At 40.3% G+C, this 246545-nt stretch overlaps 5 protein-coding genes across 24 annotated transcripts; 2 read left to right on the forward strand and 3 right to left on the reverse strand.

Moving 5' to 3' along the window:
* Positions 1–43364: 43364 nt before the first annotated feature.
* On the reverse strand, positions 43365–45645 carry LCMT2 (leucine carboxyl methyltransferase 2). Its single transcript, XM_036923653.2, has one exon. The coding sequence runs from the start codon at positions 45641–45643 to the stop codon at positions 43583–43585; it is 2061 nt and encodes a 686-aa protein (XP_036779548.2). The 5' UTR covers positions 45644–45645; the 3' UTR covers positions 43365–43582.
* A 153-nt stretch (positions 45646–45798) lies between these two features.
* On the forward strand, positions 45799–84902 carry ADAL (adenosine deaminase like). Of its 7 annotated transcripts, none has more exons than XM_057488756.1 (11): positions 45799–45931; positions 57294–57522; positions 57768–57898; positions 58290–58350; positions 61612–61699; positions 63776–63857; positions 65888–66014; positions 67031–67111; positions 68964–69102; positions 83462–83562; positions 84109–84902. In XM_057488756.1, the coding sequence occupies exons 2-11, from the start codon at positions 57457–57459 to the stop codon at positions 84301–84303; spliced, it is 1071 nt and encodes a 356-aa protein (XP_057344739.1). In that variant the 5' UTR covers positions 45799–45931; positions 57294–57456; the 3' UTR covers positions 84304–84902. The 7 variants fall into 7 exon arrangements, with proteins under 7 accessions (XP_057344739.1, XP_057344741.1, XP_036779556.1 ...); XM_057488758.1 differs by having other exon boundaries at positions 45886–46021; positions 83462–83567; XM_036923661.2 differs by having other exon boundaries at positions 45886–46021.
* A 1251-nt stretch (positions 84903–86153) lies between these two features.
* ZSCAN29 (zinc finger and SCAN domain containing 29) lies at positions 86154–98693 on the reverse strand. Of its 6 annotated transcripts, none has more exons than XM_036923648.2 (6): positions 98576–98693; positions 96745–97182; positions 96043–96247; positions 93492–94187; positions 91185–91652; positions 86154–89325 (listed from the first exon to the last, which is right to left on the reverse strand). In XM_036923648.2, exons 2-6 carry the CDS (start codon positions 97057–97059, stop codon positions 88457–88459), a joined length of 2553 nt encoding a protein of 850 aa, XP_036779543.1. In that variant the 5' UTR covers positions 97060–97182; positions 98576–98693; the 3' UTR covers positions 86154–88456. The 6 variants fall into 6 exon arrangements, with proteins under 6 accessions (XP_036779543.1, XP_036779544.1, XP_036779542.1 ...); XM_036923649.2 differs by lacking the exon at positions 98576–98693 and adding an exon at positions 97491–98198 and having other exon boundaries at positions 96913–97182; XM_036923647.2 differs by lacking the exon at positions 98576–98693 and adding an exon at positions 97754–98194.
* Positions 98254–144604, forward strand: TUBGCP4 (tubulin gamma complex component 4). Of its 5 annotated transcripts, none has more exons than XR_008992585.1 (19): positions 98255–98600; positions 99932–100060; positions 102629–102751; positions 103112–103165; positions 103604–103660; positions 106806–106847; positions 107720–107799; positions 110263–110464; positions 113632–113797; positions 114927–115051; positions 135059–135109; positions 135529–135634; positions 137095–137202; positions 137634–137772; positions 140030–140207; positions 140772–140906; positions 141930–142046; positions 142611–142802; positions 143442–144604. XR_008992585.1 is itself a non-coding variant. In XM_036923655.2 (19 exons), exons 1-19 carry the CDS (start codon positions 98523–98525, stop codon positions 143452–143454), a joined length of 2043 nt encoding a protein of 680 aa, XP_036779550.1. In that variant the 5' UTR covers positions 98258–98522; the 3' UTR covers positions 143455–144604. The 5 variants fall into 5 exon arrangements, 3 of the variants coding, with proteins under 3 accessions (XP_036779550.1, XP_036779551.1, XP_036779553.1); XM_036923655.2 differs by having other exon boundaries at positions 98258–98600; positions 142663–142802; XR_005032327.2 differs by lacking the exon at positions 143442–144604 and having other exon boundaries at positions 98254–98600; positions 140776–140906; positions 142663–142783.
* A 668-nt stretch (positions 144605–145272) lies between these two features.
* Positions 145273–232502, reverse strand: TP53BP1 (tumor protein p53 binding protein 1). 5 transcript variants are annotated; one of them, XM_036923618.2, is made up of 28 exons: positions 232356–232502; positions 231595–231779; positions 231293–231386; positions 230984–231068; positions 224609–224724; positions 223898–224056; positions 223354–223483; positions 221912–222078; positions 220520–220646; positions 219664–219758; positions 216793–216998; positions 207263–208589; positions 202463–202582; positions 201505–201711; positions 198300–198354; positions 195282–195374; positions 178264–178744; positions 174575–174727; positions 158279–158550; positions 157479–157628; positions 156748–157178; positions 153481–153672; positions 152850–153062; positions 150973–151188; positions 147385–147479; positions 146645–146844; positions 146019–146164; positions 145273–145623 (listed from the first exon to the last, which is right to left on the reverse strand). In XM_036923618.2, the coding sequence occupies exons 1-28, from the start codon at positions 232360–232362 to the stop codon at positions 145436–145438; spliced, it is 5910 nt and encodes a 1969-aa protein (XP_036779513.2). In that variant the 5' UTR covers positions 232363–232502; the 3' UTR covers positions 145273–145435. The 5 variants fall into 5 exon arrangements, with proteins under 5 accessions (XP_036779513.2, XP_036779514.2, XP_036779515.2 ...); XM_036923619.2 differs by lacking the exon at positions 157479–157628; XM_036923620.2 differs by lacking the exon at positions 150973–151188.
* Positions 232503–246545: the final 14043 nt, after the last annotated feature.

Below are 246545 nucleotides of genomic sequence, written 5' to 3' on the forward strand. Positions count from 1 at the left end.
GATTCCAGTTTAAAGAGAGAAGCAGAAATATCCAGTCAACACTCCTGGAGGAAGAATTTAGTTTGGTGAAAGAGTAGTTAAGCAGAGAAAACATAAAGCTATTTACACATTTACTGATCCTTGTCAAAGGTATGTAACAGGTGTCTAATTCCCTGGGTTAATCTGTGTGATTCATTGGCAATTCCCGCACCTAATGTAACCAAAGCTTTCTGTCACATCCCCTGCCTTTTTTAATGTGTTGAGTGTATTTAGGAAATGGTCTTTAGGTGAATGCATTAAACTCACTCATTACCAAGTGTTTACTGAGCACTCCTGGGACTTTATTTTATCAAAGTAAAAAAAAAAAAAGTACTTTGGCTCAGAAAAATAGCACTTTGATTACTGGTGCAAGAATCTCATATAGTAGAAATAGATACTCTTTTGAGGAAGGCAGAATTTTAAAAAACTCTTTGTAATAAAAGTCGTAATTCATATTAAAGATACTTTGAACACAGATTTTTTTTTAATTGTGGAGGGAAGTATACATTTTGGTAAATTTCCTTCCTGTTATTTTGTCTACATTGAGGTGGGTTTTTTTCCCATAGTTGTAATCATAATATATCTTGAATATAGGACTTGATGAAAGTGAGAATTTCCATATAAAACAATTTGCCATCCTATTTGAAAATACAGCTTTAATGATTTAATGACTTTTGCCTTTTAAAAATAAGCTTCTGTATCTCAAATTTTATGTATGTATGCATGTATTTCAATCCTTCAATTTTTATTTTGGGGCTTAGATTGTAAAAGAGGTTTCTGCAAAAATAACCACAATATTATTACCAGGTTAACCAAAGAAATTCCATTTGGTCAATCCTAAGAGCCTCATTAAGACATTGTCCCAATTTCCACTACTATTTTCATCCTTCTTTCCTTTATTTTACTAGTACTGAATGACTAGACTGCCAAAATGAAGGAGGTCTTCTAGTGAGGAGCCCCCAAAGGACAGTGTGATCCGTGAGCAGCCACTGAAGTGTGAAGGAGGTTTGAGAGAGAGAGAGAGAGATGGCATGAGAAAGGCATTCCAGGCCAAAGGCACAGCAGGAACAAAGGCAGAAAAAGAGGAAAGCTAGGGTGTCCTCTGGAAGGTGCAGAGGATTGCCCACAGCAAACAAAGTCACTTTATAAAGCAACTGTTTTTCATAGGAGAAAAAAAAAGAAAGGGTCAGAGGCTTGAGAGTTTCAAAACTATTGAAAACAAAGCTGTTTTTCTGCACTGCTTTAAAAATTAGTCTTATAGCTGTGAGTGATTAGTTTTAAAACTAAACATCACTGCTCGAATTGAGCTTTTGAGTCTCTCTAGGTCTTTTTCCTGTGATATCTTCTTTTTTTATTATTATTTTTTATTTTTTATTAAGGTATGACTGATACCTTAATAAAAAAGGCTCCCGTGAAGGCTCCACACTAAATTAATGCAGCTATCCTGTGGTAGCTTCTTATACATGACTGTCATACCCACCTGGAATCTAGCCAAGCAGCTATATTGGGCAACAAATTCTTTAATTGAGTTATAATCAATTAAGTTGTCATCAATATCCATCATGGTATGTAAAATCATGTTCTTTGACTGATCTATTCTGTTTACTTTATGCATTCTTCCCTAAAAGACAAATGCCCAATCACATTTAAATTCAGTTTCCAGAACAAAAAAGCCATGCCACAGAATCATCTCTGTGTGGGTAATAGACAAACCTCTGCTACGGTTCATCCCCTAAATTTGTCCCACAAACAAGACAGCAAAGCTCTGATGACCTTTAAAGTAAATACACACAGTATAATCCTAACCCTAACCCTTGTATTATCTGCTACGTTCTCCAACAGAAGATCCTGCAGTCACTTCAAATTCAGCATATTCAAAATTGAGCTCATTAGCTCCACCCAACCCCAACTTCATATTATTTCTTACTCATCCTTGTAAATATTACAAAACTTCATTAGTGGTTTCAATCCTGTGATTTGAAGGTGGTGTGACCAAATGGACAGACAGAGCACAGGTGTCTAAGTTAGAAAGCCTGGTACAGGACCCTTCTCCAGCCCTTCTGAGAGTTAGTATTTATTTGACCTTAAGCAAGTAAGCCTTGCTAAGAGCCCCACTCCTATGTAAAATGTGATTAATAGCAGAGTCTACTTCATGGAGTTGCTTTGAGAATGAAATAGTGTTTGTGTAAGCATGTGGAAGCCTTATAGTACTTATATACACATTAGCCAGTTCCTTTGGTAATGATGGTAATATTTATGATCCTTCAGAATGGGAAATTCATGTTGAGTGAAAGAACATTTGTCCAGGTGTGCTAAGCTGCCCAGGAAAACATTCATGACCAGGGAGAGTATGTCAGAGCCGAGTCCAGCCTCAGTCTCACTCAGACTTGTAAGTCCCCCTGGCTTAATCATTCTCACAGGGACTGAAGATATCATACGTGACCTAAACTGATTAGTCCCTACCCCTGCTGCAAACTCACCAGCGGCTCGCTTCACTCCAGGCTCTAAACCCTTAACATGGCTCGGAGTTTGCCACACGTTCTGCCACTGTATCCCCTGACCACATCTCCAGCCATATTGCTCACAGTCTTTCCTCTCACTTGCTGGTCTTTCCTTGGTTTGCCCAATTCCCAAATTCCCAACCTGAAGTCTTTGCCCAAGCTAGCAAAGACTTCATCACTTTTTCCTGGTCATGAATTCTACTCTTTCTCCAAGACCTCAACTGAATGTCACTTCCTCAAAGCTTTTTTGAACTAACTAAAGCCCCATATTTAATCCCTTGGAACACTTTGCTTCTCCTTTCCAGTGCTGACCACACTGTAAATAGTCCTTTGTGTAATCAGTCTTCCCCTCTAGACTTCCCGTCTGCTGTGTGTCACTAAGATGATCCTACCTGAACAGGCTGAGTCATCTACAAAATAAAGCCTATATTCTATGATATTTGTACTACAACACCACCAATCCTTCTCCTATGAAATTAGCTGAAAGTCAGGTAATTCCTGGTATACCCTCCCCAGAAGTCCTAGAGAACCCCCAGGGTTGCTTACTTTTGTCCACAAATTGGTCCTGCTCTCCCGACAGCTGGTGCCTACTTGGAGAATGGGAGCTCAGCTGCACACTTTCAGGGATGGGCTGACTGGCTCCACCAGGCTAGAGGTACTGGGCCAACTCCACAAGCCTGGGAGGACTACAGAGGCCTGCAGTTATATAGCTGGGAGGGTGGGGCTGCAGGGGTTCATGAAACAGCCACACCCTCTGCCTGGGATCAGCTCTGAGCCCCTGTTGTTGAGTCTTGGCTTCTCATCCAGATGCCCCTTCCTGGTGGTGAGTTGCATCCATCTTGTCCTCACCTGCCTGTCTGACCTCAGTCTGGACCACCCCAGGCCATCAAACTTGTTTTTATAGGTAAACATCCAAGGGGAGTCAGTCATGGTTGGTCCCCCAATACCTCTTTTTCCAGAATGTTCCTCTGCCCCTTAAAAATGATGAAGAGTAATGGAGGAGTTTTACCTAAACATCTAAAGCCTTGGGTGGAGGGTATGTCTAATTCTGCTGCCAGCAACCCCATGAGCTTGTCTGGCCAAAAATACCATTCTTTTTCAGATAAGTTAACCCAATCAATTATGCCACAACAAATTAAGCTACAAATTTTGTTTCTTCTTCAGGCTGCACATAATCTAATTTCCTCCACTTCTTTCCACCCCCACCCCCACCCCCACCCCTGAACCAGTTCACTGTCACCTCTCCTGGACTATTGTGCCTTACAACTGTCCTCCACTTGCCATGTTTTGAATCCACAGTCCCTGCACCACACAAGAGCCAGAGTGACCATTTAGAAGAGCAAAGATGGTCAGATCAGTCCCTGGCTTAGACTCTTCTCTATCTTCTCATTCCCCTTCAAATAAGAAGCAAAAGGCATAATATGACCCCAAAACCCTGCATGTTCCCACTTGTGCTTTCCTTTTCCTTGTTCTCTCTCTGCTGCAGCCATTCATTTGACAAATAATTGCCAAGCATCTGTTGGAGGAAGAGGGCAGCCAATGTGAGTGGGGTGAGGATGGTCGGGGGAAGGACTGGAGAGGGGGTCTGAGAAGAAGGCAGAGACAAGACCCCTCTGGCCATGTAAACTACAACTGGGAGTCGGGGATTCCCTCTGAGTTCTTCTGGTTCCTTGGGCACACATGTTTTCTCCCTGTCCAAAACCTTCTCCCACGCATCTGCATGGAGTGTTCTCTCCTCTTCTGTTCTCCTAGCTAACTACTCCTCTGTCTTCAGGATGCTAGCTTAAACATCCCTTTCCCCTAATTGGCTTCCTTGATAAATGATGCTCCCATAGTTTGCATGCATTTCATTCATTCATCCCCAAAGACTGACTAAGTGCTTGTCATATGTCAGGCACTCTTCAAGTCTTTGTAGATAAAATTAAACAGATCATCAAATTAGAGAGGTATGTTTAGGATGATATGATGGGAAATTTGATTTATTTGGTATCCCTAGAATTCTGTCCTGGAGAATTCCCCGAGAAAGCACTTCAAATGGATAGACAGCCATGGTTCAGAGCATCAGAGGTACAGTGAGCAGCTCTGAGACTCTGGGCTAGAAGAGATGCATCTTATGAAGATGTGGTGGACCTGAGAAAGCAGCAATTTCAAGTTAATTACAGGTGCTGATTTGGGGCCTAACTGCTTCTCGGATGGGCAGCACTATGGCTATTTATTTAGCAACAGTGGTGATTTCCCTAAACAACCCAGAGAGAACATAGGGCTATTAGTGAAGAAATATGACTGTTAGTCTCAGAGGGAGCATATGATTATTAGTTAAGAGTGGCTGTGTCCAAGATCCCCTGGAGATGCAAGCAGTAAGTCTCTGGGGGCTGCCACTATTTCCCAGAGGGTAATTCTGCAACCCCATGTCATACCTAGAGTGGCTTCTTTCAGAATGAGGCTTTAGAAGTGTAAACAACATCTTTTGTATATATATAGATATATAATTTTTCGTATCATTAATATACAATTACATGAGCAACATTGTGGTTACTAGCTTCCCCCCAATATCAAGTCCCCACCACATACCCCATTACAGTCACTGCCCATCAGCATAGTAAGATGCTATAGAATCACTACTTGTCTTCTCTGTGCTATACTACCTTCCTTGTGCCCACCCCAGCCCACAGATTATGTGTGCTAATCATAATGCCCCTTATTCCCCTTCTCCCTCCCTTCCCACCCACACCCCCAGTTCCTTTCCCTTTGGCAACTGTTAGTCCATTCTTGGGTTCTGTGAGTCTGCTGCTATTTTGTTCCTTCAGTTTTTGCTTTGTTCTTATACTCCATAGATGAGTGAAATCATTTGGTGTTTGTCTTTCTCTGCCTGGCTTATTTCACTGAGCATAATACCCTCTAGCTCCATCCATGTTGTTGCAAATGGTAGGATTTGTTTTCTTCTTATGGCTGAATAATATTCCATTGTGTATATGTACCACATCTTCTTTATCCATTCATCTACTGATGGACACTTAGGTTGCTTCCATTTCTTGGCTATTGTAAATAGTGCTGTGGTAAACATATGAGTGCATATGACTTTTTGAGACTGGGAAACTGCATTCTTAGGGTAAAGTCCTAGGAGTGGAATTCCTGGGTCAAATGGTATTTCTATTTTTAGTATTTTGAGGAACCTCCATACTGCTTTCCACAATGGTTGAACTAGTTTACACTCCCACCAGCAGTGTAGGAGGGTTCCCCTTTCTCCACATCCTTGCCAGCATTTGTTGTTCCTATTTTTTTCTATGTTGGCCATCCTAACTGGCATGAGGTGATATCTCATTGTGGTTTTAATTTGCATTTCCCTGATGATTAGCGATGTGGAGCATCTTTTCATGTGCCTGTTGGCCATCTGAATTTCTTGTTTGGAGAATTGTCTATTCATATCCTCTGCCCATTTTTTAATAGGGCTATTTGCTTTTTGGGTTTTGAGGCATGTGAGTTCTTTATATATTTTGGATGTTAACCCCTTGTCAGATATGTCATTTACAAATATATTCTCCCATACTGTAGGATTCCTTTTTATTCTGTTGATGGTGTCCTTTGCTGTACAGAAGCTTTTTAGCATGATGTAATCCCATTTGTTCATTATTTATTTTGTTTCTCTTGCCTAGACAAAGTCTTTATTCACTTAACAAACAGTTTTTTGAGCACTCCCATGAGCACAGCACTCAACCATATTCTGAAGGTACAGCAGTAATAAGACATGGTTCCTTTACTCAAGGAGTTGACATTCTACCAAGGGAGATAGACATCTCATTATTAGTTAATTAGCTCTAACTGAACAAGTACAGATTGTCTTGAAACCATATTTCAAGAAGGCCTGGTCATTCTGGAGAAGGGTGGAGGATGAGGACAGGAAGGCTCCTGTGAGGAACGATCTTTTACTTTGTTTTGTAAAATAACTAGAAATCTAAGTATGAGAAGATGGTACTGAATGGCAAGGAGCGTTCCTTGCAGAGGGAACTGTGGTACAAATACCCCAAAGTGGAAAGAATCAGGTGCAATTCCCCTAACATTTCAAAGAGAAGGTCAGTGTGACTAAAGCCCCTTTAGCAAAGAGGAGCATCGTATGAGATGAAGGCATGCCAGAGATTCTGTTTGGGGGTTATGGCAATGGAAAGTTATTAAGAGTTTTAAGCAGGGTAGTAAACATCAGGTTCAGTTTGAAAACATCATTGTGACTTTAGTTGGGAAGATGGATGAGGAAGGATGTAAAGGTTGTTAGGAAGAGCCCCACTGGGAGACCGCTGTAGTACAACAGGTGGGAAATGATGGAGACCTGGACCAGGGTAGTGACATTAGAGATATTCTCAGCAGAGGACTCTAGAGGATTAGAAGGTAAAATTGGCAGGCTGTGGTGATTGAATGTATATGTGAAGTGAGGGAGAAAGGGATGTCATGAGTCCTAAGGTTTCTGGCTTCATGGTTCTGTGTGAATAATGATGCTGTTCTTGAAATAGGAAACACTGGATGAGAACCAGTTTTGGGGGTGGTCAGAACATTGGTTAGGTTCACAATCTGTGGCTGAGTTTGACACGCCCATTAGACATCTAATAGGAGACTGGTTAGGCTGTTGGACAGATGGATCTGGAGTTTAGTGGAAGGTCTGGGTTAGAGATGGAAAGAGGTAATCATTGGAGCCAAGGGTTTGTATGAGTACACTGGGGAAAGGTTGTCCAGTGAGAAGCGTGTCTGGAATGCATCTTGGAAGAGTGCAGCATATAAAGGTTGGGTAGAGGAGGATGAGCTTGAACATCTGCTAGGGAGGTAGCAGAAAACCAGGAGGTGCTTGTGCCAAGAAGCCAAAGAAAGTGTTTCAGGCAGCAGGGGGTGCTCATCAGCATGAAGTGCTGCCAAGCCATCAAGAAACATTAAGTTTGAAAAGTCCTCCTCTTGTGGTATAGAAACTATTGTGTCTTAGAGAGATTTTGATGGTGTGATGGTGGGAGAGAAAAAGATACTGGTGTCGAGTACTACATGGAAGGGGAGGAAATGGAGATAGAGAAAGTGGACAAAGTTGGGACTGACATCCTTTCCTTCAGCCAGGCTTCATCTGCATTAACAAAATAACCAATGAAGGGGGAATTCCAGGACACCAAAAGGCGGAGACCAGTTGAAGAGAATTTTTTCACTGTCCCTTTATTTTATATTTAAAACATTATTCAATAATATTTAAACATTTCCCACCTATGTTTCAACCCTCTATGAATGAAGTTTCAGGGGTTTTTTTTCCTTCTTTACTTTTGCAAATGTCCAAGTGGATCTGGATCCTTCACTTGATGGGAGAAGAGACACACAGGGTTTCTCATACTGGGTGATTTCTTCAAAGAGACAATGGAGGCAGAAATGATTTGGAAACATAACATTCGGTCTAAACCTATTCCCTCACTAAGGACCATGTCAGTAGGCAGGTCTTACACTTGAAAGAGCAAATTGGCATGATTTGAGCAGAAATTTCTGAATAGCATTCTGAAGCAGTGTGACATGTGCCATTTGTAACATGAGAAGCTTATCATCTGAGAAAGATGAACATGTCTTGGTTTAACTTGCTTTTTCATCATTTTTTGTTTTTGTGTTTCTTAAACAAAGAAACACAAAAAGTGTTAACCTATATGGTGAGTATCAGGGGAACTTCAGGGCTAAAAGGGGGAATTTGACAATGGTGCCTCCAAATAACAACTCTTTCAAGCTGTTTGCAGCATCTGGAAAGGCAGCATCTGGAGAGGTCAGAAGAGAGATTTTCCCCACTGTCAGGGAATTGAACACGATTAGATGTTGAAAGAATGAGTAGGAATGGATTAGTTTAAAAATATAGGAAAGAGGACTAACCCAGGGAGCACCAACTCACATGTCTAGGGAGGTATCCTTAGTGAGCGTGGCAATGGGGTGTGAGAAACCGAGAGAGCAGTGGGAATAGCAGAGGTGGACAGCACAGGCTCCTTCTGAATACTGACCTGGGGACCAGAGCAGTGCTGGGCAGTGATGGAACCCTTCGTAACTGTGCTGGGACGATGCACAGAAACATAGGTGTTGCTCAAAACTTGTGGAATTATACACTAAAGAGGATGGGGTTTTTGCCTTCTATTTTTCCTTTTTTTAAGTTACAAAAGACCTATGTGGGCCACACATAGGATCTGTCTGTAGGCCAGATCTGCATATGAATATTGTTGTATGGCCTCTGGAGTAATTGAGAGAATAAAGCTGCTTTTTTTTTTTTAATTATTATTTTTTATTGAAGGGTAGTTGGCGCACAGTATTACATTACATTAGTTTCAAGTGTACAACACGGTGGTAGAACATTTATATACATAATTCTAGGTTCCAGCTATCACCCTACCAAGCTGTTACAATATCTTGACTATATTCCTTATGCTATACATTACATCCCGGTTACTTATTTATTTTACCATTGCAAGTCTGTCCTTTTTTTTTTTTTATGTGAGGGCATCTCTCATATTTATTGATCAAATGGTTGTTAACGACAATAAAATTCTGTATAGGGGAGTCAATGCTCAATGCACAATCATTAATCCACCCCAAGCCTAATTTTCGTCAGTCTCCAATCTTCTGAGGCATAACAAACAAGTTCTTACATGGAGAACAAATTCTTACATAATGAATAAGTTACATGGTGAACAGTGCAAGGGCAGTCATCACAGAAACTTTCGGTTTTGCTCATGCATTATGAACTCTAAACAGTCAGTTCAAATATGAATACTCATTTGGTTTTTATACTTGATTTATATGTGGATACCACATTTCTCTCTTTATTATTATTATTTTTAATAAAATGCTGAAGTGGTAGGTAGATACAAGATAAAGGTAGAAAACATAGTTTAGTGTTGTAAGAGAGCACATGTAGATGATCAGGTGTGTGCCTGTAGACTATGTGTTAATCCAAGCTAGACCAGGGCAATAAAACATCCACGTATGCAGAAGATTTCTCTCAGAACAGGGGGGGTGAGGTTCTAAGCCTCACCTCTGTTGATCCCCAATTTCTCACCTGATGGCCCCCCTGCGACTGTGCCTGTCTTAGGTTGTTCCTCCCTTGAGGAATCTTACCCGTCTCTGGCTAACCAGTCATCTTCCGGGGCCATACAGGGAAATGTGAAGTTGGTAAGTGAGAGGGAAGCCTTATTGTTTGAAAAGGTTAGCTTTTTACTTCTTTGCATATTTATGCCCTGTGGCTTCTATGCCCAGCATTTGTCTTGAGGTATCTTTACCACTTGGAAGAATTATGATACTCGGTAAATTTGATATGAGGCACGAATTCTATTTAAGGGTTGTAATTAGGAAGGAAGAAGAAAAGCTATAGAAGTAGCAGGCGGAAGAAAACATGGGAAGATTGATTATTTCTTTGACATATCTTCTTGTAGAGTAACTTCAGCATGTATAGGTTTTAAGCTACTACTTAAGTTGCGCACACACATTAACATAATAGGAGTATAGTTACATAACCAAAGCATATCTGTAATTACCAGCCATCTCCAGTGAAACCAAGAAAACCAGTTAGGCACCTTAGGCATTTGTGAAAACTTATCTATGATATGGTGGATATTGTCCAACTGAACTTGAACAGTCTGAGAGAAATCAGACAAATTAAAACAACCCATTCCTGGGGACTGTTCACCTCCCTTATGTTCTTTTAACAGTAAATAGTCTGTAGTTGTAAGACTTTGGAGCGCTACAATTTGCACTTCTCCAAATTCTTGGTTGAGTTCCAACAGTATAGATCCAGTCAAATTTGTTGTTTTACTGTACGCACAGGCCAGCTTAGATATCTCCTTCCTCATTCCCATGGCAAGTCCAGGAACTGGTGGGATGAGTGCATCTACACCTGTAGCAGTGTGTGGATCTTTGTTGGGGTTTTTTGATGATCATCTTCTGGCATGAGTCTTCCAGAGAGTGCAGATGTTGGAAGTTCTTTTTCATATCGTATCTTAGTTCATTTTCGGGGTAGCCCAATTAGGCTTTGATCCTCTGTATAAACACAAACAGACCCTTTGCCTACACTTTTATATGCCCTTTATACCCTTGTGTAGAACTCGTTGGAGGTTACCACACAGGAACTGCCCTTTTTTTTTTTTTTGCTTTGTTTTTGGTATCACTAATCTACACTTACATGACGAATATTATGTTTACTAGGCTCTCCCCTATACCAGGTCTCCCCTATAAACCCCTTTACAGTCACTGTCCATCAGCATAGCAAAATGTTGTAGAATCACTACTTGCCTTCTCTGTGTTGTACAGCCCTCCCTTTTCTCCTACCCCCCCATGCATGTTAATCTTAATACCCCCCTACTTCTCCCCCCCTTATCCCTCCCTACCCACCCATCCTCCCCAGTCCCTTTCCCTTTGGTACCTGTTAGTCCATTCTTGAGTTCTGTGATTCTGCTGCTGTTTTGTTCCTTCAGTTTTTCCTTTGTTCTTATATTCCACAGATAAGTGAAATCATTTGGTATTTCTCTTTCTCCGCTTGGCTTGTTTCACTGAGCATAATACCCTCCAGCTCCATCCATGTTGCTGCAAATGATTGGATTTGCCCTTTTCTTATGGCTGAGTAGTATTCCATTGTGTATATGTACCACATCTTCTTTATCCATTCATCTACCGATGGACATTTAGGTTGCTTCCAATTCTTGGCTATTGTAAATAGTGCTGCAATAAACATAGGGGTGCATCTGTCTTTCTCAAACTTGATTGCTGCGTTCTTAGGGTAAATTCCTAGGAGTGGAATTCCTGGGTCAAATGGTAAGTCTGTTTTGAGCATTTTGATGTACCTCCATACTGCTTTCCACAATGGTTGAACTAACTTACATTCCCACCAGCAGTGTAGGAGGGTTCCCCTTTCTCCACAGCCTCGCCAACATTTGTTGTTGTTTGTCTTTCGGATGGCAGCCATCCTTACTGGTGTGAGGTGATACCTCATTGTAGTTTTAATTTGCATTTCTCTGATAATTAGCGATGTGGAGCATCTTTTCATGTGTCTGTTGGCCATCTGTATTTCTTTTTTGGAGAACTGTCTGTTCAGTTCCTCTGCCCATTTTTTAATTGGGTTATTTGTTTTTTGTTTGTTGAGGCGTGTGAGCTCCTTATATATTCTGGACGTCAAGCCTTTATCGGATGTGTCATTTTCAAATATATTCTCCCATATTGTAGGGATCCTTCTTGTTCTATTGATGGTGTCTTTTGCTGTACAGAAGCTTTTCAGCTTAATATAGTCCCACTTACTCATTTTTGCTGTTGTTTTCCTTGCCCGGGGAGATATGTTCAAGAAGAGGTCACTCATGTTTATGTCTAAGAGGTTTTTGCCTATGTTTTCTTCCAAGAGTTTAATGGATTCATGGCTTACATTCAGGTCTTTGATCCATTTTGAGTTTACTTTTGTATATGGGGTTAGACAATGGTCCAGTTTCATTCTCCTACATGTAGCTGTCCAGTTTTGCCAGCACCACCTGTTGAAGAGACAGTCATTTCGCCATTGTATGTCCATGGCTCCTTTATCAAATGTTAATTGACCATATATGTCTGGGTTAAAGTCTGGATTCTCTAGTCTGTTCCATTGGTCTGTGGCTCTGCTCTTGTGCCAGTACCAAATTGTCTTGATTACTATGGCTTTATAGTAGAGCTTGAAGTTGGGGAGTGAGATCCCCCCTACTTTATTCTTCTTTCTCAGGATTACTTTGGCTATTCAGGGTCTTTGGTGTTTCCATATGAATTTTTGAATTATTTGTTCCAGTTCATTGAAGAATGCTGCTGGTAGTTTCATAGGGATTGCATCAAATCTGTATATTGCTTTGGGCAGGATGGCCATTTTGACGATATTAATTCTTCCTAGCCACGAGCATGGGATGAGTTTCCATCTGTTAGTGTCCCCTTTAATTTCTCTTAAGAGTGACTTGTAGTTTTCAGAGTATAAGTCTTTCACTTCTTTGGTTAGGTTTATTCCGAGGTATTTTATTTTTTTGGATGCAATTGTGAATGGAGTTGTTTTCCTGATTTCTCTTTCTGTTGGTTCATTGTTAGTATATAGGAAAGCCACAGATTTCTGTGTGTTGATTTTGTATCCTGCAACTTTGCTGTATTCCGATATCAGTTCTAGTAGTTTTGGGGTGGAGTCTTTAGGGTTTTTTATGTACAGTATCATGTCATCTGCAAATAGTGACAGTTTAACTTCTTCTTTACCAATCTGGATTCCTTGTATTTCTTTATTTTGTCTGATTACCGTGGCTAGGACCTCCAGTACTATGTTAAATAACAGTGGAGAGAGTGGGCATCCCTGTCTAGTTCCCGATCTCAGAGGAAATGCTTTCAGCTTCTCGCTGTTCAATATAATGTTGGCTGTGGGTTTATCATAGATGGCCTTTATTATGTTGTGGTACTTGCCCTCTATTCCCATTTTGCTGAGAGTTTTTAACATGAATGGATGTTGAACTTTGTCAAATGCTTTTTCAGCATCTATGGAGATGATCATGTGGTTTTTGTCTTTCTTTTTGTTGATGTGGTGGATGATGTTGATGGACTTTCGAATGTTGTACCATCCTTGCATCCCTGGGATGAATCCCACTTGGTCATGGTGTATGATCCTTTTGATGTATTTTTGAATTCGGTTTGCTAATATTTTGTTGAGTATTTTTGCATCTACGTTCATCAGGGATATTGGTCTGTAGTTTTCTTTTTTGGTGGGGTCTTTGCCTGGTTTTGGTATTAGGGTGATGTTAGCTTCATAGAATGAGTTTGGGAGTATCCCCTCCTCCTCTATTTTTTGGAAAACTTTAAGGAGAATGGTTATTATGTCTTCCCTGTATGTCTGATAAAATTCTGAGGTAAATCCATCTGGCCTGGGGGTTTTGTTCTTTGGTAGTTTTTTGATTACCGCTTCAATTTCGTTGCTGGTAATTGGTCTGTTTAGATTTTCTGTTTCTTCCTGGGTCAATCTTGGAAGGTTGTATTTTTCTAGGAAGTTGTCCATTTCTCCTAGGTTTCCCAGCTTCTTAGCATATAGGTTTTCATAGTATTCTCCAATAATTCTTTGCATTTCCGTGGGGTCCGTCGTGATTTTTCCTTTCTCATTTCTGATACTGTTGATTTGTGTTGACTCTCTTTTCTTCTTAATAAGTCTGGCTAGAGGCTTATCTATTTTGTTTATTTTCTCAAAGAAACAGCTCTTAGTTTCATTGATTTTTGCTATTGTTTTATTCTTCTCAATTTTATTTATTTCTTCTCTGATCTTTATTATGTCCCTCCTTCTGCTGACCTTAGGCCTCATCTGTTCTTCTTTTTCCAATTTCGATAATTGTGACATTAGACCATTCATTTGGGATTGCTCTTCCTTTTTTAAATATGCTTGGATTGCTATATACTTCCCTCTTAAGACTGCTTTTGCTGTGTCCCACAGAAGTTGGGGCTTAGTGTTGTTGTTGTCATTTGTTTCCATATATTGCTGGATCTCCATTTTGATTTGGTCATTGATCCATTGATTATTTAGGAGCGTGTTGTTAAGCCTCCATGTGTTTGTGAGCCTCTTTGCTTTCTTTGTACAGTTTATTTCTAGTTTTATGCCTTTGTGGTCTGAAAAGTTGGTTGGTAGGATTTCAATCTTTTGGAATTTTCTGAGGCTCTTTTTGTGGCCTAGTATGTGGTCTATTCTGGAGAATGTTCCATGTGCACTTGAGAAGAATGTATATCCCGCTGCTTTTGGATGTAGAGTTCTGTAGATGTCTATTAGGTCCATCTGCTCTACTGTGTTGTTCAGTGCTTCCGTGTCCTTACTTATTTTCTGCCCAGTGGATCTATCCTTTGGGGTGAGTGGTGTGTTGAAGTCTCCTAGAATGAATGCATTGCAGTCTATATCCCCCTTTAGTTCTGTTAGTATTTGTTTCACATATGCTGGTGCTCCTGTGTTAGGTGCATATATATTTAGAATGGTTATATCCTCTTGTTTGACTGAGCCCTTTATCATTATGTAGTGTCCTTCTTTATCTCTTGTTACTTTCTTTGTTTTGAAGTCTATTTTGTCTGATATTAGTACTGCAACCCCTGCTTTCTTCTCACTGTTGTTTGCTTGAAATATGTTTTTCCATCCCTTGACTTTTAGTCTGTACATGTCTTTGGGTTTGAGGTGAGTTTCTTGTAAGCAGCATATAGATGGGTCTTGCTTTTTTATCCATTCTGTTACTCTGTGTCTTTTGATTGGTGCATTCAACCCATTAACATTTAGGGTGACTATTGAAAGATATGTACTTATTGCCATTGCAGGCTTTAAATTCGTGGTTACCAAAGGTTCAAGGTTAGCCTCTTTAGTATCTTACTGCCTAACTTAGCTCGCTTATTGAGCTGTTATATACACTGTCTGGAGATTCTTTTCTTCTCTCCCTTCTTGTTCCTCCTCCTCGATTCTTCATATGTTGGGTGTTTTGTGCTGTGCTCTTTCTAGGAGTGCTCCCATCTAGAGCAGTCCCTGTAAGATGTTCTGTAGAGGTGGTTTGTGGAAAGCAAATTCCCTCAGCTTTTGTTTGTCTGGGAATTGTTTAATCCCACCATCATATTTGAATGATAGTCGTGCTGGATACAGTATCCTTGGTTCAAGGCCCTTCTGTTTCATTGTATTAAATATATCATGCCATTCTCTTCTGGCCTGTAGGGTTTCTGTTGAGAAATCTGACGTTAGCCTGATGGGTTTCCCTTTATAGGTGACCTTTTTCTCTCTAGCTGCCTTTAACACTCTTTCCTTGTCCTTGATCTTTGCCATTTTAATTATTATGTGTCTTGGTGTTGCCCTTCTTGGATCCTTTCTGTTGGGGGTTCTGTGTATTTCCGTGGTCTGTTCGATTACTTCCTCCCCCAGTGTGGGGAAGTTTTCAGCAATTATTTCTTCTAAGATACTTTCCATCTCTTTTCCTCTCTCTTCTTCTTCTGGGACCCCTATAATACGGATATTGTTCCTTTTGGATTGGTCACGCCGTTCTCTTAATATTGTTTCATTCCTGGAGATCCTTTTGTCTCTCTCTATGTCAGCTTCTATGCGTTCCTCTTCTCTGATTTCAATTCCATCAATGGCCTCTTGCATTCTATCCATTCTGCTTATAAACCCTTCCAGAGTTTGTTTCATTTCTGCGATCTCCTTTCTGGCATCTGTGATCTCCTTCCGGACTTCATCCCATTTCTCTTGCGTATTTCTCTGCATCTCTGTCAGCATGCTTATAATTCTTATTTTGAATTCTTTTTCAGGGAGACTGTTTAGGTCTGTCTCCTTCTCTGGTGTTGTCTCTGTGATCTTTGTCTGCCTGTAGCTTTGCCTTTTCATGGTGATAGGAATAGTCTGCAGAACTGGGACGAGTGACGGCTGGAAGGACTTCCTTTCTTGTTGGTTTGTGGCCCTCCTCTCCTGGGAGAACAGCGACCTCTAGTGGCTTGTGCTGCGCAGCTGCGCGCAGACAGGGTTTCTGCTTCCTGCCGGGCTGCTATGGGGTTAATCTCCGCTGTTGCTGTGGGCGTGGCCTAGCTCGGGCAGCTACTCCAAAATGGTGGAGTCGCGTTGGAGCAGGAGCTGCTGGGAGGCTATTTATCTCCGTAAGGGGCCTCCCTGCTCCCTGCAGCCCAGGGGTTAGGGTGCCCAGAGATCCCAGATTCCCTACCTCTGGATTAAGTGACCCGCCCTGCCCCTTTAAGACTTCCAAAAAGCACCCGCCAAAACAAAACAACGCCCACCAAAAAAAAAAAAAAAAGAAAAAAAAATTTTTTAATTAAAAAAAAAAAAAAGTTTTTAATTAAAAAAAAAAAAAGGGTGGTCGTTCGTTTGTCTTTATTCTCCGGTGCCAGCCTCAGGCCTCTGCTCACCGGTCTTTCTGCCCTGTTTCCCTAGTATTGGGTTCCCTATCCCTTTAAGACTTCCAAAAAGCGCTCGCCAAAACAAAACAGCAAAAAAGCAAAAAAAAAATGGTCTCGCGCTTTTCTTATGTCCTCTGTCGCCCAGCCTCCAGTGCCTGCTCACTGTTCTTGCTGCCCTGTTTTCCTAGTATCGAGCGCCCTGCACTCTGGCCCGGATGGCTGGGGCTGGGTGCTCGGCAGTCCTGGGCTCCGTCTCCCTCCCGCTCTGCCTGCTCTTCTCCCGCCGGGAGCTGGGGGGAGGGGCGCTCGGCTCCCGCAGGGCCGGGGCTTGTATCTTACCCCCTTCACGAGGCGCTGGGTTCTCTCAGGTGCGGATGTGGTCTGGATATTGTCCTGTGTCCTCTGGTCTTTATTCTAGTAAGGGTTGTCTTTGTTATATTTTCATAGATATATGTGGTTTTGGGAGGAGATTTCCGCTGCTCTACTCACGCCGCCATCTTCCGCCCCTCCTAAAGCTGCTTTTGATGTGAGGAATGGGACCCAGACTCCAGGTGGCAAGATTTGCCTCAGGTGGTGGAGGGCTACAGTCTCTATGGTGACACAAGGAAAAGTAGTAAGGGAGCGAAAGCAGGCAAGTTTGTGGCAGGACGTTAAAGGATTTCTGATCTGGTGACTATTTGCCAGGGAAGCATGAGGCCCAGTCATCTGTTCATGATGAGCAGATGAGGGAGAAGAGGAAACCAATGTTTAAGGAGAGTGACAGTGGCTTGATTCAGCCACAGAGGAGAATTTGAGGATGAATTGACAAGAAAAAGATAACTGGATTGTTAGGCAGCATTTCAGGCCCTGCTGAGGCTGGTGATTACTGATCTTCCTTGACTTACAAGGGGGTTATGTCCCCATCAACCCACTGAAAGTTGAAAATATAAGTTGAAATTGCATTTAATACACTTAACCTTTTGAACATCATAGCTTAGCCTAGCCTACTGCACATGTACTCAGAAGACTTACACTAGCCTATAGTTGGAAAAAATCATCCAACATAAAGCCTCTTTTATAATAAAGTGTTGACTGTCTCATGTAATTTGTTGAATACTGTACTGAACATGAAAAACAGAATGGTTCTTTGGGTGCAGAATGGCTGTAGGTGCATTGGCTGTCCACCCTTGTGATGGTGCGGCTGACTGGGAGCCGTGGCTCACTGCCACTGTCTAGCATCATGAGAGTATCCTACTATAAATCGCTAGTCTGGGAAAAGATCAAAATTCGAAATCCGAAGCACACCTTTTCTTCAGAGAGCTTCCATGTTTGGGAAACCAGACTGCTTCCACAGGCTGTCAAGCTGGGCACCAAGCTTCACAAGGACTATGTGTCTCATCTGCTGCTGTATCATATCTCTGAATATAGCAGTAAACAAAATCACTTTCTTGACTAAAGACATTTAAACCCTTGTGAAGTTCCCAAGCATGGAGAAGAATATTGGTCTTGCAGAGAGAATGCAACTATAAAAGCAGGAACACAGATTTTGGCCCAAAGAACAAGGTATCATATCACATGGCAGCATGATCGGGCATATATGATGAACACAGACCCTTCTGTAGAAATCAACTGATTCTGAGGAAATAAACAGGCATGGAGTACTCACTTGTTTGTCCAGATACAAAAAAGGAAAACCAAGTTGACAAGGTGTTGGGAGCTCCTTGCCTCTCTTTCAGTCTGATGTCCTCAGTGAGGAGGAACACAACACACAACACTAATCACCATGGATGCAACAGATGCACAGAAGTCAAGAATGGAACTTACCAAGGTCCTGTGGAAAATAATAGTGGAACTTACCTACATTTCTTGACTCCTCAAATGCTTATCTCAAGAGAGCACTAGATAAATATGGTTTTACTTTCTCAGAAGATGTTGAAGAATCCTTTTTCTCACATCCAAGATCTAACAATAATGGATTCTTGAAAGTCTGTCTTAATGATACTATTTCCAGAGGGAATTAGGCTGTCTTAGCAACTTGAAACATTAGTCCTTTAGTTTATCTAGATTCTTGAGATTCTAGACAAGACATTTAAGGCCACCTGTCCTCTATGACCTCTAGTGCAATGGAGGAGGCGAAGGGGTACATGTGTTCCTGAACAGGAAGGAAAAGGGAGTCGTGAGGGATGTAGTGTGAAACAGAATCATTTCCCTGAGGAGTGTGATTGCATCATGCAGGTCCTGTGCCTGCTTAGAGTCTCCAAATATGGACTTAATTGTACTGTGATGGCATGTTCATACTTAGTAAGAATACAAGAACAAATAACAGATTTCTCACCAGTAAGCCTTCTTATTTACCTAATGCTTACTGGCCACACAGAAACCACAGATAATAAATGTTGTTCGAACATTTGTGACATTTCTTCTTAAAACGCAGGAAACGCAGCCCTCCTACAGATTGTAAGCAATTCTAAACTCTTTCCTTAGAGATTTCTCCTTAAACTCTTTGTGCCAAAATGCAATTTATTTTGAGTGCTCTTGAGTTTCTTAGGACTTTTATGAGCTTAATGAATGTTTGGCTGTCGTTTTTCACATCAATCCTGTCTGTTATGAATAGCCACATGCTTTAGAGGCTAGTTCTCCATTATGGTCTATCAGACCACCTCCCTCCCTGGCTGGCAGGTGAACATTAGGCATTTAAAAAATTTGTTTGAGTCTGAATGTCATAATGTACAACAGTAAAAAGCACTTAATATACTATGCTATATGGTGGGTATCAAAAATAGGCATGGTAAGTCCATTAAAATATTGGCACCTAAAAAAAATTTCAAAGCATGGTTTCTACTGAACACAATTGTTCTTGTATCATCATGAAATGCAGAAATCATGAGTAGAACTATTGTAATTCAGGGATGGTCTACATACTAATTAGGATTGAGTTCAGCTGTATATAACAAAAAAATAATAGTGTCTTAAGTGAATCAAAGTTTATTTCTCTTTCACATAATGGAATTATGGAGGTTAAGACTAGGGCTGGTATATGGTTTCATCAGGGATCAAAAGTACTACTTTTTGTTTCAGTATCTTGGCTCCTGCTTTCCTCAAGGTCACCTCTTGGTTCAAGATGGCTGAGGAGGAACTGCACCAGAAGGCAGAAAAGGTGGTGGGGAGTGCTCTTCCTGCTCAATCAACCCTGTATATAAGGGCAGCTGGGAAATGTAGTCTTTTACTCTCTGGCAATAATGTGTCCAACTAGACATCAGAGTCCTATCATCAAAGAATATATGTCGGAATGTGGAACGGGAATCTATATCGCAGCTCTCTGCCCTGCTGCGTGCTTCTTGCTCTCCGGTGGGCTCATCTTGGGACATGGCGATGGGGACGCCTAGGAGTTGATTTCAGGAGGGATTGAGGCTTTATCAGATGAATGGTATGAAAGTGCTAAGGAATAAGAGTCTACAACTGTCTGAGACAGTGACTAAAATTATGACTCTTCATAATTTTAGGATGGGAGAATTTTTTTTCTCCCTAAACTAGATTTGGGAGAAAAGTTCAGGGCAGGAGGAAGCTGATGGGTGGAGAAAAAGTAGAGACCTTAATTACCTGGACATCCAGATGCAGCGGAAGAGAGTTTGCTGTGGAAGAAATTGAGCAGGCAAGCTTGAACAACAACAGGTGGAGAGGGAGAAGTTAGGTTGTGGACAGACAGCTGCTAATCATCATTTTAAAGAGATAGGACAGCAACACTCTGATGCTCAAGTGAATATCAGAGAGTGACAAGAATTATCTAACCTCTTTACTATTTCTTTCTTCCCCACTACTTCCTACTTCTATGAGTCTACATCTGTAGTATTTCAAACTGAGGAAGTATCTCAAATCCCTTTGGCCTCCCTTTAACTCCAGCTATGTCTGCAACAGCCAGATGTGACTTGACAGCACACCCCCCACAGGTGTGACCTGACAGCACTGTTTCAGCTTCATCAGGGATCTTTCTTGCTGTGCCCCAGCACTTCTCTAACCTGCTGGGCACTTACACATACACAAATCTGAATCAGGTAGAAAGTTAGTACCCTATAGAGGACCTTGACCACCGGAGACCAGGATCTGATAAAAAAAAAAAAAAAAAAAGCTCCTTCTGATCTCCTTTGGGGTAGACAATTCTGAAGTACATTCTACTTGGCAGAGGGTCCAAGCAGTGTCCATAACAGTGACCTGTTGATAACACATTTTTTTAAAACGTCCTACATGTAATAAAGTTTACCATTTTAAAAGTTTACAGTGTACAATTTGAGGGCATCTAGTATATTCATTTATGTAACTATCGCTGCTATCTAGTCCCAGAAGATTTTCATCACCCCAGAAAGAAACCAATTCCCATTAAGCCTTCACTCTCCACTCATTCCTACCCTAACCCCTGGCAACCAATAATCTGTTCTCTGTATATATGAAGTTGCTTATTCTGGATATTTCACGTGATTGGATTCACACAATATGTACCCTTTCGTGTCTGGATTCTTTTACTTAGTGTATGTTTTAGATTCATCCATGTTGAAGCATGTGGCAGTAGTTCGTTCCTTTTTAATGGCCAAATAATATTCCACTGTGTGAATATACTGTGTTTTGTTTATCTATTCATTTGATGGACATTTAGATTGTCTCCACCTTTCATCTATTGTAAATAGTATTGCTATGAATGAGAACACATTTTTGTATTAGTTTCTCCTCCTCCCTGTCAGCATGGGAGATAGAATGGTGTGAGGAGAATCTGGAAGCACTGAGGCCACTGCAGTAGTCCAGGTGGGAAGGGGCCCCTCGGAGGTCTGCAGTAAGGCAGTGGGGGTAGAACGAAGAGCTAGGTATCAAAGACATGCAGAATTCGAACCAGCTGGATTTGGTGACAGTGTGAGACAGACAGGAACCTCATGGAGAGGGTAAGGAAATGATGATGACACTAAAATTTTAACTTAAACACGTTTTCAGTTGTTGCCATTTTTAGAGCCCAAACATTTGATCATTTTGACAGCTAGTAAATTAATCATTACTATGCTAATAAATCTGACAAAAATCCAACCACCTAAGGGGACAAGTATTTCTGGGTTCCCAGAAGGAGGACTGCCCTTGGGATTTGTGGAGTTCCTGGGCAAATATTTTCTTGCAGAGCCCCTGTCTAAATACAAATTCAAGTTGCCTAAAGTTATGGTCATTCTGGCAGCTCAGTCTTGCAAAATCCCTCAAAGAAACACATTGGCCAATTGGAGTGATCTGTTCAGCAAGCCTCCTTCTGAGAACCTAATCCTGGCCACAGTGCCCAGAGATGACCCCATAAATGTAAGCCCTGGAGCTCCTCAGGATATCAGGTCGACACCACATGTGTTGGTTGAAAGAGAGGGGGTATGTAGAGTCAGAGTGCACCAAAGAGGTGAAACAGGGATTCAGGCCCATGTGGGACCAGGTCCTGACTAGACAGTACTGCCAGCCCCAACCAGTGAGGGATTTAGAAAACTTTAAGGAAGACACTCCAAAGTGTAGGGCCCTCTGAGAACCTTACTCACCTGGATCTGAGGATGGTAGAACCAGAATTATCCAGGATTCATGTGATCTTTGGGAAGCAGAATAAGATGGAAGCCAGCATTTGTTTGGAGTGCGTCCTACTTGCCAAATACTGTGCATGACACCAGCTCCATTTGATCTTTATAAGCACTTTGTGAGGTAGGAACTGTTATCAAACCCATTTTTCAGATGAGAAAACTGTGTCCCAGAGAGGTTATGTGCCTTCCCTCAGGTCACCCAGTGGTAAATCCAGGTCCTAAAATGTGTTCCTTTTCTATACCCCAGGCAACTGCCCAGGAAGGGTCTTGCCTTTTCCACTGCTACTAAAAGGGCATGTTCTATTTCTCTATAAGGAGAATGGCACTTTTTGATATTTTCTCTGGTTGCTGGACATTCTCTGGTTGACTGAATACATTCCACACTGAGTTTCTATGATTAGGTTTCAGGCTGGCTGGAAACCCCTCTGATCTCTTGACAAGCAAAGGCATACAGAACCCCTTTCCTAGTTTGCATTCAATGCTGCATGGCTGCTAAACCCGTCATAGGCCCTAGGACTCCACCTGTGCTTGACAATCTCCTGCCTGTTGTTTTGGGAAGGTTCAGCTCACATGTGGAATTAACTCAAGCAACTCCCTGAACAACTTTTAAACTTGAGGAGGAGCCATCAGGCTAGGTGATGGAAAGTTTATTTAGAACCTGACAGGAAATCAGGTTGAGCTCATTCTGCATCAGTCTGTGGTCATGTTAATTATTCTCGTTTGGATGCTCATTGGTTGGGACAGGCTTTGGGCAAAAATCATTAAGGCGAGGTGTGGCTGTTCTTTAACTTTGTCTGACGAAACCCTGCACCTAGGCAAGGGGCCAGGCCAGAACTTACAAGACAGCTGCATGGCTAAGCCATTGTTCCAACACTTTCACCAGAAGCTCTGAATGAGAGCTGGCTTCATCTCCTGAGGGGCGTTGGCTTGGGGTCAGGTAAGAAGTTCACTACTTTTACAAACATCTTGGTCTTCTCTTGAGCCTCCATCTTTCCCCTGACCCATTATTTATTACCCCCATCAATAACTACAAGTGAGCCAATCAAATGGAGCTCCTGTGAAGGCAGAAACTTGCGATTTTCATTAGGGTTAGGGAATAATGAAAAGCCCCATTTCCTTGTAAACACAGCATCAAAGAAGGCATCAGGACAGTGTTTAAGAATGAGACAAGGTGTCCTGTGGTGTCCAGTGATTTCAGCAACCCCTCAGGGCTGGGGCAGGTGACATGCTGAGCATAACTATTACTCAAAGTTCCAAGGTTCAAAACAGTAGCTGTTTCCACTCAGCCCTATGCCCAAGAATTACTCACAGTGGCCCTGAAGATGACACTGTGATATTGAGGAGTAAGGAAGATGCCTCCCAAAGGGGTCTAATATCAGGACAGACATCATTTCTTCTATGTGAGTAGTTATCCCGGGATCTGAAAGTTAGTACCCACTCTTAACTTTTGACCTATAGCAAATGAGGTCATAGATATGAAACAAGGTGCTAAAGGGAGTCAGGTTTCTAAGGCACTTGATAGAATAGTAGCATAATTTCTGGATGAGAAGGGCTCCCAGGTTAACTCCCTCCTCAGCTCTAGTCCCCAAACATAGCCATCCCAGTTAGTCTGTAAGATTATCTGGACTGGGTGCCTGGGGTGGCTGCTGGCACTACATCAGCCCCAGGAAATACCACCCCTTTCCACCATTGTTGCATGTTCGGCTGGTTGTTCTGGACAAAAGGCCAGTGGTTCCCCTGGGAGTCTGTGTTCACTTGCTACAACAGAACCAGTGCCTTGGTTATCTGACGTCAGCTTGGCGTGCAATCGTGGGCCTGTAAAGGAGTAGAGGAAGGGAAGGGTTATGTAAGACATAGGTCTCAAAGTCAACAGAAATGGGTTTCAAGTTGCTGGGCTGACAATGTGAAGGAAGTTTCAGGGACAGGGTTAATGCTGCCTGCATGGCCAGTTCAACCAGCACCACCTTCTCGGAAGTACTTACCTCGAGTGTCAGCTCAACTCTTTCGGTTTGGGTCTGTAAAATATCAAAGTCGTTTTGTCGTGGTGGCTGTTCTTACAAGGCAGGTTACTTCAGTGTCGTGGAATTTGGCTCAAGCCTGGGAGCTACTTTGAGACTGTATTACTATAGGGTTCCCTAACCTGAGCTTAGATCCTGTCACCACGATTACTCCATGTCTGTGAACAAATTAAATCCCTTCTCTAAGCCTCAGTTTCCTCAGGTTTAAAGGGGATGCAATAATAGGACCTCTTTACAGTTTTGTGAGGATTATAGAAGATAAAATGCTTGAAAGCATTTGATCAGTTCTGGGCAGAGTCAGCTCTCAATAAATAGGAGTTATGACTATTTTATAAGCATATGTCTGCTCAAGTAGGCCCTTCTCTTTTCTCAACTTTCCTAATTTTTTGCTGAAGAAGCCCCTGTCCAGGACAACAGGGATTGACCAGCTGGTAATGTACTTCATTACCCATCATCCCATTTCATTCAATTTCTGGGTAGCTCAGCCTTTATCCTAATGTGGTTACCTGGAGTGATTATTTCAGCAAACTGCCTCAGGTTTTTGGTAACAAAGAAGGCAGGATTATGGGTTGTTGACACCTTATTTGATATACTAAATAAGGAAGGTGAAGGTATTTGTTGAAGAACCACAAGGCTGGGCCCAGCACCTGGAAATAGCTGAGCCTTGCAAAGGACTCAAGTTACCACAAAAGTTTTCTGTTGAATGCAGAACAATGATGATCACTTATGTTCTCTAGATTTCTAAATCCATCTGTCATTTGACTGAGTGAATGTTTCTGATGTCAGGAAGAGAAAATATGTTACTTGTTAGAAAACTATTTACCATAGTGTAAATGCAACAGAGAGAATTCAAGTTAACAAAAATAATGCATGTCTTAATATCATATGATTTCACTTATTTGTGGACTATAAAAACAAAACAAAACAGCAGTAGACTCATACACACCGAGAAGGGACTAGTGGTTACCAAAGGGGAGGGGGTTTGGAGCAGGTGGTGGGGGTGATAAAGGGGCACAACAATTGGCAATCACAATATAAGTTGATCACAGGGATAGTAGTACAGCATGGAGAATATAGTCAATGATTCTGTAACATCTTCCTATATTGATAGACTGTAACAGCATTAGAGGGGGTGAGGATTTAATAATATTGAACTACAGTGTTGTAGATTTGAAACCAACATAAGATTGTATATCAATGACACTTTAATAAAAAATAATAATAATGTATGTTTTTAGATTCAAAGATTGGCCTTACTGTCTCCTTCCTATTAACTAATAGCTTAAATTTACAGATTTGGGCCTTAAAAAAGAACTCAGCTGTGATCCATTAAATCCCACTTTATCCTCAGGAAATTGATCTGTGTATGCATATTGACATAATCATCATATCCCAAACTAAGTTCATTTCCACCTTTACACTGTCTCTTCTTCCCAAGTACCCGTTTCTTCAGTGGTGTTGCCATTTTCTCATCTCCAAGCCTAGATCTGTTGGTTTGGCCTTGGGTCCCTCCGCCCTGTTTCCCCTGCGGTGGGAGCCACCTGGTCCTGCTGCTCCAACATGATCAAGCAGCCTGGTTAGGATTCTGGGCTCCATCATTAGATCCTCCTGGCTTTACCAGTTAAGCTCTGCGGCAGGAAGCCTGTTAACCTCTCTGTGCCTCAATTTCCTCAACTATAAAATGGGAAAAATAACAGTTAATTAATTCCTCATTGGAGTTGCTGTGGTAATTGAGATAATGTTCAGCACTGTGCTGGCACATAATAAATACTTGATTCAGTTCTACTAATTTTATTATTATTAAAAATAATCTAGGATGTATTCCCTCCTTCTATTTTTATTGTAACTTCTATTTTAAGCTCTTACCATTTTTGACCTGGGTTACATATACTGATGTCCAATTTTATCCTGCTTCCAAATTTCCCCCTCCTTACCCTGTCCTGTAGGGCTATGCCAGACTGGTATTCCTTAACTGCCATATAACTCTCCAGCTCAGAATCCACTCCCTAATACTAACGCCTTCCAATCCACACTCCTCTGGGCAGCTTCTAAGGCCCTCAAGAATTCACCCTGCTCAGAATCTGTCCAGGCGAAGTGTAATGACTGAGGGGACAGGCTCTGGACTCCACCATTTCCTGTGTAACCTTAGGTAATAGTGTGCCTTTAGTCATTTTAGAATGTAAACTCCCTGCTTAGGCTGTTTCTTCACTCTCAAGACTTCCCAAGATGGCTTCTGAGTCTAGGGAGAGCTTACATATCTTCATAGCACCAGGGGCACAGACCTGAGGCTCCTCTTTGATCTTGGATATTCTGTCTCTGGTCCTGTTGTGTCCTGTGCTGGTCTGCTGATGTTCAGTTGGTCACATCTTGTTCTCGGAATCTTGTGCATGGCTCTCCTTTCCCCTGCTGAAGTCCATGCTCCCTCCCCTGCAGTTTCCCTTAGCCTGACCTAGTCAGGGGCACCTCCTAGTCTGCTGGATATATTAGTACTTTTGTGTTGTGCTGGTTATAATGAAACTTTTGGTTCAGTTCCATGCCATAGGCTGTGGAAAATGGGAGCTATGTCAGATCTTCACATCCCATAGCAATTTCTAAAGTACCTGTGGGGTGGCCCCATATTGCTCTGCTGCTATGTTGGATATGGAGTTTCCCTGAGGGTTTACGGTTTCCTAGGCTTTCCCTTGAGAATTGAGAAGAAAGGTCCTACATCAGGAGTTGTCCAAGTCCATCTGAATGTCTCTAGCGCCTTTACTCCTCCTCTCCTCAGCTTTGACCCCAGGTGGAGGTGGAAGGATGGCAAGGTACTAATAACTCAAGTCTTGCCATGCTCTCTTCTTTCCTCTCCCTTCCAGGACCAGAAAGCTGGTAGCTTCCTTTCCACTTAGAAGGTCCTTCTCTTATGTCTTATCTCCTTATTTTGTGCTCCAGCTTCATGGCCTAGTGTTAAAGAATAAATGACCTAAGGGAACCAAATAAGAATCATCAAGAAGAGAAAAGATGTTGGGACTCATTCCAAAGGAATTATCTCAATTGCACCTGGGAAGCCCTTGCTTCCTGCCTCTGTTCATCTATTTTCTATCCATCCTATCCATACAAGGCACTTACCTCACATTACCCTCAAGGAGTTCTTTAACTACTCCTTCCCACTCCAGTCAAAACCCATTTTGCCAAAAATATCTATGTAGCTGTGTAACCTCTCTCATTTATGCTCTGTGTCTGATTTCTCTAAGACATTCCATGAGTCTCTGAACTTTACACTGTCCATGCCAATTGTTCTCCAGTTGTTCTGTCTGCATTAATTTTTTTAGGTTGTAAGCTTCCTGGGGAGAAAAGATGATGTGGCTCCCCACTAGATCTAGCACAGTGTTAAGCAGCCATTAAATATTGGACTGACTGGTTAACACTGGGGACAAACTACTCAAGGGAGGTGGTAAACTATCCATCCCTACCTTTGCCCTGGGTTAACATTTTTTGAGCCTCACGCTGCTAAAAGGCTCTATTTACATTATCTTATAAATTTCTCCCATCAACTTATGATGCAGGAACCATTATTATACCCATTACAGATGTGGGAACTGAGGTTTAGAGAAGTTAAGCAACTTTCCCAAGGTCATATGACAGTAAGGAGCAGTGTCAGGATTCAGACTCTGGTCTGTCAGACTCCAAATCCCATGAGCTTAAACTGCACAGCTGCCAGTGGTTGTTCAGTTGTCCAGCATGAAATTTGGTCACAGTTCTGTCTAGTTAGTTCTTCAGGGGGAGTGAGCATGAATTCAGGTTGCCAATGACTACACATTTGCTGTGCTCTTCAGGTTTATATTTTACTTTTCATCTACTCTGAGCAGCAGTACTTTGCTTCTTACCTGCACACTATTTTTCTCCTCAGGTCTCCCCAGAGCTGATTTTGCAGAACATAATTATCATCTCAAAACAAAACAAAACAAAACACAACAAAACAAATGAACAAAACAGAAATAGACACAAAGACGCTGATAAGTGACTGATGGTTGCCATGGGGAGGGGTGGGTGGGTGGAACAGGTGAAGGGGATAAATAGGCACAAAATCTCAATCATAATATAAATTAGTCAAAGGATGAAAGTATAGTAAGAGAATATAGTCAATAAGCTGTAACCAGTCTTTCTATGTTGACAGACAGTAACTATGCTAGTTGGGGTGAACTTTTGATAATGTAGATCAAATGTCAAATCACTATGTTGTGTACTTGAAACCAATATAATATTGTATATCAATTATATTTCAATAAAAAATACTGTGAGTAATGCCGTATAGCTTAGTTTTATAATCTTAGTAACATTAGGGCCCAGAAGTTACTCTTGTCAGGCGTAGGCAAGAGAAAGCAGTCATCATGAAAGAGGAATTCATCAGCTGAGGAACTGTCATGCACCAGAAGTATCCATCATCTGATTCTATCCCCCTGTAGTTAATTTCTTTTGTGATTGTGAGAGAAATTTTTATTCAGAACTTGTAAGAAGGCAGTGTGACCCCAACATGGTTAGAAAGTCCTAGAAAATTTTTCTATTTAGCAGATCTTACTTTTTCTAATAGTTTTATAATAAGCATATATGTGTTACATAATACATTACAACAATAAGTGTTTTAAAACAAATCGTTGGCTAATACGTAGCAGGGTACAGTAACTTTGAGTTGCCATGTGTTCTAGTTAAATCAACACTGTTATGAGTCTAGGAGGTCAGCTCAAACCAAAAGTGGCCACGGGTGAGTCCTTCCCAAACTGAAAACCTCAAAGGGAACTGGGCTAGAGGGTAAGTTGCAGGTTCAAGTCCCTATAGGGTGGATCTTCTTAATACTTAAAATGTGGTTAATATATTGGCTTTCTACTAAAATAATGCAAAAAATTCACTGCCTCTGTGGTTACTTATTCCTGTCACTACCCACCAGATGTCTGCGTGAGAGATGGAGGAAGCAGCAGGACTGACTGGAGTTCTTAAAAACTGATGTGTAGAGTCATAGCTGTGTTCTAAGGGTTCTGGATGATTCTCTCTCTTTGAGTTTATGACCAAAGGCACAGGCTTGCATGACAGGAGCTTTTGTTTTTTGCATGTCATTGTACTATTTTTCACCGGGGCAACTCTGTTCTTTGCCAGGAAGCCAGCGGCACAGGATTTATTATATTGAAAGGGTATGAGAAAGATTTGGCTCCAAATAGTTAAACACCCACAATAAGAGATCTTTGTTCAGTTCCAGTGTTCATAGAGTACCAGGTGCTGGGAATACAATGGTAAGGTACTGTCCATGCCCTCAAGAAGCTTCAATCTGGAGTGAGAAGACAGAATAGAAAGCAGATTATAATAAAATATGGTATGTGCAATATGGATGACATTTATAAGGTGCTATGGCAATACAGAAGGGTAACACATCCCAGTATGAAAGGGTAAGAGGATTAGAAGCAGGGAATGCTTTTCAAAGATAAGCTTTGAAAGTCTAGTAGGAGTTGTATGAACAAGACTGAGATGGTATGAGCGTAAGTAAAAGCAGCCCTAACAATGAGACACTACAAATAAAGGAATGGAGGCATGAAGAAGTCCTCATCTACTTGGGGACCTATGTATAGTTCCATGGATCTGGGATGCTAAGTAAGGGGAGGAGGTATGGTAGGGGATGAGTCTTGTGAGATAAGGAATGTCAGATTCTGGTTTTATGAAGAGTTATACAGTATGTATAATAAATATTAATATAGAAAGAAAATCAGACAAAAAAAAATAAAGACAATGGGTCTGAAAGAAAGTCGCTCCAGGAGGGGCTCTGGGAGCCAGAATAGATGGCTTGAGCCATCTCACAGAGGATTTGACCCTCTTATTCTTCAAGCTAAAATTTGTGTTTCCAGTTTAGCCAATCTTATTTGCCAGTCCCATTCCAGTGTTTGGTTATTTACAGAAGGAAAAGGAAAAAATAAGTGAATGTAGAGAATGGAGAGGGAGGTTACAAAATGGATATTTGAATGTCTCTCCATCTGGATGTCTAACAGACATCCCAAAATCAGCATATCCAACCTGAACTCCTGACCTACCCCTCGCATTTGTACCACCTGTAGCCTCCTCCATCTCAGTTGACACCAACCCCAACTTTCCAGTTGCTTAGCCTAAAGTCTTGGAGCCCATCCTTCACTCATGTCCTTCTATAATATCCCATACCCAGTCCACTAGGAAATTCTATTGGCTCTGCCTTCAGAATATATTCCAAATCCCAGCATTTTTCAACATCTCTAGCTGAATCCATATCATCTCTCATCTTTATTACCACAACAGCCTTCCAAAAAGTCTTCCTGCTTTTACTCTTGACCTTTTACAGTCTATTCTCCTCACAATGTCCAGAGGGATCCTTTAAAAATGTGAGTCAAATAATATCACTGAAAACCCTGCACAGTTCCCTTTTTCTCCCAGATTAAAAATAAAAATTCTTACAGTGAATTGCTTTAGGAGATTCGCCCTGGCTATTCTCTCTGCCTGAAATACTCTTTTTCTAGTAATCTGCTTGGCTAACTCTGTCACCTCCTTAGGTCTTTGCTCAAATGTCACCATTTGGAGACAGTGACCCTATCTACCCTATTTAGCATTATAACCAGCTACCATCATCCCCATGCACTCCTGATTCCTCCTACCCTATTTTTTTCTACAGTCCTTATCTCTTCTAATATAACATATAATTTATTTATTATCTTTATTGTTTAATTTCTTCCCTCCAACAGCTAGGCTGCAAATTCCACAAGAGATTATTTGGTTCATGATACATCCTGCTTAGAACACTTAAGTGTTGAATGAATGAATGGATATTCTCAATTTAAAGTTTCACTTTACGTTATTCCTATTTCCTATTCTTAACATATCTCTGAAGCTGGTATTGAGAAACAGAATAATAAGTCACATACATCTTAATTCTAGGGACTGATGAAAGGGAAAATGAAAGTCACCCTATGGAATGACGTTTTTATCACTTTAATGCCTTTTTTTGTTGTCCTGAAGTTTTTTTTTTTTATAAATAATTATTTTTTATTGAAGGGTAGTTGATGCACAGTATTACATTACATTAGTTTCAAGTGTACAACACGGTGGTAGAACATTTATATACATAATTCTAGGTTCCAGCTATCACCCTACCAAGCTGTTACAATATCTTGACTATATTCCTTATGCTATACATTACATCCCGGTTACTTATTTATTTTACCATTGCAAGTCTGTCCTTTTTTTTTTTTATGTGAGGGCATCTCTCATATTTATTGATCAAATGGTTGTTAACGACAATAAAATTCTGTATAGGGGAGTCAATGCTCAATGCACAATCATTAATCCACCCCAAGCCTAATTTTCGTCAGTCTCCAATCTTCTGAGGCATAACAAACAAGTTCTTACATGGAGAACAAATTCTTACATAATGAATAAGTTACATAGTGAACAGTACAAGGGCAGTCATCACAGAAACTTTCGGTTTTGCTCATGCATTATGAACTCTAAACAGTCAGTTCAAATATGAATACTCATTTGGTTTTTATACTTGATTTATATGTGGATACCACATTTCTCTCTTTATTATTATTATTTTTAATAAAATGCTGAAGTGGTAGGTAGATACAAGATAAAGGTAGAAAACATAGTTTAGTGTTGTAAGAGAGCAAATGTAGATGATCAGGTGTGTGCCTGTAGACTATGTGTTAATCCAAGCTAGACCAGGGCAATAAAACATCCACGTATGCAGAAGATTTCTCTCAGAACAGGGGGGGTGAGGTTCTAAGCCTCACCTCTGTTGATCCCCAATTTCTCACCTGATGGCCCCCCTGCGACTGTGCCTGTCTTAGGTTGTTCCTCCCTTGAGGAATCTTACCCGTCTCTGGCTAACCAGTCATCTTCCGGGGCCATACAGGGAAATGTGAAGTTGGTAAGTGAGAGGGAAGCCTTATTGTTTGAAAAGGTTAGCTTTTTACTTCTTTGCATATTTATGCCCTGTGGCTTCTATGCCCAGCATTTGTCTTGAGGTATCTTTACCACTTGGAAGAATTATGATACTCGGTAAATTTGATATGAGGCACGAATTCTATTTAAGGGTTGTAATTAGGAAGGAAGAAGAAAAGCTATAGAAGTAGCAGGCGGAAGAAAACATGGGAAGATTGATTATTTCTTTGACATATCTTCTTGTAGAGTAACTTCAGCATGTATAGGTTTTAAGCTACTACTTAAATTGCGCACACACATTAACATAATAGGAGTATAGTTACATAACCAAAGCATATCTGTAATTACCAGCCATCTCCAGTGAAACCAAGAAAACCAGTTAGGCACCTTAGGCATTTGTGAAAACTTATCTATGATATGGTGGATATTGTCCAACTGAACTTGAACAGTCTGAGAGAAATCAGACAAATTAAAACAACCCATTCCTGGGGACTGTTCACATGCCATATGTTCTTTTAACAGTAAATAGTCTGTAGTTGTAAGACTTTGGAGCGCTACAATTTGCACTTCTCCAAATTCTTGGTTGAGTTCCAACAGTATAGATCCAGTCAAATTTGTTGTTTTACTGTATGCACAGGCCAGCTTAGATATCTCCTTCCTCATTCCCATGGCAAGTCCAGGAGCTGGTAGGATGAGTGCATCTACAGCTGTAGCAGTGCGTGGATCTTTGTTGGGGTTTTTTGATGATCATCTTCTGGCATGAGTCTTCCAGAGAGTGCAGATGTTGGAAGTTCTTTTTCATATCGTATCTTAGTTCATTTTTGGGGTAGCCCAATTAGGCTTTGATCCTCTGTATAAACACAAACAGACCCTTTGCCTACACTTTTATATGCCCTTTATACCCTTGTGTAGAACTCGTTGGAGGTTACCACACAGGAACTGCCCTTTTTTTTTTTTTTTTTTGCTTTGTTTTTGGTATCACTAATCTACACTTACATGACGAATATTATGTTTACTAGGCTCTCCCCTATACCAGGTCTCCCCTATAAACCCCTTTACAGTCACTGTCCATCAGCATAGCAAAATGTTGTAGAATCACTACTTGCCTTCTCTGTGTTGTACAGCCCTCCCTTTTCTCCTACCCCCCATGCATGTTAATCTTAATACCCCCCTACTTCTCCCCCCCTTATCCCTTCCTACCCACCCATCCTCCCCAGTCCCTTTCCCTTTGGTACCTGTTAGTCCATTCTTGAGTTCTGTGATTCTGCTGCTGTTTTGTTCCTTCAGTTTTTCCTTTGTTCTTATATTCCACAGATAAGTGAAATCATTTGGTATTTCTCTTTCTCCGCTTGGCTTGTTTCACTGAGCATAATACCCTCCAGCTCCATCCATGTTGCTGCAAATGATTGGATTTGCCCTTTTCTTATGGCTGAGTAGTATTCCATTGTGTATATGTACCACATCTTCTTTATCCATTCATCTATTGATGGACATTTAGGTTGCTTCCAATTCTTGGCTATTGTAAATAGTGCTGCAATAAACATAGGGGTGCATCTGTCTTTCTCAAACTTGATTGCTGCGTTCTTAGGGTAAATTCCTAGGAGTGGAATTCCTGGGTCAAATGGTAAGTCTGTTTTGAGCATTTTGATGTACCTCCATACTGCTTTCCACAATGGTTGAACTAACTTACATTCCCACCAGCAGTGTAGGAGGGTTCCCCTTTCTCCACAGCCTCGCCAACATTTGTTGTTGTTTGTCTTTTGGATGGCAGCCATCCTTACTGGTGTGAGGTGATACCTCATTGTAGTTTTAATTTGCATTTCTCTGATAATTAGCGATGTGGAGCATCTTTTCATGTGTCTGTTGGCCATCTGTATTTCTTTTTTGGAGAACTGTCTGTTCAGTTCCTCTGCCCATTTTTTAATTGGGTTATTTGTTTTTTGTTTGTTGAGACGTGTGAGCTCCTTATATATTCTGGGCGTCAAGCCTTTATCGGATGTGTCATTTTCAAATATATTCTCCCATACTGTAGGGATCCTTCTTGTTCTATTGATGGTGTCTTTTGCTGTACAGAAGCTTTTCAGCTTAATATAGTCCCACTTACTCATTTTTGCTGTTGTTTTCCTTGCCCGGGGAGATATGTTCAAGAAGAGGTCACTCATGTTTATGTCTAAGAGGTTTTTGCCTATGTTTTCTTCCAAGAGTTTAATGGTTTCATGGCTTACATTCAGGTCTTTGATCCATTTTGAGTTTACTTTTGTATATGGGGTTAGACAATGGTCCAGTTTCATTCTCCTACATGTAGCTGTCCAGTTTTGCCAGCACCATCTGTTGAAGAGACTGTCATTTCGCCATTGTATGTCCATGGCTCCTTTATCAAATATTAATTGACCGTATATGTCTGGGTTAATGTCTGGATTCTCTAGTCTGTTCCATAGGTCTGTGGCTCTGCTCTTGTGCCAGTACCAAATTGTCTTGATTACTATGGCTTTATAGTAGAGCTTGAAGTTGGGGAGTGAGATCCCCCCTACTTTATTCTTCTTTCTCAGGATTGCTTTGGCTATTCGGGGTCTTTGGTGTTTCCATATGAATTTTTGAATTATTTGTTCCAGTTCATTGAAGAATGTTGCTGGTAGTTTCATAGGGATTGCATCAAATCTGTATATTGCTTTGGGCAGGATGGCCATTTTGACGATATTAATTCTTCCTAGCCATGAGCATGGGATGCGTTTCCATCTGTTAGTGTCCCCTTTAATTTCTCTTAAGAGTGACTTGTAGTTTTCAGAGTAAAAGTCTTTCACTTCTTTGGTTAGGTTTATTCCGAGGTATTTTATTTTTTTGGATGCAATTGTGAATGGAGTTGTTTTCCTGATTTCTCTTTCTGTTGGTTCATTGTTAGTATATAGGAAAGCCACAGATTTCTGTGTGTTGATTTTGTATCCTGCAACTTTGCTGTATTCCGATATCAGTTCTAGTAGTTTTGGGGTGGAGTCTTTAGGGTTTTTTATGTACAGTATCATGTAATCTGCAAATAGTGACAGTTTAACTTCTTCTTTACCAATCTGGATTCCTTGTATTTCTTTATTTTGTCTGATTGCCATGGCTAGGACCTCCAGTACTATGTTAAATAACAGTGGAGAGAGTGGGCATTCCTGTCTAGTTCCCGATCTCAGAGGAAATGCTTTCAGCTTTTCGCTGTTCAATATAATGTTGGCTGTGGGTTTATCATAGATGGCCTTTATTATGTTGAGGTACTTGCCCTCTATTCCCATTTTGCTGAGAGTTTTTAACATGAATGGATGTTGAACTTTGTCAAATGCTTTTTCAGCCTCTATGGAGATGATAATGTGGTTTTTGTCTTTCTTTTTGTTGATGTGGTGGATGATGTTGATGGACTTTCGAATGTTGTACCATCCTTGCATCCCTGGGATGAATCCCACTTGGTCAAGGTGTATGATCCTTTTGATGTATTTTTGAATTCGGTTTGCTAATATTTTGTTGAGTATTTTTGCATCTACGTTCATCAGGGATATTGGTCTGTAGTTTTCTTTTTTGGTGGGGTCTTTGCCTGGTTTTGGTATTAGGGTGATGTTAGCTTCATAGAATGAGTTTGGGAGTATCCCCTCCTCCTCTATTTTTTGGAAAACTTTAAGGAGAATGGTTATTATGTCTTCCCTGTATGTCTGATAAAATTCCGAGGTAAATCCATCTGGCCCGGGGGTTTTGTTCTTTGGTAGTTTTTTGATTACCGCTTCAATTTCGTTGCTGGTAATTGGTCTGTTTAGATTTACTGTTTCTTCCTGGGTCAATCTTGGAAGGTTATATTTTTCTAGGAAGTTGTCCATTTCTCCTAGGTTTCCCAGCTTGTTAGCATATAGGTTTTCATAGTATTCTCCAATAATTCTTTGCATTTCCGTGGGGTCCGTCGTGATTTTTCCTTTCTCGTTTCTGATACTGTTGATTTGTGTTGACTCTCTTTTCTTCTTAATAAGTCTGGCTAGAGGCTTATCTATTTTGTTTATTTTCTCGAAGAACCAGCTCTTGGTTTCATTGATTTTTGCTATTGTTTTATTCTTCTCAATTTTATTTATTTCTTCTCTGATCTTTATTATGTCCCTCCTTCTGCTGACCTTAGGCCTCATCTGTTCTTCTTTTTCCAATTTCGATAATTGTGACATTAGACCATTCATTTGGGATTGCTCTTCCTTTTTAAAATATGCTTGGATTGCTATATACTTTCCTCTTAAGACTGCTTTTGCTGTGTCCCACAGAAGTTGGGGCTTAGTGTTGTTGTTGTCATTTGTTTCCATATATTGCTGGATCTCCATTTTGATTTGGTCATTGATCCATTGATTATTTAGGAGCGTGTTGTTAAGCCTCCATGTGTTTGTGAACCTCTTTGCTTTCTTTGTACAGTTTATTTCTAGTTTTATGCCTTTGTGGTCTGAAAAGTTGGTTGGTAGGATTTCAATCTTTTGGAATTTTCTGAGGCTCTTTTTGTGGCCTAGTATGTGGTCTATTCTGGAGAATGTTCCATGTGCACTTGAGAAGAATGTTTTGGATGTAGAGTTCTATAGATGTCTATTAGGTCCATCTGCTCTACTGTGTTGTTCAGTGCTTCCGTGTCCTTACTTATTTTCTGCCCAGTGGATCTATCCTTTGGGGTGAGTGGTGTGTTGAAGTCTCCTAGAATGAATGCATTGCAGTCTATATCCCCCTTTAGTTCTGTTAGTATTTGTTTCACATATGCTGGTGCTCCTGTGTTGGGTGCATATATATTTAGAATGGTTATATCCTCTTGTTTGACTGAGCCCTTTATCATTATGTAGTGTCCTTCTTTATCTCTTGTTACTTTCTTTGTTTTGAAGTCTATTTTGTCTGATATTAGTACTGCAACCCCTGCTTTCTTCTCACTGTTGTTTGCTTGAAATATGTTTTTCCATCCCTTGACTTTTAGTCTGTACATGTCTTTGGGTTTGAGGTGAGTTTCTTGTAAGCAGCATATAGATGGGTCTTGCTTTTTTATCCATTCTGTTACTCTGTGTCTTTTGATTGGTGCATTCAACCCATTAACATTTAGGGTGACTATTGAAAGATATGTACTTATTGCCATTGCAGGCTTTAAATTCGTGGTTACCAAAGGTTCAAGGTTAGCCTCTTTAGTATCTTACTGCCTAACTTAGCTCGCTTATTGAGCTGTTATATACACTGTCTGGAGATTCTTTTCTTCTCTCCCTTCTTGTTCCTCCTCCTCGATTCTTCATATGTTGGGTGTTTTGTGCTGTGCTCTTTCTAGGAGTGCTCCCATCTAGATCAGTCCCTGTAAGATGTTCTGTAGAGGTGGTTTGTGGAAAGCAAATTCCCTCAGCTTTTGTTTGTCTGGGAATTGTTTAATCCCACCGTCATATTTGAATGATAGTCGTGCTGGATACAGTATCCTTGGTTCAAGGCCCTTCTGTTTCATTGTATTAAATATATCATGCCATTCTCTTCTGGTCTGTAGGGTTTCTGTTGAGAAATCTGACGTTAGCCTGATGGGTTTCCCTTTATAGGTGACCTTTTTCTCTCTAGCTGCCTTTAACACTCTTTCCTTGTCCTTGATCTTTGCCATTTTAATTATTATGTGTCTTGGTGTTGTCCTTCTTGGATCCTTTCTGTTGGGGGTTCTGTGTATTTCCATGGTCTGTTCGATTATTTCCTCCCCCAGTGTGGGGAAGTTTTCAGCAATTATTTCTTCTAAGATACTTTCCATCTCTTTTCCTCTCTCTTCTTCTTCTGGGACCCCTATAATACGGATATTGTTCCTTTTGGATTGGTCACGCCGTTCTCTTAATATTGTTTCATTCCTGGAGATCCTTTTGTCTCTCTCTATGTCAGCTTCTATGCGTTCCTGTTCTCTGATTTCAATTCCATCAATGGCCTCTTGCATTCTATCCATTCTGCTTATAAACCCTTCCAGAGTTTGTTTCATTTCTGCGATCTCCTTTCTGGCATCTGTGATCTCCTTCCGGACTTCATCCCATTTCTCTTGTGTATTTCTCTGCATCTCTGTCAGCATGCTTATGATTCTTATTTTGAATTCTTTGTCAGGAAGACTGGTTAGGTCTGTCTCCTTCTCTGGTGTTGTCTCTGTGATCTTTGTCTGCCTGTTGCTTTGCCTTTTCATGGTGATAAGAATAGTCTGCAGAACTGGGACGAGTAACGGCTGGAAGGACTTCCTTTCTTGTTGGTTTGTGGCCCTCCTCTCCTGGGAGAACAGCGACCTCTAGTGGCTTGTGCTGCGCAGCTGCGCGCAGACAGGGTTTCTGCTTCCTGCCCGGCTGCTATGGAGTTAATCTCCGCTGTTGCTGTGGGCGTGGCCTGGCTCGGGCAGCTACTCCAAAATGGTGGAGTCGCGTTGGAGCAGGAGCTGCTGGGAGGCTATTTATCTCCGTAAGGGGCCTCCCTGCTCCCTGCAGCCCAGGGGTTAGGGTGCCCAGAGATCCCGGATTCCCTACCTCTGGATTAAGTGACCCACCCTGCCCCTTTAAGACTTCCAAAAAGCACCTGCCAAAACAAAACAACGACCACCAAAAAAAAAAAAGAAAAAAAAATTTTTTAATTAAAAAAAAAATAAAAGTTTGTAATTAAAAAAAAAAAAAAAAAAAGTGGTCGTTCATTTTTCTTTATTCTCCGGTGCCAGCCTCAGGCCTCTGCTCACCGTTCTTTCTGCCCTGTTTCCCTAGTATTGGGGTCCCTATCCCTTTAAGACTTCCAAAAAGCGCTCGCCGAAACAAAACAGCAAAAAAGCAAAAAAAAAAAATGGTCGCGTGCTTTTCTTATGTCCTCTGTCGCCCAGCCTCCAGTGCCTGCTCACTGTTCTTGCTGCCCTGTTTTCCTAGTATCGAGCGCCCTGCACTCTGGCCCGGATGGCTGGGGCTGGGTGCTCGGCAGCCCTGGGCTCCGTCTCCCTCCCGCTCTGCCTGCTCTTCTCCCGCCGGGAGCTGGGGGGAGGGGCGCTCGGCTCCCGCGGGGCCGGGGCTTGTATCTTACCCCCTTCGCGAGGCGCTGGGTTCTCTCAGGTCCGGATGTGGTCTGGATATTGTCCTGTGTCCTCTGGTCTTTATTCTAGGAAGGGTTGTCTTTGTTATATTTTCATAGATATATGTGGTTTTGGGAGGAGATTTCCGCTGCTCTACTCACGCCGCCATCTTCCGCCCCTCTGTCCTGAAGTTTTAATGAATAAATCTACCAGATTTTTTCCCCTGAGTTTTGTGTATATGTATGTGCTCTTTAAGGTCTTTCCTACCACTAGGATTATAAACATATTCCTTTACACTTGTTCTAATGCTCATATAATTTAGTTTTGCTTTGTTTTTTAAGCTTAGGTCTGGTCTTTAATCCATTTGGAATTTATGCTTGTGACTTGTGAGAAGTAGGGAGCTAACATTACTTTTCATCAATGATTAGCCAGGTAATTGCAAATTATGTACTGAATAGTTCAGCCTTTCCTCACTGATTTGAAACACCATCTTATCACCCATTCTACTCTTGAATTCTTTGTCCCTTCAATCTATTTGTATATTCTGGCCCCGATATCAAATTATTTTTAATTGATATGACTTTATTATATTTTGATTTTCTGGTGGTAATCTCTGATCTTAACATTACAATTCACTATTTATTACTAATTTTAGCCTAAATGAAACATATATCTATTCATGTGACAATTTTTAAATGCATCATGCACTGGAAATAAAAATACGCTAGCTGGACTCAGTTGTCCAAATATAAATTCAGTGGATTGAGGTCTAGACTCTGCTTTTTTAATTGAGTTTTTTTGAGGGGAAGGGTGTTGGCAAAGTTTTTTTTCCCTCTTAAGTATTGGTTAAGTTGCTAATGTATCCATAAATAAGAACATCAGCTTTGCTAACTTTTCTAAAATAATAAGTCTAAATATGAAGTCAGAGGTTGGGGTTCTAATGAAAAAAACCTTAAAATATGGACAAAAGATAGGGAATGAGGAAAGCAGAATGTGGTGTAATATCCTAAAAATCATTCTTACTACAATTTATTTCCTAGCCTTAGTGTGCCAATTAGGTTGCAAATGACTTTTCACATAAATATTAGGACAAGGTTTTTCCTCTCCCTCTATTAAACTTACTTTGAGGGTTACATACCAAGTCATGCCCAGCAAAGCATCACCACATCCTAGGAAGATCCTGTGTGTATGTGCTCATGAGAACATTTAATTGCATGTTCCTACTCCCTTAGATTAGCCTTTCGGCAAAGTAAGCTCATTTCATTTCCAAAGGATATGGGGTAAATGTGGTCTGTAGTTGAGCAAAAAAGGATAAAGATTAGCTGGAAACTGCAATCAGGGATATGGTTCAGGTATATTCGGTAAAGCCAGGAGTAACACCAGGAAGTCTCCCATTTTTACCCAGGCCAAGGCAATTGAATTCTAAAAACTCATAAACAAGTGTCTTTAAAACTTCAGTGCTTCCCCTCACTCCCACCTCCCCCTGCCCCCCAGTAATTAAAGGAATTTTGACATCTGTACATGGTAGTCTCAATACTAATATTCAAATAAAATTTGAGTGTCAGATTGAACCTCTATCCAACAACTATTTACTGAACATCTACAATGTTGGGGATAGAAAATAACCTAGAAAAATTCCTTCCCTCTGTCAAGAAACTGATTCTTCCCAACCAAGTGCTTTATGTCATTGTCCAAGAAAGGTAAGAGAGAGCTTTATAACTAAACTATGGATTGACAGTTTGTTTATAAACTTTTGTTTAACTATGTAATTATTGATATACAAGGAAACCTCAGCCTAAAGCTAACTGTGAGTTTCATAATTTCTGCTTTACATATTCTCTTGCTCTCTTTAAACATCAAATCCAAATGTGATTAGCCAGGATTCATGACCCACCTTGCCAGCCTAATGCTATGTTATATCCCCTTCATTACTGCAGTCAAAAAGCTTAGTTTAGTTTTAATGTCACTAGACATTATTGGATAGTCCCTATGATTAAAAACTCACCTTAATAACTAGTTCTTCTCTTACTCACCACACTCTCCAAAGAGCACAAGCTTCCCTTGCACAGGGAAAGCATGGTTGGTTGCACTGGGGGCTGCCATATGGGAGTGTCTTCCAGATGTCATATGGGATGGCTCCCAGAGTAGGCATGGGTTGTTTGAAGTTGGGCTTGGGATCACAAAATATACGGAATAAACAAGGACTTCAAGGTCGGAGACCACTGAGAGAGAAGATCAGGCCGTGTCTGGGCACTGGGACACACATCACAAGTCAACTTCCTAACATCAACTAAGGAGGATTAAACCTTCAGAAAGATGAAAAATGGATATTCAGTGATAAATCCAGAAAACACATAAGGAAGTGACAGCACTAGCTTTTGAAGAGCATATCCTAGAAGAGTTGTTCTTAGCCTTGTTTTCAAATCCTTACAAGTATGACATACTGTTTTTGAGACCCTGATAGAGATTCGAAATCACAAATTCTCTTCCTTCCTTAACTGGTTTTTCTGGTCTAAAAAGAAGTACTATCACTAACAAGGAAAAGTCCTTTTATTATGTTTCATAACTACCCCAGAGCTCCATACTAGAATTTTGGAACAAAAATATTCAGAGGTGAGATGAAGAGGCAAAAATGTTTGTCCAACTTCAGTTCTCCACCTGGGCAACATCTCTGGCTGCTGCTGATTACTATTATGAAACTGAGATCCAGCGCTAGTCCATACTGAGTGCTGCCCGAAGGCACAGAGTCAGTGTTGCTGACAAAACTTCTAAGCGCTCTAATGAGTGGAGCTTGAGAAATGAATAATTCCTTAACTGAGTATGATGCATGTGTAGGGTTAGAGGTGGAGGGCACACTTAATCTGGTAATCACTTGCAGAAAATGCGGGTAATTTCTCTGGGGAGAACAAGCCCAGTTACTCATAATGCGCCATACCGGGTAGTGCTCAATGCAGCAGGCACCATTGCACTACTAATTTAGGTCGGGCACACATCCACATTCTCCTGACAATCCCCACCCCACCACCTCCTTCCTCCCCACCACAAAAGTGATGAAATAATAATGGTTGATGGCATCATCTAATGGGTAGCATAATGGAAAGTGTACCCTGGGCTTTGGAGTCATTTTAGGTCCATCTCTTCAATGCTCTGCTCCTCAAAGTTGGAGGTGGACTGTGGTGAATTTAGAAACAGGAAACACAAGGCAGCCTTTTCCCCTTCTGATCATAATCCTGCCCGTTATTTAATACCTGGAGCATCTCTTGCCTTGCCAGATACCTAGCTGTAGTAAACCCATTGTTTGCCAGGACTTATTCATGACCATAACTGAGAACTTCCACAGGAAAGGCTCTTGCAGTCTCAGGGAAGCTGAAGTTAAGAAGCTTGTCTTCCCCTGGCCTTCTCTTCTTGCCTTCCTCTAACAGCCGACACTGCCCTCCTATGTGCTATTTTTGTGTTTGTTCCTCAGTTTTATGTTAATCGTCTTTCATATTCACTCATTTATGCAAAGTTGTTAATAAAAATAATTAGGGAAAAATGATTGTGTCTTATTAAGTCCATCAAGATGTTGACATTGATAGTACTTGTAGAATCCCAATGTATTAAGTTTCAAGGACTGAAGACTAACAAGCAATACTAAAATGGTATACTTAGTATCACCAAAGCCACTAACCTTTGAGATGTGAACTTTTTTGAAGTATGAGTTAGATGACAAATTAAGGCTCAAATTTTAAGAGTGACTACCTAAGATATTTCATTGATCTTACAAGTCTCACCAGGAAAGATAGACTATTTAAAGGGAATAATCGAGGAGAGTTTAATGAAGATACTGATTAAAAGGGGGTGAGCAGGGCTAGGGGAAACTAAGTCAAGATGGTCATACCTCAGCACTGTCCAGATCTTTCTGCAATGATGGAAATGTTCTACATCTATATTGTCTAGTACTGTATCCATTAGCCACTATTGAGCACTTAAAATGTGGTTAATGCAACTAAGCCACTCAATTCTTAAATTCAATCTCAATTAATTTAAGTTTAAATAGCCACACATAGCTAATGGCTATTGTATTAAACAGTGCAGCTCAGATCCAGCAGAGCCATTAAAACTCCTAGGCTTGATTAAATAAGAAGGAACAATCATTGGAGCCTGGAGTGTTGCAGAATTCAAGTTGTTTCTTATTGAGGAGAACAACATGACAGGAGCTGTGTGACAGAATGCAGCTACTGCCAACTTTTGGACTGGTAGGGGAAATGCTGGGAATACTGACTCACTCTTCCTGACCATCCCCCTCTTGTGCCTCTGACCAGTAGAACACACCAGAAACTAGAGGACAAGAAAACAATGCAGTTCATAAAGATCAGCTATCTGGGGCACAGAACACAGTGAAAGATGGAGAGTAGATCTGGAGCAAAACATATCATTACCATGCCGTGTACAAAATGAGTTGAGGCAACAAATCTGTGGTTTATTAGCAGTTATAAATCTAAATAAATATGAACCTCTTTCATGTTCTGCTCTGGATAATAGTGCTAATAAGAAAAAAAAAAAAAAAGGAAGGAGCGGAAGTAGTAGTAGTGTCTATAGCCAGTCAAATCCTGTTTGTGGAAACCTTTTATTGTCTACGTTAGTGGGTCCTGAATATATAAAAACGTCCAGTCCTTACTACCCAGCACTTAAGGAAGAAAGGTCTAATGTCACTGTATGGGGATTGAAGTAGGTGCCAAAGGAAAAGCAGTTCCCACCACCGCCAAGGAGCAGAAGCTGTTGCTCTTCAGGAAGGAGGATGCTGCTATGATTGTGTAACATTAATGGCCACGGCACACATGTTGTGTCAATCTGATACTCAGAACTCAATCCTGCAGTCAAATCAATAACAGTCACGCCAAGAACTGAGGAGGAATGAATCCAGATCCCTCCCACCAGCAGAAGCTTCCCATTGAGCACATGAGCTGTGTGGGCGTATCTTGGGGTAATGGGAGGCTGGATTACTACTGATTCCCAGAGGAATCCACCAGAGATTGGTTTCAGAAAGACCACAGAACTCAGTGGCTCTTCAGAAGCCCCTAGACCTCCTGCAATGAGGGCTCCCCCTTGCCAGCTGCAGGCACTGTGGGAATGCCGTCCTTCAGGTGCTTCCCCCTCCACTGGGATCCTGACCCAAGTCATTGTCCCCACATGTAGGAAATGCCAGTCACTTAGTACAGGATCCACCACACTTCGACCCCCATACACAAACAAATATTTCTGATTCTCATAAGACATGTTTGTTGTTGAATGTCGCCAACGTGACAAAATAGAATCTGCTTCTGGGCCGGCCTTTGTTACTGTTATGTTTAGGTCCTCAATGCTATTACCACCGTCACTCTTACACAAACGAAGTTGAAGTATCCCCAAGGCTGGAGTTACTGGGGACAGTCTGCCTCCTAGAACCAGAACCTGAGTATCTGAAAGTCTTGTCATGGTGTGATAAAGGCGTCCATCCCACGGAGCTCCGGTCCCCCAATTGCGTATCTGACTGCCTTTCCATTTAAAGTCACAGTATCTTGACAGCAAATGAAACATGCTCACTCGACAATGCCGCCCCTCCTCCTCCCCAAATCCTCCTGTACTGAGAATAATTTCTGGGCTCAAAAGGACAGAAGCGTGGCCATATCTCTTAAGGTTTGGGTCCTGGCGGGCACTAGGGACCACACTGGCAGGGAAGGCACCTGAAGGGGAAGCGGGATCTACCCGATGAAACACCTGTGAGCGAGGAAACACCAGAGTTTGGGAGAATGCATTGCCCCTAGAAGCGGCTAAAATGAAATAGTGGGAGCACTTCAGATGCCATTCTTCAAACTCATCAAAAGGTTCAAGATTTTCCACTCGCCGGCATTCTTCTGCGGGAAGAAAGCGGCGATAGAATCCATTCATGTCCAGGGCACTGCAAGCAGTCCAGCCAGCCCGAAGGAAGCGATGCTGCTGGGCCTCCACATCCGGAAAGCGGTCCAGGCCATGCAGGGGAGAATTTAGCTGCCGAAAATGCTGCTGCATGAATTGTCCAAAGGCGTCATGCGGCCTCATCTGCTCGTAGATCACGAAAAGGGCATTAGGGAAACGCTGGGCTGCCCAGGCGATGAGGGCGGCGGCATTATCCGCCTCAAGATAAGTCAGCACAGCCTCAGCCAGGAGCAGAGTGGGTGCGGCCGGGTCAAGTCCCGCGGCGGCCAGGGCCTGGTCCAGTCGCTGGAGCTGCCGCAGGTCCAACCCCAGGATGCGGTAGTCCAAGCTCGCAAAGCAGAGCGCTGACTCGGGATCCCCCCTCTGGAAAGGCCCAGTTAACGCAGACAGTTCCGGCGTATCTCCAATCCTTTCCGCTTTGCGCCGCGCCACATCCGGAAAATCTACTTCCCACACTGCAGTCCGGGTCAGGCGGCCCGCAGCTTTCAAGCGAAAATACAGCGAGTCCGAACCCGCGCCCAGCGACAGGATCTGCGCGCGAGACACGCCACTGACCGCGCAAGTCCGTTCTAAGAAGGTGTGCACGCAGTGGCGTATGGCGCGCGCGCGGACGTAGTAACCGCGGTGGATGAGCGGCGCGCGGCGCACGGTCCCCGGAACCAGCAAGGCGGCGAAGGGGTCGTGCACGTACCCGTGCGCGGCCAGGGAACTCTTGCTGAGGGCGCTGCTGTCGTTGGTACTCTGTACCGCCCCTAACCGCCGCTCGCGGCTCCGTGGGCCCATAGCCAGGATAGGGTCAGGAGTGGCGGTCAGGACAGGCTTGAAGCTACGCTTTCGTTCTATAGCACCCGCCTCATATATTTAAGAGCAGAAAAGTCACCTCACTCCCGCGACCTCCCCACCGCCTGCGAATCTGATGCGTCACTTCCGGAGAATGCACCTCGCCAATCGGAACTGAGGAAGGTGTAGCTTGTGCTCAAGTTCGACTGTGATTTGACTTTTCTCGGACGACCGCGTTTTTGCCGGAAGACTCCTCGCCGCTGTTTATTGTGAAGCCTTGAATTGTGTCGGGTAAGCGCGGGTTGTCATTTTTCTACAAGCCTTTACGTCCGAAGGGAAAATTTATCTTAACTTCTCATAGCAGACTAAAATCTTGGAGAGGTGAGTCTGTGGGGACTGACAACCAGACCTCCTTGGATGACAGGGTCCTCATTAAGTGTCTCGTAAGGCCAAAGCAGGGTTAGAACCACTGACCTTGATGGACAAGGAGAAGAGGTCGTTTGTTGGATCCTCATTAACTAGTACTTAAGAATTTACTTAATGCTTTCATCCTTACAAAAGAGATGCCATTTAAATCTGCGGACAAGTCAGTGAGGCCAGGTGCAAAGTGAAGAAACTGCAGAGGTGGTGATTCACCCAGTAAACTACCCCACAGATACATACTATATCGATTCCCTTGTATTAACCGGCTCTGTGCAAAGCTGACAATAAGTAAACCACTCAGCCTCTGTTTCTCAGCTATAGAATGACATTCTCCTCCACTTTCAGGGTTCTGTGATACTAGGATAGTGTTGAGTATGTCCACAGAAGAGAGATTATTCCCTCTGATACAGTCTGAGTTTTGTTGGAGGTTTAAAATAATCATCGAGTTTCTAAATTGGGTGTTGGGGAGTTATCAGTAGGAAACCTCTTCCAGAGATATTTATGAGATTTGTAATTTTATTAATTGATATCTGGTGACTGACGCGGGGTAAGAAGGAAATCAGGATGACTATAAATAAGGTTACCTTGAAGTAGTACAGCACAGCTGTTAAGAGCATGAGTTTTGGAGTCCAGCCAATTTGGATTTGGATACTGGAACTCAAGAGTTTGAGTCAGGATAAAGGTTTGATTATTTAAAAGTATAATTAAGATTTGGTGTATAAGAATTCGTAATGACCTCAGGTAAAGCAATTTCTGTAGCAATAAGGACAGAATCCATATTTTAGTGAATGAAAAAATAAGTAAATGGAGACAGCCAGTCTAAATTATGCTTTCAAGGAGCTTAGCTCAGAAGAAAAGGAGAAACAGGGCAGTAGTTAAGAGGAATGTGGATAAAAGAGTTTTTGTTTTTTGTGTTTTTTGGATACTGTACATGCGTGTTGATCCCCTGAGAGAAATTGGCCACTGGAGAGAGAGGTTGGAGGAACAGAAAAGTCAGATTAACTTGGGAAATACTGCCTTTTTGGTAAAGACCAGATCAGGAAAAGTGATTCAAGAAGAGAGAGAATGGAGCAAAATCTGTGATTTGGGTGCCTTATGATTGTTTTCTGGTTATTATATTTAATCTGTTTATTTTTATGGGGATAATAATACTTAATGGGTTGTAGTGAGGATTGAGTAAAATAACCATCTAAGACACTTAGCACAGTGCCTAGCTCATAGTTGCTTAATAAATAGTAACAAATGTTATTATTCTGAGTTCCTTTTTTAGCATGAAAAAAAGTTATCTGAGAAGCAGGAGATGGGTTTTGGCTCTGCCCTAGAAATATAGCAACAAACATAAAAAATCTTAACTCCATGTGTTGCCTTTGGCTCCTCATCCCCACTCCAGCTTCTTCTGGCCCATCCAAACCCAGCACAGAAAGGTTGAATTTGGCAGGCATGATATTGTTGATAGCAGTATCTTAGTCATGGATGAGTAAATCATTTCTTTTTTAATGTGTAAACTGTGCCAGTTTGGGTGGCTCTCAAATTTCCATAGGTTAACATTGTAGCCAATGGGTCAGTAAATATACTCACAACTAGTTAAAGGTAGTCTGGAGGGTGGTTTGAACGTGGCACAAGATAAGATCAGAAGGATGGAAAATACAGATGAAAAGCTAGCCACCTTTCAGATTTGTTACCTCCAAAGTGCTTTTTTAGGCTTCCTATTACCTAAACATTAAGTTCTTCCCTCTAGTAATTCATAAAAAAAGCTGTTTTGTAAGTTTTTAAATTATTTATTTTATAAACAATTATTTTAAATGTTAATTTAATTTTATTATTTCAAAAAGTAATTAAGTATTTTATGCTTGTAAAACCTTCAAATTGCACAAAACTATATAAGGTAAATAAAAGTAAAATTCTCTCCCCTGACCTTTGCTACTTCTAACCAGCCATCTAAAGGCAGCAGTTTCTATGTATCCTTCCATATGTGTGGTTTTTTTTTTTTGGTATCATTAATCTACAATTACATGAAGAACATTATGTTTACTCGGCTGCCCCCTTCACCAAGTCCTCCCCACATACCCCTTCACAGTCACTGTTCATCAGCATAGCAAGATGCTGTAAAATCACTACGTGTCTTCTCTGTTGTACAGCCTTCCCAGTGCCCCCCACACACTATACATGCTAGTTGTAATGCCCTCTTTCTTTTTCCCCGCCCTTGTCCCTTCCTTCCCACCCATCCTCCCCATTCCCTTTCCCTTTGGTAACTATTAGTCCATTCTTGGGTTCTGTGATTCTGCTGCTGTTTTGTTCCTTCAGTTTTCCTTAGGTCTTATACTCCACGTATGAGTGAGAAATCATTTGGTACTTGTCTTTCTTCGCCTGGCTTATTTCACTGAGCATAATACCCTCTGGCTCCATCCATGTTGTTGCAAATGGTAGGATCTGTTTTTTTCTTATGGCTGAGTAATATTCCATTGTATATATGTATCACATCTTCTTTATCCATTCATCTACAGATGGACATTTAGGTTGCTTACATTTCTTGGCTATTGTAAATAGTGCTGCGATAAACATAGGGGTGCATCTGTCTTTTTCAGACTGGCTGCTGCATTCGTAGGGTAAATTCCTAGAAGTGGAATTCCTGGGTGAAATGGTATTTCTATTTGGAGCTTTTTGAGGAACCTCCATACTGCTTTCCATAATGGTTGAACTAGTTTACATTCCCACCAGCAGTGTAGGAGGGTTCCCCTTTCTCCACAACCTCACCAACATTTGCTGTTGTTTGTCTTTTGGATGGTGGCAATCCTTACTGGTGTGAGGTGATACCTCATTATGGTTTTAATTTGCATTTCTCTGATGACAAGCGATGTGGAGCATCTTTTCATGTGTCTGTTGACCATCTGAATTTATTCTTTAGAGAACTGTCTTTTCAGCTCCTCTGCCCATTTTTTAATTGGATTATTTGCTTTTTGTTTGTTGAGGTGCGTGAGCTCTTTATATATTTTGGATGTCAGCCCTTTATTGGATCTGTCATTTATGAATATATTGTCCCATACTGTAGGATACCTTTTTGTTCTATTGATGGTGCCTTTGCTGTACAGAAGCTTTTTAGCTTGATATAGTTAGTCCCACTTGTTCATTTTTGCTTTTGTTTCCCTTGCCCGGGGAGATATGTTCATGAAGAAGTCACTCATGTTTATGTCCATGAGATTTTTGCCTATGTTTTTTTCTAAGAGTTTTATGGTTTCATGACTTACATTTAGGTCTTTGATCCATTTCGAATTTACTTTTGTGTATGGGGTTAGACAGTGATCCAGTTTCATTCTCTTACATGTAGCTGTCTGGTTTTGCCAGCACCATCTGTTGAAGAGACTGTCATTTCGCCATTGTATGTCCTTGGCTCCTTTATTGAATATTAATTGACCATATATGTTTGGGTTTATGTTTGGCATCTCTATTCTGTTCCATTGGTCTGTGGCTCTGTTCTTGTGCCAATACCAGATTGTCTTGATTACTGTGGCTATGTAGTAGAGCTTGAGGTTGGGGAGCAAGATCCCCCACACTTTATTCTTCCTTCTCAGGATTGCTTTGGCTATCCGGGGTCTTTGGTGGTTCCATATGAATTTTTGAACTATTTGTTTCAGTTCATTGAGGAATGCTGTTGGTAATTTGATAGGGATTGCATCAAATCTGTATATTGCTTTGGGCAGAATGGCCATTTTGATGATATTAATTCTTCCTAGCCAGGAGCTTCCATTCGTTAGTGTCCTCTTTAATTTCTCTTAAGAGTGTCTTGTAATTTTCAGGGTATAGGTCTTTCACTTCCTTGGTTAGGTTTATTCCTAGGTATTTTATTCTTTTTGATGCAATTGTGAATGGAATTGTTTTCCTGATTTCTCTTTCTATTAGTTCATTGTTAGTATATAGGAAAGACACAGATTTCTGTGTGTTAATTTTGTATCCTGCAACTTTGCTGAATTCTGATATTAGTTCTAGTAGTTTTGGAGTGGAGTCTTTAGGGTTTTTTATGTACAATATCATGTCATCTGCAAATAGTGACAGTTTGACTTCTACTTCACCAATCTGGATTCCTTGTATTTCTTTGTTTTGTCTGATTGCCATGGCTAGGACCTCCAATACTATGTTGAATAACAGTGGGGAGAGTGGGCATCCCTGTCTTGTTCCCGATCTCAGAGGAAAAGCTTTCAGCTTCTCGCTGTTCAGTATGATGTTGGCTGTGGGTTTATCATATATGGCCTTTATTATGTTGAGGTACTTGCCCTCTATACCCATTTTGTTGAGAGTTTTTATCATGAATGGATGTTGAATTTTGTCGAATGCTTTTTCAGCATCTATGGAGATGATCATATGGTTTTTGTCCTTCTTTTTGTTGATTTGGTGGATGATGTTGATGGATTTTCGAATGTTGTATCATCCTTGCATCCCTGGGATGAATCCCACTTGGTCATGGTGTATGATCGTTCTGATGTATTTTTGAATTCGGTTTGCTAATATTTTGTTGAGTATTTTTGCATCTACGTTCATCAGGGATATTGGTCTGTAGTTTTCTTATTGGTGGGTTCTTTGCCTGGTTTTGGTGTTACGGTGATGTTGGCTTCATAGAATGAGTTTGGAAGTATTCCCTCCTCTTCTATTTTTTGGAAAACATTAAGGAGAATGGGTATTATATCTTCTCTGTATGTCTGATAAAATTCAGAAGTAAATCCATCTGGCCCGGGGGTTTTGTTCTTGGGTAGTTTTTGATTACCACTTCAATTTTGTTGCTGGTAATTGGTCTATTTAGATTTTCTGTTTCTTTCTGGGTCAGTCTTGGAAGGTTGTATTTTTCTAGGAAGTTGTCCATTTCTCCTAGGTTTTCCAGCTTGTTAGCATATAGGTTTTCATAGTATTCTCTAATAATTCTTTGTATTTCTGTGGGGTCTGTCATGATTTTTCCTTTCTTGTTTCTGATTCTGTCAATGTGTGTTGACTCTCTTTTCTCTTAATAAGTCTGGCTAGAGGCTTATCTATTTTGTTTATTTTCTTGAAGAACCAGCTCTTGGTTTCATTGATTTTTTTCCTATTGTTTTATTCTTCTCAATTTTATTTATTTCTTCTCTGATCTTTATTATGTCCCTCCATCTGCTGACCTTAGGCCTCATTTGTTCTTTTTCCAATTTCAGTAATTGTGACATTAGACTATTCATTTGGGATTGTTCTTTCTTCTTTAAATATGCCTGGATTAAGAATTAGGAGAAGTGCAAGTTGTAGCGCTCCAAAATCTTACAATTACAGACTATCTACTGTTAAAAGAACATATGGGGATGTGAACAGTTCCCAGGAATGGGTTGTTTTAATTTGTCTGATTTCTCTCAGACTGTTCAAGTACAGTTGGACAATATCCATCATATCCTAGATAAATTTTCACAAATGCCTAGGATGCCTAACTGGTTTTCTTGGTTTCACTGGAGATGGCTGGTAATTATAGATCTGCTTTGGTTATGTAACTGTATTCCTATTATGTTAATGTGTGTGCGCAATTTAATTAGTAGTTTAAAACCTATACATGCTTAAGTTATTCTACAAGAAGATATGTCAAAGAAATAATCAATCTTCCCATGTTTTCTTCCGCCTGCTACTTCTATAGCTTTTCTTCTTCCTTCCTAACTACAACCCTTAAATAGAATTCGTGCCTCATATCGAATTTACCGAGTATCATAATTCCTCCAAGTGGTAAAGATACCTCAAGACAAATGCTGGGCATAGAAGCCACAGGGCATAAATCTGCAAAGAAGTAAAAAGCTAACCTTTTCAAACAATATGGCTTCTCTCTCACTTACCAACTTTACATTTCCCTGTATGGCCCCGGATGATGACTGGTTAGCCAGAGATGGGTAAGATTCCTCAAGGGAGGAACAACCTAAGACAGGCACAGTCGCAGGGGGGCCATCAGGTGAGAAATTGGGGATCAACAGAGGTGAGGCTTAGAACCTCACCCCACCGTTTTGAGAGACATCTTCTGCATCCGTGGATGTTTTGTTGCCCTTGTCTAGCTTGGATTAACACATAGTCTACAGGCACATACCTGATCATCTACATTTGCTCTCTTACAATACTAAACTATGTTTTCTACCTTTATCTTGTATCTACCTACCACTTCAGCATTTTATTAAAAATAATAATATAATAATAATAGAGAAATGTGGGATCCACATATAAATCAAGTATAAAAATCAAATGAATATTCATATTTGACCTGATTGTTTATAGTTCATAATGCGTGATCAAAACTGAAAGTTTCTGTGATGACTGCCCTTGTACTGTTCACCATGTAGGAACTTATTCACTATGTAAGAATTTGTTCACCATGTAAGAACTTGTTCGTTATGCTTCAGAAGATTGGAGACTGACGAGAATTAGGCTTGGGGTGGATTAATGATTGTGCATTGAGCATTGACTCCCCTATACAGATTATTGTTGTTAACAACCATTTGATCAATAAATATGAGAGATGCCCTCTCAAAAAAAAAAATATGCCTAGATTGCTATATACTTTCCTCTTAAGACTGCTTTTGCTGCGTCCCACAGAAGTTGGGGCTTTGTGTTGTTGTTGTCATTTGTTTCCATATATTGCTGGATCTCCATTTTAATTTGGTCGTTGATCCATTGATTATTTAGGAGCATGTTGTTAAGCCTCCATGTGTTTGTGGGCCTTTTGATTTCTTTGTACAATTTATTTCTAGTTTTACACCTTTGTGGTCTGAAAAGCTGTTTGGTAGGATTTCAATCTTTTGGAATTTACTGAGGCTCTTTTTGTGGCCTAGTATGTGGTCTATTCTGGAGAATGTTCCATGTGCACTTGAGAAGAATGTGTATCCTGTTGCTTTTGGGTGTAGAGTTCTATAGATGTCTGTTGGGTCCATTGTTCTAGTGTGTTGTTCAGTGCCTCTGTGTCCTTACTTATTTTCTGTCTGTTGGATCTGTCCTTTGGAGTGAGCGGTGTGTTAAAGTCTCCCAAAATGAATGCATTGCATTCTATTTCCTCCTTTAATTCTGTTAGTATTTGTTTCACATATAAAGTGCTCCTGTATTGGGTGCATATATGTTTATAATGGTTATATCCTCTTGTTGGACTGAGCCCTTTATCATTATGTAGTGTCCTTCTTTATCTCGTTACTTTCTTTGTTTTGAAGTCTATTTTGTCTGATACTAGTATTGCAACACCTGCTTTTTTCTCCCTATTGTTTGCATGAAATATCTTTTTCCATCCCTTGACTTTTAATCTGTGCATGTCTTTGGGTTTGTGGTAAGTCTCTTGTAAGCAGCATATAGATGGGTCTTGCTTTTTTATCCATTCTCTTACTCTGTGTCTTTTGATTGGTGCATTCAGTCCATTTACATTTAGGGTGATTATTGAAAGATATGTACTTATTGTCATTGCAGGCTTTAGATTCGTGGTTATCAAAGGTAGCTTCTTTACTACCTTACTGTCTTACTTAACTCACTTATTGAGCTATTATAAACATAGCCTGATGATTATTTCTCTCCCTTTTTATTCCTCCTCCTCTATTCTTCATATGTTGGGTCTTTTGTTCTGTGCTCTTTTTAGGAGTGCTCCCATCTAGAGCAGTCCCTCTAAACTGCCCTGTAGAGCTGGTTTGTGGGAGTCAAATTCACTCAACTTTTCCTTGTCTGGGAATTGTTTAATCCCTCCTACATATTTAAATGATAATCATGCTGGATACAGTATCCTTGGTTGAAGGCCCTTCCTTATCATTGCATTAAATATATCATGCCATTCTCTTCTGGCCTGTAAGGTTTCTGTTGAGAAGTCTGATGATAGCCTGATGGGTTTTCCTTTTTAGGTGACCTTTTTTCTCTCTCTCGCTGCCTTTAATACTCTGTCCCTGTCCTTGATCTTTGCCATTTTAATTATTATGTGTCTTGGTGTTGTCCTCTTTGGGTCCTTTCTGTTGGGAGTTCTGTGTACTTCCGTAGTCTGAGCAAGTATTTCCTCCCCCAGTTTGGGGAAGTTCTCAGCAATTATTTCTTCAAATACACTTTCTATCCCTTTTTCTCTCTTTTCTTCTGGTACCCCCATAATGCGGATATTGTTCCTTTTGGATTGGCCACACGGTTCTCTTAATATTGTTTCATTCCTGGAGATCCTTTTATCTCTCTCTGCGTCAGCTTCTATGCGTTCCTGTTCTCTGGTTTCTATTCCATCAATGGTCTCTTGCATCTTATCCATTCTGCTTATAAATGCTTCCAGAGATTGTTTCACTTCTGTAATCTCCCTCTGGATGTCATCCCTTAGCTCTTGTATATTTCTCTGCATCTCTGTCAGCATGTTTATGATTTTTATTTTGAATTCTTTTTCAGGAAGACTGGTTAGGTCTGTCTCCTCAGGTGTTGAGTCTGTGATTTTTGTCTGTCTCAGATTCTGCCTTTTCATGGCGATAGAGATAGTTTGCGGAGCTGGGGCGAGTGACGGCTAGGAGAACATCCCTTCTTGTTGGTTTGTGGCCCTCCTCTCCTGGGAGAACAGCGACCTCTAGCGGCTTGTGCTGGGCAGCTGCACACAGATGGGGCCTCTGATTCTTGCCCAGCCACTATGGAGTTTAGCTCTGCAGTTGCTGTGGGCATGGCTTGCCTCAGGCTGCTCCTCCGATATGGCGGAGCCGCGTCAGAGGGGAAACGGCTGGGAGGCTGTTTATCTCCGTGAGGGGCCTCCAAGCCACCCTGCTGTACAGGGGGTTAGGGTGCCCAGAGTTCCCCAGGATTCCCAGCTGCTGGGCTAAGTGTCCCGGGACGCTTCCATCCAGCTGTGGGGTCCCTGTCCCTTAAAGACTTTCAAAAAGCACTCGCTTTTCTTTGTCCCCAGGGCGCCGGCTGCAGGGACCCGCTCACAGGTCTTACTGTCCTGTTTCCCTAGTTTCCAGCACCCCACACACGCACTGGGTCTGCGCTCTGGTGCGGATGGCTAGGGCTGGGTGTTTAGCAGTCCTGGGCTCCCTCTCCCTCCCACTCCAACTCCTCTCCTCCTGCCAGGAGCTTGGGTGAAGGGTGCTCGGGTCCCGCCGGGCCGCGGCTTGTATTTTACCCCCTTTGCGAGGTGCTGGGTTCTCGCAGGTGTGGATGTAGTCTGGCTGTTGTCCTGTGTCTTCTGGTCTCTCTTTTAGGGAGAGTTGTATTTGTTGTATTTTCAAAAATATATGTGGTTTTGGGAGGAGATTTCCGCTGCTCTACTCACGCCGCCATCTTGGCTCTCTTTCTACCCATATGTGTTTTAAGAATAAAGAATGTAAATAGATGAGTTTGTGTGTATACATACATACATGCTTTGCTCATAAATATCTTTCTGAACAATATATTTTGCAATTTACTTTTTAGGAGAAATACCCTATCAAATATTAGTTTTCCACATAGTCATAGATATTCAGTTGGATGGATATAAATCAATTTAGACAGTACCCTACTGATGGACATCTATATTGTTTCTAATTTTTTGCTGTTTTAAAGAATGCTAAAGAAATGTATTTGTACAAACCATATAAGATACAGGATGAATTCCTAAAAGTAGGATTACTGGGGCAAAAAATATGTGGGGTTGTGTGTGTGTGTGTGTTTAAGTAGATATTGCCAAGTTTCTTTCCAAAAAGATTATACTGAGTTGTGCTCCTAACATAACTTTTAGTCACACCTCCATCAATGTTGGAAATTATTTTTATGAGGTTCAGAATTTTTTCTGGATAATTTTATAAGTTAAATATTCCATGTGAACTTTACAAATCAATTTCTAAGGAATAATTTTGAGAAATTTTTAAACATTTGTCTTATAGGTCAGTTTATGATAAATTAACTTTGCCTATGTAAGATACGTCTTTCCATTTTAGTTACGTCTCTTATGAACTTCAATAGAGATATTAAACAAATAGTCCATCTTTTTCATTTATTACTATTTATTAATCACTTATTATGGCATTCCATTGAAGTCCCACTTTTGTCTCATACTGAATTGGCCTTTCTGTATATTTCTATGGCATTATCTATATATACAAAATATATATATATTTCAATATCTTGGTAAATATTTAACTCCTCTTGGTATCAGTTTATTAATTTGTAATGTGGTAAATATATAAATTTTGCAAAATTAGTGGAGAATTAAACATAATATTAAAAGTTCTTGCTTCTCACCTGGTATGTTCTGAATGGAAACTGCTATTCGTATCAACACCATCATCATCAATATGTGAAAACCCACAGGAGTCAAGGTGACTACTTTGAAAATCACTGAATTTCATTTGGAATTTTATCTTAATTTATAAGCCACCTTGGTGAAGGGAAAGTAGGATTTGTTTAGTCCCTACAGTGTGCTGGTCCTAGGGAAGAGGACTATGCCATAGTTCTTGTTCTTAGGAAGTTTACAGTCTTGGTGAGGAAGAAAGACAAGTAAATCAGTGATTGAGATACAATGTGGTAAAGTCCTGAGTTAAAGGTAGTCACTGAGTTATATAGGTGCATAGAAGAGGTGAATTTAAGTAACTATATTAATCCTCACAGCTATTCTGCATTTTTATCCCATTTTTGGGAATAAGAACACTAAAGCCATAGTTAAATGACTTAAGGCCACATAGCTACTAAATGGAGGAACTGGTAAAAGGATTAACCTAGGTCCATCTGACTCCAGTGCTTCTGCTTTTCCTTTATATATTTTAAACAGTTCAAAAATATAAACTTTTTTTTACCCAAAATAGGCTTTATAAGTTTCTAGTTTTAGAAGTAGTTTTATAGAAAGTGCTAATAGGTAAGGAATATACCCCACTAAATTTCAGATTTTTAATCCACCTCTTATCAGCTTAAGGCCTTTATTATTTCTAGTTGAGATTGTTAGCTCACTTAAGTTAGCTTTGGAGGGGCTTTTGTCCATTTTTTAATTGAAGTATCATTGATGTACAATCTTATATTGGTTTCAAATATACATCACAGTGGTTCAACAATTACCCGTATTATTAAATCCTTGAGCCCTTTTAGTGCGGTTACAATCTGTCAACACTGGAAGATGTTACATAATCATTGACTGTTTTCTCCATGCTGTACTTCCATCCCTGTGACCAACTTATATTATGATTGGGAATTTTTGTGAGGGGGAATTTTGTCTTTTGAGGAATATGTTAGCAAAATCCTGTGTCTTTGTGTTTATATCAACATCTGAAAATGTTCACATTTGTTTAAGCAGGTGAGCCTGAACCCAGAGCTGCACATACGGTTTATCAGAATGTGTGGAGGTAAAGCCATCTGAAGGAAATTCAAGACCACAAAATTTACTGACTGAAATACATTGTATTGTTCATACCAAGAATAAGTGCATTTGGAGAAAGATCTTTTTATTCTGCTAAATCATGATGGAAGCAGAAGAGCAACATCAGCCATGGAAGACAACCTTCTACTCAGAATTACCTAAAGTGGTGAGAATCCAACCACAGAATTCTGGAGTGGGTGCTAATTATAACGACTTCTGTGTTGTTTTTTTTTTTTCTTCACAAAACAAAAGTAAATTTTATAGGTAGAATTTGTAATCTTTAAAAGTTATAAAGCTGCATCTATTAGGAAGTTTGCCTAATATGGACTACAAACACCAATCAGGTACCTGATAGGATGCTATGAATCTAGCAGATACTTGAGAAGTTTTGACTGTGTTCTTTTGTTTTAGGAACTTCATGCCCACTTGAATGGATCGATTAGTTCTAATACCATGAAGAAATTAATAGCCAAGAAGCCAGGTATTAAAATCCATGAACAGATGACGATGATTGACAAGCAAAAAAAAAGAACTTTAGAAGAGTGAGTTTAAGGAGGTTGTGGACCTATTTTTTTTCTCTATTACTATTTTGAGACTGTATGTGGTATTCAGAATTCAGATTTTAGTAGTTAAATGAATAGGGTAGTGATTTAGTGTGGAGAGGACAACTTGACATACAGCATTTTATCTAACTGTCAGACTTGACAGTTTTTTAGTGATTTATGTTGTTTGTGAAGTTATAATTAAGACTTGAAAATACAGGCTTATCAATTTTTCCCCATTTGCTGCTGTCAGTGGCAGGGGTAGAGGATGTGGTGGGGAGTAGGGGTGGAGAAGGGGAACTATTTAGTTTCATTTCATTTGGTTTTTTAGTGAGTTTTCTTGAGTGACAAGTTTGATAACAAGGGTATGTTAAAACTTTCCATGTTGCAGATGTTTCCAGATGTTTCAAATTATTCATCAGGTTACTACCAGCCCTGAAGATATTCTAATGGTGAGAGACAATGTGATTTTTATAAAGGCTTAAAAATTGTTTTACCCTTCTGTTACACACGAACTTTTGCTTTCATCAGGTATCAGATGAAAAATGTTTTCTGCTTTTTTATGGCAACTCTTCTCAAAACCAACGTAAGACATTTTGCCTAAGAGCTAATATGAAAAGACTACATCCTTTGTAAAAAAAATATGAGAAAAGAACCAAGGTCAACATCAATTAGATAGAGGACACTATGGAGGAGAAAATCTTGTCCTGTTTTCCATATGTAACATCATATGAAATATGTGACCACAGATGGGCATCTCTTTTATAAGGCTTTACCTGTATTGCTTGGGATGCTTTTAACTGCTTAGGTAGACATCACAGAGAAAGAAGCAGCTCATGAAGTGCTTAGAGATTGAATGATTAATTCCCAGGGAAATGGTGTTTGTCCTCTGGGGATGAAGGACTAGAGGACACCACTGTGTTTTCTTATCTGAAGTTCTGTGATACTAGAGTCTGATAAGGTAGACTGGCTTCTGTATCACTGATCTGAACAGGATGGCATTTTAAAATGTCCATTTAAATGGAGAGAAGCAAAATCCTATCCGTGTTCTTAACCATTAGAAAAAATACAGAGTATAAGTATAAGTCAGGAAAGAATTCCCCTCCTTGGTTGAGACTGATCCTCATGATAAGTATTAAGTAAATCAGTCACCTTTGGGAGGAGAGTTAGCTCCACAAGTTTAGTCCACAGAAGTTGATGAGTTCCCACAATGCTAAAGATGAGGCGATAGAAAGACAGACTGACATGGTCCCTGCCCCTGAGGAATTGATAGTTAGCTTGGAGAGACAGACCCATAAATCCAACATAATGAGGTAAGCTCTGTGTTAGAAACATGCACAGGGATTTACTGGAACCCAAAGGTGCACTGTCCAATCAGCTGCTCAACAGATACCATTTAACAATGCTAGGAATGTGAACCACAGGAGTTCTATCTCATTTTCTGTTGCTGAGTGTAATGAAGCAAAACTGATGAACTTCTAGATTTTGAGAGTTTAATAGTCCATGGCTATGATAATGCCATGCTCATGTTTCATTCTTGTCAAAGTTGGTAAAAAGCTTTATTAAAATGTGAGGAATTAAGGTTCTGTGCATTTGACTTACTGCTACTGGGATGAGCACCTGTAGGTGGTTCAGAGGATGACAGATGTCCCAGAGGGTGAAATTAATGACATTTACATATAATAAATGAACCACATGGGAGTAAGTTAAAAGATTGTTTGTAAATGTGGGTCTGGGCATGTGGGATCACTTAACAGTCTAGTCAAGGTGACCTGAATGAGTGTAATATCAAAGAGATAGGATTGGAATGAGACTATTAATATTACATGTGCCAGACAACTATACTCAAGACTACTTTCTAAAGTCAGTATTTTTATTGTTCCCTTTATGCAGATGAAAAAAACTAAGGCCTGAAGAGGTTAAGTGTAATTTATTCACTTACAGAGAATTAGTGCCAGACTTGACTCTCTCTCTCTGGTTCCAGAGCCAGTGTTCTTTCTCATTCAAGATAACCAGTCTTACTGTCCTTTGAGTAAGCAGAAACTTAACTAATTTGTGATGTACTCTCTCTGAAGAAAGAACTTGAATAGATGTTCTCAGTCTAGAACATAGGAGAGAAAAGCCCAAGGAGCAAAGAGCTTCCCTCAGTACCAGTTGCTAGGTGGAACAGAAAAGGCTGAATCTGGCAGAAACAGATGTGGATCCAGAGAAGTGTTCTTGGGCATAGGGTAGGGCTGATGCCACAAGCCTCACCATGGCCCAGAGTACTCTCCCTCCCACTGCTCTTACACATGCCAGCAACCTTCTGTTTTACTTGGTTTCACAGGTGCCACTAGGAAAGGAGGTGCCCATTGTACCTTAGTAGTAAAAGAGTAGATACAATCCCTTCAGTCACTCAGAAGGACTGTCACTTCACGTCCTCACTTTCACCATTGCTGTCAGAGCACCCATTAGCCTATAGGCTCCTGCATTAATCTCGTGTGAGCTGGGGTAGAGTGAGTTGGCCTCCCTTGGTCTGCTCAGTTCTGGAGCAATGACAAGATGCCTGTTCCTCAGCTTGTAAGGACAAGGCCCACACACCCTGGGGGTGGCGGGCAGCAGTGCCACAGGGTCCAGGGCCTGCAGTGATGGCTCAGGCTGCAGGGTTGTGCTCAGTGGTGGGGAAGAGGGTGTCTGATTTGGAATGCTGTTGTGTTGCCTGGAGCTATGTACTCTCTAAGGCTGACTCTCCGGACGTGGTGAATCTGAGCCTCCCGATATATTTATATTCCTTTTTCGTTTTCATTAAAAAAAACAAACAGATGAGGCCCAGACGTTGGATTGCAGTGACTCCCCCACGATAGTGCCACCCTGTCAGGCACCATCTGCACAAGCAGCCAACCCTTGTTCCTTTGCCTGGATGCTGCACTTGCATGTCCGTGTGCATGCATGCAGTCAAAGCAGGTTAAGATGATATCAACTGTAAGGACTAACTGGGGCTGTTTGTCACAGCATTTCCAACCTAGTCCTTTTTTCTAGATTGGGTATTTTTTAGGATTGATAGAAGAGAAGGAAAACATACCTTCATTCAGTCTTTAGGTATAGTTTACTCTGGTCATTTACTAGTTCTTGGATTACTGAGATATGTGCTACATAGAATTTTATTCATTATTACCCCTTTTCTTTGCCTCAGAGGATTTTTCCTAAGTATTTCTGGGGAAAATTTAGCCCTGCCTGAAGAAATTCTTGACAAGTACATCTTATTCCTAAGTAACTTGATTGAGAACCTTGAACCATGACTTAAATGGTACATCAGTAATATCTAATCATTTTAGCTGCTTATTTCCGCATATACCTTCCTGGTACTACACACACACTCACAGATGGTTTAAATTTTGCCTCATTTCTCTGTTTTATCGATCTGTTGTTATGAACATTAGGAAGTAGAGAAATGGTTATAAAGTGGCTAAAAGAAGAGAAGAGAAATAAAAGATGTAGGTAATGTGCAAATTTGAATTTAATGTGAGAATGAGGGGACTTTGAAAGCTATTAGAAATGTCCTAGTTCTGTCACAGTCTCCACCAGGGGTGTGACAAAGTGGATAATCTTAACAATTCAGGGGACTTCAGTATTCCTTCCGAATCAAATTTAATGCATGAAATAAAGCTGTAACACTGGCATTTTCATTGGGACCTGTGATTAACATTAGCAATATTGTGTACATTAATTATCAGGTCACAAAAGATGTCATTAAAGAATTTGCAGATGATGGTGTTAAGTACCTGGAACTAAGGAGCACACCCAGAAGAGAAAATGCTACAGGTAGAATTTAATTACTCTCCAGCAAACATGCTTTTTTCCATTTGCTTTTTGATCATTCATGTATTTGCAAGTTGAAAATGTGAAGCACTTACTTTACACTGTTGTAAAAGTAGAGTCAACAGTCCAGTCTTCTGATGTACATTAATGATGTCCATTATTAATGAATGAGTTATTCTTAAGTTAAAAAAATCAGGTCAGATATTATCTGTTTAAGGGAAATGAAGAGGCCTGCAAAAATTAATTTTATCCTGGTTTGTTTTTCTCACTACGCTCCTTATAGTTGTATCATCTTAGAGGCTAATTCTTGCTCTCTGAATCAAGGGTGCTTGGAAGATAACGCCACTGAGTGGACGCAGAATCATGTTTTATGACAGTCACTGAATTAACGATTATTCAGTCACTCTCAGAATGATAGTATCTTAGACCAGGAACAGGCTGTCATGTTATAAAACCTTCCTGGATAGAAATGAGTGGATCTCTATTTAGTCTGGAGAAATTTCTTGGGACCTTCTTTCTATAAGAGCATCATCAGGAGATATTTTGTAGTATCACTGAGTCCTTCTTAGTACCTTGTCTGTTACCTGAAGAGGCCCTACCAGGTCATCTCACACCCTGATGTGTAGCCCAGTCATCATTCAGGGGGCAAAGTTTTTTTAAACTACACACAGTAAAGTAAATATTGAAATGGGACAAGCAGAAGATTCTTATGCTGGTAATGAGAATAGTGAAAGGGAAGGAGAGAAGAAACCACTTATTAGAGCCAGTTTGCTCTTTGAATGGAGTCAAAGGGAGATGTTAACCTAAAAATGCATCAGTAAGGGAATGGTTAAATAAAGCTTAATGGAACATTAGGCAACCATTAAAAATACATGCAAAGAACACTTTAATGATACAGGGATATGCTCAGAAGACAGTGTTAAATGACTGAACAGTAGCATCTCATCTATTTAAAAAAATGTATATGTATACTTAGAAAAACAAAGATGATGGTTTTATCTTTGGTGGGATTACAGATGATTTTCCTTTTTTATTATTTTCTGAGTTTCACTGGTGATTTTCCACCCAAAGTAGGTATTTTATAGTTGGGGCACAGAGTATTTCAGAGGAGGTTGTTCTGGAAAGCCCCCCGGAAGAGGACGACGTGAGCATCCAAACTTGGGAGCACATCTCTACTGCCCTGGACAAGAAACACAGCCTGAGCAGAACTAAAGAAAAAAGAACACAGGATAGAAGGTTTTCCTGTACTAATGGGAAAACATTCTGCTAATAGAGAAAAATCATTTTTGTTGTTTTGTTTTTTAAGGACAGGCCTTAGAGAAGGGCATAATGTTCTTGTTTTGTTTGAACAAGCATTTATAATTTTTCCAGCAATTTGTGAGAGTAGTTCTATGTCCATTGAATCTAAGGATAATTTTTAAATACGCTTGTGTTTTGTATGTCTTCTTTTTTCTTTCTTTTTTTTTTTTTTATTAAGGTATCATTGACATACACTCTTATGAAGGTTTCATAAGAAAAACAATGTGGTTACTACATTCACCCTTATTATCGAGTCACCCCCATGCCCCATTGCAGTCACTGCCCATCAGTGTACTAAGATGCCACAGAGTCCCTACTTGTCTTCTCTGAGCTACACTGCCTTCCCCATGACCCCACACACACCATGTGAACTAATCATAATACCCCTCAATCCCCTTCTCCCTCCCTCCCCCCTCCCTCCCTTTTGGTAACCACTAGTCCCTTCTTGGAGTCTGTGAGTCTCCTGCTGTTTTGTTCCTTCAGTTTTGCTTCGTTGTTATACTCCACAAATGAGGGAAATCATTTGGTATTTGTCTTTCTCTCCCTGGTATGTCTTCTTTTTCATTTAATTTTTCTGGTACTTCAATTTTTTTTTCCAGTTTTATTAAAGTACAATTAGCATTTACTAAAATGTACCCATAAGAGCTGTGTTTTATGTCATCTTTAACCATGTTCCTGTTACAACATGAACTGATAATGTAATTGTTCATATAGGCATGCTAATGTTGAAGGATGAAATAATTGATCTCTTTACAAATGTTTTATTTGTGTTCTTTGCAGGAATGACTACAAAGACTTATGTGGAATCTGTACTTGAGGGTATAAAACAGTCCAAACAAGAAAACTTAGACATTGATGTTAGGTAAGAAGCATTGTACCTTAGTGGTCACCATTTTAAAACTAGAGTGTGAAAATGTTACTATTTTGATCATGAGTATTTTGGATTTTTATAAATCACCCAATAACTAACTTTTATCTTATAATAGAAAAAAAACAGAATTAAAAATGCTGTTGTTTAAACTTAAGAATGCAATTCTGATTTAATTCACATGACAATAAAATTCTTAGTACTGTGGCTCTAGTGAAGTATGGCTTCAGCTAAAATCTAGACTTCTTACTGTGACATATTAAGGTTCCACATGGTCTGGCTGCCTTGCTTACTTCAACAGCCTCATCTGGACCATTTGTCACTTATTATGCACTGGTCTGCTCTCTGTTCCTCAAATAGCCCCAAATTGTCCCACCTCAGCACTTTTGTACTTTCTGTTACCTTTACCTAGAACATACTTCCACCATATCTTTGACTTCTCATTATTTAGGTCTCAGTTTGGCTACCACTTTCTCACAGGAGTCTTCCTTTGCCACCTTATCTGAAGTGCCCCTACCAAATCCTCTAGTCACCTTGTTTATTTTCTTCATGGCACTCTTCTTAACAATTATCTTGTTTTATTTGTGTATACATACTCACCCACTAGAATGTAAATTCAGTGAGGCCAGGGACCTTGTCTTCTGATTCATCTCTATACCTCTAATACTTAGATCAGAGCTGGTACATAGTCAGGCCTCACTAAGTTGTTGAAGAACACAAGAAAGCTAGCTGTATAGTTTCTGGGTATAAGATCTCTCAAAATAAGTTTAACTAGACCAATAGCTCAATACAAAAACACAAAAGACAAGAATTCAGAAAAGAAGACATACAAATGGCCAATAAATATATAGAAAACTATTTAAACTCACTAATCAGATAATTGTAAAAAGAAAATATTACAGTGCCATTTCAGTAGTCCTCCCTTCCCCCAAAAGAGAGTAATAAACAGGGTTTGTGAATTTACACATTGCTGGTGGGCATATATAATTAATAAAACCTCTCTAAGGAACAGTATATATTAAGATCTATAAAAAGAATTTACCCTCTGACTCAGTAGTTGTCTTCTAGAAATGTATCCTAAGGAAATAGGATTTATGTGTAAGAGTCTTCATTGTTGTATTACTTATAACAAAAAGGAGAAAACATCCTAAAATGTCTGGCTATCAGGACAATTATATTATGTTCATATGATTTATATTGTTTTCTAACATTATTTAATGGCAGGGGAAATTAAGTGGGAAAAAGACTCCTTTTATATGTAGTTGATCCACATTTTGTAAGTAAATGCTAGAGGAATTTATTTTTGTGTGTGAATAAACAGATAAACTAATAAATGCTGGAAGAAAATTACACAATATTAACAGGTTCTCTGGGTATTAGATTCCTTGTAGAATTCCAGCTCATATATGAAGAATGAATTTGTATCAGCTATTCGATACATGTTAGAATTAGAATATTAATAATTTTTAAGCCACCTATGAAATACTGCTGCCAAAAAATTGAATCTGATCTAATTAAGCCTCTAGCCTAGAATTTCCAATTTATAGGAAATACAAGAGGCAGGAGAACATGGTAGCAACACAGGGGTTCAATCAACAAAATCCAAACAGTGGAAAGCTTTGTAGAATAAAAGACCTGGTTTCTTCAGCAGGTAAATTCAAGAAAAGAGGTAGGGAGTAAAGGGTGGGGATGTAGAGGGGGTGGCTGTAAATTTTAAAAGACTTAAAAGAGACATGGACCAACACAATGTGTGGACCTCGGTTGGATTCTGAATCAAGCAAACTAAAAAAATAAATACATGAACAAAAAAACCACGAGACAATTAGAATTTTGAACACTAGCTGGATATTTGATACTATTTAGGAATTTATATCTCATTCCCTCTGGCAAAATAAGATGTCAGGTTTGTACTTTTCTTAGTAAGATATATTACATGTAGCCTGCATACCTTTCTGGTCATATGTATATTTGTCTTCTTTATCTGCACTATATTCCTTTTCAACTGTATTTTTCTTATATTAAAGGTATTTAATAGCAATCGACAGAAGAGGTGGCCCTTCAGTAGCCAAGGAGACTGTTAAACTTGCTGAAGAGTTCTTTCTTTCTACTGAGGATATAGTTCTTGGCCTTGACTTCAGTGGTGACCCTACTGTAAGTTATTTTCCCTAAATACATTTTATTTCTAAAAGGTAGAATCAGTTTGGGATGAGGATTAGTTAGAGCGTCTTGCATTCCCTCATAGGTCCAGCAGACTCTTTGTGTGGATGAAGCCCTATTCTGCCCTGGATAACCAGAATGTCTACAGCAACTGTTCTTAGCCAGGGTTCTGTGAAAGTATTAAGCCCCCTAAAAAAGAAAAAAAAAAAGACTTGCATAACAATATTATTTTCTCCATTCTTTTAAAGATGGTACCATTCTACATACATAGCAGAGAAGATAATTCATTACATACAATCCATGTCTAATGGCTAATGCTTAATTATGGCTAGGGATAATTATCTTATAGAATCCCCAATTGAGAAAGGCTGGCTTAGAGCTTCTTGAATGTCATATTCAAGCAGAGTGCCTCACCTGTGACACTCTTGACACTTTGGGCCAAATCATTCTTTGTTGGAGGAGGATTTCCTGCACTTTTTAAGACATTAAGCAGCATCCCTGGCCTCTACCCACTAGATACTAGTAGCATACTGCTACCTGTGGCAACCAAAAATGTTTCTAGACATTGCCAAATGTCCCTTGGGGGGGCAGAATCACTCCTGGTTGAAAACCATTGACTCAAGAGAATCCCATGAAAGTTCTTATGGCTTTGACTAAACCTGGACTGTTCTGTTCTTGTGTGATCCATCTGGTAGGACCTTTACTAATCATGGAGGTTCCTGAGTCAGATGGGTTTTCCTTCTTAGCTGTAGATATGTCATATCATACCATATATAAAATTTGGTGACTGTTCTGTCTTCCTTAGCTGATACTTAGGATTCTGGAGAACAGTGTGTCATTGACAACTTTGTATTCCCTAAAGTGTCATGCTTTAAAAACAAAATGTGTAAATGATTCAATCTGCCTTTTTTTTTTCCCTGCCATTATTTTATTCCCATCATTATTTTATACCCAGTTCTTCAGTTTGCCAGGAATTCTCATGTATCCTCATTTTAACTTTCATCTTCAAGGTAGGACAAGCAAAAGATTTCCTGGAACCCCTGTTAGAAGCTAAAAAAGCTGGCCTTAAGTTGGCATTGCATCTGTCCGAGGTAAATAATATTGTAAAATTAGGCTGGAAAGGATAGATTACAATGGAAATAATAATTTGCAAATGGCTAAAAATTAACCTGGTTGGACCATAATTTTTAGAGGGGGAAAGTATAAATATTTTAAATTGTCAATTATAATGATAAAGGCATGGTTCACTTTAGTCCCTCTTGTTACTGTTTTTATGTTTTTGTGATTCCTGGGTGTGGCTGTTGATTTGTAGTATAGCCCTGTCATTAAGACAGCTTAACAATGTCTTGATAGAGAAAATACATCAATTTCTATCATCAGCCTTGTCATTGGCAAGCTGAGACTGAGAAAATTACCAGTTCCTCTCACTTGTCCTTATAGAGGAAGGGACTTGATTATATCACATGCACTGTCAAGAAGGGAAATAGCTCATCAGGAGATCAGGTGCCCCTCACTGCCCCAGCAATTTGGCAGCATGAACACAGCGATAGATAATGGCTGGAGAATAGTCACTTTATTAAGCACATCCCTGTGAGGCAGGTAAGGGACTGTATCTACTGCACTTGTCCCTGTTGCACAGATGGATTTGCTTTCTGTCTCAGTATTTCTACCTATTTGTTTCCCCCCTCTTTTTTTTTTCCATACTAAAAGCTGTACATAATTAATGTATACAACTTGTTGAGTTTGGATTTGTTTTTTAAATGCAAGAAATAATACTTAGTCTACTTACCTCACAGAGCTATTGTGAATATTAGAGAGGCAATGTCTAAAGGTTGAGTGGCATCATAATTTCAAGGTTAAGGAAAAAATTAGAGCTTCTTGTCAACATTGGTGTTTTTCATGTCTGTAGCAGAGTCAGTAATCTAGTGGCAGAACTTACAGTCTAGGGTCCATATTTCCACACTGATCAAAAAACTCTTTCACACAGGACACCCTCAAGGTGACCTAACTGATGCTAGATTGAAGGCATTGGTCAGTGTAATGGAACAGCCAGCATGTATTACTGTAACTGCCATCTCTGGGCCTTGTACATAACATCAGATTCTGCTCTCTATCTTAGTTGCTGTTGCTTTACTTCTTTGATCCACTGGATATGAAACATTTCATTTCAAGATGTAATGGTCATTTACCTTTAAGGCTATCCAGAAGATGAAGAATACAGCTAGACCTTTGCAAGGTGGTTGTAGTATGTACGCAGCTAGCCATGTCAAAATAAAACACTAGCACACTGTATCTGGAGAGTCGGAGCCCTAGAGTCTGTCAGAGCCAGGTTTCACCCTTACCTCTACCATTCACTAGCTCTATGACCTTGGACAACTTTTTTAAAAAGCTTTATATTTTTAACTACAAAAGTTATATGTATCTGAAGAAAATCCAACTACAAAGAAGTAAAATGTAGAAGGAAAAAAATAAAAAATAAAAAGTCCCCCCTTCCCATTTCAGTTCTGTTCCCTCGATCCCTTTGTTTGGTATTTATATTTTTCCAGATGTTTTCTAATATATATGATCACATATACACAACGCAGAACCATAAACATATAGGGTTGTGGGGTTTTGTTTTTGCAAATTACTTTTTCTGAGCTTTAATTTCATCTTAGTACTTTGTAAGATTCTTGAGAAAAGGCACAAAGTAGGTCCTTACTTTTTAAATTATGATTATTATTAGACTCTATAATTATTATCATTGAAATGGGTCTAGAGGAATACTGAGAAATGAATGGGAACATAAAAGACAGAGAAGAAACCTGGAACAAAATAAGTAGTTAAGCTTTCCAGAATGTCTGCATTACCTCCTTACAGAGACAAAGTCTATGGCTATAGAAAAAAGTACTTTTAGGAACCACTGAAAGAGGTTACTGATGTTCTCTCTTTCCATTTTTTGAGATTCCAAACCAAAAAAAAGAAACCCAAGTACTCCTGGATCTGCTTCCTGACAGAATTGGGCATGGTACATTTCTCAACTCCTCTGAGGGAGGATCCCCAGACCTGGTGGACTTTGTGAGGCAACACAAGATACCACTGGGTAAGGCTTAGGGCTTCAGACCCTTCACACAACACTTTGTCCCTCCACCAGCCCCCAGGTTGCAACCCACATGTAAAGAAGTACTATTTTAAATATATAAATATCATTCAGGAACTAAAAGATGCATGGCAGGAGGATTAAAAATGGCAGTGTGAGAGGTGAGACAGACGCTTCCTCCTAAAACCGCATATAATATGAAAATATAATTAATACAACTAATCCTGAAAGAGCACCAGGAAAGAGGACTGCAGTAGACTGCATACACCTGGAGAAAACAGCAGACCTCATGGAACAGGGTAACATACCAAAGCTGTGGCCTGATGGGACCCAAGCCTTTTCCCCATCCCACCTTACTGCCTGGAGAAAGAGAAATGGAGCAGGGAGGGAGTGGAGGCCTGGGATTGCTGAATACCTAACTCCGGAGATCTCCTCTGAGAGCACAAACCTACATTTAATGGTGCTTTCATGATACTCTCGTGATTAGGGGATTGGAAAGCTAAAACAGGCAGAATTCCTGAAGAGACTGAGATTCCAGCTGCTTGTGGAAATCAGGGATCCATATCCAGCTGCTCTGGGACAAAAGACAGGCGGGTAGTCTGAGAGACTTCCTAACAAGGAAGCCCTTAGTAAGAGGGCTGCTAAAGAGTCAAGGATTGGACAGAGCTTACTGCTCAGGAGAAAGTAAAGGTAGACGAAATTGTCTGGGTGCACTCTGCCCAGCAGGTTGGGAGCTTTCACGATCTACAGGTGCTCCAGCTCCCTGGCTGGCTACACAGCTCCAGGGACCTCCTCCGTGATATGCAGCCTACTGTGCCTTCTCCCTGCCAGCCCCACCTGGCTCGCAAACCAGCAAACCCTACCCTGGAGTTAGGCCAGCCACAGGGAAAATCTGTCTACAGCAACTACAAACGCAAAGCATAGAGGCTTATACCTGTGTGCTCTGCCCACTCGTTCTAGTAGTGGAGACAGGCATAGCAGCCGGGAAGCAGGAAACAGTTTTTTCCTCCCCCCAGGCACCAATTCCACTCCCCTGCGACCCCCGACATTGCTCCAGGAGCTGAGCAGCTCCAGGGAGTGGAGCTTCTGGACACTAGAGGGCGCCAGGTACAAATATGAAATGCTAAAGGAACCTGGTTCAGAGTAATATAACTCCTGAGCAAGATGACATGAACCTCATGACTCTTCCTGAAAGGGAGTTCAAAATAAAAATCATTCACATACTAATGGAGGTAAAGAAAGATATTCAAAAACTCAGAAATGAATTCCGGTCAGAAATCCAATCATTGAAGAGCACAATGGAGGGAATTAAAAGCAGATTGGATATGGTAGAGGAGACGATAAATGAAATAGACACTAGAGAAGAGGAATACAAAGAAACTGAGGTACAGAGAGAAAAAAGGATCTCTAAGAATGAAAGAATATTGAGAGAACTGTGTGAACAATCCAAACGGAACAATATTCGCATTATAGGGGTACCAGAAGAAGAGAGAAAGAAAGGGATAGAAAGTGTCTTTGAGGATGTAATTGCTGAAAACTTCCCCAATATGAGGAAGGAGAGACTAGCTCCTTGGGGGCACAGATCTCCCAACACAAGGGACCCAAGGAAGACAGCACTAAGACATATAGTAATTAAAATGGCAAAGATCAAGGATAAGGACAGACTGTTAAAACCAGCCAGAGTAAGAAATAAGATCACATACAAAGGAAAGTCCATCAGGCTAACATCAGACTTCTCAGCAGAAACCTTACAGGCCAGAAGGGAGTGGCATGATGTATTTAATGCAATGAAGCAGAAGGGCCTGGAACCAAGATTACTTTATCTGGCAAGATTATCATTTAAATTTGAAGGAGGGATTAAACAATTTCCAGATAAGCAAAAGTTGAGAGAATTTACCTCCCATAAACTATCTCTACAGTGTATTTTGGAGGGACTGCTGTAGATGGAAGTGTTCCTAAGGTTTAATAGCTGTCACCAGAGGTAATAAAACCACAGTAAAGTAGAACATCTAATTATTAAGCAAATGCAAAATTAAGTTAACTATCCCCAAAGTCAATCAAGGGATAGACAAAGAGTACAGAATATGATACCTAATATATAAAGAATGGAGGAGGAAGAAAGAGGAGGAAAAGAAAAGAACCTTTAGATTGTGTTTGTAATAGCATATGAAGTGAGTTAAGTTAGACTCTTAGATAGTAAAGAAATTAACCTTGAACCTTTGGTAACCACGAATCTAAAGTCTGCAATGGCAATAAGTACATACCTATTGATAATCACCCTAAATGTAAATGGACTGAATGCACCAATCAAAAGACATAGAGTCACTGAATGGATAAAAAACAAGACCCATCTATATGCTGCCTACAAGAGACTCATTTTAAACCCAAAGACATACACAGACTAAAAGTGAAGGAATGGAAAAAGATATTTCATGCAACTAATAGAAAAAAGCAGGAGTTGGAGTACTTGTATCAGACAAAATAGACTTCAAAACAAAGAAAGTCACAAGAGACAAAGAAGGACATTACATAATGATAACGGGGTCAATCCAACAAGAAGATATAACCATTATAAATATATATGCTCCCGGAGGCGGAGCCAACATGGCGGCGTGAGTAGGACAGTGGGAATCTCCTCCCAAAAACATATATACTTTTGAAAATACAACAAACACAACTAGCCCTAAAAGAGAGACCAGAAGACGCAGGACAGTGGCCAGACTGCAGCTACACCAGCGAGAACCCAGCGACTGGTGAAAGGGGTAAGATACAAGCCCCGGCCTGCGGGACCCGAGCGCCCCTCCCCCCAGCTCCCGGCGGGAGAACAATAGGCAGAGCGGGAGGGAGACGGAGCCCAGGACTGCCGAACACCCAGCCCCAGCCATCCGGGCCAGAGCGCAGACACAGTATATGCCCAGGGGGCCCTGGATACTGGGAGAACAGGGGGTAAGACCTCAGAGCGGGTGCTGAAGCTGATGCCCCTGTGACAAAGAAAAGCGGGGGCTTTTTGAAAGTCTTAAAGGGACAGGGACTTAACAGCTTGACGGAAACAACCCAGGTCACAGTACAGCAGCTGGAAATTACAGGGAAAACCGGGTGCACTAACCCCCTGGGCAACAGCTCTGAGACCCCTCACGGAGGCAAACAGTCAAGCAGCCCCCCCATCCATCACCCCACCGGGCGCTGCGAAAGCAGAGAAGCAGCCTGAGACAAATTCCGCCCACAGAAAGGGAAATTTCTCCCTCCCGGCCAGGCAAGACACAAAGACCCACTCTACACGCAATTACCCAACACAAGCCACTAGGGGTCGCAGTTGCCCCAGTAAAGAAAGGCCAGTAGTAAGTGAAAATTTTGGCCCTCCCAGCTGACAGTCAATAGCACCTGTCAACATGAAAAGGCAAAAAAGTATGATCCAGACAAGACTAACCCAGACAGCTTCAGCATCTGCTACATCTTCCCCTGAGAAGGAACCTGGGGAGATAGATTTAGCCAGTCTACCTGAAAAAGAATTCAAAACAAAAGTCATAACCATGCTGATGGACTTGCAGAGAAATATGCAAGAACTAAGGAAGGAGAATTCAGAAATAAAACAAGCTCTGGAAGGACTTCAAAACAGAATGGACGAGATGCAAGAGACCATTAATGGACTAGAAAACAGAGAACAGGAACGCAGAGAAGCTGATGCAGAGAGAGATAAAAGGATCTCCAGGAATGAAAGAATTTTAAGAGAGCTGAGTGATCAATATAAAAGAAATAATATAAGAATCATAGGCATTCCAGAAGAAGTAGAGAGAGAAAAGGGGATAGAAAATGTCTTTGAAGAAATAATTGCTGAAAATTTCCCCAAACTAGGGGAAGAAATGGCCTCTCAGACCACAGAGGTACACAGAACTCCCATGACAAGGGATCCAAGGAGGGCAACACCAAGACACATAATAATTAAAATGGCAAAGATCAAAGACAAGGACAAAGTATTACAAGCAGCCAGAGAGAAAAAAAAGGTTACCTACAAAGGAAAACCCATCAGGCTATCATCAGACTTCTCAACAGAAACCCTACAGGCCAGAAGAGAATGGCATGATATACTTAATGCAATGAAACAGAAGGGCCTCGAACCAAGACTACTGTATCCAGCACGAATATCATTTAAATATGAAGGAGGGATTAAACAATTCCCAGACAAGCAAAAGTTGAGGGAATTTGCCTCCCACAAACCACCTCTACAGGGCATCCTACAGGGACTGCTCTAGATGGGAGCACTCCTAAAAAGAGCACACAACAAAACACCCAACATATGAAGAAGGGAGGAGGAGGAATAAGAAGGGAGAGAAATAAAGAATCATCAGATTGTGTTTATAATAGCTCAACAAGCGAGTTAAGTTAGACAGTAAGACAGTAAAGAAGCTAACCCTAAACCTTTGGTAACCACAAACTTAAAGCCTGCAATGGCAATAAATTCATACCTTTCAATAATCACCCTAAATGTAAATGGACTGAATGCACCAATCAAAAGACACAGAGTAATAGAATGGATAAAAAAGCAAGATCCATCCATATGCTGCTTACAAGAGACTCACCTCAAACCCAAAGACGCGCACAGACTTAAAGTCAAGGGATGGAAAAAGATATTTCAAGCAAACAACAGAGAGAAGAAAGCAGGTGTTGCAATTCTGGTATCAGACAAAACAGACTTCAAAATTAAGAAAGTAACAAAAGACAAAGAAGGACATTACATAATGATAAAGGGCTCAGTCCATCAAGAGGATATAACCATTATAAATATATATGCACCCAATACAGGAGCACCAACATACCTGAAACAAATATTAACAGAACTAAAGGAGGAAATAGAATGCAACGCATTCATTCTAGGAGACTTCAACACACCACTCACTTCAAAGGACAGATCCACCAGACAGAAAATAAGTAAGGACACAGAGGCACTGAACAACACACTAGAACAGATGGACCTAATAGACATCTACAGAACTCTACATCCAAAAGCAACAGGATACACGTTCTTCTCAAGTGCACATGGAACATTCTCCAGAATAGACCACATACTAGGACACAAAAAGAGCCTCAGTAAATTCCAAAAGATTGAAATCCTACCAACCAACTTTTCAGACCACAAAGGCATTAAACTAGAAATAAACTGTTCAAAGAAAGCAAAAAGGCTCACAAACACATGGAGGCTAAACAACACGCTCCTAAATAATCAATGGATCAATGACCAAATCAAAATGGAGATCCAGCAATATATGGAAACAAATGACAACAACAACACTAAGCCCCAACTTCTGTGGGACGCAGCAAAAGCAGTCTTAAGAGGAAAGTATATAGCACTCCAAGCATATTTAAAAAAGGAAGAGCAATCCCAAATGAACGGTCTAATGTCACAACTATCAAAATTGGAAAAAGAAGAACAAATGAGGCCTAAGGTCAGCAGAAGGAGGGACATAATAAAGATCAGAGAAGAAATAAATAAAATTGAGAAGAATAAAACAATAGCAAAAATCAATGAAACCAAGAGCTGGTTCTTCGAGAAAATAAACAAAATAGATAAGCCTCTAGCCAGACTTATTAAGAGGAAAAGAGAGTCAACACAAATCAACAGTATCAGAAATGAGAAAGGAAAAATCACAACAGATCCCGCAGAAATACAAAGAATTATTAGAGACTACTATGAAAACCTATATGCTAACAAGCTGGGAAACCTAGGAGAAATGGACAACTTCCTAGAAAAATACAACCTTCCAAGACTGACCCAAAAAGAAACAGAAAATCTAAACAGACCAATTACCAGCAACGAAATTGAAGCGGTAATCAAAAAACTACCAAAGAACAAAACCCCCGGGCCAGATGGATTTACCTCGGAATTTTATCAGACATACAGGGAAGACATAATACCCATTCTCCTTAAAGTTTTCCAAGAAATAGAAGAGGAGGGGATACTCCCAAACTCATTCTATGAAGCTAACATCACCCTAATACCAAAACCAGGCAAAGACACCACCAAAAAAGAAAACTATAGACCAATATCCCTGATGAACGTAGACGCAAAAATACTCAACAAAATTTTAGCAAACCGAATTCAAAAATACATCAAAACCATCGTACACCATGACCAAGTGGGATTCATCCCAGGGATGCAAGGATGGCACAACATTCGAAAGTCCATCAATATCATCCACCACATCAACAAAAAGAAAGACAAAAACCACATGATCATCTCCATAGATGCTGAAAAAGCATTTGACAAAGTTCAACATCCATTCATGATAAAAACTCTCAGCAAAATGGGAATAGAGGGCAAGTACCTCAACATAATAAAGGCCATCTATGAAAAACCCACAGCCAACATTATATTGAATAGCGAGAAGCTGAAAGCATTTCCGCTGAGATCGGGAACTAGACAGGGATGCCCACTCTCCCCACTGTTATTTAACATTGTACTAGAGGTCCTAGCCACGGCAATCAGACAAAACAAAAAAATACAAGGAATCCAGATTGGCAAAGAAGAAGTCAAACTGTCACTATTTGCAGATGACATGATACTGTACATAAAAAACCCTAAAGACTCCACCCCAGAACTACTAGAACTGATATCGGAATACAGCAAAGTTGCAGGATACAAAATCAACACACAGAAATCTGTGTCTTTCCTATATACCAACAATGAACCAACAGAAAGAGAAATCAGGAAAACAACTCCATTCACAATTGCATCAAAAAAAATAAAATACCTAGGAATAAACCTAACCAAAGAAGTGAAAGACTTATATTCTGAAAACTACAAGTCACTCTTAAAAGAAATTAAAGGGGACACTAACAGATGGAAACGCATCCCATGCTCATGGCTAGGAAGAATTAATATCGTCAAAATGGCCATCCTGCCCAAAGCAATATACAGATTTGATGCAATCCCTATGAAACTACCAGCAACATTCTTCAATGAACTGGATCAAATAATTCAAAAATTCATATGGAACCACCAAAGACCCCGAATAGCCAAAGCAATCCTGAGAAAGAAGAATAAAGTAGGGGGGATCTCACTCCCCAACTTCAAGCTCTATTATAAAGCCATAGTAATCAAGACAATTTGGTACTGGCACAAGAACAGAGCCACAGACCAATGGAACAGACTAGAGAATCCAGACATTAACTCAGACATATATGGTCAATTAATATTTGATAAAGGAGCCATGGACATACAATGGCGAAATGACAGTCTCTTCAACAGATGGTGCTGGCAAAACTGGACAGCTACATGTAGGAGAATGAAACTGGACCATCGTCTAACCCCATATACAAAAGTAAACTCAAAATGGATCAAAGACCTGAATGTAAGTCATGAAACCATTAAACTCTTGGAAGAAAACATAGGCACAAACCTCTTAGACATAAACATGAGTGACCTCTTCTTGAACATATCTCCCCGGGCAAGGAAAACAACAGCAAAAATGAGCAAGTGGGACTATATTAAGCTGAAAAGCTTCTGTACAGCAAAAGACACCATCAATAGAACAAAAAGAAACCCTACAGTATGGGAGAATATCTTTGAAAATGACACATCCGATAAAGGCTTGACGTCCAGAATATATAAAGAGCTAACACGCCTCAACAAACAAAAAACAAATAACCCAATTAAAAAATGGGCAAAGGAACTGAACAGACGGTTCTCCAAAAAAGAAATACAGATGGCCAACAGACACATGAAAAGATGCTCCACATCGCTAATTATCAGAGAAATGCAAATTAAAACTACAATGAGGTATCACCTCACACCAGTAAGGATGGCTGCCATCCAAAAGACAAACAACAACAAATGTTGGCGAGGCTGTGGAGAAAGGGGAACCCTCCTACACTGCTGGTGGGAATGTAAACTTGTTCAACCATTGTGGAAAGCAGTATGGAGGTACATCAAAATGCTCAAAACAGACTTACCATTTGACCCAGGAATTGCACTCCTAGGAATTTACCCTAAGAATGCAGCAATCAAGTATGAGAAAGATCAGTGCACCCCTATGTTTATCGCAGTACTATTTACAATAGCCAAGAATTGGAAGCAACCTAAATGTCCATCGATAGATGAATGGATAAAGAAGATGTGGTACATATACACAATGGAATACTACTCAGCCATAAGAAAAGGGCAAATCCAACCATTTGCAGCAACATGGATGGAGCTGGAGGGTATTTTGCTCAGTGAAACAAGCCAAGCAGAGAAAGAGAAATACCAAATGATTTCACTCATCTGTGGAATATAAGAACAAAGGAAAAACTGAAGGAACAAATATATATGCTCCCAACACAGGAGTACCTACATATGTGAAATAAATACTAAATGAATTAAAAGGGGAAATAGAATGCAATGCATTTATTCTAGGAGACTTCAACACTCTGCTCACTCTGAAGGATAGATCAACCAGACAGAAATAAGTAAGGACACAGAGGCACTGAACAACACATTAGAACAGATGGACCTAACAGACATCTACAGAACTCTACACCCAAAAGCAGCAGGATACACCTTCTTCTCAAGTGCACATGGAACATTTTCAAGAATAGATCATACACTAGGCCACAAAAAGAGCCTCAGTAAATTCAAAAAGATTGAAATTATACCAACCAGTTTCTCAGACCACAAAGGTATGAAATTAGAAATACATCATGCAAAGAAAATGAAAAATCCCACAGACACATGGAGGCTTCACAACATGCTCCTAAATAACCAATGGATCAATGACTGAATAAAAATAGTTCAAGTAATATATGGAGACAAATGGCAACAATAATTAAACACCGCAAAATCTGTGGGATGCAGCCAAGGCCATGCTAAGAGGGAAGTATATTGCAGTACAGGCCTACCTCAGGAAAGAAGAATGATCCCATATGAGCAGTCTAAACTCACAATTAATGAAACTAGAAAAAGAACAACAAATGAGGCCCAAAGTCAGTAGAAGGAGGGACATAATAAAGATTAGAGCAGAAATAAATAAAATTGAGAAGAATAAAACAATAGAAAGAATCAATGAAAGCAAGAGCTGGTTCTTCAAGAAAATAAACAAAATAGATAAAACCCCTAGCCAAATTTAATCAAGAAAAAAAGAGTCTACACACATAAACAGAATCAGAAATGAGAAAGGAAAAATCACTACGGACACCACAGAAATACAAATAATTTAGAGAATACTATGAAAAATTATATGCTAACAAAGTGGATAACCTAGAAGAAATGGATTACATTCTAGAAATAACAACCTTCCAACGCTGACCAAGGAAGAAACAGAAAATCGGAACAGACCGATTACCAGCAACGAAATCGAACTGGTAATCAAAAAACTACCTAAGAACAAAATCCCTGGACCAGATGGCTTCACTGCTGAATTTTATCAAACATTTAGTGAAGACCTAATACCCATTCTCCATAAAGTTTTCAAAAAAATAGAAGAGGAGGAAATACTTCTAAACTCATTCTATGAGGCCAGTATCACTTCAATACCAAACCAGGCAAAGACACCACAAAAAAAGAAAATTACAGACATTGCAATATCCCTGATGAACATAGATGCAAAAATACTCAACAAAATATTAGCAAACTGAATTCAAAAATACATCAAAAAGATCATCCATCATGGTCAGGATGCAGGGAATGCAGGGATGTTACAGTATTCGAAAATCCTTCAACCTCATCCACCACATAAACAAAAAGGACAAAAACCACATAATCATCTCCATAGATGCTGAAAAAGCATTTGACAAAATTCAACATCCATTCATGATAAAAACTCTCAACAAAATGGGTATACAGGGCAAGTACCTCAACATAATAAAGGCCATATATGACAAACCCACAGCCAACATTATACTTAACAGCAAGAAGCTGAAAGCTTTTCCTTTAAGATCAGAAACAAGACAAGGACGCCCACTTTCCCCACTTCTATTCAACCCAGTACTGGAGGTCCTAGCCACGGCAATCAGACAACACAAAGAAATAAAAGGCATCCAGATTGGCAAGGAAGAAGTTAAACTGTCCTTGTTTGCAGATGACACGATATTGTACATAAAAAACCCTGAAGAATCCACTCCAAAACTACTAGATCTAATATCTGAATTCAGCAAAGTTGCAGGATACAAAATTAATACACAGAAATCTGTGGCATTCCTATACACTAACAATGAACTAACAGAGAGAGAAATCAGGAAAACAATTCCATTCACAATTGCATCAAAAAGAATAAAATACCTAGGAATAAACCTAACCAAGGAAGTGAAAGACTATACTCTGAAAACTACAAGACACTCATGATAGAAATTAAAGAAGATACCAATAAATGGAAACACATCCCATGCTCATGGATAGGAAGAATTAATATAGTCAAAAATGGCCATCCTGCCAAAAGCAATCTATAGATTTAATGCAATTCCTATCAAATACCAACAGCATTCCTCAACGAACTAGAGAAAATCATCCTAAAATTCATATGGAACCACAAAAGACCCTGAATAGCCAAAGCAATCCTGAGAAGGAAGAATAAAGGAGGGGGAATTATGCTCCCCAACTTCAAGCTCTACTACAAAGCCACAGTAATCAAGACAATTTGGTACTGGCACAAGAACAGACCCATAGACCAATGGAACAGACTAGAGAGCCCTGATATAAACCTAACCATATATGCTCAATTAATATATGATAAAGGAGCCATGGACATACAATGGGGAAATGACAGCCTCTTCAACAGCTGGTGTTGGCAAAACTGGACAGCTACATGCAAGAGAATGAAACTGGATCATTGTTGAACCCCATAAACAAAAGTGAACTCGAAATGGATTAGAGACTTGAATGTAAGTCATGAAACCATAAAACTCTTAGAAGACAACATAGGCAAACATCTCCTGAATATATAAGCATGAGCAACTTCTTCCTGAACGCATCTCCTCGAGAAAGGGAAACAAAAGCAAAAATGAACTCATGGGACTACATCAAACTAAAAGTTTTCTGTATGGCAAAGGACACCATCAACAGAACAAAAAGGCATCCTACAGTATGGGAGAATATATTTGTAAATGACATATCCAACAAGGGGTTAACATCCAAAATATATAAAGAACTTACACACCTCAACACCCAAAAAGCAAATAACCCAATTAACAAATGGGCAGAGGATATGAAGAGACAGTTCTCCAAAGAAGAAATTCAGATGGCAAACAGACACATGAAAAGATGCTCCACATCAGTTCTCCAAAGAAGAAATTCAGATCACCAACAGACACATGAAACGATGCTCCACATCACTAATCATCAGGGAAATGCAAATTAAAAGCACAATGAGATATCACCTCACACCAGTTAGGATGGCCAGCATCAAAAACTAAGAACCACAAATGCTGGCGAGGATAAGGAGAAAGGGGAACCCTCCCACACTGCTGGTGGGAATGTAAGCTAGTTCATCCATTGTGGAATACAATATGGAGGTTCCTCAAAAAACTAAAAATAGAAATACCATTTGACCCGGGAATCCCACTCCTTGGAATTTACCCAAAGAATACAACTTCTCAGATTCAAAAAGACATATGCACCCATATGTTTATCGCAGCACTTTTTACAATAGCCAAGATATGGAAGCAACCTAAGTGTCCATCAGGAGATGAATGGATAAAGAGGTGGTACATATACACAATGGAATACTATTCCGCCATAAGAAAGAAACAAATCCTACCATTTGCAACAACAAAGATTGAGCTGGAGGACATTAGGCTCAGTGAAATAAGCCAGGCAGAGAAAGACAAATGCCAAGTGATTTCCATCATCTGTGGAGTATAACAATGAAGCAAAACTGAAGGAACAAAATGGCAGCAGACTCAGAGACTCCGAGAATGAACCAGTGGTTACCAAAGGGCAGGGGTGTGGGAGGGCAGGTGAGGAGGGAGGGAGAAGGGGATTGAGGGGTGTTATGTTTAGTACACATGGTGTGTGGGATCACAGGGAGAACAGTGTAGCACAGAGAAGGCACACAGTGAATCTGTGGCATCCTGCTGCACTGACAGACAGGGACTGCATTGGGGTATGGGTGGGGACTTGATAATATGGGTAAATGTAGTAACCACATTGTTTTTTCATGTGAAACCTTCATAAGAGTATATCAATCATACCTTAATAAAAAATGTTAAATAAATAAATAAAAAGATGCATGGTACATGTACTTTCTGAGCTTCATTTAAGTAAGAGAAGGTTTTAGCTCCCATTAGAATATAAGCTCCATGAGAGCAGGCCCTTATCTGTCTTATTCCCTGCTACATTCCCTAGTTCCTGGAACTCAGTATTATTTTGAAGGAATAAGGTCATCTAGTATTCTGAAATGAGTTTAGGCAAATTAACATGTATTATGAAAATGTGTACATTTACTTACAAGTTAAGAATCATGGAAAATTCTAAGTATATTTATATATGACTGTTAACCATTACTTGTTGGTCTACATGTATACATGGAGGTACTTTTATTTACAAATATTTCTGAAGTGCCTACTCTATTCCAGTCACTGTTCAATTGCTGGGAACAGAGAAGGTTTCTTTCCAAGGAACACTTATATTCTAGCATAAGTAAGAGAGATAGTAACCAAATACACAAGAAAAATCATCAGTGTTAGGTTCTTTGAAGAAAATTAAACAAGCTGACAAAATAGTGATAAGATCCAAGCACTTTCAATTGGATGGTCAGAGAGGGCCTTTCTGAAGAGGGAAGGAAATAATCGACTAAAAACCATTTTACTGAATGATCGATTTGCTGAATTTACAAATTCACCAATTGGCAAAAACACTGGTGTGGATGTGTGTTTTTAACTGTAGAGTTTCCAGCAATTCATAATGGGTGAGATTTTTTTTTTCTGTAACTAAGCGTACAAAAATAGAGAAAAAGAAAAGCACTTGCACAGTGAACTTACTTGGTGTGTTGGCCCAGCTCAGTGAGGGGGCAAGTTGGGTTTACTATGCCTTGGACTGAGCAGCCCTGTGTTGAGGCTGCCTTACCCATGAAGTATGTTACCCTGGCTGGGGAGCCCAGTACAGTGTTCCCAGGCAGGAATTTGTTAATAATAGAAGTCATGCCTAAGATGGATGGGTGTCTGAGTAAAGGAATTTTGGGGTTTTCTTGAAGCCATGGAAAAAGTCCGTCTCTGCTATTGGCTTTTGTAACGCTGTAACTCTCAAGCAGTACTACCATTTTCCTTCCTTAATCTTAGCTTCCACTGTCAGACCAGGAAGAAGTACAGCAATCCTTCAAAATTCCTTCTGCTCCCAGTACTTCCCTGCCTCTTCATGGTGACTGGCTCATAATACTCTTCTTTTCTCTCCATTTTGATAAAAGAAATGGGGACACACATGGCTGGGAAGGGGATATTAATTCCCTGCTTGGTACAATTGCTGCCATAGTTGTAGCATACATTTCCCAAGCAACTACACTAACTGAACTACAAATTTTCACAGAACAAATGCTGGCAAGGATGCAGAGAAATGGGAACCCTCCTACACTGTTGGTAGGAATGTAAATTGGTGCAACTGCTGTGGAAAGCAGTATGGAGGTTCCTCAGAAAACTAAAAGTAGAAATACCATTTGACCCAGGAATTCCATTCCTAGGAATTTACCCGAAGAAAACAAGATCCCTGATTCAAAAAGACATAGGCACCCCTATGATTATTGCCACACTGTTTGCAATACCCAAAATACAGAAGCAACCTAAGTGTCCATTAGCGGATGAATGGATAAAGATGTACATATACACAATGGAATATTATTCAGCCATAAAAAGAAAAGCTTCCTCCCATTTGCAACAGCATAGATGGATCTAGAGTGCATTATGCTCACTGAAATAAGCCAGGTGGAGAAAGACAAATACCAAATGATTTCACTCATTTGTAGAGTATAACAACAAAGCAAAACAGGAGGAACAAAATAGCAGTAGACTCATAGACACCAAGAAGGGACTACTGGTTATGAAGGGGGAAGGGTTAAAGAGGGGGAAAAGGATTAAGGGGCACAATTTGCAATCACGATACAGGTTGGTCATGGGGAGGGTAGTACAGCACCGAGAATACAGTTAATGATTCTGTAACATCTTACTACGTTGATGAATGGTGACTACACTGGAGGGGGTGAGGACGTGATTAATATGGGTAAATGTTGAACCAACATAAGATTGTATATCAATGATACTTTAATAATAATAAAAGAAAAAGTCCATTGTGTGAAAAAATACTAAAAATTAGCAGTTTGGAAAGATTTTTTATGTATCTACTTGAACAAATAGTGAATGAGTCTGCTAATCTGCTTTTAACAAGATTCTTCTTTCCCTTTTCATCTAGAACTCTGTTTGACCTCAAACCTCAAAAGTCAGACAGTTCCATCTTATGACCAGCATCATTTCAGGTTCTGGCACAGCATTGCCCATCCTTCTGTGATCTGTGTAAGGTGTTAAGTGTGAAGCATTTTGCTCCTTTTTAGTCCCTGAGTTTCATTAGGTCAGACCTTAACTATCTGGCTGACTGCCTTGCATGCCTGAGGGTGCCCAAGTAGAGGAGAGAGGGGGATTGGGGCAGGAGAGGCTGCAAAGGGCTAGAGTGACTCTGGTTTGGCTCTATGGGAAAAGGTCCTGGACAATACCTGGGGGAGTATGAAGAAGAAAACAGATGTCCAGCACCCATCCCTTGAGACTCTGCTTTATTTGATCTGTGGTGAGGCACGGGCATAGATACATTTTAAAAGTTCCCTAGATCATTTTAATATGCAGCCACAGTTGGAAGCCACTGCTCTGGTGTTTTGTTCTGTTTTGTTTTTAAAAAGGATAAACAAGCCTGTTTAGTCAGATATGCATAGATGCATTTATAGGCCCCTATTTAAACTCTTAAAAAAAAAGCATGGTAAACAGGAAAATAGATTCTAAACAAAAATTGTTGTTTTTTAAAAAATCATTTCCTTGTTGATTGTGAAACTTTTTTGCTTATATTGGCAGACTGATGATAAGGGTGTTTTTGCAACAGACCTTTCTCAAGAGTACCGGCTGGTGGCTCAAACATTTAATTTGACCCAGTCCCAGGTGTGGGATTTGTCTTATGAATCCATCAACTACATCTTTGCATCTGAAAGCATCAAGTCTGAACTGAGGAGGAAGTGGAATCATCTAAAGCCCAAAGTACTACACTTGTAAGCTATGATGAGATGAACTACTTTCGAGGTGTGTTGTAACCAAGATCTTCCCACCATATCCTACTTAGTAAACTGGGATTTTAAATAGAGTTAAATAGTGTTAAGTTCCCTTAACACTCCATTTGAAGCACAGCAGCTAAGCACCACGGACTCCAGCACCAGCACCTTACTTACGGTGGGCTCTGTTAAGTATGTCTTCAACTGACTAGCAGACTCTGCAGTCTGACATAGCTTACCTCCATGCTGCTTCCTGGAAGGCCTTACATGTTCCTGCTAACTAAACTCCCTATTCCACCAGTGATTTTGACTTAACAGCCCCTCTCCATCAGGAATATCAAAGTAATTTCTCATCAGGAAAAGTTTTATAATTACTAGTCAAAATAAGGTGCAGAGAGAGGGGAAAACAGATTGCCCCCAAGACCTTAAACCTTCTAGCTTGTGACAATAGCTCTGTATTTTGTTGTGCTCACGTTAATAAGACTTCCTTTACTCAAGTATTCCCCAAAGCTGCTGACTCCAGGCTACACTGCCTACCATGGATTTTTGTGAATATAATCTACTTTGGGTGACTCTACTGACAGATAAAGCTAACTGCTGAGACCTGGCTTTGTCCTTCTTGTGATTAACCCCTCTGGAATCAAGGTAGTCTTTTTTTTTGTCTTATTTTGACTATAATGGAGCTATGCTGGCCAGACACTTCTTGAGCTCTAGGGTACTTTAAGGTTTCTACTTCCAGCCTGTAATCTCACTTCCAGTTGTTCCACACATTTGTTTCTGGAAGAACCCCCTGGTAGGTGTAGGAGGAATTTAAATGCCTAACTAAAATATCTCCATATAACATCGGTTTTCTGTGTCTTCAAGCATCACGTTGTTGGGAATACTTAGTAACATTTTATATGTCAAAACTTTGAGACCTACATCTCACTGGATAGCTGTTTGAGTGTATAAGAATAAAGTTTTCATTTTATATTTTGAAATAGATAATGGAGAGAATTGGTCCATCCTTACACTCATATCTCATCATTCCTTCTCTACCTGGTCACCATAAAAATAGTTCTCTACAGAGTTGACAAGATAGCCTTTACACTCAGATTATAGTGGAAAAGAAATGCAAGTAACATAGAGGATAGAGGATACATGTTAAGTTCTATGGCATTGGCCATAGAGAACAGGCAATAGAAGGGAAAATAACAAGGGGAGAAAACAGAGAAAGACCAACCAGCGCTAGGGGAACTAGCTGCTGAGAACAGATACCACTACCCAGCGCCTGCTCAGACTCCCTGCTTCCTTTGCTGTACATGCCACCCAGTCCATCCCCACAAAGGTCTACTGGGTATTAAAAGGGTAGGGGGATGCCTAAATCTTCTTGCTCCCCCAACAGTGGCCTTGGTTTCTCTTTCTTAGAATGGTTAGAGACAATTTATTATTTCTTCTTCCATCCTCAGGAATAGCAGATTCGGTAGCAGATAATGGCCTGTGAGCTAGTTTGAGATGAACTGGGTTTTCCTGAGTAAAAGAGTTTGCCTCTGCCCTATTCCTTTTACATTCTGGTCATCTGGAGGTTGAAGGGCTAGTCCTGGGTCTTTTAAAATAAGACTCACTCTCCACACCCAGTTATGATGAGTCCTAATGTATGTGGATACAGATAGCAAGGTAGGATTTATAATCTACTATCTTTTTTTTACCACATTCTAATTTGTTTCTCATTCTAGAACATAAAGTAACCCCATGCAGGGAGCCAAAAAAAGCAAGTAAAGGCTACCTAAGGAACATTAAGTTGTTCCAAGGCAACAATTTAATCATAATTTGCATATATATATCAAAAAGAAAAACACCTGAAGAAACACTGGGTAATTTATAGACGTAACTTTTATTAACACGGTATCCCTGAGAGGCAGATTAAGGTATAAACATTATTCTGCTTTACAGAAAGGGAAATGGAGGCAGGCTGACTTACACACAGACATCTGCAACCAGAAATCTTACCTATTGACACCCCAACCAATGCTTTTTCCACAAGACTGTACATAGGTACACTGAACACAGTAACCTCATTTAAATAACATTATAGTGCTCTTCCTAAACCATCTCAGATCCCATGGCATTGCTTCAGGCTGGTGTTTCTTATATCTTCCTGTCTGCTTAGGCAACAAAACTGAGATACCATCTACCCTTAATTCCTAATAAATGTTAGGAGATTCTTCATTCTGGTCCTCAACACCAGAACCCTAATTAATCTCTCATCTAACACAGTACTATGAATTATAGAATATTCTATCTGTCCACTCCTCTCCCAGATCTCATTCCAGCCACAGGACTCTAAATGCAATTATGAAACAGCTACTTATTCTAGGCTTTGGCCATCCACTCATGTTCCTCTTTTCTCTGACATGCCCATGGAAGTATCTTCTCAAGATACTAGTTTCTGACCCTGTCTCCCTTAGGAGCTAGTCTCCTAAAACTCTCCTTTTTCTTACCCAGTACCAGCCAGCTATTTCCTTACTAATAAGTATAGCACAGTACCTGATTGACTACAGATACTGGGAGCATCACCTCCTGACCTCCCTCTGGCACTCCATCTTTCAGCTAAGGTGATTTTTTCTGCCTCCTGCACAACCCTTATCATACTATTCCTCAAATTTTGTGCTGCTCCAAACTGGTCTAACCTTTCTTAGAGTCTGTCATTTGCCCGTTGCTCCATCTGCACAGAACACTTTGCTCCCGTTTCCCCATTTCTCATCCCCTCAGCACTCAGTTTTGCGATTCATTTTAGAAAGGTCATCCCACTCTAATTTACCCCTTAATTTCCCTCTTTTGAACACTAACTGCTTCAAGAAGCCACCTTGAATAAAGAAAATACCTCCTAGAGTTTTCTTATAGCAAACTCTAATGCTTTAAACCTTAACATTTGTGCATAGTATTACAATCTAGCTTTCTAGATTTCTCTAGAACTGTTGCGTCTCTACATGTGCACTTTATTATTTGTCCATGTCAGTGTAATCTGTTTTAGACTGTAAGGACAAGGGCCAGGGTCTGCTGAACTTGTGCTATACAGGGTTCATCATACTACTATGAACATACAGGCAATTAATTCAATACTATTTGATTATAATGATCAGAATTATGGTGTCTGAAGAGGTGCTTTTAAAAATATATGTATGTAGTTAATATGTGCATGTGCATATTGGCAGCTCTTCTGAGTAAAGATAATCTATTTTCCTTGTTATTAGAGTAAAAAGTTGTTGACACAAAGTGGTCTGTTTTCCCAGTCCACGGGAATGTGGCTGCTCATTTTAAGCTAGCGAGAGTGTAAGAGTGCCCATGGGGTGCTTAACACTAAACTAGGTGTTTGGAGTGTGTGCATATGGACAACTTCCTTTTGGCAGCTCCAACTGCTATCCCTATCACCACGTTCAGCTGGCTTACTTTTTGGGCTTCTGGACCACAAGGGACCAGGTGAGATGAAACAAAAAAAATCAAACTAGATGCCATAAAGGTAGTATTTCTCTATTCCAAATCTTCTGGAGCTTGGAAGAAACAAACAAATGGAGGGTTCACACCTCAATATTTATACAAAGTTTACATTGTTTCCCCATATAGAACACCTAGGTTCTTGACAAGATGATTTATAGGTCATAACCAAGATGAACATTAAACCCTCCTTTAAGGTAAATGAAGAATATGCAACACATGGCATTCTGAGCATGGGCTTAAGTGAGCAGAAATGTTTGTTTTTGCATTTCTTGTATAAAGAGCTACACCCACTCAGTGAGAAAATGCTCTCAACTTCTCCTTGAAATGCTATGATGGGTTTTTCCAGCTGAAATGCAGCTGAATAACAGTATGAGTAAATAAGGTACATATCAAATTTATAGGACCTTCTACTATCTCCTCTCTATTAAGGGAACAACATAGGTACTGTGAGGGAAAGGTATTGTTATTCAGGTGCAGGCAAGGAAAGAGACTGAAAGCTTCTTTTCATTCTTAAGACATCTGGGGAGTTTGTGGATCCAAGAGAAGAAACAGACAATTGGGTAAATCCTAAAGTATTTCCTAAGCTAGCTGGGCCAGAACAGGAGATGGATCTCATTATTGGAAGCTTTTTCAAACAATTTCAATACATTTATTGAGGCTCTTTATAGAATTTCAGGGGCTTACTTAGGTGCTGACTGTGACAGAAGTTTTTCTCGTGTATGGATTTCTCGGTGCTTATTAAGAGCAGAGCTTTTACTGAAGCACTTGCCACAGTCATGACACCCATAGGGCTTTTCTCCTGTGTGGGTTCTGTGATGGGCACGTAAGTCAGAACTCTTACTGAAACTCTTTCCACAGTCAGGACACACATGGGGTCTCTCTCCTGTGTGTATCCTCCGATGTGCACTAAAATGAGAACTGTTATTGAAGCTTTTTCCACACTCTTCACATTGATAGGGCTTTTCTCCTGTGTGGGTTCTCTGATGAATTATAAGGCTTGAGCTCTGATTGAAGCGTTTCCCACACTCACTACATTGATACGGTTTCTCTCCTGTGTGGATTCTCCTATGGGTGATGAAATTTGAACTGTCACGGAAACTTTTCCCACAGTCAAGACACTTATAAGGTTTCTCTCCAGTGTGAATTCTCCGGTGTCTAATGAGGCGTGCACTCCGACTGAAGCTTTTCCCACAGTCAGTGCAGTTATATGGATTTTCCACTTGATGAGATATCTGGTGCATGAGGTGGGAGTTTGGACCAAAGCTTTTGCCATATCTGAGATATTTATAGAGTCTCTCCCCCAGGTAAGGTCTCTGGGGACTTAGAACTTTACCTAAACTCCTCTCTGGAACTGTTGGTTTTCCTTTTCTCTCCCCTGAGGTCTTTTCCCATTGTCTTCCTAATCTACATTGACTCTCACTGCGTTTACCCTGATTAAGATGCCGGGGAATTTTCCTTTCAGACCTTGCAAGTAATGTCCTATGTAGTTGTACCTCCTCAGATATATCCCGTTTTAGATTGTCTTCATTCTCAAATCCAGCCTCAAAACCTGATATAAGAATAGAATTTAAGAAGTTATCCATTTCCTCAATTATTATGCACCAGGGTAAATCAAGTATCACATTGGATGATTAAAGATAAAAGGGAGCTCTAGATCCCAAACAACTCCATCTATAAAATTCCAGGTTTTTATTTCTTTACTTAGTAACCTGTCACATGCTTCTCATCTATAGAAGAGCTCATTCATACATTCTTTGAACTCTTTCTGGATATCCAGGATCTTCAGAAAATCCCCTCAGTATAACAAGAAAAACCTACCAGAATTCAGATAAAACTATTATTATGTTTATACAGGAAAGACACTTAGTAATGCTGTATTTTTGCCTCATCTCAGGCCTATCATTGGATTCTACTTTATATTCTTCACTGGCAACTAATGGGGTTAGAAGGGAATGCCCAGGAAAACTCTGGGAAGCTTCCATATCCAGGAAGAGCTGTATGAGTTCCCTTCCCCTTGAATTCCAATATATGCTGAGAATAAAAACAGGGTAGAAAAATAATTGTTATCTCTGAAAGAACAAAAGACCTGAGAGAGAAACTGTTAGGAATGTCTCTCTAAAGCATTTTCTCTACCCACGGCAAAAATAATCAGTAAGTGTTCCAAAAGCACCACTCCAATGCTTAAGCTGAGCTTTTACTATTCTTCTGAGAACCAAATTCCAGGTTTTCTAGGCCTAAGCTATGAGAATTTGCATATACTTGCAAATGTTCAAACTGAATTTGCAAAATCTTCAGATAAACTCTAGATCCCATATTCCCTGAACTAAATCTGAGAGCAAAAGAATGCTGAGTGTCAGCCTGTATATATAATCCCTAAAAGCAGTATTTCTACCCAGAAGCCCAGTCTTAATGAGATGCTCCCTGAAATAGAGGTTCATTAGATTAAATGAAATCTCAGAACTTTAAATACGTTAATATGTATTGTGAGTCTCCAAGAAGGGTATTTAACATTTTCTGTATCTAGAAGCCATTTTTTAGGAATTGAATTCCACCCTCACAGAATTGATACTCCATGGAACACCCTTGAAGAATACTGATCTAAAGAACTTTTGGAAAACTTATTTACTGAATGCTTACTATGTGCCCAAGCACTATGCTAGGTGCTCCACCACGGTACCTCATTTACATCTACCTTATGAGATACATCTCAATACATAAGCAAACTTACAGGGTTAAGTAACTTGCTCTAAGTCACTCAGCTAATGAACAGAAGAGTCTAGACTTTTATACATATACATGTATAACTCTCAAATCAGAATTCTTCCCACAAGGAGGGAAGCTATAGTAAAGTTTTTTTTCTTCTAATAGCTAAGATTTAAAAGATCAATTCCCTCAGAAATCTCAGACTTTTGCATAAGTGTGTCTGCAAAAAGAAGTTATCAGATTTTCATATATGTGAATAAAGCAGACATAACTGGTATACAAGCTGGAAGTAGAAGAAAAAAATATAAATGAGAACGAACTTGTAAAATCACCCTCATCCCACTCCAGGTAAAAGACATGCTACTTGGGAAATGTTAGCTTTCCGATTCCTACTAGTAAACTGCCTAGAAACCTAGCAGCCCTGGCAGATCACATGTAAATGACAGCACATTTACAAAGTCTGCAACCATCTTGGGTTGATGCTGTACTGTGAGGAGGCAAGTCAAGTGAATAATGTATATCCCCTCAGCTGCTTTAATAGACAGGGAACATGAACATGGAGAAGAGAGAAAGTTGTAACAAAAAGAATCCTTGAGAGCTGAGTGTAGAGGCCAGCTCTCCTGATCTTTAACCTGTTGCCTTTTTTCCTAAATCCCACTGCCTCCCCTTTGTTTATTCAGACCTTAAGAAGTAAATGGATCTTACCACTGAGGCTCTGGAATAAGACTGGAGCACGGGTCATGACAGCCCCCAGGGGTACCTCAGTATCTTCATCCTCCTCAGAATCATCTTCTGTGACCTCTTCTAGCTCCTCAGCTTGCTTCTTAGCTTCAGCCTCCCTGGGATCCTGGACAGGGCAAGAGGCTGTCTCCTCTTCCTGCCCATCACTGGGCGGGGCAGCAACCTGGGCACTCACCAAAGCATCCATTTCTTCAAAAAAGGGACAGGTCTCTGGTGCGTGACCATTCTTGACTTTCCGGTAGCTGGTATGTAGGCTTTTAAACTTTGTCCGACACTGCTCTGGCGTCCTAAGGAAGCCGCATTCCCATAACTGCTCAGCCACTGCTCCATACAACTGGCTATTGCGGTGACAGTTTCGGAGAGCTTCATAAAACTGAGTCTCACTGAGAATTGCAAGGTAAGTCTTTGTCTCTTCATAACCCCAGTGTACACCTGCCACCAGAAAAGTAATTTCAGCACCATTTAATCCCAGGCTTTAGAGCCTCAATCCCTCAGTCCTATCTGCATCATGTAGAATTACCTAAGCTTGGGCTCCTAGATGAATAAGTAGAAGTACTTCATGTTTCCAAAATTTGTAACACATTCATTATAGAATGTTTTGCTTCCCTATATCCTGCAACAATTTCACAGAGACCTTTCCTACATTATCTTTAGCCATATTAAAAGAGGCCTTTCCACCTGATCACTGAAACAATCATGTACACTGACTAGAGTGCAGGATGCATTTCCCCGCTCTGATTCTAACTAGGAAATAACTGGGCGTGGATAGAAGACCCACAGTCAGTTGCTGTCAGCCACAAGTGACCCCAATCATTCTTTTTCCACCAGTCCTACCTCCTTTTATTTAAGCTTCCCAAAGAATGACTCAAAACCCCAAGAAACACTCTCTTTCAGAATCACACTGCTGTCTAATCCCTATTATGGCCTTCTGTCACTTGTACAATCTCAAAAAAACCCAGCAAGCTCAACAGTAGCAAAGACCTGAAGGGTACAAAATAAGGATTTTATAGTCATGTACCTTCTCCTTAGGAGCAAAGAACTGGTGGAAGCCAGAAGCAGAGCAGACACCATCTCTTGGCCTGAACACATGCTGGGGCCACAGCCCCCCGAACCTACCATCCCCCAGTTTGGGTAGTACTTAATCAGGATGATTACAGATTCTACTCCTGAAGGAACCCAAGGTAGAAAGAAGGGAGATTCAGTCTTTCTCCCACTTGAGGGCCACCTGGAAATTACGTTGCTTCTATTATCCTCCACTCACAGCAAGTGAAGGACAAGGGGAAAGAATTGGAAGATAGAAAAGGCAGTGGAAAAAGATGAAAAGAACAAAGATAATGAAAATAACAGCATTAAGACATGCCACACCTGTGATTTATCTACATCTATTCCGTGACAAAAAAGGAAAAAGAATGAAGGAAGAGGAAAACAAAACACTAGAACAGAACTAAAGTAACATAACAAAATAAAAAGTGGAAGGAAAAAAATTCACTGCTCACAGTGGAACCGCAACTTTAGAGATGTAGTCCTGTGGGCGGCCATGCTCCATTTTACAGTTGAAACAAACTGAAATGGTAAGGTAACTGTCCAAGTTCACTTAGCTGATTGGCAGTCAGGCTTAGAAACAGTCTCCTGACTCATACTTTAGTGATCTTTCCGTAAAAACATGGTTATGTAAATTACATCAGCAGTAATAAATGATACTTAAAAAAATGTTTCCACATTTCAACAGTGTTAAACAAGATTTCTTGCTGCAGGACTTCTTAGGCCTGTTAAAATGCCAGTATTTGTTGTGTATCTCATACACTTAAAAATGTTTCCCCAACTTTGGGCAATCCTCACTATGCCATTCTAAGTAAAAGGAACACATAATGAACTGACTTTCAGATTTAGGGGAGTAAAAGATAAAGCACCAGTTCATGTGCGATGCTCAACAAATACTAGTCCTCCTTAAGTATAGTGCCAAAATTTTCTCAGCCTGCAAGTATTTTATAATCAGGAAAGAAGTATTTTAATAAACAAATGGAATGATATTCCTTTTCAGGACTCTTTTTAATTTTCTTAGTATATTTAAAATATCTAAAATTATCTCCTGATTACTTTTATCTTACTCATTTTCCCACAAAACAGAATGAAACACATAAAGAACTAAAAGTGCTTCTTTGTTCTCCACTTAAGTGACAAAGCTGACAGGTGACTTTAAACCTCCTGACTCTTCATCCAGTCTCATAACTCCTCAAATCTATTCCCAAAACCCCAAGAAAAGCTTCTTACCACTTGGGCTTCGGAAAAGGACAGGAGCAGTCGAGTTGTTGGGATCCTGGGGGGTGGCCTCCTGGCCCACTTCATCACTGTCAGACTCCTCAGCCATGGCCTCTTCTGCTCCCTCTTGGTGCTGCCAGCCCCCTTGCTCTGGCTTCTCAGTCTCAGCATCACTGCCCACCAGGCCAGAGTGAGAGGCTGCCTCTTCCAAGCCATTATGGGGCAGGGCAATGACCTGGGCACTCATCAAGGCTTCCATCTCTTCAAAGAAGGGACAGGTCTCAGGTGGGTGGCCATTTTTTACTTTCCTATAACTTTTCTGGAGACCTTTGAACTTGGTGCGACACTGTTCCAGGGTCCGGAGGAAGCCATACTCCTGGAGCCGCTCAGCCACAGCACCATATACTTGGCTGTTTCGATGACAGTTTCGGAGAGCCTCATAAAACTCAGTCTGACTGAGAATTGCAAGGAGAGTTCGGGTCTCTTCATAGCCCCAGTGCATACCTGCCACCTTCTCATCCTCAAAGCCCCAGTGATCCTGTTCCAGCCAGCTTCTCTCTCTCCTGGATGGTAACAGATCAGCATGCGTTTGCCTGTCTCCTGTGTGACTGCCTCTTAGGAGTTCCTTCTCCTTGGAGCCCGAATCTGCGGTCCATGGCTCTCCTTGCTCCAACCTGGAGACCACACCGGATTTAGGAAATGGAAATCCTGCTTGCAGGGAAGCAAACAAAGGAAGGATATCATACTTTGGACTGATTATTAAAAAAACCTTGAGTTCAGAGTTCCTGCCTTTTTTTTAATCCAAGAGGCCTACAAAGAAAGTGTCTAAGGAATGTTTTCAGAAAGTTCAATGAACTGAAGAAAATAGAGAAATACATGAAAGCTCAATGAGAAATATTTTATTTTCCAGAGCAGGTGATGGGAAGAAAAGGTTGTTATGTGTTCAGAGCAGATAATTTCGTTCCTAGTTGCTCCCTAGCCCGCCTGACCATTTGTAGGCAGGTCTTGGCCCTGCTGGGAACAGTCACCTCCTGTGTCCTATAGTTCTCCACTTGAAGCTACAGAATTAGACTCAGAGTGATTTCAACAGGGAGGAGAGCTGAGGGGAGACTGTCCAACTCATCTTTTCCCTCCCACTCAGTCAACTAGTTCCAAAGGTGTTTTCCCTTAGCATGTCCTCTTTTCCTACTGCCACGATCCAAGTCTAGACTCCTTATCCTCTCACACCGAGGTAACTGTAGCAGTCACTGTCTTATCTAACTCCAGGCTCTTGCTTCCTCAGCTCACAAACGATACTGCTGAACCTTAACCTGAAGCCTGCCATTCCATGAACTGTCCATTCGTATCAAAATCTTCTCTCCAGAACACAGCACACATTTATTCACCACTCTGTGTCTTTCCTTTAACTCACTCCATTCCAAATTTAACCCTACCTTCAAGAAGCTGTATTTGCCAGTGCTCCCATGAAGCCTTCCTACTGCCTTCCCTCCACTCACACTCTACCAGACCCCTACTGTCCTCACACAATTGAACAACAAGTCGCTGTTTGGCACTGTTTCAGTTTGGTTCAGTTCAGCACAGAATTATCTTTGCTGTTATGTTCTCAACCATACTGTAAGCTCTTCAAGGATAGGTAACTTTTCTTATTGCAGAGTACCCTGCAAGGTATTGAGCCCGTGGTATGTGTTCAAAAACTGATTAATTCTGCAAGTCTGAGTGTGGGGTTCAGGGATTGCATCTGGATAAACAGAACCATTACCAAACTGGCTGAGAAAGCTAGCTAACATCTTGTATAAGATCAGATAATCAAAACAACCTCAACAAGCTAAAGAAATGATCAAACAAAACAAATACAAAATGGGGTTCAAAAGAATAAAAAGAAGAAAAACAAGTTCTACAAAATCAAGTATAAGAATAAGCACTAGGCACACAAAGACAATATAGGGAAAGCTGTTAGAGGAGTTCTGGGAGTTACCAAGTGAACAATAATCACCAGATAATTAGTTGAGCTATACTAAAAAAAAATTCAGTGAAATTCTTAAGTAAAATTCTTTCTTTGCTTATATATACCAGACCCTCACTAGGATATATATATAATTTAGTTGCCCACAATTAACATGATACTTGCAGAACTTAAAAGTTTCCAAGGAAGAGTAATAAGAACTTAGTAGGTCTGAAGAATAGAGCTTCTGGGGAAATGCTTACAGAAACAAATATAACTTAATTTGGAGAAAGAAAATGAAGAAAGATGTGCCTTCAAGTACAGAAAACAATTTTTATCTAGAAAATACTGACCTTGTATCATCATTACCAAAAGGAAATAAAATAGTTCCAAGTTCTAATAAAAACTAGGGAGCCATCCTCTGGCAGACTTATCAAAAGAGTAAATATAAGACTACTTACTGCAGCAGAGAACTAAACTACATGCCTCCAGGAGATCCCCAAAAAGCATACACTCTACAATTTCCACTCATTCCTGAAATCCCTTTCCCATTGACTATTCCCAACCCTACTTCCCAACTTAGCATGGCATCCTATCTTCCCATACAAATCTACTCCTCACCGCTCCTTTGAAAAGGTTTGAGCTTCTCCTTTGGGTTCATCTGCTCCTGTGGTCCCAGGTCTGGACTTCTTGCCCTCTCTTTCTTGGGTACACCCCTGGGCGGGGGTTCCACTGACTCCTGCCGAACACTTAATAACTCTCGTGATGATTTCAGGGGTGTCATCTTCTCCAAGCGCACTTCCTGCCCCTTCACAGAGACTGTGACCTAGAAACAACCCCCGTTAATTGTCACTGCAAGGTTGTAATGAGGGGCATTCCCAGAGGAGATTATTTAACACCCCAAAAGAGAATATCCTTTTGGAACATGGCTGGGGTGGGGGAACAGGAGGGTGAGTGGTTAATGGCGAACAAGAGTCTTCCTTATTCTATTACTATTAGCTGTTATTATTAGACCAGCTGGAACTCCAGAAAAAAAAGATCAAAATAGTAAACCCAACTACAGGCTAAAATTAATTCCCCTTCCTTCCCTATTAAGTAAAAAACTACGAAACTATGAATATCTCATTATGATAGGTAGCCAAGGTATTCCCGGGGTGCATCTCCGTATAAGCTCTAACTGAAAAAGTTACCTGTTCCAGGACCAGAAGTATACGCATCACCAAGAGAGATTGTGCCCCCTTTAAACCGCTCTGTACCTTGTTTTGACCCTTTATCCTGGCCCCTTCCCAGTCACATACTTCTGAATTCCTCCCCCCTTCTCACCGAACGTCCAGGTCTTCCAGGCTCTCTTTCTAAATCTTCCACCAGAGCCACTGCCTCCTCTCCACTTTCTGGACATTGCTCCTGTACCCAATTCTGGATCTCCCCAGGTAAGACGGTCAGGAACTGCTCTAGCACCAACAATTCTACAATCTGCTCCTTGGTGCGCACCTCCGGCCTTAGCCACTGACAGCAAAGTTCCCAAAGTTGGCTGAAAGCCTCCCGGGGCCCAGCTGCCTCCTGGTAATGAAATCTCCTAAAGCGCTGTCGGAAGGTCTCAGAGTTAGTGCTATTGTCTCTCAGAGCGGGTTTGGCCATCGTTCACAGCAGGAAGCAGCTTCCCTCCACTTAAGGGTCTGGGTTCCAGGGCTTACACCTATCTTTCCATGTCCTTGGAGAATCACCTGCAGATGAGTCTCTCTCTGTAAGAAGAGTTTCCTCCTAGGGTAGAGAGAAATGGCACTATCAGAAGAAATACATGTCTAAAGTCGTGCCAGAGCTGGCCTAACTTCCCAATACTTCACGTGGTCAGTGTGAAGTAGCATCCACTTCAGGACAGCAAGCCAGAACTGAGCATAAAGCAGACTTTTCAAACACTGCATTTCTGTGCGACTTCCAGGGCAGCCTGGGGAAGCAGCAGAGAAAAGAAACTAGTCTACTCCTCATCCACCTCCCCTAAATCACCGTGGGATCACAGTGTGATCCCACTTACATCCCCTGACCAATGTTACATAGACCAGTGTTCAAACCTTAAGGGAGACCTGGAGCTGGAGAAGATCTAAAGACAAGTCATCACTCTGATGGAGGTGACGAAAAGCCTCTGTCCAGCGGGCTGCAGCTGATCTCCCCACTAACTCCGGTGTTTTCCGAGGCCTCCATGTCCGCCCCGCCTCATCAGTCTGCACAACCACCGAGTCCCACCCTGACAACAAACACTGAAAACTGAGTCTTTGTTTTCTGTTTTCCCTCACAGTTTTCGCTCAGCAAGTAATTCGGGAATATTTCTACTGACGGGAAACCTCGCACTCTGGGAGAAGCTGGTTTTGGCTCCTGACGCGAGGGCTGGGTGGGCTTGGGGAAGTCACACTTGAGTTGGTGGAGAGAGGGAGTCCTTAGAGGCAGTAGAAATGGGCCTCCTGAGGACGATCTCGGGGCTCCGAGCGCTGTGGAGCTCGCCGGAGCGGGGCTCAGCTCAAGGAGCGTTGGGTGCTGGGTTCCGGCCTCTTTGTCTTCGCTCCCTCCGACCAGGTCATCCTCAGAGCGGGCACGCAGTCCCTCAAGAGGCCTCTGACCGGACTAAGCCATCCTGAGAGTATTCTCCGACCCACCCTTGGGAGCGGCTCCCTCTCGGGCTGTCCCTCAACCCACTCGCCTCTCTGCCCCCGGGCCAGCCTCACCCACTCAGGTCCGGCCCCCAGCCCAGGCTCTCCAGCCTCCCAGCCCAGCTCCCAAACCGGAAGTCCGAGCGGGCGACTCGGGCGCTGAGGGCGCTGAGGGCGCATGCGCAAAGGCGCGACCGTCTACAGAGGAGCCGCCGCCGGAGCAAGCGGGTGGGCCCAGCCGAGCGCGGCGCCCTTCCGGGACGCTACGCGCTGACCCCTTCCTCCGTTCCCGTCCTCTCCTCCCGCAGCAGTTGTCTCGGAAATTCGGATTCAGGACGACCGCCCATCCCAGGGGCCTGTGCACGTGCCGAGAACAGGACATTTGCCTCTGTGGTCGCCCGGAGGGGCCCTGGAGGAGGAGGGGGCGACGGATACAGGGAATCGAGGTCCGCCGTGGGAATGATCCACGAACTGCTCTTGGCTCTGAGCGGGTACCCAGGGTCCATTTTTACCTGGAACAAACGGAGTGGCCTCCAGGTACTATGCGGCTCAACGCGGGAGCTGGAGAGTCAAGAATGGGTGGACCTGAGCTGCTGCCTGTGGGAGGAGTCGGAGAGGGCGAGGGGGCGGGGCTTGGAGGCGCTGCGGCGTTCCGCAACGCGTGCTGGGTCAGGTTGACGAGGGCAGTGCCACAGGTGATGTGGACGCCTCGAGAGGCCTGGGCCTAGACTGGGAAAGGGCAGACCCCAAATGGCCCTTCGGGGCGGGGGTGGGCCTGGGAGCCTGGCACCCGGCCTAAGGCGCTGTGTCAGAGCAAGAGTTGCTGGGGAATTGGGTATCAAAGTAAGGGAGGCACTCTCCCATTTTCACACTTTACACTGTTTTAAACTGAGTTTGGAAAGCTAGTTCCAGTACATAGCGCTTAATACACAATAAGGGTGCAGCCAGTTTTGCTGACTGAAAAAATGAGAGTGTGTTTCCCTCACTACTCCAGGACATTTCTGCACTAGGAGAATTTGGAGGGGTGGGGGGGGGTGCTTATTGTAACCCGGAATGTACGAGGAGAAAGGGCAATGTAGTGTATCCATTATCTTATTTAATCTTTACAGATTAACCCCCATTGTCACAGTAGCTAGTGATTAGTGAGCTTGGCCTTGACCCCAGGTCTATCAGACTCCAGTATCTGCACTATACCTTTCTACCTCTGCTACCAGTAAGGTCATCTCACTCTCTCAGCAATTTATTAACTCAGGTATTGTTAGCCCCGTTTACAAATGAGCAAACTAGAGCTCAGAGATCTTCATGGTGGCTAGTACTGATAATGGCAAGATTTGAATATAGCTCTGTTTGATCACAAAGGCATGCCTGAGACTTGACATTATAGGCTCGGGAAGAGCATTAAAAGTGACATTCTTAGCCTGTAAAACTTATAAATCAAGCAAATGCCTTTTGTTATTAAGAAGTTGTAAAACCAACACAATGCTAAGCGTATAGGAGAAAAATGTTCAGGAAGTATTTGTGAGTGCTTGACTTTCTGAAGTAAAAAAACGATAACAGCATAAAAAAGATAGCTGACTTCCTTTCTTATAAAAAAAGTCTCAATCAGATATTTTTAATGTGCACCATTTTGTATTGTTTGAACTTTTTACCATGTGTCATTACCTATCTAAACAACAAATTAGGTCAGGGATGGGGAACAACACCTTTGTAGTGGTTTGGAAGTACTTTTGTAATCCGGAATTTACCAATCTTAAATGGGCATCTTGAGAAAGTGATATAAGTAGTGTAGAGCATTTGAAGCACCTCAAAGACTGGCTCACAGTGAATAGCAGGCATCAGTGTTTTTAGCATTATTTCTCTTCCTGCAGGTGTCCCAGGACTTTCCATTTCTCCATCCCAGTGAAACCAGCGTGCTGAATCGACTCTGCAGGCTCGGCACAGACTATATTCGCTTCACTGAGTTCATTGAACAGTACACAGGCCATGTGCAACAACAGGTAGGTTCCTCTTCTCAGGGAATTTGCACCTCCAGAGGACTAAACAATGTGCAGCCTTCAGTGAATACACCAATAATTCATGTGAAATAAGTCTCACGAAGTTAGGAGTTTCTCCTTAGTTGGGATTATTCAAATGAAAGCCAGGGAACTGTAGCTCAAACAAGGGGAAAATATACTTGGGGGCCAATTTAGGCGGACTTGTGAAAGAGAAAATATGCTTTGCCTAAGTTTTAGGAGATCTGAATTAAATGAGTTTGAGCTGGACAAGAGTTCCAATTCCAGAGTTACAAACATAAAGCATTATCTCAATTCCTTGCCATTTTGCTTCTAACTTCTTTGGTCACATTGAGGCAAGTAACTAAAATCTTTGGGCTTCATTCTTCTTACTTGTAAATAAAAATGTTAAACCAGAAAAGGTGCTTGGCATATAGTAAGAACTTAAAAAATATTATCCACTGATATAAATTAATTGGAAGTATACACTATGAGTTGTAATTAATAGTGTAGAAGTGAAGGATTTGTGTCCCCCACATCACTTACTGGCCATAGACTGCTCGGCAATACCTAATCTCAATAACTAAGGCTCAGTTTCCTTCTATAAAATGAGGATAATAATAGTACCTGTCTCATGGGGTTGTGAGAGTTAAACAAGGTAATTCATGTGAAGTGCCTGGTACATAGTAAGCACTCCAAAATTTTTTAAAGTGAAATTTTAAAGTTCCCTTTTATTTTGACAGTCTGCAGTCCTGCCAGTGGTAAGTAAAAAGATGAATGAATTGATGACTAATTCAGGGATGATTATTTCCCAGGTGGAAGAAAGATTCCCATTGAGGAGTAAAGTGGGGACTTCGAGAAAGGAAAAGAAAGGATGCTTTTCTGAAACAGTGCAGTTGATGCCCTCTGGCCCCTATTATATAAATGAGTTGTCAGGCCTTTGGTGATAATCTATGAGAGAATAATGCCTTATATTTTCATCTCTGGGGCAGAGATTCTGGTTCCCTTAACTGATTTTATTGCAGATAAAATACAGCATGAATTTAATATCTAATCAATGCCTGTTTGCTATAAAATCATATTAATGAGGGCACACTTAATTATCAAAGTTGGAACCCATATATTAATACAGATGGAAAGGCTCCTAGTTTTAATTTTTTGTATATAACACTTTAAAAAACCTCTCCTATATTCATGTGACTATGTGGATTTTGTCATATATAATATGTGAATTCTTACTTTCTCAAATTCTAAAGGTATCTATAGTACCTCTCTTTTTTTTGGAAAAGCAAACAGCATACTTAATCTTCTCTTTCATTTAGTGATAGATGAAGACATTCAGTTCTCTGGAATGATGTAAGATCAAAACAAAACTAGCTGGTTGAAGCCAGTGTGGTCTCTGTCACCCTATGCCCATACTGTTCATTTATTTTCAGGATCTACTAGTATCCTTAAAGCATCCTCTGGCTACATTGGGCCTTATAACCCCCGAGCACAAGCTTCTTACCATATTTGTTGTTGAATTCTGCTATTGTATCTACCAACACCAGAATCTGATTACCCAAATCAGTACACAGCTAGAGAAGCTACTCATTGTGGTTTCTAGTCAACTTTAACTGCAGCTCACCATATAAAACTACAGAAGAGGCTCTTACAAAAAATTGCAGGTTTCCTGAAGGACAAGCCATATTTATAAATAGCCTCTTGGTGAGAGTCCCATTATTCTCCATGAACTATGAGACTCATGCTCCTGATGAACTGCCATGCCAAGCAGGAGAAGGGATGTTAGGAGGAAGATTGAGGTCATTTTATTGATTTGGTAAATATTTATCCTCTGTTCAAAGAACAGTGCTAAAAGCTGAAATACAAAGATGAATAAAGTGTGTGCCCTTCATGAAGCTCTTGGTCTAGAGAGGGGACATATAAACAAAAGTACATTCAAACACTAAATAGAGATGGTATGAAAGGGGAAAGCTACTCATTGCCGAGGGAGAGTTAGGAAGGGCTTTGCAGAGAAGAGATGCTTGACTTGGGCCCTGCATGAAGAGTACGTATTTGTCACAAAGATGAGTGCACAGTTATAAGCAGAACACATCCAAAATCATGAAGGTGAGAAATAAAGGCAAGACACATTTGAACTGAGGGTAGTTTGAAATTGAAGATGTGAAGTTAGAAACAGAGAAAGATAATGTTGGAGAGAGAGTAATGGCCAGAATATAGATGTCATTGTATGCCATGTAAGGGAGTTTAGATATTATTCTGGGGCAAATAGGAAGTCACCAAAGGAATTTAAGCTGGAAGTTACAAGGTTAGAATTGAGTTGTAGAAAAATCTCCACTGGCAATATGCAGTACTACCTGGTTGGTTGTAATATCTAGCGTGCTTGGGAAATTAAAATATTACCATATTTTAAAAGGTTGGAACTCAAAATCTGTCCCTTTGAGTTTGGTTTTCCTCTTCCTGAAGCCCCACTTTGATATGGAATTCCTTAAAAACAATACCATTAATAAAGGATAATGTCTTCCTCTGATTTCAGGGTCTGAGCTGAGTTCACTTTTCTTTGTTTGATTTCAGGATCACCATGCATCTCAGCAGGGCCAAGGTGGGTTACATGGAATCTACCTAAGGGCTTTCTGCACAGGGCTGGATTCAGTTTTGCAGCCTTATCGTCAAGCACTGCTGGATTTGGAACAAGAGGTGAGAGAAGAGACATGGGAAACACCACCTGTGGGACAGCAGATGAGGGCCTGTTCTTGAATTTGAAATGCCCTTTCATAGTTTCTGTGTGGCTGGAGGGTACAGTGTACTCCCTGTGATTGCCCAGGCTGTCAAAGTGGCATTAGATCATGGCAGAGGTTCCTGAGTGAGTTTATAAGAGCCCTAGCTTTGGCTTGTTATCACCTGAAAATCAGAACTAACTATTCTCTATAAATTATCAATTCCTAGTAGCCTAAAACTGGCACTAAGACCATTCTGAGATTCCCTTCTGGTTTTTATAGTTTAAAAAGATTTGAGGGATTTTATATGGACCCCTAATCACAATGTTTTTTGTTGCAGTTCCTGGCGGACCCCCATCTGTCCATATCACATGTCAATTACTCCTTAGATCAGGTATGTTACCCTAGTAACAAAATGTCTTGGAGTCTGTTGATAGTAGGAAAGTAATCTAATTTATGACATCATCTTCAAGAACTTTTTTCCTTCTGGATTCAGAGCCCAGCATTTTTTATTTTGTATGCTTTCCTAGATCAGAGCTGTTTGAAAACCTCCAAATTTAGTTAAAACTTAATGTCTGATGTTAGTGCTCTATATTGACTTTAATATTAATAATTATGCTAGCCTCAAAAATAGAATCTGCTTCTCTCTGCCATTCTCTTTCCATCTGCCGCCAACCTCTACATCAGATTGTCTTAGGATACTAGATCTTGACTGTTCTGGGTGTTGCCATCTTTATGTTAAATGGGCCTATTTAGAAACAAAAGCGTTTACTGAGTAGCTTTTTTCCTTGTATTTGATTATATACCCTCCTAATGATTTCCTACTTTGCAGTTCCAGCTCCTTTTTCCTTCTGTGATGGTTGTAGTAGAACAAATTAAAAGTCAAAAGGTGAGAACTTTCTTTTGCTCTAGTAAACACAAAGGAAATATTCACAATCAATTTTGTCTTAAATTCTATTTTGAAGACCCTAGTTTTTAGTGGTTCTTATTTATTTATTCATTCAACTGTCTTCTTGGGTATCATGCCATATGTCAGAAATGCAAAAATAAGTTATGACCCTACCCTTAAGCACCTCCTGGTCCAGAAGGTGGGGACAATGTTAACAGATTTACCCAAGAATGCTCCTCGGTAAGAAAAAAATGCTGTGGATGCTTAGAGGTGAGAGGTTTTTGCACCAAAGATTTAGGACTATTGGGATATGGATCCTGTGGAGAAGCAGAAAGTTAGTCCTTAGAAAAAAGGAAGTAATGGGTTTATGGCTAGGGTGCTGGCAGCTTTCTGAGAATCAGATTGGTGGGTAAAACCCAAATTTTTATTTTATTAGTTAAATATGCTTGTTCTTACCACAAGTTTCTAACCATAAGCATTGAAAAGTAAGGGTCCTCAATGTCAGGAGAATGTCTCTTCTGGGCAGAGTTAATAGTCTGGGGAATAAATGCTTTGAGATTTAACATGAGAAAAAGAATCTGATAGTCCATAATTGTACCAAAAAGAACAAATGTATCAAACATGTTAGCTCATTTATGTTTTTAAGCTGTTATATTTGTGTCTTATCTTATTATGAGTGTTTATCTTGATGAATATAACTAGTTAAATTAATTCACCAGGTTGCTAACTTCATTTTTTGCTGCATAAGTATAGAAACTTACACTCTGCTACGTTCCTTCAGTGGGGAAGATGCTGTTTGGCCCTTCAAAGCTGATTGCCCTTATCAAATAACATGAGCTTTTATTATGCACTTGCTGTGTAGTAGGCACTGTACTGAGTGCTTCAAATACATTACCACATTCAGTCCTCTAAGGGGTCAAGTAGGTTAAAGATCATGCTTAGGGTCACACAGGTGGTAGTAAATGGTAGAGCTTGGATGTAAACCCACATCTGACTCCAAAGACTATGCTCTTAACCACTCTACTAAACTGTCTCCCCAAACTGGAGGGGAGTGTAGTTAGTTCTGGCTAAGTGTAGTTAGTGTAAGGGTTCTGTGCATAGCTGCACATCTCAGTTGACTTTCAGCTTCCCATGGCCACAGGAAGGAGAGTGAAAAATGTGTAGCGGGATTGCAGGTAGGCAAATCTTTATTGCTGCCAGGGTGTGGTCAAGAAGCTAGGTGCTCTGGCTCTACAGAGTTTAAAAGTGAGGTGGTCAAGAATATGGGCTGGGATGAGAACAGGGAAGATTGCAAGCAGGCACAGGCATCCTTTTAGAGTAATGGAAATGTTATAAAACTGGACTATGGTAATGGTTGCATAATGCTGTAAACCTATTAAAAATTATTAAATAGTACACTTAAAATGGATGAATTTTATGGTATGTAAATTATCCCTCAATAAAGCAATTTTTATAAAAGGAAGAGCCAGAATGACATAGAAGGATGAAGCTGATTTTTAGAAAAGTGTGTACCTTATAAAGCAGTATGAAGTAGGCCTTAATTTGAAATACTTTTATTTACCTCTTTGCTTGTGTGGATAAAATGAATTCCTGTGGCCAGGATTGTCACCTGCCAGGGTGAGACTAGCTCACTGCACACCTGTGGCAATACATGGCTGTTGACTCTATATAAAGAGCTCTGCCCAGTGCTCTGGGGCAACACGGTGGCACAGCTGCAAGACTGCAGGAGAGCAGAGGCTGGAGTGGTGGCAGCGCTGAGGACAGGCCCAGAGGATGGCTGTGCGGGCCAATTGTGCAGAGAGGCCCAGAGGATGGCTGTGGGATGGCTGTGCAGACAAGAGAGTGAACAGGATTTTAGTGACTGACCTGCCACCTGGAAATGAAGTTGGGTATAACCCTTTCACCCCAAGAACGTTTTCCTGTCAATTTCTTTGGTCACATTGAATCCACAGTGAATTTGCCTGGGGCTGAAACCCAGTGACAAGATACAGATCAGTCACGGAAATTCTGTTCACTCAGAGCGAGTCTGCATGCAGCAAGCTGGTTTCTGCCTCTAGGCCCCTCTGTCCTCACAGCCATCCTCTGGGTGTCTCTGTACTGTTGTCCTGCACAGCCATCCTCTGGGCCTCTGTTCTCTGTGCTGCCACCACTCCAGCCTCTGCTCTGCTCTCCTGCAGCCTTGCAGCCCTTCCACCATGTTGCGCGTAGAGCACTGGGCAGAGTTCTTTATATAGAGTCAACAGCCATGTATTGCCCACAGGTGTGCAGTGAGCTAGTCAACCAGGGCCAGGTGAGAATCCTGGCCACAGGAACTCTCTTTATCCACACCTACCTCCTGGAAATTAAGTTGGGTATAACCCTTTCACCCCAAGAACATTCTACTGTCATTTCTTTGGTCACATTGACTCTATAGCGAACTTGCCTGGGGCTGAAACCCATTGGCAAGACAGCTTGGAATTCCAACTCTATATGATTCTGGTTTCCCTAGTGCAGTAATCCTCAAACTTCACTGTTCATTAGAATTACTTGGAGCAAATTGTTAAAACCAGGTTGCTCGGCCCTACCTCAGAGATTCTGATTCAGCAGGTCTGGAGGGGGACCCAAAAATTTGTATTCTTTTTTATTTTTTTACAAGTTCCCAGGTGATGCTGACATTGCTGCGAGGGGCGGGGGTGAAGGTGGGGTAAGGAGTAGGGAAGGTGGAGGTGGAGGGTTCATACTTTGAGAACAACTATTGTGATACTGTGATTTATAAAAAGAAAAATATATTTGGCCTTCATCTATTTCTGGCACAGAGCTCCTGCCTTGCCTGAGGGTTTCAGCCCTGGGGCAAGTTTACTATGGATTCAGTGAGACTGAGGAATGACAGTGAAACGTTCTTGGGGTAAAAGAGTTTATACCTGGTTTTATGCTCCTGGCGATAGGTCAAGCACTAGAATCACGTATGCTTCCAACAGTTTGCAGGTCTGTAATCCTCCTCCATCTCTGCCTCCACCCAGAGCACTGGGCAGAGCTCTTTATATAGTGACTCAGTAATAGCTCATTGCCTGCGGGTGTGGAAGCAGTAGCATAGCAGCAGGCCAATTACATGATCAAGTAGTTTTGGTGAGGATCCTGGCCATAGGAACTTCCATTTTCCCCACAGCTCCTAAAACCTTTGGAATATCCTAATGGTAAGAAGATAAAGGTATGTTGATATTCATAACAAACCCCTAGCAAACACACCTGAGTTTATGTTAATGAGGTGACTTGTGGAAAGCACCTAAGGATAGGAGCTGGCAGGCAGGAGAACCTCATGTGATTAGAAGGTTAGAACTTTTAAGTCCCACCCCTGACCTCAGAGGGGAAGGGGCTGGAGGTTGAGTTCAATCACCTGTGGCCGATGATTTAATCATTTACGCCTGTGTAATGAAGCCTCCATAAAACCCAAAAAGACGGAGTTCTGAAAGCTTCCAGGTTGGTGAACTGGAATGCTTGCATGTGCCGACACGCTGCACCCAAACTCCATGGGAACAGAGGCTCCATTGTTCAGGACCTCATGCTGCCTCTCTCTTCATATCGTTACTGATTAGTATCCATTAGTATTGTTTGTTAAAAAAAAAAAAACAAAACAGGTAATCTAGTAACCAGGTCTCCTGAGTTCTGTGAGCCACCCTAGCAAATTTAGTGGAACCCAAGGAGGGGGTTGTTGGAACCTCTAATTTATTAGCCAGTTGGTCAGAAACTTGGGCTTGTGACTGGCTTTGGAAGTGGAGGGGAGTCTTGTAGGACTGAGCCTTTACCCTATAGAATCTGATGCTATCTCCTGATAGATGATGTCAGAATTGAGTTGAATTGTAGGACACCCTGGTTGGTGTCAGAGAATTTCTTAGTGGTGTGGGGAAAACCTCACACATACTGGAACTGGAGTCAGAATTGAAACTATATACATAGGTCTTACAAAAAGTTTATCCCCATTCTCTGCTGGATTGTGTCCTCTGGATTGAATATAGAATATGAGTTTGTGTTACATGAACTATTAAAATGGAATCCAATTTGACGAGGCTGTATTTGTGACAGATTCATGGTTGTCAAATCCTGGAAACAGTATACAAGCACAGCTGTGGAGGTTTGCCTCCTGTTCGCAGTGCATTAGAAAAGTAAGTCATGGGTTCATTGGGGACTGGGGACAGGGTGGTGGTAAAGTGACTTGACTTTGCACCTGTTTGATTTTCAGGTATCTCAGGTTTCCCTCTGGGAAAGTTATGACCTGTTTAGAAAAGACCCATGAGCAGAAGAGCCCATGTAATCCTATGATGGCTCAGAAATTGCAAAAAGAGGGTTATAAAGTGTTGAGTATCAGAACTAGGATCTAGTTGCCTAGATGACCTTGAGGTACTCCTTTTTCATTCTGAACTCATTATCCTTGGAGAATTTCCATTACATATGTTGGATAATGCTTACATTACGTATGTCTGGACATGTGCACTTCTAGTAGCTGGTATTTTCATATAAAGGTCCTTAAAAATGTTTATAATCTCATAGTGCCACTCAGGAATTTTATTCTAACAAAATTATTCAAGAGAAGAAAATAATGCAGTGTTATCTACTATTTCAAGAAATAAGAAAATTACCAGCAGCAGAAAGCTAAATATATATTCACTTAATAGACTGTAAAGCCATTAAAATGATAAGTAGTCTAACATGTAAAAATATTTTTAATAATACTAACTGAAAAAAGGATACAAGATAGAATTACAACTAATTGAATATATGTAAGGTATAATCAAAGACTTTATTTGATCTATTTACCTCTTCCTCCTTATTTTTAAAAAGAAGGTGTAGCATTAATTGGGAAATTGGAGTAGATGATCTCTGAGGGTGCTCACAACTCAACAATCTCCACTTTAACCATTGCACAGGTAAATCCTTAGAAGAGCAGGAAAGTTTCTAGAATGTGCTTCAGAGACTAACTATTACTGTGCTTTTCTTTTTCTAATAAAAGGAAGGCATTTTGATTATAGACAACAGACATGCAAAGAGAAGGAGTAGAAAATGCCTTTAATCTCGGTTGCTTGAGATCAGCAATTTAACTTTTGCTATAAATCTTCTACAGTGTCTCTGTATATAAATGTATATAGTTTTATGCATAGAATCTAAAACCTTATGTACATAACATATGTACATGTTTATTATATATTTTCAGGAACCAGATTTTATAGATTGCCTACTCAGATGTGCAAAATGTGAATGGCTTCCCATTTGATTTAAAAAAATTTTTTTCTAATAGAGGTTCTGTTCAGTGAGCATACTACCCATAGCAGACTCAAGCTTTTTCTCCCCAAGGTACTTTGAAAAATTTCAAATCTACAAAAAAGTTGAAAAACCAGTACTATAAACACCTGTATATCCTTTAGTTTCACAGTTAACATTTTGCCATATGTGATGTATCTTTTTTCTTTCTCCATATAAACTGTGAAATATATAAGTATATATAAATACACACACCTGCATGCATACCACTTTTTTTTTGCTGAATCGCTTGAAAGTAGTTGCAGATTATTATAACCCCTAAATGCTTCAGCTTGTATGTCTTTAGAAAAAGGGTATTTCTCTTATCAACCTCAATACCATATTATACCCAAGAAAGTGAACATTAATCCAATAATATATCCAAAATGTATCTGAATGTCCCCAACTGTCCCCCAAAAGGTTCTTTATTAGCTGTTCTTTTTTGCAATCCAGGATCTAATCAGTGTTTCCATAACACGTTTGGTTGTTATGTCTTTTTTAGTCTCCTTCAGTTTGGAATAGTCTCCTCCCTTGCCTTTTTTTTTTTTCTTTTTAAATCTTTGATGACATTGATGTTTATGAGTCCTGACCAGTTGTCTTGTAGAATGTTCCACAATCTGGATTTTTCTGATGTTCATCATGATTAGATTCAGGTTAAACATTTTTGTCAAGAATACTCCATAGTTAATATTGTTTTCTGTTGCATCATATCAGAAGGCAGAGAAAATAAGCTTGTCTCATTACTGATGTTATAAAGTTTGAGCACTTGGTTTAGGTTTTTTCTGCCAGCCACATCTCTCCATTTTAGAGTAATATTTTCCCTTTGTAACTGAAGTGTTACCTGGGGGGTGATCTTTAAGCTCATGGGAATATCCCATTCTCCAACAACCACACTGCATTTTGTTAGCTAATACTTTTTCAGGTATACCTGCTTCTCACATATAGAATATACTCTCCCTATGTGAGTCCAACAAAAATAAAACACTTAATACTCTGTTTGCCAAAAAGATACTCCTTTAAGTCCATTTAATTTTAAACAGGAATCATCAGTTTGGAAACTTTACACAAAAGGAGGAAAGAAAATAAGCCTCTCCTAAAAGACTATCAGAACATTGAACATTTCAGACTTCAGTTGGTTTGGAAATTTAATCACTTAGTCCATCCACCATAGCACAGTTATTTTTAGCTTAATTTGTCATTTGCCTTCTGACTCACCCAACTCTCAGGCCTCTGTTTATACTGTAGCAGTTTAAAGCATGTTCCCTGGCTGTGATGGGGTTTGGTGTTTTCTAACTGGACTTCTAAGGCATCTTGCTTGCCTCTCCATTCAGAATCCTGGCCGTGTGTCATGGGGTCATGTATAAGCAGCTTTCAGCCTGGATGCTACATGGACTCCTCTTGGATCAGCATGAAGAATTCTTTATTAAACAGGGTCCATCTTCTGGTAATGTCAGTGCCCAGCCAGAAGAGGATGAGGAGGATTTGGGCATTGGTGGACTGACAGGAAAGCAGTTGAAAGAGCTCCAGGACTTGGTGAGAGCATAGCAAGAAGCCTAGCATACTCCTGCCAGGACTCAGAAAGTCTAAAAGTCTACAGCTAAATCATCTTTCAGTGTTACTAGCTCCCCTCCCCCAACTCCACCCTTCCAAGCTCATCATAGCTCCAGCACTTCCATAAATTCTTTAGACGTGAACACTTAGCTTTATCTTAAACTTAACACCTAACTTAATGTGAGACTTCAAAATAGAAAATATATTTGTGAGATTCCTTTTGTTTCCCCTTTCCCCAATATATGCATTTCAGAAGTTAATGATAAGTCTTTCTCTCTTACAGTAGTCATGTAGCTATCCTATAGCTTTTAAATGCAGTTTGGAGTTTTGATTAGACTCCCCAAAGTCCTAAATTACCCTTGTCCATCCATCCACCCGTTCATTTATTCTATTGCAACATTTTATTGAATGCCTGTTATATGCCAGTATGCCAGGCACTCTTCTTTTTTTTTTAAACAAGCAAAGAGTAGTTTAGTAAAGCAAAGTACACACTCAAAGAGGGAGTGCTGGCATGCTGCAGAGGTGAGCAGCATGGTGGGGTTTGGGTTAGGTGGTCTTACAGCTGTAGTTTAAGCAAGGGTAGAATATGCATTGGGTGGGGTTTTCTTGGACTAGGAAGGATATTTCTGGGAAAATATGGTGACACCCTCTTTTTGTCCCTAGATGGTCTTCCTCGGAACTGTCAAGGTGCCAAGGGGTGTGATTTTTAGTGTGCTAATGAGCATGTAATATACTTTGAGGTGAAGTCAGGGTCAACTTCTCCTCCATGATGGAACCAGTCAGTTCTGGCAGGTCTGGTATCTATACCCACCTGCCCATGTCCTGAAGAACAGTTTACACAGAATGTTTAGAATATAAACAAGCAATTAATCGAATATAAACACCAGCCAAAGTCCCCAACCCTCTCCCTGCTCACATCTGGCTATCCACCTACTATAACATTCCGTCAAGGAATGTGGACTCTTGAAATCTTTCAAAGAAAAATGGATGGTGGTCTTCTGTCGCTGCCTCCTGCTGAGGAGAGGCATTGGCCCTGCCTGTGGGTCCAGCAGTTTGCTGCTGTCTGTCAGGGAGAGGAGGGGTCACGAGCTGTCTCAGCTGTGGAGCATAAAGGAGGATGCAGCTAAGTTGCGGATTGCTGATGGGTGTTTTCATCAGTGTGACGGATGGGTTGAAATCCTTGTCTGAGCAACATCTGGAGCTGGATTTTCTGTACCAGGCACTATTCTAGGTGCCACAACTGCATAGCTAGATAAAATGTAGTAGGCCTGTCTGTAAAGAACTTTTAGTTTAGTCGAAGATAAAGAAAAGTAAATGGTAACATTACAGTATATTAAATGCTCTGGAAAGAGTAAGTATGGGTGTTCTCAGAACACTGCCTTAGGATAACTAGAGAAGGTTTTTCAGTGGGAATTATGTCCAAATTGCAAAGAGTTTGGGAAGAGAGATCAGGAAATATTCCAGGCAAAGGGAAGGATGTGTGTAAAGTACAGAAGCCATGAAGGACATGGCTCATTTGGGGGACTGTTAGTAATTCAGTTGCAACGGTCAAGTAAAGGCTGAAATAGAAAAAGTATAGGGGAAAATGGAAGGGATGGAGGAGGTGGCAGTCAATGAAGCTGTTGAGTTAAGCAGAGGTAAGATCATGGAAAACGCTTGTAAGCAACAGGGAGAAATTTGAGCTTGAACCTTAAAAAAGCTGTGAGCCAGTGAAGAATTTTAGGCAAGAGGTTAACACAATCAGACTTTATGATCACTCTGGATACTGTGTGAGGAATTGTTTGTAAAAAAAAAATCAAGGTTAGCAGCTGGTAGGTCAGTTAGGAGAATGCTGGGGACACTTAGGTGAAAATTGATAGTGGCCTAAACCAAGGATGGTAGCACCAAATACGGAGATGAGAAAGGCTTGAGAGGTATTTAGGAGGTAGAATAAATAGGCCTTAGTGATTGATTTATGAGTCCAGAGGAAAGAATCAAGGATGATACCCAAGTTTCTGCCTTCAGCAGCTAGTCAAGTAGTGATGATAAGGAATGTGTATTGCTGGTATTGAGGGAAAGAAGATGGGTCTAATTTTGGACATGGTGAGTTTTGAGGTACTTGTAGGAAATGTCCAGTGGGTCAAGCCTGGAGCTCATGAGAGCAATCTAGCTTAAAGGTAAAGGTTTAAGAGCCATCAGCATATTGAACTTGTTAATCCAGGGTCCACATCAGCTTTAAGAGGTTCTGTGAAATGTATGTGTGTATATTTATCCTGAAGGTCCATAGCTTTTATAATTGCAGGGAGTTTCGTGAGGAAAGAAGTTTAAAAATATCTGTTAGGATGAATAGTTCAGCCACAGATGATGTGATTGTATAAGAACGGTATAGAGAGTGAGAGGAAATTAGAGCTGGGATAGTGCCCTGGGGGAAAACAGCCCTGAAGTCCAAAAGAAAAAGGGCAAACAGCAGAGATCAAAGTCAGGATTGTCTTGCCAGAGTTGTGGGTTGGAGCCAGATGAGAGTCAAATCGAAAGCAAGGTAGGGAATGGGAAAGACCTGAGTGATCGGGCTGTGGTATCTGGGGCTTCACGGGCTGGATCAGTGGTTCTCAAACGTCAGTTTGGAGAGCTTCTTAAAACACTGATTGCTGGGCCCCCAGATTTTCCATAGATGTGGGAAAAGGCTTGAAAATTTGCATTTCTAACAAGCTTTCAAGTGAGGCTGATGCTGCTCATCCAGGAGCCACACTTTGAGAACCACTTGACTAAATGCCTTGGGCTAGTATAAAAAGCTGGGCAGAGCAAACTTATACACAAGGAAATAGAGTAATAAACACAGACCCAGAAAAAATAAAGACCAATTATTCCAGGTACAAGTATAGAAACTGAGTTTCAGAGCTACTGTGTGTAAGTTTTTCCACAGTAGTAAAGGCAGAGTGAGGACTAAAATCTTAGTGTTAAAAGCACCAGTTATTTCCACCATGCTGTCATGCCACATGAAAGTGGAATTGTCTTTCCAACACTGGCAGTTGAAGAATTGTGCAACTTCATATTTGAAGTCCCTGCTTCTAGAAAATGTAAATCATGGGTTGGAAGAGTTATAGGATGTTTCCTTGTTTTCCCTTTTTTACTTCAGTGTCATCTCTGATATAGATTATTTCCTTGACTAGCGCCTGATAGAAGAAGAGAACATGTTGGCACCATCTCTAAAGCAGTTTTCCCTGCGGGTGGAGATTTTGCCATCCTACATCCCAGTGAGGGTTGCTGAAAAAATCCTGTTTGTTGGAGAATCTGTCCAGATGTTTGAGAATCAAAATGTAAACTTGACTAGAAAAGGTAGGAATCTCCTTGCCTAATATACCCCATCCTCAGAGGCCCTTATTACTGATATTGTGTGGCTTCAAGGTATGCCTGGTCAGAGTGAGTGACTAGTAATATTTATGTATGGCAACTCCCCCCTTATTTGCAGAGGATACATTCCAAGATCCCCAATGGATGCCTGAAACCTTAAGTAGTACCAAATCTTATGTATACACATAATCCCCAACTTAATAGTGCGACTTATAATTTGTTGGCTTTACAATGATGCCAAAGTGATACACATTCAGTAGAATGTGTATTTTGATCTTTTCCCAGGCGAGCAATTTGTGGTGGGATACTCTCTCATGATGCTGGGCAGTGGCAGCAAGCCACAGCTCCCAGTCAGCCACACCATCATGAGGCTGAGCAACCCATGCGTGTATGGCCATTCTGTACTCTTACAACCATTTTCTTTTTCACTTTCAGTGCTATATTCAATAAATTGCATGAGTCATTCAATACTTTATTATTAAATAGGCTTTGTGTTAGATGATTTTGCCAAACTATAGGCTAATATAAGTCTTCTGAGCACATTCAAGGTAGACTAGGCTAAGCTATGATGTTTGGTAGGTTAGATGTATTGAATGCAGTTTTGGCTTGCAGTTATTTTCAATTTAACATTGGGTGTAACGGGATATAATCCCATTGTAAATGAAGGAAGATCTGAACTTTGTTTTTTCCTGTACATACGTACCTGTGATTAAGTTTGATTTATAAAAAAGGCACACTAAGGGATCAATAATAATAAGAACAATTACTGTAATAAAAGCTATGTGAATATGGTCTCTTTCTCAAAATATCTTGCTGTAACCCTTATAATGATGTGGGATGATAAAATGCCTATGTGAAAGATAAAGTGAGATGAATGACTGAGGTATTGTGTCATAGCACTAGGTTACTATTAAATTGACCTTCTGAGGATACTGTAGAAGGAGGATCATCTGCTTCCTGATGGCACTTGACTGAGGGTTACTAAAACCTTTATATGGGATAAAACCTTGGATACCTTAGAAACAGGTGAAGGAGCTGCCCCACCAGCATTAGAAAACGTTGTCTGCTCTTGTTATTCTCTGGCTTCCTCTGACAGTACCTTCCTATTTTGCAGGATCCATTTTGAAAAACCAAGAGGACACTTTTGCTGCGGAGCTGCATCGCCTCAAGCAGCAGCCACTCTTCAGCCTGGTGGATTTTGAGCAGGTGGTGGATCGTATTCGTAGTACTGTGGCTGAGGTTTGTCTTTCTTAGTATATTTTCTTAGGAAGAAAATGTACTAGTTCCCCAGAAATTGAGTACTTGACCTTTGTGTTTGAATGTGGTTAGGATTTAACCTGCAAGGAATTGTTTGAGAGTTAAAGGGTGGGAAGTAGAAAATAAAAGCATTCTCTCTGTTTTTCATAATAGAGGCAACTGCCACAAAGTTCTCACACCTTACAAGAGTTTGCTTGTTACCTGGTTAGTTGATAAAGGGAGGTCTTGGTTTCATTTCAGACACTCAGCATTTTGAGTCTGTCTGTATAGTTGGCAATAACTCCAAGGAATCAACTGATTCTGACTAAATTTAGTGCCTTACTTATAGTTTAGGATGTCTTTATTACTTATTCTTTCATTTATGGATATGATAATCTTAGGAAGGCAGAACAAGTATTGCTCTTCTATTGTTAAAAATGAAAAAATACTGAGAAAGCTAACTTTTCTGGTGTTGCACTGTACGTCACAAAGTTGAGGTCAGAAACAGCCTTCTGACTCCTAGCTCAATGTTCTTAAGTGAACTGTGCTTCATCTACCAACTTAAATTGTGACTAGTACTTTTCCAAATGGGCATATGTTCTGTAGCTTATAATAAAATTTGGCTCACAGGTATGTGATTGTGAAATAAGAAACTTAGTTAATCAGCTGTGTTGTTAGTGGTTTTCAACTTTGGCTATGCCTAGAATTGCCTAGGGAAATTTTTAAACATGCACTTGCACCAAGTCCTTACCTCCAGAGCATCTGATTTATAGGTCAGGAGAGGGTAGATGCTTGGATTTATACCAGCCAGTCAGCCAATCAGCCACCAAACTTTTGCAGGGGATTTTGAACATAGCCAGCACACTAGGGTCAGTGTCTAGAGCTGCAAAGAGGCTTAGCATCAGATATCCTCACATTGGAAGCACTGTAATCTATCATGAATATGATTTCATTTTCTGGTCACTGTCTCAAAAATTCCTTGCGGTTGGAGACAGAGCTGTGATGTAGACATAGAATACTAGACCTTAAAGTGAGCTTGAGGCATCACTGGATATGATTCTTTATGGGCAAGTAAATATTTAAACTATCTAGAATACCTTTCAGAATTTGAAGACATTGCCCCTCCCCTATCTGTAGCCAAGGCAGCTCTTGTCTAAGGGACTGATGTCTTCAGTTCATCTTATTTTATTGAACCTATTTCTGTTCCTTAATCATTTTTGTGATAACTCTTTGGAAAATGTAGCTGATGGAGGAAAGTAAAATTTTATTGAATAGAAGATTCAAAATCATGTTTTTCTTTTAAAATTTTAAAATGCATATAGCTAGAAATTTTCAGTTTGTAAAAATGATAGAGTTGAAGCTCAGACACTTAAAAGTTTTTTTAAATTGTAGCTATTAAGACTTTTTTTGAAAGGTATTATTGTAACAATAATAACAGCTTATACTAATGAAAAGAAATACAGTGTACCAGGAGGAGAAAGAAGGAATGTCTTGCAAATACATTTCATACTCATCCCCTCTTGGGTCTCTTTCTCTCCTTTTTTATTTTTTAAAAAAGTATGCATACTATATGAATTTATTTATATAGAGTTCAAAAGCAGGCAGAACTAGGGGGCGGAGCCAACATGGCGGCATGAGTAGGACAGTGGGAATCTCCTCCCAAAAACATATATATTTTTGAAAATAAAACAAATACAACTAATCCTAAAAGAGAGACCTGAAGACACAGGACAACAGACAGAATACAACTACACCAGCGAGAACCCAGCGCCTGGTGAAAGGGGTAAGATACAAGCCCCGGCCCTGCGGGACCCAAGCGCCTCTCCCCCCAGCTCCCGGCGGGAGAAGAGCAGGCAGAGCGGGAGGGAGACGGAGCCGAGGACTGCCGAACACCCAGCCCCAGCCATCCTGGACAGAGCGCAGACACAGTGCATGCGTGGAGGGCTGGTAACTAATGAAATAGGGCAGCAACACCTCTGAGCGGGTGCCGAAGCTGATGCCCCTGTGACAAAGAAAAGTGGAAGCTTTTTGAAAGTCTTAAAGGGACAGGGACTTAACAGCTTGACGGAAACAGTGGCAGGAAATTACAGGGAAAACCAGGCGCACTAACCCCCTGGGCAACAGCTCTGAGACCCCTCACAGAGGTAAACAGCCAAACAGCCCCCGGGTCCATTACCCCTCCGGGCGCTGCGAAAGCAGAGAAATAGCCTAAGGCAAACCCCACCCACAGAAAGGGAGATCCATCCATATCGGCTGGGCAAGACACAAAGACCCAGCCTACTCGCAATTACCCAACACAAGCCACTAGAGGTCGCAGTTGTCCCAGTAAAGAAAGGCCAGTAGCAAGTGAAAAGTTTGGCCCTCCCAGCGGACAGTCAACAGCACCTGTCAACATGAAAAGGCAAAAAAATATGATCCAGACAAGACTAACCCAGACAGCTTTGGCATCTGCTACATCTTCCCCTGAGAAGGAACCTGGGGAGATAGATTTAACTAGTCTTCCTGAAAAAGAATTCAAAACAAAAGTCATAACCATGCTAATGGACTTGCAGAGAAATATGCAAGAACTAAGGAAGGAGAATACAGAAATAAAACAATCTCTGGAAGAACTTCAAAACAGAATGGACGAGATGCAAGAGACCATTAATGGACTAGAAAACAGAGAACAGGAATGCAGAGAAGCTGATGCAGAGAGAGATAAAAGGATCTCCAGGAATGAAAGAATTTTAAGAGAGCTGAGTGACCAATCAAAAAGAAATAATATACACATCATCGGAATACCAGAAGGAGAAGAGACAGAAAAAGGGATAGAAAGTGTCTTTGAAGAAATAATTGCCGAAAACTTCCCCAAACAAGGGAAGAAATGGCCTCTCAAACCACAGAGGTACACAGAACTCCCATGACAAGGGATCCAAGGAGGGCAACACCAAGACACATAATAATTAAAATGGCAAAGATCAAAGACAAGGAAAAAATATTAAAGGCAACCAGAGAGAAAAAAAAGGTCACCTACAAAGGAAAACCCATCAGGCTATCATCAGACTTCTCAACAGAAACCCTACAGGCCAGAAGAGAATGGCATGATATACTTAATGCAATGAAACAGAAGGGCCTCGAAACAAGACTACTGTATCCAGCACGAATATAATTTAAATATGAATGAGGGATTAAACAATTCCCAGACAAACAAAAATTGAGGGAATTTGCCTCCCACAAACCACCTCTACAGGGTATTTTAGAGGGACTATTCTAGACGGGAGCACTCCTAAGACTAAACAGATGTCACCAGAGAAAATACAATCACAGCAAAGAAAGCAGACCAACCACATACTAACTAAAGGCAAAAAATAAAATCAACTATCCACAAAAAGCAGTTAAAGGAAACACGAAAGAGCACAGAATAAAACAACCAACCTATAAAGAATGGACGAGGGGGAATAAGAAGGGAGAGAAGAAAACAATCTCCAGACAGTGTATATAACAGTTCAATAAGCAAGCTAAGTTAGGCAGTAAGATACTAAAGAGGCTAACCTTGAACCTTTGGTAACCAAGAATTTAAAGCCTGCAATGGCAATAAGTACATATCTTTCAATAGTCACCCTAAATGTTAATGGACTGAATGCACCAATCAAAAGACACAGAGTAATAGAATGGATAAAAAAGCAAGATCCATCCATATGCTCCTTACAAGAGACTCACCTCAAACACAAAGACATGCACAGACTTAAAGTCAAGGGATGGAAAAAGATATTTCATGCAAACAACAGAGAGAAAAAAGCAGGTGTTGCAATACTAGTATCAGACAAAATAGACTTCAAAATAAAGAAAGTAACAAAAGATAAAGAAGGACATTACATAATGATAAAGGGCTCAGTCCAACAAGAGGATATAACCATTATAAATATATATGCACCCAAAACAGGAGCACCAACATATGTGAAACAAATACTAACAGAATTAAAGGAGGAAATAGAATGCAATGCATTCATTCTGGGAGACTTCAACACACCACTCACTCCAAAGGACAGATCCATAAGACAGAAAATAAGTAAGGACACAGACGCACTGAACAACACACTAGAACAGATGGACATAATAGACATCTACAGAACTCTACATCCAAAAGCAACAGGATACACATTTTTCTCAAGTGCACATGGAACATTCTCCAGAATAGACTACATACTAGGCCACAAAAAGAGCCTCAGAAAATTCCAGAAGATTGAAATCCTACAAACCAACTTTTCAGACCACAAAGGCATAAAATTCGAAATAAACTGTACAAAGAAAGCAAAAAGGCTCACAAACACATGGAGGCTAAACAACACGCTCCTAAATAATCAATGGATCAATGACCAAATCAAAATGGAGATCCAGCAATATATGGAAACAAACGACAACAACACAAAGCCCCAACTTCTGTGGGACACAGCAAAAGCAGTCTTAAGAGGAAAGTATATAGCAATCCAAGCATATTTTAAAAAGGAAGAACAATCCCAAATGAATGGTCTAATGTCACAATTATCGAAATTGGAAAAAGAAGAACAGATGAGGCCTAAGGTCAGCAGAAGGAGGGACATAATAAAGATGAGAGAGGAAATAAATAAAATTGAAAAGAATAAAACAATAGCAAAAATCAATGAAACCAAGAGCTGGTTCTTCGAGAAAATAAACAAAATAGATAAGCCTCTAGCCAGACTTATTAAGAGGAAAAGAGAGTCAACACAAATCAACAGTATCAGAAACGAGAAAGGAAAAATCACGACGGACCCCACAGAAATACAAAGAATTATTAGAGAGTACTATGAAAACCTATATGCTAACAAGCTGAGAAACCTAGGAGAAATGGACAACTTCCTAGAAAAATACAACCTTCCAAGACTGACCCAGAAAGAAACAGAAAATCAAAACAGGCCAATTACCGGCAACGAAATTGAAGCGGTAATCAAAAAACTACCAAAGAACAAAACTCCCGGGCCAGATGGATTTACCTCAGAATTTTATCAGACACACAGGGAAGACATAATACCCATTCTCCTTAAAGTTTTCCAAAAAATAGAAGAGGAGGGGATACTCCCAAACTCATTCTATGAAGCTAACATCACCCTAATACCAAAACCAGGAAAAGACCCCACCAAAAAAGAAAACTACACACCAATATCCCTGATGAACGTAGATGCAATAATACTCAACAAAATTTTAGCAAACCGAATTCAAAAATACATCAAAAGGATCGTACACCATGACCAAGTGGGATTCATCCCAGGAATGCAAGGATGGTACAACATTCCAAAGTCCATTAACATCATCCACCACATCAACAAAAAGAAAGACAAAAACCACATGATCATCTCCATAGATGCTGAAAAAGCATTTGACAAAGTTCAACATCCATTCATGATAAAAACTCTCAGCAAAATGGGAATAGAGGGCAAGTACCTCAACATAATAAAGGCCATATATGAAAAACCCACAGCCAATATTATATTGAACAGCGAGAAGCTGAAAGCTTTTCCTCTGAGATCGGGAACTAGACAGGGATGCCCACTCTCCCCACTGTTATTTAACATAGTACTGGAGGTCCTAGCCACGGCAATCAGACAAAACAAAGAAATACAAGGAATCCAGATTGGTAAAGAAGAAGTTAAACTGTCACTATTTGCAGATGACATGATACTGTACATAAAAAACCCTAAAGACTCCACCCCAAAACTACTAGAACTGATATCGGAATACAGCAAAGTTGCAGGATACAAAATCAACACACAGAAATCTGTGGCTTTCCTATATACTAACAATGAACCAACAGAAAGAGAAATCAGGAAAACAACTCCATTCACAATTGCATCCAAAAAAATAAAATACCTCGGAATAAACCTAACCAAAGAAGTGAAAGACTTATACTCTGAAAACTACAAGTCACTCTTAAGAGAAATTAAAGGGGACACTAACAGATGGAAACGCATCCCATGCTCGTGGCTAGGAAGAATTAATATCGTCAAAATGGCCATCCTGCCCAAAGCAATATACAGATTTGATGCAATCCCTATGAAACTACCAGCAACATTCTTCAATGAACTGGAACAAATAATTCAAAAATTCATATGGAAACACCAAAGACCCCGAATAGCCAAAGCAATCCTGAGAAAGAAGAATAAAGTAGGGGGGATCTCACTCCCCAACTTCAAGCTCTACTATAAAGCCATAGTAATCAAGACAATTTGGTACTGGCACAAGAGCAGAGCCACAGACCAATGGAACAGACTAGAGAATCCAGACATTAACCCAGACATATATGGTCAATTAATATTTGATAAAGGAGCCATGGACATACAATGGCGAAATGACAGTCTCTTCAACAGATGGTGCTGGCAAAACTGGACAGCTACATGTAGGAGAATGAAACTGGACCATTGTCTAACCCCATATACAAAAGTAAACTCAGAATGGATCAAAGACCTGAATGTAAGTCACGAAACCATTAAACTCTTGGAAGAAAACATAGGCAAACACCTCTTAGACATAAACATGAGTGACCTCTTCTTGAACATATCTCACCGGGCAAGGAAAACAACAGCAAAAATGAACAAGTGGGACTATATTAAGCTGAAAAGCTTCTGTACAGCAAAAGACACCATCAATAGAACAAAAAGGAAGCCTACAGTATGGGAGAATATATTTGAAAATGACACATCCGATAAAGGCTTGACGTCCAGAATATATAAAGAGCTCACATGCCTCAACAAACAAAAAACAAATAACCCAATTAAAAAATGGGCAGAGGAACTGAACAGACGGTTCTCCAAAAAAGAAATACAGATGGCCAACAGACACATGAAAATATGTTTCACATCGCTAATTATCAGAGAAATGCAAATTAAAACTACAATGAGGTATCACCTCACACCAGTAAGGATGGATGCCATCCAAAAGACAAACAACAACAAATGTTGGCGAGGCTGTGGAGAAAGGGGAACCCTCCTACACTGCTGGTGGGAATGTAAATTAGTTCAACCATTGTGGAAAGCAGTATGGAGGTACATCAAAATGCTCAAAACAGACATACCATTTGACCCAGGAATTGCACTCCTAGGAATTTACCCTAAGAATGCAGCAATCAAGTATGAGAAAGACCAATGCACCCCTATGTTTATCGCAGCACTATTTACAATAGCCAAGAATTGGAAGCAACCTAAATGTCCATCGATAGATGAATGGATAAAGAAGATGTGGTACATATACACAATGGAATACTACTCAGCCATAAGAAAAGGGCAAATCCTACCATTTGCAGCAACATGGATGGAGCTGGAGGGTATTATGCTCAGTGAAACAAGCCAAGCGGAGAAAGAGAAATACCAAATGATCTCACTCATGTGTGGAGTATAAGAACAAAGGAAAAACTGAAGGAACAAAACAGCAGCAGAATCACAGAACTCAAGAATGGACTAACAGGTACCAAAGGGAAAGGGACTGGGGAGGATAGGGGGGTAGGGAGGGATGGGGGGGAGAAAAAGGGGGGTATTAAGATTAGCATCCATAGGGGGTTGGGAGAAAGGGGAGGGCTGTACAACACAGAGAAGACAAGTAGTGATTCTACAACATTTTGCTACGCTGATGGACAGTGACTGTAAAGGGGTATATAGGGGGGACCTGGTATAGGGGTGAGCCTAGTAAACAAAGTATTCGTCATGTAAGTGTAGATTAATGTTAAAAAAAAAAAGCAGTTCCTGTGTGGTGACCTCCATTGAGCTCTACACAATGATATAAAGGGCATATAAAAGTGTAGGCAAAGGGTCTGTTTGTGTTTATACAGAGGATCAAAGCCTAATTTGGCTACCCCGAAAATGAACTAAGATAAGATATGAAAAAGAACTTTCAACATCAGCACTCTTGGGAGGACTCATGCCAGAAGATGATCATCAAAAAAACCCCAACAAAGATCCACGCACTGCTACAGGTGTAGATGCACTCATCCCACCAATTCCTTGGCTTGCCATGGGAATGAAGAAGGAGATATCTAAGCTGGCCTGTGCATACAGTAAAACAACAATTTGACTGGATCTGTATGGTTGGAACTCAACCAAGAATTAGGAGAAGTGCAAATTGTAGCACTCCAAAATCTTACAACTACAGACAATTTACTGTTAAAAGAACATATGGGATGTGAACAGTCCCCAGGAATGGGTTGTTTTAATTTATCTGAATTCTCTCAGACTGTTCAAGTTCAGTTGGACATTATCCACCATATCATAGATAAGTTTTCACAAATGCCTAAGGTGCCTAACTGGTTCTCTTGGTTTCACTGGAGATGGCTGGTAATTACAGGTATGCTTTGGTTACGTAACTGTACTCCTATTATGTTAATGTGTGGCACAATTTACTTAGTAGTTTAAAAACTATACATGCTGAAGTTACTTACAACTATACAAGAAGATATGTGAAAGAAATAATCAACCTCCCCAGGTTTTCTTCCGCCTGCTACTTCTATAGCTTTTCTTCTTCCTTCCTAATTACAACCCTTAAATAGAATTCGTGCCATATATCGAATTTACTGAGTATCATAATTCTTCCAAGTGGTAAAGACACCTCAAGACAAATACTGGGCATAGAAGCCACAGGTCATAAATATGCAAAGAAGTAAAAAGCTAACCTTTTCAAACAATAAGGCTTCTCTCTCACTTACCAACTTTACATTTCCCTGTATGACCCCGGAAGATGACTGGTTAGCCAGAGACGGGTAAGATTCCTCAAGGGAGGAACAACCTAAGACAGGCACAGTCGCAGGGGGGCCATCAGGTGAGAAATTGGGGATCAACAGAGGTGAGGCTTAGAACCTCACCCCCCCTGTTCTGAGAGAAATCTTCTGCATCCGTGGATGTTTTATTGCCCTTGTCTAGCTTGGATTAACACATAGGCTATAGGCACACACCTGATCATCTACATTTGCTCTCTTAGAACACTAAACTATGTTTTCTACCTTTATCTTGTATCTACCTACCACTTCAGCATTTTATTAAAAATAATAATAATAAAGAGAGAAATGTGGTATCCACATATAAATCAAGTATAAAAATCAAATGAATATTCATATTTGAACTGACTGTTTATAGCTCATAATGCATGAGCAAAACCGAAAGTTTCTGTGATGACTGCCCCTGTAATGTTCACCATGTAACTTACTCACTATGTAAGAATTTGTTCTCCATGTAAGAACTTGTTCGTTATGCTTCAAAAGATTGGAGACTGACAAAAATTAGGCTTGGGGTGGATTAATGATTGTGCATTGAGCATTGACCCCCCTATACAGAATTTTATTGTTGTCAACAACCATTTGATCAATAAATATGAGAGATGCCCTCACAAAAAATAAATATATATATATATATATATATATATATACACGCACTTCCAATTGTAAAATAAATAAGTAACCGGGATGTAATGTATAGCATAAGGAATATAGTCAAAATATTTTAACAACTTGGTATGGTGATAGCTGGTACCTAGAATTATCATGTATATAAATGTTGAATCACTGTGTTGTACACCTGAAACTAATGTAATACTGTGTGTCAACTACCCTTCAATAAAAAAATAAATAAAATTAAATTTAAAAAAGAATGTTACACACACACACACACACAAAAAAAGGCAGGCAGAACTAGTTGGGTGTTAGATGTGAGGATAGTATTTGCCCTTGTTCAGTGGCAAGAGCATGAGTGGGGCTTTCAGGGTGCTGTTTGTACAGGTATGTTCAGCTACTGAAAATGCTTCAAGCTGTAAACTTATGATTTGTGTACTTTTGTGTATGTATTGTAGTACTTCAAAAAGGTTTTTAAAATCGTTAGATATGTCATAGTTTTTGTTTTTTTAAATTTTATCTCTGGTTGGTTACTGCTTATATACTGAACAGTGGTGTTAATTTTGTAGGTTAACCTTATACCTGGAAACTTCAAGTCTTTTTTTTTCCCTTTAGTTCTAATAGTTTCCTGATTTTTCTAAGTAATAATAATACCATTTACAAATGAATTTTATAACTTTCCAATTTCTAAACTTCTGCTTTTTTTTCCCTTACCATCTTGGCTAGGATCTCTAATACTGCGTTAGTCAGCCGGAGTGATGGTTTATATAAACTGTGTTAAACAGAGATGATAATGGGCATCCTTGATGTGAATGCATCCAGAAGTTACTCTATTAATGTAATGTTTGCTGTAGGCTTTGGGCATGTGTTTATCAAGTTAAACTTATCTTCTCTTCCTAGGTTGCTATAAGTTTTTATCTTAAATTGATGTCCACTTTTATCAACTGCTTTTTCTGTATCAGTGAAGGTACAATTTCTTGCTCTGGGTTCTTTTTCTCCTTTAGTCTGTTCATTTGGTAAATTCATGGTTAGATATTTTTTTGTATGTGTATCATTAATCTACAATTAGATGAGGAACATTATGTTTACTAGGCTCCCCCCTTCACCAAGTACCCCCCACAAACCCCATTACAGTCACTGTCCATCCGCATAGTAAGATGCTGTAGAGTCACTACTTGTCTTCTCTGTGTTGCACAGCCCTCCCCGTGCCCGCCCCCACATTATACATGCTAATCGTAATGCCCCCTTTCTTCCCCCCCACCCCTTATCCCTCCCTTCCCACCCATCCTCCCCAGTCCCTTTCCCTTTGGTAACTGTTAGTCCATTCTTGAGTTCTGTGATTCTGCTGCTGTTTTGTTCCTTCAGTTTTTTCTTTGTTCTTATACTCCACGTATGAGTGAAATCATTTCATACTTGTCTTTCTCCGCCTGGCTTATTTCACTAAGCATAATACCCTCTAGCTCCATCCATGTTGTTGCAAATGGTAGGAATTGTTTTCTTCTTATGGCTGAATTCCAATGTGTATATGTACCACATCTTCTTTATCCATTCATCTACTGATGGACACTTAGGTTTCCATTTCTTGGCTATTGTAAATAGTGCTGTGATAAACATAGGGGTGCATCTGTCTTTTTCAAACCGGGCTGCTGTATTCTTAGGGTAAATTCCTAGGAGTGGAATTCCTGGGTCAAATGGTATTTCTATTTTGAGCTTTTTGAGGAACCTCCATACTGTTTTACACAGTGGTTGAACTAGTTTACATTCCCACCAGCAGTGTAGGAGGGTTCCCCTTTCTCCACAACCTTGCCAACATTTGTTGTTGTTTGTCTTTTGGATGGTGACAATCCTTACTGGTGTGAGGTCGTATCTCATTGTGGTTTTAATTTGCCTTTCTCTGATGACTAGTGATGAGGAGCATCTTTTCATGTGTCTCTTGGCCATCTGAATTTCTTCTTTGGAGAACTGTCTGTTCAGCTCCTTTGCCCATTTTTTAATTAGATTATTTGCTTTTTGTTTGTTGAGGTGTGTGAGCTCTTTATATATTTTGGATGTTAACCCTTTATCGGATCTGTCATTTATGAATATATTCTCCCATACTGTAGGATACCTTTTTGTTCTGTTGATGGTGTTCTTTGCTGTACAGAAGGTTTTCAGCTTGATATAGTCCCACTTGTTCATTTTTGCTTTTGTTTCCCTTGCCCGGTGAGATATGTTCATGAAGAAGTTGCTCATGTTTACGTCCAAGAGATTTTTGCCTATGTTTTTTCTAAGTTTTATGGTTTCATGACTTACATTCAGGTCTTTGATCCATTTTGAATTTACTTTTGTGTATGGGGTTAGACAAGGATCCAGTTTCATTCTCTTATATGTAGCTGTCCAGTTTTGCCAACACCAACTGTTGAAGAGGCTGTCATTTCCCCTTTGTATGTCCATGGCTCCTTTATCATATACTAATTGACCATATATGTTTTGGTTAATGTTTGGAGTCTCTATTCTGTTCCACTGGTCTGTGGCTCTGTTCTTGTGCCAGTACCAAATTGTCTTGATTACTGTGGCTTTGTAGTAGAGCTTGAAGTTTGGGAGCAAGATCCCCCCTGATTTATTCTTCCTTCTCAGGATTGCTTTGGCTATTCGGTGTCTTAGGTGGTTCCATATGAATTTTTTAACTATTTGCTCCAGTTCGTTGAAGAATGCTGTTGGTAATTTGATAGGAATTGCATTGAATCTATAGATTGCTTTGGGCAGGATGGCCATTTTGACAATATTAATTCTTCCTAGCCAAGAGCATGGGATGAGTTTCCATTCATTAGTGTCCTCTTTAATTTCTCTTAAGAGTGTCTTATAGTTTTCAGTGTATAGGTCTTTCACCTCCTTGGTTAGGTTTATTCCTAGGTATTTTATTCGTTTTGATGCTATTGTGAATAGAACTGTTTTCCTGATTTCTCTGCTAGTTCATCATTAGTGTAGAGGAAAGCCACTGATTTCTGTGTGTTAATTTTGTATCCTGCAACTTTGCTGAATTCTGATATTAGTTCTAGTAGTTTTGGAGTGCAGTCTTTTAGGGTTTTTTATGTACAATATCATGTCATCTGCAAATAGTGACAATTTAACTTCTTCTTTACCAATCTGGATTCCTTGTATTTCTTTGTTTTGTCTGATTGCCATGGCTAGGACCTCCAGTACTATGTTGAATAACAGTGGGGAGAGTGGGCATTCCTGTCTAGTTCCTGATCTTAGAGGAAAAGCTTTCAGCTTCTCATTAAGTATGATGTTGGCTGTGGGTTTATCATATATGGCCTTTATTATGTTGAGGTACTTGCCCTCTATACCCATTTTGTTGAGAGTTTTTATCATGAATGGATGTTGAATTTTGTCAAATGTTTTTTCAGCCTCTATGGAGATGGTTATGTGGTTTTTGTCCTTTTTGTTGATGTGGTGGATGATGTTGATGGATTTTCCAATACTTTAACATCCCTTCATCCCTGCAATAAGTCCTACTTGATCATAATAGATGATCTTTTTGATGTGTTTTTGAATTCGGTTTGCTAATATTTTATTGAGTATTTTTGCATATATGTTCATCAGAGATATTGGTCTGTAATTTTCCTTTTTTGTGGTGTCTTTGCCAGGTTTTCATATTATAGTAATGCTGGCCTCATAGAATGAGTTTGGGAGTATTCCCTCCTCTTCTACTTTTTTGGAGAACTTTAAGGAGGATGGGTATTAGGTCTTCACTAAATGTTTGGTAAAATTCAGCAGCGTTCAACATAGTACTGGAGCATGGGGAGGGCTATTCAACACAGAGAAGCGAGTGATTCTACAGCATCTTACTACGCTGATGGACAGTGACTGTAATGGGGTATGTGGGGGGTACTTGGTGAAGGGGAGAGTCTAGTAAACAATGTTCCTCATGTAACTGTCGATTAATGATACCAAAATAAAAAAATTTTTAAACCCCAAAAAAAAAAATTCAGCAGTGAACCCATCTAGTCCAGCGGTTTTGTTCTTAGGTAGTTTTTTGAATGCCAATTCAATTTCACTGCTGGTAATTGGTGTGTTCAGATTTTCTCTTTCTTCCTGGGTTAGCCATGGAACTTTGTATTTTTCTAGAAAATTGTCCATTTCTTCTAGGTTACCTGGTTTGTTAGCATATACTTTTTCATAGTACTCTCTTGTAATTCTTTTTATTTCTGTGGTGTCTGTAGTGATTTTTCCTTTCTCATTTCTGATTCTGTTTAAGTGTGCAGATTCTCTCTTTTTCTTGATAAGTCTGGCTAGGGGTTTATCTATTTTGTTTATTTTCTTGAAGAAACAGCTATTGCTTTCATTGATTCTATTGTTTTATTCTTCTCAATTTTATTTATTTCTGCTTTAATCTTTATTCTGGCCCTCCTTCTTCTGACTTTGGGCCTCATTTGTTCTTCTTTTTCTAGTTTTGTTAATTGTGAGTTTAGACTGTCCACATGTGATTGTTCTTCTTTCCTGAGGTAGGCCTGTTTTGCAATAGACTTCCCTCTTATCGCGGCCTTTGCGGTGTCGCACAGATTTTGTGGTTTTGAAGTATTGTTGTCATTTGTCTCCATATGTTGTATGATCTCTGTTTTAATTTTTGTCAGTGATCCATTAATTACTTAGGAGCAGGTTGTTAAGCCTCCATGTGTTTGTGGGCTTTTTCATTTTCTTTGTGTAATTTATTTCAAGTTTCATATCTTTGTGTTCTAGAAGGTGGTTGGTAAAATTTCAATCTTTTTAAATTTACTGAAGCTCTTTTTTGTGACCTAGTATATCATCTATTCTTGAAAGTGTTCCATGTGCTCTTGAGAAGGATGTGTGTCCTGCAGCTTTTGGGTGGAGTGTTCTGTAGTTGTCCATTAGTTCCATCTGTTCTAATGTGTTGTTCACTGCCTCTGTCTCCTTACTTATTTTCTGTCTGGTTCATTTGTCCTTTGGAGTGAGTGGTGTATTGAAGTTTTCTAAAATGAATTCATTGCATTCAATTTCCCCCTTTAATTCTGTTAGTATTTGTTTCACCTATGTAGGTGCTTCTGTGTTGGGTGCATAGATATTTATAATGGCTATATCCTCTTGTTGGACTGACCCCTTTATCATTATGTAATGTCCTTCTTTGTCTTTGTTACTTTGTTTGTTTTGAAGTCTTACAAGTACTGCAACTCTCGCTTTTTTCTCCCTATTAGTTGCATGAAATATCTTTTTTCATCCCTTCACTTTTAGTCTGTGTGTGTCTTTGGGTTTGAAGTGAGTCTCTTGTAGGCAGTATATAGATGGGTCTTGTTTTTTTTTTCCATTCAATGACTCTGTGTCTTTTGATTGGTGCATTCAGATCATTTACATTTAGGGTGATTATCGATAGGTATGTACTTATTGCCATTTCAGGCTTTATATTTGTGGTTACCGATGGTTCAAGGGTAATTCCCTTACTATCTAACAGTATAATTGAACTCACTTTGTATGCTATTACAAACACAACCTAAAGGTTCATTTTTTTTCTCTCTCTCCTTTTAATTCCTCCTCCATTATTTGTATATTAGGTAACATATTCTGTACTCTTTGTCTATCCCTTGACTGACTTTGGGGGTAGTTGCTTAGATTTTGCATCTGCTTAGTAATTAATTGTTCTACTTACTTTTCTGTGGTTTTATTTCCTCTGGTGACAGCTATTTAACCTTAGGAGCACTTCCATCTATAGCAGTCTCTCCAAATGCACTGTGGGAGGTAAAGTCTCTCAGCTTTTGCTTATCTGGAAATTGTTTAATCCCTCCTTCAAATTTAAATGATAGTCTTACTACGTAGAGTATTCTTGGTTCGAGGCCCTTCTGCTTCATTGCATTAAATACATCATGCCACTCCCTTCTGGCCTGTAAGGTTTCTGCTGAGAAGTCTGATGATAGCCTGATGGGTTTTCCTTTGTAGGTGATCTTTTTTGTGTCTCTGGCTGCTTTTAAAAGTCTGCCCCTGTCCTTTTAATTTTTTAATTTTTATATGTCCTTTTAATTATTCTTTGCCCTTTTAATTATTATATGTCTTAATGTTGTCTTCCTTGGTTCCCTTTTGTTGGGAGATCTGTGCATCTTCATGGCCTGAGAGACTATCTCCTTCCCCAGATTTGGGAAGTTTTCAGCAGTTACCTCCTCAAAGACATTTTCTATCCCTTTTTCTCTCTTCTTCTTCTCGTACCCCTATAATCTTGTTCCTTTTGGATTGGCCACACAGTTCTCTCAATATTGTTTCATTCCTAGAGGTCCCTTCTTCTCTCTGTGCCTCAGCTTTTTTATATTACTCTTCTGTAATTTCTATTCCATTTACTCTCTCTTCTACTACATCTAATCTGCTTTTAAATATCTCCATTGTATTTTTTCATTTCAAATATTGAATTTCTTAACAATTGAATCTGTCCTAAATTCATCCCTGAGTTCTTGAATATTTTTCTGTACCTCCATGAGCATTTTTATGATTTTTATTTTGAAATCTCTTTGAGGAAGATCGATGAGTTCAGTTTTACTTTGTCCTTTTTCTGGAGTTTGTGGGATTTGGGTTTGAACCAGGTTCCTTTAATGTTTCATATTTGTATGTGGCACTCTCTAGTGCCCAGTAGCTCTACTCTCTGGAGCTGCCCAGCCCTTAGAGCAATGTCACAGGTCACAGGGGAGCAGCACTGGTGCCTGGGGGGAGGAAAGAGCTATTTACTGCTTCCTGGCTGTTGTGCCTGTCTCTACTGTCAGAACCAGTGGGCCTAGTGCACAGGTGTAAGCCTCTGTGCTTTGGATTAGTAGCTGCGTAGTCAGGACCTCCCTCTGGCTGGCCTGTTGCAAGGGCAGGGACTGCCAGTTTGTTAGCTGGTGCTGGCAGGCCGGAAGACACAGCAGGCTCCATATCATGGTGAGGGGGCCTCAGAGCTGCATAGACACCCAGGGAGATGGAGCATCTAAAGTTTCTGAAAGTTCCCAACCTGCTGGGCAGAGTGCACCTGACAATTTAATTTATTTACCTGTCCTTTCTCCTGAGCAGCAAGCTCTGTGCAATCCTTGCTCCTTTAGCAGCCCTCTCGCTGTTAGGAAGTCTCCCAGACTGCCTGCCTTTCTTTTGTCCCAGAGCAGCCGGATATGGATCCCCGTTTACCACATGCAGCTGGAATCTCAGTCTCTCCAAGTATTCCACCTGTCTTAGCGTTCCAACCCCACATATCTCCATAGCACCATGCAATGTAGGTTTGTGCTCCCAAAGCAGATCTCCAGAGCTAGGTGTTCAGCAGTCCCAGGCCTCCACTCCCTCCCCACTGTTTCCTTTCCTCCCACCAGTGAGCTGGAGTGGAGGTAGGGCTTGGGTCCCTCTGGGCCACGGTTTTGGTTTGTTACCCTGTTCCGTGAAGTCTTCTCTTTTCTCCAGGTGTATGCAGTTTGGCGCAGCCTTCTTTCTTGTTTCTCTTTTAGGATTAGTTGTATTAATTATATTTTCATATTATATGTGGTTTTGGGAGGAGGCCTCTGTCTCACCTCTTAGAATGCCATCTTTAATCCCTCCCTCTCTTTGTTTTTGATCTTTGACATTTTAATTGTGATGTATCATGGTGTGGTCCTCTTTGATTTCATCTTATTTATGGCTCTTTGTGCTTCCCGGACCTGAATGTATGTTTCCTTCTCTGGGATAGGGCAGTTTTCAGCTATTATTTCTTTAAATCAGTTTTCCACCCCCTTCTCTTTTCTTCCAGGATTCCTATAGTGCAAATACTAGGACATCTGATATTGTACCAGAGCTCCCTGAACCTTTCCTCATTTCTTTTTATTTTTTTTGCTCTCTGCTGCTCAGTTTGAGTACTTTCCATTACTCTGTTTTCCAAGTTGCTAATCCATTTTTCTACAACCTCTAGTCTGCTGGTTATTCCCTTCAGTGTAGTTTTTATTTCATTTATTGTATTCTTCATCTCTGATTGGTTCATTTTTAGATTTTTTATCTCTTTGTTGAAGTCCTTCCTGAGCTCATCCATTCTTAAGTTCAGTGAACATCTTAATAAGCATTACTTTGAACTCTTTATCAGGCAGCTTGGTTAATTCCGTTTCGCTTAGTGTTTTTTCCCCAGTGTTTTGCCTTATTCTGTCATCTGAACATATTTGTCTGTCTCCTCATTGTGTTTGACTTTCTGTGCTTGATTTTATGAGTTAGTCAGAAGGGCTGCCTTTCCCAGTCTTGAGTTATTGGCCTTGTGTAGGAAGGTCTCTGGGATAGATTGTGTGCCTGGTGGTTTTGGCTGGCTGGAGGCTGAGTAAGCATGAGATGGGTATGTCCCAGTGCCAGGTCTCCTATGCCACAGGCTGGCATCTCCTGTGTGGTTGCCAACTGGGTCTGTACTGGCTGGGAAGCTGGTGTCAAAGGGTACAGTACAGGATGCTCCCAGGTGGGCAGCAGCTGGGGCCACACTAAGGGGTAGCTGAGGTTGGGTGGGTGCAGTCCAGGGGTCTCTCAGGTTGGCATCTGACTTAGGTGTGCAAATGGGGCAGCCAGAGGCAGAAGGGGTTGTGAGCAAGATGAATCCATATGCACACTGCATTAGTACCACCTTGGTAGGACTGTTGGATCTCTGACAGGCATGCTGGTTGTGAGCAGGGGGCCAGGATGTAGCTTCTGTTATGTCTGGCTCTGTAGCATTCAATCTTACGTGTTCTTGTACATGCTATGAATGTGCATGGGGAACACAGTGTGCTCACCCTGTCCCATCCTCACTAACAACAGTGATGCTCCCCGTTTCTGTTCACACCAGCAACTTCCAGGCAAAATGCAAACAATGGTGTCCACTTTGCTCTCGTTTGCACTAGCAATGTTTGGTAGGGGATGATGGGGAAGTACAAAGAGTGGACTCATTAGCATGTCTCGTCCTAAAGAGAATTCCAGCAATTCTCCTATCATTTGGAGGTTGAGTTTAAATCCTCTAACTGGTGATTTTTTTCCCTGTGCTCCAGGGCAGGTGAGTCTGTGCGCTAGTGGCTCAGTGATATCCCTCCCTACTGCAGGGAAATGCTGGGTTGTTAGTGTGTCTCCGTCTCTCCTTCAGTTTTTTATGTGGTCTTTTTATCCTTCACTGTGCAGTAGGTGTTCACTCGGCCTGTTCTTCCTCAGGATGAACTGCTCTGTGTGTAGGTGCAGGTTTCATGTGTATATAGGAGGAGATGGGCTCGGGCTTTCTCTACTCTGCCATCTTGGACCCTCTCCCCCCAAGAGTATTTTAAATTCTTGGTCTGTCTCATTGGTCAGAATGCCAGGGAAACAGATTTTGAGACAGATTTAGTTGCAAGAAGTGAGGAAAACAGACTGAGCAAAGAGAGAAGGTAAATAGTGATGGCAGCTGAAACAGTAGCCTTGGCCAATCCTCTGCAGAGTTCCGAAGCAAGAATGGCCCTTCAGAGATGTCCCAAACTGAGGCTAGAGGGCTAGGCGTTGTACCTCTGCTCTGTCAGAAATTAGGTGTAGGCTCCCTTCAGGGAGCAGAAACATGGGTAAAGAAGCTCACTTTAGCCAAGGGCAATGCCTGGAGTGCCAACAACAGGCAACAATACTCCAGTAGCTGGGGTAATGAATGCCTTAGTGTTACAGGGAAGATCTGGATGGCATACTGTACTGTCCACTCGGTCTGGTCTAAAATTTCTGCTTCACATGGCATGTTACCTGGTCTGTTGTTTCTTTTACTCTTCACATGTCTAATTATTTTGACTTGTGTGCTTACATTCCCTGGGGATGTCAGCTACTTGTCTAGTAATGTGTACTGGAGAAGGGTCAGAGGCCAGTTCCTAATTTGTGTCAGCTCCAGTAAGAGAGGAGAGGGTGAGTGCCAAGGCAGAGATTATGGGCTCTCTGAATTAACACCAATCAGTTCACTGGAAAAATTCTAGTCGGGATTTTACTTTTGATGTTGGTAATGGGTATATAGTTGATAATCGTCAACCTTGCTGAATTCTCTTACTAGTTCTAATAAACTGTGTATCAGTTCTCTTGGACTATACGTATCCAGATAGCAGCATCAACTGCTAATTATTAGGGTTTTTTTCTTTCTTTTCAGTTTATAGTATAAATTTCTTTTCCCTTACTTCATTGGCAAAGTCTTTAGTACAAAGTTGAGTTTCTTCTAATATTTTGCCATTAAACAGGTTGTTGGTTTTGGGCTTTTGGCATATACCCTTTATCAGAATAAAGTTTTCCTTCTATTCCTTGTTTGCATTTCATTTCTAAAATGAATAGATGTTGAGTTTTATCAAATGCTTTTCTGCGTCTGAGGTAATCATATGGGTTTCCTTTTTTAATCTTTAATGTAGTAAATTACTTTCATACTTAAAATTTTTTGAGATAAAATTCACATAACAAAATTCAACATTTGAGCCATTTAAAAACAGTGTACAAATTCAGTTATTTTTAGTATATTCAGTGTTGTGTAACCATTACCACAATCTAATTACAGAGGGTGTCCATCTCATTTTTTTTTTTTAATTGCTAAACTTAAATCTTTTCACTCCTGAGATTAACCAGTCTTGGTCATGGCATAGATTCTTTTTTTAATACATTGTTGGATTTGTACAAAACCATTCTTTACAGAAGTTTTCCTTGAATGAAATTTTGTCCCTGTTTTGTTGGTTCTTTCACAGCATCTCTGGAAGCTGATGGTAGAAGAGTCTGACTTACTGGGTCAGCTGAAGGTAATAGGTTCGCTGTTGTTTTAACGCTCACAAATGCTGCTGGCCGGCATTGACGTCCTTCCCCAGCCTCGCCTGAGAGCATGGGTCACCTGTGCCCTCTGATTCCAGAGTGGCCTCATAGGTTATTATCCACATGGACAAACACTAACTAATACTATAAAATTACCATGTACAAAGCTTTGAGTGTTTACTTTCTCCTGGTGTAATGTAATTGTGTTTTCATTGAAATAAATGATACCAAAGACACAGCAGCCGTTCTGCCCTGAGGAACTGCTAAGTGTCCCTTTGAAATGTAAAAAGCTCATATATCCTTTTGTAGGTTGGGTTCTCCACTTAGATGAAAGTGGAAATTATATGTGTAATTAGGATAGTGAGGAGCACTTCTATTGCTCAATTGTAAATTAAAATTCTTTCCACAGATCATTAAAGACTTTTACCTTCTGGGACGTGGAGAACTGTTTCAGGCCTTCATCGACACAGCTCAACACATGTTAAAAACACCACCCACTGCAGTAACTGAACATGGTAATTGCCTTGTGGGTCTGCGAATGATCAGCTTACTGAAGTTGCAGGGTGTTTCTGGGCTGCTGCTGAGATGTTTAGGCATATTCCATGTTAAGCACAGCCTGGTGAGTTACAGAGCAGTATTTCCAAAGATGGAGGCCTTTCAGGTAGGCTTCACTCTGAGGTCTTTACGAGCAGCCTCCTGGCTTCTGACCCTTCCTGGAAGATTTGCTACAGGCCTCCAAACCAGGTATTTTATCATCAGATTATAGCCATTTTATTCCTTATGAGACATATCAGGAATCATTACCTCTTGTATTAGTACTCGTCAGGTTGTGAATGATGGACACCTAACCTGAACTCACCTAGGTAGAAAAAGGAAATTGGTTTTCTATTTTATCTCTAACTCCAAGCAATATGGGTATAGCTGGGCCTCAGAACAACTGTAACTAGGGACCTGATGCTGCTAGGGTTCTCTCTCTTCCCATATCCTGTCTGTGCATTTGTTTACTCTTCAGTGGCTTTTTGGTCCCATCTGGGAAAATGGCCACCAACAGCTTCCAGGAACATACCTCACAGTGTCTTTTGGAGAAACCAAAACCTGCCTCTGGTAGCAAGTTAAAGGATTCCAAGGAAAGGGTTTGATTGGCCCAGGCTGGATCCTATACCTCTCCATCTCAGAGGTCAGACATGCAGACCCGTGTGCTTCAGTAAAGTGATCACCCTTGACCAAAGGGAATGATCGCCAACCCCATTCCAACTACATGAGGGGAGATGAGTCAGGATCAGAGTCCAAAAAAGACAGTTTTCTAACTCTAAAAAACAATAGATATCCACTGTACTTACATAAAACTTTTTTTGTTCCAGGTATCAACCCAATTCAAACTCAAGCAAAGGGTTAAAAAAAAGTTATTGATTCTATTGACTGAAAAGTCAGAGGCATGATGGCTTTAGGAAGAGTTTGATCCACTGGCTCATGATGCCTTTAGGACTTGGTGTCAATCCATTTTCTCCTCTGCCTTTCTTCTCTGCCCTGCTCCCTGTAGGAGCAAGATTGCCTCCCAGCCAAGCTCAGATCCTGCTAAGTCCCTGTTTATCTTGGGAGAGCTGCACTCTTGTCAGTCTGAATAGAGTCTGTGGATTGGCCTGGCTTGGGTCCTGTTCATACCCCTAAACAGTGTAAACAAGGGAGAGTGTGATGTTCTGTTTGCTCATGCCTGGGTCACCTGCCTACCTCCAGAATCAGGTTTTGTCAGCCCCACTGGAGCTACATGGATTGTACTGGGCAGGGGCTATTCTCCAAGGAAAATCAGGTGCTATAATCCATGAGAGGAGGAAGAGCGCATGCCAGTCAGGTGGCGGGCAGCCATGTGGGCCGTGCCCTGCTCTTTGTGTTCAGCAGGCAGGAGAAGTGGAAGCTGGACGAGTTGGGTTTGCCCGGTAGCCAAGCAATCTCGTCAGCCCCATGCTCTCTCTTGCAGATGTGAACGTGGCCTTCCAACAGTCGGCACACAAGGTGCTGCTAGATGATGACAACCTCCTCCCTCTGTTGCACTTGACAATTGAGTATCACGGAAAGGAGCATAAAGGTTTGCCATTCTTTCTTGCATCTTTCTGGTCCTACTGGCCATCTGTTCTTTCTCTGCTTCCATCCACCTCCACAGAAACCATACCGTTTTGGACCTTAGAAGTTACCTCTTCCAACGTCCCAATTTCACACAGGAAAGGGCAGTCCAGAGAGGCTAAGGGAGATGCCCAGGCCATGGTTTTTGTTTTTGTCATGTTGCTGGAATAGCATCTATTTCCAAATACCAGACTTTAAGACTGAAAGAAGAATCTCTAAAAGAACCTCCTATAAGAACTGCACACAGGTGGTTCCCTGCCTTCTGCAAGTCGCCTCTCTGGTCCCCTTTATGCTCTGACACTGCAGGCTTCAGTGGTGCCTGTTTCATGTTAGTCACTGTGAAAGTCACTTTGTAGGCTCTGGTTCTACATTAGCAAAGTCATCTTTTCTTAACAGAAGCTATGCAGGCAAGAGAAGGGCCTTCTCGAGAAACTTCTCCCCGGGAAACCCCTGCGTCTGGCTGGGCAGCCCTTGGTCTTTCCTACAAAGTGCAATGGCCGCTACATATTCTTTTTACCCCTGCTGTCCTGGAAAAGTGAGTATTTCTGAGTGTTTCATGAGTAAGTATTACCCACCTTACTTCCAAGGGAAAAAATTATCAGGAATAGAATTGGTGGGAGCAAAATAGCGACCCAGTGCTTTCTAACAGCCTCTAAATCAGAGGTTGCATACTCATTGCCTTTGGACTTAAGAAGCTGGACAGGTAATTCAATCAGTAGCACTGCAGATGTGAGGCAGTGGGGAGTGGTGGGTGCTGGAATGAATGGAGGGTCAAACTCTTAAAACCATCGTGTTTTTTTTACATAACAAAATAACAAGCAGTTTATAGCTGCCAATCTGTGACTCCTGAAAAATGCAGTCTCAGGCACCCAGTCAGAGTCTGGCCTGTGATAATTCCACCAGACTGACAAGGTTCCTCCCTAACTTTTTAAATTTTGTTGTTGTTGATTTACATGGGAAGACTTTCCAAGCCTAAGTGTTTGCTGTGGACGTTAGCCACTGGGGAGGTCACCTCCTTACCCCCAAGGAGAGGCACCAGGACAGCCATACTGGGGGTTGAAGGAAGGAGCTGCACCAGTGGTGAGGCACTGTCTTGGCTTGGCTTTGTACTCTATCCACAGAGCCTGCCAAGTGCTGCTGATGTCCCCAAACCAGAGGGGAGCTAGAGCTCTAGGGAAAGGAGGCAGACGCACACTGGTGGGTGGGGGCATCTGAAACCCATTCCCACACCATTTCAAGAATTTCCCCAGTCCACTTACAGGTTAGGATGCTGGCCCCTGGCCTGGTGGGAGGACAAAAGGTGTCATGCTCAAGCTAGGAAATGAAAAGGGAAACAAATGAACAAAGGGCCTCTCTTTGTCTTCCCTGTTTCTGTTCAACAATCCTCTCTACTTTTTCAAGGTAGAGATGCTTAGGGTATGAGAGACGAGGCATAAACTAGAAAAGACAAGGCTGGTTGAGGGAGTGGGTTCTGTGGTAGGCTCGGAGCCCAAACCTTCTGAAGGAAGCTGTGTGGGCCTCATCCAAAGAGCCTGCATCGCTCCCAGTGTCCCACAGGCACGCAGTCTACTCACCTCCTCATTTTTTAATGCTCTTGATACCATTGAAAGAAATCAAGCTCAGATGTCCTTTTTGAAGCTTTTATGGTGAAGATTTCTAAACATAAACAAAAGTATGGACCTTAAGGAACTCCCCTATGTACATGTCCAGCTTCAGTGACCATCAGCATTATGCTACTCATGTGTTTTGCTACGGCCTTTTAAAGCAAATTCCAGGTGTCATTTCACTCCTTCACTATGCATTTCAAAAACGCATGTTTTTAATGTAACTACACTGTAATTATCACACCCAATAAAATTAACAATAATTCCTTGTGATCTGATACCCAGTCCACATTGATAGTTCCCCAGTTATCTAAAAAATCTTTTTATGGTTAGGTTTGTTCAAATCAGAATGCAAACAAGGTGTACTGTTTTTAGTATGTTGTTCCATTAGAAATAATTTTAAAAACCAAATGGAATTGGATTTTCTTCTGCAAGCCTGACTATTAAAAAGGAAATGCATCATTTCCACCAGGAATCAGCTGTTCTTCCTATGTGTCTTCTCAGTGTTGCGGCTCAGCATTGGGTATAGACCGAGTTGCTGCAGGACAGCAGCTAGATCTCTTTGGGGGGGAAAAGCCCTCAACTTTCTCCTCTTTGGGCTTCAGGGACAGAGAATTGGATGAACTGAAATCCTTGGTTCCTAACACAGTCTTATTTTTGGCCCATCCAAGACCGTCCTTCCTTCCGTCTTACATACAGATATGACCTAAAACCACTTCCCAGCAAAAAACTAGAACACTGACAGCAGTCTGCCAGTGCAGGCCTTCCAGTCCTAACCCCTCCACTCCCCCGCCCCAAGGTGATCGCTGTTGTAAATCCGTGTTTTCTGACCTTTTTATATGTAGTTTCATAAAATCCACATACAGCTTATCAAAGTACACTTTTTCTATTGTTTTAAGCCTTGCGAAAAAGCATCAGGCTATATGTAATCTTCTGAGATTTACCTTTTTTATTCAAAATCATACTGCTAGGAGTCATCCTGTTGTGTTGTGCAGCTGAAGTTCATTCATTTGAAAACTGTGTAATATTCCATCATGTATGTACGCCACAGTTTCCACATCTCTAGCCATTCTTCCTTCCTTCCTGCCCTTTTGCAGAGGGGTGGGTGGCACTGAGGCCTGGGTCTGTCATGCAGGTGGGGATGGGGAGTGAAGTTTTTTCTTGAAGAGCCTGATGCTTCTGCCTTAGGTACAATGTTGTTTTCAAGTACTTACTGAGCGTGCGCCGGGTCCAGGCCGAGCTGCAGCACTGCTGGGCCCTGCAGATGCAGCGCAAGCACCTCAAGTCCAACCAGACCGATGCAGTCAAGTGGCGCCTGAGAAATCACATGGCCTTCTTGGTGGATAATCTTCAGTACTACCTGCAGGTCTGTCCTGAGGGTGCACAGAAGGGAGGGGCATGGAAACAAGCCCAGGAGGTTGGCAGGAGTTAGTGACACGGGCCTGCAGTCTTGCATTGGTGAAATGCTACAGTTTGGGGCCATTTACAGGTTGTATCACTAGGCATGTTTCTTAAGGGCATTTTAGAGAAAAATGGAAACAGGTGGAGGATGAGGCATTAGGGTTCTTGTCAACACTGCAGTGTTTAATTATTGTTAACATGATCCTTATTTCTACAGTTTGCTGTTAACTTATGAAATCCTGCAGGACTTAGACCAGTCAGTCAGCGAAGGGGATGTGGCATGGGGGATTGGATTAGAAGGGCAGGGCAGGGGGCGTGATCTGCCAGGACACTGGAGGGTGTTGGAAATCAGGCAGGTAACTTGCTGCAATGCCAGACCATGTAAGGGTACCTTTGGTCATCAGCCTTGAAGTGGCTTGGAGAGGAGGATGAGAGGGCAGAGAATTTCTTTGTCGTCCTATCAGGCATCTGAATGGCTTTGAGTGCTTAGAATATGCAAGGGTACTAAAGGTATTTGTCTATCTGTCAGGTAGATGTGCTGGAGTCTCAATTCTCACAGCTGCTTCATCAAATCAATTCTACCCGAGATTTTGAAAGCATCCGATTGGCTCATGACCACTTCCTAAGCAATTTGCTGGCTCAGTCCTTTATCTTGTTGAAACCGGTAAGTAGGGCTGGTTGTTTTCCTCACACTGCTTCTAGCCAGACTGTCTTTTAGGCACTTTGAGTTGCCAGGATATGGCACTATCATTAAGCAATTGCTCAGGCTCCCATTTTCAAACGTTTTTAACAACTTATAAAATAAAACTGAAAGGGAATGTTAAAAGGTATCTTAAGTGTCTGAATTTCTGGAATGTAACAGGATGTGGTGAGAGCTACAGATCAAAGAATATGAGCTTATGCTTTATCAGTCATGTTAGCCAGTTTTTCCTCAGTTTTGTGCCACACCACAAAACACTACAGAGTTCTCTTCTGTTTTGGTATCTGGGACTCTTATTTTTGCTGCATTAAGGGAAAGTGAGTTACACAGATGCCACTCCAAAGGGTCCTGCTGTGAACTGAAAACCGAGAACCACCGTGACAGGTAGACTGTCCTTGTATGGCATGAGTGCATCCTAGGGGAGAAGCAGAATTATCAGAGCAGGTGGTCATCATTAAATATTTATTAAGTGCTTACTGTATGCAAGGCACTGGGGATACAAAGAGGTATAAGTCATGGCTTTGCCCTTAAGGAGCTCACAATCTAGTTGGAGAAACAGAACACACATACACAGATCAGTGACAACACGGGTAACAGCACAGGTAATATACAGAGGGAGAAGCAAGGGTCACCAATGGCTACAGTGGGGAAGAGAGCATTCCAGTGGGAGAGTCTGTTCTGGGTTCAGGAACAACACAAAGCACAGCCCAGTGCAGACACATGCTCAGCCGGTCCTAGAAAGGATGACTAGTTTACCAGAGGCTAGAGTGGGGGTTTTGTGCAGGGGTGGCTAAGAGAACAGCATCTGCCAGGAAGGGAAGCTGTACATGCTGCACTTTGAGGGGCTGGCAGGACTTGCACATGGTAGTGTCTCTCCTGAGGTCAAATGTGGGAAAACAGGAATAAGTTAGCTCTTATTTTCCCAAACCTTTAATCTCACAGATTTATCTTCCTTCTTTTCCTAATGCCTACTCTGTTTCCTGGTAGGTGTTTCACTGCCTGAATGAAATCCTAGATCTCTGTCATAGCTTTTGCTTGCTGGTCAGTCAGAACCTGGGCCCGCTGGATGAACGTGGGGCCGCCCAGCTAAGCATCCTAGTGAAGGTGAGTTGGCCTGGCCGTTGGAAGTATGCAGCCCCGTTCAAAAGACAGAGGTGGTTTTACCAATGGGGAATCATGATCTTTTCCTCTAAGTCACTAAAGCATTTCCCCCATGCACATGGACACAAGATAACAAAGATTAAAATGTTGGTTATCAGTTGACTTTGAACAAGATAATCATGTGCCACCTTAGCGTTTAAAAATAGTTCCTCTCTGAATAGTTTATTCAGCCCACCAAATGTGCCTCGGCTTTGTGTTCTCACTTTCTCATAGCCAATCTCCTTGCTTCCCTGAACCAACCCTCTGTTTTACTGAGATATAATTATCTGCCTGTAACAAAAACAGGCTCTCCCCAGGCCCAGTACACAACAGAATATATTAATTTGAAACCAGCTGCTAAATTCCTATTGAGAATGACAGTACTTCTGACGGGAGTCACGTGCTGTATCAACTAGATATAGAAAGCCTTTTAGGAGCTAATAGAAATGAGAATTGGGGAAGCCCTGTTGGTGCTGTAGAACTTTGAGCAAGGCTTTTCTAAGGAACATCCCCTTCCCCCATCCACAGGGACAGCAGCTGAGTCTAACAGGAATGACAGTTTGAACCCTCCTCTCTGCAGGGCTTTAGCCGCCAGTCTTCGCTTCTATTCAAGATTCTCTCCAGTGTTCGGAATCATCAGATCAATTCGGATTTGGCTCAACTACTGCTACGACTAGATTATAACAAGTATTACACCCAGGCTGGTGGAACTCTGGGCAGGTATGAGTCACCCTTGGGGAACTCTGTGGACTGTTTATGTGCATCTTTTTAGAGTTGTAGAATTCCAGAGCTGGAAGGGAGACTTCAGCCATCTTCTAGTCCAAATACCCTCATTTTATAAGCAAACAGGTTCAGAGATATAAAAGACTATGTCTGATCATCTCTAATAATTTTAATGATTAATTTCCAGTAAAAGTTGTCATGATAGTAAAATATTAAAATTCCTGACCCTGGGACTGGTTTTAAGTTGCATATTGCTACACTGGGAGGCAGCATGGCTTCAGTTCCCAATTCTGACAATAACTAGCTGTGCAGCCTTGTGTCCTTCCTGGCTGGGCCCCAGATTCCATGTCTATGAAAGGAAGGAACCACTCCTTCCAATTCTAAACTTAAAATAATCTAATAGATTCAGTGGTAGTTGGCTTCTCTGAGGTCTGTCCCATTCAAAAAAAAAGCACTTTATTGGTCTTTCTTCTCTTTAAAATGTCCTGAAGCAGATTCTTCCTAAGTGATTTTGGCAGATGAGTCAAAGAAAATCTGAGTTTTAAGATGACATTATCTAGATCTCAGATTGCCCTGATTCATATTTCGAAAATCTCAGGAAAGCATACTTGATGAGGCTTTTTTTTTCCTTTATAGTTTCGGAATGTGAAAATCTCTGCAATCTCACCACATTCCCAAGTCTCTTAACAGAAGATTAACAAACATCCCATTCTCTAGCCACTCACTGACTGTCTGCAGCCGACTGAAAGGGCTCTACCTTTTCTCCTAGAAGGTATTACTAAACATCCATGGGTACATCCTTCCCATTCAGAAGGGTCTATTCCGCCTTAGGGGAGTTCTTAATTCGCCCACCAAATGGGTATGTGGGGTGGGCTTTCCCTCTGCTGACCATGGAAGATCTGTTACATTAAGAATATTGTCGGATACTTTCATTTTTGAGCACCTGCTATCTGCCCTGGGAACTGTTCCAGGTGCAAGAGACACAGCAATAATATAGATTTAAATATATAATATCTAAAGTTAGATGTTTTGACTCATGTGAAAAAAGATTTATATTTATAAACCGGTCAACTACTGATGTTACCACTGAGCAAGAAGGCACCACATAAGATGGACTTCCCTTCACCCCACAGACTTTCTTTCCTTCTCCTTCCAAAAACTGAAATTTGAGTCCTCCTTCTCTGAAGAATTTTAAAAACAACTTCCAGTTATTTCAAACTGTTAAAAAGGGCAGTTCTAGCTACTGACAGTGTATTTAAAGTCTCCCCCCTGCCACCCACCCACACACACCCACACACACACACACACACACACACTGACAGTGTATTTAAAGTCTCCCCCCTGCCACCCACCCACACACACACACACACACACACACACACACACTGACAGTGTATTTAAAGTCTCCCCCCTGCCACACACACACACACACACACACACACACACACACACACACACTCCTTAAGAAAAAACAGGTCTGGTTTTCAAAGAACCAGGGGAGTTGAGGTTCTCCTTGATCTGGCTGAACCATTGCTGGTAATCACTAACGTTCATATCAGTATGAACCAAAATTATTATCCAGAGTAACTCCTTCCAAACTGAAGAGGAATGCAGTCGTCTGGCTTCAGTTTGTAGCCACAGAATCTGATCCTCATCTCTACATGTTCTACCGCCTCCTACACCTTATTCCCTGCGGCTGGCAGCTAGAGAGGACTCCTCCACTGCTGTCTCTGGAACAGAGGTTGGCAAACTCTGGCCCACCACCTTTTTTTTGTAAATAAAGTTTTTGCTGAAACACAGCCATGAGCCTTCATTTGCCTATTGTCTGTGGCTGCTATCATGCTATCATGGCAAAGGGGAGTAGGTGTAACATACCAAATAGCCTGCAAAGCCTAAACTATTTACTGTTTGGGAGGAAAAAAAATCGGTAACCCCTGCTTTAGGAAATTAGAACATCAAGTGGGATGATGCCTGGGGTAGGAAAGGAGTGGCTTCCAGTAACTGACAGTAACATTTTGGGCCTCTGGTGAGAGCGTCTAACAACATTCCAAGTGTTATTACCATGTTTTTTTTTCACATCGATCCTTGCAAGGGTAATCCTATCAGGTGTACAGTCACTGCCCCTGCACAGCAATTAGTCCTTTCACCTTTTAGCTCTAAGATCTCAACTCTAAAGAGTTTTTTTGATTGCCAGGAAACAAAGCAACATCCAAATCCACTCAACTTTTGGTACAACTTTTATCCCGGGCCTACTAAAAAATCAGGTTTGGGGAAGTATTGAATTCTATCTAAGCCAGGAAAGTCTTTTGACAGTGATGCCACAGAAAACTTTAAAATTCACTCATTTTCCTTGACTAGCTGTCTTCCTATAGTGAACAAAGCCTATTAAAAAAACTGCAGAAAAGGTACTATGTCTTATTTGTTCTGAGATTAAGCTCAAAGAAATGCTTGAAGAAATCCCAATTACTACAACCAAAGAGATTCAACATTTATTATCATAAAAGTCCAGCAAATAAAACTATATACAAGATCCATGCAAGGAATCGAGTTACACACAAGACACATTTAAAACCTGATTAAGACACAGTCTTCACAACAGTAGGGAATAAAACTGGTAAGACCAAGTATCCTTAGTGAGAAACATAATCATGTTTGTATTTTGGATGCTGCTTGAATCCAGTTCTCTCCCCAACGATGAGGCACTGGATCACCCACTCCTGTGACACCACAGGCAGCTGTAGCGCTTCCGCACACTTCAGCACCGAGGCTGGGCATGAGGGGTCTGTCACCACCACGTCAAATACCCCTAAAGCAATATCTGCAGGGAGTGGGGCAAGGGGAACAAGGAAAGGAGACTCAGTTTAGTTAGCCTCCATGAAAAAGAGAGCTGTGCCTCCGAGCTGGTACATCCCACTCGGCCCAAAGGAAAGCCCTCTGTTACACACAGTGCTGCTGCTCACCCAGAAGTGAACGGTTAAAACCACTGTAGCTGACCTGGTTGAAATGTTTAGCGAATGGACCACTGGACACACCAGCAAAAGCATCAACAGCCCAGTGCTCACTCCCCTCGCTCACCTCTTATGGCAGTGTGTCTTCTCTTGAAAACATGGGGAAGGTCAACCTATCAGGACTGAGACTTAGACCACAAGACCTAACAGCTGTGGGTCTAAGGACATCCTTGGAGCAGTAACAACACACACACTTTCCAGGTACCTTTGTTATGGGCACTTGAATGGTGCTGCTTCACGGAGGCTGCGCCCCCAGTCATGAGGATCTCGGACCAGAGCTCCAGGAAGTTCTGCTGTTGGTCTGATACCAAGAGTACCTTCAGATTCTGGAAAGGATTTTCACGGGGTTGCCTATGAAGGAGTCAGAAACATAGCACCTTGGAATTGAAGGGGAACCTTAGCATGAAAATATACAAAAACAACATTTCTGCAAAAGGACATCTGAATGCTTTCAGAAGCTTGGCATTAGGGCATCATCCCTTTCCCCTCTAATCCACCCCTCCTGATTTCAGTGCTCCTCTGGGACCAGAAGCAGCCAAATCCTGCTCCTAAGCCTATGCTTTTAAATGCCTTGCTTAAAGCTTAGTCCCCTAAACTTTACAGGTTAAGAATATTGAACCTATATGAAAATCCTCACAAGTTTTCAAAGGTCTCAAACCAATATACCCTGGAGAAACAAGATGGACCATTAAAATAATTTCAAACCCATTCAAATTCTGTAATTTACCCTACAGTCAATCTAGGTTCTGAAAATACTCTTTCACCTAGATTCTTCCCCTCAAGCTTGCTGTCCTCCTGTCTACCATATTAAATGGGCTCTCAAATACTCGCCAATCTAGAATTCTCTGCTCTTCAATGCTGTACCCAGCTGGCAGCAGATAATTGCGGTAATTCTGGAGCTGGTTGGCATGGCAACTATCATGGACCCAGACATGAGACACACAAGGAATCCCACTGGCAAGGCACAGAAAGTACTTCCGGGTTCGACAATGCTGATCCGCAATTAGGAGACACTGGTAGGCGGTGTTACACTGGAAGAAAAGGAACAGAACTAATGGGTCTGGTGACTTCTGTGGGAAGTCCCTGACTAGCAGCCCTATTGAGTCCTAGAGAAAACATCTGAACACTGAGAAATACTATACAAAATATAATGGAGCCTGTCCTGCCCAAGGCCTTTTCTCACTGAGAGGCCCACGTGGCTTCCCTCTGTACTCTCTGTGCCTCACCTGCAGCAGCTTTCAGGAGGCCTAAATCCTCAAGGGATAACCAAACCCCATTCAGCCTTTCAAGAAAAGAATCAGCCATACTGTAGTAGGGATTTCTATTGAATACAGATCTCAATACGCACTGAGATCCCAGCAACATAACCACAGCCTTACATCTCTTCCTTGTACACAGTAAAAATTCTTTACTATTTCATACAGCCACCTTTTGACAGTTTCCCAGTTCCTGGTATCTCTTAACTGCTGCATCCAACCTCTCCAACCCCTCTCAGGCCTCTTCTCTCAGTACAGCAAGTGGACTTTTCTCATCACTGCCTCTCTGGGAAGCTACACAAAGAAACTCCTCACCTGGGCTTCATTGAAGTCTTCGAGAATATAGCCAGCTCCTGCCCGAAGCTGGGATTCTGTGTACTGCTTGTTGAAAGGAGGAATTTCTAAAAATTCTATATAAAAAAATGTAACCAAGATAATAATTACCACAAGATGGTTTCTATTTGCTACTCCATGCCTGCTTCTTACTGCCCCTTTACCACCCCCCAGCTATCTCCACAATACTGTACCCCAAAGGTGACTCAAGGGCTCCCCACTAGGTCAGGAGGAGCTTTCTCTTAAAGCCTATAAAATGCTGCCAAAAGAAGGGACAAGAGCAGAAAGGACGGGAAGATGAGAAACAGAGGTAGACCCTAGACTTGAAAACATCAACAGTTTCCTCACTAAGTCATGGGGCTGTTGACAGGGATGGACACACAACCACTCCCCCTAGTGACATATTCCCATTTGAGTATCCCTATCAGTAAGTTCCTTGTCTACCCTCAATCTCTCCTGCAAACTAAGCCCACTTCCTCTAACTGTGCTTTCTGTGGAGATGAACAGCTGATGAGCACTTTCCATAACAAAGCTTTCAAATTCCCCCTTCATCAGCATTTTTACCCTTTACACATTACAACTTTGATAAATCAGAATGCTCAGATAGGGTTGCTAAAATCAAACTGATTAAGTAAAGGTTAGCCAGAAAATCCTGTTTCAACCTTTTTACTGAGATCTGTCTACCTTTGATGTTCCTGAAGTACCTCAGGACACTGAACTTCAGTGACTGCTCTACAGTCTTGAGGGTGAAGTAGAAGTTATGAGAGATGAGGCTGAAGCCTAATGACCCTAGGCATTTACAAATTACTTCTTTTGACCAAATATCTAATTTGAGCTTGTTTCTTTCTTGTCATCTGCTCCTCTCATAATAAATAACAAATTTAAAAAAAGAAAAAAGACATTAGAGATTTTAATTAAGAATTCCAAGAAATTAAGTTCTATTGAATATCACGAAAAAAAACCCAACCAAATGCATCAAAGTTCAAAGACAGGGCCACTCCCCCCACCTCCATCCCCAGTGATAAACCCTGGCAAAGATACGCCCCCACCGGTGCCCTCCCTGTGCTACAGCTGCCCCAGCTGCACTGCTAACCCCAACTCCAGCCTCTACACCTTTGTTCAGGTCTGACTAGCCAGCCTATTCACTTTTATTGCTCTTTACTTGGTTCAGTAGTAGTCGCCTCTCTCAAGACGGGAAATTCAAACTGGAAACTCTAGGTGGTTATAAGAAACTCAGTATAGCAGGCCTGCTTCTGTTTGTCACTGCATCCTTTTGACCGACCTTAGTATATCACGTCACAATTTTCAGTACCCACAGCACTGCTAAATCACCGCAGAGGCCCCTCATGGTCCTTTACTTTTCTCAAGACTTCTGTGTTATGTCTGCTTGATCCAGGTCTGTTTCTAGGCCTGACCTATTTAGATTTAGATGTTAATCCCCAATTACATTTCCTTGCATCTGTGTAATCAATTATTATCATGTCTAGGTAACCTATTTCTCTGATTTTTCTACATTAATTTGGATTTAATTTTACTTTTGACTTATGAGCGGCTCTTTCCAATCAGAAGCTCAAAAGGGAAAGTTTTTAATTCCATCATCTAAATCAAGAGTGAAGTACTAAATAAACCCAACTGCACAGTCAATGGCTATGACTGATGGGTCCTGACGGTGCACCACCTGGGAAGACCAGGCCACATGTTCTTAGCTCATTATAAATAGTCTGATAAGATAGATTCAAGTATTCTACTGAGCTCCTAATATAAACTGGCATCTAAGAGACTCCTATTTATCTGCAAGACATACCACGTAATTCCTTGAAAACCATAATTCTGTAGAGGATTGTTTCAGTACAAATGTCTTCAGGCTTCTTGGAATTGAGGAACCTGTAAATATTTTCAAATGCCAAAAATATCAAGGATTTTGGTGCTGTTGGGGCAAAGTCCAAGGATGAAGGAGCAACATAAAGCAGACATACTCACCACAACCACATTTCCGACAAGAAACCTGAAGGTCCCTCAAACTGTCCAAATAATGGCCTATCTCCCCTCACTAATGATTACATGATGGGATTAAAAACATTTTAATGTATCAGCAAGGGAGAGTGGAGGGAATTTTCATAAGTTTCTATCATTTTTATTAGAATTCACATGGGCTCACACATTTTTGAGGATGCAGACAGTCTGCATCTCATACCGCAGCTGGCCGGCTTGGCCACTGCTGTGCCCACCGTGAGTAAAACATCCACAGAGCTGCCAAGTGCAGTCCTGGTCTGCGAAGGTCTGGGAGCATGCTGAAGAAAGACTGGAGTCCAGCAATGTAGTGAAAGCAAAAGAAAACCAACAATACTGTCTTGGCGCCGTGCACACCTCCTCATAGCATCCTCAAAGGATCCCAGTTACGATGAAAGGAAAACTACGTTTTTGGCTAGGAAATTCCTCACACACTTCATCTCCACTGTTCTTAATCTAAATTCTGACAGGCTAGGCTTGGTGCACACTTAACCTTGAATAACTCCCACACATACCACACCTACTCCCACACCCCAGGGCCTCCTTACTGAGGCTCTCCCCGAGGGCCCTTCCAGAGAGGATAACCCTTAACTGCAGCTCCCTGACCACCCTTTCCATGCCCCTGTAGATCTCCACAAGGCTGTAGTGGGCAAGACAGTTTTGGCTAATTAGGCAAGTCATTCACACACCTGAAATACCAGCCATCGGAGATCTGCAGTGCTGCACTCTATGATAACCATGTTCCCTCATAGCATTCCCTCTTAAAAGACACAGTGCCGTTCGGAATTCTAACGTGCAACACATCAGTGCAGCTGGGCCTTCAGCACTGCAGGCAGTTAGGCGCTGCTGTCAGTCACTCTTATTACAGCACATACATCTGTACCTGCCCATTTTCTCTCCTAAATCACCCTCTTTAGAAGGCTGAAACCATTTTTACTGCTCCCCACTGCAGCCTCCACTCAAACCCTAAGCAAAAGACAACACAGAAATGCAATGTAGAGTTTCAGCTGAATGTTGAATAAATATGCAAGAGTTGAAAAGGAGGAGAAGCTATTTCTCTGAAACCACTCTGGAGCCCTGGGCACTACACACTCCTGGTCTTACACACAGACCTCAAAAGAATGAACTTCACTACCCCGACCCATGGTTTTCTCTAGCAGTTGCCCCTGAAACAAATGGGAAAGATGGCAGGGCATTCAGAAACCTGATTGACTGGGATGATTGTAGTAGGGTAAAATGAGCACTGGGTTCTAGTTCCAAGCTACCATTATCATGACTGATTAACCTCTCTTTATGGCCTCATCTGTAAAATGAAAGGTAAGCTCTATCTGCCATCTGCCTCACAGGATTGCTTTGAGGATCCACTCACTAAGAGGAATTTTGTGAAAACAGTCTATAAACCAAGAAGCAGGGTTAAATTAATTTTCCCTGACCAAGATCCCAGTTGCCACTTGCTCTGCCTCCTCTACAGACTGACAGGAGGCCACCAGGCTCATAGAATGAATGGGAAGGAAGGACATGTACATGTGTCAGAGCCCCCAGGGCTTCCTAGGGCCTTACCCTCCTCTTCCTCACTGCTTCCCGTAGGACCGTCTGGCAATTTGGAGCGGCTGGCTAACTTGTCACTTGTTGTGGCCATGGTGAGGAGGAAGGCATAACCCAGAAACAAGGTCTTGTTGAGGGGCAAAGGCCCTCTCTGCTCTTCCAGGGCAGAGGGTTCACCCATGTTGTCTCCACTCTCACAGGGGCTCACAAACTCTCCTGCCCCCACTGCACCTGGAAAGGTCAGAGGCACAGTTACTAGGAGGGTACGGACCATTGCCTGGCCATGATGGGGTGTGTAGGCAATGTCCTGATGAAGTTGTGGAGCTATTAACCAAAGAGCATTCCTATGGCCAACAACCTAGGACCAAATTTACAGTTTAGAGAGATTTTGTATGCTTCAGTTTTACATAGTCATGACAATGTGTACATTATTTTCATAAATGAAATCAACTAGTACTGTTTCTATACAGCCAAACCCAATACTTCTTAGGTCATTTGAAGAAAGAGGTGATTTTAATACAAAGATTAGGTAAGAGTGAAAAATGGAAATCTTCAGCCCATTTTTTGGCCCAGTGCTCTGAGTTCCCCAAGACAAGTGATATTCTGAAGTAGCCTTTAAAGAAAACAAAAAAAACCACATATTTTCATCACTAAGAAATGTCTCAACAGATACTCCCACTCTATTCCTGACCCTCACCAGAATGGTGCACAGAGTACTTGGTGACAGAGTCCTGTTACATGTTGATGGAGCCATATCACGATGGCCTGCTTCAATCGTCCCAGCTCCCAACAACAGGGATAGGTGAGTCCAGGACTCCCAGAACACCCATGCTGGGAGTGCCCCAATAAGTCAGAGAAGAAGTCAAATACCTGACTTGGAGAAGCTGAACCGCAGGCTCATTAGGAGGCTAAGACGACAGACAGGTCATGCCTCCCTAAAATAAAACCAGCAGCAGGAGAACAGTCTGATATAGTATATATAAGCCTGGACTTCAAAGTCAGCTGCCTGAGTTTGCATTCTGGGTTACTATGTCACTTTAGGAAAGCTAGCCAATTTTTCTGTGCCACCAATTCTATTCAACTGGAAAATGAGTTCTAGCCCCTCCACCACCCAGGGCTCTCACATGAGGTAATGTGTATGAAGCCCTCAGTTCCAGGCCTCACATACTCTGAAACACAGTAGAGGCACTGGACACGTGGAGATGACAGGACTCAAATGCACAGGAAACAAAAACAGCTCTGGGGCTGGGACAATGTGATTACCAAAGAACTTCCTCAGTTTGCCAGACTGAGAGAGCTCCCTCAGGGCAGCACTGAGAGCTTTACCTCAGTGTCTCCAGAACCCACAGCGGCTGGGGCTGGGTCACAGTCCAGACTCAGGAAACAAGAGATGGATTTAACTCCTCTGTTAATACGAAGCATGAAGGACCAGAAAGGGGTTGTTTCAGGGCTGGCAGGAAGAGAGGAGGTGCAGGCTGATGTGCTAGCCTTCAGTATGGAGTCTGGGTAAGCCAGACGGCCCTGAGTACAAGGGGGACGGGAGGAGAGCTGCCAGAGGTAGAAGATGGTGCCAGGTAAAGATCTAAGACAAACTTCACTCATTTTGAATCTGCTTCAAGTTCAATACTTCTTTCCCTCCTAGAACCTATGTAGTAGCAATGAATGTTTCCTGTCACAGCCTGGCCTCCCTTCTACCTGCCCTGGACTCTGCTGGGAGATGGGGGCAGGGGGCTGCAGTAAGCTATCTGGGGACCACTGTGGGCTTGTGCGGGCCTCAGCTGTGTGGCCAGGGTAGAGGGGCGCCGGCCACACACATCAGACTCCGCCGGTCCGGCAGCTGACTCCACTTTCCTCCATGGTCTGAGGCACAGTGAGGCAGAGTGAGCACTCACCAGGCTTCACAGCGGCAGACTTCCGGCCTCTCTTGGCAGGAGACCGCTCCTCCTCAGAAGCGATGAGCTTCCTCTTGCCTGAGGGAACTCCCGTGGAGGCACGAGGGCTTTCGGCCATCTTCCGGGTAGGGGCTGTGCTGCTGGTGGAGGCGGTGGGGGTGGCCGGGGAGCTGACGTTGCTGCGCCGTTTCCGTTTCCCTTCCACCAAATTGTCTATGGTAGGATGAGCCAAAGTTGGTCAACTCCCATGATCTAAGGCCCCAAACTTCAAGAAGCTGGGCAGAGCCCGATTTAGGTACCACCACGCCCTTTCCTCTACCTCTCACAAGGGCAGGAAGCCTCTTTTAAGTAACGCTTCCATGTTTGCTGTTCCAGTTTCTGTCCTGACTGAAATGGGTCTGGGTCCCCCAATGGAACTGGGGAGGCCAGAAAAATCTGAGGACTTACTATTTGGTCTTGGGAAGGAAGCACATAGGCAGCTGACTAGAAAATGACAGCTCATTACTATCTCCAGAACAACACAGGAGTAGGATGACTTAGGGAAGCACCACTGATTGCTCTATAAACCACTCCTCCCACCACGAGGAGGACAGGGGCCCACAAACAGCTGCTCAGGAAGCACAGGTCTTACCTAAGCTGATGTCTGCAGCCTTGGTGAGAGGTGTTACTGCCTCATATGGGCCAAGGCCATACTGCTCTCTCAGTCTGTTTCCTTGCTCCAAAGACAAGATGACAGCCATTCGCTTATACCACTTCCTCTGGCCTTCTTTCTCGATGCTATAGTATAGCTCTCCAGACTCTTTCCTATGCCCTTTCACCACTCCTGGCAGGGGGGGGGGGGGGACATAAAAGTAGCTTGCTGTTGTTTTAGGCTGCTCAGTATCCACTCAAAAAGGCTGTGCAGAACAGGCCTGAGTTAGGAATTAGGAGACCCGACAGTGGACCGAAGTTAGAACTTAACAAAATCTCAGCTGTCAATCCCAGACACCACTACCACTTAGGATGTATGTAGCTACCGTGGGGTTGGAACATAGTTTCTCAACAGAGGGAACCGTTTAGTTTTAAATAAAGCCAGACTTATGGGCTGTTAGTGGTTCAAACAGCTCTTCAAGTGAAATGGCATGTGGTTTCTTAACAATCCTGTGGTAACTTACTAAACCTTTCCTTCTTGGTCTCCTTGGAGGCCTAGTAATAATTCTTGACTTAAGCTGTAGGTGAAAGTTGACATTATTCTAAGAGAGTGAGCACCTGTGTGTGTGTGTGTTTGTAGCAAAATCAAACAGAGACATGGAGCAAAGAAAGGAAAAAATAATTCTTGCCTCTCTTTACTAATCTTCCCTATTATCTACTTCCCTGCTCTTGCTCTGATTCAGAACCTAGGGATAAGGCCTTTAGGTTAGAAGGAACACAAGGTGGGGTATAAAAGGAAACTGGGATAGAATTCAGGAGCCTTGAGCCTAGGCCTGATTCTGGTACCACCAAGCTGCATGATCTTGGGCAAGACCCATTCCCAATCCTGTGAAAAAATAACACTCCTTCCCCTATATCAATCAACAAACAACTTACGCACACACATACCAGACATATATACACACATAAACACAACACATATATAATCTAAAAACAGGGCATTAATATGAACATTTCTTCATTCCTACAAACAGAAGGGTCCATTTGTTCTCTCTTCCATTAGCCTGTCCTTGAAGGAAGGGCTAAAAAAAGAAAACCAGAGCATATGCCACCAAGGGAAAAAATACATGGGAGAAAGCAGGCCTTGATTCTCTCCTCGTCTATGCCGCCGAAACACTCTCCTTGCTGAAAGCTCTATCACTGAACTAAATCACAAATACTTGCTTCAAAAGCACTAAAAAGTCCAAGACAACAATATACTTCACAATGATGAAGAGCTACTAGAACTAGAAGCAGTCTCGTGTTGACATTAGTAGACAGCCTCACTAAGTGGAATGCAGAATCCCCACTCTCTGATGCCATTAACTCACTCTGGATACAGGACTGTCTCTTTTTCTTAAGAGGTTCAACTTGTGGACCTCCAAGAGCAGCTCTACACCTGAGAGAAGGATGAATGCATTTGATACACAACTGTGTGAGTCACAGGTCCTAAAAAACCTCAATCCATGTGCTAATACCTGCTGTCACACAAAGCTAAGTGTTACCCAGAAGTAGAAGATGAAGTGGCCCGTTTAACTGTGAAATAAAGGGGCAACCAGTGCCTTTTTGTGGCCACCATGTGATTTCAGACTAGGCTGAAAAGTTCTCCCCAGATTGGATGCACATGTCTAGAATGACATCGTTATGTCAAAAGGGATGTGTGACACTGAAATGAGCAATAAACTTCCATATATAGTTATAATTGAACATTTACTTATGAGATTGGTAATCATTTTAAAGAGTAAGTCCACTTGAGAAGAATAACAGTGAAGCTCCTATCAAATAAAACAAAGGAAAGCATGTTAGGCCAGTAATACTCCCAATGGGACATGAGTCAGTAAACCACTGGAAGCTTGAGTTTTTTGAAAGCCTGGCGTTTTAAAAGCTGTTTTGTAGCCAATTTTATTTATGAAGTTTTGCTTTGTACATATACATTCTATGTGATGATTTTCCTAGCTAATAAAGGCCTGTCTTTATTACATTAAAGAAAGAAAGGGGCAAATATCAACTACTCAGGAGGAGTCCAAATCACAATTTTTGCCCATTATATCCCGATCCATGTTCCAAAAAATTCCCAGGAAGGACATTTTTAAGTGACAAACTCAACACAAACATTAATCTCCAAATTAGCTCACAGAAAAGCAGCAATGTATTCAAAGAACTGGCACATGAAACAAGTCATAACAAACACAAATCCTTTACCATCACCAATACAGGGAACTGGCTACAGAAAGAAAACAAGAAAACTAAGAACAAAAGGCACCATATTTTAAGCCAGAGAGTAGTAAGTGGTGGCTGTACAGCCACACAAACCCAGAACTACCACTTTCTTCCTAAGGAAAAATACCTCAATATATTTGCCACGCTCACCTACTAGGCTCCCATCAAGGCAATAAATTTAAAAGTCAGTGGTGAAAGAACAGAGAATGAAAGCTTTCTGCCCTGTCAAGTCACTATTTCTCAGTTCTCAATCCCCACCTTAAACAATGTGATGGAGGGCCACATCCCTGTGCTGCCCTGTGGCCACCCCACGCCACCTGCTCCCCGCCCCTTGTGCGAGGTGATGAAAGGGCACTTCGCCTCACTGGCATTCTGCTCCCACTAGAATCCACTAGCTCCGGGCTGATAAGAAGACACGAGACAACCCAAACTGAAGGACGTTCCACCCAATACCTAACCAGGACTCTTCCAAACTGCCACGGTCAAGGAAAACAAGAAAATACTCAGAAATTGTCACAGATCAAGAGATCACAGGACACAAGGACCAAATGCAATGTGGTAATCAAGCACTGGATCCTGGAACAGAACAAGGACATGGAAAAGCTGGTGAAATCCAAGCAAAGTATGGAATTTAGTTGACAGTAGTGAGCCAAGACTGGCTTCTTAGTTTTTACAAATGTACCATGGTAACATAAGATTTCAACAATAGGGAAAGCTGGAAACCTGGGTGAGGGGCATACAGGAACCCTCTGCACTATCAGACTGTATTCTGAAAATTTTCTGTAAATATAAAATTTATCAAAAACAGAAAGTTTATTCAAAATAAACAAGCAACAAAGAAAAACAGAAAAGCCAGTGGTGAAAGTAACCAGTGTGGCAGAAATAGAATTTCTGACTTTAAGAGACCCCAGTAAAGTAATCAGGCTGGAGTGAATACTCTTGCTAATTACTGACGAAGAGAGGATTGCCCCAGGGCACAGTCAATCCCTTCAGATCCTGCTTGTGTTACCTGCACTGAAATACTCATCCTCCGAGAGGGCTGTCACCTCCGTATCCAGTGGGATGGGGTCACAAAGCAGAATGTCTTTGCCCAGCACATCACACTCGTACCCATCATCAAACAGCAATTTATACTTCCCAGCTCCAACATCACGTGTGATTTTCCCAGAGTAAAAATAGCCATTGGAAGACCACTTGGCAACAACTCGGAGCCCTACAAAGCTGTTCCCTGGAGAGGAGGCATCTAAGCCATCAGAAGGGCCAGCAGCAGCCTGGAAAGGAATCTCTGGAGAGTCGCTCCGACGCAAAGCGCCAGCACTCATGTCTGCTCGTCTGGTGGAGTCTGGTACGCGGGGCACAATACGGGTGAAGGACTTATCATCTGGTGACATGCTGGGTGAAATGTCCTCTATGCCCAGGGGGCCAGGCACAGCTGTTTCTCTAAAGAGAGATAAGAGAGAGAAGGCAGTAAGAATCAGAAGTAAGAAGAACTTACCTGCCAATCTTCCCACACCTTTGTTCATGGGTCTCTTCAGCCCATTCTTTGATAACCCCATCACAGGCATAAGCCTGGTCTCTCAGTGGCCTCACTCTGACCCCTGCCCACTCCCCAGTCAGTATGGGCCCCTCTTGTCCCTCCTGACATCCCACATACTCTCTACTCCCCTCTCTTCTCTCTACTCCCTTTTTTCCTGTGTAAGTCATAGAATAAGTTAAGTGTATCTCACACTACCCGGGTACCTGGTTCCAGTGATCCGAGAAGGCGGGCGGCCCCTTCGCCCGCGCCCACGAGGCGTGACTGGAGCCTTCCCTCCCTGTCTGATGCCAAGGCCTGCATCACCATCCTCCTCACATACTGGCGCCCCTGTCTGACTGACCCCTTTTCTGGGACTAGAGAATGAAGACAGGTTAGTATGACAGCACCTACCACTGAATCCTTTCTTCACGAGGTCTCCCCTTCACCCTCAAACTACATGCCAGGCCAACATGTGCTGGGCCTCCAGGACAGCAGGAAGCTGATCCATACACCCACCATCAAAGAGTATCAGAAAGGGGGGAGGAATGTAGGATAACAAGCAAAGGCCATCCTCCTCCATGACAAAGCTTCCTACTGCTGCCCTCAAAAACAGCACACCCATTTCTGCCCTGCCCTCTCTCCTGCTTCAGGCTCGGCACACCTGCAGAGGATAACAAAAAGCTAGGAGGTGTGTCAAGTTGGGGCCACTACCCCAAACTTTCTGCACTCTCAGCCAAAACACTTGCAGGCTGGAGGAAATGGGGGTGGCAGAAGCATGTGCCAGCATTCCCGAAGTCCCCTCACCTGTTATGCTACATTTTCTCAGGAAGTCTACCCCCTATGGGGCTCTACCCTACTTCCCATGCAAACCCAAAACAGGAGAGGAACAAAAGGGGAAGAAGAGGAGCCATTTATTCTAGATGGAGGATGGCAGGATTTCCCATTACTCCCCTTTTCCTGTGATAGTAAAAGGTCAGCAACCCTGCCCCTGCTGTGGCTCGTGCTCTGGAGACCCTGTCTGCACCTCAGTTTTCCTGGGCCTCCTCGGGAGCTGGGCAAGGCAAAATCTGCGGGTTCCGTCCCGCCGGTTCTTCCTTTGAGGGGTCCGGCTCCTCTCCCTGAGCCGCCACTGCTGTGCACAGCTGAGAGACTCGCCCCACTGGACGTGCGCTGCAAGCTGGAAGCCTTGGAGGAGAAGGAGCTGACATCCCCCAGGTCGCCCGAGGAGCCCCCAGTCTGTGAGGGAGAAGCTTCCGTCTCACACTCCTGACACTCTACGACGGGCTCTTCAGTCTCCTGCAAGGGAGAAATGGATACAAAAGCTAAAAGAAGCCGCAATAACAGAAAGCTAATGTGATGGTTGGAAAACCCTAGAGATGGCAAGAAATTTCAATTCAGAAAGGTGGGAATCAGATGGGAACTTTCTGGAATAATGGAAACGTATACCTTGTTTTGAGTAGAGATTACATATAAGGGACTGTCAAAAGCCACTAAACTGGGTATGTTAAGACTGCATGTTCTCACAGAATATATATATCTCAACAAAAACAAAACAAAAAGACAGTACTAGATTGGGAAGAAAGAAACCTCCAACCTGAGCTAACTTAAATTACCTTTTTACTGGACAAGGTTACAACCTTAGGCTGCTGAGAAACCAGCAAAGATTCTAACTCAAGAGGAAGAGGACAGAGGTAATTCCCTGAGGGAAGACAGCTAAGGAGGGAGGCAGGTTAGAGGAAAACGAGTGGTTAGAGGCTCTTCGGGGTACTTCATTAGCAGTGGGTTACATTACATGCTTTCTGAGGCTTGGCATTTTATATTACCTTTCAATAAGTGATCAAGGAAATAGAAAATTCTAGGCAAAAATAAGCTAAAAATGGTATTACTATTTAGAAAAATGAAAACCAAAAAAGTAGAAGACAGGAATGTCAAAGTGACTCTATCTCACATGCCTACTTTGATGGATTCATAGTGACTGCCTGCAGCTCAGTTTTAAGCAGCTTTCTGAGTTTACTTCCTAGGCTTAGTGGCAAAAGGTTTTAGGACCTGCTCTATTGCCACAAGACTGAGAAATCACAGCACAGGTGCTGCACAGTCATATTCCTGCACAGGGTAATGTGTGCATTACCAGGCAAGGTATCAGAGAAGATGTGGAGAAGCACAAGCCTCTTTCCTCAGAGTTTACAACCTCTCTGGAGGGGCAGCATGCAATGCACACACACCAAACATGCACTGATATAATGCTAGATGATTAAATGATTATTTTGACCACTCCCTTCTTGAAAATCCTCCTTTAGAATCTATAAAGTTTCTTTCTCTTCTTTTCATTCTGCTCTTTGGCTAGAACTATTTGTGCTTGTTTTGGGATTCCTTTTTCAGCCTAGTCCTTTAAAATTGGTATTTCCCAGGACTTTATTCCAGATTCCTCTTCTCATTCAGAATTATAAGCTTGCCCATGCCAGTCTTACCAGACTCATCTCTGCCTGCCTACCAACACCACCATGATGCTTTAGCTCCAGATTCACAGGGACAAATGCCACTTAACTACTCCCCATTGATATGCCAAGGACATGGGAAATTTAACCCATTCAAAACTCAACTCTGTCATCCTCTCTCCATTTCCCCCCCTTCAAAGAATCAACCTTGGTTGTCCCCAGCACATCTCACACTCCTTACAGCTCTCTCTAGCGATACTTTTTTTTTCTCAACAAAACCTCAACCCAAGAGTTTAGAGAGGAGAGGACTCCCTGCACCCCACTGCCATTCACAGGCCACTTCTGTCTCCCTACCTCCTGCTCCTGCCAAACCACTATTTGCCATTCTGTTCAGCCTTCCTTTCCTCTTTCCTTGCTGTCACTCACCAACATCCTCCTCTTCACTTTCATGTATGAACACCTTGACTCCTCGTTTACAGTTTCCCTCCCCTCCCCATCCCTACTCTGTCATTATTCTCTGGGGCTTACATCCATCACATGACCCATCCAGCTGCTGCCCCACTTCCTAATCTAAGTAGCACCATTAACCTTTTACTCTACCTTAGCTACTACTACTACTTTCAGGGTCGTTACCTCCAAAAATCTGATCATAAACATGCTGTTCTCCAGTCACTGTCTCCTGTCATTAAACCTGCCTGCTCTAGATCCGAGTCAGTATGATCTGCCATGGTCCCTTGAGTAAAGCAGGTGTTGTGAGCACAGAATTTCAGTCAATTCCTTCTCTTGGACATGGCAAATGTGTAGAGACAAGGCCTGCCTAGGGGACTAGGACCCAGACTGTGTCTCAGTTGGAGAACAGACCCAAAGAGCAGTAGCTACACCTGCCTTTTTAACTGTTCAGCCCTTGAAGCCATGCCTCTTATGACGACTTCGAACCAACCTCTAAGTTGGCCTGTTAGGATCTTTTTAATGAATTTGCTTGTTTTCCTGTCTCTCCCACTAGACTACAGAGGCCTCATTAAGACAGAGATTGTAACCATCTTCTTTTCTGATATATCACCAAAACCTTGCACAATGCCGACCACAAAAGAGGCCCTCGGTAAACATTTGCTGAAAGAAGCATCTTCTCTCTCAAACCCATATCCGAGTTACACTGTCTCTGTCAAGACAGTATGGTGCCACCATTCGCCCAGGCATCATATTATACTCCTCCCTCGCTCACAATCCCCACATTCAAGAATTTGCCAGTCTACCAATTTCACCTTCTATATATTTCTTGCATCTACGTCTCCCCTCTCAATCCCTACTGCTACTGTCCTGACACTCATTACCTCTTGTCTGAACTATGCCTCTCATCTTAACCCACTCCAATCCATTGTTGCACTGCTCCCAATCTGACCAACATGCAAATTATGAGCATGTCACTCCTTTCCCCAAAATTCTTGTAAGGCTCTTCATCACACAGCAGATAAATCTAAACTCTTTTCTTTGGCACACAAGGCCCTTATGCTCTGGGCCCTTATCAACCTCAACAGCATCCACTTTTACCATTCCCAGCACTCCTATTCTTGTCATTTGAGCTTCTAAATATTCATTGTGTCATGCTGTCTACATATTTACATTACTTCGTTCTGTTAGCAGTGTTCTTCTCCCCCACCCCTCAGTGTTATCTGCCACACTCTAGAGCGCTGTCTTCTTTCTTTTAGCCGCCGTTAAGTAGGCCAGTAGGTCCATCCCCTTCTTCCTAACACGTATTTCTACCCTCTGGTATAGCAACCAGCAAGTTTTGGATTTGTTGCAAGTTGAGTGGAAGCTCCTAGAACATGGACAGTGTTTTTTTTCTTCATAGTCCCAGTGACTGCCACAGTGCTGGGAACATAGTAAAAAAATCAAAGTTGCTGGAAAATAAATGAACAAAATCTTTAAAAGATGATAAATAAGAGATGAGGGAAGGAAAGCTGCCAGTCCTCTGGCCTCAGCCTGTGCACCTTCACACCCTCCACATCTCTGTGGTGCCCACCTACTGGACTGCTCCCGCCCGTGGGCTTCACTCTCAGCCTCTGTCTGTGCCTTGTCCACCAAGCCCTCTAATATGGACACCCTTTTCCCATAGCCCCCAGTATCTAAAAGCCTTCTGTGTCTAATTCAAATGCTTTCTGGCCCTTGTACAGACTTGATCAAGATTCTCTTCAGCTGAGTTCCTCCTCCTCAGAACCTGCCATAAGCACCTTCCTTTTGGCTCGCATCACTTTCTCTGAGAAGAGCATGATGTGGTGGTTAGGAATGCAGGCTCTGGAACTGGACGGCCTGAGTTGGATTCTAGGTCTTCTGTTAATTAGCTATGTAACCTGAAGTTATTTTAACTTGCTATGCCTCAGTTTCTTCATCTGAAAATGGGAACAGCAGTATTTACCTCAAATCTAGTCATAGTTAAACAGGATAAATCACTTAAAGTCCCTAGAATAGTGCCTGGTATATAGTTAGTGCCCAATAAATATTAGTCACTATTTTTATTTTATTTAATTACAGCATCATTTCCCAAACTATATTCCATAGGGGTATAATAAGAAATACTTTTTTAAATGTTCAAGGGCCAAATAAATTTGGGAAATGCTGTGTTAAACAATAAAATAGGTATCTTTACAGTGACGATGGGTGTGTGGTGCTTGGGGAGGTCAGCTAGAATCTGGAGTATCTGATATCTTCACCACAGATTTTATTATTTTAACTCATGCTCTTTCTTGATAATAATAATTATTCTGAAGTCATTCTTTGTTTTCTTTTTCCAAAATCAGTTTACAGGCTTTGTTTCTCACACTTGCTTGATTCATTAGTAATTTTTTTTGTAATTTATACAATAGATTCTGCTATTGTATAAATACTGATGTGTTCTGTTAGAAATATTTTTTACTCTAATTTTGTTTGGTTTGGTTATGTAATCAGTCTTAAAAGGAAAACTATAAATTATAAATTAGTATTCGATATGAAATGGGAGAAAATTTTGGTTTTTTCCTTGAAGTCATTCTCTGAAGAACTCCTTTATCCGGAAAGTCAAAGCACATATACCATTTTTTAGTCACCATATAAATCTCATTGATGGAAAACAAGATTTCTTTGAAAGAAAAAGAAAATATAAAGAGACTGTTTCTACAGTTCCACCAGACCTTTCACCAATGCTTCTAACAAGTTCCAAAATGAATTTCATCTGCATCCCCTCCCTTGTTTGCCCTCTGCAGGAAGTGTTTTTTTGTTTTGTTTTTAGATAATTATTTTTTATTGAAGGGTAGTTGACGCACAGTATTACATTACATTAGTTTCAAGTGTACAACACAGTGATAAAACATTTATATACATAATTCTAGGTTCCAGCTATCACCCTACCAAGCTGTTACAATATCTTGACTATATTCCTTATGCTATACATTACATCCTGGTTACTTATTTATTTTACCATTGCAAGTCTGTCCTTTTTTTTTTTTATGTGAGGGCATCTCTCATATTTATTGATCAAATGGTTGTTAACGACAATAAAATTCTGTATAGGGGAGTCAATGCTCAATGCACAATCATTAATCCACCCCAAGCCTAATTTTCGTCAGTCTCCAATCTTCTGAGGCATAACAAACAAGTTCTTACATGGAGAACAAATTCTTACATAATGAATAAGTTACATAGTGAACAGTACAAGGGCAGTCATCACAGAAACTTTCGGTTTTGTTCATGCATTATGAACTATAAACAGTTCAAATATGAATACTCATTTGGTTTTTATACTTGATTTATATGTGGATACCACATTTCTCTCTTTATTATTATTATTTGTAATAAAATGCTGAAGTGGTAGGTAGATACAAGATAAAGGTAGAAAACATAGTTTAGTGTTGTAAGAGAGCAAATGTAGATGATCAGGTGTGTGCCTGTAGCCTATGTGTTAATCCAAGCTAGACCAGGGCAATAAAACATCCATGTATGCAGAAGATTTCTCTCAGAACGGCGGGATTAGGTTCTAAGCCTCACCTCTGTTGATCCCCAATTTCTCACCTGATGACCCCCCTGCGACTGTGCCTGTCTTAGGTTGTTCCTCCCTTGAGGAATCTTACCCGTCTCTGGCTAACCAGTCACCTTCCGGGGCCATACAGGGAAATGTAAAGTTGGTAAGTGAGAGAGAAGCCTTATTGTTTGAAATGGTTAGCTTTTTATTTCTTTGCATATTTATGCCCTGTAGCGTCTATGCCCAGCATTTGTCTTGAGGTATCTTTACCACTTGGAAGAATTATGATACTTGGTAAATTTGATATGAGGCACAAATTCTATTTAAGGGTTGTAATTAGGAAGGAAGAAGAAAAGCTATAGAAGTAGCAGGCAGAAGAAAACATGGGAAGATTGATTATTTCTTTGACATATCTTCTTGTAGAGTAACTTCAGCATGTATAGGTTTTAAGCTACTACTTAAATTGCACACACACATTAACATAATAGGAGTATAGTTACATAACCAAAGCATATCTGTAATTACCAGCCATCTCCAGTGAAACCAAGAAAACCAGTTAGGCACCTTAGGCATTTGTGAAAACTTATCTATGATATGGTGGATATTGTCCAACTGAACTTGAACAGTCTGAGAGAAATCAGACAAATTAAAACAACCCATTCCTGGGGAATGTTCACATCCCTTATGTTCTTTTAACAGTAAATAGTCTGTAGTTGTAAGATTTTGGAGCGCTACAATTTGCACTTCTCCTAATTCTTGGTTGAGTTCCAACAGTATAGATCCAGTCAAATTTGTTGTTTTACTGTATGCACAGGCCAGCTTAGATATCTCCTTCATTCCCATGGCAAGTCCAGGAGCTGGTGGGATGAGTGCATCTACAGCTGTAGCAGTGCATGGATCTTTGTTGGGGTTTTTTGATGATCATCTTCTGGCATGAGTCTTCCAGAGAGTGCTGATGATGGAAGTTCTCTTTCATATCGTATCTTAGTTCATTTTCTGGGTAGCGCATTTAGGCTTTGATCTTCTGTATAAACGCAAACAGACCCTTTGCCTACACTTTTATATGCCCTTTATACCCTTGTGTAGAACTCATTGGAGGTTACCACACAGGAACTGCCTTTTTTTTGTTGTTGTTTTGTTTTGTTTTTGGTATCACTAATGTACACTTACATGACGAATATTATGTTTACTAGGCTCTCCCCTATACCAGGTCTCCCCTATAAACCCCTTTACAGTCACTGTCCATCAGCATAGCAAAATGTTGTAGAATCACTACTTGCCTTCTCTGTGTTGTACAGCCCTCCCTTTTCTCCTACCCCCCCATGCATGTTAATCTTAATACCCCCCTACTTCTCCCCCACCTTATCCCTCCCTACCCACCCATCCTCCCCAGTCCCTTTCCCTTTGGTACCTGTTAGTCCATTCTTGAGTTCTGTGATTCTGCTGCTGTTTTGTTCCTTCAGTTTTTCCTTTGTTCTTATATTCCACAGATAAGTGAAATCATTTGGTATTTCTCTTTCTCCGCTTGGCTTGTTTCACTGAGCATAATACCCTCCAGCTCCATCCATGTTGCTGCAAATGGTTGGATTTGCCCTTTTCTTATGGCTGAGTAGTATTCCATTGTGTATATGTACCACATCTTCTTTATCCATTCATCTATCCATGGACATTTAGGTTGCTTCCAATTCTTGGTTATTGTAAATAGTGCTGCGATAAACATAGGGGTGCACTGATCTTTCTCATACTTGATTGCTGCATTCTTAGGGTAAATTCCTAGGAGTGCAATTCCTGGGTCAAATGGTAGGTCTGTTTTGAGCATTTTGATGTACCTCCATACTGCTTTCCACAATGGTTGAACTAACTTACATTCCCACCAGCAGTGTAGGAGGGTTCCCCTTTCTCCACAGCCTCGCCAACATTTGTTGTTGTCTGTCTTTTGGATGGCAGCCATCCTTACTGGTGTGAGGTGATACCTCATTGTAGTTTTAATTTGCATTTCTCTGATAATTAGCAATGTGGAGCATCTTTTCATGTGTCTGTTGGCCATCTGTATTTCTTTATTGGAGAACTGTCTGTTCAGTTCCTCTGCCCATTTTTTAATTGGGTTATTTGTTTTTTGTTTGTTGAGGCATGTGAGCTCTTTATATATTCTGGACGTCAAGCCTTTATCGGATGTATCATTTTCAAATATATTCTCCCATACTGTAGGGATCCTTTTTGTTCTATTGATGGTGTCTTTTCCTGTACAGAAGCTTTTCAGCTTAATATAGTCCCACTTACTCATTTTTGCTGTTGTTTTCCTAGCCCGGGGAGATATGTTCAAGAAGAGGTCACTCATGTTTATGTCTAAGAGGTGTTTGCCTATGTTTTCTTCCAAGAGTTTAATGGTTTCATGGCTTACATTCAGGTCTTTGATCCATTTTGAGTTTACTTTTGTATATGGGGTTAGACAATGGTCCAGTTTCATTCTCCTACATGTAGCTGTCCAGTTTTGCCAGCACCACCTGTTGAAGAGACTGTCATTTCGCCATTGTATGTCCATGGCTCCTTTATCAAATATTAATTGACCATATATGTCTGGGTTAATGTCTGGATTCTCTAGTCTGTTCCATTGGTCTGTGGCTCTGCTCTTGTGCCAGTACCAAATTGTCTTGATTACTATGGCTTTATAGTAGAGCTTGAAGTTGGGGAGTGAGATCCCCCCTACTTTATTCTTCTTTCTCAGGATTGCTTTGGCTATTCGGGGTCTTTGGTGTTTCCATATGAATTTTTGAATTATTTGTTCCAGTTCATTGAAGAATGTTGCTGGTAGTTTCATAGGGATTGCATCAAATCTGTATATTGCTTTGGGCAGGATGGCCATTTTGACGATATTAATTCTTCCTAGCCACGAGCATGGGATGCATTTCCATCTGTTAGTGTCCCCTTTAATTTCTCTTAAGAGTGACTTGTAGTTTTCAGAGTATAAGTCTTTCACTTCTTTGGTTAGGTTTATTCCTAGGTTTTTTTTTTTTAATTCAATTTTGAATGGAGTTGTTTTCCTGATTTCTCTTTCTGTTGGTTCATTGTTAGTATATAGGAAAGCCACAGATTTCTGTGTGTTGATTTTGTATCCTGCAACTTTGCTGTATTCCGATATCAGTTCTAGTAGTTTTGGGGTGGAGTCTTTAGGGTTTTTTATGTACAGTATCATGTCATCTGCAAATAGTGACAGTTTAACTTCTTCTTTACCAATCTGGATTCCTTGTATTTCTTTGTTTTGTCTGATTGCCGTGGCTAGGACCTCCAGTACTATGTTAAATAACAGTGGAGAGAGTGGGCATCCCTGTCTAGTTCCCGATCTCAGAGGAAATGCTTTCAGCTTCTCGCTGTTCAATATAATGTTGGCTGTGGGTTTATCATAGATGGCCTTTATTATGTTGAGGTACTTGCCCTCTATTCCCATTTTGCTGAGAGTTTTTAACATGAATGGATGTTGAACTTTGTCAAATGCTTTTTCAGCATCTATGGAGATGATCATGTGGTTTTTGTCTTTCTTTTTGTTGATGTGGTGGATGATGTTGATGGACTTTCCAATGTTGTACCATCCTTGCATCCCTGGGATGAATCCCACTTGGTCATGGTGTATGATCCTTTTGATGTATTTTTGAATTCGGTTTGCTAATATTTTGTTGAGTATTTTTGCATCTACATTCATCAGGGATATTGGTCTGTAGTTTTCTTTTTTGGTAGGGTCTTTGCCTGGTTTTGGTATTAGGGTGATGTTAGCTTCACAGAATGAGTTTGGGAGTATCCCCTCCTCCTCTATTTTTTGGAAAACTTTAAGGAGAATGGGTATTATGTCTTCCCTGTGTGTCTGATAAAATTCTGAGGTAAATCCATCTGGCCCGGGAGTTTTGTTCTTTGGTAGTTTTTTGATTACCGCTTCAATTTCGTTGCCGGTAATTGGTCTGTTTTGATTTTCTGTTTCTTTCTGGGTCAGTCTTGGAAGGTTGTATTTTTCTAGGAAGTTGTCCATTTCTCCTAGGTTTCTCAGCTTGTTAGCATATAGGTTTTCATAGTATTCTCTAAGAATTCTTTGTATTTCTGTGGGGTCCGTCGTGATTTTTCCTTTCTCGTTTCTGATACTGTTGATTTGTGTTGACTCTCTTTTCCTCTTAATAAGTCTGGCTAGAGGCTTATCTATTTTGTTTATTTTCTCGAAGAACCAGCTCTTGGTTTCATTGATTTTTGCTATTGTTTTATTCTTCTCAATTTTATTTATTTCCTCTCTCATCTTTATTATGTCCCTCCTTCTGCTGACCTTAGGCCTCATCTGTTCTTCTTTTTCCAATTTCGATAATTGTGACATTAGACCATTCATTTGGGATTGTTCTTCCTTTTTTAAATATGCTTGGATTGCTATATACTTTCCTCTTAAGACTGCTTTTGCTGTGTCCCACAGTAGTTGGGGCTTAGTGTTGTTGTTGTCATTTGTTTCCATATATTGCTGGATCTCCATTTTGATTTGGTCATTGATCCATTGATTATTTAGGAGCGTGTTGTTAAGCCTCCATGTGTTTGTGAGCCTCTTTGCTTTCTTTGTACAGTTTATTTCTAGTTTTATGCCTTTGTGGTCTGAAAAGTTGGTTGGTAGGATTTCAATCTTTTGTAATTTTCTGAGGCTCCTTTTGTGGCCTAGTATGTGGTCTATTGTGGAGAATGTTCCATGTGCACTTGAGAAGAATGTATATCCCGCTGCTTTTGGATGTAGAGTTCTATAGATGTCTATTAGGTCCATCTATTCTAGTGTGTTGTTCAGTGCTTCCGTGTCCTTACTTATTTTCTGCCCAGTGGATCTATCCTTTGGGGTGAGTGGTGTGTTGAAGTCTCCTAGAATGAATGCATTGCAGTCTATATCCCCCTTTAGTTCTGTTAGTATTTGTTTCACATATGCTGGTGCTCCTGTGTTGGGTGCATATATATTTAGAATGGTTATATACTCTTGTTGGACTGAGCCCTTTATCATTATGTAGTGTCCTTCTTTATCTCTTGTTACTTTCTTTGTTTTGAAGTCTATTTTGTCTGATATTAGTACTGCAACTCCTGCTTTCTTCTCACTGTTGTTTGCTTGAAATATGTTTTTCCATCCCTTGACTTTTAGTCTGTACATGTCTTTGGGTTTGAGGTGAGTTTCTTGTAAGCAGCATATAGATGGGTCTTGCTTTTTTATCCATTCTGTTACTCTGTGTCTTTTGATTGGTGCATTCAACCCATTAACATTTAGGGTGACTATTGAAAGATATGTACTTATTGCCATTGCAGGCTTTAAATTCGTGGTTACCAAAGGTTCAAGGTCAGCCTCTTTAGTACCTTACTGCCTAACTTAGCTCGCTTATTGAGCTGTTATATACACTGTCTGGAGATTCTTTTCTTCTCTCCCTTCTTGTTCCTCCTCCTCGATTCTTCATATGTTGGGTGTTTTGTGCTGTGCTCTTTCTAGGAGTGCTCCCATCTAGAGCAGTCCCTGTAAGATGTTCTGTAGAGGTGGTTTGTGGAAAGCAAATTCCCTCAGCTTTTGTTTGTCTGGGAATTGTTTAATCCCACCGTCATATTTGAATGATAGTCGTGCTGGATACAGTATCCTTGGTTCAAGGCCCTTCTGTTTGATTGTATTAAATATATGATACCATTCTCTTCTGGCCTGTAGGGTTTCTGTTGAGAAATCTGATGTAAGCTTGATGGGTTTCCCTTTATAGGTGACCTTTTTCTCTCTAGCTGCCTTTAACACTCTTTCCTTGTCCTTGATCTTTGCCATTTTAGTTATTATGTGTCTTGGTGTTGTCCTTCTTGGATCCTTTCTGTTGGGGGTTCTGTGTATTTCCGTGGTCTGTTCGATTATTTCCTCCCCCAGTGTGGGGAAGTTTTCAGCAATTATTTCTTCTATGATACTTTCCATCTCTTTTCCTCTCTCTTCTTCTTCTGGGACCCCTATAATACGGATATTGTTCGTTTTAGATTGGTCACACAGTTCTCTTAATATTGTTTCATTCCTGGAGATCCTTTTATCTCTCTCTATGTCAGCTTCTATGCGTTCCTGTTCTCTGATTTCAATTCCATCAATGGCCTCTTGCATTCTATCCATTCTGCTTATAAACCCTTCCAGAGTTTGTTTCATTTCTGCGATCTCCTTTCTGGCATCTGTGATCTCCCTCTGGACTTCATCCCATTTCTCTTGCGTATTTCTCTGCATCTCTGTCAGCATGTTTATGATTCTTATTTTGAATTCTTTTTCAGGAAGACTGGTTAGGTCTGTCTCCTTCTCTGGTGTTGTCTCTGTGATCTTTGTCTGCCTGTAGCTTTGCCTTTTCATGGTGATAGGAATAGTCTGCAGAACTGGGATGAGTGATGGCTGGAAGGACTTCCTTTCTTGGTTTGTGGCACTGCTCTCCTGGGAGAACAGCGGCCTCTAGTGGCTTGTGCTGCGCAGCTTCGCGCAGACAGGGTTTCTGCTTCCTGCCCGGCTGCTATGGGGTTAATCTCCGCTGTTGCTGTGGGCGTGGCCTGGCTCGGGCAGCTACTCCAAAATGGTGGAGTCGCGTTGGAGGGGGAGCGGCTGGGAGGCTATTTATCTCCGTAAGGGGCCTCCCTGCTCCCTGCAGCCCAGGGGTTAGGGTGCCCAGAGATCCCCGGATTCCCTACCTCTGGATTAAGTGACCCGCTCTGCCCCTTTAAGACTTCCAAAAAGCACCCGCCAAAACAAAACAACGACCACCGAAAAAAAAAAAAAAAAAAACTTTTAATCAAAAAAAAAAAAGGGTGGTCGCTCGTTTTTCTTTATTCTCCGGTGCGAGCCTCAGGCCTCTGCTCACCAGTCTTGCTGCCCTGTTTCCCTAGTATTGGGGTCCCTATCCCTTTAAGACTTCCAAAAAGCACTCGCCAAAACAAAACAGCAAAAAAGCAAAAAAAAAAAATGGTCGCGCGCTTTTCTTATGTCCTCCGGCGCCCGGCCTCCAGTGCCCGCTCACTGTTCTTGCTGCCCTGTTTCCCTAGCATCCAGGGCCCTGCACTCTGGCCCGGATGGCTGGGGCTGGGTGTTCGGCAGTCCTGGGCTCCGTCTCCCTCCCGCTCTGCCTGCTCTTCTCCCGCCGGGAGCTGGGGGGAGGGGCGCTCGGCTCCCGCGGGGCCGGGGCTTGTATCTTACCCCCTTCGCGAGGCGCTGGGTTCTCTCAGGTGCGGATGTGGTCCGGATATTGTCCTGTGTCCTCTGGTCTTTATTCTAGTAAGGGTTGTCTTTGTTATATTTTCATAGATATATGTGGTTTTGGGAGGAGATTTCCGCTGCTCTACTCACGCCGCCATCTTCCGCCCCTCCAGGAAGTTTTAATGAACAATGATTTGGTTCTTATGATGAAAGCCAGAGGAAGAAAAATCCTGGATAATCCACCATCATCCTGCATTCAATAATCAGTGATTCTGAGAGTAGCATTTGGTCCTATTTTATTATCTAATGGTTTAAGTTATAACTCAAAACTTCCTAAGTGTTAATACTTCTTGAATGGTTCTCCCACGTGTCGTGTAGGTAATACTCTCCCTACAACCCTCACCTTGCGCCCACTGCTGTGCATTAGCAGAAGGATTGTCCTTGGGCCTAAGCATGGGCAACACATTATTCCCAGGCAGGAGTAATAACAGTTACAATACAATGTGGTGGTCCATTATTACTTTCTCTGATAACGATGATAGCAATGATAACCAAATGTCTAGGGGTAGAAAAATGAGAAACATAGGAATTGTACAGACTCTTCTATCAGCTCAGCAGTTGCACAGAGTCAACGCACATGTTTACCTCCCTAGGGTCTAAATGGATGAGTAAATTGCTTCTTCTAATCTAAAAAAAAAAAAAAAAATAGGTATCTTTACTAGAGGACTTCTTAGAAACTGTAATGTAATATGCACTGTGAATTTTCATAGGGGAAGAGAGGGTCTTCAGCATTTGGTGTTTCTCAAACTTATTTAAGACCACAGAACTTTTCTTCCCTTCCTGATATCTAGCAGGCCTTCTATTTCCAGAAATATACTCTAGAAAACACCATACAAAATATTAGATCAAACAGTATGTATAACAATATAGTTCCTGGCACAGAGTTCAATGCAGACTATAACAGTCATGAAAACTCTTCACGAAAGCAAACTGTTTTCTATGAAGCGGTTGCTAAGTTCCTAATTTTTCCAAAATAGTAATGACATTGAAAAAATTCTGCAAACATAAAACTGAAGATGAATCAACATTTTAAAAGAAGTATTTCTGGAAGTTGGTGTACAATAAAGACACAAGACAATTTCTCAACCTAATGTCAAATGCTTTGTGTCATGACAGCCACAATGGCCCATCAGTGAACAAGTACAATAATATGTTCCATTTAATAAAACTATATCCAGAGTTAATTCTGAGTTCCTCCTCTACGGCTAAGGCACAATTAAAGAAAAGTGAGTGAAGGAAGAAAACAGCTATGCCTCTTAAAATGAGTAAAATGGTTCCCAGATATTAATATATATACCAAGAAAAGTGCCAGATCTTTAATTCTAGAAAATCTGGGTAATCTCAGCCAGTATTAGGTCTAAATAAAATCAGCATATGACACTGGCCAATATAACAGTTTATAAATGCCAATATTATGCTGTTTTGGCAATGAGTCCACAATGACTCCCACTAAGAAATAAAGGTGCACCTCTTACAAACAGGTCCATGACCACACACAGATGGAGACCAAGAAAGGACACCGTGAGTGAATATGAAGACACATGAGAAAACAATGAAAAAACATATGTAGCTGGACAAGGTGTTCTCAACTGCAGTAGGGTTTCAAGGATTAAAAACAATACATAAAATCTTTGTATGTACATGACAGAGATTGACCAATCTGTTCTTTACAGAAACAGAAAGTATAATGGGTTCAGTTAAATAAGTGGCTAAAGATTAAACAGCAAACTCATGGTTGAGAAAGACACAGATTCAAGACTCTCATTTCTAACCTTGTTCTTTTGTCTTCTAATAAAAAGATGAAAGAGAAGATGATCATCAAAAAACCCCAACAAAGATCCATGCACTGCTACAGCTGTAGATGCACTCATCCCACCAGTTCCTGGACTTGCCATGGGAATGAGGAAGGAGATATCTAAGCTGGCCTGTGCGCATACAGTAAAACAACAAATTTGACTGGATCTATACTGTTGGAACTCAACCAAGAATTAGGAGAAGTGCAAATTGTAGCGCTCCAAAATCTTACAACTACAGACTATTTACTGTTAAAAGAACATAAGGGAGGTGAACAGTTCCCAGGAATGGGTTGTTTTAATTTGTCTGATTTCTCTCAGACTGTTCAAGTTCAGTTGGACAATATCCACCATATCATAGATAAGTTTTCACAAATGCCTAAGGTGCCTAACTGGTTTTCTTGGTTTCACTGGAGATGGCTGGTAATTACAGGTATGCTTTGGTTACGTAACTATACTCCTATTATGTTAATGTGTGTGCGCAATTTAATTAGTAGTTTAAAACCTATACATGCTGAAGTTACTCTACAAGAAGATGTGTCAAAGAAATAATCAATCTTCCCATGTTTTCTTTCGCCTGCTACTTCTATAGCTTTTCTTCTTCCTTCCTAATTACAACCCTTAAATAGAATTCGTGCCATATATCGAATCTACCGAGTATCATAATTCTTCCAAGTGGTAAAGACACCTCAAGACAAATACTGGGCATAGAAGCCACAGGGCATAAATATGCAAAGAAGTAAAAAGCTAACCTTTTCAAACAATAAGGCTTCTCTCTCACTTACCAACTTTACATTTCCCTGTATGGCCCCGGAAGATGACTGGTTAGCCAGAGACGGGTAAGATTCCTCAAGGGAGGAACAACCTAAGACAGGCACAGTCGCAGGGACGCCATCAGGTGAGAAATTGGGGATCAACAGAGGTGAGGCTTAGAACCTCACCCCCCTGTTCTGAGAGAAATCTTCCGCATACGTGGATGTTTTATTGCCCGTGTCTAGCATGGATTAACACATAGGCTACAGGCACACACCTGATCATCTACATTTGCTCTCTTACAACACTAAACTATGTTTTCTACCTTTATCTTGTATCTACCTACCACTTCAGCATTTTATTACAAATAATAATAATAAAGAGAGAAATGTGGTATCCACATATAAATCAAGTATAAAAATCAAATGAATATTCATATTTGAACTGTTTATAGTTCATAATGCATGAGCAAAACCGAAAGCTTCTGTGATGACTGCCCCTGTAATGTTCACCATGTAACTTACTCACTATGTAAGAATTTGTACTCCATGTAAGAACTTGTTTGTTATGCTTCAGAAGATTGGAGACTGACGAAAATTAGGCTTGGGGTGGATTAATGATTGTGCATTGAGCATTGACTCCCCTATACAGAATTTTATTGTTGTCAACAACCATTTGATCAATAAATATGAGAGATGCCCTCACAAAAAATAAATAATATATATATATATATATATATATAATATATAATACGCACTTCCAATTGTAAAATAAATAAATAACCAGGATGTAATGTATAGCATAAGGAATATAGTCAAAATATTGTAACAACTTGGTATGGTGATAGCTGGTACCTAGAATTATCATGTATATAAATGTTGAATCACTGTGTTGTACACCTGAAACTAATGTAATACTGTGTGTCAACTACCCTTCAATAAAAAATAATTATCTACAAAAAATAAAAAATAAAAAGATGAAAGAACACCAAGTGCAGTTGCTGTGTGCACAAGAAAGGGGTTGTGGAGGTGGAGGTGGAGAGCCTGGGTAATTTTTCTACTGAAAGAAATTTGCCACATAGACCAACAGTATGAGTATGTATTACCTCAGTTACTTTCCTCTCTACCTCTGTCCCATCCACATAATACACATCTGTGATGACACGAGTGACGAGCGTCCGAACCTCACGAATGGTTCTCATGTGGCGATGCAAGACGTGCCCATGTGGAGGCTGAGGCATATCAAACTCTTCCTCTCCCTATGATGAAAAATATAAAACAAGCGTAAGTCTCACTGATAACTGAGAGAATCACAAATCAACTTCCTTATGGTGAACACTGCTTTGAGGTTCCATGAATCTACTGTGATGGAATTTTCCAGCTGCTTTGTTTTCTATTCACCTGTAGGTAAGACAGGGATGAACCAGCTGGATAGCCAGAGGCTAGTAAGAGTTTTTGTATCAGTATCACCTAAAATGACCTATTTCTGTCTAAATCAAAGTCAAAATATCTAGCACTTATATCTAGGATATTTAGGTGAAAGTTGACCCCCTAAAAGTACATTATTTTTAGATTTTAATCCTGATTTTGGTGCTAACTTGTCAATCACAAATGTACACTTGCAACAGCCATTTAGATAAAAGGAAGGAATTCTTTAGAGCTTTATGTAAAACCAGAATGACATCTGTTAATCTTGGCACACTCTGTTGTTCATTAGTAAGTGAAAGCTATGATTTATTTATACCTGGAACAAGATACACTGATTTCTCCTTGAATTAAATATGAAATATTCAATCTATTCCAAATAGTAGACTATAAAGAGTTGAACTAGTGTTCAGAAACAGAAAATATTAGCAAATTAGGATTTTGTATTAATTGTACCATAAAGAATACTTAGCTAATAGTTCAAATAAGATCCTACATTTTTATGACAACTGCTACATACATGTTTTTTAACACTTATATCACATTTATCCACATGCATGTCACCCACTACTCCACTGGCTCTGAGTCTGAGGAGGAGAAAATACACTTTTTTCTCCAACCTTATTTCCCCTATGGTAGACTGATTTTACTTGTAGTCAGTATCAAGGTAATCAAGTCTTTCAAAAGAATTATATGTACCACTGCAATAGTCACCACTGACTCTGGGTTTTTCCTGACAATGTGGTATAATTTACCTAAAGCTTTCAGTAATTTACCTCAATAATTCCCACTCTAATTCCAGCTGAGGGGTGAAGTATCTACTAAAATAGAAATATGCAAATTATGTGAATAACTGTAAATAAAATAAAAAACATGGAAAGTTAACCAATTCCTGAAAATACTTCTATATATACAACTCTGGTTAATGAATGGTCAGAGCACTGGTATGTCACACCTCAACTACCATGAAGCCCCTGCATCAGAACCATGACACCCTGGACCTCTTACCTACCACACAGAGAGAGTCAAACCCTGAATCACAGGAGTCTAAAAGGTTTCCATGCTTTACATATCTCTGAAATGCACCCAGGAAAGCCTCCATGTATTCTTCCATTACAACAGCCAGGCAACTGACCAGTTTGAGAGAGACAAGTATGTCTGACAGAATAAGAAAGGAGAGAAGGGCAAGGGGGCACATAAAAAAGAAAGTTATGCTTATTCTCTCTTTAAAATTATCTTCTGAAAAGAGTCTCTGTAAAGATAAACCTGAGGATCTTGTCATTAAGGGAAGATAACTAAAGAAAAGTAAAACCACACTTTCCCTTCACAGCAACTCTGACTCCAGGCCCACGTGACACATAGTAAAAATTTAAGGAATGTCAAAGGCAGGTTGCCTATGCTTTTCTCTGAGCACCCGCCTGAGTCTTACCCAGACTGCAGGGGATAAAAAAGCACTGACACTTGGGAAACTTCCACAAACCTTCCTCATTTTCCAGGCATTCTTCAAAACTATCCCAATTTCTGTTACTATACTCACAAGCTGTAATTTTTTATTCTGGTAAAATATTTGTAACTTAAAATTTATCATTTTAGCCACTCTTAGGTATGTGGTTTGTGGCATTAAGTACAGTCGCTCTGTTGTGCAATCATCATATCCACCTCCAGAACGTTTTCATCTTGCCCACCTGAAACTCTGTACCTGTTCACCATCTCTATTTTTCTAGCACCTTTCCTTTTTTAGCAGGAACAACTAGCTCACCAACGCGTTACTTCACTCTGTATGACACGGCAGGAGTAGAGCATCAGCAATAGTTGTGATGGTGAGAGCAGCAGTACAAGTATTTAAAATAGTAATCATCGACAGACAGTAGCAGTGGCCAGCACATACTGAGCATGCAGTGTGCCAGGCACAGAGCTAGGGGCTCTGCAAGCCCTATCTCATTTAATCCTCACAGTATCCAGATGAAGTGTTCTGACTACAAAGCCTGGGCCTTACCCACTCTGATTCACTGGCTCCTAGCATGATGAGCAGGAGCAGGGTTTATTTCCCTCCTTTAGAGAAAGGAATATGAAGAAGTGAAGGAAAATATAATCTAGTGGCTCCCCTAAGAGTGCATCTTTAAAATCAAGTTTAACTCTTTTTATAAAGGCAGAGAAACCAAATTATTATGTGTCAGAATGCAAACACTTCAAAATTAAGGGTGAAAATAAAGAGATGTAAAATACGGCATGATATGCTATAGCTCCAATATCAAAAGGCTATGTTATTTTGAATCTGTACAAACTGATAAAGTCTTAGGTCTCAAGAGACATTGTTACTACAAAAGGATAATATAAACAGAATTTTTGTAGTTCCTAGAGTGGCATGAATAAACAGAACAAAACTACACAGGCCATGACTTAAAAATAGAAAAGCAACATAGCATAATGAAAAGAATACCGATTCTGAAGTCAGATATGCTGAGTTCAAATTCCAGGTCTGCCACCTACTGATGGCAAAATCTCGGGCAAGTTACTTAACCTCTCTTCAGCTTGGTTTCTTTACCTGTGAAATGGGAATAATAATACCAACCTCATGGGTTGTCTTAAGCACAATGCAGATATACTGTAGGTGTTTAATAAATAGGAACTTATTTTTATAAAACAAACTGGGACAATTAGAATGAGAGGCACATTACTAGTGAAGCTTTCCTAGGCAGATCTCAAGTGAAGACGATCTACCAGAACAACTGAAAAATGGCAATTTAACCAGTATTAGTAACATCCAGACCTTCCCTGCCATGGGACCCACTGACCCTGATGACATCTTATGAACTTCCCCTTGCTCACACACACATTTCTCAGCCTCCTTCTGCAGTCCTTGTCACTTGGCACTTCTCCCCATCTCTTTCTATTCCTGTTACTGTTCTTTGTTTCCAAGACTGTGTCATGCTATCCTTCATGTTTCTTATACTCCTTCCTCCTTTACTTTCTACTCTCTCAGTTCCTGGGAACCATGGTGAAATGGACTTGGGGGAGAGCCATGACCTCTGATGATTATAAAGGAGAATGAAAAATCATGGCAGAAGGAAACAACTGAACAGAGAATAGTAATACAGGACCCAGACTATATCCCTGGCTTTCTTTTCCAGTAAAGACCTACTTGACAAACTCTAGCACTATTCCATTTTCCCTAAAAGACTACTGGCTCTAAGCTACCCATAATGTTCACTTCCCTATCTCTATCCTGGATAAATTGCTTTTATCTTTTAACTACTGTTCTATACAAAACTGTTAAGAATTATCATTAGGTAGAAATGCCACAGCTTAAATTGTCTGGGAATCCAGAAAGTGAAAAACAGAGCCCAAGACACCCTAACCGTTCTCTCACCTGGCTATGGAGCGACTCTGTATCATCCCCAGGAGCACTGACTGGTTTCTCACCACTCCCCCTCTCAGTCTGAACTGTGGCATCTTGTTTTCCAGAGTTCTGGTCCACTGTACTGGTCCCCTGTTCACACACGTTCTTTACAGTCTGGGTTGCTGCTGAAACAGTTTCTGGGACCCACAGGGAGGCCTCTATGGTCTGGATTCCTATGTTATTTTTGCTGGGCCTTTCAACGAAGGCCTCAAGAGGTTTTTCCTGATTGGTGTTTTGGCCCTCCTGGTCTTCCAGCACATCTGTCTCCATCGCTTCCCCGGAAGGACTGGATGGCCCCTGTGTGGCCATCTGCTGAAAGGCAGGAGAAGCAGCGTCTTTAGTAGGACTACTGAGCTTCTCACGCTGCTGACTCTGCCTAATCCTCTGGACACCTTCCAACTCTTCCTTCTCCTCTTCATCTTGGGTACTTGGAAAATGCAGCAAGTTCCCCCTGAAAATCAACCATATACAGAGACTATGTCAAGTAAGCAAGTTTGTGTGTGTGTGTGTGTGTGTGTGTTTTGACAAGGGGAACCATAATTACAATACTTGAGAAATACAGGGAAGGGAGGAAACAAGGTGACCAAGCCTATCACCTTATAAGGTTTCTCATCATAATCTCACTCATGTGAAAAAATACTGGTACATAGGACTAGTCCACCAAGATGATAAAATAGTCACAAAACTTATCCCCAGTACTAACAATGAACTCTGAAACTTGACACAGGAAAATATGTTAAACGAAAATATGTAAAGTCATTACTGAAGTCACAGACAATGAAGGCAGCTTAGGGATCTACTTTAAAAAAGATCAATTAGGTCAAAATGCCTCACTTGGCTTTAGGAATGGTTCTAACATTCCTTAAGTAACTCCTAGCCTTCTAGATACTGTTCCTCCCTATCTCAAACAATACTTTTAGACAAAGAAACCTGATCTGTATATGACAGAGTTACAGGTGCGATTCTAGCTTTGGCTGCTGTACTGCTGTATCTACCACTAGCCATTGCAGAATGTCTTGGTTCCTCAAAGACAGTTCTCAAGATATAGCCTACCTCTTTTCTTTAGTCTTCCCATTTGACTATCAATGATTTACTCATTTATCCCACAAACATTTGATGAATGTCCCCTACAAACCAGATACCATGAAGCTCTGAGGCGCCTAGAGGCTTTCTCGAATGTCCCTAACCAGACTAAAAGGCCGAGACTAACTCCAAGTGAGCAGGTTACACAGAAACTGGACATTGATGTCTTATTCACCTCTACACTTAAAACACCTAATACGGGGCTAATATAAAGTGCTTAATAAATGTACTTTGAAAGGAAGAATTGTTTTCTTAATTAACTATAAAAATCTACTCTCAGATTAAATAATCTAATTGTAGAAGTAGCAAATTCATGTAGAAAATTCCTGTAACTCTTACCTTTTTAGTAAATTACAAATTCAGTGTGCTACAAACAGCAACAAAATAATGCATTTTTAGACTGTACTAAATGTATAATAGCCAGAATAAAGATAAAAGGAGTCAATTTTGAACTGATCATGGTGAGACCACACAAGGCATAAACTGAGATACACCCAGAAGATAACATCAGGATAAGAAAGGGTCTAGAAACCATGCCATTTGTTGCTGTGTTTGGCCACAGAAAGATGGGACAGTCATCTAGACAGAGAAAGCTGTCTCCAACTTGGAAGAAGCTCCCACCCTTAGGAGCTGAGCTGTCCTGGGCACACAGAAAATAGAAAGCATGAAGAGCTTTTAGGGCTTGCTCTGCTCTGGATCTTGAAGAAGAAAGAAGAGGAGTCGTTTCTGAGGTTTCTTTCTTGTTCAGCTCAGCTTACCAACACAGGAGATCAAAGAAGGATTTAGAGACTGTTCTAATCAAGGAGAACCTAGTATACATTTGGTGTTACAGCCTGTTGCCTATCTTAGGAACCTCAACTGAACCAAGATATACAGTCCAATGAAAAAGAGGAAAGAAGATCACCAGGAGACGGACGAGTAGTTAACACCTACCAATGATGAGATTTATAAGTGATCATATATATAAATTACTTAACATAAACATAGTGCTAGGTACACAGCAGATGCTCAATCGGTATTAGTTGCTGTGGGTAAAATTGTAACATTTCAGGAGTATCTCCCTGGCTTCAGTGTATTTGCATATCCTCAGGGATAGAGAGAAGTTCATCTTCATGTCAGTGGGTAATTAAGTACCTGGGCAACCCAGGGTGTGTCTGAACCTGAGAGTTTAAAGGGAGGGGCTGGCTGGCTTGCTTGCTTGCTTCTTCAGGAGCAGAGGAGAGATGGCCCTGGACTGCAGTTTGTAAGCAATAAATGGGTTTTTAACTTTATTTCTCCCTTTGACTGATTTCGGTTTTTAGAGGTATTTTGCCCCAGGATTTCCTCTCCGTGGACTTACATCATCTGGTGGCAGTCAGCAGGGTGCCTCTGAACCCAAAAGCTGTCATAACTGGGTACAACCTTTGGGAGGGCTGTTCCTGTAGATGGTGGGAAGGCCCCAGTGGATGCAGCGGCAGAGGGTGCCGCTTCACTTGTTATTATCCCCCCAGCTGTGGGGCTTCCAAGTTGGGAACCCCTAGTGGGGAACTGGTCTAGGGTAAAGTACCTCTTAGAAGGGTGGAGACACCGGAAGCTGCAGAGTTAGCCCTCCATGAGTTGGAAGACTGCTTGGAGACCTTAGGGGGCCATGTAGCAGCTGACATTGTAGGGTCTCTTTAAATCGAGATGGTGGAAAATGTTATACAGGAGAAAGAGAGGATTATCGAGGGACTTAGGCAGGAAAGAGACACACTTCAGCATCGCTTGGAGAAGCTGGACAATAACCTATGGGATCCTATTAAAGAAGAGAGACAGTTACTGAAAAGGTAGGTTAGGAGAGGGGTTAGCAGGAAAAGCCATGTTGCAGGAGGCCGTGGGGAAGGGGGAGGAAAGAGTGGTGCCTTCAGCCCCAGAACTGGTGGAGGAGGAGCCGTTGGTGGAAGAGCCCGAGGGAGAAGAGGAGGAGGTGGGGCCATTGGTGGATCTGCTACCCAGGCCACCGCCAGAGGTACCATCTTCTCCTGTTTTAAAGGCCCACTCAGCTGTAATTAAGAAAATAAAAAGGAAACAACTGTGGGCTCATTAGGGGGAGGAGCAGCCCCCTCCCCAGGTTGTGGAGCACTCCGTGCTCCACCCCTATACCCACGATGCGCTGGTGGACATGAGCGTCCAGTATAGGCAGAGGCCATCGGAATCTCTGCCTACATGACTTTTACGTCTCTGGGATATGGAGGTGGAAAACACTTGTGTCGGGTACTGAGATGCGTAGACTGGCTTCCCTGATGACTCACCCTTCCCTCCAGGAGCAGTTGCAAAATACCCATCACACCTCAGAATCAGACACTCCTGGAATGGCTGACAGCTGCCATCAGGATAGTTTGGCCTAATCAGGGTGATTTACCATATTTCTTCAGTAGTTGGAAAACATATGCAGAGCTCCAACAGGTACTGCGGGAACTGGGTATGAAAAACATCATCTGTAATATGGACCCCCAGGGCCCTGATGAGGTGTTCACTTTAAGAATGAGAAACCTGGTGCTGCATACAGCTCTCACATCTCTCTTTGGGTCCCAGTGAATACTCCTGCCCCCCACCTAGGGCACCCGTAAGGGAGGCTACTCATACTTTAGCAGATCTGGGGGAGGCTGAAACAATAAGGGCACGGAGGGAAGTATGGGCCATGACTGAATGGAGAAGTGCAAAAGGCCCCATGAAGGTCTCGAGGACCCAGATGTGGGTTGATTTGATAAAGGCCGGGGTAGTTAAAGAAAAACTCGATGGGAATCCCAATAGAATATTGTTAGAACTGTGGCACCAATTAAAGCCAGAGCAGCAGTTCCAGATGCTGAGGTCCAGGACACGGAAACCAGAGTCAAGGCCTCATGCCCAGCCTGTGTCCCTGCAAAATTTCATGGAAGACAGTGCTCAAGATTCACCTGAGCCCTCACCCCCACAGAAGGATGACTGGGCATCACGGTTCGACTGAGGGTAGGAGTCAAAGTCCCCACCTTGGGGGACATAGTGGGGACAAGAGGCCACACATAGAATTGGCAATTCATTGGTCCCCTGTGAATGTACAACGTGTCCTGGCACTGGTGGACACAGGAGCTGAGTGTTCTTTGATTCATGGCAACCCTGAACATTTTCCCGGGACCCCTAATGTGATAGATGGCTACGGGGGTAAGGCAATTAAGAGTGAAGAGAGCCCAAGTCTCACTGGGGATAAGGCGTTTATCCCCAAAGGAGTATATCGTGTACATTTCTCCCATCCCTGAATATATTCTGGGGGTAGATATCCTGCAGGGCCTGTGGTTACAGACCTCTGCAGGTGAGTTCAGACTGAGGGTACATGTGGTAAATGTAGTTCTGATGGGACATGCTAAGCACCCATCTGTAGCTCTGCCTGTACCTCGGCAGGTGACAAATATTAAGCAGTATAAATTGCCTGGGGGGCACAAGGAAATTGGAGAAACTCTATAGGAGTTGGAGAGGGTGGACATCATAAAACCCACTCATAGTCCTTTTAATTCCCCAGTGTGGCCAGTGAGAAAGCCAGACGGCTCCTGAATTATGACTGTAGACTTCAGGGAATTGAATAAAGTCACACCCCCTTTGCATGCTGCTGTCCCCTCTATAGCAGACATTCTGGACACCTTCAGCCACAAACTGGGAACGTATCATTATGTAGTAGACCTTGCTAATGCTCTTCTCTATTGACATAGCACAGGAAAGCCAGGAACAGCTAGCCTTCAGGTGGGAAGGCCGGCAGTGGACATTCACTGTCCTTCCACAGGGATATCTCCAGTCCCACCATCTGTCACAGACTTGTAGCCCAGGACTTGGCCATGTGGAGGAAACTGGAAACAGTGCAGTTGTATCACTACATTGATGATATGCTCGCATCTGATTCTCTTTCAGATTTAGAAGGGGCAGTTCCTAGACTGTTGCAACATTTACAGGAAAAAGAATGGGCTGTGAACAGAACCAAGGTTCAGGGACCTGGTTTGCCTGTGAAATTCTTGGGGGTTGTCTGATCAGGTAAAACCAAAGTTGTTCCTGAAGCAGTCATAGACAAGGTCCAGGCTTTCCCCACCCCTAGCACTGTGGCAGTACTACAAGAGTTTTTGGGTCTTTTGGGCTACTGGAGAGTATTTATCCCTCACTTGGCACAAATTCTGAAGCCCTTATACCGGTTGGCATGAAAGGGCATCAGGTGGGACTGGGATGAGACATGTGCAGCTGCTCTTACTGCTGCCAAGCAGGCAGTCAAGGCCGTTACAGGCCTTAAATGTAATGGACTCATTAAGGCCCTGTGAACTAGATGTTCATGTAACTGAAGATGGTTATGGATGGGGTCTTTGGCAGCAGCTTGAACGGACACGCCAAACCACTGGATTCTGGTCACAAGTATGGAAAGGAGCAGAGGTCTGGTACACCTTGATAGAGAAGCAACTGGCTGCTATATACTACCCCTTGCTGGCTACGGAGCCCATTGCTGGAACAGCTCTGACCAAGGTAATAACCACCTATCCCATCGCGGGGTGGGTGCGAGACTGGACCCAAAGGCCACGGAGTGGAGTGGCACAGACAACTACACTGGCCAAATGGGGCGTGTATTTACAGCAGCGCAGCACCCTCTCTACTAGCCCCTTAAGTGGAGAACTCCAACAATTATTGGGGCCAGTGACCTATACCAGTGGAAAGCAGGAAGAACTTGCTTTTCAGCCCTTGGTAGCTGAGACTCCTTATCAGGAGGGAAAAGCCCCTATACCTGAAGATGCTTGGTACACAGATGGCTCCAGTTGTGGGCAGCCCCCGAGGTGGAGGGCTGTAGCTTTCCATCCTAAGACTGAAACAATATGGATGGAGGATGGAGAGGGGAAGAGCAGTCAGTGAGCTAAGTTGTGGACAGTATGGCTCGTGATCACCCAGGAGCCTTCCCCCATAGTTGTCTGCACTGACAGCTGGGCCATCTATCAAGGCTTGACCCTGTGGCTACTGACATGGTATCATGCCAAATGGATGATTAGTCACCTTTGGGGTCAAGAGTTGTGGCAAGAACTGTGGGCCTCTGGTCAGACTAAGACTGTGACTGTATATCATGTGACTGGCCATTTGCCTTTGGCATCCCCAGGGAATGATGAAGCAGACACATTGGCCCAGGTGCGCCGGCTAGAAGGAAAGCCTGCCTCTGATGTGGCCCAATGGCTACACCAGCATTTGTTGCACACAGGACAAAAGACAATGTTGGCTGTAGCCCAGAGTGGGGGCTTGCCACTGACCTTTGAGTAAGTCAGCAAAGCCCGGAAGGAGTGCCTTGTGTGCGCTAAGAGGGACTTAACACTGAGTCCCACAGCAACATGGGACAATAGTAAGGGGGCCAATACCCCTTGTCAGGTGACAAATAGACTATATGGGGCCTCTACCTATATCAGAAGGATAACGGTATACCATGACTTCATGACTTGTGCGGACACGGCTACTAGACTATTGGCTGCTTTTCCTACACATCATACGTATCAGCAAACCACCAAGAGGGGCCTGGAGCATCTCTTTGCAGCCTACAGCCAGCCGCAGGTGATTCAGAACGATCAAGGCACCCACTTTACCGGACATGCATTACAAGAATAGGTGCAGCAATTAGGAATAAAGTAGAAATTTCATGTACCATATAATCCTACTGGGGCAGGCATGATAGAGAGGTACAACAGTTTGTTGAAATCTGGCCTGAAGTCAGACAACAATAGTCTATGCAGTTGGTCAGTTTGCCTATGGACGGTGCTGCAGCGTATGAATGAGAAGCCACATAAAGGAGCTTTGAGCCCTGTGGATATGCTCACACACCTTGCTGCCTCTCCTATACAACTGTACATCCAAACCAAAAAAAAGAACTATTGAAGCCAGGATATGACCAGCAGAGCAACATGTTGCTGCCAGCCCCTACTGCATTAAGCCCTGGAGACACTGTTGAATGGACTTGGCCCTGGACATTTTGACACATAGACCAGTGATGGCTGGCCCTTCTGGCACCTTGGGAGAAAGCCCTGGAAGCTGGTCTTGTGTGTATTCCTGGAGTAACAGCTGAATGGCCCCCAAAGGTCACGGTAGTGTACCCAAAACATCCAGGAGGTAACATCATCTTGTGGGGAAGTTTTGTTTTATCTTTATGGCCAGTGCATGTACCTCCCGTAGCCCTATTTATTGACCCATCTGTAACTCCCACAGGGAGGGGTGTGAAAGTCTGGTATAGTAGATCAGGATGAGATCCCATTCCTGCCACTGTTTTATCACAGGACCACTCTCTTGCATGTATCTTATCTCATGGACAAGATTTGCCCATGCTGGTGTCATTAAAACATGTATCTTACTGCCCTTAAGGTTTTCTCCTACAGTCCTTGTAGCCTGAATGCGCCCCCTGGCGGCAGCTGCCGCATGATGATTGCTCTGAACCCTCAGCTACTGCCTGCCTATGGAATGGACTAGCTATGGACTTAATCTGCATAAGACTTTGAACCTAGCTGAATCCTCCGGTTTGAGGATTGTCATAATTTAATTGATGTTGCTATTGTTATGTTCCAGTTTTCTCCCCCAGGGATCACTGTGGAAGAGGGGGAACGAGTAGATTGTAAGGCAAGATTTCTGGAGGGGTGGCCTGTGAGTAAAAGTGTAACATTTCCAGAGTATCTCGCCTGGCTTTAGTTCATTTGCATATCCTCATAGGGTTGGAGAGAAGTTTATCTCCATATCAATGGGTAATTACCTGGGCAACCGGGGGCATGTCTGAACCTGAGAGTTTAAAGGGAGGGGCTGGCTGGCTGGCTGGCTTGCTTGCTTCTTCAGGAGCAGAGGAGAGAGAGATGGCCCTGGACTGCAGTTTGTAAGCAATACACAGGTTTTAAACTTTATTTCTCCCTTTGACTGATTTTGGTTTTTAGAGGAATTTTGCCCTGGGATTTCCTCTCCCCAGAGGCACCTACTTTACTGTGTAATACAAACCAGTTAAAGAGATTGAATTCTCATTGTTTGAAGAGACTGAATCTCTATGAATACTCATGTTTGAATCTCTAAAGAGGTTAACATATCAATAGCTAAGCAAAAATAAAAGTGAGTCAAAAGCTAGAAGGTACAGGACTTGATTAACCATTCAAAAGAATTCGATTACCATTGTTCCCCACCTTTAAACAAGCCTACACATTCCACCTCAGAAGCTGTTGATTTAGGGTAGAACTTCTAAATAGGATTTCATTTATTTGCGACTTTTTAATTCCTAATCAACAAAAATTTTTTTTTTTACAAAGAGTTAATCAGAACAACTCTCTCAAAAGCCAAAAGTATCTCACTGCATTAGCAATATTCAGCAGATTCCTATCAAATATCAGGATTTTGGTATCATTTTCATGTTAGCATCGGTCAAATGAATGATGTTAAAATCATAGTTGTTTCCCTCCAGATTCAGATACATAATTAAATACACACACACACATATATGTGTAAATATGTAGTTTTGATTGACAAGATTAAGAACAACATAGAAGGGTAGGTAAAAAAATAAAGCCTTAATTGCAACACATACTGAGAAAAGTGTTGTCCCACTCCTACCAAGTTCATAAATCCTCAGACATAACAACAGAGGTATCATAAAAATGTACATTAATGTTCCAAAAAACAATAAAAAAGAAGGAATCTTTAGCACCAGAAAAGAGCTTTTGAAGATAAGAATCCAACAAATTGTTAAGGACCGACCACACCTCTCTTTAATCAGTTCCAGTATGCAAATCTATTCTGGCCACTATATGCCAGAGTTGGAAACTGATGCTAAGAAAGCAAATTTTAGCAGAAAATGTCTAAATAAAATTAATCAAAAATGAAACAGATAAGAATAAATCACTGTATTTAATGAACTTCCAACCATTCTGTTCTGAGCTTATGTCTGTGCAGCAACTGGAATCAAATGCAGCTGGACCCAGGCCCTAGTTCTACCAAGGTTAAGCAAAATTACTAGTATCTTGGACTCTCTAAAATATTCTAAAATAGGCAATATGATACCATCAATAAATAACTGCTGGACCATTACCATACCACTTCTGAAATCACACAATGTGGTGTTTTACCTAACAAGCTTCCTTGTACAACAGAGGTTATGATCTGGATTAACAATGTCCAAGTATATCAACAAGCTCACATTTAATAATCAGAATGCCCAATAAAAAAGCAGTGACATGTTTCTCCTGAATATTTCTATCAATAAGTAACGCACGAATTGTGCTACAAACAACACTCTTAGGAGTAACTATGCTAGAAATGGCATAAAACTAAATATGATTTATTCCAAGAGAATTAATAGAATTAATGTTTAAACAAAAGGGTAGTAATAAGAAGCCTACATGTCAGGACATGTACCAGGGACTCACTCTGGCTGGAGGGGAAGGGAGATTAAGAAAGAGAGGGCTGTGCATCTCTTTGAAACAAAAAAAGAAATTCACAAAAAGTTTTAAACCAGTCAATGAAATTAAGACAAACGTGAAAAAAAAGCCTAATATAGATATACTTTGTTTAGCCTACATCCAGGAAAGAACGTGAACCCCGTAAGTACTCAGCCAATGAGGAAGCAGGGAAGGGACTCATGTGCTAAGGAATAAATTGTTTGTTGTCACCACCCTGAGTTGTAACCAATCTTGCAAGACTGTCATTAAAGCCTTGCTCTGCTGTTCTCTTTGACTAAGTTTGGACCAGTGAGCATGTTTCCCACAACTACTAATAAAATATCACATTTTCTAATTACAAAATCACTGAAAACAAGATACCATCTCATCAGGAAAATACACACTTATTTCCACTGCCATTATTTATCTGCCTATCCTAAAAAAAGAATCATAGAGGAAATATAAGAATCATAGGGGAGGGGCTCAAGATGGCCACGTAAGTAGGGTGGTGGAAATCTCCTCCCAAAACCACATTTATTTTTGAAAATACAGCAAATACAACTATTCCTAAAAGAGAGACCAGGAGACCAGAAGATACAGTACAACAGCCAGTCTACATCTGTGAGAATTCAGCATCTCACAAAAAGGGTAAGATACAAAGCCGTGATCTGGTGGGACCCAAACACTCCTCCCACCCCAGCCCCACCCCAGCTCACCGGCAGGAGGAAAAGAGTTGAGGGGGGGGGAAGAAGCACAGGACTACTAAATAAATAGCCCTAGAAATCTGCACTGGGAGGAGAGACACACATTGCATGGTGTGCTGCATATTAGAGAAACGGAAAAGTAAAATCTGAGACAGGGACTGCAAGCGGGTCCCCACAGGTGGCTTCCCTGGGACAAAAGAAAACCAGGCATTTTTTTTAAAGTCTTAAGGGGACAAGGGCTTAACAGCTGGAAAAAATCGTCCCGACACACCCAGCCCAGCAGGCTGGGAATCTTAAGGAACTTAAGGCGCCCTAACCCCCTGGGGAGTAATACAGCCCCGAAGCTCCTCACAGCGATAAGCAGCCTGCCATTTATTCCCGCCAGCTGGCACTCCAAGCAAACCAGCTGACCTGCCAGCTATGGAGCAGCTGGTAAACAGCCCCGCCCATAGAAACCACACACAGTCTTCTCCTAGCATGTAGCTAACTGGTAGAGACCCAGAGGCTGCTACCGGAGCGCAACTGCCCAGTACAGACAGAAGAAGCCAGAGCAAGGTCTGGAAGACAGGAAGCGGTGCCATTCTCATAGGAGAAGACACCCGGCGCGTCTGCCACCCCTGCAGTGAGCTAGCGAACCTGAGGGCAGCCCTGCCCACAGCAGGTCAGGAGATTATCCCAGAGACTGCTCCCTGAATGTGGGTAATCAGAACAGGCAGCAGAAGACGGACCAAAGTCCAGAAGACACAAAGGGGTGCCATTCTCGCAGGAGAACACACCCAGCGCGTCTACAACCCCCAGCAGTGCGGTAGGCTATACCGAGGGCCAACCCGCCCATGGCAGCTCAGGAGATTATCCCAGAGACTGCTCCCTGTGTGCAGGTAACCAACACAGGCAGTGGAGAAGGGCAAGGCAACTAGCAAGCAGGAAGGGACTTTGTTCTCCCAGCTGACACACACACCACCCACCTGCGACCACTTCTATCATGAAAAGGCAGAAGAATCTGCTCCACTCAAAAGTCACTCAGACAACCCCAGAGAGAGGGCCTGGTGAGATAGGTATAACCAATCTTCCTGAAAAAGATTACAAAGCAAAAGTCATAACCATGCTGATGGACCTGCAGAGAAATATTCAAGAGCTAAGGGATGAAGTCCGGGGGGAGATAACAGAAATGAAACAATCAACAGAATGACTTAAGAGCAGATTGGACGAGGTGCAAGAGACTGTTAATGGAATAGAAATCAGATAATAGGAATACAGAGAAGCTGAGGCAGAGAGAGACAAAAGAATCTCTAGGAATGAAAGAATATTAAGAGAACTGTGTGACCAATCCATATGGAACAACATTCACATTATAGGGGTACCAGAAGAAGAAAAAGAGAGAAAAAGGGATGGAAAGTGTCTTTGAAGAAATAATTGATGAAAACTTCCCCAAGCTGGAGGAGGAAACCGTCTCTCAGACCAGGGAAGCCCACAGATCTACCAACACAAGGGACCCAAGGAGGACAACACCAAGACATAATAATTAAAATGGCAAAGATCAAACACAAGGACACGGTATTAAAGGCAGCCAGAGAGAGAAAAAAGATCACCTACAAAGGAAAACCCATCAGGCTATCATCAGACTTCTCAACAGAAACCTTACAGGCCAGAAGAGAATGGCATGATATATTTAATGCAATAAAACATATGGGCCTTGAACCAAGAATACTGTATCCAGCAAGATTATCATTTAAATTTGAAGGACAGATTAAACAATTTCTAGACAAACAAAAGTTGAGGGAATTTGCCTACCACAAACCACCTCTACAGGGTATTTTAAAGGGACTGCTCTCAATGGAATCACTCCTAAGGCTAAATAGATATCATCACAGAAAACAAAATCAAAGCAAAGAAAGTAGACCAACCAAATACTAACTAAAGCCAAAAAATAAAATCAACTATCCACAAGAGCAGTCAAAGGAAACACAAAAGAGCACAGAATAAAACACCTAACATTTAAAGAATGGAGGAGGAAGAATAAGAAGGGAGAGAAATAAAGAATCATCAGACTGTATTTTATAATAGCATAATAAGAGAGTTAAGTTAGACGGTTAGATATTAAAAAGGCTACCCTTGAACCTTTGGTAACCACGAATCCAAAGCCTGCAATGGCAATAAGTACATATCTATTGATAATCACCGTAAATGTAAATGGTCTGAATGCACCAATCAAAAGACACAGAGTAACAGAATGGATAAAAAAGCAAGACCCATCTATATGCTGCTTACAAGAGACTCACCTCAAACCCAAAGACATACATACACACACTAAAAGTGAAGGGATGGAAAAAGATATTTCATGCCAACAATAGGGAAAAAAGGCAGGTGTTGTAGTACTTGTATCAGACAAAATAGACTTCAAAACAAAGAAAGTCACAAGGGACAAAGAAGCACATTACATAATGATAAAGGGGTCAGTCCAACAAGAGGATATAACCATTATAAATATGTATGCACCCAACACAGGAGAACTGACATATGTGAGACAAATACTAACAGAATTAAAGGAGGAAATAGAATGCAATGCATTCATTTTAGGAGACTTCAACACATCACTCACTCTAAAGGACAGATCAACCAGACAGAAAATCAAATCAGTTAGGACACAGAGGCACTGAACAACATGCTAGAACAGACGGACCTGACAGACATCTACAGAACTCTACACCCAAAAGCAGCAGGATACACATTCTTCTCAAGTGCACATGCAACGTTTTCCAGAATAGACCACATACTAGGACACAAAAAGAGCCTCAGTAATTTCAAAAAGATTGAAATTCTACCAACCACCTTCTCAGATCACAAAGATGCAAAACTAGAAATAAATTATACAAAGAAAGCAAAAAGGCTCACAAACACATGGAGGCTTAACAACATGTTCCTAAATAATCAATGGACCAATGACGAAATTAAAACAGATCACACAATATATGGAGACAAATGACAACAACAGCACAAAGCCCCAACTTCTGTGGGATGCAGCAAAAGCAGTTTTCAGAGGAAAGTATATAGCAATCCAGGCCTATTTAAAGAAGGAAGAACAATCCCAAATAAATAGTCTAAAGTCAGAATTACTGAAACTGGAAAAAGAAGAACAAATGAAGCCCAAAGTCAGCAGGAGGGACATAATAAAGATCAGAGAAGAAATAAATAAAATTGAGAAGCATAAAACAACAAAAAAATCAATGAAATCAAGAGCTAGTTCTTTGAGAAAATAAACAAAACAGATAAACACCTAGCCAGACTTATTAAGAGAAAAAGAGAATCAACACACATAAACAGAATCAGAAATGAGAAAGCAAAAATCACAACAGACCCTACAGAAATACAAAGAATTATTAGAGAATACTATGAAAATCTATATGCTAACAAGCTGGATAACCTAGAACAAATGGACAACTACCTAGAAAAATACAACTTTCCAAGACTGACCATGGAAGAAACAGAAAATCTCAACAGACCAATTATCAGCAAAGAAATTGAATCGGTGATCAAAAAACTACCCAAGAGCAAAACTCCCGGTCCAGATGGATTCACCGCTGAATTTTATCAGACATATCGAGAAGACATAATACCCATTCTCCTTAGAGTTTTACAAAAAATAAAAGAGAAGGGAAAACTTACAAACTCATTCTATGAAGCCAGCATCACTCTAATACCAAAACCAGGCAAAGACAGCACAAAAAAAGAAAATTACAGACCAATATCCCTGATGAACAAAATACTCAAGAAAATACTAGCACACTGAATTCAAAAATATATCAAGAGGATCATACACCATGATAAAGTGGGATTCATCCCAGGGATGCAAGGATGGTACAACATTCAAAAATCCATCAACATCATCCACCACATCACCAAAAAGAAGGACAAAAACCACATGATCATCTCCATAGATGCTGAAAAAGCATTCGACAAAATTCAACATCCATTCATGATAAAAACTCTCAACAAAATGGGTATAGAGGGCAAGTACCTCAACATAATAAAGGACATACATGACAAACCCAAGCCAACATCATACTTAACAGCGAGAAGCTGAAAGCTTTTCCTCTGAGATCGGGAACAAGACAGGGATACCCACTCTCCCCACTGTTATTCAACATAGTACTGGAGGTCCTAGCCATGGCAATCAGGCAAAACAAAGAAATACAAGGCATCCAGATTGGTAAAGAAGAAGTCAAACTGTCACTATTTGCAGATGACATGATGTTGCACATAAAAATCCCTAAAGACTTCACTCCAAAACTACTAGAACTAATATCTGAATTCAGCAAAGTTGCAGGATACAAAATTAATACACAGAAATCTGTTGCTTTCCTATACACTAATGATGAACTAGCAGAAAGAGAAATCAGGAAAACAATGCCATTCACAATTGCATCAAAAAGAATAAAATACCTAGGAATAAACCTAACCAAGGAAATGAAAGACCTATACCCTGAAAACTGTAAGACTCTCTGAAGAGAAATTAAAGAGGACACTAACAAATGTAAACTCATCCCGTGCTCTTGGTTAGGAAGAATTAATATTGTCAAAATGGCCATCCTGCCTAAAGCAATCTACAGATTCAATGCAATTCCTATTAAACTACCAACAGCATTCCTCAACGAACTAGAGCAAATCATTCTAAAATTCATATGGAACCCAAAAGACCCCAAATAGCCAAAGCAATCCTGAGAAGGAAGAACAAAGCAGGGGGGATCTCGCTTCCCAACTTCAAGCTCTACTACAAAGCCACAGTAATCAAGACAATTTGGTACTGGCAGAAGAACAGACCCACAGACCAGTGGAACAGAACAGAGTGCAGATATTAACCCAAACACATATGGTCAATTAATATACAATAAAGGAGCCATGGATATACAATGGGGAAATGACAGCCTGTTCAACAGCTGCTGTTGGCAAAACTGGACAGCCACATGTAAGAGAATGAAACTGGATCATTGTCTAATCCCATACACAAAGGTAAATTTGGAATGAATCAAAGACCTGAATATAAGTCATGAAGCCATAGAACTCTTAGAAAAAAAATAGGCAAAATCTCTTAGACATAAACATGAGCAACTTCTTCATGAACATTACCTCCCCAGGCAAGGGAAACAAAAGCAAAAATGAACAAGTGGGACTGTATCAACCTGAAAAGCTTCCGTACAGCAAAGGACACCATCAGTAGAACAAAAAGACATCCTACAATATGGGAGAATATATTTGTAAACGACATATCTGATAAGGGGTTGACATCCAGAATATATAAAGAGCTCACGCACCTCAACAAACAAAAAGCAAATAAGCCAATTAAAAAGTGGGCAGAGGAGCTGAACAGACACTTCTCAAAGAAGAAATTCAGATGGCCAACAGGCACATGAAAAGATGCTCCACATCCCTAATCATCAGAGAAATGCAAATTAAAACCACAATGAGATATCACCTCACACCAGTAAGGATGGCCACCATCCAAAAGACAAACAACAACAATGTTGGCAAGGATGTAGAGAAACATGAACCCTCCTACACTGCTGGTGGGAATGTAAATTAGTTCAACCATTGTGGAAAGCAGTATGGAGGTTCCTAAAAAAACTAAAAATAGAAATAACATTTGACCCAGGAATTCCACTCTTAGGAATTTACCCTAAGAATGCAGCAGCCCAGTTTGAGAAAGACATGTGCACCTCTATGTTTATCGCAGCACTATTTACAATAGCCAAGAAATGGAAGCAACCTAAATGTCCATCAGTAGATGAACGGATAAAGAAGACGTGGTACATATACACAATGGAATATTATTCAGCCATAATAAGAAAACAAATCCTACCATTTGCAACAACATGGATGGAGCTAGAGGGTATTATGCTCAGTGAAATAAGCCAGGCAGAAAAAGACAAGGATCAAATGATTTCACTCATATGTGGAGTATAAGAACAAAGAAAAAAAATGAAGGAACAAAACAGCAGCAGACTCACAGAACCCAAGAATGGACTAACAGTTACTAAAGGGAAAGGGACTGGGGAGGATGGGTGGGGAGGGAGGGATAAGGGGAAAAAAAGGGGGCATTACTATTAGCAGACATAATACAGCGGGAGTCATAGGGAGAGCTGTACAAAACAGAGAAGACAAATAGTGATTCTATAGCATCTTACTACACTGATGGACAGTGACTATATGTGGTGGGGACTTGATGATGGGGGGAGTCTAGTAACCATAATGTTGCTCATGTAATTGTAGATTAATGATACTAAAATAAAGAAATAAAAAAAAAGAATCTTATATTACAAACAAGACACTCTAATCATTTAAATAAAGAAGAAAAAACATTTTTTTTTCCTACTTCAGAACTGTTCTAGAGATTATGGAGTAAAGAACATATGGGAAAATCTTAATCCCATCAAGTCTGACAAACTTTTAAATTTGGGATGTTGAGTATTTCAGTTTCACCCTATAGGGAACTAAAGGAAATAAAGTCTGTTAAAAATAAACATTTCAAAACTATAAAAAAGGGATTAATCTTACATACACAGAATGTTATTTTCATAAATTTATGAAGACTGGATCATTTCAATTTGATAGAACTGGCAGATAAAGACAAAAATCTGAATCTATAAAATATTTAATAAAATTTCTCATGACATGTCATGGCACAATCCCTGAGATAAAAAAGTAAGCTCAAGTTCACAAAACAGTAGCAGCATATTCTAGATTTTGTTACCAACCATTTTGTGAATCAATATAGCCCAAAAGATGCTATTAAAATAACGCTCACTTGATGGATGTAGAATGGGGATCTTGACTTCGAGCCTCATCCTCTTGTTGGGCTTCACAGACACAGCTAAACACAGACATGGTCTTCTGGGGACTAAGATAATAAATTAGAGCAATATATTGTGTTAGTTGTGTAGGAGAAGTCCCTCTGGAAATTGTCTTTTTAGGCACAGAGGGCATAAAATCTTTTCTCTGCATCCCAACTCCAAACCATTCTATACCAAAATGTAAATTCAAACAAGCATCATAAAAAATACTCAAGATTTTCTGCATACGTGGATGTTTTATTGTCCTTGTCTAGCTTGGATTAACACATAGTCTACAGGCACACACCTGATCATCTACATTTGCTCTCTTACAACACTAAACTATGTTTTCTACCTTTATCTTGTATCTACCTACCACTTCAGCATTTTATTAAAAATAATAATAATAAAGAGAGAAATGTGGTATCCACATATAAATTAAGTATAAAAATCAAATGAGTATTCATATTTGAACTGACTGTTTATAGTTCATAATGCATGAGCAAAACCAAAAGTTTCTGTGATGACTGCTGTTGTACTGCTCACCATGTAACTTATTCAATATGTAAGAATTTGTTTTCCATGTAAGAACTTGTTCGTTATGCTTCAGAAGATTGGAGACTGACGAAAATTAGGCTTGGGGTGGATTAATGATTGTGCATTGAGCATTGACTCCCCTATACAGAATTTTATTGTTGTTAACAACCATTTGATCAATAAATATGAGAGATGCCCTCACAACAACAACAAAAAAAAGTACACACTTCCAATTGTAAAATAAATAAGTAACCAGGATGTAATGTATAGCATAAGGAATATAGTCAAAATATGGTAACAACTTGGTATGGTGATAGCTGGTACCTAGAATTATCATGTATATAAATGTTGAATCACTGTGTTGTACACCTGAAACTAATGTAATGTAATACTGTGTGTCAACTACCCTTCAATAAAAAATAATTATCTACAAAAAAAAAAAAAATTCTCAAGACTCACAGGAAATATGGTAGATAGAAGCTGTATTAAATACCATAAATATGCACTCAGTGAAGTCCAGAATGCAGGAACCCATAGGACAAACTATTCAGTTTTTTCAACAAATAGATGCTAGGAGAAAAAGAAAAAGGGAGGGTGTCCCTATATACTAAAGGAGATTAAATTTACATGCAATGTGTTGACCTTGTTTGGATCTTGATTCAACCGCACTGTAAAAATGTTATGAGGCAATCAGAGAAATTTTTAACACTGAATATTTGACATTAAGAAACCAATGCCAATTTTTAAAGCATGATAACAGTATTGTGGTTAAGTTCAAAATAAGAATTCTTATCTTTCAGGGATAGCACTGAAATATTTACAGATAAAATGATAAAATGCTAGAATTAGCTTCAAAATAATTCAGTGAGGAGGAGAGCTCAAAGTATTTACAAACAAATGAAGACTGGCCATGAGCTGATAATTTCTGACTCTGGGTGATGAAGAATTGGTGGTTCATTATGTTATTCTCTCTACTTTTGTATATGCTTTGAGACTTTCAATGATGAAATGTTTGAGAGAGAAATAAGATGACAGCACGTAATGTGAATAAAGGCCAGTTACAGACACTTAAAAACAGAGTGGTACTGCTTTACCTAAATGCAGCAGAAACAGTGATCATTTAAAATATTATAACAGAGCTTACTTTAAACGATTTATGTTGACCCCAATGGTAAAGTGAATAGTCGAATATTTTTAAAATATAGATTCTCATATACAAAATTTGCTTCACCACACCAATGAATTTCATCTTATTCCCTGATACACCGATCTAACCTTCTACCTCAAGCTCTTTCCTAATTTTCCATCCCTACATTCTGCCCAAAACATTTCGGCACCATATTGTTCCCTCTTAAAGGGCACAGTAAAGTACAGACTAGTAAAAAGTTTTGTCTGGAATACAATTCTGCTAAAACTAAACAGATCAAAGATAAACATCATTTTCTTCAACTTGTAAGACTACATATCATTAGAGTCTTCAACTGAGTAAGGACCCTAAGGTATTAATCTTTCAGATTAAAATATGCAAGAGCCCAGAACAATTTATCTCTTTAAGACAAAGCTAAGTACAAATCAAAGAATTTAGACAGGGGTCAGAAACTTGCAACGTGAGAGTCAAATTAACTCCACAGACATGTTTTATTTGACCACCAAGCAAGAAACTTTATTTTTTTTTAAATCCAGATTTCTCCTTAAAAATGTAAAGATTTGGCAACAATAGGCCTGTATTCTTGCATGGTAACAATCAGCTGAAGTTGAACAGGGGATATCCCCCTTTTAAATGGGCACATATTCAGCTGGCCGTCATCCTCAATACTTCATGCTCTTGTACCTAGCCTGCTTTACTTATTCACAGTACCTGCCTAGTTTGACTTAAGAATCCTCACCTATATTTCACTAACTGCTGCTGGTATTTTCATACTGGATGACTCATGCTAGAAACCAATGAACAATTTTCTCAGCCACCAGATGGCAAAGCTTACCACCAGAGCCTCAGGATGGGGTCATATTCATCCTGAAAGCATTACAGCCTTCATGACAAAGCAAAAATTAATAGTTCAACAACAGTAGTTAATTTGGCAGGCAAAAGAGAAAATGGCCAGAGGCCGCAGCTGAGTTGGGAATCTCAAAAGGCACAAGGTCTGAGGCTATCTCCTTAAACCCTTTATTCTCTCACCAGTAGCAACAAGGATCTGTCTCAGCAACAGAAAAAGGAAAAAAAGGGCATTCCCACATGAACAAAACAGAGGAAGGTTAACACCTTTAAATATCTTAGTTCTAAGTGCAGTAAAAGCTTTAGTAAAATATTAATAAGAATGCCTACATTAGATCAACACAGCTAAACCCTTTATTCTGGAGTTTCATTTAAGTTTTTCCTCTATCAATAAATCATCTTCCCCTCACTACCACTGGCTTTGAATGTTAAACTCCTCCAAATAGCAACCAGCTTTGGTTACCTGGCAACAGCCTCAGCAACAGCAGATCCATTTTTTCTTTCACCAGTTGCAGGCTCTGAATAAAAACAAAAGCAAGGAGAAAAAGAGAAACAATTCAGTACCACATGAGAAACCTTCTCTAAAACCTGCTCTACTATTATTTGCAGCAAGTAACAAAAAGAAATGGGTACAAATAATAAGTGAACATAGAAAGATTTCTAATAATTTAACGGTACAATTTTTCTCACTTCCACCAATCGATTTTCTTTCAAACTCCATAAAGATGACTAATCAGCTTGTCCAGAAATACAATATAATTACTAAACAGCAATGTTTAAAAATGAAAATGAAACTTGTCCTGAATCCCAATTCATCTCTTCTCATATAAGTAAAAAAATTACCTAGTAAGAAAATAAAAAATAAAAAATAATCTTAATTACAAAAATTTTTTTTATTTTAAAATTAAAAAGAGAAAAAACTTTAATTATGTAGGAAAATGTGTCTCAGGTTGATGCACAAATTTTAAATGGTGTACAGTTTTTAAAGACAACCCACACCATCGAAGGTACTCAGGTTCCTCCCAAAGTGATTTGGGGACAGATATTTGGAAAGTAAAACACATTTTCAAGAAAGAATCTGTAGCAAAGAATTAAGGGTGAAACTGAAATGAATCCGATATTCCCCAAAGCAATGTAACTCATGTCAAGGATTAAAATTCGTTCATTTACAATTTGTTCCAGCCTTAGAGAAAATAGCTGGAAGTCCAGGGAGAGGAAATCCTGGGGCAAAATACCTCCAAAAACCAAAATCAGCCAAAGGGAGAAATAAAGTTTAAAATCCGTTTGTTGCTTACAAACTGCAATCCGGGGCCTTCTCTGTTTCCTGCTCCAGTAGAAGCAAAACGGGCCCTCTCCTCACCTCTCAGGTACAGATTAAGCCCTCTGAAGAACTTCTCTTCACCCCTGAGGATATGCAAATGCACTAAAGCCAAACTTCTTTCCACCTCTGAATCCCTACTGATATGCAGATATACTAAAGCCAGGCGAGATATTCTGGAAATATTACAATTCTACCCACAACAGCAAATGTTTTTCAACACTTCTAAAATATTCATGACCCAACATGATCTAAACAATCCACAAGGAGGCAGCTTAAGTTCAGTTGTTAGAGCCCTGGCTCTGGAACAGAAACCTGGCTCAGGCCCTGGCTCTAGCATTTAGTAATCCAACTTGGGAGTAAAGTCCATCTTCTGAGTCAGTTTCCTCATCTATAACATAGAGATAAAACAGGACCACCTTCATTGTTTTGTTGTAAGGATGAAATGAATAAAAAGTGTCCAATAATATGCTCCTATAATCATCCTTAACCTTTAGCTCCATTTAAGGTCTTCCCAACTGGAATTTCAAATCTAAAGATTCAAGTCTACCACATGCTCTCTCCTGATAATTCCCTACTCAATTTCAGAGAACATGATGGTAAGGACGGAAACATGCAATACTCTTAATTTCTACTGAGAATCTAAAATTCACATCAATAAGCACTGAGAAGCAGAATAGCACTGTAATTTGGAACTAGACTTATGGTTCTTGGAACTACTCTGAATTCAAGCTACTTCATTTACTAGCTGGGTGTCTCTAGGGAAGGTGCTCAACCTTCCTATGCCTCACCTTTACTCATCTGTAAAATGAGGATAATAGGATCTACTCCACAGGTTTGTTATGAGATTTAATGAGCTTAATTAGGAGAGTATGGAAGCCTATGGGGAAGAGAGTTATAAGAAGATAATGTCAGATGCAAAAGTTAGGTCTAGTAAGATATGTCTGAAAATGTAAATTGGGTTTGACAGGATCCATTTGGTGACTCTAGCAAGAACTATTTCAGTATAGTTCAGGTAGAAGCTATACTGAAGGTAAGTGAAGAATGACAGAAGAGGCAGTGAAGATATTCTACTTTTGAAGAGATAATGTGAGAAAGCAAGAAAAATTAAGGCAAGTTAGAGGAAATTGCAGAATTGAGGGAGATTTTTTCATTTTTATGCTGAGGGGTACCTAAGCAGGTTTACAGACTGAAAAGTAATCTCCAGAAGAGAGATGGATTAAAAGTGAGAGAATAGGAGAAATAATTGATGGATCAGGGGCCTGAGGGAGTTAGGAGAGGAAGCTTTCAAAGACCACAAATAGTGGGTAGACTTGAATAAGAGGAACTTCTTATTCTCTTAGACAAAAGAAATTTTAGCTAATCAAGTTCATTAAATCATTCTCTGAATGTTCCTTTACAATTTCTTTGTTAAGACTTCTTCCTCTTCCAACTCCATTCAACAGCATTTACAAACTACCTAGTGGAAAAATTACAAGCGTTGGAATCAGATCTAACTCCAGCCCTAACTCTTGACAATTATATATATTAGGTATAAAGTTAGGTGACCTTAGGTATACAACTTAAAAACGACAGTCTCTGGAAATAAAGATATCTACTTTGGAGTGTTACCATGAAAACTAAATAAAGAGTCATTCTGTATTTTTTTCCTCTTCCCTTACTTCAACTGTTCTCAATGTTCTCTCTATTCTACTATTCACCTATCAAATTCATCCCCTCATCTCCATCCCCACGACTAATGAACCCACTTCCTGGTAAAGATTTAGTAGTCTGCCAGGCAGGAGAACAGGAAATGGGCAAAGAAAGCAAAGGAATGATGTACAAAGGCACAGTTTTGAAACACTCAGCTGATCTTTTTAAAGAAGCAAATCTGATCATATCACTCCCTTGCCTAAAATTCTTCAGCTTGTCAGCATGATGAAAATAAAAGGCCTTTCAGAATCTGATCCCCACTTTGCAGCCTTGGGAATGTTACCTCCTCTATTCTAGCCATACCAAACTTGCAATTAATGCAGGAAACAGTCAACATAAACCTAGAGTGTGAATCCACAATCTTACATTTTCTACCCTCTTCCAAACTGTTTCTGAATATGGAAACCAGTGACTTATATAGACACAGATTTAATACAGACATACAAGCAACACTATAGAGATTATAAAATGGGAACATCTTCAGTAACATGACAGTGACTAGCCAAAAGCAAAGAATTAAATCTATGAGAAAAAGATTTCACAAATACATTTGTAAGTATAAAAGTATCAATCATCATAACTAAAGAAAGATAATTAATACTTCCCAGATGAGCTGGATCTACTCATTACCCAATATTAACATAAAATAAAAACTTACTTTCCAGACTAAACTGCAAAGACTCTTCACTCCCCTCAGTCTCAGGACTGACAAGTTTCATTCTGAGGCACAATTTATCATCATCCATTTCTGGGGCAGCCCCCGAGTCTCCCTTTCCACTCCCAAGTATGGGATCATTGGTCTCCACCATGCTTTCAGACATGACATCACTGGCTGCTATGGTACTTCCTGGATAGTTGCTATTACCTAAAGAATTAAGGCAGGAGGAAGAAAGAACACTAAAATACAAACATGAAACACAATTCAAGGTCATCGATTTGCCTGTTTGTCCACAGCTCTGCAGGACTGAAGGGGGTTCCTAGGATAAATCCTGTCACAAGTATCAACAACTACACACTAGTATTGACACCTGGTCTTAAGAGGAGCAACAGGATTCAGTTCCACTTCTGCATCTGGACAAAGGATGTTGCATGAGCCCTCAGCCAACCCACATCTGCCAGCATCAGGCATAGGTAGCAGGAGACTCCAGACGGCATGACTGTTACCTCTCAGCACTGACTAGAGAAAACAAATAGGTTAATGTAGAAGACTACTGGCTGCTTAGGGAAGGAGGATCTAAGTTTTCTTACCCTGTCAAGCAGCACATTACCCAGGGTACTGAATAAATAATACTCTATCCTACCTGCTGTCTCTTCCTTATAAAACAGCTCTTTATTATTGCTTAACACTCAGACTCTACTGCTTTGTAAGTAATAGAATAAAATCCTTACAAATAATCTTTCTTCCTTCCACCCTTTCTTTTTTCTTATCACCACTCATCATCTCCTGGGAATAAAGCCATGGTATCAAACACCATAGCCTTATTTTTTCTATGACAAGTATCAGCTTTATCAGGCAGGTCTATAAAAAATCCTCAGATCTATAAAAAAAATCACTTGCATAAAGAATGGTATCTCAGAAATTCTACTTTAAATATCATTACATTTTAATCACTCACCAATAGGAGTACTGTGTCTCTTGGGTTCCAATTTTAGGTGGCCAATAAGAGAAGGGGTTGTACCAGTCAATGGTGGGATAATATCACCTTCTTTAGGCAAAGTGAAATGAAATGGAGTTTCTGGGGGGAGAAAAAAGATAAGTAAAAAGGAAATCAAAACAGAAGTATAGGGGGTATTACGATTAGCATGTATAATGTGAGGGGGTAATGGGGAGGGCTGTGCAATACAGAGAAGACAAGTAGTGATTCTACATCTTACTACGCTGATGGATAGTGACTGTAATGGGGTTTGTGGGGGGACTTGGTGAAGGGGGGACCCTAGTAAACATAATGTTCTTCATGTAATTGTAGATCAATGATAACAAAATTTTAAAAAAAACAGAAGTATAAAAAAGCAAAAGTAAGGAGAACGACAAGAAATACTTACATTATTCTTTTCCTTTGCTCCCAATTCCAGCCTCATTCCCAACCCCCCTTCGCCTGGCCTCCCAACCAATTTCCTACTACTCTCTGCTCTGTTTACAGCCATCGACAACAGGACTGACAAAGGAGACACCCAGAGGACAGGCAAATAGAGGAAGCCAAAGTTTGGAGGCCCTGAGGAACATGGAGTTAAAAGGAACACAGAAACATCTGAGCTCCAAGACAGTATATTTGGGGAGACTCAGAGATATAAATTAATATAGTATCAAGTCTAGACATTTTAATTCTGTGCAGTGCTAACCAAGGACTTCATTTATAAACCTTAGCAATCTGTAGGATTCTCTAAAGCCTGATATTAATACTTATAATTTACAACTGACTCAGAGAGAAGACAAAGGATTTCATGGGCCTCTCAAAGGACTTCAATATACTCACTGGTTCTGACATAGCAATCTACAGTTTTCATGGTTCAGCAGTACTGACCAGCATTCACTCTAGGCCACAGTAGTAATGTTTGTATTGAAATCTCTGCACAACAAATCTCACATATGAGCATCCCCAGTATACACATTTCAGTTAGTCATTACTAAAAACAGTTATCAAGACATTAAGCTTTACTTTTTAACTAGGTCTCAGTTCCAAATCTTTGCTAATCAAATTAGCAAATTGCCAAAATCATTTTCTCATTCCTTAATTGTTTGTCTCTTGAGATAAATTTGGAGAAAAAAGAGAGTTGTGCCAGACTGTTTCTTTTCAGACCTAACAAGAAAATTTATACTTACTTTCCTGGGATGGCTCAAAATAACTATAATCTGGCATACCCTGTCCCTACTCCTTGTGGAAAAAAAAAAAGATTTTTCTAATGCATATCCAGCACCACCAAACAATTCAATTCTCAGCAGACACTACAAATTTAACTCAGTGTTGACGCTGCCTGGAGATAGTGTCAGAACCTAAAAGTTAAAACTCAGTCCCACAAGACTGCCCTCACTTTAGATGCCAATCACAAATCCAGGTTGTTACCTATGCTTCTGACACTCTTCTCAGGTTAAACTGATTTGCTAGAGCAGCTCATAGTACTCAGAGGAACATTCACTTACTTTCACCAATTTATATTATAAAGGACAGAGATACAGCCACATGAAGCAGTACATAGAGCAAAGTCCAGCAGATTCTGATAGAAGGAGCTTCTGTTCCAAACAAGTGGGGTGAGACACCCTCAAGGTTCATTTACCAACCAGAAGGCTTATTGAACCTTGTTGTTTCAGAGTTTTTATAAAGCTTAATCTCTAGCCCCTCCCCTTCCAGGAGGTCAGAGGGTGGGGCTGAAAGTTCCAACCCTCTAATCACTTGGCCTTTCCAATGAACAGCCCCATCCTGAGGCTATGAAGGGATCCCACCCTGGATTACCTCATTAGCATAAACTCAAATGTGATTGAAAGGGCTTGTTATGAATAACAAAAGATATTCCTATAATTTAGGAAATTACAAGGGTTTTAGGAGCTCTGGGTGAGGAACCAAATGAAGACCAAATATATTTATTGCACATGGTTGTTCTTTCATCTTTTTCCACTCCACTTCTATCCTTTATTATCTTTAATACCAAGCCCTTTGATAATTTTTTCTTCAAAATCACAAAACAACAAAAAACATCTTACATCTACAACCAAAAGGATGAAAAGAAAAAATGAAATGGACTCTAGGAATGAAGATGGAAAGTACATATGCTCAGCTAAAGGAACTGTAAAGAGTATGAGTGAAGAATCTCAACTAAATGGCAAATAATTTCACCACAGTTAAAGAAAAAAAGAGAACTGGGTAAAGGAGATCAGTATTCATTCTCTGGCAACTCCTGAAAAAACAAGTCCTTTAAGTTAAAGAAGACAGAACTTAGAAGATAGAGAAACGAACAAACCAAACACCTTACAAAGCATCATACATTCCAAAGATCTGTTTCACAGAATTTTCATCCCCACACAATGACCAGTATTGCACTGCTCTCTTGACAGGAACCATCCCCTGCACCATGACTGACCATGCAGACTTGAAATTCTGTATGAAATAAATCCTTAAGTACCTCCTACTATGTGACAAACCTTAACATGCAAGCATTAATTACTGAAAATTACTTCCTTGTAACAGGTTTCCTTTGCACAGTACTGTTAGGCTGGGGAAAGGAAAAACAAGGACATGCAAACAGAACAGAGAGATGCCATAGGGGGAGAACAGACCAGACCCCAAAGTCCGTGCCGTATATGGAAAGGGGACAGCTCTTCCTGAATTCCATCCTGATGTGCCAAGACCCGGATGTCAGCCTCCTCCCTCTTGGAAGGAAAAAAGTTTCTAGTTGACTATTATGTCACCTTTAGCCAATCATACCTCTCAATACCCCCCTAAGATAGTTTGCCCACTCCTCCCCCTCCTAATCCCTTATAAGCGCCCCACCTCCTTAACCGGGTGTGACTTCTCCGGCCTGTAGTACCCAGGCCACGGAGAACATCACCCAGGGGTATTTAAATAAAGTACCTGGCCCTTTGTTCCCTCTCTTTGCCTGCTTATTCCGGCTAGAATTTATCTTACAAGTACTAGGTAAAACTAACAAAAAGCTATTTTAACACATGATCTAACCACATCACTGCAACTTAATGAAAAAGTGGGTCTTTTACAGAGAACACTACCACTACTTTTTTCTGGTCTTCAATGCCTCATTCCTGGATTATTACAACAGCCTATCAATTACTTTCTCTGCCTGAAGTTTCCCCCTTTCTCCAACCCCCAAATCTTTGGGCGCATGCAAATCAAAGCAACCTTCCTATAAAACATGACTTTGAACATGTTAGCTCCTGATGAAAAACTTCAAGGTTTCTGCTAGAAAATAAATACCTAACTAACTCTTCAGTCAGCACTCAATTAACTAGTAGCAGCCTACTTTTCTAGTCTTATTTTAATCATGTTCATAAAGCTTCCAACTCAGTCTTCCAAATGCTTTCCTACTTCTCTGCTTTTGTGTTCACTCATCTGAAAGACACTACCAATCTAGTCAAATTATCACCAAATCCTGGAAAATATTTTATCCTTTCAAATTTACTGCAATTTTCCACATATTCAACTCCTTTTCTAACATTTAGCAAGCCTATGTTATTTAAATGATCAAATCCCTTCTTGCTTTCCCAGATTATCAAGGGCTATCCTATTGTATACCAGCATACCAAAAAAGACATGAATGAACAAAGGAAACAATACCAATTGTCAAACCATCTGAGTGGGGAGTTTAGTTTGTCCTTACTATTAAGGACTTAAGAGAATTCCATTATCCAAAGCAGTACTGAAATCCCATATCAAGAAGATCTCTCTAACTTCTAATTTTCTGTTACAATCTAAAATCCATTTTTTCTTCTTTTGTTTTTAAGAAAAGAACTGGTCACTTTCTACAACTGATTAAAAGCCATCTGATTAAAAATAAAAATTTCTATATTGAAGAACAACACGCATTAACAGTCTACTCTAAATGTCTGTCATGACATTAACGGCCAATTAGGATGATATTACATAAAGTAAGCCAACAAAGGTTAGAGCTAGAGCACAAAACATAACTAGCTTTCCTGTTCCAGGAACACTGAAAGGTATGATCACCCATACTAAGAGCTATGATTGATGGTGCCCAAATACTGTTTCTTATTTCTATATCCCTAGAGGCTTGTTTTCTTAAGCGTGTATTCTGTTTTCACTTTTAGAGTTTGTTTTTAAATTATACTAACTTTGGGCATTTAGGAAGTTTGAATTCTTTTCAGCTAATGTCATATGTAATATTCTGTTATTTCAAAAAGTAATCTATATTTTCATTCTGGACTTCATAAATTAGGTAGAAGATACAAATCAGTATCCTTTCCAGTTCAAGGTTTATGATGTATATATGTTGAACCAAATGTAGAAACCACTTAACGGCCATAAACAGGAAACAACCAGTAACAGCACACTCATTAACAGAGTGCTGAATATGATTTTACTAAGTACAGTAATCAAAATAAGATCCTTGTACTTTAAGGCAACAGTCAAAATATAAAAATATGGAGCAAGGTTGGGACTTGAGTAGAAATCACCAGATTGGTACAATTTCTAAATACTTATAAAATTCATGTTGATTACTCCTGAGTTATACAGCTGATAAACCTCAAATGATGTCTGATTCCACAAATAATTACAGCCACAAAAGAAAAATGCAACCCAAAATTTTAAATTCCCCAACTCTTATTGGCTGTTCATAAACATAATTCCAAGTTAATCTTCAGCTCTGATGTAAGCATAAAGTTCCCTCCCAAATCCCATTCCAAATTAAAATTTGGTTGGAAAGACAGAACAATTTACAATCACACTCACCACTAGAGCTTTCACAGAAGCTTTGTGAGGGATGGGCTGAGGCCTTCTCCAGCTGCTGGTCCTCTACACCTGAGCCCGGCTGCTTTACATTAGCTATTTTTGAATCTGCTGTTGATGAGTTATCTGTTTTCTCTTGAGGTTGGGTCTGCTGAATCTCCTGGTCAGGTCTGGGAGCATCCTCTGCTCTCACTAAAGTCAAGAGAGGCTGTGGAGAGTGTGCTTCTACAGGCTCCTGTTCTGCAGTCACTGTTTTCAGATCTCCTTCATATTCCATACTCTTTTCTTCCTGGATATCTGCTCTATTCTCAGCACATGGTTCTATTTCTGGAGCATCATCTTCCCATGACTGGGAATCTGAGCATTTCTCCACTCCCTCTAAAGGTTCAGAAGAAACATCAACTCTGGGAGATGGTTCCTTCACATCTACAATGACAACACTTGAGTCCTCTGAAGTAGCTTCTTCCCATGCTTCCTGATCCTTATGCTCCAATTCTTGGTCAAGTACTGGAAGCTTCTGGGGAGAATCAATACTTATTACACTGGTTTCAACTTCCATAGTTTCATGGCATTCTTGTTTTGGGATTTCCTTTGGAAGACACAACCCTTGGGACTGAGTTTCAGTCAGAGAAAGGTGCAATGGGATGCTCCCTGTATTTTCTTCTTTGGGCTCCTCTTCTTGGCTTTCACAAGGAGTCTCAGGGATTTCTTCCACCTCAGACCCTAAAGACCCCTCCTCTGGATGATGTTCTTTAATTTCCAAAGCTTCCTCCTGATCTAACACACTAGAGAGTGCTTCAGATCGAGTAGCTGGAGAAGGAACTGCCTGACTTCCTGAATCACAAGTGAGATCAATACAAACATCTTCTGCTACAGTCTCTTCTCTGCCTTTGCAACCAGGGTCTAAAATACTAATGTCGTCTCTGGTTTCTGTGTCTTCTCCCTTTGTTTTATCATCATTCTGATTCAGTTCTACTTGGCCATCTTGTGCTGGATTTAGCAGGATACTATCATTTTCAGCAGGAACAAGTTTAGAATTGAGGACAGGAGACAAGGGTTCAGTATCTTCAATCTGTGTGTTTTCTCCATCTTGACCAATCCTGTGAGAACTCATGCTCTCCATCTTTGGGGACTGACTACACTCACTTGTAGAAAGCATCAACTTACAAGAATCTCCTGTCAAAGACAGCCCAAGATCCTCCGTGGAGTTCTTTGGTTCAGTCTCTAAAGTTTTAGAACACTCAACAGTCAAAGATGAACTATGTAAATCTCCACCTTTCTTTCCATCATTTGATTGTTCTTCCAAACTTGGAGATGGAATGAAAATGTCCTAAGGAAGAACAAAAAGACACAAATTATCACTTGTTCATAATCATATATCTTTTATATCTGATCCCTGAATCAATCTAAAATTTCTGAATCGAATTTGATTATTAAAGAAATATTAAACTATTCAAGAATTAGAGAATTCTAGGACCATAATCTCAGAAATACAAACCTCATAATTATGAGTCTTTTCATCTACACAAGTCACTCTGTTTAATGCTTCTCTTGTGTATCATTGATATACAATAAGCATAATCCTATCAAAAACCTGAAAGTATTAACTTACCCTTTTAAGGGTAGGAAGACACTTAAATTTAACTTGTACATCACCAAACTACTAAAATCATGTCATATATATGATGGGCCCTCAATTACACAGGAGTCATTTGAACAAATGCCTACAAAGCCCACTGCAGTTCTCACAAAGTGGGAATATATACTTATTTTGCTTCCCACTATTTCAAAATATGCTAGCATACATAAAGCAGATGTTAACATCCAAAACTTCAATATTATTAGTCAACAGATACCACTACATACCAACACAGGTAGTGAAGTTAAAAAAAGACTACATCCTGTTGCTTAGGATGTGAAAACAACTGCAACTCTCATACATTGCTGTGGGAATGCAAAGTATACAGCCACTTCAGAGAACAGTATGACAGTATCTTATAAGTTGAACATACATTACCATATGACTCAGAAATAGTACTTGTATGCTTAAACCCAAGAGAAATAAAATCTTATGTCTATACAAAGATGTGTATGCAAATGTCTATAGCAGTATTATTCATAATAGCCATAACCTGGAGGGAACCCAACATTCAACTGATAGTACTCAATGAAAAGGAATAAAATATTAATACATGCAACAATATAAATGAATCTCAAAAATATGCTAAACTAAAGGACTCAATAATAGAAGACCATATATACTTTATAATTCTAATTATATGAAATTCTCAAAAAAGCAAAACTACAGTGACAGAAAGCCGGTGAGTGGTTGCCTAGGGTGCAAGAGGGGATGAGGGGTGATGAAGAGAAATCCACTGCAAAGGACTATGAAAATACCTTTTGGGGTGAAGAAGCTGTTCTACACTTTGATGTTGGTGATGTTTACACATTGTGTTATGACCACCAAAACTCATCAAACTATACACTTAAAATGCATTTATGTACTTTATGTATTATAGCCTTTATGTAAATAATGTCTAAATTTTTTAAAAAAGAGAAAAATAACTCAAAGCTTAGATATGCTTTCATGCAAGAATTTACATTAAGTTTGTTATTTTGCCCAGTATGAATGCTATAAATATAAAACTCAAGACTTAGTTGGTAAGACACACATTTTCTATGATTTTTAAGGGAAGAAAAACTCAAAATAGGTTGCCAAACATTCTGCATATTCTATAACTTCTGGTATTTCAAAGTCTGATGTTACTGTTTATCCTTCCAGATTATAAAAAGTCATGAATTTGTGCCTGCTCCTATACACTCTGGCATGACTGAGTATAAATTGGTTCAACATTTCTAAATGGCAATATGACAATATACAACAGCCTTGAAACTTTGCAACAGCCCAATAATTCCATTTCTTGGAAATTATTTTATGTAAGTACTTTGAGATTTAGCTACAATACTGTTCAGTGCTAAATTATTTAGAATAGGAAATGATATGAAATATCTTAAGTGATAGGAGATTGATTAAAAATTATGATACACCCACATGATGGACTGTATCTATATAAACTGTAGATGAGTATTAAAAGATACAGGAAAACATTTAAACTATGCATTAAATAGAGGTTTCTATTTTAGTAATAAAAGTGAATATATATTTTACTGTAGTTTTTATCCATTTTAACATAATTTTCATGTATTTTTAAGTTAACAAACATAAACCATGAAAATTGTTGAGTAGTTATTTCTAAAGTAGGATAACTGATCTTATTTTCATTTACCTGTATATAATACATCCTCTACAAGAAATATGTATTTTTTTCTTGTTGCAAAAAGTAAGTCATCTTACAAAGGTTCATAGATTAAAATATCACTAATAAAACAATACTTTTCTTTAAAGTGAAACTCATATAACATAAAATTAACCACTTTTAAGTGAACAATATTGTGCAACCACCTCTATCTAGTTCAAAAACATTTTCATCACTCCAAAAGGAAACCCCATATTCATTAAGCACTTGTCCCCCATTATGAATACCTTTTAAGCATTATCAAGATAAATACTGACGTGATTTTTTTAACAGAATTTTTTTCAATATATGTAGTATTTCCATCAGCCAGAGTACAATTTTAGGGGCTAACCAGCCTAACAACAAGCTATATTTCTAAAGACTACCTGGATCTAGCCTCCAAGTGTCTGGCTCCTGATAATCCAGTGTTGAGGTTCCATGGAGGACTAGTTAGAATAACCAAGCTAAGTGAACAAAATGCCCTCAGGGCTCTGGATAAATACTGCCAGAGAACTGTCAGGTTTATGCTGAGTATGAGTCCACCTTTAAGTCTAGATTCAGTACAGACCTAAATCCAGAGTATCCAGCCAGTCAAAAACTGGTCTCATATACAGAGTATTAGAGTCATTCATACAATCATCAATAATCTTATTTGTCATCCCCAAAATTTACATGTATATAAAGAATAAGAAAAGTGTTAAATATCAAACTATATTCTACTAATCCTATCCCCATCCCTTATATCTAGTGAAGAGTCAAAGACGCTATGCAATTAACATATGTATTAAGAAAGAAATAATAGATATATAAAATTACCTTTATCTCTTGATTAATAATTATCTCATAAAATATTTAAATCTTAAAACATCAAAATTAGGTCGAATTGGACTCCAGTAACTAAGGTGCAGAATAACAGATGTGCAAAGGTTAGCCATTAAAAATAACGTGTAAGCAGAGAAGACAAGTAGTGACTCTAGCATCTTAACTATGCTGGTGGAGAGTGACTGCAATGGGGTGTTGGTGAGGGGGATATGATAATATGAGTGAATGTTGTAACCACAATGTTGCTCATGTGAAACTTTCGTAAGACCGCATATCAATGATACTTTAATTTTTAAAAAATCTCTCCAAATGAAAGAAAAAACAAAAAGAGTAACATGTAAGGAGTTTGATACACAATGAAAAAAAATCTAGAACTTCCAAAAAAAAAAATGGTGTATTTAATACACACATTTACTTTAATTCTTTTCCAAAATCCCACTAAGCAAAGGTAAAGGGATTTTTTCTAAAGCATGAATTTTCAAGAAAAAGAGAACAGAAGGTAATTGCAGCAAAATTTTGGAAGAGTGGTCATCTACCTAGCAAACTAGTGAATGCTGAATTCCTAAGCCAGCAGTAAAGAAGGCCAAGAAGCAATCCAAATTATACCACAGAGCCATCAAGCCCAAAAAAAGAATCAGGACTTGGCAGCAGTGCCAGGTAACTCTGTTAGTAGTGGTGAGGGTGGAGCTAAAAACAGAAGGAGGATGGATTGGAAATCTATTTAAGAAGTAGTTCAACCTCAAATCCTCTCTCCCTGACCCTCTTCTGCCCTAAGGAGAGTAAAATCGAGTGTCCCTGACCTGGAGGACAAGAGACAGTTATCAAAAAGCACCATATTGAAAACAGGGAACTAAATAAAAATTTACATATTGAATGTAATATTGAACCTATATGTGCTTCTCGACACCCCCCAGCCCTCTTCCATCAATCGACTTCTAGAACAATGGCAGCCAACAGACAGGAGATTAGACATTTTGGGGAGGAATCTAACCAAGCTGAGACAAATCATGATAGTAACATTAGAGGACCCACAAAATGACCCAACAGATCACACTATGGTGAATTCCAGAAACAACAAGCACCAATCACCAGCTGAGAACTTCTAATCAGTTTTCTGATATTTCACTCAAAATAGACAATCAAGGATTAACATATACTTGAAGAAAGCCTCTAATTTGAAAATCAAACATCAAAATTATCAAACCTAAAATCTATTTAAAAAAACAGTGACTACTTCCCCCCCAAAAACCAAAAAAACTATTACTAAGCTCTTTAGAGAGCTAATAATAACACAGTAATAAAAAGATAGCATACCCATAACACAAGACAAAATGCTATTGTGTAGAAAAAAGGAGAACATTCAGAGAAAAGAAAGTTTATTAAATACCCAGAAGTAGAAATTATTAACTCAGAGGCAAGTTAGACGATGGTATATATGAGGGAAATAAAAACATACATCACACAAAAACCTGTGCACAAATATACATAGCAGCATTATTCACAATAGCCAAAAAGGGAAAACAACCCTAATGTCCATCAACTGGTAAATGAATAAAATGTGGTGTGTGTATACACACACACACACACACAATGTAGGCATATACATACCATTATTCAGAATAAAAAGGATGAAGTTCTGATACATCATAACATGCGTGAAACTGAGAAAACTTTATGCTAAATGAAAGAAGTCAATCACAAAAGGCCACATATTACAAGAAATGTCCAGAAGAGGCAAATCTACAGACACAAAGTAGAATAGTGGTTGATTAAGGATGAGGAGGGAAGAAATAGGAGTAACTATTAACGGACAGGGGTCTTTGGTGGGCAAGTGAAGAAAAGTTCTAAAATTAGATTGTGGTGAATAACTACACAACTTTGTGAACATACTAAAAGCCACTGTATTTTACACTTTGAAAGGGTGAACAATATAATGTATGAATCACATCTCAATAAAGCTGTTTAAAAAAAAAAGCTAGTGGAGAGAATCACCCAGAAAGTTGAACAAAAACACAGAGGGCAACTAGAAGACAAAATAAGAAAATGACAGGGCTGCTCAAGGAGTTTCAACATCCAAACAGGCTTAAAAACAGAAAGGAAAGAAATTAAGTGTCCCTGAACTGAAACTAAGTTTCCAGATTAAGAGGGCTTACCATCTGTCCAATACAATGCAAACAGACCTATGCCAAGGGTCTGGAAATTTCAGAACACTGGGGACGAAGAGAAAATCCTACAAGATTCTAGTAAGGAATAGAACAGCTCACATACTGAAGATCAGAATCAGACTGGCCACACATTTCTCAAAAGCAACACTGGAAGTTTGAAGACAGTGGAGCAATGCAATGCCTTCAAAAGTTTTAAGGAAAATTATTTCCAATGTAGCATTCTATACTCCTAACAAACTATGAATTAAGTATGAGTAGAGAGTATACTGCTAAAGAATGTCCTTCACCAAAATCGGGGAGCAAGCAGCAAGAAGACATTGAACCAAAGAAGAATTCAACACAAAGACAGTTAAGGACAATCTCCATGGACTACAGCGAAAGGGAGGTGACAGTTATGTAGCATGCACAGAAGGCAACAATATAGATTAGAACTCAGGAGGCTACACGAGAGGTTTCACCAGACTCCTAGGTATATCGAAAGGAGTTTTTTACAACTGGTAGGGAGCCTAGGGTTGATGTAATGAGGAAACGAAACAAGAAAGACATTTACCAATTCCAGAGAAAACAAGACATTAGGCAAAACATAAAAAGGTAACCATAATATTCCACAGACTCTGCTTGCTGTGAATACTTTTTATAATAATAGTGTTCCTGACAATGTAAACTCAGTAATGATTTAAACAAAATTATGATGTAACTATACTGGGAAGATGGGGAAATAGCTAAAAAAATTTTTTGAAGAATATATGGAAATACAATTTTAATACAGTTAGAAAGGTAACAAAGAGCTTAAGGAATTGAAAATACAGTTCATATATATAAACTCTTTTAACCTTCACAACTACCCTGTGAGGTAGGCAGTATCAAATCCCCATTTGACTTGATGAGGAAACTGAGGCTCAGTTTCAATTGGTTGCAAAGGCTATAAAGGCAGAGCTAGGAGTAAGTCTAAGAAATTCTGACTCTCATGTTCTTATTCTTAACCACTCCACCAAATCATTTCTAATAATTTACATAAAATAGAATTTCCAAAAAAATGCACAAGTTTTAAAATCCAGAAAACAATTAAATTTCTTTCTTCCTACTACCTCCTCCACACTAAATTTGTGGTATATTTCATTACTATTCATTTTGAAATATAAACTTTTGTTGCAACACCTGCATACTGAAAGGCCTAAAAGAAGTGCTCCCAGTAACACTAAAATAATTCCCCCACATAAGGTTTTACTAGAATAGGCATTTAGACTGAACATATAGTAACTGAGATTTAGTTAAGGATTCTTCAATTCACTACAAATGAATTTTTTTTTAGTTTAAAAATTTTTAATTATTCAAATGAGATGTGTTACTGTTCCTTTGCTTTTAGAAGAAACTAACTTCTCATTTGAAAAGTAAAAATCATCTTGATGCCCTTGGTATAGGAATGATTAATTAAATTATGATACTGCTGACAGAAATATTACACAAGTTTTGAAAGAACTTGTATGGACTTAGTATGAAGATGATTTAACAATGAAAATCATTATGATGCAATGTTAACTAGAAAAAAGTTAAAGTTATGTTCACTATAAAAAATTTTATTATATTTTTTACAAAGTAGGCAAGTGGAAAGACAAAAATGACAGTAGTAGTTGCATTAAGTTAGAATAATGATTACGTCCCCTTTCAATCTTACAGTAACATTTTCAAAAAGTTTAAAGACATAGTACAAAACTTAAATAGTACATCAAGATGTTAGGAGACTCCAGAAATGTGAAAACTAAATCGTGATGACAGTTGCCCAACTCTGTAAATTTACTAAAATATTACTAAACTATACACTTAAAATGAGTGAATGTTATGGTTTAGAAATTATACTTTTAAAGATTTTTTTTTAACATATAAACATTTATAGGTATATAAGCATTTATAACTATGATTTCCTGCTGAGTATTTTGCATTTTGAAAAATTCCTATTTATCTCTATTAATACTCTTTGCCTTGATGTCTGTTTTATGACATTTGTATGGTATATCTTTATCTTTAAAGTATACCTCTTGTAGATAATAAACAGTCAGATCTGGCTTTTTTTTTTAATCCGTCTTGATCTTTTCTGTTTCCAATACTGTCTAGAACTTTCTGTAATGATGGAAATGTTCTAAATCTGCTCTATCCAATAAGGTAGCCACTATCCACATGGTTATTAAGCACTTGAAATGTAGCCAGTGTAACTGAGAAACTGAATTTTTAATTATATTTAATTTTAATTAATTAAAGTTTTAATTAATTAATTAATTAATTAAAATATTCACATGTGGTAATGGCAAACACATCAGACAGCACAGGTTTGGTTCATTAACTATTCATTCATTCATTTATCATTAATATACACTTACATGAGCAACACTGTGGTTATTAGATTCCTCCCATTATCAAGTCCCCAACCACATACCCCATTACAGTCACTGTCCATCAGCGTAGTAAGATGTTGTAGAATCATTACTTGTCTTCTCTGTGCTGTACTGCCTTCCCCATACCCCCACCATGTTATGTGAGCTAATCGTAATGCCCCTTTTCTGCCTTATCCCTCTCTTCCCACCCATCCTCCCCAGTCCCTTTCCCTTTGATAACTGTTAGTCCATTCTTGGGTTCTGTGAGTCTGCTGCTGTTTTGTTCCTTCAGTTTTTGCTTTGTTCTTATACTCCACAGATGAGTGTGATCATCTGGTACTTGTCTTTCTCCGCCTGGCATACTTCACTGAGCATAATCCCCTCCAGCTCCATCCATGTTGTTGCAAATAATAGGAATTGTTTTCTTCTTATGGCTGAATAATATTCCATTGTGTATATGTACCACATCTTCTTTATCCATGCATCTTTTGATGGACACTTAGGTTGCTTCCATTTCTTGACTATTGTAAATAGTGCTGCGATAAACATAGGGGTACATATGTCTTTCTCAAACTGGGCTCCTGCATTCTTAGGGTAAATTCCTAGGAGTGGAATTCCTGGGTCAAACAGTCTATCTATTTTGAGGAACCGCCATACTGCTTTCCACAATGGTTGAACTAATTTATATTCCCACCATGAGTGTAGGAGGGTTCCCCTTTCTCCACATCCTCACCAACATTTGTTGTTGTTTGTCTTTTGAATGGTGGCCATCCTAACTGGTGTGAGGTGATATCTCATTGTGGTTTTAATTTGCATTTCTAATAAAGTTGTTTTTTAAATAAAAGATATTAGCAGGAAAAAACTCCTTCTAAAATACTCACATGAGAAAACTCAGGCTGGGATGGGATAGGAAGTGACCCAGGAGTGAAGGCCGGTGTGCTCTGAGATACTGGTGTGGAGACCTGTGGTGAAACAGTGGGCTCAGGGGGCAGAAGTGGGTTTTCTTTCTCCACTGGTTCATCATCTTGGAGTTTCTCTTGAAAAGACTGTCCTCCTTCAGAGAACACTGACATGTCCATTGGCTCATCTGGTTTAAAACAGGAAAAACAAATCAAGAAATAAGCATTCATCAATACTACTCATGTTTCAATACCATTAATGACAATTGTGTTACAGAAATACACATTCCTAAAAAAATAGTGACGTAATGTTTCAGAAAAGCTGATAGATCAATAGTAGATTGAGTCCTAGAAATCTACCAATACTTTTTTCCTCTGGGACAAGGGAAGTCCACACTCCTAAAATACTCACATATAAATTAAAATGGGGTTCATCTAGGGATACCCACCCATCCATATGAAATGTTAAATTAATTTGGCTCCTCTGAGTCCCTTTCCTGATTAGCTCAGGTTTTCACATTTTGCATAGCAATGCCTAGATTAACGGAACCTAATTTAACCATCATATATACTCTGCCATGGGCCTTGAAAGGCAGTGAACTTGTTCATCACTCTAAATAAATAGCTATTATTTATGAACTCACTATACTTGCATTAACACTGCCAAGTGCAGAAAAATGCCAGAACAAATACAGAGAAGAAGAAAAAAAAATCTATCAATGCCAATCAGCATTAATTCATCAAATAACTAAGTACAAGACACTAATCCTACGACAAACTGCTCAGGAGGGTAACACACATACACACAAACTATTCCTTTCCCATAGTATACTCCCCACCTACAGGCTAAGAGGATCTTCCTCAGAGGCAGATAGGCATTTAATTCATCAACCATACTCCTTCTTTCTTACCACCTCACTCAAACAGGCTTCCTCTAGACCACTCTCACAAACTACTTATACCACCAAGTTTTTCCCTACAATCCACATTGATGCTGCCAGTTACCTCCCATCCACCCTCTGCCTATACTACTTAGGTTGACCTCAACCCACATTCCAATATAATGCAAGATTCCAGATCTGTGCCCGAGACCCTTATACACTACCACAGCTGTGTTAAGTATTTTCACTGTATCTTTTGATTTTTCTCACCATGACAAAGCACTTATTAGGATCGGCTGTTCTAAGCACTATATATAAAAAGACTTTAGGTTAATAACCTTAGCAAAAAATAAATAAATACAAACAGCATACACAGACCCACAGTTATGCACATATGAATTAAATCTAAAAGACAACTGACAAAGGAAAATGTTACATGAAAAAAGAACAGAGTCATACACATAACATGACCCCAACTGTGTAAAGTTACTTATTTATACCTACACACAGAAAACATTCTGAAAGGAAATATATCCAAATACTAACTGTATCTGGATTGTGTTATCACAGGCAATTTTTATTTTCTTATTACTTTCCTATATAGTTTCCAAACTTTCTATACTAAGTACTGTATTTTCAACCAGAGAGAAAGTATTTTTAATACAATTATTTTTACAAATCCTCAATGTTTTTACACTACAGATAGAAGAAACAGTTCTAAGTATAAACCAAACTTGACTTGTATTAACAGGATTCACTTTTATTTTTTACTGAAGATACCACTTAATCACATTATGCTTAGAAAATCATTAGTCTATTTGGATACCTATAACTGATCTCAAGAGAAACAGCCATATACAAACAATGTGGCAAAAGAAAATCTAAGATTAAATTCTGTCATGGGCAAATTACACTTAGAAAACAATGTTTTTTTATATATAATATTTCTATATTTACATCATTCAGGAGCAGGAATATCACAGGAAGCATAGAAACAACAGATAAATATTTACATCATTCAGGAGCAGAATATCACAGGAAGCATAGAAACAACAGATAAGAGCAAAGACTGTGGAGGCAGCTGCCTGAGTTCAAATCCTGTCTCTATGAATTATTAGTTGTGTAATCTTTCTGTGCCTCCACTTCCTCATCTGCAAAATGAAGATAAAAAATGACACCTACTACTTGTTAGGATTATTGTGAGGATTCAATTAACAGAGAGAAGTACCTAGAACTACAAAGAAGCACACAAAACAGTACCTGGTATACACTAAGTGCTCAATAAATATTAGCTAGTACCATTACTGGTATGTGAAAGAATGAAAAGGAGAAAATCATGGAAGTTATTGGAAAAGGCTTTGCAGAAGCAGCTGGAATTTAGAAATATCTTGAATAGCTGGATAGGAGACAAGCACAAAGCAAAAGAAGTTTAGATGACAAGACAAATTAAGTAAAAAGGAAAACTTTCTTGTAAATAAAAGTAATGTGAATCACTAGATCCTCAAAGGAAGAAGTGAATGAAGTCAAAATTTCCAAAACCTAGTCCTAGACACTCTTCAGCTGAAAATTCTTTGATAATAACAAAAATCACCTATAAAAGAACAAAAAACAATTTCTGGTTCCCTCTCATCAACACATTAACATATTGCTGGAAACTACCAGGCCATTATAATAAATCCAGTTCTTTCTTCACTATACTGATTTGCTTTTAAAACTATAAAAATTTTCCCTTAAAGGTCTTTTTTTTTTAATTAAGTCAACAATACACAATTCTTAGAAGAATCAGTGCTGAGAGAGCAAAGAACTGAGGCACACATCACATTAAGCCAAACCCTAAGGTTAGACAGACGTGAGTCCTACTAAACAGTTTGGGTCACAGTGTTCTGAAAGAGAAGGTAACAGTTCATTCTGCAAGGCAGAAGTGCTGCTCCTCTTCTAATCTGAGATTAACAGACAGATCTAGAGAGCTCACCTTTTCTCTCTTCTTGCTCTGTGGGACTGCTAGGAACGATAAAAGGGGTAGATCGGAAAGCATCAGGGGAAGGAGCAACAAGATCTGAGGAATTCCTTTATATAAAGAGAGAATCACAGGTTAATTTACCACAGCCACAGTTTTGAATTTGTTTTACCTTTTAATAGCAAAAATACTTGAGTCATTCAGATAAATCTTATTAGCATCTCTCTCAAATAGCTACCTGAGACTGGTGAAGAGCCATAAGTAACATTACAATACCTATTTCTCACACCAAACATATCCAAAGGTAGAAGAATTTTTTTTAAAGGGTAAAACCATATGATTATAAGAAAAAATGATCAGACACAAGGACATCATGACTGAAAAGCAGGATGAGGAAGTGCTAAAAAATAAATGTATATGCACACTTAAGACATAAAAATACTCCATTTCTTGCTTAGTATCAGAAAGATCATGCACTTAAAAAAAAAAAAAGCAAACCTCTTTGCTATAACGGAGAGAAATGCAACTATTGTCAACTCTAATATAACCTATTTTCCACCCCTATGCTGTTAAATGAAAGGAACTCCTAGTCAAATGGAGGACCAGAATACTTGTTTTGGATGTATTTTAGTCTCTAAATAACCAGGCAGTTTCTTCCTAGTGCAACCTTTGGGTTACTATTATAAAACCTCCCAATGGGAAAGCAGATCTACATGCCTACGGTAATTCCACAAAGTTCTTACCCCCAAAATTCTAAAGCCTAGAGTTTCAAAAACAATTCTGGACTAGCAGACGCTTTTAACTCTACCTTAGTTCAAGACCCTCAGGCACACGTTTCCTTGGCGGAGCTATTTTAGGCTTGCTTACTTACGTGGAAAGACTCTCCTGAACAAGGGACCTCTGACCAGAGAGCTGCAAGAGGTGCAGAGTGGTGGCAGGTGTAGAAGCCAGAGAACATCCACCCTCTTCCCTTGAAGGAGTAGAGCAACCATCAGAAGCTACAGAAGAGAAAAAAAAATTCTAGTTGCAGTTACTTCTCAGATTGACATTACTGAATTGTGAAAAAAATAACTAGTACTACAAAAAGAGTAATATTTATATTTCCAACCATGTTCCAAGAGGGCAGAAGCTGTTTTCTAATTGTAGTGCAATGCAATGCATGGACTGCAACACTAACACAAATCTCGAGTAACCATTAAACACCCGCCTCACTGCTAAATTATGGGTTTCCTTAATAAAGAGTGGACAAATTCCTTAGTCCTTTCTGTCATGATCAAAGCATGAAGAGGAAAAGCCAGAATCCTTATACCTCTGCTTGGCTATCCTTCTTTCTTGTGAAGCTTCTATTATAAAACAGCATGTAAGCCTTTTATTCAAAGGTCTACCTAAGGTGAAGTAAAGCTAATGCCATGATGCAGATGGGAGAAGTCAAAACAATGCATATGACACCTGATGATTTGAATGCAGCAAACTTCACGGTTAGAACCTAGACATCCTCAAAGGAGACAGAAAATACTAACACATTAGTAAAAGGACATATGAGTAGTCATTACTGATTTATACTATGAAGAGTCTTGTTAGTCCCATGTCCTCAGCAATAAATAGATGGAGTATCAGCTGTATTAATCCCAATATAAAGGAATTTCTTAAATAAAACCTTACAGCTTTAGTGAGGGGCCAAAAAAGACCGGTGACCCTCAGAGCATAGTAAAGGAATATAAGCTTCTCTTCTTCCCTCCCTACAACCAATTCATTATATTTTGCTGGTTATTACTAAAGCGTTCTGGCTTTGTGTGGTTGCAGAATGGGGAATTGGAGGGGGTTAAAAAATTGTGAAACAAATGCCACTCTACTCTTCTAAGTTTTACGTTCTTTCTGCTACATCCTAATTTCCTATTTCTGGTAGATGAACAGATGGACTGTTACCCATAACAATAAGAAGAACTTACACTTAATTACCACGACATTTAAGATTTGAAGACCTATGATGACAGAAATAGCTACTCTATCCATAATATTTACTATATCATTACTATTATTTCTCTATATCGCCATTTCTAAAAAAGAGAAAAAACTGTTAAAATGTAAATAGCAATCATTCCCAGAAAACTCTTCTCATTAATCAACTAGAAATTCCTTCCATATCACAAAAAAGTATGTATGCTTATAAAGTACCTTCTAACTGAAACAGTAACCTCAGACAAGAAATAAAAGCTTAGATCTTTGGAGAAGAGTAGCTACAGCAACTAATTACTCTTTGTACCTGTTTTATTGCTCTGGTCAAACAAGTCTTCCTGAGTTGACAAAACCTCAGGCTCTGGTGACTGCTGAATCTGTAGTCCACCTTCCAGAAGCTCTTGAGCAGATATTCGTTCTTTTGTTTCCATTGCAGCAAGAGATACTTTGGGATTAGAAGGCATGTCCTCTGACCTAGGAAATTTATACCACCAGGAGAAAAAGTTGCTATATTCAAATGCTCTCACCTTTGAACTAAGAAGCCTTTCCTGTTTTGTATTTTAAAATTCCAGGAGCTTTAGTCTACATAACTATTTATTGAAAGTGAAATAAGCTACCCTTTATGATATAAAGCACTCAGCCCATTTCAAAGCCTGTCTCAGTCTCTCAAACAGAAGAAATGCCTGTTTTGCAACTCTGCTCACTGCTAAACAGTATGCTGCCCCATATTTCTGATGAGTGATTTAGGGATTTATGTTACATACGCTATTACCTAGACATGCATAAAGAATTCTGATGCAGACCATAATACCAGTCCTAGCAATGCACTTCCATGAAAAGGGTTAGGGTGTAAATCACGCTCTGAACTATTGCAACGTACATTATCTTCTGCTACATTTTCCATTTTAATCAACCTAAGCCCCAAACAAAGACTCCTTCACACCAGTACCACTTCACACCACACCACATGTATGACACTCACTTCTGGCCCTTTTCCAGAGACTTATGAGGTTCACCTACTCTACCATTCCCCCAGAGTAAACAGGATAGCAAACATAGCTAGAGCACAACAAAGAAAAGCCTAAAATTTGTCCAAGACCCTATTACCATGTCTACTAAAGTAACAAAACAATACTAATATTTACTCATCTCCTCCCCCAAACTGGAAGCATCCCACCTTCCCTCTGACAAATCCAAACTTGATGTTGACCAGAGGTACCGTAGTTTTGTATACAACTGCCACAAGTACAGCAGAAGAATATCTCCCAATTCACACCAAACTAAGGCCTAAAGGACTTGGGAAAAGAATGTCTTCCTGCATCTATACCATAACTAGAAGATGCAGGATACCTGAGGACCAAAAAAAATGTGGATGCTCAAGTATAGAAAAAGCAGATTTTCAAATATAATATTCATGTGACCCTCATAACACTAGAAAGGCTAGGAATACCTCCCACAGAGAGACAGTGTCTTGACAAAGATTAGAAAAGAGGAGTGGCAACCAAAGATTAAGGAGTCATGCTTATAGTTATAGCATCAATGAGATGGCTTTGTAATATGCCTAAAGATAAGATGAAGACACAATGAGAATTCATAAATAATGTTTCCACTGGACCAGAAATATGCCATTAGTTACAAGGGGTAGGGGGGGACCAGCAATTTCTAAAAATGTGTCCATCTGGCCAAGAGAAATGAGTATAAACCTACAGCAGCTGCACAAAAATACTTTCTGGGAAGAACATGGTTTACCTTGTAGGTGGTGGATTTTGCTCTTCTACCACATGTACATCCTTGCTACGCTGTGCTGCCATGACGACATCCTTGCTGGCTTGTTCTGCCATGGGAATACCTTCATTGGCCTGGTCTTCATGCTTAATTACTTGAATTTTGAGAAGACAGGAAGGAGATATTTAATTTTTCAAAGTACTAGAAGCACTTTCAAATATTTTAAAAGCAAAGATTTTTTAGTAGAAAAAAGTCCAATTCGAAAATATACACAGGTATCATTCCACAAAGGAAACCAACCAGTAACTCACTTATAAGAAACCTTAATCTGCAAGCCTCAACTCACCTGCCTGACACCTAACTGTGCAACCTTACTGTATTAAGATTGTATTGATTTAGATTACTATACAATGTTCCAGGAAAAGAAGAACTAGCTCTAGAATGAAAGGGAAATGCTTATATTGCCCTTTTATATTTTTTATATTTGGGAATTATATTTGGGAAAAATAAAATTATATTTTATATTTATAATTGGGGCAGCTCCAATTGCCAAAAACATGTTTCATACCAGTATTAGCATCCATATCAGATAGCCTAGCATAACCAGAGTTGGTGGTTACTGACTGTAGAGGCTCTTTGTCTACTTCATATGACACAGTATGTTCTTCAACATCCTGGCTCTGGGAGAGTTCCAGAACTCCAAAGCCCAACTGTGATGAGGCAGGATCTAGAAACAAAACCCCAAGAAATTAGGTATCATCCCACAATATTAGGCACTGTGCACGGTAATATCCCTTAGCAAAACGGTCATTCATGTTAAGTCCTTCTTCACATCAAAACTCTGCCCCCCAAAACTTTTCAAACTAAAATGAAGAATAAAAGCTCTAAAAGTGAAGGGGAAAAAGTGTACTGAAGCAAAAACATTGTACACTACAAAACCTTGCAAGCACCTAATATAGATAGACTATGTCTACTTTCTGAATATGTACATAAACCATACACACACACACACAGCAATTCAGATTATACTTCTACCCCACAGGCACACATCCCAAAAATATTTGAAAAACAAATGTATACAAGAGGAGGAAAAGTTAATATGCAGAAAGGGAACTACGTCATGAGCTACAAATTCCTAAACACCAAGTTAGGTGGAATATCTCGGGCGACTAGCAAATTTCTTAAAGACTGTCCTCAATTTAATGATGAGAAATCTATAACCTGATAAAAAGGAGAAGGGACTTAGAAATCTACTCTCCTGAAAGAGGAGTAAAGCTACCTTCAGCACCAAGGGAGTGTGTGGTATCATCTTCCTTTTCCTCCTTCTTCTCTTGCACCTCTTCTTCTTCCTCTTCCCCCACAGGAGGAGCAGATTCCACTGACGGCCCCAAAACGCTACACGGCAGAAAGACACAATCATGGGTTCCCAAAGAGGCTGGGACACTTTGTTCAAAGCACTCTCTGAATTTTATCATTACTCCTTATAAACCAAGCACATTTTAAGCAAATTTGAAAAAGTAAAACACCTCATACCATAGTGCTACTTTCTACAGAAAGCTCCTAAAGGGTTAACAACTCAAAACACTGTAGAATAAGCAATATAAATATTTAACAGAATAAAGGAACAAAAATACTTGAATTTTATCTTTCTCTGAAAGGATATGAGCAAGGATAGAAAAATATTGCACATATATGTATATGACATCTTTGACAAAATTGGGAAAATATGAATATAAACTCTATTATTAGGCATTATACAATATTTTACTAGGTATGATAAAGGTATTATTATATAGGATAATGGATTATTCTTAAGGGATGAATGCTCAATTATTTAAAGAGAGTCACAATGTCTGCAACTTAGTTTTAGATGACCCAGTCTCCCAAAAAGGTGTATATATATATATATATGTATGTATACACATGCAGAGGGAGAACAAATGTGTACTACCCTTTCTTCTGTGGGTAAACTTTTAAAATAAAAAATTCAGGAAAAATATTAAGAATTTTAATTGTCATGTGAAATATGGTCATGTTGTTATGCAAAAAGGTCAGCAAACAAATTAACTTTTACTTTCCACATGTCAACTATGTAAATCAAGTGCACAAAAGAAAAAAAGGAGGGAAAATATGTCAAAATGTTTACACACATTAGCCTCTGGGTGGCAGAATTATAGGTGACATTTTTGACTTCCTTGTAACTTTCTACACATTCAGTATTTCATACAAAGACTATTAAGCATAACTTTAATAAAGCATTAAAAGGTGAAAATATAAATTTGCAAAGTTGGGGACCATGACCCAAGGCAGGACTAAGTAAAGATTTTCGCAAAAATAAACTGGGAAAGCCATATACCTGATCTTGAAAATACAGGGAAAGAAAATCCAAGAGCGAACAGAACAGAAAGTAGATAGGAGTGAAAGACTGCACACAACACACACCTTAGCTCTTCTCAGTCTGTTTTAGTGGTTTTTCTTCAAGTCCCCGACCTCTAAATGCTGGTAGGCTCAGTGAGTTCTTAGACATCTTCCCCACATACACTCCCCTCCTTACTGATCTTATCCACTCATGGCTTTGAAGATCAAATAAATGCTTATGACTCTGCATTTTAAATCTCCAGCTTAAACCTTCCTCCTGAGCTCCAGATTTATACATCATCAGTTGCCTACAACTGGTTATTGATAAGGCAGATCAACTTCAACATGTCTTAAAACTGACCTCCTCCTGCAGTCTTTTCCATCTCAATTAAATAGCAACTCCATTCTTCTGGTTCTCAAACCAAAACCACGAATCACTGTTACCTCCTTCCTTTCTCTCATACACCACATCCAATCTGTCTTTGAATCCTATTTTCAAAAATCCAGAATCTCACCACTCCTCATCCACTTCTACTGTGACCAGTCACTCTGCCACATTATTTCAAGTCTCCTAGTTGGTCTTCTGCCTCTGTCCTTGCTACCCCTTCAGTCTTTTTTTTTTAATTTATTTAAATAGCCTATTTTATTTTTTTATTGTTTCTCAACTTTATCAAAGTATAATCAATGAATAAAAATTGTACACCCTTCAGTATATTCTTGATTCAGCAGTCAGAGTGATCCTGTTAAGATCTAAGTTAGATCATATCATTCCTCTGCTCAGAATCCTTACATGCCCTCCTATCTCACAAAGTGTGACAGCCAGATTCTTCACAGTGACCCATAGGCCTTACATATTCTGATTCCATTTACTTTTCTTCTCCCACTCCTCTCAATCACTCCACTTCAGCCTTGCTAACCTCCTTGCCATTCCTCAAATAATCCAGGTACACTCATGCCTCAGTGCCTTTGCAACTGCTGTTCTCTATGCACAGACTGCACTTATCCCAGATAACAGAGATCACTTAAGACTTTTAATGAAATGTAACAGTGCAGCATTCCCTAAGCGACCTTATCTAAACTTCCAACTCCTTTGCTATTTCCTATCCCCTTTTTCTGATTTTTCTCTTCAGCACTTACCAGTGTCTAACATACTATTTATCTTACTTATTTATCATGTACTGCTTTATCCCAAATAAGAATGTAAACTACATTACAGTCTAGGATTATCTCTTCTGATCACTTTGGATATCCGAAACTTAACAGTGCTTGGCATATAGAAAATACTTAATAAATATTTGTAGAATGATTAGAAAAGGCTTGAAATAAATCAGATTACAGACAAATAGTAGTACTAACACTGAACTTTTCTCCTCTGTCTAAAGCTGATGGAAAAAGAAAACAAAGATTTAACTCTATTATTTAGAAGTACAAAAGTAGTCAGAAAAAGAACTAAAATTATTACTATAAAAAATTAGGAGAGTGTAGTTGTGAGTTAAATCTTCATCTTTCATAATGGAACTCATGTCTTAATTGAAAATAAGAAATGGCAGTATAAGTGTTACTTAGTTTTACAACAGTATTAAGAGCTAGGAATATAATCTACCAAAGAAGTAAAAACACAAATACTTAAAAGAGGGTTTCCTCTGTGAAAGGGGACTAAAAATGGGAAAGGATACTATGCTTCTCATTACAAGCTCTTTTCAAAATAAACGATGTATTTATATTATTAAAAATATTTAACAGATTTTATCTCAAAATTAAACACCTGCTCTGGAAAAAACCCTCTCAAGGAGCTGAAAAGAGAAGCTACAGAATGGGAAAAAATATTTGCACTCCACATGTCCTACACAGAACTAGTATCGATAATATACAACAAATTCTCAAAACACAATAAAAACAAACAATCCAGTTAGACAGTAGGCAAAAAAGACATGAACAGACATTTCCTTGAAAAGGATGTACAGATGGCAAATAAGTACATGAAAAGATATTCAACGTCATTAGCCATTAGGGAACTGCAAATTAAAACCACAATGAAATATTACTACATACTTATCAGAATGGTTAAAATAAAAAAGTGACACCACCAAATGCTGGTGAGAATGGAGAGAAATTGGATCTTTCACACATTGCTAGTAGGACTATAAACATAGCCACTCTAGAAAACAGTGTGGCAGTTTTTTTAAAAACTAACATGCAATTACCATACAACCCAGCAACTGCCCATCTGGCCATTTATCCTAGAGATATGAAGACTTATGTTCACATAAAAACTTCTGCATAAACGTTCATACCAGATTTTTAAGAGCCAAAAACCAGAATCAACCCAGATTTCCTTCAACAGGTGAATGGTTAAACAAACTGTGGTACACCCTTATCACGGCACACTACTTGGCAATAAAAAGGAATGAACGATTGAAACATTAAACAACTTGGACAGATATCCCAAGAGTTATGTTGACTGGAAAAAGCCAATCCCAAAAGGTTTCATACCATATGATCCCATTTTTAGGAACACTTTAAGATGACAAAGTTTTACAAATGGAGGACAGTCTTATTTAATGACTGCCAGGGGTTCAGGTGAGGGAGAGGGAGGTGGGCATGGTTATAAAAGGGCAACACTAGGGTACTGTGTTCCTTGTGGTACTGGAACTGTTCAGTATCTTGACCACAGTGGTGGATACACAAACTTACACAGGTGATTAACTATAAAAAATTTACATACACACAAGTAAAACCAGGGAAATCTGAATAAATCAGGTGGATTTTATCAATATTGATATTCTGGTTGTGATATCATACTACAGTTTTACAAAACGTTACCACTGGGGATAGCTGGGCAAAGTACACAAAGGATCACTCTGTATTTCTTATAATTGCATATGAATCTACACCACCTCGATTTTTAAAAATGTTTAAAAGAGAAATATAAAATCTGTATTTCTTCTGTATTATATTTTAGGATGCTCCATGTTTAGGACCATCAATTTACACCTATAGGACACTAGATGAAATTGGAAGAATTTTTTGGACTTTGCGCAGAGTTGGTTCACAATCAGCTTTTTCAAAATATCTTCTTTAATGAATAAAGACAATACAAGGAGATCAATATACATGTGTACTGAAGAGCTTTCATCCTTTTGCAAACAACCCCAAATTCTTTCCAGCTTCATGGTCTTTGCACATGCAGTTCCCTTTCTCTAGAAAGCTCCTCCTCTCACATGCCACGCTTCTCTCCAGCTCTTCAACTATGCCTAACAAATTCATATTTATAGTTTAGATCATATTCCTCATAGCTTTCCCCTATCCTCCAGATTAGGTTATATATTCTATTTTCTCCCTATTTGCAATGAACACAATTGTTAACTGAATAGCTATTTATGTAATGATTTAACATCTGTCTTCCTATTAAATTATAAGCTCCATGATGGCAAAAAGTCTTTAAAACACCTGCCATGGTGCCTGCACATTTATTGAATGTACGCATTCAAGGCTTTTTTCCCAAAGAGCATCACATTGCAAAAAGGGAAAATTAGTAGCATGGGACTTCTCAAACAGTACTGCTTCATTTACAAATTCATATTTATAGTTTAGATAATATTCCTCATTACAGTGAGAGGTATGCACACTTCATGTCCCCACTGCTTCAAACTAGGATGTTGAACTACAAAAATATAGATAAGCCTGGCACATGTTCTTAAAGAGTTATCATAAACTTAAATGCCTACAGAAAGCAAAGCAAGCTAACCCCTCGTTAAAAACAACTGCCACAGTGCCTGCACATTTATTAAATATAAGCACTCAAGATTTTCTTAGACAGAGAGCAACACTTTGATGCAAAAAGGGAAAAGAAAAAGCATGGGATTTTTCAAACAGCACTGCTTCATTTATAATGAGAGGTATGCATAATTCCTGTCCCCACTGCTTCCAATCAAATGCTAAGCCACAAAAATATAGATAAGCCTGGCATATGTTCCTAGAGTTATTATAAACTTAAATGCCTACAGAAAGAAAACAAGGTATCATAAATGAGTGAAGTGGCTGGGTATTAAGAACAAAAGCACAAGCACTGTAACAAATAACTAAAGAACACCTGGCCTGGGTGTCCAAGTATATTAATGAATTGTAGGGACTATTACAGACCATAGCATTCATACCCTATCTAAGCAGAGGTTGGCTACTACCCACAGCTCCAGCCAACTGTTGCCAATAATACAAAAGCTGACTTCTGAACTGCAAATCCAAGTTTAATGTGAAACTTCCCCATTTTTAAATTCTATCCATTAATTCAAATATATTTTACAACCTTGTGTGGGCCAAATAAAACCCACCCATAGGCCAAAATAAGCCCACCAATTTGCAAGTTGTTCTATAGCATCCAATTGATGATTTGAAAGAAAAAAATTATGTGCAAACAGTAAGTATTAAATAGCACACCAAAAAAACTTGTTTTTGAGATAAAACTATAGTCTTTCACCACCTCAAACTAACATTCTCCTATCTCCCCTTTAGTTGCTTACATTCTCTTTTGATATTAGAAGAATTTGAGAAGAAGACTGAGAAACACTGAGTAGTAAAAAAAAAGTAAGACATTGTTTATCAACTTTATTTCAAAAAATAAATAAATAAGAAAGAGGAGGCACTTGAATTAGAAGGACTCCAAGTCCAGCTCCACCACTTACTAGCAATGTATTCTACAGCAAGTTATTTAACTTCTTCACCCACCAGTTTTGTCCTCCACTTAATGGAAGTAATTTGATGTCTTTACTGTACAGCTACTTTTAAGGATGAAATTAAATAGAAGCATTTATCAAACACCCAATCTAGTGCCTAATATAGAGGATAAACTCAATTAATGGACAATGTAAAGACTTACATAGACAACAGGTATGAATTCAACATTCTGGATCTAAAACTGGTGAGGGTCTTTGATTGTAAGGTGGAAAGCACACCTTACAGTTTCAATAATATATTTAAGTTTTTTTTTGATGATTTTTTTCTCCACTAATAAGTCATATCTATGCTATAAATGAGTAATGTTTATTTTGTTTCACATCCCAAATAGATCAAAATTTAAAATCATGTAGGTGTAAAAAATGCTACTACCTTCACAAAAGATTCCAGCTACCTATACTAATATGATACTAACTAAATACATTCCTCAAATCCCACTCACTAATTCATAAAAAATAAAAAAAAAGATTAACCCCTTTATGTTTGGGATGAGGCAATAGGTACAGCTAAAAGAACTGATCCACTAATAAATGTAAATAAATAACTTTAATCACTAGTATACCTGCTTGTCCTGTTTGGCTGAGGTAACTGTTCAATGACCTGACTGATAGAACCACATGTGTCCAAATGAGAAGAAGCCACAGGGTCTGAAAAAACAACTGGATATTAGCACAAAAGACATGCAACCAAACTTCAATACAAATTCAGGAATGCAGACGCCACTCAAATCATCTATACTAGAATACCAACATTTTGTGTGCCTACCATGCACCAGATACAGTGATAAACTTCCTTACATGCATTCACTACAACCGCATTGTTTAAATCCACCCAGCTCCAACAAGAGCACCCTTGTGAAAAAACACCTCACCTGCAGCTTTGTTTTCTTTCAGATGTTCACTGAACCCACTGTTACTATCTCCTTGTTCTTCTCCAGCTGTTTGTTCAGGATTGGACACAACATCCTAGAAAATGTACAGACATAATATCCCTCCTATATATGAAATAACCCAAAATGAGACATACTTTCTGTGAACCTGTTGAATTCATTTTTCCAACCAACTTTATCCAAGAGACAGTGATCTCCTAAGTACCTAGGTTTACTGATTGGTCTAGATTAGGGAAAAAAAAAAAAAAAACTGCTCAATCATTTCCAAACAAGATACTACTCACCAACACAGGGCTCTCTTTGTGTGTCTGTAGATTAGGAAGGTGTCGAGATAGCATACCGAAGTGAGAACCAGAATCATCTTCTGGAACCTGACTTTCAGGCTGAGAATCTTCAATTATCAGGCAAGGAGTGTCTTGCTGAGAGAAATCGGAATCCAACTGACTTCCTGTAGGGTCCATCTGCTCCCCTGGAATGGAATTAACAAAAGATGAGTTCTGTGTAACCTACTAGCTTTCCTCCTTCAGACTGAGCTTAAATAATGGAGCGGAAGTACAAGAGCTGGGAAAGGGGACCATTCTAGGACTCTACCAGTTAGAGCATTATGTTTATAATTGCCCTCTCCTATCATACCTCTTAGGGTCCGATTTCCTCGTTATTTACAATCAGCCTGCCTATCCCTCTCTGCCTTTTTTGTCCAACACCTTCCTGTAGACACCCTTTCCCCTCCTTCCTAACCTCTTCTCTCCCCGCCTCTTTTTCCATCCCCCACAACTCTTCTTACGTTCTTCTGGCTCCTCTACATACCCCCAAAAGTCTCCTTTTGTGGTCTGTGTTAGCCAGACCCCCACAGCCCTTCACGCTTCCTCACGACCACCCAGCCTTCCTAGCAACTGCTTCCCCACCCCCTCTGCTGGGCCCTCCAACCCTTTCCCCGTCACCGCCGCCATGCTTGCCACCCCGCCCCCTCCGGTCAGCCAGGCCCTCAGACCCGAAACCCACGCCTTCAGAGCTGACTGAGCCCCCAGTTTTCTTCAAACAGTACCAGGCATCCCGGCTGGAGGTCCCTCTCGCTCGGGCTAGAGGTCTCTGCACGCTCCCCAGGTCCCTCCAGCTCGATGCCCAGGTCGCCACCGTCACCACCGCCGCCACCGGCCGCGAACTCCCCCTTTTCCCGTCGCGTCACGCAGTATTGGCTGGCCCATTCGCTGCTGCTGCCCGTCACTCAAGAAACTCTATGGATGATAGGTGCCTGAGGCAGAGTGCCCCGCCCCACGTAAGAAAAAGGAACACGGCGGCGCGTTTCCATGGCAGCATGGACGTTGCAGGCCCTCCCCAGAGAATGACAGTATCCTTGAACCTAGGGGACCTTGAGAGGGCATGAAATATATTCCCCTGCCCCCAGGACGACTGCTTGTACTGCTATTCAGACATGAGAAAAAAGACCTGTTTTCTATCGTTCATGCATCTTAAGGCCCCTTCTCTCACTCTTTTCCGTGGAAAAGGAGATTTCCTGGTTTCCTAATAAAAGGGCAAATTAGAGTATCCAGGATGGCTAGCACTTCAGATCTGGTGAAACTGAAGAGAGGAGTACTCTTTGGAGTGGACTTGTGTCAATCAAGATCCCTTTTGTGGACCCCCCCTGAATCGAAGGCCTCACACTGTCTCTGCCAGTGTTCCCCATTTACGTTGTCTGAGGACCCCTGAAAACCATTAACTTCAGTAAATCCCATTGCCCTTACCAATCTGTAACATGGTTCAAGCTTCACATCTGCTTATCATTGCCCTTCTCTTACGGAGTTGCAGCCTATGGAGACTCTAGCCCCAGACATTTTTTGCACCTCCCCTTGAGAGAACTGAGCACAGCGATTCTCAGAGTGCTTGGTAAAGAGAACAGCTGGCACCCCTTTAACTAGACGACCTCAAAGATCCCTCCAAGCCCTGAATCCATCATCCTATCTATGGTGCAAGAGTCTTACAGAGGGTTGGCTAGCTGTGACTTGTGTTAATGAACTAGGCCCCCCAAGGAATATGTAATATGTGTGAGTTTTCTTTCCTTTTTTTTTTTTTTTAAATTTAAGTGGTGTTTGGATCTGGCACAGAATTCTAGCCAGAGCAGCTGTGGACGTCCACAGCAGCAAAGCACCAAGCACACTGCCAAGCATAGACATAGGAGGCATTCAATATGAGGTCGTTTTCTCTCTCTACCCTAGACTCAGAATGACTAAGGCACAGTCCAACCATGAATCTCCAGTCCTACAAATGCTCAATTCAGCACTTGATTTAGGCTGATTTGAAATGGAGTTTCCAACAAACCAGTCTTCTCCCTGCTGTTATAAATTAGTGAGCATATTGTCCAAGCCTAAAATCAAAGCATACCATTTGAGTATATGTTTCTTAAGGGAACAAAAGGATAGACTGAAATGAAACTGTCCTGAAAAATCTATAATCTATTGTTGCTGTAACCAGAATATAATTAGAGTCTCCAGAATGTTTTACTACTGGAGCAAAAATGGAATGGAGCACACAGAGGCACATCCCACTTCTTAATATTGAAATCATATATAGTTAACACCTAATGCAGTAGAAGACCAAAACCAGACAAACAGGTCAAGTCAATATTAACTGTACTACATAGACAGAGTGAATTCATCTGCTTGATTTGAGACGGCACGAAAAACCCGGTCCTATTGTGGGCAAATCTTGACTTTGATATCCATAAAAGTTGCCCATAAGTCAGTATATTTTTGCTCTTTTCTGTCCTGCTATTGTATTTCCCCTCCCAAGCAAGACATAAATAAATAGGCCTTCTTGATTATTTGACAAACTGTATATGTACAAAACTCATAAAATTGTACTCTAAAAAGGATAAATTAAACCACAAAAAACATGACTAAAAATAAATAAATAAATAAATGAGTTTGAGCCATTCCCATTACTAAATAAAATAAGAGCCTTGAAAAACTGTGTATTCCTTGTTAGGCAGTGTGCCAATTATATTAATCATTAAATTACCCAGAAAGATAAGAAAATGCAGGCAGAATAATTACCCACTTAGGCTGTTACTGACTGTGGTTAGGTAAGCCAAAGGACTTTACTGCCTCTTAAAATGCAAAGGACCATCAGCACATTTACCTATCTACAGGTACATCTTTACCTAAGCCATCTCAGACAGAAAGAAATCTATTCTACCTCTAAAGACCTCCCAGGCAAGAAAATTCCATCAGACCCTATGTTAACTCACTTTACAGTTTAATAAAACTCATTGTCAGAAATTTTTCTTCTAATCATCTAACCTAAATCCTTTATTTCAGAGGTTAAAGCCATTTCCTCTGAGATTGTCTTTAATTGGTAATTTTTAAGATCTGGATAAATTCTCATAAGACTGAGATAATCTCTTCTGGTCCAATAATTCCATAACATATTTTAACGAATCAAACAATAAACATAAGTGCTATACAGTAAGTTCATTAGCCTTTTTCTGAGGTCGCCTCACAGACTTCTCTAAACAAAAGAACCCCAGATGGTTTAATCCTACCTCAAGACACTATTCACAGCAACCTTTACAGTCATTTCATGGTTTTTCTCTGGAAACTCATAATTTGGGAGATCAGTGGCAGAGAACTTTACTGAGGATATGACAAGTCCTGAATTTAATGATAAACTATTATGTAACCTTTTTATACTGCAATATTAAAGTATTACATACTGACTTGTACTTCACATATAATTGAGTCTGATCCATAGACTGCCTTCTGTTGCTCATGAACCTATACAATCACGTCTCATCATATACCAATGATATAACTAATTAATAACATGTACTACATTTTTACTATATCGCAGATATTATGCTTTGCTTTACATTCATTATCTCACCTAAAGCTTCATAATTCTTTGAGGGTTACAGATGAGGACACAAAGGCTTAAAGAAATGAGATAATTTGCACAATGTCTCAGAACTAGACAGAGCCAGAATTTGAACTCAGTCCCTGTAACTGCAGAGGTTTTACATATCTGTGAATGAGAAGCATCATTGACAAAGAAATGGCAAAACAAGTTTTATGAAACATTTTGTTTTAGAAGGTAATTTTATTTGAATACTGAATATAGGTGTCCCTAATGTTCTAGGAATCATAATAATTAAAATAATATAAAGAGACAGAGGAGAAACTGGAAAGTAGTCAATTCCACATCCTTAGGAAGAAGTTAAGTCAACAAAGACATGATGATACTATTAAAATGTGAAAGCAAATAGCATAAGGTAGTCAATACTTGTGTATATTACTATATTAACATCCTAACACTATGCTGATACTCGTAGAGGTACCTGCAACTCCTGCAGTAGAAGCAATCCCAAATGGTCTGTATCTTATCTCTAGAGAACTTCCCTCCTGGTGAATTTTCTTTTTTTTTTTGTAGTTGATCTAAAGTTTTCTTTTTTTTTTCTTCCTGGTAATTTTAAGTAAACTTTTTATTTTGAAAAAAATTTCAGAGCAACAGAAAAGTTGCATAAAAAATAAATAGTATAACCATCTCTCAAAAGCCCTTTCACCTAGATTGACACATTGTTAACACGATGCCACATTGCTCTTATTCTTCTTTTATAAAATATATGTAACATGAAATTGACCGTTTTCACCATTTTTTTTGAGGTATAAACCTAAGAAATTAATTTATTTTCAGGAGCAGAAAGGGAATGTTTTAATATAATTTTCCATTACATATCCCATTCAAAAAATTTCCACATAATGATGGGGAAGTCTCCTTTGCTTACCTACATCTTCTCTTTTTTTTTTCTTTTTTTTTTTTGAGAGGGCATCTCTCATATTTATTGATCAAATGGTTGTTAACAACAATAAAATTCTGTATAGGGGACTCAATGCACAATCATTAATCAACCCCAAGCCTAATTCTCAACAGTCTCCAATCTGCTGAAGCATAACGAACAAGTTCTTACATGGTGAACAAATTCTTACATAGTGAATAACTTCTTACATGGTGAACAGTGCAAGGGCAGTCATATCACAGAAACTTTTGGTTTTGATCACACATTATGAACTATAAACAATCAGGTCAAATGTGAATATTCATTTGATTTTTATACTTGATTTATATGTGAATTCCACATTTCTCCCTTATTATTATTATTATTTTTTTAAATAAAATGCTGAAGTGGTAGGTAGATGCAAGATAAAGGTAGAAAACAGTTTAGTGCTGTAAGAGGGCAAATGTAGATGATCAGGTCTGTGCCTCTAGACTAAGTATTAATCCAAGCTAGACAAGGGCAACAAAACATCCACGGTTGCAGAAGATTTCTCTCAAAACAGGGAGAGGGTGAGGTTCTAAGCCTCACCTCTGTTGATCCCCAATTTCTCACCTGATGGCCCCCCTGCGACTGTGCCTGTCTTAGGTTGCTCCTACCTTGAGGAATCTTACCCGTCTCTGGCTAACCAGTCATCTTCCGGGGCCATACAGGGAAATGTAAAGTTGGTAAGTGAGAGAGAAGCAATATTCTTTGAAAAGGTTAGCTTTTTACTTCTTTGCAGATTTATGCCCTGTGGTTTCTATGCCCAGCATTTGTCTTGAGGTATCTTTACCACTTGTAAGAATTACGATACTCGGTAATTTCAATATGAGGCACGAATTCTACTTAAGGGTTGTAATTGGGAAGGAAGAAGAAAAGCTATAGAAGTAGCAGACGGAGGAAAACATGGGAAGATTGATTATTTCTTTGACATACCTTCTTGTAGTGTAACATAAGCATGTATAGGTTTTAAACTACTAATTAAATTGCGTGCACACATTAACATAATAGGAATATAGATACATAACCAAAGCAGACCTACAATTACAAGCCATATACAGTGAAACCAAAAAAACCAGTTAGGCACCCTAGGCATTTATGAAAACTTATTAATGATATGATGGATATTGTCTAACTGAATTTGAATAGTTTGAGAAAAATCAGACAAATTAAAACAACACATTCCTGGGAACTGTTCACATCCCATATGTTCTTTTAACAGTAGATAGTCTATAGTTGCACGATTTTGGAGCACTGCAACTTGGACTTCTCCTAATTCTTGGTTGAGTTCCGACAGTATAGATCCAGTCAAATTTGTTGTTTTACCATATGCACAGGCCAGCTTAGATATCTCATTCTTCATTCCAATGGCAAGTCCAGGAACCAGTGGGATGAATGCAGCTACAACTGCAACAGCGTCAGGATCTTTGTTGAAGTTTTTTGATGATCATCTTCTGGAATGACTCTTCCAGAGAATGTTGATGTTGGAAGTTCTTCTTCATATCGTATCTTAATTCATTTTCTGGGTAGCAAAACTAGGCTTTGATCCTCTGTATAAACACAAACAAACCCTTTGCCCACACTTTGATATGCCCTTTATACCATTGTAAAAGAACTTATTGGAGATCACCACACAGGAACTGATTTTTTTTTAAGAGAAAGGAATATTATCAGAAAAATGTATTTCCATAGCTGATCATCTGACACCCTTTAAATGATAAAAATTAAGGATATTTAAAGCATGCATTAATCGTTGATTTACAGTTAGTTTTATCCTATCAGGGAGTAATCCCCCTTTTCTTTCTTTTTTTTTTTTGTTATCATTAACCTACAATTACATAAAGAATATTATGTTTACTAGGCTCTCCCCTATTCCAGGTCCCCCCCACAAACCCTTTACAGTCACTGTCCATCAGCATAGCAAAATGTTGTAGAATCACTACTTGTCTTCTCTGTGTTGTACAGCCCTCCACTTTCTCCCACCACCCATTATGCATGCTAATCATAATACCCCCTTACTTCTTCCCCCCCTTTATCCCTCCCTACCCACCCATCCTCCCCAGTACCTTTCCCTTTGGTACCTGTTAGTCCATTCTTGGGTTCTGTGATTCTGCTGCTGTTTTGTTCCTTCAGTTTTTCCTTTGTCCTTATACTCCACATATGAGTGAAATCATTTGGTATATCTCTTTCTCCGCTTGGCTTATTTCACTGAGCATAATACCCTCTAGCTCCATCCATGTTGTTGCAAATGGTAGGATTTGTTTTCTTCTTATGGCTGAGTAATATTCCATTGTGTATATGTACCACCTCTTTTTTATCCATTCATCTACTGATGGACACTTAGGTTGCTTCCAGTTCTTGGTTATTGTAAATAGTGCGATAAACATAGGGGTGCATCTGTCTTTTTCAAACTTGAGTGTTGAGTTCTTAGGGTAAATTCCTAGGAGTGGAATTCCTGGGTCAAATGGTAAGTCTATTTTGAGCATTTTGAGGAATCTCCATACTGCTTTCCACAATAGTTGAACTAACTTACTTTCCCACCAGCAGTGTAGGAGGGTTCCGCTTTCTCCTCACCAACATTTGTTGTTGTTTGTCTTTTGGATGGTAGCCATCCTTACTGGTGTGAGGTGATACCTCATTGTGGTTTTAATTTGCATTTCTCTGATAATTAAGGATGTGGAGCATCTTTTCATGTGACTGTTGGTCCTCTGTATTTCTTTTTTGGAGAACTGTCTGTTCAGTTCCTCTGCCCATTTTTTAATTGGATTATTTGTTTTTTGTTTGTTGAGGTGGGTGAGCTCTTTATATATTTTAGAAGTCAAGCCTTTATCAGACCTGTCATTTACAAATATATTCTCCCATACTGTAGGGTACCTTTTTGTTCTATTGATGGTGTCTTTTGCTGTACAGAAGCTTTTCACCTTAATATAGTTCCACTTGTTCATTTTTGCTGTTGTTTTCCTTGCCTGGGGAAATATGTTCAAGAAGAGGTCACTCATGTTTATGTCTAAGAGGTTTTCGCCTATGTTTTTTCCTAAGAGTTTTATGGTTTCATGACTTACATTCACGTCTTTGATCCATTTTGAATTTACTTTTGTGTATGGGGTTAGACAGTGATCCAGTTTCATTCTCCTACATGTAGCTGTCCAGTTTTGCCAGCACCATCTGTTGAAGAGACTGTCATTTCCCCATTGTATGTCCATGGCTCCTTTATCAAATATTAATTGACCATATAAGTTTGGGTTAGTATCTGGAGTCTCTAATCTGCTCCACTGGTCTGTGGCTCTGTTCTTGTGCCAGTACCAAATTGTCTTAATTACTATGGCTTTGTAGTAGAGCTTGAAGTTGGGGAGTGAGATCCCCCTTACTTTATTCTTCTTTCTCAGGATTGCTTTGGCTATTCGGGGTCTTTGGTGTTTCCATATGAATTTTTGAACTATTTGTTCCAGTTCGTTGAAGAATGTTGCTGGTAATTTGATAGGGATTGCATCAAATCTGTATATTGCTCTGGGCGGGATGGCCATTTTGACGATATTTATTCTTCCTACTCACGAGCATGGGATGAGTTTCCATTTGTTAGTGTCCTCTTTAATTTCTCTTAAGAGTGACTTGTAGTTTTCAGGGTATAGGTCTTTCACTTCTTTGGTTAGGTTTATTCCTAGGTATTTTATTCTTTTTGGCGCAATTGTGAATGGAATTGTTTTCCTGATTTCTCTTTCTATAGGTTCATTGTTAGTGTATAGGAAAGCCACAGATTTCTGTGTGTTAATTTTCTATCCTGCAACTTTGCTGTATTCCGATATCACTTCTAGTAGTTTTGGTGTGGAGTCTTTAGAGTTTTTTATGTACAATATCATGTCATCTGCAAATAGTGACAGTTTAACTTCTTCTTTACCAATCTGGATTCCTTGTATTTCTTTGTTTTGTCTGATTGCCATGGCTAGGACCTCCAGTACTATGTTGAATAACAGTGGGGAGAGTGGGCATTCCTGTTTTGTTCCCGATCTCAGAGGAAAAGCTTTCAGCTTCTCGTTAAGTATGATGTTGGCTGTGGGTTTATCATATATGGCCTTTATTATGTTGAGGTACTTGCCCTCTATACCCATTTTGCTAAGAGTTTTTATCATGAATGGATGTTGAATTTTGTCAAATGCTTTTTCAGCATCTATGGAGATGATCTTGTGGTTTTTGTCTTTCATTTTGTTGATGTGGTGGATGACGTTGATGGATTTTCGAATGTTGTACCATCCTTGCATCCCTGGGATGAATCCCACTTGGTCATGTTGTATGATCTTTTTGATATATTTTTGAATTCGGTTTGCAAATATTTTATTGAGTATTTTTGCATCTACATTCATCAGGGATATTGGTCTGTAATTTTCTTTTTTGGTGGGGTCTTTGCCTGGTTTTGGTATTAGGGTGATGTTGGTTTCACAGAATGAGTTTGGGAGTATTCCCTCCTCTTCTATTTTTTTGGAAAACTTTAAGGAGAATGAGTATTATGTCTTCTCTGTGTGTCTGATAAAATTCTGAGGTATATCCGTCCGGCCCGGGGGTTTTTATTCTTGGGTAGTTTTTGATTACCGTTTCAATTCTTTGCTCATAATTGGTTTGTTTAACTTCTGTGTTTCTTCCTTGGTCAGTCTTGGAAGGTCGTATTTTTCTAGGAAGTTATCCATTTCTTCTAGGTTTTCCAGCTTGTTGGCATATAGGTTTTCATAGTGGTCTTTAATAATTCTTTGTATTTCTGTGGAGTCTGTCATGATTTTTCAGTTCTCATTTCTGATTCTGTTGATTTGTGTTGATTCTCTTTTTCTCTTAATAAGTTTGGCTAGAGGCTTATCTATTTTGTTTATTTTCTCAAAGAACCAGCTCTTGGTTTCATTGATTTTTGCTATTGTTTTATTCTTCTCAATTTTGTTTATTTCTTCTCTGATCTTTATTATGTCCCTCCTTCTGCTGACTTTAGGCCTCATTTGTTCGTCTTTTTCCAATTTCGATAATTGTGATGTTAGACTATTCATTTGCGATTGTTCTTCCTTCTTCAAGTGTGCCTGGATCGCTATATACTTTCCTCTTAATACTGCTTTCGTTGCATACCACAGAAGTTGGGGCTTTGTGTTCTTGTTGTCATTTGTTTCCATATATTCCTTGATCTCTATTTCAATTTGTTCATTGATCCATTGATTATTTAGGAGCATGTTGTTAAGCCTCCATGTGTTTGTGAGCCTCTTTGCTTTCTTTGTACAATTTATTTCTAGTTTTATACCTTTGTAGTCTGAAAAGTTGTTTGGTAGAATTTCAATATTTTGGAATTTACTGAGGCTCTTTTTGTGGCCTAGTATGTGGTCTATTCTGGAGAATATTCCATGTGCACTTGAGAAGAATGTATATCCCGCTGCTTTTGGATGTAGAGTTCTATAGATGTCTATTAGGTCCATCTGTTCTACTGTGTTCTTCAGTGCCTCCGTGTCCTTACTTATTTTCTGCCCTGTGGATCTATCCTTTGGGGTGAGTGGTGTGTTGAAGTCTCCTAAAATGAATGCATCGCAGTCTATTTCCCCCTTTAGTTCTGTTAGTGTTTGTTTCACATATGCTGGTGCTCCTGTGTTGGGTGCATATATATTTAGAATGGTTATATCCTCTGGCTGGACTGAGCCCTTTATCATTATGTAGTGTCCTTCTTTATCTCTTGTTACTTTCTTTGTTTTGAAGTCTATTTTGTCTGATATTAGTACTGCAACCCCTGCTTTCTTCTCACTGTTGTTTGCCTGAAATATGTTTTTCCATCCCTTGACTTTTAGTTTGTACATGTCTTTGGGTTTGAGGTGAGTTTCTTGTAAGCAGCATATAGATGGGTCTTGCTTTTTCAATCCATTGTATTACTCTGTGTCTTTTGATTGGTGCATTCAGTCCATTTACATTTAGGGTGACTATTGAAAGATATGTACTTATTGCCATTGCAGGCTTTAAATTCGTGGTTACCAAAGGTTCAAGGTTAGCCTCTTTAGTATCTTACTGCCTAACTTAGCTCGCTTATTGAGCTGTTATATACACTGTCTGGAGATTCTTTTCTTCTCTCCCTTCTTATTCCTCCTCCTCCATTCTTCATATGTTGGGTGTTTTTTTCTGTGCTCTTTTTAGGAGTGCTCCCATCTAGAGCAGTCCCTATAAGATGCCCTGTAGAGGTTCTTTGTGGGAGGGAAATTCCCTCAGCTTTTGCTTATCTGGGAATTGTTTAATCCCTCCATCATATTTAAATGATAATCGTGCTGGATACAGTATCCTTGGTTCAAGGCCCTTCTGTTTCTTTGCATTAAATATATCATGCCATTCTCTTCTGGCCTGTAAGGTTTCTGTCAAAAAGTCTGATGATAGCCTGATGGGTTTTCCTTTATAGGTGGCCTTTTTCTCTCTAGCTGCCTTTAAAACTCTTTCCGTGTCCTTGATCTTTGCCATTTTAATTATTATGTGTCTTGGTGTTGTCCTCCTTGGAGCCTTTCTGTTGGGGGTTCTGTGTATTTCCATGGTCTGTTCAATTATTTCCTCCCCCAGTTTGGGGAGGTTTTCAGCAATTATTTCTTCAAAGACACTTTCTATCCATTTTTCTCTCTCTTCTTCTTCTGGTACCCCTATAATATGGATATTGTTCCTTTTGGATTGGTCACACAGTTCTCTTAATATTGTTTCATTCCTGGAGATCCTTTTATCTCTCTCTATGTCAGCTTCTATGCATTCCTGTTCTCTGGTTTCTATTCCATCAATGGCTTCTTGCATCTTATCCATTCTGCCTATAAGTCCTTCCAGAGTTTGTTTCACTTCTGTAATCTCCTTCCTGGCATCTGTGATCTCCCTCCGGACTTCATCCCTTAGCTCTTGCATATTTCTCTGCATCTCTGTCAGCATGTTTATGATTTTTATTTTGAATTCTTTGTCAGGAAGACTGGTTAGGTCTGTCTCCTTCTCTGGTGTTGTCTCTGTGATCTTGGTTTGCCTGTAATTTTGCCTTTTTATGGTGATAGAAATAGTTTGCAGAGCTGGGACGAGTGACGGCTGGAAGAACTTCCCTTCTTGTTGGTTTGTGGCCCTCCTCTCCTGAGAGAACAGCGACCTCTAGTGGCTTGTGCTGGGCAGCTGCATGAAGACAGGGCTTCTGATTCCTGCCAAGCTGCTATGGAGTTTATCTCCGCTGTTGCTGTGGGCGTGGCCTGTCTTGGACTGCTGCTGCAAAATGGTGGAGCTGCGCTGGAGGGGAAGCGGCCGGGAGGTTATTTATCTCCGTGAGGGGCCTCCGTGCTCCCTGATGCCCAGGGGCTTAGAGTGCCCAGAGATCCCCAGTTTCCCTGCCTCTGGACTAAGTGTCCCAGAGCGTTTCCGTCCAGTTTTGGAGTCCCTGTCCCTTTAAGACTTCCAAAATGCACTCACCAAAAAAAAAAAAAAGCCGCTCACTTTTCTTTGTCCTGTGGTGCTGCCCTCAGGGACCCGCTCACTGGTCTTGCTGCCCTGTTTCTGTAGTATCCAGGAACCCACGTATGCACTGTGTCTGCGCTCTGGTCCGCATGGCTGGGGCTGGATGTTTAGCAGTCCTGGGCTCCCTCTCCCTCCCTGCTCCGACTCCTGTCCTCCCACTGGGAGCTGGGGTGAGGGGAGCTTGGGTCCCGCCGGTCTGGGGCTTGTATCTTACCCACTTCACGAGGCGCTGGGTTCTTGCCGTTGTGGATGTAGTCTGGATGTTGTCCTGTGCCCTCTGGTCTCTATTCTAGGAAGAGTTGTCTTTGTTATATTTTCATAAATATATGTGGTTTTGGGAGGAGATTTCTGCTGCTCTACTCATGCCACAATCTTGGCTCCACCCCCTTTTTCACCATTTTTAAGTGTACAGTTCATGACATTATCTTCACATTGTTTTCCAATCATTATCACTTTCCATCTTGAGAACTTTGTCATCTTCCCAAATTGAAACTCTGGGCCCATTCAACTCTCCCATTCACCACCTCCGTCCAGCCATTCTACTTTCCATTTCTGAATTATACTACTCTAGGTACCTCATATATATGGAATAATGCACTAGTTGTCCTTTTGTTTCTGGCTTATTTCACTTAGCATAATGTTCTCAAGGTTCACACATGTTGTAATTTTAATAGCATGTGTCAGAATTTCCTTCCTAATACTGACTAATACTCCATTGTAATTACAGATCACGTTTTGTTCATCATCCTTCTTCATTTTTTATTTTAAAATATTTTCATTAAGGTATTATTGACATACACTCTTATGAAGGTGTCACATGAAAAAACAATGTGGTTACTATATTCACCCATACTGTCGAGTCCCCATCATACCCCATTGCAGTCACTGCCCATCAGTGTAGTAAGATGCTAGAGTCACTACTCAGCTTCTCTGTGCTACACTGTCTTCACCATGATCTCCGCCACACCATGTGTGCTAATCATAATATCCCTCAATCCCTTTCTCCTTCCCTACCACCTGCCCTCTCATACCCCTCCCCTTTGGAAACCGCTAGTCCCTTCTTGGAGTATGTGAGTCTGATACTGTTTTGGTCCTTCAGTTTTGCTTCACTGTTTATACTCCACAAATGAGGGAAATAATTTGATCCTTGTCTTTCTCCACCTGGTTTAGTTCACTAAGCATATCTTCCAACTCCACCCATGTTGTTGCAAATGGTAGGATTTGTTTCTTTCTTATGGCTGAATAGTATTCCATTGTGTATATGTACCACCTTTTCTTTATCCATTAATCTACTGATGGACACTTACGTTGCTTCCATTTCTCAGCTATTGTAAATAGTGCTGCAATAAACATAGGGGTGCATATTCTTTTTGAATCTGACAAATTATATTCTTTGGGTGAATTCCTAAGAGTGGAATTCCTGGGTCAAACGGTACTTCTATTTTTAGTTTTTTGAAGGACCTCCATATTGCTTTCCACAATGATTGAACTAGCTTACATTCCCACCAGCAGTGCAGGAGGCTTCCCCTTTCTCCGCATCCTCACCAGCATTTGTTGTCCTTAGTCTTTTCAATACTGCAATCCTAACTGGTGTGAGATGATATATCACTGTGGTTTTAATTTGCATTTCCCTGATAATTAGCGATGTCAAGCATGCACCTGTTGGCCATCTGATTTTCTTCCTTGGAGAAGTGTCTGTTCATATCCTCCACCCATTCTTTTAATAGAGTTATTTGCCTTTTGGGTGTTGAGACGTGAGTTCACTATGTATTTTGGATGTTAACCCCTTGTCAGATATGTCGTTTAAAATTTATTCTCCCATACTGTAGGATGCCTTTTTGTTCCATTGATGGTGTTCTTTGCTGTACAGAAGCTTTCTAGTTTGACATAATCCCATGTGTTCATTTTTGCTTCTGTTGCCCTTGCCCAAGGAGATGCGCTCAGGAAAAAGTTGCTCATGTTTATGTTCAGGAGAGTTTTACCTATGTCATCTTCTAAGAGTTTTATGGTTTCATGACTTACATTCAGGTCTTTGATTCATTTCGAGTTTACTTTTGTGTATAGGGTTAGACTATAATCCAGTTTCATTCTCTTACATGTACCTGTCCAGTTTTGCCAACAACAGTTGTTGAAAAGGCTGTCATTTCACCATTGTATGTCCATGGCTCCTTAATTGTATATTAATTGACTATATATGCTTGTGTTTGTGCCTGGGCTCTCTAGTCTGTTCCATTGGTCTATGGGTCTGTTCTTATGCCAGTACCAAATTGTCTTGATTACTGTGGCTTTGTAGGAGGGCTTGAAGTTGGGAAGCATAATGCCCCCAGCTTTATTCTTCCTTCTCAGGATTGCTTTGGCTATTTGGGGTCTTTTGGGTTCCATATGCATTTTAGAATGATTTTCTCTAGTTCGTTGAGGAATGCTGTTGGTAGTTTAATAGGAATTTCATTGAATCTGTAGATTGCTTTAGGCAGGATGGCCATTTTGACAACATTAATTCTTCCTATACATGAGCATGGGATGTGTTTCCATTTATTGGTATCTTCTTTAATTTCTCTCATGAGAGGCTTGTAGTTTTCAGGGTATAGGTCTTTGACTTCCTTCGTTAGGTTTAGTCCTAGATATTTTTTTTTATGCAATTGTGAAAGGAACTATTTTCCTGATTTCTCTTTCTGCTAGTTCATCGTTAGTGTATAGGAAAGCAACAGATTTCTGTGTATTAATTTTGTATCCTGCAACTTTGCTGAATTCACTTCTCAGATCGTGTAGTTTTGGAGTGGATTCTTTAGGGTATTTTATGTATGATATTATGTCTTCTGCAAACAGTGACAGTTTTACTTCTTCTTTACCAATATGGGTGCCTTGTATTTCATTGTTTTGTCTCACTGCCATGGTGAGGACCACCAGAACTATATTGCATAAAAGTGGAGAGAGTGGGCATCTTTGTCTTGTTCCCGA

Source organism: Manis pentadactyla, chromosome 11, assembly GCF_030020395.1.
Source record: "Manis pentadactyla isolate mManPen7 chromosome 11, mManPen7.hap1, whole genome shotgun sequence".
In the NCBI taxonomy this organism is placed as follows: domain Eukaryota; kingdom Metazoa; phylum Chordata; class Mammalia; order Pholidota; family Manidae; genus Manis; species Manis pentadactyla.

What these genes read in the sequence shown, in the direction of transcription:
- LCMT2 (XM_036923653.2), bottom strand. Translation starts at nt 45,643, where the DNA reads ATGGGCCCACGGAGCCGCGAGCGGCGGTTAGGGGCGGTACAGAGTACC.
- ADAL (XM_057488756.1), top strand. Translation starts at nt 57,457, where the DNA reads ATGATGGAAGCAGAAGAGCAACATCAGCCATGGAAGACAACCTTCTAC. An exon ending in AAAAAAAGAACTTTAGAAGA is followed by an intron (nt 57,899 to 58,289) that starts GTGAGTTTAAGG and finishes TCCATGTTGCAG; the next exon opens with ATGTTTCCAGATGTTTCAAA. An exon ending in AACTTAGACATTGATGTTAG is followed by an intron (nt 63,858 to 65,887) that starts GTAAGAAGCATT and finishes CTTATATTAAAG; the next exon opens with GTATTTAATAGCAATCGACA.
- ZSCAN29 (XM_036923648.2), bottom strand. Translation starts at nt 97,059, where the DNA reads ATGGCCAAACCCGCTCTGAGAGACAATAGCACTAACTCTGAGACCTTC. An exon ending in CTGGAAGACCTGGACGTTCG is followed by an intron (nt 96,248 to 96,744) that starts GTGAGAAGGGGG and finishes GGTTGTTTCTAG; the next exon opens with GTCACAGTCTCTGTGAAGGG. An exon ending in CCTTTTCCGAAGCCCAAGTG is followed by an intron (nt 91,653 to 93,491) that starts GTAAGAAGCTTT and finishes TTCTGGTGGCAG; the next exon opens with GTGTACACTGGGGTTATGAA.
- TUBGCP4 (XM_036923655.2), top strand. Translation starts at nt 98,523, where the DNA reads ATGATCCACGAACTGCTCTTGGCTCTGAGCGGGTACCCAGGGTCCATT. An exon ending in GTTCGCAGTGCATTAGAAAA is followed by an intron (nt 107,800 to 110,262) that starts GTAAGTCATGGG and finishes CTCTCCATTCAG; the next exon opens with AATCCTGGCCGTGTGTCATG. An exon ending in CCTTTATCTTGTTGAAACCG is followed by an intron (nt 140,907 to 141,929) that starts GTAAGTAGGGCT and finishes GTTTCCTGGTAG; the next exon opens with GTGTTTCACTGCCTGAATGA.
- TP53BP1 (XM_036923618.2), bottom strand. An exon ending in GTTCAGGAGAGTCTTTCCAC is followed by an intron (nt 219,759 to 220,519) that starts GTAAGTAAGCAA and finishes CTTTATATAAAG; the next exon opens with GAATTCCTCAGATCTTGTTG. An exon ending in TAGAGAGGAAAGTAACTGAG is followed by an intron (nt 158,551 to 174,574) that starts GTAATACATACT and finishes TCTCCCTTGCAG; the next exon opens with GAGACTGAAGAGCCCGTCGT.